Raw genomic sequence first — 288,358 nt, forward strand, 5'->3', positions numbered from 1 at the left:
GGGGCGAAAAACAAAAAGGGCCGCCCCCCCATGACACTTGCTGACTTTAACATCCCGTATTGACTCTGGAGACTTAATTTGTGGACGTTCATACAGAAGAAACTGTATATTGTGTGGCACAGTGTATGCTATATGTGTATAACAAACATATTTCACATGAAAACTTACAGTTACTTGGCTTGGCCCTTGGGGATCTCGGACATCACTTTAACACTTTGGCTGGGGGGCTCGGTGGAGCTGATGTTGTGTTTTATCCTAATGAGAAAGATTTCATAATAAGGATTTGGAGAAGGGGCAGAGGTATAGCAGAGCAGAGAGAGGCTGGTGCTGCTACCAGGGGGACATACCATGGGGAGTAATAAAGCCCACCATAATGCCCCCCCCAGTAGAAATAATTCTCCTTATAATGTGACAGTGCAAAAAATACCCTCTTGTAATGCCCACAGTTGAGCTGATGTTCCAAATAGTGCCCCCATAATGTGCCAGTATAAAATACCCCTATATAGTTCCCCCAGTAAATGCCCCCATAGTGCTCCTCTCCCCCTCCCTCCTAGTGCCCAGGGCCGGTTCTAGGTGAAATTGGGCCTTAGAGAAAAAAAACAATAAGGCCCCCCCATGACACTTGCTGACTTTAACATCCCGTATTGACCCTGGAGATTTAATTTGTGGACGTTCATACAGAAGAAACTGTATATTGTGTGGCACAGTGTATGCTATATGTGTATAACAAACATATTTAAAATGAAAAATTACAATTACTTGGCTTGGTCCTTGGGGATCTCGGACACCACTTTGGCTGGGGGGCTCGGTGGAGCTGATGTTGTGTTTTAACCTAATGAGAAAGATTTTATAATAAGGATTTGGAGAAGGGGCAGAGGGAGAGCAGAGCAGATCAGAGAGAGGCTGGTGCTGCTACTAGGGGTACATACCATGGGGAGTAATAAAGCCCACCATAATGCCGCCCCCCAGTAGAAATAATTCTCCTTATAATGTGACAGTGCAAAAAATACCCTCTTGTAATGCCCACAGTTGAGCTAATGTTCCAAATAGTGCCCCCATAATGTGCCAGTATAAAATACCCCTATATAGTGCCCCCAGTAAATGCCCCCATAGTTCTCCTCTCCTCCTCCCTCCTAGTGCCCCCCATAATGTACCAGTATAAAATGCCCCCTATATAGTGCCCCAGTAGATGCCACCAGTGTAATGTGCCAGTAATAAGTGCCCCCATAGATGCCCCCCAATAATGTACCAGTAATAAGAGCCCCCCACCATTATGTGCCAGTAACAAGAGCCCCCCATATCATGTGCCAGTAGCCAGAGGCGCCCCCTTCTTGTGCCAGTAGCCAGAGCCCCCATCATGTGCCAGTAGCCAGAGGTCCCCCCATCATGTGCCAGTAGCCAGAGGCCCACCCATATCATGTGCCAGTAGCCTGAGCCCCCCTATTATGTGCTAGTAGCCATAGCCCCATGTTCCAGTAGCCAGAGGCCCCCCATCATGTGCCAGCAGCCAAAGTCTCCCATCATGTGCCAGTAGCCAGAGCCCAACATCACGTGCCAGTAGCCAGAGGCCCCCCATCATGTGCCAGTAGCCAGAGCCCCCCATCATGTGCCAGTAGCTAGAGCCCCACCCATATCATGTGTCAGTAGCCAGAGCCCCATGTTCCAGTAGCCACAGGCCCCCCCATCATGTGCCAGTAGCCAGAGCCCCCCTCATATCATGTGCCAGTAGCCAGAGGCCCCCCATATCATGTGCCAGTAGCCAGAGGCCCCCCATCATGTGCCAGTAGCCAGAGCCCCACCCATATCATGTGCCAGTAGCCAGAGCCCCCCTATCATGTGCCAGTAGCGAGCCCCATGTTTCAGTAGCCAGAGGCCCCCCCATCATGTGCCAGTAGCCAGAGCCCCCCATTCATGTGCCAGTAGCCAGAGCCCCCCATATCATGTGCCAGTAGCCAGAGCCCCCCATATCATGTACCAGTAGCCAGAGCCCCATGTGCCAGTAGCCAGAGGTTCCCCCATCATGTGCCAGTAGCTAGAGCCCCCCATATCATGTGCCGGCGATACAGATGACTATAGAGATGAGCGCTTCTGCAATGGAAGCGCTCATCTCCCTATGTGACTGTCCTGCCGCCGCTGCCCCCATTTGCCACCACGAAAATATAGTTTGTTGCTGGCCAGCGGTGGCCCCTAAGGACTTGGGGGCCCTGGGGCAACTGCCCCCTTGCCTATATCGAAGCGCCGGCCCTGGATGTGAGAAACGTTCGCAATTCATTGCAATATTTAGTTCACTGGATAGGTTTTGAGGAGAGATCTTGGGTACCAGCAAGAAAAATGCATGCTACTAGGTTGATGAGAAGTTTCCATCTTGCTCACCCGGATAAACCGACTCCAGTGATCCCTCGTGGAAGGAGGGGTACTGTAAAGGGGAGTCGGCACCACGCGCTCTCCATCCAGTGCTGCCGTCATCCTGCTTGTGTGGAGCGAGGATGCGGTCAGCGTCCTCGTCTCCATGGTGATGGTGGGGTGGAGAGGGCCCGGCCGCACACTCCTCCTCAGCGTGGCCAGCATCCTCCATCCCCTAGACAACGAGCAGCAGGGGAGCTGAGCGCAGATAGTGATGAATCAGCGCTCAGCTGCATTGAGGTGCGTGATGCGAGTCACTTGACGCTGGCAAAGTCATGTGACTCATTAGTTGGGGCTATTTAACAGGCAGCCTGATGGCCACAGGTTGCCTGTGATTGGTCTTACCACACTAGCGTATTGTATATCGTGACTACTGTGCTTTTGACTTTAGCTTGTTTTGGACTTCGTCTCTGTGACTTCCCTGGTACTTTCGCGACCTCTTGGCTTCTGACCCCAGCTGGTACCTGACTTTGTTATTGTTATTTCCCTTGTACTGTTGTTACCTCTTGGTTCCTGACCTCGGCTTGTGTTGACTTGGATTTAGTATTTTCCTGTGTCCCTGTGTTCCTCCTGGCTTGGACCTTTGCTTCCTTGATTCTGGTTACAGTAGTTTTCTTCTTCTTTAGGCCCCTGAACGTATTTAAGTTAGGGACTGCCGCCCAATTGTACACCGTTGGTTAGGACAGCCCGTGCAAGTAGGTAGGGATAGAGGTGCGGATGGAGTTCAGGGCTGCACTCATCCCTACCAAATGTGACAAACATAGTCACGTTTGAGGTTCTGTCACCTCCAGGTTCTGTCACCTCCAGCAGCTGCCTCTTGAGCCCTGCTGGCCGGCGAATACTATCGAAGCGCTCCCATTTTGGAAGCGCTCATTAGCACCGGAGGACCAGGAAGCGCTGACCACACTGTACTTACCGCTTCCTGGTCCTCGGCTGTGGCATAATGAGGGCTAATGGCATAATGAGGGCTAATGGCATAAAGGCTCTATATATATATACACACACACACGTGCGCGTGGTGTGTGTGTTTGTGCTTTAGGGTGCACACCCTAATGCAATAGGCTGCGCATGCCTATGGTGACAAATAGATCACTGTTCTACTTTACTAGACTGATAACTTGTAACCTCCCGAACAGTGCACTGCCAATGAGGAAAGGCGAAGCCACTGCCTCAGGCAGCACCAGGTAGGAACAAGTGAGGGCCAGCAGAAGGGCCATAGGCAAAGAGCGCTTCCATTGTTTTTTTTTTTTGTACTGGCACACGTGTGTTGTGTGGTACTAGGATTTTTAGGGGGATTATCTGTTTCTGCAGTATAGTATTAGGGAGCACAGTGGACATAGTATTAGGGGTGGCATGGGGGGTTCAGAAGGTGGGAGGGTGATGGAAAAGTAGGAAACTAAACAAACTCTGCAGAGACAAAAGATGGCTGAAAGTCTGCTCTGAATGGAGAAAATAAGGAAAGAGAACATCTACATCAGAGGAGGCATCACTGAATGTAAGGAGTATATGGCGCTGTATTACTCTGTACTTTTTGTAGTGCTGTATGTAATATTTTATATGTATGTCTTTAACAGTAGGGCTGGAGGGAAGGGGTATGGTTGAGAATTTGGCTGGGGGGAGGTGACTTTTTAATTTTCACCTCAGGCAGAAGAAAAGGTAAATGCACCCCTGCTCCCAGATCTGTAACAGCACTGAATTTCATGCAGTTTTATTTCCCTACAACAAAATAGTAAATATCATCACACAACTGACTTCAGGAGCAAGAAGTCCCTGAGGCAGCAGAGCAAGACGGAAATGGAGACTGACATCATTGAGCTGCTCCACACAGAACGTCTTGCTTACCAGTGACAGGACCTGGCAGAGGCAGGCCGCCAGGACACACTACAATTTGACAGTGGCACCAAGGCAGCCCATTTTTAAACCTAGTAAAGTGGCCCACAGGGAATCTGCCTCACAAATGCTCTTCTAGATGAATGGATAAAAAAGCTGTTTTGCATAAGTAACTGGTGCTTTTAAAGGGTTAAATAAATTTGGACCACTGATCTTGCACCGCAATACACAAAGGGCATTATCTTGCATCATATGCAGTTGAAGTCAACCTGGCCTGAACAGGAACTGGCGTCAATTAGAGTAGAACACTGTTCACTGTAAAACGCAAGAAAAAAAATTTAGAATTTTTTTCCAGCTCCCCATTACATCATATGCAATATTAAATAAAGCAATTAGAAATTACAACTTGTCCCTCAAAAAATAAGCCCTCAGACGGCTATGTGAACGAAAATAAATAAAGTTATGGCTCTAAAAGGAAAGAAGTGAAAAACTAAAATGCAAAAACAGAAAATCGCATGGTCTTCTAAGGGTTAACAAATGAAATGAATTTGGGTTACTGATCTCACACTGCCAACATACAGAGGGTGGTGTCCCACATTGTATGCAATTGAGTTCAGCTCGGCCTGAGCAGGTTCTGGGCAAAAGAACTGGCATCAAAGTGGGCATGCAGACAGTTTTTCATATTTTGAAAAAGTAATTTTTTTTTAAGGGTTAAATGAATTCAGGCCACTGGTCTTGCACTGCCAACACAGAGATGACGGTGCGCCCATCATATGCAGTTCAGTTCAGCCTGGCCCAAACAGGTTCTTTGTACAAAACTGGCATCAAATAGGCAGATGGACACTTTTCACTGAATTGAATAGGTAATTGGTATTTTTAATGGTGAATGAATTCGGGTCACTGATCTCACACTGAACTCAACTGAGATAAGTGGCCTGAATTCATTTAACCCTTTAAAAAAAACTGTTAATTCCTTAAAATAGAAACAAAATGTCTGTCTGCTCATTTTGATGCCAGTTATTGTGCCCAGTACCTATTTGGGCCAGGCCGAACTCAACTGCATATGGTGCAGGGACCGCAGTATGTGTGTTGGCAGTGTGAGATCAGTGGTCCAAACCCTCAGTCAAGAGGGTCCATCTGCATACTTGGACGCCAGTTCTTGTGCCCAGAACCTGTTTGGGCCAGGTTGAACTCAAGTGTATACAATGTAGAGAACCAACCTCTGTATATTGGCAGTTATTCAAATCAGTGAAAGGTGTCCAACTACCCAACTTGCCAGTTCTCGTGCCTAGAACCTCTACAGACCAGGCTGAACCTAACAGAATAAGATGCGGAGCCCCAACCTCTATGTTCATGGTGCAAGATCAGTGGCCCAAATTCATTTACCCCTTTAAATCACACTGTTTTATGCCAAATTTGATACCCATTTGTGTGCCAGTCATTTTTGCCTTCATGGAAAAGTTCGCAAAATTCAATAAAAATAAGCGAAAAATACAAATGATGTGAATAGGAAATCAACTTCAGCCTCATCTACAGATCACAGCTAAGATAATCTCTCAGCTGTATCTGTCTGCCTCAGAATTGAGCTCACCTCTTACTCACAAGCTGGAGGGACCAGACACTGTGCTGTGGGGAAGGGGTTTATTAGAAAACACTTCAGCCTGTATGTATGAGGTTAAATTAACTCTCTTTCAAGGCACACGGACACAGGCGAGTACTCAGCTGTGATCTGCACATAATATCATTCACAGTGCTGATACCGGCAGAGAAGGAAGCAGATTTTACAGAAAGCTATTGCCATCCAGGTGTGCCATTAGGACAGATTCCATGTGAAATCGGAGAGCGGCCATTTTAAGTTCTCCACTGATTGCCTTTAAAGGGAACCTGTCACCTCTACTACGCTATCCTCACTGAGCATTTCTAAATGTTCATTCTGTTACCCTAAACATATAAATTACACTTTTAATTTAATTTGCAGACGAATTCAATAAGTATTATACATTTTTGTACTTCCAGCCTTTTATGCAAATTACCATAAAGGAGTCATATCTTACTTCTGTGACCAGAGAAGAGTCATATTTTCAAGATCTGACTCACCTCAGGTTAATTAGCATTTGTATCAAATCGTTATTTACACAATAAAAGCACACAGAGCTATGGGGACTGGGTATTGCGGATGTGCTAGCGGCCTTTTAGCAAACCATGTCCTCAGCTCTATACCCAAAATCCAGGTGACAGGTTCCCTTTAAATAAAACAAGCCATTATAAATAATTTAGGATTTTATTAGTGTAACACCCCAGAGTTGTGGTACTACACGCCTCTACCCCACTACTATCTTCTAAGAGCCTTCACAAATGTGCATCTAAAACCACGTTAAATGTAAATGTCCCTGTAATTTTCCAGGTTTACCAGCAGGTGCCAGCAATGCATTGGTAAGGTACTAGTTACAGTTCAGTATATCGAGGCAGGAATGGATTATTCCAGCTCAGCTCCCTCTCTGTGGAGGTGTAGACTGTTCCCACATCCTGCAGTATGGGAGGAGAAGGAAGTTAGAGTCAGTGTTACCTCCCCCCCTGCTAGGGGAAGGCTGTGTGATAGCCTTCAGGAGTTCCCCTGTATAGGGAAGAAAGCCAGGATCCTGTGTCAGCTGAGACATTGATCACATCCCCAGCCTGAGAACCTTCAGCCTCAGCTGGATGCAGAAAGCAGACAACCTCCAGAATTCCAGAATGCACCATATAAGCATCCCCTGAGAAATCATCTGTGAGTAAAGTCCAGAGGCCTAGGAGAAGCCATTCCTCCTCAGCTAGTCTGTTGCCACAAAGCAGAAGGTACAGAAAGGTGCAGAAGATTAATCCCTGGCACAGTTAAAGAGCTACCAAGCAGACAAATTATCCTGCAAATGTAACATCCCAGAGTTATGTTACTAAACTCTTTTACCCCGCTACAACCTGTTAAGTGCATCTAGTCACGGTGGACAGGATACAAGATACACAGAATACCACCAAATAAGTGTCTAGGCAAGAAGCTGGGGATAAAGGTCACCTCCTGACAAATCCCTACCAGCTCTCCCTAGACTTCTATGCCCACGTTCAGACCCTAAAGGTGGGAATAACGTGTCCCCGTGCCTAGGCTGAAGATTCCCTAAAATCCCTAAGATGGTGAAAGGGGGAAAGAGGCAGCATGCTCCCTCAGGACCTTGAGGGGACAAGCGTCTCTCTAACAGCCTAGAAAGACAACCACAAGAAAACAAAACCAACTTATCTTGTTACTGAGCAGGAACAGCAAATCTTTCCTTCCTTCCTCTGAGCAAGACAGAAGCTATAACCCGCAGAGGACACTGGGAGTGGGCGTAATTTAAACTCAAACCAATGACCCCACCCAGTGCACCTGAAGGGAGGCGGATACAGCTCAAGTCCAAAACAAAAACAAAAGGCTACACACGTGCTGCTAACCTGGCAGACCTCCACACATAACCTGAGCAGGGCATGACAGTACCCCCCCCCCTTCTACGGGTGACCTCCGGACGCCCCGGACAAACTTTATCCGGGTGGGATCTGTGAAAAGCCCTCACCAGTTGGCTGGCACTAACATCCACAGCCGGAACCCACATCCTCTCCTCAGGGCCGTATCCCCTCCAGTGTACCAGGTACTGAAGGGAACCCCGAAGAACTCTTGAGTCGAGAACCCTAGAGATCTCGAACTCTAAATTTCCATCAACCAGAACAGGGGGAGGAGGCAATGGCAATGGTTCCACCGGTTTCACATATTTCTTCAGTAAAGACCTGTGGAACACATCATGGATCCTCCAAGTCTGCGGAAGATCCAGACGAAACACTACTGGATTGACCACCGCAGATATTTTGTAAGGTCCAATTAATCTTGGACCCAGTTTCCAAGATGGTAATCTCAGTTTAATATTTTTAGTAGATAACCACACCAGATCACCCACACACAGGTCCAGACCAGTCATACGTCTCTTGTCAGCCATTCGCTTATACCTCTCACCCATCTTCTCCAAATTCACTTGGATCCTCCACCAGATAGAAGACAAGGCAGAAGAAAATCTCTCCTCCTCTGGCATCCCAGAGGAACTATTCCCAGAAAAGGTACCAAACTGAGGATGAAAACTGTATGCGCCAAAAAATGGCGACTTACCCGTGGACTCCTGCCTACAGTTATTCAAAGAAAACTCTGCTAGGGATAAGAATGAGGACCAGTCCTCATGATTCTCAGCCACAGAGCACCTCAAGTAGGTCTCCAGGTTTTGATTAGTACGCTCTGTCTGCCCATTCGACTGCGGATGAAAAGCCGAAGAGAACGAAAGTTAAATGCCAAGCCGAGAGCAGAACGCCCTCCAAAACCTGGAGACAAACTGCGTGCCCCTATCAGAAACCACATCCGAGGGAATGCCATGTAATTTCACGATATTATCAACAAAAATCCGAGCAAGTCTTGGCATTGGGCAAGCTAGCTAACGATACAAAGTGAGCCATTTTACTAAACGGTCAACAACCACCAAAATTACTGTTTTCCCGGATGAACTCGGCATATCCGTAATAAAGTCCATAGACAAGTGCGTCCAAGGACGAGATGGAATGGACAAAGGAAGAAGTGAACCAGAAGGTTGAGTGTGAGCAACCTTCGACCGTGCACAGGTTTCACAAGCTGCTACGTAATCTTCAACACTCTTACGTAACCCGGGCCACCAGAACCTCCGGGACACAAGATGGACTTACCACCAGGATGTCCAGCAAGGACAATATCGTGATGTTCCTTGAATACCTTGTATCGCAGTCCATCAGGAAAAAACAACCTCCCTGGGGGACAAGAACCAGGAACCCCCTCCTGGGCTCCCAACACCTCCATCTCCAATTCGGGGTACAGAGCGGAGACCACCACCCCATCAGCCAAAATCGGAGCAGGATCTTCTGAATCACATCCCCCAGGAAAACTGACAACACATCTGCCTTGACGTTTTTAACCCCGGGGCGAAAAGTAACCACAAAATTGAACCTGGTAAAGAACAGTGACCATCTAGCCTGTCTAGGATTCAGATGCTTGGCAGATTGCAGTTAAGCCAAAGTCTTATGATCAGTATATACTGTAACGGGATGAGACGACCCCTCCAACCAGTGACCCCATTCCTCAAAGGCCAATTTGATGGCCAGCAATTCCCTATCTCCTACATCATAATTCCTCTCGGCGACCAAGAGCTTCTTGGAAAAAAAAGTACACGGAACCCATTTGCCAGGAGAAGAACCCTGCGACAACACTGCTCCAACCCCCAGTTCTGATGCATCAACCTCCACCATGAATGGCGAGACACATCGGGCTGCACCAGAATGGGAGCAGACGCAAAACATTCCTTAATAGCCGAAAAGGCCTGCAATACCTCATCCGACCAGACAGAACCGTCGACGCCCTTCTTAGTCATATCGGTCAGTGGTTTTATAATGGTAGAATAGTTCAAGATACATTTTCTATAATAATTAGTAAACCCCAAAAACCGCATCAAAGCTTTCTGATTCTCCGGTCGGTCCCATTCCAGAGCCGCCCGGACCTTTTCGGGGTCCATATGAAAACCAGAGTCAGAAAGCAGATATCCCAGAAATGGAAGCTCCTGCACAGAAAACACACATTTTTCTCCCGAAGGATCGACAAAACTTGTCTAACGTGATCCTGATGGGTCTTCAGATCAGGAGAGTAAATTAGAATGTCATCCAAGTAAACTACCACGAACCTCCCCACAAAATGATGGAAAATGTCATTGACGAATCGCTGAAATACCGCAGGCGCGTTAGTTAGTTAACCCAAAAGGCATAACCAAATTCTCGAAATGACCCTCGTGCGTGTTGAAGGCGGTTTTCCACTCATCCCCTTCCTTGATTCTGATCAGATTGTAGGCCCCTCTTAAATCCAACTTGGAGAACACCTTGGCTCCAACAATTTGATCAAAAAGATCGGAGATCAAAGGAAGGGGATACGGATCACGGACCATAATACGGTTCAATTCCCGGAAATCCAAACAAGGTCTCAGCGATCCATCCTTTTTCTTTAAGTAAACCTCTTTGTGATTCTTTCTCATCAACATGCGGTTCAACAAAAGGACAAGCAAAAATAAAATGACCACTTTTTCCACAGTAATAACAGTTTATGCAACCTCCTAAAGTGTCTACTACCAGAATGGATAGACACCTGACCCAGCTGCATAGGTTCCTCCCCTACCCCAGAGTTACATGTCATATCACCCTGGGGAGCAGGTAAGACGGAACTACTTACAGAAGGGATCCCTTGCGCAGAGGGAACCTTACACCTCTCTCTAATACGTCTATCTAACCATACTGCCAAAGACATAGCATTCTCCAATGTATCCAGGTACTCATGAAAAGCAAGGGCATCTTTCAATCTCTCAGATAACCCCTGACAAAACTGACTACGTAACGCAGGGTCATTCCACTCTGACTCAGTAGCCCATCTCCTAAACTCAATGCAGTAAGCCTCTGCAGTATGTTCACCTTGTAATAAATTACACAATTTAGATTCTGCCATCTAGACCCGATCTGGATCTTCATAAATTAATCCCAAGGCTTTAAAAAATTCCTCCACCGACCGGAGGGCCAGAGAACCGGACGGCAGAGAAAAGGCCCAGGATTGCGCGTCCCCTTTAAGCAGGGATATGATTATCCCTACCCTCTGACTCTCATCACCAGACGAAGATGGACGCAGCCGAAAATACAGCTTGTATGACTCTTTAAAGCGGATAAAGTCATCCACAACCCCTGCAAATCTATCAGGGAGAGCGACTTTAGGCTCCCCATAAATTTGACTTCCTCCTATTGCACCTGATGCCAGAGCATTGACCGTGTGACCGAATTACGCAGATCAGCAACCTCTAGGGATAATCCCTGCATGCGATCAACTAGCGCATCAATTGACTCCATCTCAAAACAGCTGAGAAATGGCAAAGTATTGGCGGGTTATAATGTCACAGTGGACAGGATACAAGATACACAGAATACCACCAAACAAGTGTCTAGGCAAGAAGCTGGGGATAAAGGTCACCTCCTGACAAATCCCTACCAGCTCTCCCTAAACTTCTTTGCCCACGTTCAGACCCTAAAGGTTGGAATAACGTGTCCCCGTGCCTAGGCTGAAGATTCCCTAAAATCTGTAAGATGGTGAAAGGGGGAAAGAGGCAGTCTGCTCCCTCAGGACCTGGAGGGGGCAGGCGTCTCTCTAACAGCCTAGACAGACAACCACAAGAAAACAAAACCAACTTATCTTGTTACTGAGCAGAAACAGCAAATCCTTCCTTCCTTCCTCTGAGCAAGACAGAAGCTATAACCCGCACAGGACACTGTGGGACACAGATAGGTTTCAGAGGATAACATAAAATTTTAAATTACATTAAGGTGCTGGTTTGAAAAATATAGAATATTTTTCAAGGGAGAACCCCTTTAATGTCCTCAGTAGTGGCCACATATTTTTAAAAAAGCAACTTACCTGACTCTTGTTCTCCTCCATCATCCATGATGCAGGCCATAGACCTCTTCCTTCCTGTGGCTGAGTTGCCACGTCCCTGTGCAGGAGATCACAATGACATCAACGTGACCACCTGCGCCAGGTCTCAGGCTTCCTGATGACATGTCACGAATCCCAGTGTCCTAATGCAAGCATTCGTAACCAGGTCCTGAGACCCGGCGCAGGTGGTCGTGGCGATGTCATCGCAACCTCATGCACTGTTCTACTTCCTCATAGGCTTCAGACCTGGTGCACTGAGGCCTATGACACTGAATAAGAGGGATAGAAGCCATATGTCTGCCATAAACATCTTGCCTCCTGGACACTGGACACAGATAATTGCCTCATGCGGCCTGCACGTTTGAGACCCCTGGTCTAGGCTAAGTTTACAATGCCTATATATTCAATATGCCCCCATTCATTGTCATTATTGATTTAACCTTCTGGTTCTGGCTCTAGGAGAACCTTATTTTAAAACAGACGTATAGAGGGACAATAATTTCAATGTGCTATTTAGAGATACTTTCCAAGGTGACTCTACCGCAACCCAAGGGACTAAACACATCCAGCACAGATGTAAGTCATATGGCGCTCTGTTGTTTGAAATGTATAATCAGTTTGGATTTTATTGTAACCATCCCACTGATTCAATATCACAGCTTGGAAACTGAAACTCTGAAATTGCATTTGGCATTCATCCTATCAAAGGCATAACTTTGACCATCCTTCTGTCACAGTAGAGAGAAAGATACCTAAAATCTTAAAATTTAGCAAGGGCTTGGAAGCAGTAAACGGCACAATGATGAAGTGCATTCTACACTCTAATGAACAATCATTTGGACAAGTAATGTGGGAGCTGATTACTGAGGATATGGGTGGCAGTGATCTAAGTGTATCTGAATGGCAGAAATTATTGCACACTTTACTCTGACTAACTGCAACTTATGGACTTGGCAGAAAGGCAGAAGAGACAGAAGGCACATTTGTATGAATATTTATGGTGGCTGAAAAATGAGACATCATTGCCAAAGTCATTTTTCCCAGTGCAGCGTAGAGTTTGAACAGCTTTAATGTGGTCACCTCAAGAACATTTAAAGAACAGGCTGCTAACACTTCCCAATGACAATAAAGTGTGATGACTCATATGGACAGCACCACATAATAAATGATTGAAATCCTCTTGTTTTCTTTATGCAAAAGGTTTTTTTTTTACGACTGGGGGAATTCTTGAAGGGGTTAGCCCACAAAACTGACATAAATACAATAAATTGCCCCTCAATATTCAACCAAGTGATTAGAAGTTAAAATGAAGTTGTCCCACAAAAAATATTCAGCATTTTTTAAACCAGCACTTGGATCTGAATACGTTTATATTACCATGCAATTTAAAATGTAGCATAGACGCTGAAATATTTTATAAAATGTATCTCTATAGTGCCCCCGTCTGTTTCTTCTTTTCCTTATATCTCTGTCTATGCTGCTAAGATGGTCATGAATGCTCATTTACATCTTCAACTGTCACCAGCCATATTTAGTGTTAGAAGTTGCAACAGTTGTTAAGGAGAGAGAGCTGTGATAGAAATGACACCACCCCTCTGAGCTGTGATAGGGAGAGAGCTGCAGTAGAAATGACACTCCCCTTCTGAGCTGTGATAGGGAGAGAGCTGCAGTAGAAATGACACTCCCCTTATGAGCTGTGATAGGGAGAGAGCTGCAGTAGAAATGACACCACCCTTCTGAGCTGTGATAGAGGGAGAGCTGCAGTAGAAATGACACTCCACTTCTGAGCTGTGATAGGGAGAGAGCTGCAGTAGAAATGACACCACCCTTCTGAGCTGTGATAGAGGGAGAGCTGCAGTAGAAATGACACTCCACTTCTGAGCTGTGATAGGGAGAGAGCTGCAGCAGAAAAATCCGTAAAAAGGAGATAAAATTAGCAGAAATAGAAAACGAACAGCAGGTGGCAAAAGAGAGCAGAACAAATCCCCAAAAATTATTTAACTATATAAACGCTAAAAAACCAAGATCTGAGCAGGCAGGTGCCCTAAATAATGGTACGGGGGGAGTCACTGAAGATAAGGAAAAGGTAGAGTTACTAAATGTTGTTGTTTTTTTAGCTCTGTATATACAAAGAAGAGAAAGGAGCCGATATCTGTGGTGCTGGGGCTGTTAGTACATCCAGTAATATACTCAATTGGCTAACTGTAGATATGGTCCAAGGGAAGTTAAATAGGGTAAATGTGAACAAGGCTCCAAGTCTAGATGGATTACACTCAAGAGTGCTTAAAGAGCTCAGTTCAGTCATTGCTGTGCCACTGTTTATAATATTTTTAAGATTTTCTAGGTACTGGTTCAGTGCCAAGTAATTGGTGCAAGGCAAATGTGGTGCCCATATTCAAAAAAGGATCATGGTCCTCCACAGGTAATTTTAGACCTAGAGGCTTGGAAAGTATAGTTTGTAATTGGATTGAAAGCGGGCTGAAGGACCGTGTCCAGAGAGTTGTGGTCAATGATTCCTATTCAGAATGGTCCTGTGTTATAAGTGGTGTACCCCAAGGTTTAGTGCTGGGTTCTCTATTATTTAATGTATTTATTACTGATATCGAGGACAGGATTAATAGCACCATTTCTATTTTTGCAGATGACAGTAAGCTGTGATGTCCATAAACTACAAGATGATTTGAACACTGAGTGATTGGGCATCAACTTGGCAAATGAGGTTCAATGTGGATAAATGTAAAGTTATGCATCTTGGTAATAATAATCTCTGTGCTTCATATATCCTAGGGCAGTGGTGGCGATCCTATGGCAATCAGAGCCCTCTCTGTGGGCACCTGCACCCTGGAAAAAGTCTATGGTGTACCAGTATACCTTAGACTTTTCCTGCCATTCATCAGCACAGGGCGCACTATGAACAGCACAGGCAGCACACTGAATGTAGGCAGGCTATTATAGCGAAATGATAAAGTACATGGAAGATGTACTATATTGGACTGTAGTATTCAGGTTAAATTGCCGTATTGGCACTTTGCGATAAAAAAGTGGGTTTTGGGTTGCAGTTTGGGCACTCTGTCTGTAAAAGGGTCGCCATCACTGTCTTAGGTGATGTAACACTAGGGGAGTCACTTATAGAGAAGGATTTGGGTGTCCTTGTAGATCATAGATTGAATAACAGCATACAATGTCAATCAGCTGCTTCTATAGCCACCAGGATATTGTCATGCATTAAACGAGGCATGGACTCGCGGGGCAGGGATGTAATATTACCACTTTACAAAGTGCTGGTGCGGCCTCATCTGGGATATGCAGTTCAGTTCTGGGCACCAGTCCATAGAAAGGACACACTGCAGCTGGAAAAAGTACAGAGCAGAGAGACTAAACTGATAAGGGGCATGGAGGGTCTTAGTTATGAAGAAAGATTAAAAGAAGTGAATTTATTTAGTCTTGAGCAGAGACGTCTAAGGGGGGACATGATTAACCTATACAAATATATAAATGGGCCATACAAAAAATACGGTGAAAAACTGTTACATGTAAAATGCCCTCAAAAGACAAGGGGCACTGCCTCCGACTGGAGAAGAAATAGTTCAGTCTCCAGAAGCATTTACTATAAGAACTGTAAAGCTGTGGGATAGACTTCCTCAGGACGTGGACACAGCAGGAACAGTGGAAAGTTTTAAAAAGGGCTTAGATGAATTCTTAAAAGTAAACAACATTAATGCTTATGAAAACATGTAGAAATCTGAGTTTTATTTATTTCTGGGATTTGCGTCCCCACCTATACCTTGGTTGAACTTGATGGACTTAGGTCTTTTTTCAATCGTATGAACTATTTAACTATGTAAAATGGTACACCTATTGCTGCAGCAGAAAGGACATCCCCCCTGAGCTCTATGCTTTAAATAAATCTAACAGAGCAATGAATGGGGAGATGGGGATGCCTCTGAATCCAAGTGAGGTGCAGGGCTGGTTCTAGTTTTTTTATTTTATTTTTTATTAGAAAGATCTTGTCATGTACAATTTGATGTGTGATTTTCCTTTTTACATTAATCATGGGATAACCTCTTTAAGTAAGATGGTTTGGTCTTTCCAGTGAATTTACAATTTGGTTTTGAGCCCTTTTGAGTATATTCCAGTACTAGAAACAAATGCGTGACAAAATACAACAGAGTCTTAGTATGAGAAAATATTTTCAATTTACAGTGGAATGTTGAAAACTGACATTTCTGGTGTCCTCAAGTTCATTCATCTTTGCTGTCATAGCAGCATGTTCAATACCCTGGCCATTTCTTTCATAGACAAGATCAGGTTAGACGTCTTTCTCCTTCTACCTAATGGGTCAGGCTGCTGGAGTGGTGCTGCTCTATGCACTCCACGCCGGCTTAGGCCTGCTTCCTGTCTGTGCCTGTAGGGCATTCACGTGTACTCCCTCTGCCTCTTAAAGGGTCAGTGCAAGAACATTATTTTCTACAGCCAATGGCAGACTACCATCGAGTACGTTAGGCACTGACCCTTATGGAAGGGTGCCTGAGAAATAGATTCTAGTACTCTAGCTTGTTTGCCTGTTTCTTTACAGACTTCTGCCTGACTTCTGGATTTGACCCTTCACTGCCTGATCTGACCTCCTTACTCACCCTGACCAGCCTGCCCTCTCTCCTCAGACTGTTTATTGGACTGTCCATACTCTGCTTGCCCTTATGTTGGACAGTTCCTGACAATGGTTTTGCCTGATCCCTTGGTGCTCCACACTGGGTATTATTGAACCCCATGGGTCAGCAGTCACTTTAACAGAGACTACTCCAGGAGGTAGCCTCCTGGTAGTTTGTAGTTTTCCTGAATCCAAGTATACTTAGATAACACCCTTAGGAGTAGCCCTAAGCCAAATCTGTTCAAGTGACCCAGCAGATCCCTATCTGCCTCGTTATACCTATAGCTACTATATCCCAGGATATGCAGAGTAGAATACAAAATGAGAACATCTTTTAGAAGCGATATAACATTGGTTCACAAATGTTGTCAGGATTTCATGTAAAGCACAACTAGATGATTCAAAGTTGAGAGATTTTCTCTTATATTATTTGATTCAATCATCTCTTACCAAAGTAGCACAAACATTCAATACCTGGAACAAAGCAGGTTCAAGTAGCTCTGAAATTATTGACATCTGCTCCATTTTTCAATTGCAAATGAACAATGTCGAGATCCTAATTTAGAATTGCCATAAGAAAAGCGGTTTCACCTGATAAGCAGACATAATGACTTCATATATCATGGAGATAATAAATGAATATATTCTACTATATGTATTACGAGAAATACAGTGAGAGCTTAGGCATCACTTAATGTGATGTATGTACATATGTGACTATATAATTTATTACATAAAGTGACATGCAATGATATTAATGCAGATTTACAGAGGACTTCAATGGCTGTTAGTAATAATATTATCCTTCTATTTTATAGCAGGTTTTCTGATTCTTCTTGCTATATATAAAAAAGATCTGTCTGCGAGTTCCTTATTATATTTGATATACAAAGAGTTTGGGGAATTGTGACGCTTTGCGATCCACAGCGATACTAGGAAATCGCAAATGCGCCATATTTCGCAATCACAAAGACAAAAGAGCCTTCACTAAGAATCTTCTCTTTACACTAAAGGAGTAATTCACAGAGCAGAGGTGCCATTATCACCACCTTGTGACAAACCTTTCCTGCCCCATGCCAAGTTGAGTAGCCATCAATCTAGTTCTCTTATGACAGAACCTCCTAAACCTGGTCTTTCTGCAGCCATAGTGTCTCCAATACCAGCAGGGTTCTCACACCTTCAGTCTTGCCAGTGCGCTTCAAAGAGAGCAGGACAGATGCTTATCAGACAGCTGTTTGAGACACAAAAAAGAGGTCACCGGGCAGCCACCTCTAATACATAGATTCATATTTGTGTCCATATTTCCTCATATTTCCTGGGTTCAGAACCAATGCACTGAACCATCTCTTCAGGGATTATTCCGGCCCCAATAATACACCTTTCAGGAAATCGGGCAGTCAATCAGAGATTCTCTCTCTCAGATATCAAAGCTCTCAGGGAATCCAAATGGTAATTCTATCCTGTTTGGTATCAAAGGATCTGTAAAATTGTGCTTATTCTCAATATGACCTCTATGTCCTAATTTGACCCACGGGTACGGAGAAACTGGCACAGCAAAGATTCAGTCAGATTTCCTCTGTCCAGGGCAGGAACTGCCCCTCTTCCAATTACCCAAGGCTGGACTTGTGTGGGTCACAACCCCTCCCCACTACAGAGTGGGTAAAACCCTGTGACACATTCAGCCCGGGGTCCTTCTTCTACCATCTGACGTCGACTAACATCACGACTGCCCGCTGGACACGGGCACACCCCACCATCTTGGATTATTCTACAAAGACTTTGCCTTTTTACTGGACTTTACCACGGTAATTCTGAACTTACAGACATTCTATTCCCTTCCACCTCTTACCTATTTCTATCCAAACCAATCTGTTCAACTGGCAGGTATATTTATCTGTCAGCTTTAATGTATATATTTTTGTGTGTAGTTTTAGAATAAAAACTAACGATTTCATCGTTCCAGTTTTGCCCTTGTTACTTGATGATCTGATCTATGCTAAGAACTCTGTCCTCAGAAGACATACTACCAAATTGTTTTATTTTTATAAATTGTTAATGTACTAGCTAGGTTGCCAATAACCATTTCGTCCCTTTAGGATTAGCTAGCCGGGGTCTCTTCACCCCGATTCAATACGAAGAGTGGTGGCAGCAAATTAATTTGATTTCCAGCGTGAAATCAGTAATTTTATTTTTACAGATTGTGATTGCATCCTGTCTGGGCCCACCAACCAATCTTAAACATCTTCTGTGCTCACAGTGGATTCGCCTCCAGAAGTCTCTAGTGGAGACCTGTATGGCAACTGTGGCTTAGTACGACGGGATTGGCGGGTGGTTGTCACAGGAATTTTACACTATATTGAAAGAGTAAAGTAGAGTTCCACAGAGCAATATTCTCCAAGGAAAGCACATTTTGTACTAAGCATATTACTTGCTTCAAGGAAGGAAGCAGCTTCCGATTTCAGAGATGAAGAGAATGTGGCTGCATGAGAAAAATGATACTTCCTCAGGACTATTGAAATCAATTGGGATGTACATATGTAATGTCTTCTACAGCAAGAGTCATACCAGTAAGGCCTCATTCAGATCTTCGTTCTCAGATGCAGCAGGCTGTTCCAACACAGAAAAGGCTGCTGGATCTCACGGATCCGGCGTTGCTAGATCCTCTACTTCACCACCGGATCCACATTAATGGTGATCCAGCTGATTTCCGGCATAAATATTTGGTTTCGCCCAGCCAAAAACTGTTGCATGCAGATCTCTGAAACGAAGATGTGAATGCGGCCTAACTTTACACTCTGGCTAAGTTCAGTTTCACAGTGTTAAAGGTGTGATCTTTAAACATCTCAGCGTTGTGTAAAAAAAAATGATGCAACTGTATATATGATTTGTTCTGGGTTATATTAACCCCCTAATCGTTTTCCCCCATTCCAGCTCCAGCAGTGGGAAAAGTAGCTAACTGGAGGAGGGAGGACTGCTTTAGATGCTGCTATCTCCTAAATGGTAGCAGCTAGAAACATGCAACTGTCTTTCAGACAATACCAGAATGACAGCAACATGTTTAGTACAGGGAGAGATATCACTGATAGAAATCGGGATGCTGTGAATGTAGCTAAAAGTAAAAACAGGTTGTACCCACAATTATTCCCCACTCAATTTCTAACAGTGATTTCTCCTCTGTAGCTTGGACTTTAGCTGTCATTTGGTCTTGTACGGAAGCCTGGAATGACATCTTTTAAACAAGACCAGTTGCGTGTTTCTAGCTGCTACCATTCAAAAGATAGCAGCATCTAAAACAGCCCTCCCCCTCCAGTTAGATACTTTTCCCACTGCCCGAGCTGGATTTGGGCAAAACAGTTAGGTGGTTAAGATGTTTATTGTTGACTTTGATTTTAACAAGCCCTCTGTTAGGCACCATATTTAATGAGGAGTGCAGGTGGTATATTCGCTATACCGCTACAGTCCTGTGTCAGGACATACCCAGTGCATCAAACGGTGGGAACTGGGGACCAGCATGCATTGGAATGGGAGCAGTGAGAAAACAGAGAGGTGAGTATACCTTGCTATGGAAATACGTAGCGGCCGACTTTATCCCAGCAGATATGTTAGACAAGTTAATACCTCAATATCCAAGTAAACCCACCTGGTACTTCGTCCCAAAAGTTCACAAATAGCTCACATTACCCCCGGCCGCCTGCTTGTCACTGAGTCCCTGTCCAAATATATAGACTGGCTACTTAGACTCCTCCTCTCTAGTGCTCCCACCTATCTCAGTGACACCGGTGATTTCCTCCACGCCATCAGCAGTTTTGAGTGGCGGGAGGGACTCAGCCTGGTGTCACTGGACATGGAGAGTCTTTACACACGTATACCTCATATTACTGGAGTGGAGGCTGTTTGAAAGATTGTTAAAAAAAAAACGAGAAAAGAGCTACTTACATGAAATTTGTCAGGGAAACACTTATGTTTATCCTCAGTAATAACACCTTTAAATTTGGCGAGCAGTGGTACAGGCAAAGAGTCGGTACAGCGGTGGGTACCCCCGTATCCTGCATGTATGCCAATTTATTCTTGGCGGTGTTTGAGGATAGATATGTGTTTTCATTAGACAATCCTTTTGCACAGTACATCCAACTCTTTTTACGGTATGTCGATAACATCTTCATTATATTGTCAGGCACTGAAATGCAATGTAGGGACTTTGTCACTTACTTAGACAATAATGACATGAATATGAAGTTCTCTTTGAATTTTGGAGGGACCTTCCTGGGATTTTTAGATGTGCCAACATCTGTCCAGGAAGGTAGTTTACAAACTACTGGCTATCGAAAACCGTCAGCCACTAATTCCCTACTGCATTTCAATAGCTTTCACCCTAATAGTGTCAAGAAATCTGTCCCATATGGCCAGTTTATCCGACTCAGAAGAACTAATAGTACACAGGAGGGATATATTAGGCAGTCCGAGAAGCTGAAGAACAGGCTGCTTTGCAGAGGGTATGCTGAAAAAGAAATAGAAATTGCTAGGAGGAAAGCAGGGTCCTTTTCACAAGAAGAACTTCTTAGTAGGGCAAAACGCAGCATGCATAATAAAAAAGACAGGTTTGTATTCACATTCAAATATAGCCCAGTAGCAGAGTCGATAAAACGCATCATCTATGAAAACTGGGACATCCTAAAAGACGAAACCAGTTTATCTAACCTTACTGTAAGTAGACCGATAATAGCCTTTAGAACGTACCATACTATCAAAGATAAATTGGTCAGAAGTAGAGTACGCACTAGGGGAGCAAATAATTGGTTGACAATAAACAGACCCACAGGCAACCACAAATGCGGATGTTGCTCCTTTTGCAACTTAAATATCTCACTTTCGGGGGAGTCTCACACATGGTTACACAATTTATTACGTGTAGAAACAATTATGTTGTATATTTTGTCAAATGTATATGAGGAGCTTTCTATAAAGACAAGACTATACGCCCCCTCTTTGAAAGGTTTAGAGCGCATCTTAACTCCTTGAAGACCGGGAAAGGCTGCACCAAGCTGATTGAGCATGTCCGCAATTCACACGGAGGCGATCCGCACTGCCTTACCTTTGCAGGGATTGAGCTAGAGCCGAACATGCCCTACGGGGGTGATAGGCACCGTGCATTCCTAAGGATAGAGGCCAGGTGGATCATGAAGGCAGCCGCACTCGGTCCTCTCGGACTGAACGATAGGCACGACTTGAGTGTGTTCATTTGACAAAGTCTTTGCTGTCATTATCTGCCTTAAACACATGCATGCTTTGTTTTGTTGCAATTATTTGTTTTATGTAATATTGATTATTTGATCAGCATCTAAGTTGCCATAACAACCAGACGCCGTGTCAATAAATACTGACGCATGCTAGCCCAGTGAGGTCAGTGGCCAGACAAAACGCAAATTAGCGCAAAATGGCTGTCGCCGCTCCTGTGTCCGTGAAGTTCTGATGTTATGCGCCTGCCGGATTGCTTTTATAGTGAAGAATAAAGGACTGCTTTTATTCAGCAGTGGTGAGTGCCGACCCTTCTTTTTTATTTTCATCTCTCTTGCTACAATTTATTGAGACTTTTGTTTTTTGGGCTGAGCACCACGATCACTGGCTGACCGGGTGTTCCAGTACCTGGTGCATTTCCACGCGATACGCAGCAGTGCCACCCTACTGTTTTTGCTTCTATGCTACCTTTTTATTTAATTACAGCTTACTGAGCCATTTTAGAGATCACTTTGTTCTCTGGACACTTTCAACCTATATGTAAATATTAGGTTTTTTTAATAAAAAAATGTGTGAATGTTTTTATGGATACAACTTTTTAAAGTTATTTCATATATTTTAATAGCTTTTCAGAGTCTTAACGTGGCACTGTACTTTGGGAAAACCTTTTGATTTGTAATACCAACATGTCAAATGTTTTGATCAGTAGAGGTCTGAGTGCTAATACCCCCGCCACTAGAATGAGGAGAGAGAAGAGCTCAACATTGTGTGCTCTCCATCCTCAGTGCAGGATACAGAAGTGAAATGGACATAGAAAGTCTATGATTCCATCTTCTCGTTCTAGCAATTGGCAGGGGTCTCAACACTCGGACCCCCACCAATCAAAACCTTTGATATGTTGCTATGACATATCAAATTTTTTCCCAAAGTACAGTGCCACTTTAAATATACTATATGTATCTAATTTTAGTAGACAGTCTCACTGAACTCTGAAGCAAGAGTACGGGGGAATCTTTACAGCACCACAACCTACTTATACTCACAGGTTTCTCACAATATACTTCATATATATCAATGCACTTCTTTGTTTTTTCCCTCAATGTGCTCCCCTACCACCTTGTAAATATACACATGACAGTACAGTGTTAGTCAAAACATAATTAAAGATTATTGAAAACCAGAATATAATGCAAAAATCTGTGTATACTTGCACGCCCGAATAATGTAATGTGCTACATACCTATAAACATACATACATTGCTCTAGTTACACAAAGGACGCAAGCATCTCTCAACTATTTTGAATAGCGTCACAAGTCATCACACAAAGCTATACTGTCCTGAGTGAAACATATCTGTAGGCAGCTTAATCTGTCCTCCACGTTGTCCTCCAACAAGCGTTCTTTTTTGTGTTTCCTCCAGATTTGTGGTACCTGACACATTCTTATTCTAGTGTTAGTATAACATTTTCTTTTACACTATATTCAGGTTTTGAATATGTTATAATTATGGTTTGACATCTTCTGTGTTACATTGGTGGTTTGTGACTGCAGCATTGCTAGACTTCTCCCTATTTTGCTTCTGTATTCTAATATTCACTACAGGACTGCAAGGATTAATTTCCCTTGGTTTTTGTGTGCACCTAATGGACTAATCAGCCCTGCTATTATACAGGGAGTGCAGAATTATTAGGCAAATTAGTATTTTGACCACATCATCCTCTTTATGCATGTTGTCTTACTCCAAGCTGTATAGGCTCGAAAGCCTACTACCAATTAAGCATATTAGGTGATGTGCATCTCTGTAATGTATCAGGTGTGCATAATTATTAGGCATATTCCTTTCCTTTGGCAAAATGGGTCAAAAGTAGGACTTGACAGGCTCAGAAAAGTCAAAAATAGTGAGATATCTTGCAGAGGGATGCAGCACTCTTAAAATTGCAAAGCTTCTGAAGCGTGATCATCGAACAATCAAGCGTTTCATTCAAAATAGTCAACAGGGTCGCAAGAAGCGTGTGGAAAAACCAAGGCGCAAAATAACTGCCCATGAACTGAGAAAAGTCAAGCGTGCAGCTGCCAAGATGCCACTTGCCACCAGTTTGGCCATATTTCAGAGCTGCAACATCACTGGAGTGCCCAAAAGCACAAGGTGTGCAATACTCAGAGACATGGCAAAGGTAAGAAAGGCTGATAGACGACCACCATTGAACAAGACACACAAGCTGAAATGTCAAGACTGGGCCAAGAAATATCTCAAGACTGATTTTTCTAAGGTTTTATGGACTGCTGAAATGAGAGTGAGTCTTGATGGGCCAGATGGATGGGCCCGTGGCTGGATTGGTAAAGGGCAGAGAGCTCCAGTCCGACTCAGACGCCAGCAAGGTGGAGGTGGAGTACTGGTTTGGGCTGGTATCATCAAAAATTAGCTTGTGGGGCCTTTTCGGGTTGAGGATGGAGTCAAGCTCAACTCCCAGTCGTACTGCCAGTTTCTGGAAGACACCTTCTTCAAGCAGTGGTACAGGAAGAAGTCTGCATCCTTCAAGAAAAACATGATTTTCATGCAGGACAATGCTCCATCACACGCGTCCAAGTACTCCACAGCGTGGCTGGCAAGAAAGGGTATAAAAGAAGAAAAACTAATGACATGGCCTCCTTGTTCACCTGATCTGAACCCCATTGAGAACCTGTGGTCCATCATCAAATGTGAGATTTACAAGGAGGGAAAACAGTACACCTCTCTGAACAGTGTCTGGGAGGCTGTGGTTGCTGCTGCACGCAATGTTGATGGTGAACAGATCAAAACACTGACAGAATCCATGGATGGCAGGCTTTTGAGTGTCCTTGCAAAGAAAGGTGGCTATATTGGTCACTGATTTGTTTTTGTTTTGTTTTTGAATGTCAGAAATGTATATTTGTGAATATTGAGATGTTATATTGGTTTCACTGCTAAAAATAAATAATTGAAATGGGTATATATTTGTATTTTGTTAAGTTGCCTAATAATTATGCACAGTAATAGTCACCTGCACACACAGATATCCCCCTAAAATAGCTCAAACTAAAAACAAACTAAAAACTACTTCCAAAAATATTCAGCTTTGATATTAATTAGTTTTTTTGGTTCATTGAGAACATGGTTGTTGTTCAATAATAAAATTAATCATCAAAAATACAACTTGCCTAATAATTCTGCACTCCCTGTATATACTGTGTCCCACCCTTGCCTGAGCAATAGCTTCTGTCTGGTGTTTCTAGTTTGTTGATTCCTGCAAAATAGTTATAATCCATTGGACTGTCTGTGGACCATGTTCTGCCTGACTCTCGAGTCTGTCTGCTGCCTGATCTGACCTGTGCCCATTACCCTGGTCTGTTCATATGCCTGTGTTCCTCTTCTGCCTGTATCTTGACCTGACTATTTGTATTGTCTGATCCCTTGGGTATTTGCTCAGGTGTCTCTGACCCCCCTTCCAGTGGGTCAGCTGCCAACTACACCGGGACTATTCCAAGAGGTAGGGGTCTGGTGGGTTCCCACTATGCCGCCAGAACAACAACCTCAGAAATAGCCCAAAGTCAACCCAGTTATTTGGCACAGTGGTTCCAGAGCCGTGCAATATTCTGTATTGTCCTGTGTATATTTATATATCTTTTAATTGCAATGAATTATGCCTTTCCTGTTCCCCCATTACTAATTTTTTAAATATGCATTTTGGTAATGTATGTTTCAGGCTGCTGGTGTATAGCTTGTGGATTTATGAAGAGATCTTTTTTAGCACAATATAAATTTTGGGTTTACAGCAGAGTTTTTACATGGTTTGATGACTAGTGTCATAATAAACAGCTGGCTTAGAAGTTGTATTCATTTTATAGTCACTGACTGACTGCTGCAATCTTATCTACAAAAATCAGAGTCCAAAGAAACCTATTTATACATAACTTGCAATCACATTTTAAGAATAATTAAATACATAATTATGTATATCTCTCCATCCAGAGGAGTACAAATAAAACAGAAAAAAATTAAGGTAGCCTCTTTTCTCTCTCTCTTTTCAAGTTATCCTAACTCGCACTGATAGTACAGATTGACTGCCCGGTTAAGGGCAACCCCACTCTTCAACCTTCCCTAGATACTCCATCAATCCCTGATTCAATAATAGGAGGAGGGATGGGAATTAAGGCTCAGGTCAAAATACAGAGGTCACACAGAACATACCAAACATCAACAACCCACCATCTGATCAAAAAAGCAGATGCCAAATGCAGCCATAGATGATGTGGTCACCCAAAAGAACGCTAATAATCCACTGATGCCAATGTGGAAACAAAGGCAAACCACTAAATCCAAAACGCCTAACTAGCCACAATGTGGGGACCTAAATAGACCATAATCAAACATAAAATGTATCAAATCAATCCTAATCTTGTAGCAATACATAAATCTGGCAGATTTTACACAGATACATGATATAACAGTGCACACCAAAGTTTGTTGCGTGGAGCTGTGAATAACTGGACATCTTTGAATGGGTATGCTTCCCAGTTAATATCCAGCACCACTAAGCATGCAGGAGTAATTCAAAGCAAGACTAACAGCAATGTATTATCTTGTATCATGAGGTTGATATATACGTTGTAATATATCTTATAGTAGAAAAATCTTCTGCCTTAAGATCAACTATTAGCTTACTCCTCCTCCACTTCCATTGTTCATAGATTTCTATCAGCAGTATGCAATCTGATCAATTAGTGAGTTGACAGTGAGAATGTTACTTTAGAAGGAGTGGGGGAGTAATAGAATGGGACTGGCAGGACAGTTCCTTACAGGGAAGCAGTATGAAATCTTTGCCAAGCTAGGCCCGAAGCATTGTCATGGAGTTCATGGTCAGCTAGCAAGTTGACCATTGGTGGTCTGAGGATTGATAGACTTGAGCCATGTAGAAGATGGAAATGTTAGCTTACTATGTAAGCTGCTGTCTAAGCGGTGATGGCTGCAGTGTATCATAAACTCCTGTGGTTAGCTCTGTGGAGTCTGCTTGGACTGTGAGAATACTCATCCCCTGTGTTCATACTCTCGGGAGGCTGAAGTTAGGACTTTATGGGGAATCTGAGGGAGATCCTTACCCCTATGTTCTGGGAAAAGGTCTGGTTGCACTGCAAGCCTGATATGTGGCCTTGTAGAACGGTCCTCAACTAGACTGAACTGGGTGCAGTAAAGAGTGGGAAGAATGGTATACCCTTTGAGAGTCAGGGCCCTGTTGTGAAAACTTCCATTTTGTTGGATTTTGTCAAATGTGGAATGGTTCTGAGGAGTGGCATGAGTGTCCAGTGAGATTGCCTACGGGATGGAATCCTGGAGGAAACTTGTAAAAGATAGAAGTCTTGGCCTTGAAGAACAGATAACTGTGACAGAAACAGGGTCCCTGAGAAGCAAGGACTGAGAAGGAATACTTGAGAGCAGGGAGAGTGATCGGACTTCGAGAACTTGGCATGAGGTAAATATACACATACCTTTGTATATGTCAGTCACCACTGGCTCATTAATTATTGATGACACACAATCTAATATGACATTCACTATTTCCTTCTGTCCATGCAATATAGCAGAACATACGACTCTCTCCCAGAGTGCCTATAATACAGATTTAGATGACAAGGTGTTTAATCATCTTAATATACAGTCATTATATCATATCTGTCATGAAAATGTATATATTAATCTCCATATGCATTCATGATTTATAAAAAAAAAAGGCAGTGGGCAACCCCTTTTTGATCAAACAGTTCCTCCATTTAGGGGAAGTAGGAATGCTACACCATTTCAGGAAGAAACTAGAGTGTAATAAATAGCGTCAATGCCACAGAACCATATTAAAGCATGGGCATCAAATAAATCAAATAAATAATTTCTCTGGCTTTATAGTTGCGTAGTGTAGTTGAATAAAAACAAATATATGGTTATCCAGTTCAACTAAGGGACTGGAGAGGATGTGGATGAAGGGAAGAGATATGGGGCACCAGAATGCTATACATTCACATAAGTGCTGATATTATTTCGTTTTAAGAAAGCATCTAAGAGCTGTATTGCACAGCCTGGTGTTTGAGCAATGAGAGTGCCGATGGATGATCCCTCGTTCTTCCCATATTCAGTTCTAATGATTATCGGCAAGATATCCCTGATTACACAGAAGATGTGCTGCCGATAATCAGGCAACATTTATCAGATGCAAATCAACGCACAATCCTGGCCAATTATCGGGAAAGCTTGTTCCTATGAATGCTTGCTCCCAATAATTGACCCAAAATTGTACAGTTTAATAGGGCCCTAAATCTGTTTTGAAGCAATCATTTGAATAATGCTTTACAATTTCTGACTTGGAATCAGGGCCGGTGCTACCATAAGGCAGACTAAGCGGCTGCCTTAGGGCGCACCCTGGGGGAGGGCGGAAAAATGTGACATGGAGGGGGAGAAATGTGACATGGAGGGCTGATGTGACATAGGGGGGTGATTTGACATGGAGGGGGAGAAATGTGACATGGGGGCTGATGGCTGAAATGGGGGAATGATGGCTTACATGGGGGCATGATGGATGGGGGCTGATGGCTGACATAGGGGGCTAATGGCTGACATGGGAGGCTGATGTCTGACATGGGGGGCTGATGTCTGACATGGGGGGCTGATGTCTGACATGGGGGGCTGATGTCTGACATGGGGTCTGATCTGAGGTCTGATTAACATTGGAGGTCTGATTAGGGCTGTGAGCTGAGATCTGATTAACATTGGGGGGTCTGATTGCTGGTCTGACCTGGACCAGGGCCAGGTGAGCTGCGAGGGGGGGGGGGGGGGGTGCCAAAATGTAGCTTCGCTTGTGTTGGCAAAAATCTTTGCACCGGCCCTGCTTGGAATCATATAACTTTCTTCTGTTTATGGTATTGTTATACTTCATTTCAGAGGACAAAATATAAATTGATCTAAATTTTTATTTTTGGCATGGGCTTTATCATTGGTGACATCCAGGTATCACTACAATATTCTGGCTGGTGAGGCCTAAGTCAAAAACACAGCTGAGAACCCCTGACCAAATAGATGTTGGTCTAAAGCCTTCAACTCTGTTTACTGCAGAAGTAAATCTCACTTTGACCTGAACAGAAGCTCTACAGATCTTTTGTGTCTGCAATGAATAGATGTCACGGGCAGAACACTCTGCTGCAAGGCATCTTTGTGCAGGTATCGAAAGCTAGGGTTAATCTTTGTTTTATTCATTAGAAACACAGCTATATTGTGAGCTAATTCCCACAGAATCCCCCAGACAAGAAGAAGAGGACAACAAGCTTATTCCAAACTAATCTGCATTGCTTATGTTATGTGCAGTGTATTTAGCCATGATTGTGCAGGTTAATGAATGCTGAGAAAATGGATCTTATAAAGCACAAGTAAAGAAAATCCTGAAAATGAAAGTCATAAAATAAGAGCTTGTATAACTGGGTTTAGAAACACAACGAGCTGTCTTGGTTTGTTTCTTCATTGGCACTCCAATACTAATAGTTTTTATACAGTGGATTTCATTGGTAGTTATCAATACAACTAAAGTTCACCTTCAGGCATGTTGGAGATAAAACCTATAAAATAAAACAATATATAGTACCACTTTGTAATTTATCTTATTTGCCCCCATTTTATCTCCTGAGTCCTGTTTCACTCCCGGGTGTATTTACTATTGGTGTACAACTGGTTTTACTACTGGATTCAGACTACAAACACCTACTCTGTAGTCAGGTTTCTTAGAAGCTCCAGCTGGGTGTTACCAGTTGGGGGGTGTGTCCCTGCACAGTCTGACACTCTTCAATCAGTGGACAGAGGACACACCCAGCTGGACCTTCATTGCAAACTGCTAGCAGTTTATTAATAACTTTTAGCAAAAATACTAGAGGAATGGCTCAAGAATATATGCCGCAGAATTGTTTTATTATGAGGGGTGATGCAAGTAGTTACTAAAACAGACGTGTCACATAGGATAATAGGTCCTCTTTAATATTAAAAGTATATTGAAAAACTATATATTTGCTGAAACCAGAATAAACTTTGAATATCTTATAATAAGTGTTTTGTATTTATAATCTATCAAGTATCAGTATTTTTGCTGAAAATGGTACCTTGAGGATTGATCCCATGAGTCCATATAAAAGAGTGTTCTATCACAGCAACGGGTAAAATAATTCACAAAATATTGACTTAAATACTGTGCCTGGAATTTTACATGACAGGAGGCATTCACATGACCACACAATACGGATACCGGCAGTGTGCGCACCCTATTATAGTATCGACCCATTGACTCCAATGGGTCCATGGTCCGCATGTTGCAGTGAAGTATAGGACATGTCTTATCTTTTGCTTCCCTTCTGTGTGCTTCTGCATCCATGCGGCCACGCTGCAAAGGATACACCATGTCCTATGCTTAGCTGCAACATGAGGACCACGGAGACGTTAAAGTGAATGGGTCCGCACCGTGATGCGGCGTGCACATGGCTGGTATGCGTGGTTTCCGGACTGCAAAACACTTCTAGTCGTGTGACTGCACCCTTATACAGTATAATATTGTATACCCAACTATATATTCTGTATGCCTCTAGATATGCTTAACATTGACCATCTGGAGCAGTTTGATTATGTCATACCGTATGATGGCTGAGTATTACAACATGTGCATGGGTAAAAGATCAATGAAAAGCTACTAAGTGTGCATTTTCTGCTCTATTCTGGACTATGCAATGGGCTACACTTACAACTTGCATTAGATTTTTTTTTGTTTTTGAATGTTATTTAGACGTGTCTATGTAAACTATCATATAAACTACATGGATAACTAGCCTGCCTCTCCAATGTTATTTTTCTACAAAAGTCATAGTAACATAGTACATAAGGCCGAAAAAAGACATTTGTCCATCCAGTTCGGCCTGTTATCCTGCAAGTTGATCCAGAGGAAGGCAAAAAAAAAACTGTGAGGTAGAAGCCAATTTTCCCCACTTTAGGGGAATAAAAAAATTCCTTCCCGACTCCAATCAGGCAATCAGAATAACTCCCTGGATCAACGACCCCTCTCTAGTGGCTATACAGTCCCTTGAGAAGTTGAGATATTAATTATATAATAGTTCCTAGTACCATATCTTTTGTAATCTCCTTATTAATGTGTCCTTTATGCAATCATTTTCTTTCCTAGTCAGAATTCCATGTGCATATGTACAGGCCATTTTACTACACACATTTTATTTTTAGCAGATGTGCTTGTATACAGTTTTACAAGGAAATGATTCTCCTATGGAGAAGGTACATGTGGTAGTGTTAATATTTTCCTCATTACCCTGGAATAATAGGTGATAATATTGTACAACTAACTCAGTAAATAAACATCAGCTGGATTTGTGATTTCAATACTTGACAGAATGACAAGACAAACATGAGCAGAGGGCCTAAGCTTGGAATTAATTCACAGCCTCACTACATTAAGCTAGCCATGCACATGATACAAAAGATAAAGGTTTAGTTCTGCTGCATAACCTTGCTTTAATTATGTTAAAATAATTCACAATTTAACGCTTCAAAAACCTCACCACCTCATTTATAAACAATAAATGACTTTACATCACAGAGGGCTGCGGTTCAGGTTCACTCTTTGTGGAATATGAATGTGAATATTTTGGCATCAGCTACAAACCTAATTATAGAATCTTCACTTAAGGCTACTTTCACACTAGCGTTCGGGCGGATCCGTTCTGAACGGATCTGCTCATAATAATGCAGACGGAGGCTCCGTTCAGAACGGATCCGTCTGCATTATTTTTAGCATAGAACAGCTAAGTGTGAAAATAGCCTAGTACGGATCCGTCCAGACTTTCAATGTAAAGTCAATGGGGGACGGATCCGCTTGAAGATTGAGCCACATTGTGGCATCTTCAAACGGATCCGTCCCCATTGACTTACATTGTAAGTCTGGACGGATCCGCACGCCTCCGCACGGCCAGGCGGACACCCGAACGCTGCAAGCAGCGTTCAGCTGTCCGCCTGTCCGTGCTGGAGGCGAGCGGAGCGGAGGCTGAACGCCGCCAGACTGATGCAGTCTGAGCGGATCCGCCTCCATTCAGACTGCATCAGGGCTGGACGGCTGCGTTCGGGTCCGCTCGTGAGCTCCTTCAAACGGAGCTCACGAGCAGACAGCCGAACGCTAGTGTGAAAGCAGCCTAAGACAAAAAATTAGTATAGTTATACATAAACAATGTTGTATGTTGCATACTCATAAAAAAAAATTTTAAGTCCCTCTGTCAGCATCACTAACTCTAGTAAACCAGGAATATTGCCTGCTAGGTTTGATCATGCGGATTAAGACAATGTCACAGTCCCATCCATGACAGGGACTAGAAGAACGGGGAGATTGGCTGCACGTGATTGACAACCTCTTTAGTTTCACTTTCCGTGTTGTTGCTGGGGATGACCACACCTTTGGTCTCAGGTGTAGCTTAAAGGGGTTGTCCGGGATTGGGGACATTGTGGTAAGGGTACAACAAGCACATAAATATTACATACATTCCTGTCCTACCTTTGTCAGAGTTTTCTGATGCCCTGTATTTATTTCATAAATGCTCCACCGGAAGTTCAGATTTTCAAAGATTCAGTGACGTATCGGACTCCTTACTGGTGTGCTAAGCCTCTTCTTCCGCTTAGCAAGGAGCCTGGTGACGTCACCAGCACACAGGAGCGTTCTGTCAGAGCTAAACCACGCCCCTCTGTGACATCACCGGGCACAGAGGGCGTTAGTCTGGGAAGAAGGAGGCAGTATTTGGAGGAGGGAACTCGCCTCACTAAGGAACGCCATATGACGTCACCGACCATAGACGAGCGTTATTAGGAGTAGAAGGAGGTTCTATTGGAGGCAGAAAACGATACTATTTAGCATACTGCACGACTCCCATAGTCATTTGCAATGAATGGGATGTACTACAGTATGGGTGCTAACCACGCCTCCCATGTCCCTGCATGCAGGTCCGATCGCTCCCTGCCACTATTGTCTTTTATGCAATGCTAGCAGAGAGCAGATACATGGAAGCAGGGAGGGATTCAGCTTGTAGGCTTAGAAAAAGGTGGTTTTAGGGGAGGAATACTGATGAGGAGTATGAGTGGTAGGAGGCGGAATACAGATTAGGGGGCAGCCTTGTGGGACCCATAAGATAGTGTGGCCGGAAATGACATAGCGCAGGAGCTGCTATGTAAACAATAATGACAGCAGTATTAGGGATTCATAGGAGCAAAGGGGATGACAAAAAAAAAATACACAGAGCATCAGGATTACTTTACTGCTTAATGTCAAGGTGATTATTAACGTTTTTAAAAATTACTTTGATTCCGGTCAACCCCTTTAAGTGGTCACTCCTCCTCCTCTATTTAGTCTGGTCTCACCCATCATGCTATGCAGTTGATAGCTCCTTTTGGATGTTGGAAGTGCTGGTGTTGGTTCTCCTCTAAGTTCCTGCTCGTCCGTATACTTCGGAGTTGAGTGTCTTTCCTTTATTTCTTGTTGTTGTGTTTCCCCCTACCTTTTGGTATTAAGCCTGAGGCGGTCTCCTGTTCCTTCTGCTGGGAAGGAACAGGCCATCTGTTGTCAAAGTCTGTTCATACTGTCAGTAGACAGGGCTCGGATTAGGGACTCACTAGGGCTGACCGTCCTCCTATCCCTAGTTTCCAGGCCTAATTCCTTTCCCCTCCCCCCTCTGTGTTTGGTGTGGAGTTAGTTCCCACACCACGCCGTGACATTATGAACTGCCGCAAACCTTCATTTTTGTCTGTGTCAGTGAGGCTATGGATCCTATAGCTGCACTGGCTGGACAATTGCAAGGTCTGTCTTTGCAGGTAGCTGACCTCCGCACGCAGATCCAGGGATCACAGGCTGCTGGTGTCAGTAGTACTTAACAGGCCTGTCCTGCACCTAGGGTTGCACTTCCTGACAGGTTTTTGGGGGAGTGACAACTTCATTCGGTTCAGAGAGTTGTGTAAGTTGTACTTTAAGTTACGTCCGCTCTCATCTGGGAATGAGAGTCAAAGAGTTGGTATTATTATTTCGTTGCTTAAAGGGGATGCTCAGTCCTGGGCTTTTTCTCTGCCGACCAGATCACAGTCCCTCCGGTCGGTAGATGAATTATTCAGAGCTCTAGGTCTTATCTACCATGACCCGGATCAGATCTCCCTGGCTGAAAACAAGTTACGTGGTTTAAGGCAGGGAGAGCGCTCTGCAAACATATATTGCTCTAAATTTAGGAGATGGGCTACGGATACGGAGTGAAATGATCCAGCTCTCCATATTCAATTCTGTCAGGGATTGTCTGAGAGGCTAAAGGATGACTTGGCCTTTCACAAAAATCCTGAGTCACTGGAAGCGGCTATTTACCTTACCGTACATATGGATAGACGCCTGAGAGAGAGATCAAAGGTCCCTTACTCTCAGAACGAACTATCATATAACATGGCGACTTTCTCTTACCCCTTGGGAGGAGAAACTCCTGAGTTTATGCCTGGTGAGGAACCCATGCAATTAGGGGGAGCTACCCCTGGGCCCACTTGCCAGAGTTCTAGTCATATGAAGGGAGTATGTTTTTTCTGTGGAAAAAGGGGACATTTTGTTAATGTTTTGTCCGTTCTGCGTCAAGGTGAAAACAAGAAAAAAACGTTTTCCCATCTTACTCTTGGTGGTGTGGGTGGGGATTCAGAGAACTTACTTTTGCCATTTACTGGTAGTAACCAATTTCTCCTGTCTCCTGAAGTGGTGCTAGAGTCCAAAACTGTGGGAATTGAGGTGTTTATTGACAGTGAGGCAGGGGATAACCTAGTTGATGGTCAGTTCATCCATATACATGGTGTGGCGAAACCCGGTTGCAATCCTCTTGCCCCAGGATTATGCGCCCTCTCATCAGCCCATGCTAAACTTAAACCCCATGGCGATTTGACTGTGTTTGTGGCATCTGAGCGCTGTTTGGATATATTGAGCGCTCAGATCCAAGTCATCTGGGGATATGTCTATGTTTACTTTAATGGTTGGGACATTGTATATTTGAGAAGTGATGTCTGTCCTATTGTCTCCACGTGTGTATTGGCTATTTCCCTTTGTCCTGAAAGATAATTGAATTACTCCTCTGTCGTCTCCAGGACAGAAGACATTGTGCATTCTCCTGCATGTGATAATTGCATCAACCCATTGTGTAAGGTAATTGTATCACAGGCAGAGGGGAGGATTTTGTGTGGGAGTGTTTTACTGTATTGTACGTGTTTATTGGTTGTTTTTACAAAACCCTGTGGGTGGTACTAGTGTGTAACAATGTTATATAAGAACAATAAAAACACAGCTCTGGCTGCCCACTGCTTGACCCTCAACATGGAGCCTGGTCTCGTTCTTGGGGGGATTCACTGTATGCTGTTAGAGACTGATTGCTAGGAGTGTAAGCCGCTTGGGTGCGTTTCCTATTCGTCTGCTAGCAGCTATTCGTGAGGTTCCGTTCAGGAGTTTGGAGTATTCCCTTGTATGCCGTAACACATGGGTTGACAACTAGTGCATTAGAGAAAAATATTTTGGTGTTCACAATAGACTCCACACCACTTACTTAGAAATATTTGTCACAGATGGTGCAGAACATCCGTTTAAGAGTGGGTGAGTTTCATCAGGAATCCATTTTGTGTTTTGAGCTGGAGGGTCTGCCTGCTTCCTTGGTTCTGCATTTACCATGGTTGAGCAAACATAATCCTACCATTGACTGGCAAGCAAGAGTCTCGATTGGAGTGATTATTGCATGGACAACTGTCTTAAGACATCTCTTTCTGTCTCGATCACTAACGCTATGCCCTCTTTCATTTCTGATTTTTCTGATGTATTTTCTGAGAGTGATTGCCACTTGCCAGGGGTTTCCCCCACATCGGAAATATGATTGTCCTATCAATCTTATTCCCGGAGCTAAATTGCCCAAATCTAGGTTATATAACTTTTCTGAACCTGAAAGAGTGGCCGTGCGAGAGTATATTGCCGGACATATTAGACCTTCCAAGTCCCCAGTAGCGGCAGGGTTTTTCTTTGTAAAGAAGAAAGACGGAACCCTTAGGCCATGCCTGGACTTCCATTAGCTCAATCATATTACGGTCTGTGATCCGTACCCCCTTCCTTTGATTCCTGACATGTTTAGTCAGATTGTTGGTGCCAAAGTGTTCTCCAAGTTGTACCTTAGGGGGCATATAATCTGGTCAGGATCAGAAAAGGGGATGAATGTAAGATGGCGTTTAATACCCCAGAGGGTCATTTTGAGAGTCTGGTCATGCCATTTGGATTAACTAATGCTCCTGTGGTTTTTCAGCATTTTGTTAATGATATCTTTCATCATCTGGTGGGGAAGTTTGTGGTTGTGTATCTGGATGACATACTCATTTATTCTCCAGATATGGAGACTCATCGGGATCACATGAGACAGGTGTTGCAGATCCTAAGAGAGAATAAATTGTATGCTAAGATGGACAAGTGTGTATTTGCAGTTCAGGAAGTGCAATTCCTGGGTTACCGACTCTCATCTTCAGGTTTTTGTATGGATCCAGAGAAGGTCCATGGTGTGTTGGACTGGGATCGACCTGAAAATCTAAAAGAGCTTATGTGGTTTTGGGGATTCACCAACTACTATTGTCAATTTATTTTAACTACTTGCCTGTGGTCAAACCTTTAAAGGACATGACTAAGAAAGGTTTTGATGTCTCAGTCTGGTCTGATGCGGCATTACAAGCCTTTTCAGCGGTGAAGGAGTGTTTTGCTTCTGCTCCTTTACTGTTGCAACCTAATGTGTCACAACCATTCATTGTGGAATTTGATACATCCGAGGTAGGGGTAGGAGAAGTTTTGTCGAAGGGTTCTTCACCTTGTAAATGGCGCCCATGTGCTCTAAGAAACTCTAGGCTGCAGAGAGGAATTATGACGTGGGTTGGGTAATAGAGAGCTTCTGGCCATTAAGTTAGCTTTTGAGGAGTGGCGTCATTGGTTGGAAGGAGCAATTCATCCTATTACTGATCACAAAAATGTGGCGTACCTGGAGTCGGCTAAACGACTGAACCCAAAGCAGGCCTGACGGTCGTTGTTTTTCCCCAGATTTAATTTCATTGTCACCTATCACCCTGGGCTGAAGAACGTAAAGGCTGATGCTTTGTCACATTGCTTCCCTGGGGGGGGGGGGGGGGGGGGATTCGTAAGATTTTGGTCCGATATTGTCTGAAGGGGTAGTTATACCCACTCTATATCCCAACCTTGAGGCAGAGGTGTTGGAGGTTCAGGAAGATGCATCAGATTCTTGTCCTCCGGGGAAGTTGTTTGTTCCTTCTAAATTATGTCTCAAGATGTTCGCGGAACATCACTGTACGGTTCTCGCAGGATACCCTGGGAGCAGATCCACTGTCGATCTCATCTCTCGTAGATTGTGGTTGCCTGGGTTGCGTAAGAGTGTTGAGGACTATGTGTCTGCCTGTAGTACTTGCGCACGTGCTAAGGTGACACATACTCGACCTTCCGGACATTTACTTCCGTTGCCCATCCCGTCCAGACCTTGGACTCATTTGTCCATGGATTTTATCACAGATTTGCCTAATTCTTCAGGACAAACTGTGATTTTGGTGGTTGTTGATCGCTTTAGTAAGATGGCACACTTTATAGCATTGCCAGGTCTACCTAAAGCTAAAACTCTTGCACAAGTGTTTGTCGATAACATTGTGAAATTACATGGTATTCCTTCTGATGTGGTGTCTGATAGGGGGACTCAGTTTGTTTCCAAATTCTGGAAGGCGTACTGTACTCATCTGGGGGTACAATTGTCATTCTCTTCAGCCTTTCATCCTCAGTCAAATGGACAGACTGAACGTACTAACCAGAATCTGGAAACTTATTTGAGATGTTTTGTCTCAGAGAACCAGGAGGAGTGGTCTTCATTTTTGTCTTTAGCTGAATTTTCCATAAATAACCGTAGACAGTAGTCCACTGATAAGTCGCCGTTTTTTGGGGCATATGGGTTCCACCCGCAATTTGGCACATTTTCTGTTTACTGAGTCTTCTGGTATACCGGAAGAGGAACAATTTTCCTCTTCTTTGTCATCTATTTGGTGGAAGATTCAAAATAATCTAAAAAAAATGGGCAATAAGTATAAACGTATGGCTGACAAGAGACATATGAATGGCCTGGACCTGAGAATGGTTGATTCTGTGTGGCTGTCCACAAGAAACATTAAATTGAAAGTACCCTCTTGGAAGTTGGGTCCAAGGTTTATTGGTCCATATAAAATCACTGCCATTGTTAACCCGATTGCCTTTCTTCTTGAACTCCCTCAGGCTTTGAAGATTCATAATGTGCTCCATAAGTCATTTTTGAAGAAATATGTTGAACCTCTTGAACCGTCCTCCTTGCCTCCCACGCCTGTTATGGTAGACAGTAATCTAGAATTCCAAATAGCCAGGATAGTGTACTCCCAAATTCTCCGTAGATCCCTACAGTATCTCTTTTACTGGAAGGGTTATGGACCAGCCGAGAGGATGTGGGTTCCAGCAGCTGACGTTAATGCTAATCGTCTGGTGAGAGCTTTTCACAGGGCTCATCCGGATAAAGTCGGTCCTGGGTGTCCGGAGCCCTACCTTTTTGGTAGGCCTGAGGGGGTCTCCTGTTCCTTCTGCTGGGAAGGAACAGGCTATCCATTGTCATCACACTATCTCCAGGTCCCTGTTAGGGTGAGATAGGGCTTAGGTTACTGTGTATGAATATTCCTACCATCAAGGTCTGTTCATACTGTCAGTAGTCAGGGCTCAGATTAGGGACTTACTAGGGGGTGACCGTCCTCCTATCCCTAGTTTCCAGGCCTAATACCTTTCCCCTTTCCCCTTTCTCCTCCCCCCTCTGTGTTCGGTGTGAAGTTAGTTCCCACACCACGCCGTTACAAACAATGGATTTCTTCTCTGTGTAAATTGCAGAGTTATGTGCATTTTTATTCAAATTAGAGGGCTGGCTGTAGTGCTTTGAGCACCGCTACAGCTACGCCCATAGTGCTCAGAATAGTCCCTATTCACTTTGATGCATGTGCTGTTGTGCACAAACTCTGCGCCTGCACTCTCTATCTGCCATGCAGAACAGATTCACAGTGACCAGGCCCCTGACAATGTCATCCTACTTGGAAGTGGAGATGCTGATTGCTTCAGAGGAGGAATGCTTCCAGGTGGAATGGCATAGTTTGTGCACAACAGTGCATGTGCAAGGAGATTTTGCTAGATGTGATGTCTAGCGCTGTGAATCAAAGGGGAGAGGGGAGTGTAGTGAGCACTAGGGGCATGGATATAGCGGTGCTCAAAGCACTACAGCCAGCCCCCTAATTTGAATAAAGATAAAAGTCCACTTAACTCAGCAAGCTACAATGAAAAGAAATATATTGTTTTAATCAGCATAATCAACCCTACCAGGCAATATTCCTGGTTTAATAGGGTTGATCGCCCTTACAGAGGCTCTTTAAATATTTGTCTCATTATGGTTTACATAGGTTTGGCTATTGGATTTTCTGGAAAATAGCCTTTTTTCCCTTACAAAATAACGTACATCACGTATAGTAAAGTGCACTATATTGAGGTCTTAGAGGAGTTTTGGACCACATGCACTACAAGTATACTTCATCAGCCAAATTAAATAGTTATTATCATCTTGAGGGGCCACCTGTATCCCGAGGAAGGTGTGGGCAGCTTCCTTATAAAAAGTTTAGAGAGAAGATATAGTATAATGCAGTATACGTATTACAGGTTGATAGTACAGTAGCATGCATCGCAGGTCGATAAATGGTAGATATAACACAGTGGGCAATACAGGACATGTTGTACAGGTAGAGTACCGTATAGTACATGTAGTACAGGCAGATTATGGTATAGGAAAAAGTGTAATAAAGTACATGAGGTACAGGTAGGGAGCGGTATGATACATGTACTGTAGTACAGGTAGAGAGCATTACAGTATATGTATAGTAGTACAGTACATGTACTAGAGGTATGAAGCCGTATAGTACATATAATGCAAGTAGAGAGCAGTATAAGAAAGACAGTTGGATGGTATGTGTAGTACAGGTAGATAGTAGTAAAGTGCATGTAGTTTAGGTGTAGATCAGTAAAGTACCTGTAAAACAGGTAGAGAGCAGTTATAGTACATAAAAATACTGTAGCTGGTTCTTATCGACCCTGAACCTCATTTTGTAGGGTCCAAGAGAGAGGTGACTTTGTTTAGTGCAGAGACTTACCTGTATGAGGTTGCCTTGTTGTGGTTTGTTTAAAAGGTGCACTAAGAACCTCACATTTATAGGTATAGCACTAATGCAAATTAAAATAATTCAGTGTGCTGCTGCATTTTTGAGATTATGGCCAGCCACAGGCATTTCACCAGTAATCGCGTTATAAATAGGCATAAGCTAAAATGTCCTCAAAACATGGATGAGACGTCTTCCTTCTTGCTGAAGAATACGGACTCTAAGTTAATAGAGCACCAGGTAAACCAGTAAAATGAAAACTTAAAATTTGCTGAAAGGTTGAGGTTAAATACAGAAATGTGTGTCCATGATAATTTGATGCTTAACCTCTTAAGGACACATGACGTACCGGTACGTCATGATGTCCTGGTACTTAAGGACACATGACGTACCGGTACGTCATGAATGGTTCCGATCACCGCCGCTCGGCGGGCGGTGATCGGAACCCGGTGCCTGCTCAAATCATTGAGCAGGCACCTGGGGCAAATGCGCCGGGGGGTCCTGTGACCCCCCCCATGTCGGCGATCGCAGAAAACCGCAGGTCAATTCAGACCTGCGGTTTTCTGCGTTTCCGGGTTATTCGGGTCTCTGAAGACCCGATAACCCGGAACAGGATGGTGATGGTGGTGTGATTTCACTCCACCAATCACCATCCAGCGATCCTGAGTGGTGATGGTGACATCACCACTCAGGATCGCTTTCTGATTGGTCAGTGGGCGGTCCGGCGGCAGATTCAAAAGAGGCAGGCGCTCCTCTCCTCCTCCTTTTGTGTTCCGGAGCCGGAGGAGAGAGGAGCTGCCTGCACGTGTCTGCTGCCGCTGCCTGCGCCCGATCTGTGCCCCCAGGACCCGATCTCTGCCACCAGCACCCCCCATCAGGTACATAGGGACAGCTAGGGAAAGTTTGGGTTAGGCAGGGAAAAAAAGGGAAAGTTAGTTTTTTTCACTTTTCATTGCATCACCCTAGTTAGGGTGTCTGGGGTCCACAGCACAGCTGTGTGACCCTAGACCCCCCCAGGGGTGCTGCCACTTGCCCCCCCCCCTGCCCCCCCTCCCCACTTTTTTGGGGTGCAGGATTTTTTTTTTTTTTTTGTGTACGCTGACTGTGGCCGGCACTCTTAGTGTCCGGCCACTGTTAGCGCATCGCACACCCCACCGCTGATCAACTTCGGACGGTTGATCAGCGGTTTTGAATTTTTTTTTCCACATTTTTTGGCCTTTTTTTTAGTCAGTTTATTTTTTTATTTTTTTAGTTTTAGGGTGAGTTCGTGAACACCCGTGCCCCCACACACACGCACACAAAATAAAGAGTTACACACACGCACATATACACGCAGACACACACTCCCCTATGGCCCGCCGGACGTTCTCGGCCGAGGAGGCATACGCCCAGCTTGCCTCCGAATCCGAGAGTCCCAGTGAGGATGAGGATGACCCCACATTCCTGTTGTCATCCGCATCCTCCTCATCATCTAGCGATGATGATGAGCCCCCAAGGCGGCGGAGACGCCGCCAGGCGGAGCAAGGGGACCGCCATGTTAGGGACCCTGTGGCCCAGCCTAGTACGAGCAGCTCTGGGGCTCGTACTGGTTTCCCGGCCCACCAGTTAAATCCACCGGAGCACCCTGCCGGTGAATTTGTCTGGTGTAGCCCAGAGCGATACGAGCCCGTGATTCCTGATTTTGTAGGCCAATCAGGAATCCAGATTTCCACAGTGGGCTACACTGAATATGACTTTTTTCGTCATTTTTTCAGTGACCCACTGGTAAATCTGATGGTGGAGCAGACGAATCTGTACGCCCAACAGTTCGTCGCTCAACACCCGGGCTCCTTTTTGGCCAGGCCCGGTGGCTGGACGCCGGTCAGTGCAGCCGAAATGAGGACATTTTGGGGCCTCGTGCTGCATATGGGCCTGGTCAAGAAACCCAGTGTCAGGGCTGTACTGGAGTGGGGACGTCCTATACCAGACCCCACTTTACAGTACAGCCATGACACGCTCCCGGTTTGAGGCCATTCGGAAATGTCTGCATTATTCCGATAATGCAGCATGTCCCCCCCGAGGTGATCCTGCCCATGACCGTCTGTACAAGATACGGCCGGTCATCGATCACTTTGGGGCCAAATTCATGGAGGCCTATGTACCTGGAAGAGAGGTCGCGGTTGATGAGTCTCTCATTGCGTTCAAGGGGAGACTCATTTTCCGCCAGTATGTGCCCACCAAGCGAGCGAGGTATGGCGTGAAGCTATACAAAATTTGTGAGAGTACCTCAGGGTACACTTACAAATTTCGTATATACGAGGGGCGAGATTCCCGGATTCAACCCCCAGAATGTCCCCCCTACTCTGGGTGTTACCGGGAAACTTGTGTGGGACCTTATGTTCCCACTGCTGGATAAGGGTTACCACCTTTACGTGGATAACTTTTATACCAGTATCCCCTTGTTCCAGTCCCTTGCCGCCAGATCCACGTTCGCTTGTGGGACCGTGCGGAAAAATCAACGCGGCCTCCCTGCCCTCCCCCTCCAGGTACCTATCCCCAGGGGTGAGACCCGTGCCCTTACCACTGGAAACCTGTTGCTGGTCAGGTATAAGGACAAGAGGGATGTCCTTATGCTGTCCACAATTCATGGTAACGGCATCACCCCTGTCCCTGTGCGAGGTACCGCGGCAACGGTCCTCAAGCCCGATTGTATCGTCGCCTACAATCGGTATATGGGAGGAGTTGATCTCTCTGATCAAGTCCTCAAGCCATATAACGCCATGCGCAAAACCCGGGCATGGTACAAAAAAGTTGCGGTCTACTTGGTGCAGGTTGCCATGTACAACTCTTTTGTACTATCCCGAAGCGCTGGCAGCACAGGGACATTCCTCCAATTCTATGAGGCAGTCCTCAAAGACCTGATCTTTTCGGACCGGGAAAGAGCAGGCCGGAGTACCTCGGGAACTGGAGGCGCCCGGATCGTCCCTGGCCAACACTTTCCAGGTGTGGTCCCCTATACTGGAAAGAAGGGACGAACCCAAAAAAGGTGCAGAGTGTGTCACAGGAGGGGGATACGGAAGGACACCACAACTCAATGTGACACGTGCCCCGATCATCCGGGCCTCTGCATTATTGGTTGCTTCAGGGAGTATCACACTTCCATGGAGTACTAAATTTATATCCCAATTTAGGACTGACATGGGATAAAAAAAAAAAGGGTTCTCAGACTTGAGACACCCAAAAAAACTATAATTTATTAAAAGTAGACATATTAGGTATCGCCGCGTCGGTAATAATCTCCTCTATAAAAATACCCCATGATCCAACCCCCCCAGATTAACACGGTCCAAAAAAAAAAAAAAAAGTGCAAAAAAATATTTTTTTTTGTCACCAAACATAACAAAAAATTTAATAGCAAGCGATCAAAAAGTCATATAGCCCCCAAAATAGTGCCAGAAAAACCGTCCGCTCGTCCCGCAAAAAATGAGCCCCCACATAAGATAATCAGATAAAAAATAAATAAAAAAAATGACACCTAGACTTTAGAGATACCAAAAAAATGTTTGGGTATCAAAAAGGATAATATAGTCAAAAACCTAAATAATTATAAAAAAAAGTAGACTTATTAGGTATCGCCGCGTCCGTAAGAATCTCCTCTATAAAAATATCCCATGACCCAACCCCCCAGATTAACACGGTTAAAAAAAAAAAATGAAAACGGTGCCAAAAACTCCATTTTTGGCACTTTTTCATTTCAATCCGTTTTTTTCGGTAACAAAACAAGGGTTAACAACCAAACAAAAGTTAATATTTATTACCCTGATACTGCAGTTTACAGAAATGCCATATTTGTAGTCGTAAACTGCTGTATCAGTAAAAGGGAGGCCGCAAAAGGAAAGGACCGACATGGTTTCTGGAAGGCCGATTTTGATGGCCTTTTTTATTGACACCATGTCCCTTTTGAAGCCCCCCTAGAGTAAAAACTCCCTAAAAGTGACCCCATCTAAGAAACTACACCCCTCAAGGTATTCAAAACTGATTATACAAACTTTATTAACCCTTTAGGTGTTCCTCAACAGTTAATGGCAAATGGAGATGAAATTTCAGAATCTCAATTTTTGGTAACCTTGCCTCACAAAAATGTAATATAGAGCAACCAAAAATCATATGTACCCTAAAAATAGTCCCCCAAATAATGCCACCTTATCCCATAGTTTCCAAAATGGGGTCACTTTTAGGGAGTTTCTACTCCAGGGGTGCATCAGGGGGGTTGAAACAGGACACGGTGTAAATAAACCAGTCCATAAAAATCAGCCCTCCAAAAACCAAACGGCGCACCTTTCCCTCTACGCCCCGCTGTGTGGCCGTACAGTAGTTTACGGCCACATATTGGGTGTTTCTGTAAACGGCAGAGTCAGGGCAATAAAGATACAGTCTTGTTTGGCTGTTAACCCTTGCTTTGTTAGTGGAAAAAATGGGTTAAAATGGAAAATTAGACAAAAAAAATCTAATTCTCAAATTTCATCCCCATTTGTCAATAACTCTTGCGCAACACCTAAAGGGTTAACGACGTATATAAAATCAGTTTTGAATACCTTGAGGGGTGTACTTTCTTAGTTGGGGTCACTTTTAGGGAGTTTCTACTCCAGGGGTGCATCAGGGGGGTTGAAACAGGACACGGTGTAAATAAACCGGTCCATAAAAATCAGCCCTCCAAAAACCATACGGCGCACCTTTCACTCTACGCCCCGCTGTGTGGCCGTACAGTAGTTTACGGCCACATATTGGGTGTTTCTGTAAACGGCAGAGTCAGGGCAATAAAGATACAGTCTTGTTTGGCTGTTAACCCTTGCTTTGTTAGTGGAAAAAATGGGTTAAAATGGAAAATTAGACAAAAGAATCTAATTCTCAAATTTCATCCCCATTTGTCAATAACTCTTGCGCAACACCTAAAGGGTTAACGACGTATATAAAATCAGTTTTGAATACCTTGAGGGGTGTACTTTCTTAGATGGGGTCACTTTTAGGGAGTTTCTACTCCAGGGGTGCATCAGGGGGCTTCAAATGGGACATGGTGTAAATAAACCAGTCCATAAAAATCAGCCTTCCAAAAACCATACGGCGCACCTTTCACTCTACGCCCCGCTGTGTGGCCGTACAGTAGTTTACGGCCACATATTGGGTGTTTCTGTAAACGGCAGAGTCAGGGCAATAAAGATACAGTCTTGTTTGGCTGTTAACCCTTGCTTTGTTAGTGGAAAAAATGGGTTAAAATGGAAAATTAGACAAAAAAATGAAATTCTCAAATTTCTTCCCCATTTGCCAATAACTCTTGTGCAACACCTAAAGGGTTAACGACGTATGTAAAATCAGTTTTGAATACCTTGAGGGGTGTAGTTTCTTAGATGGGGTCATTTTTGGGAGGTTTCTATTATCTAAGCCTCACAATATGACTTCAAACCTGAACTGGTCCATAAAAAGTGGGATTTTGAAGATTTCTGAAAAATTTCAAAATTTGCTTCTAAACTTCTAAGCCTTGTAACATCCCCAAAAAATAAAATATCATTCCCAAAATGCTACAAACATGAAGTAGACATATGGGGAATGTAAAGTCATCACAATTTTTGGGGGTATTACTATGTATTACAGAAGTAGAGAAACTGAAACTTTGAAATTTGCTAATTTTTGCAATTTTGGGGTAAATTAGGTATTATTTTGTGCAAAAAAAATAATTTTTTTGACTTCATTTTACCACTGTCATGAAGTACAATATGTGACGAAAAAACAATCTCAGAACGGCCTGGATAAGTCAAAGCGTTTTAAAGTTATGTGCACTTAAAGTGACACTGGTCAGATTTGCAAAAAATGGCCTGGTCCTTAAGGTGAAATAAGGCTGTGTCCCTATGGGGTTAACTGAGATAATTAATTTGGTCTTTGGATAACCCTATTCCACATTGTAGATGCTAATCATGGGAGGTCAGGCTGCTGCTGGCACTCCCATTCATCTGTGTGCTGCCGGGAGAGCTGCAGTTCTAAATGATGATTGGTACCCCTTTATGCAAGGTCAACTGTGCAGTATTTTATTGCCAAGGTGTATTCTTTCAGTCCACTGCTAAGGTTTTGGGCTTTAACGACTAGAAGGCAGTCTTATACATAAGGTTTATAAAATGGAGGTGTCCAAAAGCAGATCAACTTTGTAGACAAGCTATTCATATGAGAGCATGAGAACTATACATATTAGACAACTAAATATCAAATGTTTTCAGACCTAATTCACATCCATAATTCAAGCATCAAAAGCCAGCAGGAGAAAAAAAATGAATTTCCGCATTTTGAAGCAGCTCTGACTTTCTGAGCACCTGTTATGTTTCCTGAGGTTCTACAATGCCCAGACAGTAGAAACACCCCACCAATGACCACATTTTGGAAAGTAGACACCCTAAGGTATTCGCTGATGGGCATAGTGGGTTCATAGAACTTTTTATTTTTTGTCACAAGTTAGCGGAAAATGATGATTTTATTATTTTTTCTTACAAAGTCTCACTAACTTGTGACAAAAAATAAAAACTTCCATGAACTCACTATGCCCATCACGAAATACCTTGGGGTGTCTTCTTTCCAAAATGGGGTCACTTGTGGGGTATTTATACTGCCCTGGAATTTTAGGGGCCCTAATGCTTGAGAAGTAGTTTGAAATCCAAATGTGTAAAAAATGCCCTGTGAAATCCTAAAGGTGCGCTTTAGAATTTGGGCCCCTTTGCCCACCTAGGCTGCAAAAAAGTGTCACACATGTGGTATCACCGTACTCAGAAGAAGCAGGGCAATGTGTTTTGGGGTGTATTTTTACATATACCCATGCAGGGTGCGCAAAAGGGCACAAATTCCTTTTATGAGGGCATTTTTAGACATTTGGATTCCAGACTTCTTCTCACGCTTTAGGGCCCCTAAAATGCCAGGGCAGTATAAATACCCCACATGTGACCCCATTTTGGAAAGAAGACACCCCAAGGTATTTCGTGATGGGCATAGTGAGTTCATGGAAGTTTTTATTTTTTGTCACAAGTTAGTGGAATATGAGACTTTGTAAGAAAAAATAAAAAAATAACATCATTTTCCGCTAACTTGTGACAAAAAATAAAAACTTCTATGAACTCACTATGCCCATCAGCGAATACCTTAGGGCAGTGCTTCTCAAATAGTGGGGCGCGCCCCCCAGGGGGGCGCCAGGCTCCGTAAAGGGGGGCTCGTTCAGGGCCGGCCTTTGGGGTGTGCGTTATGCGGCAGGAAGATGAGCGCTTCCATTGTGGAAGCGCTCATCTCCCTTCCTCTGATCAGAGGCCGGCGCAGGCGCTGGACGCGATGTACGGAGCGGGGGCCGGGGGAGGGACTGGGAGGAGGAGCTGGGGGCCGGCAATAGCGGTGGGGCGGTGCGGTCACTTTACTATAGCCCCGCCCCACCGCTCCCTCTGGTATACTAATATAAAATGTATTATTTAATTAAAAGTTATTAAACATGCCCCCCTCACTCCTAATAGTACTGTATATCCGAATTTCTTCTGTATAATGCCGGCAGACAGGCCGGGCGGCCAGTGCGTCCCTCAGTGATGTCACGTGCCTGCGCCGCCTGCTTTATGAATGAAGCAGGCGGCGCAGACAAGTGACGTCACTGAGGGACGCGCCGGCCACCCGGCCCGCCTGCATTATACAGGAGAAATTCGGATATACGGTACTATTAGGAGTGAGGGGGGCATGTTTAGACAACTTTAAACGTGGATGGCACTGTTATGGGCTGGGGGGGCACTGTGGATGGCACTGTTATGGGGTGGGGGGTTTGTGGAAGGCACATATATAACAGTGCCAGCCACAGATCCCCCCATAAGTGTCCGTCATCCACAGATCCCACCATAAGTGTCCGTTATCCACAGATCCCCCCATAAGTGTCCGTCATCCACAGATTCCCCCCATAAGTGTCCGTCATCCACAGATTCCCCCCATAAGTGTCCGTCATCCACAGATTCCCCCCATAAGTGTCCGTCATCCACAGATCCCCCCATAAGTGTCCGTCATCCACAGATCCCCCCATAAGTGTGTGTCCATCATCCACAGATCCCCCCATAAGTGTCCATCATCCACAGATCCCCCATAAGTGTCTGTCATCCACAGATCCCCCCATAAGTGTCCGTCATCCACAGATCCCCCCCATAAGTGTCCGTCATCCACAGATCCCCCCCATAAGTGTCCGTCATCCACAGATCCCCCCATAACAGTGTCCGTCATCCACAGATCCCCCCCATAACAGTGTCCGTCATCCACAGATCCCCCCATAACAGTGTCCGTCATCCACAGATCCCCCATAACATTACTGGCAAAGGGGGGGCTGTTATTACTGGCACAGAGGGGCTGTTATTATTGACACAGAGGGGCTGTTATTACTGGGGGCTGTACTTATAACAATTTTATAGACAAATTATACTATTTACAGTCGCGCGGGGGGCGCGAAATGTTTTCTTCTTCCTAGGGGGGGCATGACAGAAAATAATTGAGAAGCACTGCCGTAGGGTGTCTTCTTTCCAAAATGGGGTCATTTGTGGGGTGTTTGTACTGCCCTGGCATTTGAGGGTCTCCACAATCATTACATGTATGGCCAGCATTAGGGGTTTCTGCTATTCTCCTTAACCCCTTAAGGACTCAGCCCTATTTCACCTTAAGGACTTGGCCATTTTTTGCAAATCTGACCAGTGTCACTTTAAGTGCTGATAACTTTAAAACACTTTGACTTATCCAGGCCATTCTGAGATTGTTTTTTCGTCACATATTGTACTTCATGACACTGGTAAAATGAAGTCAAAAAAATAAAAATTCTTTCATAATAAAGTACCCAATTTACCAAAAATTTTGAAAGATTAGCAAATTTTAAAGTTTCAGTTTCTTTACTTCTGTAATACATAGTAATAACCCCCAAAATTGTGATGACTTAACATTCCCCATATGTCTACTTCATGTTTGAATTATTTTGGGAATTATATTTTATTTTTTGGGGATGTTACAAGGCTTAGAAGTTTAGAAGGAAATCTTGAAATTTTTCAGAAATTTACAAAAACCCAATTTTTAGAGTCCACTACAGGTCTGAAGTCACTTTGCGAGGCTTACATAATAGAAACCGCCCAAAAATGACCCCATTCTATAAACTACACCCCTCAAGGTATTCAAAACTGATTTTACAAACTTCGTTAACCCTTTAGGTGTTGCACAAGAGTTATTGGCAAATGGGGATGAAATTTGAGAATTTCATTTTTTTGCCTAATTTTCCATTTTAACACATTTTTTCCCACTAACAAAGCAAGGGTTAACAGCCAAACAAGACTGTATCTTTATTGCCCTGACTCTGCCGTTTACAGAAACACCCCAGATGTGGCTGTAAACTACTGTACGGCCATACAGCGGGGCGTAGAGTGAAAGGTGCGCAGTATGGTTTTTGGAAGCCAGATTTTGCTGGACTGTTTTTTTGACACCATGTCCCATTTAAAGCCCCCTGATGCACCCCTAGAGTAGAAACTCCATAAAAGTGACCCCATCTAAGAAACTACACCCCTCAAGGTATGCAAAACTGATTTTACAAATTTTGTTAACCCTTTAGGTGTTGCACAAAATTTAATGGAAAATAGAGATACAATTTCAAAATTTCACTTTTTTGGCAGATTATCCATTTTAATATTTTTTTCCAGTTACAAAGCAAGGGTTAACAGCCAAACAAAACTCATTATTTATGGCCCTGATTCTGTAGTTTACAGAAACACCCCATATGTGGTCGTAAACTGCTGTACGGGCACACGGCAGGGCGCAGAAGGAAAGGAATGCCATACGGTTTTTGGAAGGCAGATTTTGCTGGACTGTTTTTTTTGACACCATGTCCCATTTGAAGCCCCCCTGTTGCACCCCTAGAGTAGAAACTCTAAAAAAGTGACCCCATTTTAGAAAGTACGGAATAGGGTGGCAGCTTTGTTGGTACTAGTTTAGGATACATATGATTTTTGGTTGCTCTATATTACACTTTTTGTGCGGCAAAAGTAACCCCCCCTGTCGTTGTGACAGGATGCCGGCTGAATGATTTCAGCCGGCATCCTGTTCAGATAAACCCCTGGGGCGCCGGAATCCCGATTTAAAGTTAGGACGTACCGGTACGCCCTGAGTCCTTAAGGACTCGGGAAATAGGGCGTACCGGTACGCCCTGCGTCCTTAAGGGGTTAAATTGAGCATTGAGCATACGGGTAATGAGATTTTTTTTTTTTTCGTTCAGCCTCTGGGCTGAAAGAAAAAATGAACGGCACAGATTTCTTGATTCGCATCGATCAATGTGGATGAAAAAATCTCTGCCAAAAAAAAGGGGGGGGGGGGGCGTCTGCCAGGACATAGGAGCTCCGCCCAACATCCAAACCCACTAAACCTGTTTTCCCTGGCAAACCCGATTTCTCCATTCACATCAATCGATATGGATGAATAGATCATTGCCGGGTTGTTGTTTTTTTGTTTGTTTTTTATATACAAAGTGTTTGCCAAAGCATATGAACACCGCCCCTCAGCTCATAAGCCTCGGCAAACTTATCTTTTTTACTGCAGAGGAGAAATCTTGTCTTGCAGCACCGCATACACCGACTTTTGTGTAATCTGACAGCAGCGCAATGCTTCTGTCAGAATGCACATCAGTACTGCAGCTGGTTCATCAATTGGTCCACCTAGAAGGTAAAAAAAGAAAACAAAAAAGAAAAAACCAGGCCGCAACGCAATAAATTTATTAACATGAACTTTATAATGACATTTGAACAGAACATTAACTTTTTTGCTTACCAGTGATTTTTTTTTGTTTTGCTTTTTTTTTTTACCTTTTTATAGGACAAACCTCTCCTTCCCCATGGGACAATGTGCAAAGCGCAAATCGCCCAGAGATGTGGCGAAGTACATTATGCACTTTGTCCCAGGTGAAAGGAAAGGTTTGCAGCAGCTCTGTGTGAAAGGGCCCTAAGAGCCCTGTGTGCCTGTCCTGTGTGATGCAATCCCTATGCTAATAGTGTACCTGTGTGTGGTACTTCCGGAAACACTCCCCTAAGCATAGGGCAGGGTGGTCAGGGCAGTCAGGACAGAAATAGCGGGTGTCACGCCTTATTCCACTCCTGCTACAGACACATCTTTTTCGGGGTGGCGCTTGGGTTGAGGTACCAGCAACGACATTGGGGAAATGTGAACCTCCTGGATACAGGAGGTTCTCGATGATCTCTTCCTGAAATTTGAGGAAGGAGCCTGTTCTCCCAGCCGTACTGTAGAGAACAAGACTATTATACAGAGCCAATTTAATTAAATATACAGACACCTTCTTATACCAGCGTCTGGTGCGGCAGGACACTAAATAAGGAGCCAACATCTGGTCATTGAAGTCCACCCCTCCCATGAACAAATTATAGTCGTGGACCGAGAGGGTCTTTTCAATGACGCTGGTTGCTCGTTCAATTTGTATTGTCGTGTCTGCGTGAATGGAGGAGAGCATGTAAACGTCACGCTTGTCTCTCCATTTCACCAAGAGCAGTTCTTCGTTACACAAGGCAGCCCTCTCCCCCCTTGCAAGACAGGTGGTAACGAGCTGTTGGGGGAAGCCCCGGCGACTAGGTCGCCCGATGCCACAGCAGCCAATCTGTTTTAAAAACAAATGCCTAAAGAGGGGCACACTTGTGTAAAAATTGTCCACATAAAGATGGTACTCCTTGCCAAATAAGGGGTGTCTTCCCATTGCTCCCCAGGTAGTCAGGGCAACCGACCGGCTCCAGGGTCTGATCTTTACCCTCATAGACACTAAATTTGTGCGTATAGCCTGTGGCCCTTTCACAGAGCTTATACAATTTGACCCCATACCGAGCACGCTTGCTTAGGATGTATTGTTTGAAGCCAAGGCGCCCGGTAAAATGTATAAGGGACTCGTCTATGCAGATGTTTTGCTCAGGGGTATAATCAAATTTGGTGTTAGGGTGGTCTATGAGGGGCCCAATTTTGTGGAGCCGGTCAAAAGCTGCGTGGCCTCTGGGACGAGAGGTGCTGTTGTCACTAAAGTGCAGGAAATGCAGGATAGTCTCAAATAGTGTCCTGGACATGGCAGCAGAGAACATGGGCATGTGATAAATTGGGTTCGTGGACCAATATGACCGCAATTCATGCTTTTTTGGTAGGCCCATGTTGAGGAGAAGGCCCAGAAAAGTTTTAAATTTGGAAACTTGGACGGGTTTCCACCGGAAAGACTGGGCATAAAAGCTTCCCGGGTTGGCGGCTATAAATTGAGTGGCATACCGATTTGTTTCTGCCACGACTAAGTCCAAGAGCTCCGCAGTCAACAGCTCAAAAAAAAACAGTGCTGATCCGATCTGAGCTGTCTCAACCCGAACTCCAGACTGGGCGGTGAAAGGGGGAACTACTGGGTCAGACTGCCACTGCTCTCTACAGGTTCGTATTCTGACCTGCTGGATTCATCAGATGAGGGTTCCCATTCCTCATCCGACTGGGTCAGAAGCCTGTAGGCCTCTTCAGAAGAATACCCCTTATTTGCCATTTGGTCAACTAAATTTAGGGGGTATTCCCTGAGACTACCCAAGAAAAAAAGCAAGCCTGTCTTACAAATGGGAGGCTAGCGAAGTACCGGAAGCTGCTGCGATTGATAAAAAATATCAAAACTGATTTTTTTTATCGCCACAGCGCTTGCAAAGTGATTGTGCAGTGATAAAAAAATAAATAAAAAATTTGTCACTGCGGCGGGGCAGACGTGGGTGAACGCACGTGTGGGCGACCGATCGGGGAAACACTGCATTTTGGGTGGAGGGCGAGCTAAGGTGACACTAATACTATTATAGATCTGACTGTGATCAGTTCTGATCACTTACAGATACTATAAAAGTACCAATGCTTATTAGCGATAGGCTAATCAGCGAATCAGTGATTGCGGTGCGGTGGGCTGGGCGCTAACCACCTAACAAAGGGGCCCAAACTATCCTAAAACCTAACCGTCAATACTAGTGAAAAAAAAAAGTGACAGTTTACACTGATCACATTTTTCCCTTTCACTAGTGATTGACAGGGGTGATCAAGGGGTTAATTGGGGTGATGGGGGTGATCTGGGGCTAAGTGTGTGGTGTCTTGTGTACTTACAGTGATCTGTGCTCCTCTGCTGGGACCAACTGACGAAAAGGACCAGCAGAGGAGCACAGAAGCCATTTAACACCTTATATTTACAAATATAAAAAGTGTTAAATGGCTTTTGATTCATTATTTTGAAAATCACCAGCCTGCCAGCGATGATCATTGGCTGGCAGGCTGGTGACCAAATACTCCTTGAACTTTTGCCAGCCCGCAATGCGCATGCACGGGCCGGCTGTGTGCATAATCTCACGTCTCGCGAGATGACGCACAGATGCATCGACGAGGAATGAATCGACCGCCTCCGGACCGCGATCCTGCGTTAAGCGGTCCGGAGTTGGTTAAAGGGGTGGGCTGCTGTGGAGGTCAATGTTAAGGGGCCACTGTGGAGAACACTGTTATGGGGGCGGGAGGCTGTGAAGGTCACAATTAAGGGGGTGGGTTGCTGTGGAAGTCACTATTCTGAGGGAGGGGTGCTATAGAGGTCACTGTTATGGGAAACACTGTGGATATCTTTTAACCTCACACACAATTAAATAAAATCAAAGCTGGGTCATCCTGCTACTATATATATAAAAATTAATTTCTGTCTGTCTGTTCTTTATGCACAGCCAAACGACTGGACCGATCTTCACCAAATTTGGTACATAGGTACCAAGGTTTTAGACTGAATCTCAGCTCTCTAGGAGGTACCGTTCCTGAGATATTCCCAAAAAATGTATTAGCCAATAGGAGCTCACAGCTTTCTCACATTCTAACTGTCATTCACACAGTCACATGACCCTTATTATCCAATAGACACTTGCAGGTCCTTGAGTCTTGCTATACACAGTTACACCAGGTTTCCATAAAAAACAATTTTTCTTCACTGTTAGTCCCCTTTCACACGGGCGAGTTTACCGCGTGGGTGCAATGCGTGAGGTGAACGCATTGCACCCGCACTGAATCCGGACCCATTCATTTCTATGGGGCTGTGCACATGAGCAGTGATTTTCACGCATCAGTTGTGCGTTGCGTGAAAATCGCAGCATGCTCTATATTGTGCATTTTTCACTCAACGCAGGCCCAATAGAAGTGAATGGGGCTGCGTGAAAATCGCAAGCATCCGCAAGCAAGTGCAGATGAGGTGCGATTTTCACGCATGGTTGCTAGTAGATGATCGGGATGGGGCCCCGATCATTATTATTTTTCCTTATAACATGGTTATAAGGGAAAATAATAGCATTCTTAATACAGAATGCTAAGTAAATTAGGGATGGAGGGGTAAAAAAACCCAAAATACATGTGATGGACCATGTGATGAGCACGGAGCCATCACATAGCCCAAACCCATGGTGATGGACCATGTGATGAGCGCAGTGACGTCACCAAAGGTCCTTTTCCTCCCAGGTCCTCAAAGAAGAAGAATGAAGACAAGCCGGGCTTTGCGAACAAGTGGATGAGGTGAGTTTAATTATTTTATTTTTATTTTTTAACCCCTCCATCCCTCATTTACTTATCATTCTGTATTAAGAATGCTATTATTTTCCCATATAACCATGTTATAAGCAAAAATAATAAAATCTACCTAACACCTAACCCAAACCCGAACTTCTGTGAAGAAGTCTGGGTTCGGATCTGGGTACCAAACATGCTGATTTTTCTCACGCGCGTTCAAAACGCATTAAAACGCTTTGCACTCGCGGGGAAAAATCACGCATTTTCCCGCAACGCACCCGCATCTTTTCCCGCACGTCACCCGCAATGCCTGTGTGAAAGAGGCCTTAGAGATCACTGTTAAGAAGGGGTTGTGATGTAGAGATCACTGTCAAGGGGGGCAATCCACTGTGCAGAGCACTGTATGGGATCACTGTTAAGAGGGCGGACAGCTGTGGAGGTCACTGTTAAGGGGATGGGCCGCTGTGGAGGGTCACTGTCAAGGGTGGAGGCCACTGTGGAAGTCAGTGTTAAGGGGGCGGGGTACTGTGGAGGTCAATGTTAAGGGAGTGGGGTGCTGTAGAGGTCACTGTTAAGAGGACCGGCTGTGGAGGTCACAGTTAAGGTAGCGGTGTATTGTAGAGGTCAATGTTAAGAAGGTGTGCAGGACTTTTAAGGGGAATGCCACTGTGGAGGTCACTTTCAAGGGGTGGGCCACTGTATAGGTCAGTGTAAAGGGGGCAGGGCACTGTGGAGGTCACTGTTAAGGGGGCAGGCCACTGTGGAGGTCCACTGGAGGTAACTGTTAAGGGGGCAAGGTGCTGTGGATGTCATTAAGTGGGCTGGCTGCTGTGAAGGTCAAAATTATGAGGGCTGGCTGCTGTGGAGGGCACTGTTAAAGGGGCGGGCTGCTGTGGAGCTCACAATTAGGGAGGGGTGTTGTAGAGGTTACAGTTATAGGGAAAACTGTGGATATCATTTAACCTCAAACACAAACATTACATGAAATATACCCGTGCAAAGCCAGGTGATCGTGCTAGTAATGTATAAAAATAAGTGCATAACAAAAGCTGAAAAAGTAAAATGTCAAAAGGTCCAATATTTAAACTGCTCTGGATAGATTCCTACCTCTAACAGAAAGATAAATATTGTGTCCTCATTCCTAAGCAGTATATGAGGCAACAGCTTGGAACCAAAAGCAGCTAACCGTATAAAAATAAAACTAATTATGTGACATCACACTGACATCATTAACGTAAATTCCTAATAACACATCACACAAAATTCCACTAGGCATATCAGATGGGTGAAGCTCAATAGACTCCTGTAGTGCGTTTGATCTCTGCTATTTAGGAGGGAACTGGATCTATATGATCAAGACCTTTCTAAAAAGATAGCTGAGGGTTAGAATTCAGTCACAGGTAGTAATAATAATAATATCTATGAAAAATCAAAATAGCAAGAAGCCTCAGAAGACAGTACAGTAGCAAGGCAAAGATCATAGCATCTTCAGCTCTGTATAATATGGCTTACTTTCTTACAGAAAGCCACATTTATTTCGGGGAGAACCTGAAGGTGAAGTGCATTTCCCTGCCTACAATAAAAAGTACTTTATAAAACTATATATATATATATATATATATATATATATATATATATATATATAGAGGAAATGAAAACTCAGCACACTAGCGTTATGGTGCAGAATCAGGCCAATACGAACCGGCACCAGGGTCCCATTCAATGGAGGAAATTCAAAAAGCCAGCAGCACTAATCAAAAAATCAACATGGATTCACCCAGTGTCAAATAGCAGTGACGTTTAAACCGCTTGTTCCGGTCTTTCTCAAGCTATGCAGGCATGTTTTACATCAGTGATATACACTCACCTAAAGAATTATTAGGAACACCATACTAATATGGTGTCGGACCCCCTTTTGCCTTCAGAACTGCCTTAAATCTACGTGGCATTGATTCAACAAGGTGCTGATAGCATTCTTTAGAAATGTTGGCCCATATTGATAGGCTAGCATCTTGCAGTTGATGGAGATTTGAGGGATGTACATCCAAGGCACGAAGCTCCCGTTCCACCACATCCCAAAGATGCTCTATTGGGTTGAGATCTGGTGACTGTGGGGGCCATTTTAGTACAGTGAACTCATTGTCATGTTCAAGAAACCAGTTTGAAATGATTCGAGCTTTGTGACATGGTGCATTATCCTGCTGGAAGTAGCCATCAGAGGATGGGTACATGGTGGCCATGAAGGGATGGACATGGTCAGAAACAATGCTCAGGTAGCCCGTGGCATTTAAATGATGGCCAATTGGCACCAAGGGGCCTAAAGTGTGCCCAGAAAACATCCCCCACACCATTACACCACCACCACCAGCCTGCACAGTGGTAACAAGGCATGATGGATACATGTTCTCATTCTGTTTACGCCAAATTCGGACTCTACCATTTGAATGTCTCAACAGAAATCGAGACTCATCAGACCAGGCAACATTTTTCCATTCTATAACAGTCCAATTTTGGTGAGCTCGTGCAAATTGTAGCCTCTTTTTCCTATTTGTAGTGGAGATGAGTGGTAACCGGGTCGGGTCTTCTGCTGTTGTAGCCCACCTTTCTTTCCCATTCTGACATTCAGTTTTGAGTTCAGGAGATTGTCTTGAGATTGTCTTGACCAGGACCACAACCCTACATGCATTGAAGCAACTGCCATGTGATTGGTTGACTAGATAATCGCATTAATGAGAAATAATTCTTTAGGTGAGTGTATAAAGGTGTGTCAATTCATTACATTAAATCATCCAATTAAAATAGAAATAATCACAATTCATAAAAAATATATTAAATAAATACATATCCGCCAACAATGTGAAATTGTATACAGTACAAATAAAGTGACAGTGCCTCGTGCAAAAATGCATTGGATAACAAAAGTGCATGATCGAATATGATTGATAATTAAAAGTTCACGTGGTGCCAATGTGTGGTTTTCATTAAAAACTTACAAAACCAGTTAACTAACAGTGTAGACGGAGCACCACGGTCCCAAGAGTGTCCACATTCCGTTAATGCGCATGTGCGAGATCCATAGATCTCACGGTATCTCAAGCGCAAAGGAACTCTATGAGAACCTCATCAAAGATGGCTGATTCTGAAAGTAAATACATGTGCGTATGTCAGAGCAATAGCTGCCACCCAAATCAGGGTCATGTGATCACAGTCACATGATCCCGATCGCAACATGTAAACATAATAAATTATACATTAAGAATCACAGCGACTAGCAGCGAACCTGAACCGTATCAACAGTCCACGATTCACTGATGGTAGGTGATGGAGATACCGCCACGGATCCCTGCGGCAAAGCGTCCCCCCAACCTACACCACTCTGTGTATACCCAAAAGTAAACGAAATAATATAGCCCGCTGGATTAGAGGTGCTTCACAGACAGAACCGGCCGGGTCAGCAGTCAGGTCATCACTGTTATGGGGAGGGGAAGACGTTGCCACGGGTTACCGTGTCAAACCGTCAACGACGCCCAAAAGACCTCAATAAAATCCATACGTGTAACAACTATATAAAAAGACACGGTATAACTACCGAAGCCAGGAGGAAACCGCCATCTCAATGTCTACAAAAAATGTTGCAAATGAAAATATATGAAGGTAGACAAAAAATTGCAAACTATATATAAATAAAATGTGGCCATCCTATAAATTGTTAATATATATTTAAAAAAAAAAGCTGAATGTGGATAGCTGATGCAGGGCCGCAATGCTTCAATCGTCACAGAGTGTCCACTGGAATTGTAACTCGTAGCTGAATCTAAAAAGATTTATAAAGAGAAAGAAAGTATTACTCATTTTGCAAAATGACAGTTGCATACTTGCAAAATGTAAACATAGTTATTTACACACATGTCCAAAAAGGACTACACCAGGGAAGGAGAACACCACGAAACATGGAGAGAGGCACCATCAGTTCACCCTAAAGTCAACATTAAGGCTGTTTGGTTTAAGTGTCTTCAAAGTAAATATCCAAAATAATTCTCGCTTTTTGAGGAGAGCCTTGCAGTCACCACGTCTGCACATCTGTACCTGCTCTAAAACACGGAACCTGAGATCTTTTTCAGAGTGACCTGCCTCCTTAAAATGTTTGCATCTTCTAACCTGTGATTTGTATCTTATTCTCATGTGTGTAGACTTGGAGAATTACAATATTTTCTATAATGTTTTTAATGAAGAATTTTTCTTTCTCTATAGATCACTTGCACAATATGAAGAAAGAAGGGATGGAGAACAAAGTCGAGTGGCTGCAGCACATCCGTTGGGAATGAGGAGTGCCAGAGAGTATAAGTCACACTAGCCCTGTGGGTTCATTTTTTTTTTATTGTTTCAGGTTTTTTCACTTGCCCCTTATTTAAATTGGTTCACCGGCCTGAGGAGATCCCTCTTGAGTAGAATGATGCCCGCATAAATTTCATGGTACTCCTCCTAGATAGCCACGTGATATGTGGTGGTCTTCGGGGTGTTACCCTGATTGGTAGGGTTGCAGCCCTGTGAAGGGGACTGCCCCTGCCGTCTTGCGGCGCTATACTCGATTAAAAGGCTGAATTCTGGTGGCAGCAGCATAGATATGCAAAGCTAGGGCAGCTGACCAGCAGTCAAGATAGCATGTGTGTGTCGGGGTCACACTGGGCATGCGCGTAGTATCCCACAGACCAGGCAATAGAGTGGAACTGCGGAATGGCAATGCGCATGCGCCAACATTTGTCTATGACGTAAGGCGCATTCAGCTGCCTGCGTGCTACCTGATTGGCACTCCCCAGAGCAGGCACAGTAGAATGTACACAATGCCGGGATGGCGTATGGATAGTGTGCCTCACCTGATTGGTATGTCAGCATTCTCTGTCTTTTGGCTCCTCCCCTTATGTTTGATTTTGGTTTAACACTTGACATGGTCAGCACTGGAGATGATGCCTATTATCATGGATCGTAGGTTTTGTTGATATAAGAATATTAGATTATAATGTATATCACAGTTATTGTATATGACCATGTCTTTACCAAGCAATTTTCACTATGCAATTTTTTCCCAATTGCTTTGTCAACACCCACTGATTTGATTGACCTTGATGTGTGTTTTTTTTTTTACCTATATATACACCTATCACATGTATATGTTCTTTGCTTGAAAAAGGCTCTAGTATTTAGCCAAAACGTTGCACCGCACGGGTGAATAAAGGGGTTATTTGTGTCCATAATCTATTAGAGTGCCATTCATTTTCTGGAAAAAAAAAAAAAAATATATATATATATATATATATATACACACACATATAAAAATAAATAAAGAAGAAAAGAAGGCCAGCAGCACTCCAAAAATATAAAAAAAAGCGTGTAGTTTATTAACCCAGAGTCAACAGCGACGTTTCAACAGCTTGTTGCTGTCTTTTTCAAGCCTAGTGCACATGTGTTACAAGCATACTTTACACAGGTACACCAATCAAACATAAATTAGCATCAATTGATACAAATTACAGTCAAAATTCATAGATATAATAATACATGTGATTACATAAATTCAGTGCATATAAATAGTATACTATTAATTAGCTAACATTTCAAGCATATGGAAAAAATACTGTGACCAATCCTAATAAGTGCAGGTGAATTCCCTGATTAACGTGAAATTAAAACTCACGGTCAGCTGGGTAACTGTATGGAGCCTGCATCACAAGCTCCAAGGCGTTCCCATTCAGTGACTGCGCATGCGCGAGAGGGACCGGTCCGGCTGGCTACCCATGTTCTTTTTGCATCCTATCCACATACAGGATGACTGGACTGCTGTCGCAGTGGAGATGCGGAATGTAGTCCATACTGCTTTAGGCGCCTACCCATACAGTCTTTATATTTATTTATTCTTTTTCAAGGAGCTTGGTTTATCATTATCATTATTATATATAGCTCTGGCATGGACACGTAATGCATGGATGAGAGAGCGGTGTGCCCTTATGGGGGATGAGTGGCGGTTCGCGGGGAGTTCCCTGGTGACGCCATGTCCCCCCTAAATGGACACTGATGGGTCCACTAACGTGGCTCATCACTGTCAGGTGACACCCTTCCTTCACTTTATGTATACATTATATTGTTCCTTTATGGCCAGCATAACGGGTTGATAAGACGCTGAATCTAGGGATCCCACATGCATATGCCATGGTGATCGCAAGTTCGTAGTGTTCTAGACCCCGATACCAATATAGGATTCTTTAAACCCATTACCAGCAAAAACCTGTTTCTTGTATTTGATATCGTCTATTCACATGACTGTGATCACGTGATGACTGATGGGTGGCCCCCATCACAGCCTGGACATGCGCACACTGGCTGCTAGGCTGTCTCAGCCATCTTTGTTGTGGTTGCTAGTCAGTCCCCAGACGCCGGAGTAATCGCGATATTCGTCCCTCCCGCGCATGCGCAGTCACTGAATGGGAACACCGTGGAGCTTGTGATGCAGGCGCCATACAGTTACCCAGCTGACCGTGAGTTTTAATTTCACGTTAATCAGGGAATTCACCTGCACTTATTAGGATTGGTCACAGTATTTTTTCCATATGCTTGAAATGTTAGCTAATTATTAGTATATTATTTATATGCACTGTACTTTGCCGCGGTATTTTATATGAATTTATGTAATCACATGTATTATTATATCTATGAATTTTGACTGTAATTTGTATCAATTGATGCTAATTTATGTTTGATTGGTGTACCTGTATAAAGTATGCTTGTAACACATGTGCACTAGGCTTGAAAAAGACAGCAACAAGCTGTTGAAACGTCGCTGTTGACTCTGGGTTAATAAACCACACGCTTTTTTTTGATATTTTTGGAGTGCTGCTGGCCTTCTTTTCTTCTTTAGTTCATTTGGACCTAGGTGCTGGTCCACACTGGCCTAACTTGCACCCATTTGTTATAGTGTGCTGCATTCTCATTTTTGCAAGGTATATATATATATATATATATATATACACAGTACAGACCAAAAGTTTGGACATACCTTCTCATTCAAAGAGTTTTCTTTATTTTCATGACTGAAATTGTAGATTCACACTGAAGGCATAAAAACTATGAATTAACACATGTGGAATTATATACATAACAAAAAAGTGTGAAACAACTGAAAATATGTCATATTCTAGGTTCTTCAAAGTAGCCACCTTTTGCTTTGATAACTGCTTTGCACACTCTTGGCATTCTCTTGATGAGCTTCAAGAGGTAGTCACCTGAAATGGTTTTCACTTCACAGGTGTGCCCTGTCAGGTTTAATAAGTGGGATTTCTTGCATTATAAATGGGGTTGGGACCATCAGTTGCGTTGTGGAGAAGTCAGGTGGATACACAGCTGATATTCCTACTGAATAGACTGTTAGAATTTGTATTATGGCAAGAAAAAAGCAGCTAAGTAAAGAAAAACGAGTGGCCATCATTACTTTAAGAAATGAAGGTCAGTCAGTCCAAAAAATTGGGAAAACTTTGAAAGTGTCCCCAAGTACAGTCACAAAAACCATCAAGCGCTACAAAGAAACTGGCTTACATGCGGACCGCCCCAGGAAAGGAAGACCAAGAGTCACCTCTGCTGCAGAGGATCAGTTCATCCGAGTCACCAGCCTCAGAAATCGCAGGTTAACAGCAGCTCAGATTAGAGACCAGGTCAATGCCACACAGAGTTCTAGCAGCAGACACATCTCTAGAACAACTGTTAAGAGGAGACTGGTGAATCAGGCCTTCATGGTAGAATATCTGCTAGGAAACCACTTCTAAGGACAGGCAACAAGCAGAAGAGACTTGTTTGGGCTAAAGAACACAAGGAATGGACATTAGACCAGTGGAAATCTGTGCTTTGGTCTGATGAGTCCAAATTTGAGATCTTTGGTTCCAACCACCGTGTCTTTGTGCGACGCAGAAAAGGTGAACGGATAGACTCCTGGTTCACACCGTGAAGCATGGAGGAGGAGGTGTGGGGGTGCTTTGCTGGTGACACTGTTGGGGATTTATTAAAAATTGAAGGGGATTTATTTAAATTTGAAGGCATACTGAACCAGCATGGCTACCACAGCATCTTGCAGCGGCATGCTATTCCATCCGGTTTGCGTTTAGTTGGACCATCATTTATTTTTCCAACAGGACAATGACCCCAAACACACCTCCAGGCTGTGTAAGGGCTATTTGACCATGAAGAAGAGTGATGGGGTGCTGCGCCAGATGACTTGGCCTCCACAGTCACCGGACCTGAACCCAATCGAGATGGTTTGGGGTGAGCTGGACCGCAGAGTGAAGGCAAAAGGGCCAACAAGTACTAAGCATCTCTGGGAACTCCTTCAAGACTGTTGGAAGACCATTTCAGGTGACTACCTCTTGAAGCTCATCAAGAGAATGCCAAGAGTGTGCAAAGCAGTAATCAAAGCAAAAGGTGGCTACTTTGAAGAACCTAGAATATGACATATTTTCAGTTGTTTCACACTTGTTTGTTATGTATATAATTCCACATGTGTTAATTCATAGTTTTGATACCTTCATAGTCATGAAAATAAAGAAAACTCTTTGAATGAGAAGGTGTGTCCAAACTTTTGGTCTGTACTGTATATATGCCAATCTAATATATAAAGCTGAGTGTATGTATGTGTGCATGTCCGCTAAAGGAATCTGCACCGTTGCATTTACAATCACGAAATTTGACACACAGGTACATCAGGTGTCTGGGAAGGTTTTAGACTGGATCTCCGCTCTCTGGCACGTACTAGGGTGGCCACTGGCTTCACCCAAAAAAGCCAGACCACATCGGCCACGCCCCCAAACAGATAAACCACGCCCTCCACCTCTGTGAAGCCATGCGCCCATTGCCAGCCGGGGAAAAAAACAGGGAAGAAGTTTCTGAGGAGAAGGTAAGCTGGGGGCAGCCGGGGTGCTTCTCTCCCCCTCAGTAAGCCACAAGGATCCATGTCTGCTCACAGTTAAACAGCACAATGCTGCTGTCTGAGCATGAGCTACTCAAAAGAGTGGACATACCTGTGTCTATCCAGGCCCTGCACCGAAAGGCAGACAGGGAGCCAAAAAAAAAAAAACGTACTGTCCGGCCTAAAGCCACGCTAGCACGTACCATTCCTGAGATATTCCAAAAGAATGCATTAGCCAATAGAAGCCTGGGCACATGACCCTTATCAGCCAATAGAAGCTCGCAGGCCCTTAGTCTCCACATACACACAGTTTTACACCAGGTTTGCATAACAACCCAGCCATTTTTCTTCACTGCTGTAGGTCAGCTTTAAAGGGGCAGGGTGCTATGGATGACACTGTTAAGGGAGCGGAACCCTGTGGAGGTCACACTTAGGGGGCAAGTAGGGTGGCCATTCAGACCACTCTCAAAAGACAGACTTAAAAACCCCGCCCCCAGGTCCCACTTAGCCATGCCCACTTCCACTCCGCAGCCAACAGGGATTGAAAAAATGAAGGGGTAAAAATCTACTTCTGTCAGCTGCAGGGGTGGGAGGGAGGGAGGGAGGGTGACTTTCTACCTGCAGCTCACGCTTAGACAGCACAGTGCTGCTGTCTGAGAGTGAGCTGTTTAAAAGGACATCCGTGTGTCCTTTCAGGCCCTGCACCGGACGGAGGACAGGAATTCAAAAACCCAGACTGTCCGGCCTAAAACTGGACCTCTGGCAACCCTAGGGGCAGGCTGCTGTGGAGGTCACAGTTAAGGAAACAGTCCACTATGGAGGTCAGTGTTAAGGGGCAGATTGCTGTAGAGGCCACTGTTAAGGGAATGGGGTTTTGTGGAAATCACTGTTAAGAAGATAGGGTACTTTGGAAGTCACTAATAAAGGGGCGTGGGATGCTGTGGAGGTCACTGTTAAAGGGGCAAGCACTGTGGAGGTCTCTGTTTAGGAGACAGGGAATGGTGGCGGTCACAGTTAATGGGATGGTCCGCTATGGAGGTCAGTGTTAAGGGGCGGGGTTCTGTAGAGGTCACTATTAAAGGGGTGGGGTGTTATGGAGGTCACATTTTAAGGGAAAGGAGCTCTGTGGAGGTCACTGTTAAGGGGACGGGTTATTGTGGAAATCACTAATAAAGGGGCCGCCGCTGTGTAGGTAACTGTTAAAGGTGAGGGCGCTGTGGATGTTACTGTTAAGGGGGCAGGCCGCTGTAGAGGGGCAGGGTACTGTAGATGTCACTGTTATAGTGGATACTATCAATATCTTTTAATGACACACACAAACATTTAATGACATAGATGAAATATACCCGTGCAAAGACGGGTCCTTCTGCTAGTCTAATATATGAAGCTGAGTGTATGTATGTATGTCCGCCAAAGGAATCAGCACTGTCGCATTTACAATCACAAAATTTTGCACAGCTGCCTCCTGTGACACGGGGAACGTCATAAACTTAATATGTCATTGTGAGATGCACCCTTTAGATACTGTTGTTCTATTCTGCTATAAAAAAAAACTCATTTAGGGCAAGATCTTAAATTTGAGAAATATGAGGAGAGCGTCAAATAAGGGTCGTGGCCCCGGTCGTGGTGCTACTGGTGGAGCTCCTGGTCGATCTGTGCCAGCTACACGCACAAGTGAAACACCTTCCTCAGGTGCGAGTAGGCAACAGAACCTGCAGCGGTATTTGGTTAGGCCTAATGCGGCTCTACAAATGGTGAGGCCAGAACAAGTACAGGCGATAGTAGATTGGGTTGCTGACAGTGCCTCTAGTTCCTTCACATTGTCTCCCACCCAGTCTCCTGCTGAAAGATCAGAGTTGGCACCTGCAGCCGATTCCCATCAGTCTTTCACCTCACCCTATTGCAAATCAGCCAATCAGTCTGAGCCCCATGTCATGCAGCAGTCTCTTCTGCTTTTTGATGACTCTGTTAGCAGGGTTTCCCAGGGCCATCCACCTAGCCCTGCCCCAGAAGTGGAAGAGATTGAGTGCACCGATGCCCAACCACTTATGTTTCAAGATGAGTAGATGGGAGGACCATCGCAGCACGTCTCGGATGATGACGAAAGACAGATGCCAACTGCTGGGGCTTTCGAAAGTGTGCACACTGACAAGGAGGGCAGGGGTGAAGACTGGGTGGAAGATGATGTGGAGGACGATGAGGTCCTCGACCCCACATGGAATCAAGATCATGCGAGTGACCTGTGTAGTTCGGAGGAAGAGGTGGTGGTCGCACAGAGCCACCAGCACAGCAGAAGAGAGAGCAGGGTGCAAAAGCAGAGCGGCCATTCCCTAGACAGTACGCCTGCTACTGCCCACCGCAGCAAGGGACCGAGCACTCCAAAGCCTGCTCCAACGAGTTCCCTTCAGTTCTGTTCTTCAGACAATGTGCTGACGACAAGACACGAGTGGAATCTGTGCAATCAGAGCCTGAAGCGAGGCTTAAACGTTCTCAACCTAAGCACAACCTGCATGACCAGGCATCTAAGTGCAAAGCACAAGCTGCAGTGGAGTAGACACCTCAAAAACCAAGAATGGGCTCTGTCTCCTCCTGCTTCCTCTTCTGCTGCAGTCTCACCCTCTTCATCCACCTCTGGAGTGACAGTGCCACCTGCCACCCTGCAAACAGAGGATCTGCCAGCAACACCACCATCTGGGTCACCAAGCATCTCCACAATGTCCCACAGAAACGTTCATCTCTCCATCTCACAAACACTGGAGCAGAAGAGGAAGTACCCCCCCTACCCACCCGCGATCCCTGGCCTTTGAAATGCTGTCATTCCGTCTGGTGGAGACGGAGAGTTTTAAAAGCCTTATGGTGGTGGCTGTCCCAGAGTACGTCATGCCCAGCTGCCACTACTTTCCAGGCGTGCCATCCCTTCTCTGCACAACCAAGTGGGGAACAAAATCAGGTGTGCACTGCGCAACGTCATCTGTAACAAGGTGCACGTCACTACGGATATGTGGACCAGTAAGCACGGTCAGTGACGTTATATCTCCCTAACAGCACACTGGGTAAATGCAGTGGCGGCTGGGCCTAAGGCGGATAGCAGTTTGGCGCATATCATTCCACCACCGAGGATTGCAGGGCTCTTCAGTTTGCCTCCTGTTGCTTCCTCCTCCTACTCCGCTTCCTCATCCTCTACTGGCTCCTCATCCGGTCAGCGTAACACCTTCACCACCAACTTCAGCACAGCCAGGGGGAAACGACAGCAGGCTGTTTTGAAACTCATCTGTTTGGGGGTAAAAAACCCACACCGCGCAGGAGCTGTGGACGGGCCTTGAACAACAGACCGATGAGTGGTTTGTGCCAGTGAGCCTCAAGCACGGCCTGGTGGTGTGCGATAATGGGCGAAATCTCGTAGCAGCCCTGGGACTAGCCGGTTTGATGAATATCCCTTGCCTGGCGCATGTGCTGAATTTGGTGGTGCAGAGATTCCTTAAAAATTACCCCGATATGTCAGAGCTGCTGCATAAAGTGCAGGCCGTCTGTGCGCCCTTTGGGCGTTCTTACCCTACTGCTGCTCGCCTGTTAGCGCTGCAGTGTAACTTCGGCCTTCCCGCTCACCGCCTCATATGCGACGTGCCCACAAGGTGGAACTCCACCTTGCACATGCTAGCCACACGAGCGTGATCGTAAGATGCACGAGTACAAGCGCACGTTGGTAGACGCGCTGCTGGTGGCATTCCCACCTGACAGCGGGGGACAGTGGAAGCACAAGGCGAAGGCAGAGGAGGAGGAAGAGGTCGCCAACGCAGCAGGGACACCACCAGCACCTCAGAAGGCAGGGTTAGCATGGCCGAAATGTGGAAAAGCTTTATCAGCAAGCCACAACAACCAGCACCACCAGCTGATATGGAACGTCTTAGCAGGAGGCAGCATTTCACCAACATGGTGGAGCAGTATCTGTTCACACGCCTACACGTACTGAATGACGGGTCTGCCCCCTTCAACTTCTGGGTCTCCAAATTTGGCACATGGCCTGAGCTTGCCCTTTACACCTTGGAGGTGCTGGCCTGGAGGGGCGTTATCACAGAGTTAAATTTTCGGGTGGCAATTCAACAATTTTTGGGGGTGAAATACCACTGCTCTACCTAGTAGACGGGTATAAATTATTCACTAATTTGTCTGTTACATTTTCCGGGTGAAATTCAATAATTTTTGGGTGCGATATACCACTGCTCTAACTAGTAGACAGGTAAAAATAATTCACTAATTTGTCTGTTAAATTTTTGGGCAAAATTCACCAATTTCTGGATGTGATATACCCCTAATCTACCTAGTTGACAGCTTAATAAATTTCATTAATTTTTCTGTAACATTTTTGGGTGTCATTCAACAATTTTTGGCAGTAATAGACCCCTGTTCTATCTAGTAGACAGGTTAAAAAAATTCACAAATTTTTCTGTTACATTCTTGGGTCACATTTTACAATTTTTGCCGTGAATAAACCCCCTGCTCTGCATAGGTGACATGGACCGAAATTTAAAAAAAAATCATCTTTTCCATTGGTGGGTGACATTAACCCATTTCTGGCAATGAAAAACCCCTGCTCTGCATAGGTGACAGGGACTTAAATTTCTAAAATTCGTCTTTAATGGACCATTTCATTCGATCCTTCTGCTTTAATAATTTGTTCCACATTTCCGCTCCATCCCATTGCAGCCATTGACCTCCGTTGGATGAGGTCTCCCTTTCTCACGCTCACTCTCAGGCGTGGAACCTTGATTCACCGATAACCGTGATCAACATGGTAGGCTCAGAAAAGAACATCGAAAGTTGATAGAGAAGATATCCAAATGGATCGTTGACGTCACAGGGACGTGCGATCAGGCAGAAGTTATCTAGAGTCAACAAAGCGGCAGCAGGGCCTATCCTGGCTAACGTTTCCAAATCCTAAATACCCCAGTGACATTCCCTATAATTCCCTATTTATTAATCATTCTAATAACAGGGCATCTTAAGAGTCCTACATTGTTATTTATCGTAACTACCTCCCCGAGTCGGGAGTGGGTAATTGCCGTGCGCCCCCTCCTTAACTTGGAAGCTTATGCTTCAATACTTTGTCCCACATTTCCGCTTGATTACATTTTTTTTTTTTATCAGATAATTAGAAATTTTTTGAAAATCACAAAAATACAAAGAAAGAAAATAGCCTGCACATTATACATGCATCAGTTGATAACAATAGTATCATAGTATTACATAATCGGCCAAAGAATTACTTCCATGAGTATGCAATATGTCAACAGGCATATCATAAGATGCACCTAAGATCAAGTAATCTAGTTACACAGTATACCATGTACAAACCACCTTCCCATCCATTGTAATTACTGCTTGATTACATTTAATTTCATCCATTGACCTTCCCTGGATGTGGTATCTCTTTTCTCAGGCTCCCTCTCCGGCCTGGAACCCTGATTCCCCACCACCCATGATCACCATGGTAGGTGCAGAAAAGAACATCGAAAGTTGACAGAGTAGATATCAAATTGGATCGTGAACATCACAGGGACGTGCGACATGGTGGGGCAGTATGTGTGCACACGCCTACACTAACTGACTGACAGGGTTCAGCCCCTGCAACTTCTGGGTCTCCAAATTGGGCACATGGCCTGAGCTTGCCCTTTACCCCTTGGAGGTGCTGGCTTTCCCTGCAGCCAGTGTATTGTCTGAATGTGTGTTTAGCATGACTGGAGGGGATTATCACAGGTTATATTTCCCAATGTTTTGGGGTGTACCCCAATTAAAAAAATAAATTTAAAACCAAAAAGCAGTGTAGGCTACCTCCTCCACCGCTGCTTCCACCTACACCCCCACATCCACCGCCTCCTCAACCTCGTTCTCGATATGGACCTCGTCCTCCTAGATCAAGATTATAAAAAAATTTTTTACGCATTTTATGTTATTTAAAGTCATTTCCCTATCCACATTTGTTTGCAGAGCACTTGCCGTGTGCTTAACCACATTTTGATGCCATTTGCAGTCTTCTAGCCCTTTCGATTACATTTTTACAGCCATTTTAGTGCTCAAAAGTTCGGGTTCGACTTTAATGGGGTTCGGGTTCGGGTTCGTGGTCAAGTTCGGGTCCCGAACCCATCGAACCCGAACATCCAGGTGTCCGCTCAACTCTAATGGCAATATAACCATTAGGTCGCTGCTGGGAACGATGTTGTCCGAGTAGTACTCCACTTCTACAGACTGACACTAATACGCACAAAACCGAAAATAAGTCGATTTTAGAGGAAACAGTCTTTCCTGTATATTTACTTGTATATAAAGTGCAAGTGCTGCCAAAAATTACAAGGAAGAGGCACTCTGATACAACCTGTATATCACATAATGGAGGGCCTTATTCACATTGTGGTACAATTGTTCAGGTAGTGGGACTCCTACACTCAAAGCCTATGCACTAAGTGAAAGGGCTGCCAAAAATTACAAGGAACCGGCATTCTAATACACCCTTTATTACACATAAAGGAGGGCATCATACACCCTTGAAAAATTATGATTGATGACCTGCTGGTGACCCTCAAAAACAGCAGCAAAGGCCTGCTGGTGACCCTCTAAAACATTATGGGCGAGGGTCTGCTGCAGAGCTGACTCTCTAAAACATTAGGGGTTATCTGAGCATCGAAAAAATTATGGGCGAGTGCCTGCTGCTGAGCTAACCATTGATAAAATTATGGGCGAGTGCCTGCTGGTAAACTGCCCCTCAAAAACATTACATGCGAGGGCCTGCAGGTGAGCTGACCCTTTAAAAGATTGTAGGTGAGGGCCTGCTGGTGAGCTGACCCTCTAAAACAGTGGTCCCCAACCTTCTTTGCACCAAGTTTCCTGCAAGACAATTTTCCCAGGGTCTGGGTGGGGTTCTGGGGCGGGGCTTGGGGTGGGTGGGGCTTATGGGTGGGCGGGGCTTAGGGGTGCTGGTCGGCGCTGACTGATTCACGCGCATAACAAAACACAAGGTGCATGTTAAAATATATAACTATTACATTTATTATTTAAACGTGACTCAAAACTGACTAGGTTCTCTGTTGCACTGGGCTCCGCTACACTGCTGATATTTTCAAGGTGACATGGAAGAGTTACTGCAGGACATTCTCCCGCTCACTCCCTCAGATACTAGCTGAAACTGGATGCTGACAACCCCCCTCGGGCCGTCATGTTTATTTTCATTGGTGGGGCAGTGGGACCTAACCAATCCAGTTGGAAGGAAGGAACGGTCTTCTTCCTTCCTGCTGTACAGCTGCGCGCTGTGTGTGCAGGTGAGCTGGCCCTCTAAAAGATTGTAGATGAGGGCATGTTGGTGAGCTGAACCTCTAAAACATTATATGCGATGGCCTGCAGGTGAGCTGACCCTCTACAACAGTAGGAGCGAGGGCAGGACTAATAAGCATGTTGATATGATAGAAGAGGAGGAGGAGGAGAAAAGGAAGATTGAACCATATACCCTTTTTTGTGGTGAAAGGGGTGCATGGGAATACAGTGTATTCAGTACATTATAAAAAAACACATTAAAAGTGCCTTTATGTTCCGCCCCTTTCCTCTGGTGGAGTAGAGAAGTCGGGGCAAACAAGGCCTTGTTCATTTTTATAAGAGTCAACCTGTCAGCATTTTCAATTCAACAGGCAGATGCGCTTATCAGTTATTATGCCCCCAGCAGCACTAAATACCTGCTCTGACAAAATGCTGGCAGCAGGGTAGGCCAGCACCTCCAAGGCGTAGAGTGCCAGTTCGTGCCACGTGTCCAGCTTGGACACCCAGTAGTTGTAAGGCACAGCGGGATCATTAAGGACGCTGACATGGTCTTATACGTACTCCTTCACCATCTTCCAAAATTTGTCCCTCCTTGTGAAACTAGGCCGCGCATCAGGGTGAGGGTGCTGGCGGGGTGTCATGAAACTGTCCCAGACTTTGGAGAGTGTTGCCCTGCCTCTGTTGGAACTGCCTTGTGTTCCCCTCATCTCCCCTCCTCGGTTGCCCAAGGAACTACGTACTCTGCCGCCAGCATTGTCGGATGGAAATTTTTGGAGCAATTTTTCCACAAGGACCTTCTGGTATTGCACCATTTTGCTTGTCCTCTCCACCACAAAAATTAGAGATGAGAAGTTCTCTTTGTAGCGGGGGTCGAGAAGAGTGAACAATCAGTAATCGGTGTTGTCCAAAATGGGTAAAACTCGTGGATCACGGGAAAGGCAGCCTAACATAAAGTCAGCCAAGTGTACCAACAGGCAAGATTTCGCTGTCCTCATCAGGAGGATGACTCAATTTTCTCATCCTCTTTGGCCCATCCATGCTGAACAGATCGAATTAAACTTCCATGGGTACTACCCTCTGTAACGGAGGCAACCATCTCCTGCTCCTCCTCATCATCAAATTTGCGCTGAGAAGAAGAACTGAGGGTGGTCTGGCTATCACCCTGTGTAATGTGTTCCCCTATTTCCATCTCTTCCACATGCAAAGCTTCGGCCTTAATTGTGAGCAGCGAGCATTTGAGTAGACACAGAAGTGGGATGGTGACGCCATCTATGTTGATTCCTCAAAGTTTCTTAAAACTGTACAGAGGTCAGACATCCATGCCCACTCCTCACTTGTAAAGAGCGGAAGCTGACTGGAAAGGCGACGACCATGTTGCAGCTGGTGTTCCACTACTGCCCTCTGCTGCTCACAAAGCCTGGCCAACATGTGGAACGTCGAGCTAGTTCCAGCACGTGCTCACGTCACACAACAGTCGGTGAGCTGGCAAATGTAATCGCTGCTGCATCGTTGACAGACCGGCGGAAGGTGTCGATGACTTGCGGAAATGGGCACACACGTGGCACACCTTCACCAATAGCTCAGGCAAATTGGGGTTGATTTTCAGAAAACGCTGAACGACTAAGTTGAAGACGTGGGCTAGGCATAGGATGTGTGTGAGCTTCCCGAGCTCCAAAGCTGCCAAGTTACAGCCATTATCAGACACAACCACGCCTGGTTCTAGGTCTTATCCCCTGCCACAGCTCTGTGGCGGTGTGCCGTTTGTCACCTAAGAAGATCAGCTTTAGCACGGCCTGTTGAAGCTTCCCCACTGCAGTGCTACACTGTTTCCAGCTACCGACTGATGGCTGACTGGTGCTGCAAGAGGTTAACTCTGAGGTGGAAGAGGAGGAGGAGGCAGAGGAGAAGTGGGGGTTGGAGCCACTAACGTAGGTGATAACGGAAACCCTGATGGAATTAGGGCCCGCAATCCTTTAAGTCGGTAGCACCTGTGCCATCCCAGGGTACGACTCGCTCCCAGCCTCCAAAACGTTCAACCAGTGTGCCGTCAGCTTAATGTAGCCACGTGAAAAATAGTGGCGGCTGGGGACTGTGTACCGAGTATCGGCCACAGACATCAGGCTGTGGAAGGCCTCATTGTCCACAAGCCTAAATGGCAACATTTCCAGGGCCAGTAATTTGGAAAATTGCACATTTAATGCTATGGCCTGTGGGTGGGTGGCCGGGTATTTTCATTTGCGTTCAAATGCCTGGGATACGGCAGTGGATGTGGTTGCTGATAGTGCTTGTGAAGGTTTAGGTGCAGAGCGGGAGGCATCCAGGCCTGCGCCTTTACAGGGGATTGGCCAGCACGTAACACAGGGGAAGAGGAGGCAGTGGTGCGACCCGCAGACACAGATTGCGGACCCAGGTGTTCGGCACACCTATTACAATGCTTTGATGTTATGTGGCGGATCATGCGGATGGTGGTGAGGTTGCTAGTTTTCACGCCCCTGCTCATTTTTGTATGCCGCAGGTTGAAAATAATTATTTTGCCATCCGCACTTTCCTCAAAAAAGCACCAGACTGCGGAACACCTACCCCTTGGCAAGGGAGATTGCCGCAAGGAGGTGCTCCAGGGAACAGTTTAGAGCCTGGAGCACGGAACAGTTTGGTGTGTCCCGCCTTCTCCCTTTTACCACCCCGCTGCCTCTTCCAGCCTGTTGCTGTGCCGCGGATCCCTCCCCCTCTGTACTGCTGTCCTCGCTCGGCTTGCCACCTTCCCAGATTGGGTCAGTGACTTCATCGTCTGGCACCTCCTCTTCTACTTCCTCTGCTCATCCTCCTGACTTGTTGACCTAACAACCTCAGTTATTGACAACTGTGTCTCATCCTCATCATCAACCTCTTGAGACACTAATTGCACTTGACTTATTGACAACTGTGTCTCATCATCATCATCCACCTCGTGAAACACTAATTGCCCTTCCCCACCGTCATCTTCTTGTAACTGTGGATGCTCAAGAGTTTGGGAATCAGGGCACAAGATCTCATGTCCCTCTTCAAGCGGGATTGTCGAGAGGCCCAAATGAAGATATGGTGCTAAAAAGACCTCCTCTGAATATTCGAGTGTGGAATCACTTGTTTGGCAAGACTCTCCATTGTGGGAGGAAGGAGGATCAGGGTGAGGATTGTGTTGACCAGACTCTTGGCTACTGAGACTGGACTTGGTGGAAGACAGGGTGATGCTTAACCGACTGGAAGCATTATCTGCTGCAATCCAACCGACCACCTGGTCGCACTGGTCTGACTTCGAGAGCATTGTCCTGCACCGCCCTGCAAATTGGGACATGAAGCCAGGTATGTGGATGATTTTTTTTTCTTGCGCTCTGGCAGCAGGCACAGTTTCAACGCGTCCAGAAACACGGCCTCTGCGTGCACTATCAGCATCACGGCCACTTCCCTATCCCTTACTGCTCGCCTTATTCATATTAAATGTTATACATGCTTAAAAGTATGTAACACGTACAGTAGGATTTGAAAAAAAAAAGAAGGTATTTGGGATGTGTAAACGTCACACAGGAGATATACCGCAGATAATGTCGCTGATGTCAGCAGCAGCTAATAAAAACATTTACAGGGACTGTCACAGGTATTTGGGATGTGGAAACGTTACACAGGAGATGTACCCCAGGTAATGTCACTGTCTACAGTGGACACTGTCTATGGAAAAAGTACACTGGATGTCACAGATATTTTTGGGATGTGCACACTTTACACAGGAGAAATACTGCAGATATCGCTGATGTCAGCAGCGGCTAATATAAAATTACAGGGCATGTCACAGGTATTTGGGAAGTGGAAATTTTACACAGGATATGTACCCCAGGTAATGTCATTGTCCGCAGCGGACACTGTCTACGGAAAAAGTACACTGGATGTCACTGATATTTTTTGGATGCGCACACGTTACACAGGAGATGTAGTGCAGCTAATGCCACTGTCCGCAGCGGACACCATCTACGGAAAAAGTACACTGGATGTCACAGATATTTTTGGGATGTGCACACGTTACACAGGAGATGTAGCGCAGATAATAGTAACATAGTACATAAGGCCGAAAAAAGACATTTGTCCATCCAGTTCGGCCTGTTAACCTGCAAGTTGATCCAGAGAAAGGCCAAAAAAAAAACCCTGTGAGGTAGAAGCCAATTTTCCCCACTTTAGGGGAATAAAAAATTCCTTCCCGACTCCAATCAGGCAATCAGAAAAACTCCCTGGATCAACGACCCCTCTCTAGTAGCTATAGCCTGTAATATTATTACGCTCCAGAAATACATCCAGGCCCCTCTTGAATTCCTATATTGTACTCACCATCACCACCTCCTCAGGCAGAGAGTTCCATAGTTTGTGTACAAACCTTCTTTCCTCCAGACGCAGAGGATGTCCCCTCGTCACAGTCACAGTCCTGGGGATAAATAGATGATGGGATAGATCTCTGTACTGACCCCTGATATATTTATACATATTAATTAGATCTCCCCTCAGTCGTCTTTTTTCTAAAGTAAATAACCCTAATTTTGATAATCTTTCAGGGTACTGTAGTTGCCCAATTCCAGGTATTACTTTGGTTGCCCTCCTCTGGACCTTCTCCAGCTCTGCTATGTCTGTCTTGTTTACAGGAGCCCAGAACTGTACACAGTACTCCATGTGTGGTCTGACTAGCGATTTGTAAAGTGGTAGGACTATGTTCTTATCACGGGCATCCATGCCCCTTCTGATGCAACAATTATCTTACTGGCCTTGGCAGCAGCTGCCTGACACTGGTTTTTGCAGCTTAGTTTGCTGTTTATTAAAATTCCTAGATCCTTTTCCATGTCAGAGTTACCGAGTGTTTTATCATTTAGTATGTACGGGTGACTTGCATTATTCCTTCCCATGTGCGTAACTTTACATTTGTCAGTGTTAAACCTCATCTGCCACTTATCTGCCTAAGCCTCCAATCTATCCAGATCCATCTGTAGTAGTATACTGTCCTCTTCAGAGTAAATTACTTTACACAGTTTAGTGTCATCTGTGAAAATTGATACTTTACTATGCAAGCCTTCTACAAGATCATTAATAAATATATTAAAGAGAATAGGGCCCAATACTGACCCCTGAGGTACCCCACTAGTGATAGTGACCCAATCTGAGTGTGTACCGTTAATAACCACCCTCTGTTTTCTATCATTGAGCCAGTTACTTACCCAGATACAGATGTTTTCTCCCAGTCCGAGCATTCTCATTTTATATACTAACCTTTTATGTGGTACAGTGTCAAATGCGTTGGAGAAGTCCAGATATACGACATCCATTGATTCGCCGCTGTCAAGTCTAGAACTTACCTCCTCATAGAAACTGATTAAATTAGTTTGGCATGACCGATCCCTCACGAAGCCATGCTGATATGGCGTTATTTGCGTATTTCCGTTGAGATGCTCTAAGATGGCATCTCTCAGAAAACCTTCAAACAGTTTACCCACAACAGATGTTAAACTTACCGGCCTATAGTTTCCAGGCTCTGTTTTTGGACCCTTTTTGAATATTGGCACCACATTTGCCATGCGCCAATCCTGTGGGACATTCCCTGTCAGTATAGCGTCTGCAAATATCAGAAATAAGGGTCTGGCTATGACATTACTTAATTCCCTTAGGATACGGAGGTGTATGCCATCCGGTCCTGGCGATTTGTCTATTTTAATCTTTTTAAGTCACTGATGTACTTCTTCCTGGGTCAGACAGGACACTTTTAATGGGAAATTTATTTTTACATTCTGCATGTCATCTGACAGTTTATTTTCCTCAGTGAATACATTGGAGAAAAAAATATTTAACAGCTTTGCTTTCTCCTCGTCGCTCTCTGCGACTCCCCCCTCATTACTCTTTAAAGGGCTGACACCTTCAGATTTATACTTTTTTACATTTATATAATTGAAGAACATTTTAGGGTTAGTTTTACTTTTTTTTCTTTGGCAATGTTCTATTTTTTTCCTTATAGTTTTTCAGTGCTTCCGTGCTACCCTCCTGTTTTAGTGATTTATATGCTTTCTTTTTGTCATTTATTGCTTTCTTTACAGTTCTATTTATCCACATTGGTTTCTTTTTGTTCCTTAACCTTTTATTCCCATACGGTATGTACCTCTCACAATGAGATTTTAGGATGTTTTTAAAGATATCCCATTTTGTGGCTGTATTTTTATTTTTGAGAACTTTGTTCCAGTTAGGCTACTTTCACACTAGCGTTCGTCGGTCCACTCGTGAGCTCCGTTTGAAGGAGCTCACGAGCGGACCCGAACGCAGCCGTCCAGCCCTGATGCAGTCTGAATGGAGCGGATCCGCTCAGACTGCATCAGTCTGGCGGCGTTCAGCCTCCGCTCCGCTCGCCTCCGCACGGACAGGCGGACAGCTGAACGCTGCTTGCAGTGTTCGGGTGTCCGCCTGGCCTGTGCGGATCCGTTCAGACTTACAATGTAAGTCAATGGGAACGGATCCGCTTGAAGATGTCACCAATTGACTCAATCTTCAAGCGGATCCGTCCCCCATTGACTTTACATTGAAAGTCTGAACGGATCCGCGCAGGCTACTTGCGCACTTGCGAATTTTTTTAAAGTTATTAATGCAGACGGATCCGTACTGAGCGGAGCCTCCGTCTGCATTAATATGAGCGGATCCGTTCAGAACGGATCCGCCCGAACGCTAGTGTGAAAGTAGCCTTAGTTAGGCCTATGGCCTCTCTTAGTTGGCTAAATTTAGCTTTTTTGAAGTTTGGTATTTTTGTTCCTCCCTGTAGAAACGCTCTTTTGAATGATAATTGGAAGGTTATTACTTTATGGTCAATATTTCCCAGGTGTCCACCAACCTGCACGTCTGTTGTTCTGTCAGGCATATTGGTTAATACTAAGTCCAGTATGGCCGTCCCTCTAGTCAGGTCCTGAACCAGTTGGGAGAGGTAATGGTCTTTGGTTATTGCCAAGAACCTGTTTCCCTTATGAGATATACAAGTTTCAGGTTTCCCAGTCTATATCTGGGTAGTTGAAGTCCCCCATAATAACCACCTCATTATGATTTGCCGTCTGGTCCATCTCATTTAGTAGTAGATTTTCTGTGGACTCTGGTATATTAGGTGGTTTATAGTAAACTCCTATTAGCAATTTATTGTTGTTTTTAGCTCCATGTATCTCTACCCACAGTGACTCCACATGTTCATGGCCCTCACTTATATCTTCACAGGCTTTAGACAAGACTTTACATAAAGGCAAAATCCTAAATCCCTGAAATCATTTTTAAGGACTCTCCACCTACCTCTAACTTTGTCATTGGTTCTGATATGGACCATGACCGCTGGATCTTCTCCAGCCCCTCCCCTCTGTTCGGCGATCACGGTCTTTGTGACAGATTTCCCTATCTGTTCCCCTAATAATGGAGTCTCCCACTACCAGCACCTGTCTGGCCTGCCCTGCTCTCCTGGTTCCCTGCTTACTGGAGCTGACATTCCCCTGACTGGCAGAGGAAGTGTCCGGCTGCAGCAGTGCCGTCCCTGGACTGACATCCCCCTCATCTGCCAAACGTGCAAACTTGTTGGGGTGTGTCAGATAAGGGCTAGCCTCCCTGGCACTCTTCACTCTACCCCGCATTCTAACTGTTACCCAGCTAGCTACCTCACTTTCCTCAGCCTCCTCTCTGTCACCCCCCCCCCCCTCATCTACCCCAAAGAGTGCTTGCTAGGTGAGAAGCAAACTCTTTTGCAAATTGTCAATGCCTCTCAGTGTTGCAACTTGCCCGTTTAGAGACTCGATTTGCGATTCCAAACGGGTAATTTGCTCACATCTTGAACAAAGATATACACCCTCGAACGGCTGTTCCAGGACTGCATACATCATGCAAGATGTGCACTGGACTGCGTTGTCAATTGTGCAACACATACTAAATGGGGATTACAACAGTAAAAAAATAAAACAGTAAATATGATTAAGAATTAGACCCTGTCTGCTGTAGTTGAAGGACTACCTAGAATTAAGCCAACAACACACAAGGAAATTATATCCAACCTTAGTTTCCAACTCCTTTTCTTAAACTCCTCCTTTTTTTTTTACTCCACTTAATAAGAAGCCCACTTAGTAGAGCAAGCCTCAGGAAGAGCAAAAATTGTTGCTGTCTGCAGCGGCCTAACTAAAATAGATATTGCTGCCACACACAATAGTGCCTAAAAGGACTTTTGGGTCTGTAAAGTTTTAGCAATTTAGAGCAGGTTGCGCTAAAAACATATATTGCTGCTGCCACACACAATAGTCCTTAAAAAGACTTTTGGGTCTCTGACAAGTTTTTCAACTGAAAATAAAATTTCACTCCCTACACTATCTTTCCCTTCTTGAGCACACTCTCCCTGACTAAGGGCTCTTGCACACAAACGTTTTATTTTATGTTTATGTTCCGTTTTTTGCGTTCCGTATACGGTCTTATCAGTAAGGGTGGGTTCACATCATGTTTTATGCCTCCGTTTGATGTACAAAACACAGCACACCATGTTCTTGTATCCTGCAGAGTCCAGTAAAAAAAATATATATTTTTTTACAATTCACGATTTTAGACCTGGCGTGAGCAGGGCAAAGTCACAGATAGCGGTGCAACTGACTGCTGCGCCGCCATCTGCGCCTGAAATCACTCCTCCTGAGGAAGCAATTGAACGCGAATTTATATTATTGAATGCTGGATGCATCCGATCATGTAACTGCAAGCACATTCCATATAGATTTGTAATTTTTTGGCACGGTTTGTTCCTCCTATTATTTCAATGATGGTCGTGAGGGATTTAGGGAAGTGGGGGGTGCGGCTATTATTCCCTACTATTATATTATGTCATGAAATACATTTTTTATTATATTAAATAAAAACATTTTTAAATTGTCAAGGTATTTTGCACTCCATTTGTTTTAAGTGATTGTTGTTATATTGAGGAGTGTACCTTTGCACCTCTTTTTGTGAAGTGTTTTGGACCATTTAGAGACTAATGCGCCTGAAATAAGTAATTTAGGCGTATTCCAGTATAGTAAATGACCCCCTATATGTTTTATTTTTTTAACAATGGAACTCTATGGTGAACAGATGCAACTGTATGGGGCATTCATTTAACGTATACGTTTTTTGCATATATTAAACGGATGGCGAAAAACACAATGTGAACCCAGCCTTATTCTTTTGTTTAATTTTACAAATGTGGGAGAAATATTGATGTCACTTCTGGATTGCAGTTCTTTCCATCTTCTTACTATCCTAGGACTCCCGGTTTTGATTTGTTTCTTAATCATGAGGATTGACATCAGCTCTGGTCAGAGAGGCCTTCAGTTCTTGAATTGCCTTTTGTTACATTTAGTGGCTTCATGGATAAGTTGTCAATGTAGTGATTTTGGCAGGCCCACCACTGGGAAAATTCTCAACTGTCTGAATAATTATAGATAATGGCTCTAAGGACTGCCATACATATTCACTGCTGTTTCGGCCGACAGCTTTCTCTCCCGACTCCCCCATAAACATACATGTTCTGCTCAGCCAAACGTCTATGTGTATTCAATGGGGAGAGGGAAGAAAGCTGCTGCCAGACAATCAACAATGATAGCGGCATCTGTGAGGTAAGGCAGAGGAATGCGGCTCCCTCCGTCTTCTGTTGGAGTCACCTCAGTGAAATTGTTACCATAGCAGACTGGATGCTTCTGAAGTTTTCCAAGCCTGTCATGATAAACTCCCTGCTGAACTGTGCACAAAGCACAGCTCAGCAGGGAGTATGCTAAAAGTTATTATAAAAGTTAAACAATGTTAAAAAAAAAAAAAAAAAACATACGATTTGCTAATTTTAGTCACCCCCCCCCAATTTTTTTTTTTATTGAATAACAGTGATCAAAAAGTTGTACGTACCACCAAAATAGTACCATTAACGGCTGTACTATCCCCTACCTATCATTACAATGACACTAAAATTGATAGTATGGGACTTAGCCTTTGTTGCAAACCTCACCATGGTGCTTCAAACTGCCTTTTGCATTGCCTCATTGCCCGCACAACAGCTACTTGTGAATTCTCATGATTAACCATATTAACCCAATACAATGCCTGCGCCAAGTGTCATCTGCAGGGTGTAACCATATCAAGAGCAGTGGTACCATATTCTCTGGAGTGATGGATCATATTTCACCAAGTTTTGTAAGCAGCAAATGGGAAGGAGGCTATCGACTCCAATTTAACTCCCTTGGTCGAGGCCTGAGATAGTAAAAAAAAAAAAAATGCAGATGTGACATTTTTATTCCTGACATTTCCTTATGTTAAAGATGCTCTGTCACCCTATCACCCATATTAAACCAGGTACTCAGCCTGGTAGGGATGATCCTGCAGTTTAAAATGATACCTTCCTCCTCACTGTCGGTACCATGGTTGTTGATAAAATCATGCTTTTATTCCTTTGCTAGCAGGCAATTTCAAGCACCAGGAGGCAGGCTTTGTCAGTACGAGCATCGCTATGTGACGCCTACCAACATCTAAACCCCCCCCCTTCCCCTTGATTGAAATAGCTAGCCCAAGTTGAAGTCGAACTCTAGCGCAGTCAATCAAGGGGGGGGAGGAGGGTGTTTAGATGTTGGTGACATAGTGAAATTTAATAGAACTGCAGTTTTTATGTGTATTACTGAAATGCAGGTGTTTTTCTTTAATGGTCTCCATTTCCAGGAGTACAGCTCCCTTAGACCCTCATGTAAAGAGCAATAACACTGACGCTGGGTTCAGACCTGAGCGTTCGCGATGGAGCGCTCTGTATGCGCGATTCTCCGGGCGTCTCACATACGCGGCTCCGGAACAAGCGAACGCCCATTGTCGCGCGTTCCCGCTGAAGTCTATGTACGGGAACGCGCGACAAGACGCCCCAAAGAAGCTCATGTACTTCTTGGGGCGTCGGGCGTTTTACAGCGCTATCGTACGCGCTGTAAAACGCTCAGGTGAGAACCATTCCCATAGGGAATCATTGGTTCTTGCCTGTTAAGCGTTTTACAGCGCGTAGGAACGCGCTGTAAAACGCTCAGGTGTGAACCCAGCCTAAAGGATTTACTGACTCACAATGTAGTTCTTATTGGAACTTGCTCAAGACAATGTTATTGTTGCGCTGGAACCTGTTATCATAAATCACTATAATAATAAATGCTGAAATGAGCAAAAGCAAACAGACTGCTGCTTTCCAGGACAGAGCAAGAACAGTACTATTGAACTTGCTGTCATAGTGCTGGCTAAAATAAAGTACGTTTGTGTATAACCCTGTTAAGGAGAAGTAGTGCTTATTTTATCAGACAGTTCAGCTTATTTCACCACTTTAAGGGAAATATACTGCTATAGGAATACTATTTTTCCAAAATGTCACGTGAAGGCTCTAACTCTTATCCATGTAGCTGTATCGATCAAGTGTAAACTGTAGAGGACTGCAAAACCAGAAAAAATTGAGTAGTAATACAATATCTAAAAAGGAAATGCCTTTTGACAGATAACATTGAAAATGTCTTACATGAGAGTTGCAGTACAATTTCAGCATTAACAAGACACAACTGACTACTGTAACCTCTGCACCACCTACTACACCCCTGATGTGTGCAAGGCTCCATGGAATAGAGCTGGAACATCACACATTTTGGGTTAATATAGATACATCTAGATCACATATAGTAGCACTGAATGGAAACTTCTGCAGCACTAATCCCACTGTAGGACACAAAGGTGCAGGCTTATGGGGCCTCATTTAAAATTTGACCATATGAATACCTGAACATTAAAGTTAAATAAAATATATACAGGTAATTACAGTAGATATCAGTAGTAGTAGTAGATATTAGTGCCATACAGCCATAGGCGTGCGCAGCCTATTGCATTAGGGTGTGCACCCTAAAGCACAAACACACGCCGCGCGTGTGTATGATAGATAGAGATATATATATATATATATATATATATATATATATATATATATATATATATATATATACACACACAGTGGCGGAAATAATTATTTGACCCCTCACTGATTTTGTAAGTTTGTCCAATGACAAAGAAATGAAAAGTCTCAGAACAGTATCATTTCAATGGTAGGTTTATTGTAACAGTGGCAGATAGCACATCAAAAGGAAAATCGAAAAAATAACTTTAAATAAAAGATAGCAACTGATTTGCATTTCATTGAGTGAAATAAGTATTTGAACCCCTACCAACCATTAAGAGTTCTGGCTCCCACAGAGTGGTTAGACACTTCTACTCAATTAGTCACCCTCATTAAGGACACCTGTCTTAACTAGTCACCTGTATAAAAGACACCTGTCCACAGAATCAATCAATCAAGCAGACTCCAAACTCTCCAACATGGGAAAGACCAAAGAGCTGTCCAAGGATGTCAGAGACAAAATTGTAGACCTGCACAAGGCTGGAATGGGCTACAAAACCATTAGCAAGAAGCTGGGAGAGAAGGTGACAACTGTTGGTGCGATTGTTCGAAAATGGAAGGAGCACAAAATGACCATCAATCGACCTCGCTCTGGGGCTCCACGCAAGATCTCACCTCGTGGGGTGTCAATGGTTCTGAGAAAGGTGAAAAAGCATCCTAGAACTACACGGGAGGAGTTAGTTAATGACCTCAAATTAGCAGGGACCACAGTCACCAAGAAAACCATTGGAAACACATTACACCGCAATGGATTAAAATCCTGCAGGGCTCGCAAGGTCCCCCTGCTCAGGAAGGCACATGTGCAGGCCCATCTGAAGTTTGCCAATGAACACCTGAATGATTCAGAGAGTGACTGGGAGAAGGTGCTGTGGTCTGATGAGACCAAAATAGAGCTCTTTGGCATTAACTCAACTCGCTGTGTTTGGAGGAAGAAAAATGCTGCCTATGACCCCCAAAACACCGTCCCCACCGTCAAGCATGGGGGTGGAAACATTTTGCTTTGGGGGTGTTTTTCTGCTAAGGGCACAGGACAACTTATTCGCATAAACGGGAAACTGGACTGGAGCCATGTATCGTGAAATCCTGAGCGACAACCTCCTTCCCTCTGCCAGGAAACTGAAAATGGGTCGTGGATGGGTGTTCCAGCACGACAATGACCCAAAACATACAGCAAAGGCAACAAAGGAGTGGCTCAAGAAGAAGCACATTAAGGTCATGGAGTGGCCTAGTCAGTCTCCGGACCTTAATCCAATCGAAAACCTATGGAGGGAGCTCAAGCTCAGAGTTGCACAGAGACAGCCTCGAAACCTTAGGGATTTAGAGATGATCTGCAAAGAGGAGTGGACCAACATTCCTCCTAAAATGTGCGCAAACTTGGTCATCAATTACAAGAAACGTTTGACCTCTGTGCTTGCAAACAAGGGTTTTTCCACCAAGTATTAAGTCTTTTTTGGTTAGAGGGTTCAAATACTTATTTCACTCAATGAAATGCAAATCAGTTGCTATCTTTTATTTAAAGTTATTTTTTCGATTTTCCTTTTGATGTGCTATCTGCCACTGTTACAATAAACCTACCATTGTTCTGAGACTTTTCATTTCTTTGTCATTGGACAAACTTACAAAATCAGTGAGGGGTCAAATAATTATTTCCTCCACTGTATATATATATATATATATATACACACACACACACACACACACACACATACATATACACACACAAATACACTAAGGGGTATCAGGGTACATTATTATACAGGGGTAATATAACTAAGGGGTATCAGGGTACATTATATACAGGGGTAATATACTAAGGGGTATCAGGGTAAATTATACAGGAGTAATATAACTAGGAGGGCTATCAGGAACATTATACAGGGGTAATATAACTTATATTATATAAGTTATATTCCCCCTTCATCATGTTGCCTGAGATAGCCCTCCTCAGTTATATTACCCCTGTATAATAATGTACCCTGATACCCCTTAGTTTTACCCCCTGTATAAATTACCCTGATCCCTCAGTTATATTACCCCCTGTATAATGTCCCCGATAGTCCTCCTCAGTTATATTACCCCCTGTAATTTACCCTGATACCCCTCAGTTATACGGTATCATATAACTGAGGGGTATCAGGGTACATTATACAGGGGTGTAAATGAGGAGCGGTAGCAAGCAGCAGGAAACATACAGGGCAGAGTTCCAGTGGCGTAGTGTGGGTTTTGCCAGCAGCCAGAGCAATTCAAGTATTGCTCTCCCCCCCCCCCCCCCCCCCCCCAACCCTTCCTCAACGTTTTCATTCGGAGATATGACCGCCATGATACCTTCCTTCAGCCGCGTCTCTGCAGAGTTTCACAGATTTTTTTTTAGATTTCTCACTTTACTATTATCCTCAGATAACAGACCTCCCCTCCCCCCGTAGTGCCCATAAGTATAATGCCCTCTGTATAATTATAATATATACTGGCCCCTCTGTGTTATTATTATTATTATTAATATTATAATGGCCCCCTCTGTATTAGGCTCCCTTCACACGTCCGCAGAATGTGTCCGCATCCATTCCGCAATTGTGCGGAACGGGTGCGGACCCATGCATTCTCTATGGGGACAGAATGGATGTGGAAAGCACACAGTGTGCTCTTCGCATCCGCATTTCCGGAGCGGCCTGCCGAACTTCCGGTTCGCGGCTCTGGAAAAAAATAGAACATGTCCTATTCTTGTCCGCAGCTGTGGACAAGAATAGGCAGTTCTATGGGGGTGCCGGCCGGGTGTATTGTGGATCCGCAAAACACTACAGACGTGTCAATGGACCCGAATAGTAATAATTATGGCGCTCTTCAGCCCCTCTAGCATACAGTCCTATGTAAAATACATCACTCCTTGCCTTCAGCCCCTCCAACATACAGTCCCATGTAAAATACAAAACTCCCCCTGCCTTCAGCCCCTCCAGCATATAGTCCCATGTAAATAATATCACCCTTCCCCTCTTCGCCGCCTGCCTTCAGCCCTTCAGCATACAGTCCCATGTAAAATACATCACTCCCCGCCTTCAGCCCCTCCAACATACAGTCCCATGTAAAATACAAAACTCCCCCTGCCTTCAGCCCTTCCAGCATACAGTCCCCATGTAAAACAAAATTACCCCTCCTGCCTTCAGCCCCTCCAGCATACAGTATCATGTAAAATACATCACTCTCTCTGCCTTTAGCCCCTCCAGCATACAGTCCCCATGTAAATAATATCACTTCACCCCCCTCTCTCTTCAGACCACTCTAACATACAGTCTCCAGTACAAGGATTATTCCTCCTCCCTTCAGCCCCTGCAAAAAGCCCCCCAATAACACATAACAGTCAATCTTCTCCACACACTGACCTGTAGCTTCTGCTCCTCTCTCCAACGTGCTCTGTTGAATCTCCTCCTGCACATCTTGAGGCCCCGCCCCCTGTATGGCGAGACTCCGCCTCTTCCTCCGGTCATCATACCTCCCTGGAGCAAATGCTATAACTTTATCATTAACATATTGGCCCACATCTGTTATTGTGACTGCATAAGAATTTTTCCAAAATTTGGGATGAGCGAATCGACTTCGGATGAAACCAAAGTGGTACCTTGGAACCGAACCCGAGTGAGGGAAATGTTTTTTTTTACAGTAGAAATTGATTTATGAAGTTATTATGCAAAGTCTCATGAGACTTCGCAAAGTAATAACTTCGGCTCATAGGAGCCAATACATTCTAATACTGTACGGAGCACTCGTTCCGTACAGTATTCAAACGAAGTATTATACGAATAGACTACGGATGTTTCATCCGAAGTCGATTTGCTCATCCCTATATCTCATGTTAGACATATTTACAAAGCTAATAAGCCAAAAGGAATAAACCACTATGTCCATCTGTAGTCGGGCTGTTGCTTTGTAGGAAACAAAGCAAAAAAGGTAAATCCGAGTAGAAAGCAATAAAATCAGTCTTTATTAATACATAATAAAAGAATCACAGTATTAAAATGGTTGGTGGTACAAGCATAAACAAGGCTAACAATGCCCTAGCAGGAGGTATAGACTAATGGTAAATAGGTAAAAGTAAAGATCTGCGCTATTCACCACACCGTAGACACGTGAACATGGAAATAAAGCATCCAAATTCCAGTCACCAAGGCACCCTAACAAAGATAAAACATAATGTGCAATACCCCAAGTGTATCGGAAAAAACACTTATTGTACTCACAAATGCAGGCTTGTATTCAGCACATCAGATACAGATAAAATGTCTGACCCGGGTTTCACCTCTTGCTTCCTCAGGGGCTCCTAACAAACAAAGCGCCTGAGGCAATTTTATACCTGTGTGCTTAATCACTTGATGTGAGTCCATTTACTACTTCCCTCGGTCAAAGGTCACATAGTCCAACATATAAAATCTTATAAATAACTCAATATGTTCAAAACAAGTTATAATAAAACACCAAGTCATATAAAAAAAATTAATAATAAATAATCTCTCCATTGCATTTATCAAATTGTCCATACACAAAAATATATTTCATCACTAAAAATGACTAAAAAAGGATAAGCCCACATTTGTTTAGTACCTACTATCAATAGAATAAAATTTAAATAAATCGAGGTCCCAATCTATTTTGTATATACCAAAAATCCTCTTCTATCTCCGATATTTATGGAGAGCAAAAATGGTATTACCGCACACCTTCTAAAGCTACTAGTCTACCGTAATCCTCCAAAACACTGCCCATATTCTAACTCCTTCTACACAGAACCATATAGGGGGGACGAAGAACTGACTGGCTGCTTTGTCTATGCTTTTAAGATCGGGGAGACAAGTGGTAGGTGAATATCATGCGAATCCTAGTGTCTATTCCTTCTCTCTTATTCCACATCCTTAATTCGGGTATCTAAAAATTAATTAATACATACTGATTAGATGTCCCATTCTATATTCATACTGGACGGCTGCAGGGTACCCATTTCATATATCCATTGTGCCTCTTTTTTATTTTTTTGCTTCACAGGGTCCCCTCCTCTCCAATGTTTTTGGACATATTCGACTCCATAAAACCTCTAACCGCTTGGATTTTTTCCATGATGTTTTTTAAAATGAGCAGATACACTTTCCGTTTCTAATCCTTTCCTTATGTTCCTTACATGCTCAGCTATTCTAGTTTTTAACTTTCTCAGCGTTCTTCCTACATATTGGAGTTTACAAGAACATTCTAATACATGAATCACTCCTATAGATTCGCATGATATATTTCCTTTTATATCCTTTTTTAGTCATTTTTAGTGCCGAAATATATTTTTGTGTATGGACAATTTGATAAATGCAATGGAGAGATTATTTTTTATATTATATTTTTTATATGACTTGGTGCTTTATTATAACTTGTTTTGAACATATTGAGTTATTTATAAGATTTTATATGTTGGACTATGTGACCTTTGACTGAGGGAAGTGGTAAATGGTCTCACATCATGTGATTAAGCACACAGGTATAAAATTGCCTCAGGTGCTTTGTTTGTTGGGAGCCCCTGAGGAAGCAAGAGGCGAAATCCGGGTTGGGCATTTATCTGTATCTAATGTGCCGATATCTGTATCTGATGTGCTGAATACAAGACTGCGTTTGTGAGTACAATAAAAGTGTTTTTTCCGATACACTTGGGGTATTGCACAATATGTTTTATCTTTATATAAGGGTGCCTTGGTGACTGGAGACTACCCGTTGGAATCTGTGACGAGGTTGCTGAGAATACGCCGAATTTAGATGCTTTATTTCCATGTTCACATGTCTACGGTGTGGTGAATAGCGCGGACCTGAACTTTATCTATTTTTCAGTGGAACTTGGAGGGAATAGGACCTACTCCTTAATTCAGGACTGCAGCTAGGAAAAAAAAACCTCCAACAGCAACTTCTTCCAACAATCTAACAACAGTTTGGTGAAGAACAATGCATTTTCCAGCACGATGGAGCACCATGCCATAAGGCAAAAGTGGCTCGGGGACAAAAACGTTGACATTTTGGGTCCATGGCCTGGAAACTCCCCAGATCTTAATCCCATTGAGAACTTGTGGTCAATCCTCAAGAGGCGGGTGGACAAACAACAACCCACTAATTCTCACAAACTCCAAGAAGTGATTATGAAAGAATGGGTTGCTATCAGTCAGGAATTGGCCCAGAAGTTAATTGAGAGCATGCCCAGTCGAATTGCAGAGGTCCTGAAAAAGAAGGACCAAAACACTGCAAATACTGACTCTTTGCATAAATGTCATGTAATTGTCGATAAAAGCCTTTGAAACGTATGAAGTGCGTGTAATTATATTTCACTACATCACAGAAACAACTGAAACAAAGATCTAAAAGCAGTTTAGCAGCAAACTTTGTGAAAACTAATATTTGTGTCATTCTCAAAACTTTTGGCCACGACTGTACATACTAAGGCAGCCAAGGCAATGAATATACAAATGTGTTTCCATACCCCAAAGCCGTCTCCTCCTGAGTCCCGACGCGCGTTTCGCTAATGCTTCATCAGGAGGGTAAGTGCTATGTCTCAATGTCCCTGCCTATATATATATATATATATATATATATATATATATATATATATATATATAACACCACCCACATCAAGACCACCATGCTAGCTACAACCAAGAGCTGAAAACACCAGATAACACCATCTATAGAAATTATGCAAACTCAGATTTCCATTAAGTCCATCTGGAGTCACCGTGTTAGACTACTTTCACACTAGCGTTCGTCGGTCCGCTCGTGAGCTCCGTTTGAAGGAGCTCACGAGCGGACCCGAACGCCTCCGCCCAGCCCTGATGCAGTCTGAATGGAGCGGATCCGCTCAGACTGCATCAGTCTGGCGGCGTTCAGCCTCCGCTCCGCTCGCCTCCGCACGGCCAGGCGGACAGCTGAACGCTGCTTGCAGCGTTCAGCTGTCCGCCTGGCCGTGCGGAGGCGAGCGGATTCGTTCAGACTTACAATGTAAGTCAATGGGAACGGATCCGCTTGAAGATGACACCTAATGGCTCAATCTTCAAGCGGATCCGTCCCCCATTGACTTTACATTGAAAGTCTGAACGGATCCGCTCAGGCATCTTGCGCACTTAGAAATTTTTCTAAGTTATTAATGCAGACGGATCCGTACTGAACGGAGCCTCCGTCTGCATTAATATGATTGGATCCGTTCAGAACGGATCCGATCAAGCTCTAGTGTGAAAGTAGCCTTAAGTGTGAATATCTACCGCACCTTTTTTTGTGCCAAGAGGCGCTTCCAATTTCCACCCCTCAAGTTAAAATGTACCCTTATCAATGCCTCTCACCTGCAGAAGAGATCCATCACAATTATGGTATTGTTTGAAGGGCATAGGAATGGTTTTCAGTGCGGCGATGTCTTGTTCCTTCTTTGCTGCCTGTATGTCCAGAATATGTTCCTGCACTCTTCTCTTCATTTCTCTAGTAGTTTGACCTACATAAAAAAAGATTACATGCAACTAGCCAAATAGATAACCCCAGTTGTATTGCAGGTGATGGACTGTATGATGAAAAACTGTTCATCCCCCCAGAATTTGTGAAAATCGTGGTTCTTAGGATGTTTGGAAATGCAACGTACTTCCCACATGGTTGGCAACCCCATCTCGGGCCTTTGCACCCAAAGGCCCTCTCTGGTCTTAGGCCGACATTGTGGCTTCTGGTAAGTAAATCCTTTAAGTTCTTATTCCTTCTGTATGTGACCATAGGTGTCTTTGGTAAGTATGCTTGAAGAATAGTATCCATGTAGAAAATGCTCCAATATTTGGCAAGTGCCTTCCTGACTTCGCCATGTCTATGAGAAAAAAAGTGGTAAAGAATCCCATTTTCCTGTCGTCCCAAGTATGTCGTTTAGAAGGGGCATATATCAATTGATCCCGTTTGGTACTGGTGGCCCTGAGGTATCCCTGCTTAATAGAATGTTCACTATAACCTGTCTCTAAAATGATTACCCAGATCTCTTGCTTGTGTCTGGAAATTCTCTTCCTTTCAGCAGATTCTGCGTATCTGCAGAAACTGCCCAACTGGGACACTGGAAATTAATTTTTTGGGATGAGAGGAACTGGCCTCCAATAAACTATTGACAGAAGTCTCCTTATGGTAAAGGTTGGTTTGTATATATCCATTTTTATCAACGTTCAAAAGAAGATCAAGAAAGTCCATCTTTCTACTGCCCATTTTGTATGTCAGTCTGATGTTCAGATCATTAGAATTCAATGTATCCATGAATGTTTCTAACTCCTTAACGGTACCCTGCCAGACAATAGAAATGTCCGTGCATTGATTTCGGATGGCTGTGCGTTCCACTATGGATTGCATCATGTGACCTGTGGGGCACATTGAATCAGAACCATACGCAGCAATAAGTTGTGCGAGTGTCTAGTATGCAGCGTTACTACATCCAGTCATGTGATGTTACATGCGCTCCAGACTGGAGCGCAGATACGTCACTTCCGGTCCCAATTGGCAGCATGTCGGGCACATTGAAGAAGTATTCCCAGGTGTGTTACATGGATCTTGATATGGGCGAGTATGTATATTGTAAAGGATCGTCTCTTTTCCGGGGGTTGCAATCACACACTTCTTCACAGACACCAGGATTTAGGGCCAAACTGTGCTTTATTGGGGCACACGGCATAACGAAAAACACACAAAGCCAAAATAAAATACCTTGCCTGTCAGGGCCCTATCTAAACACATAGGTTTCCCTGACTCACCTAAAGCGTACCACAGTTCACACCCGTGATGAGATGCGGCTTTCCCAGCCCATTCTCCAGCAGCCTCCAGGCTGCTCCCACACCAGTGTCTCTTGTGGGATAGTGGTCTCTCAGCCCTCCCGGATCAGACCACACAGAGCCACTCCAGCCTTCTGTGTGCAAGTCCCCCCACCCCCTCTCACTCTGAGGATTCCTTTATCCCCAGGTGATTACTGCACCTGGTCTTACTTCAGACCTGGTGATTCTGGGGAAGACACAGCAAATCCTGCCATATATCTCCCCTAACAACCATGAGGCCTGTCACTGCCTCACATACCCCCCTCCTTTGTTCAAGCCCCTGGGGTGAACACTAGCATCAAATCCAGATGCTCGTGAACGGGCATCGACCTGGCCTACAGTCTTCCCCTTATTCTGCCAGACCCAGGACAACAGCTTGGTTTGTCACCCTCATGAGTTTATTACAGAGCTGACAAGGCCTCTGGGATTTTCTTGCCCATCTTATGAGCAGGTACTGTCTTTTTATATTTCCTGGCTTCTGCACAGGCCCCTCATGTCTTTTCTTGGACTGCGGCAACTCTTGACTGAACTGGTCCCAGTCATGGTCGTGTCCAGACCCTCTCTCTTTTTCCTTGCTCCTTCAGCAGAGCAGGTTTCTTATGTCTCGCTCCTTTTCCACGTATCTGGACCCCTTTACTATTATTCTGAGCAGGGGTTTCTTTGGGTTTGGAGCCAGCTTCAGAGTCTTCTGCGTCTTCAATGGCTTTTCCCACTTCAGCAGTCGCTCTTTCCGCCCCAACCTTGGTCTCTGGGACATCCAAGGTTTTCTCCCATTTCAAGACCTCTGCCTTAGCTTCTTTGGCCTCTATTTCTTTGGAGTCTCCATTTACTTTATTATCCTTTTCATCCTTCATGGACTTGGCCTCATATACTTGCCTTCTTAACTCCTCCTTCTCATCAAAGGTTGGAGGCACTGGGAACATCAGGATCTTCACCAGACTCGTTGTCTTCTGGCAAACCCTCCAGAGGTTCACTCAGGATATTGTTCCCCAATCGCTTAGGCTCTAGGGGAGCCATATCACAGTAGTAGACACCATCTGTATGCTGATAGTCTGTTTCCTGGTATTTCTTCTCCAGCAGACCACTGGCTTTCTGTAAGGCCTGACGGCAGAGGGAACATCTTTCATGAACAGGACCTGGCTACTTATTGCCACGAGTCTCTTGGCCTCTGCATTCACATTACCATCAGCTGGGTGAGCAGAAAGATCTTCAGTCTTCTCCACCTCAGTCGGCACCACGGCACCACCATCTCCAGACCCATTCTTAACAGGCTCTGGCTTAGACTTCAACTCATAGACGTTCTTCCTGACATCATCCTTTGAGCTCATGAGATCTTCCATCCCTGCTCGGAGTTGTCTGTTCAGCCTCTCACATTCATCTCGCTCCTCAAGCGCTTCTTCAAGGGATCGAGCCAAGGAGAGGGTCTCCTGTTCCAGATGCTCTTCACTTGGCTCTGCTGCAGCTGATGTAGGAGTATCACCATTCTCTTTTGGCCACCCTGTGGGGGTTTCAAGCAGGGTCTCTTTAAGCACTTTGTTTGTATCTACTGCAGTCTTCTTCGGTGACTCTGTGAAGACATCTAGTCCCTTCTCTATCATATCTAGGGACCGTGTGGAGAGAGAAAAATCTTCAGGATTGCAGCTGTACTGATGTGTCAGGTCATCTACCCCTGCCTGGGTATGGATCTCAGACACTAGGCTGCTATCTCCCCACTCAGCTCTCGTCACGTCAGGTATAACTGTCGTCTGGTCGCTACTAGTGACCGCCTGAATTTTGCAATACCTTGACTTGCTAGCTTCCTTCTCGGAGTTGCTAATGGTCACAGCGCATACATCGCCTATGTCACTGGTGTCATTATTAACGCTGACTTCTAGGGGCACTGCAGAGTTAATCCCTACCTGGGACATTACTTTATTGACCATAAAACACTGTGGAGACTGCATATCCACCTCTGGTACGTGTGATACTCCCTCTAGGACTGCTACCCTTTCTTGCACGTTCACCAGAGTAGGATTGCTCCACTCGGTGCTCACATTTATCTGCACTTCTGCATCATTCACATGTTTCTTATCAGCACCATTGTTTTCAATAGGCAATATTCTTTCCTCATGGCAGTCAATGTGCAGCTCCCTTAGACCTTCATTTACACGGGCAAGTACAGGTTCTGCAGAAGTTTCGTCGCTATCTGCAGAAGTGTCTACCTTGCCCCATAACAACGAAACGTTATCACAACCCAACATCACATCATATAAGAACATATTTGTAACATCAGGTCCATAAGACCCAGTTCTTACTGGAGACTCCCCCTCAGTGAGAACCACCTGCACTTGCTCAGGCTCTCTTTCAGGTGCCTAGTTCACATTACTTATATGCAATTCTTCAAACCTCCTGATCAAGTCATAAAGTTCTTCATGAAAAATAGCAGAAAATAAAGCTTCATCATCATTTACATTTTTACACACATCCTGAAAGGGAAAAGGCATGTCATCATATACTTCACATGACCTCACATTTTCATTTTTCACTTCAACTACATCACTGTTTTCAATGGTCCTTTTCTTTACATGTTCACTTAAAGGGACAGGTACAAGTTCTGCAGGAGTTTTTGCACTCTCTGCAGAAGTGCCCGCATCCTTCACCAATTGTAAGGGATTGTCTCTTTTCCGGGGGTTGCAATTACACACTTCTTCACAGACACCAGGATTTAGGGCCAAACTGTGCTATATTGGGGCACACGGCATAAAGAAAAACACACAAAGCCAAAATAAAGTACCTTGCCTGTCAGGGCACTATCTAAACACATAGGTTTCCCTGACTCACCTAAAGCGTACCACAGTTCACACCCGTGATGAGATGCGGCTTTCCCAGCCCAACCTCCAGGCTGCTCCCACACCAGGGTCTCTTGTGGAATAGTGGTCTCTCAGCCCTCCCGGCTCAGACCACACAGAGCCACTCCAGCCTTCTGTGTGCAAGTCACACTCTGAGGATTCCTTTATCCCCAGATGATTACTGCACCTGGTCTTTCTTCAGACCTGGTGATTCTGGGGAAGACACAGCAAATCCTGCCATATATCTCCCCTAACAACCATGAGGCCTGTCACTGCCTCACAATATATATGTGCAGGGACATTGAGAGATAGCACTTACCCCCTGATGAAGCATTAGGGAAACGTGCGTCGGGACGCAGGAGGAGGCGGCTTTTTGGTATGGTAACACATTTGTATATTAATTGCTTGGTCTGCCTTAGTATGCACATGTGAGTTAAGTTCCTGCACTTGCACATTATTTAGGTCTCATTATATCATGTGGTGTGTTGTATACCATGGCTTATTAATCGTCCATCTATATGTTTGTATTTTATCATTAGTCTACACCTCCGGCTAGGGCATTGTTAGCTTTGTTTATGCTTGTACCACCAACCATTTCTTTCTACTCAGATTTGCCTTTTTTGGTATGATAATTGAGGGGCGTTGTTTGGGGTTGAATTATTTCGCCCCAATGTAACTTATTTTGGTGTTTGTAGGAAACAAAGTAGCATTTGATGCATAAACTTTGGTAAAAAAAATTCTGTAAAAGTGAGCAAAATGTCTGAGCCACTGTGATAAATCTGTAAACTGCCTGTCTAATGCTGGTCATACCCATAAGACCGTTGTCTGCCGGTTTCTCGGTCTTCTCATACATAGGCTGAGCATGCATATGTAGTAGAATAGTAAAGGGGAAAAAGCTTATCTACCTAACAAAAGCATTAGGTAATTGAGTCTAACCTGCCCAACTTCGCACCCCTGCCTATTAGCTCTTTGTGTGTAGATTTGTTGTCAGAACTACACAGCGTTGTCAACTTTGTGATGGAGGGATCTTGTTACTACAGCGTTATTCCCATTAAAGTCAATATGTTATTCAGATATATACCTTGAGCATTCTTGACCATTCTGAAAAAAATCTATACTTACCACCTGTGGAAAGAGCATAGCATTCTACAGTACTTCACTGTAGGTGCAGACAGCATTATGTATATCAGGTACAGACTCCGTTGATTATGAGATACCAGCATACATTTGTTACTCTAAAATTACTAAGATATTACTATCTACTGTAACTATAATTGTATTGTCCTGATGACCCCCAGACACTGGGGACTTGTAGAGATTGCAACGGTAATCGTATTTACAGTATAATTATAGTACTTCTATGTTTAAAGTGGTTCTCTGGGACATTAACACTGATGACCCCCATAGTGAAGAGGCCATGTACACCCATAGACCCTATGTCCACTTCATTGTTTAGATTGGGTACAGTCGGTTAATCATAAAAAGCAGCCATATCTAGTACTGCAAATTATCCCAATTATGAAAAGGCCGGAACAACTTTATTATGTTTATCTGCCGGCATCTCAGGGTTGTACCTTCACTATTCATTCAAACACTCATCCCAAGGACAGGCTATCAATATTAATGTCCTGGAGAATTCGTAAGCATTTATCAAGTCATCTGTCTGCAGAAAGAACTTACAGTAATTCTCAGGTGTCTCCTCATGGTGATAAGAAATACCTGGAGGTCTACAAATCTTTATTTTCCAGAAACCAAATGAAAATGCAAATTTCAGATTTATAATCATCCGACAGAAAATTTATTGATGAAAATGAATTTATTGCTTCACAAGTGAGCAACGTTACTGAAGGAGGACCACATAGCTATGTTAATGCCAAGAGCCCTTGAAAATACAAACTAAAACATCAAAATAATCTCTGCTTTCCAAAATACTTATATACATATCATACATTTTACAAAGGAGAATGTTTCTACACGTAGGAAGTTGAACATCCTATCTGCCATGAAAAAAAACAGGTAAAGAAAAATAACCAAAAAAACACAGACGTTTCCTATGTTTGTCAGCAGCACCTAAATTTAAAAAGGTAGGCTCAACAGTCATTATATAACATTCATAAAAACGTAACAGCGGAAACAGTATAGTCTGCTGTCCATTGCTAAAATGCACTTCAAGGCACAAGAGGGTGATGGTGAAAAAACTGCCATACTGTATGTATATCCAGTTATCCCATAAGTAAAACTGTGAAAATAGGTTCTCTTTTGTAAAAATTTGCAATGACTACAAGAAGGAAACAGCCACCATAAGACTGCCCTGCCGATGGCCACAGAAAATGGTGGTCTTAACCTAGCTTGGCTACTTTTCTATTAGTGTAGCATTGAGCTTCTTTAAACACCACAAAGGAAAGGAGGAACTGGTCAATGGGTCCAAGGCCCTTTTGTCTCCTGCATTCAGGAATGGCGAGAAGGTATATATGCCCTCCTTTAGGTCACGAGGAGTAGGAAGCAGAGTCCGAGGCCTTTATTAAAGGCATGTTTGGTAAATCACTCAACATACATTGCATGATATTTGTAATGTATGAAACAAAGTTATTCATAGATATCCTGTGCTAAACAGAACAAATGTACTGAAGTCTATGTGAACACTGAGGTGGAAGCATCCTGCATTTTAGCTCTATTTATGCCCAGTATTAACTTGACATAGACACACGGTATCGTACAACTTTAACATCAGGTACAAATTAACTTAAAGGGGTTTTCTCATTTCAGGCAATGGGGGCATATTGCTAGGATATGCCCCCACTGTCTTATAGATGCGGGTCCCAGACCTATATCGAGAATGGAGCCCCGAAAGTGAAGGATAGCACACTGCGCATGCGCAGCCGCCCTCCATTCATTTCTATGGGGGCTGCCGCAAATAGCCGAGCGCTGGCTCGGCTATTGCCGTCTGCCCCATAGAAATGAATAGGAGCATGGGCTGCACATGCGCAGCACGCTCCCATTCACTTCTATGGGAGAGGTGGGGATTAGCGCTTGGTGATGGACGGACCCCGGGAAATCTGGGATCCTCCAGCCACAGCGCTCCCCGCTCTGTTCTCGATATAGGTGCGGGTCCCAGCAGTGGGACTTGCACCTATCAGAACAATGGGGGCATATCCTAGCGATATGTCCCCATTGTCTAAGATGGGAATACCCCCTTAAATTGTCATTGCCATGTAATGCTATTTTTTTCATGATTAATCTATCTTGAAAGCAAGTAGTTAAAAAAAAAATAAAAAAATCTGTGACATAATGTGATGTCCCCTGAAATATGTCTTGCTCATGGGACTATAATTCTCTTCACAGAAAGCGTCACTGTTGTTCCTCCTAGAGATGTAGGACTACATTGATCCCAAGCTGGTAACATTCCCCGTCTTAATAGGGTGTGACACTACACCCTGTCACCACTGATTGGCGAGAGAAATGGTAACATCTAGTAAATATATTTATACATTTCCAGGAGGGATAAGAGTGGAACAACACTATGTAAAGCTCTAAGAGAAGATGCTCCAGGAGCAATTCTTTACATGGGTAATGCATGTATTCACTAAAACAGACTTGCCAGGTCAACTTTAACAAGCCACAATTCTATCACCTCTCCAAGGGACTAGAATTTCCAGCATGAGCAGTGTCAACACGTTTCTGAGATCTTAATTCATGACATATTCTTTTTTTTTTTTCTGATCTGCCAGTATACTAGGAAGGAAGACAACTTTGTTCATACCAAATACATGAAAGGGGATGGATGGTCCAGCAGGTGTATATATCCTGCCCGGACTGGACATGTTAAAGCTCATTTACACATCCAGCCTGTTGTCAGAACCTGCAAACAGCATGGAAGACATTAGGTAAGGCAGATAATTTTAGAAACAACATTCACGGCTGGTGATGGCCTCATATGGTATGTAAATACATTTACATAATCTGAATTGCTGCTGATTAGGAAGTGCTATAGTCAACATACAGCACAGTAATTACCATTCTCAACCTTTTTAACATCAGCAAAGCTGTATGCACTCATTTAAAGCACTGACACATTTAATAATGACATACAGCACAGTAACTCAGGGGCTTATATACACTAGCATCTTGAACATCGCTCTGTATTTTTTGGCAGCAGGAACGGATCCCAGCATGGGGAAAAGAAAAAAAGTTTCCCTTCTGGCTTCTGGGCATCTGATCCATTTTTGGCAAAAAAATAATGAAAAGAGGATTATGGACCCTAGAAAGAATACTGTATCAAAACTGCAAAGTGTGAATGAAGGGCTATACATTATTGTAATGATACATTTATATGATTTCATTTTGGGGATAAGTACATGGATGAAATTCAGCAAATATATGACTTCTTATATTGTACCCAACTACTGGGCTCTCCAAATGAACAGAATATAAAAGATACCTTTATACTTTGTGAATCGTGCTGGGATGGCTGCTGATTGTAATAGGCATTCCTGTGTGCTATCCTTTGTGGCTATTATAGATACGTATGGAAAATATAAGACACAGCGTGATATATGTTGTACAGTTAGTCTAAAGGCTCATGAAGAGAGTTGTATATACTATAGTTCTGGCAATAGGCTGTATATTTAGAGCCCAGGAGAAGATCAGATCCCATTCTGTAAGATGAAGAAAGCCTGTCCCAAAGGCTTTGGCTCATGCATAAAACTGGAATAGGCTTGGTGCAGGAGACTAAACACGGATTCACGGTATAGAATAGTAAAGGGATTATTGCATTCTCCTTGATGTTCTTGTTTAGATGGAACAGTCACAGGAACACAGATCAATTCATTTTATCTTCTGGCCTGAATAACCAAAATGAACGTTGTGTTATAATATTCCTATGCAAAACATAACTACAGAGAAGAATATGGCTTTGCTGTTTCAGATTACAGACATACCGCAGAATAAGAGTCTTTGGCCAATGTTTTTTGGAACTCTATTGTGCAGCTGTCAGATCACGGGAATGCAGAAAGTCCCCTTTTATGTCACTGTGCTGAAGGTCTGCAGTCAGAACGCTGCTCTTTGGGGATAGGACTTATCCGAAGGTGATAAAACTGCCCCTTTTACAGACGAAGGAGACATCTGTAACTTCAATACATATGTTTCTTGAGGGAAAGTTTTCTACTTCCATTACCTAGGCCACTGTTTGCACTAAGGGACTCTGCTTTTCAGCAAATGGAATACGTATTCTTAGCAAAGCATAAACGTTACTCATAGGTTCACGCTAGAAATAAAGGACTCCTTGGGGAGGTGTATGAAATAGTACAAAAAACATGGATTACCTAAAAACAACCAATTAGAACATTTAGAAAATTAAAACCGCAAACTTACTGGTTGCAATTTAAAAGTACATCTGTCAGCAGATTTGTACCTATGAAACCTGACCTGTTACATGTGCACTTGGCAGCTGAAGGCATCTGTGGTTGTCCCATGTTCATATGTGCCCACATAAGGCTACTTTCACACCTGCGTTCAGGTGTCCGCTCATGAGCTCCGTTTGAAGGGGCTCACAAGCGGCCCTGAACGCAGCCGTCTGGCCCTAATGCATTCTCAGTGGAGGCGGATCCACTGAGAATGCATCCGTCTGCCAGCGCTCAGCCTCCGCTCAGTGAGCAGACACCTGAACGCTGCAAGCAGCGTTCGGGTGTCCGCCTGGCCGTGCGGAGGCGAGCGGATCCGTTCCGACTTATAATGGAAGTCAATGGGGACGGATCCGCTTGAAGATGACACCATATGGCTCAATCTTCAAGCGGATCCGTCCCCCATTGACTTTCAATGTAAAGTCTGAACGGATCCGCTCAGGCTACTTTCACACTTAGAAAAATTTTCTAAGTTATAATGCAGACGGATCCGTTCTGAACGGAGCCACCGTCTGCATTAATATGAGCGGATCCGTTCAGAACGGATCAGATCGAACGCTAGTGTGAAAGTAGCCTTACTGAGAAAAACTATGTTTAGATATATGCAAATGAGCCTCTAGGAGCAACGGCGACATTGCCATTACACCTAGAGGTTCTGCTCTCTCTGTATGTGCCATACCCTTTCCACTGATTGACAGGACCACGCGGTGAAAATGTCAAATCAAAGTGCAGAAGGCACAGCAGTTGCAGAGAGCAGAACCTCTAGGTGTAATGACAACGCCCCGTTGCTCCTAGAGGCTTATTTGCATATATGAAAACAATTTTTCTCAGCAATGCAGACACATATGAACATGGGGCCAACACAGATGCCTTCAGCTGCCAAGCGCACATGTAACAGATCAGACCGTTTCATAGGTACAAATATGCTGACAGATGCCCTTTAAAGGGTTTCTGTCACCTGAAAAATGGGTATTAAGCTGGCTGACATTAGCGATGTGTTAATGTCAGCTGAACATAACTATATTAGTCCCGTCTCACTGCCTAAAGCCTTTATTGAGAAATAAGAACTTTTATAATATGCTAATTAGCCTCTAGGAGCCGGGGGGGGGGGGGGCTGCATTGCACCTGCTCCTAGCTCTGTTTGCCCACCTCTTTTCACGCCTTTCTTCTCTTGTTTGACAGGGCCAGTGCTCTTCTCCCGCCGGCTGTGTCTGCAGTGTAAATCTCACGCAGTTCAGTATTCGGCGCAGGCACAGTGAGGGAAGGACGCTCAGCGAGATTTATACTGTATACTGCAGACCGGGCCGGAGGTAGGAGACCAACGATGCCGGCCCCTGTCAATCTAGTGTAGCAGGGCGTGGCCACAGGTGGGAGAACAGAGCCTCTAGGAGCAGGGATAACGCCACCCTAGAGGCTAATTAGTATATTATCAAAGTTTGTTTGTCAGCCAGCTTAATACCCATTTTTCAAGTGACAGAAACCCTTTAAAAAAATCATCACTTTTAATTTGTGCTACTTTTTATAACACGGTCATCATTTCATCAGTTTTAAGCAATTTCAAACTAAATTTCTCTAGACATCACTGTTGCTGCCATAACGGTTACGTTACATTACCTTGATTACCGCATGTATTATACATAATAAATATAGCAGGTGAAATTCTGTACTCCCTCTCATAAGAAGGAACATAAGGCACAATACCAACAATTCTACTGCCCTAAAACAAGGTGCATGTCCTGATCTAATTAATGGCAATACTCAGTACTACCATGTAGTTGTGCATAGGAGACCTTAATCTTGTATGTATTAGTACTCCAACCACAAGAGAGCTGCTTGACATGGCTTTTAAAGGTTGTGCATTACAATTTTGCTAAAGCTTAACGTTAATAAAAGAAGTAGCATATAATAAAATACAGCTTTATATAAAAGTGTCATTGATTCTAATATGAAAATACAAAAAGAATACGACATAAAAAGGCCAGCTTGGAATTTGCAATGGTACATGGTGTGCTAGAGTCCTGTAGAGCATCACATCTCGGCTCGCCTTTTATTTTTTGCTCCAGCTGCTCCATCTTCCTCCTCCTCTTCCTCTTCTTCATAATTTTCATCATGATTATCACCATGATCTTTATGAAGATCTTCATGTTCCCTCTCTACCCCAATCTGTTTTCCAACAGCCTGGGAAATAATGATAATTTCAAAATTTGTCATTGAAATAACTTTAAAGTGAATTTGCTATCAATATAAACTGCAGTCCATCCATGTTTTGCAGCAATCAGTCAAAACGGCAGCCCCCACAGGGCATAGAAAACACCTACTAGATCAAGGCTAGACAGAGTTTGGCTATATGATACTGGGTCATGTGACCGATTCCCACACAAACAGAAGTGGAAAGAAAGTTGTATGACTTTCAACATTCATTTCTATACCAAAGTGAAAGTTATTCCATGTGTGTTGTGGTTTAATCGAGTCAAATAACAAATCAATAAATTAGGGATGGACTAGCCTTAGACCATACAGATGCCAAGGTGGCAGCCCAGGACCTCCTCATGGCTGCCGCATGGGTACATAATGATCCGATGCTCTCAGCCTTAGTTAAGGTTAGGAGCATCAGGTATATGCAACTGGCAGGCGGTCACATGCGTCCTCCAAAATGTAAAAGTAAATTCCCCATTAAAAGTGCCCTGTCTGACCCAGGAAGAAGTACAGCGGCGTCTTAAAAAGATTAAAATAGACAGATCGCCAGGACCGGGTGGCATACACCGCCATATCCTAAGAGAATTAGGTAATGTCATAGCCAGACCCTCTGATACTTAAGGACTCTATACTGAAAGGGAGTGTTCCACAGGATTGGCGCATAGTAAATTTGGTGCAAATATTCAAAAAGGGTCCAAAAACAGAGCCCGGAAACTATAGGCCGGTAAGTTTAACATCTGTTGTGGTCAAACTGTTTGAAGGTTTTCTAAGAGATGCTATCTTGGAGTACCTCAATGAAAATAAGAGTATAACACTATCAGCATGATTTCATGAGGGATTGGTCATGTCAAACTAATTTAATCAGTTTCCACGAGGAGGTAAGTTCTAGACTTTACAGCGGCGAATTAATGGATGTCGTATATCTGGACTTCTCCAAAGCATTTGACACTGTACCACACAAAACGTTAGTATATAAAATAATAATACTTGGACTGGGAGAAAATGTCTGTATGTGGGTAAGTAACTGGCTCTGTGATAGAAAACAGTGGGTGGTTATTAATAGTACACACACAGATTGGGTCAATGTCACTAGTGGGCTACCTCAGGGGTCAGTATTGGGCCCTATTCTCCTCAATATATTTATTAATGATCTTGTAGAAGGCTTGCACAGTAAAATATAAATTTTTGCAGATAACACTAAACTGTGTAAAGTAATTAACATGGAAAAGGACAGTATACTACTACGGAGGGATCTGGATAGATTGGAGGCTTGGGCAGATAAGTGGCAGATGAGGTTTTACACTGACAAATGTAAGGTTATGCACATGGGAAGGAATAATGCAAGTCACCCGTACATACTAAATGGTAAAACACTGGGTAACACTGACATGGAAAAGGACCTAGGAATTTTTGTGAAAAGCAAACTAAGCTGTAGAGACCAGTGTCAGGCAGCTGCTGCCAAGGCCAATACGATAATGAGTTGCATCAAAAGAGGCATAGATGCCCGTGATGAGAACATAGTCCTACCACTTTACAAATCACTAGTAAAACCCCACATGGAGTACTGTGTACAGTTCTGGACTCCTGTGAACAAGTCCTGATCTCCGGAATACTGACGGGGGTGTATAGCAGTATATTGATTTATGATGCTATGTAACCCTTACAGTTCTGGAATGTATTTTATAACACTGACATAATGCTGTCAGTTTTATCCAAAACATTCCAGAACTCTAAGAGTTACATAGCATCATAAATCAATATAAATCTATGCATCCCTGTCAGTGTTCCGGAGTTCAGAACGGGTGCTCTCCCTGACGCACGCTGCGAGTCCGATGCGTGGGACTTGTCCGTGGCCTTACAGTACAATTTCAAATTCTCAGATGTGCACTATTTTCATTATCGTGTGAAAAAAAAAATCACTGATTTTTATTGCTTATTTTAATCTTTTAACATTTTGGGTAAAATTGACAGTGACTGCACAGCAGAATTCAATTTAACACACGTGGGGATTTATAAGGAACCACCATAAAATTTGTGTCTAGAAAATAAGGATGTATCCTCATTTGAGGTGTCACTTAAAGGGAATCTGTTACCTCAGATACACCCTCCAAACTAGAGTAGGAGGTGTATAGTGTAACTGATGCAGAGTCCAGTTATGTAATTTTTATCTTCTCAAAGATTGTAAGCTCTTGTGAGCAAGGCCCTTAGTCTTCTTGTTTTATTTGTGCCCTTGCTTGTTGCTATGTTATATTATAATTTTATAAAGATTAATATTATCTTCATACTCACTTGCGTTCCAACCCTGAAACCAGTAGTGAAATCCCGAGCTCATACACATATTAAAGAGGAGTCCTCTCCTTGCATTTTACTGCTGGATTGTGGGAGGACAGTGTAGGAATGCAAGTGATTATGAAGATACAAATTACGTAATCGGACTCCGCGTCACACTATATGTTTACTCTAATTTGGAGGTGTTTTGGAGCTGACAGATTCCTTTTAATGTAAGAAGAACCTGTGAGCCTCCTGTAAACAAGTTTGCCACTATCTATTACATGTTCCCCCATAAGGGCTCTCTGTCACGGAAAGTGAGGGAAGGAAAGCAAACCAAACAACTAACAGGTAATAAAACAGCAGACTAGGCCCCACAGTTAAGCAACAGGGAAAGGTCACCACCTGACAATCCCTAAGCCTTTTCCTGTCTGCTAACAACATGAACAAATCCCAATGGTAGAAGTCTTCATGCACTGGAACCTAAGCCCTGATGCAACTGACACAAACCCTCAGCTAGGGAGCAGGCGATAAGACAACCGGTTCCTTGCACAAGATGAAGGAACCAGTGTCTTCCCTAAGGCCTAGCCAGGAAATACAACAAAAGGGAAGAAAGGAGGACTGGGAGTAGGAGATCCACCAAGCACCAGCAGAAAACTCCAGAAGAAACTATAAACCACAAGGGCTATAGTGAGAGGCAGAGATAAACAGCATCACTAACGGAGGTGGGATCCTGCCAAACACCACAAAAAAGCAATCTGTCAGATAGGCTTACGTGCCGCAAGTCTGACAGATCTTCTCAGATCACTCACAGGGCAGGGCATGACACTGAGTGACCTCCGGGCACCCAGGACCAACTTTATCTGGGTGTGCCCTGTGAAAGGCCTTTACAAGGCGACCATCATTGACATTGGTAGCCAGAACCCACATTTTTTTCTCAGGACCGTATCCCGTCCAATGCACAAGGTAGGGAGCCCCGAAGAACACACGAGTTGAGTATTCTGGAACTCCAGATTACCATCTACCAAAACCGGAGGAGGAGGCAAAGGAGATGGTTCAACAGGTTCAACATACTTTTGCAACAAGGATCTGTGAAACACATTATGGATCTTCCAGACCTGCGGAAGTTCCAGACGAAACGCAACCAGATTAACAATGGCCGAGATTTTGTAAGGGCCAATAAATCTTGAGCCCAACTTCCAAGAGGGTACCTTCAACTTAATGTTCTTAGTGGACAACCACACCAAATCACCCACACACAGGTCCGGACCAGTAAGACGTCTCTTGTCAGCCACACGTTTATATCTTTCGCCCATTTTTCTCAAATTAATTTGAATCTTACGCCAGATAGAAGACAACGAAGAAGAGAATCTCTCCTCTTCAGGTATACCAGAAGATTCAGTCCCAGAAAAGGTACCAAACTGAGGGTGAAAACCACATGCGCCAAAAAATAATGACTTATCAGTTGACTCCTGTCTACGGTTATTCAAGGCAAACTCAGCCAAGGACAAATACGAGGACCATTCTTCCTGATTTTCAGCGACAAAACACCTCAAATAGGTCTCCGGGTTCTGGTTAGTGTGCTCAGTTTGACCATTCGACTGAGGATGGAAAGCTAAAGAGAAAGACAACTGAATACCTAGACAATAACGAAACGCCTTCCAAAACCTGGGAACAAATTGCGTCCCCCTATCAGACACCACATCAGAGGGAATGCCGTGTAATTTCATGATGTTATCAATAAACACCTGAGAGAGAGTTTTAGCATTGGGCAAACCAGATAATGGTACAAAGTGAGCCATCTTACTAAAGTGGTCCACGATCACCAAAATCAGAGTCTTCCCAGAGGAACTTGGTAAATCAGTGATGAAGTCCATAGACAAATGCATCTGTAACGGATCTCCTGGCACCCTGACGGGGTACCTCCGTTGATGGATGCTCCTAGTGCTTCCTGAGGGCTCCAAGCACTCCACTTGACACCGTAATCACTGCTGACCCCACGAACCGCCGCAGCTTGGTTGAGGTCTCGCCGTCTTCCACCCACCCTGGGCTCAAGACCAGGATCCAACTTCTAGTGGGTAGAACCGTGTTGTAATCCCAGGGGAGTACAATACCGATAGGAATCCCCAGAGTAAATATAGCTGTTCCCTCACACATGAGATGACACTATGTTGAGGGTAAAACAGGCACTCCCTTTATTGAAGATCAACTCAGTATATATACAGTTCAAGAAGTCTAACAACATAACGCAATCAACCATGAACAACATGCAAACAGACATCTTCACCCCCTCCATAATGAATGAATAGGGAGAGAGGAGACACATGTGATGGGATTATCTCCTGAGTGTATCATAGGGAGATCTACTCATCTAGGAGCTGGCTGCTCCTAGAGTCAGCTATCTTAATCCCATCACTAACACAATCAGTGGGAGTCTCGGTGCAGAGTTAACCCTTTTTGTGTTGCTGAATCCACACCATGCCTTTTTAATGGGCAATAGGAAATATGTGGCATATAAATGCAACACATAAATCAGGGTTCATAGTTCCTTGTAACCCCAAAAGGTCTGAGGGGGTCTCCATAGTTCTGGGTCCATAGTCTATAGGAAGGAGGCTGGCCCTCAGGCTTCTCCAGCAGCCCCAGTGACGGTTCAGTCAGTCACAGCGTCCTAGGACGAGATGGAATGGACAAAGGGAGAAGAGATCCTGATGGCAGAGTGTGAGCTACCTTAGCGCGTGCACAGGTCTCACAAGCTGCTACATAGCCCTCAACACATTTACACAAACCTGGCCACCAGAATCTCTGGGAAATAAGATCCACTGTGGATCTACCCCCAGGGTGTCCCGCAAGGACAGTATCACGATGTTCCTTGAACACCTTGTGTCGCAGTTCTGAAGGAACAAACAACTTCCCTGGAGGACAGAAATGAGGTGCCTCACCTTGAGCCCCAACACTTCCGCCTCCAGCTCAGGATAAAGAGCGGATACCACCACCCCATCAGCCAAAATCGGAGCGGGATCCTCCGAATCCCCCCCCCCTTCCCAGGAAATCTACGTGACAAAACATTCGCTTTGACATTTTTGATCCCAGGACGATAAGTGACCACAAAATTAAATCTGGTAAAAAACAATGACCACCTGGCCTGCCTAGGGTTTAGACGCTTTGTTGATTGCAGGTAAGCCAGATTCTTATGGTCAGTAATTACCATAATCGGATGAATCGCTTCTTCTAGCCAATGACGCCATTCCTCAAAGGCCAATTTGATGGTCAGCAACTCTCTATTCTTATCATAATTTATTTCGGCAGCAGGGAGTTTCTTTGAGAAAAAAAAGCACACGGGCGCCATTTGCTAAGAGAGGGATCCTGCGACAAAACTGCTCCGACTCCCACTTCTGACGCGTCAACCTCCACAATGAAGAGTTGACACATTGGGTTGCATCAGAATGGGAGCAGAAGCAAAACATTTCTTAAGTAACCCAGAAACTGCAGCTCCTGGATAGCAAACACACATTTCTCCAACTTACAGTGCTCCAGACTAAAAAAAATATGAAGAAGCCATTGGCTCCTAACCTGAAAAATTTAGGAGCCAAATGAAATTTTTAGTAGCCAAAATTTAAAATATATATAATATAGCTGGGATGCTTAGGAGAATATAAGCCATCTAAGGCCGAACGTGTATATTCTTTCCATATCCATTTTTGTATTTTTTTGGGCGGGCCGAATACGGAACCATTCATTTCAATGGGTCCGCAAAATAAACGGAAGTTACTCCGTGTGCATTCTGTTTCTGTATGTCCGTACTTCTGTTCCGCGAAAAAATAGAACATGTCCTATTATTGTCCGCATTACGGACAAGGATAGGACTATTCTATTAGAGGCCAGCTGTTACGTTCCGCAAAATACAGAATGCACACGGACGTCATCCGTATTTTATGCATAACCATTTTTTGCAGACCGCATATGGTCGTGTGCAAGAGGCCCAAGTCTGAGAGGACACAATAAGCCCTTTAAGCAGTGCATGTTGATTAAGTCAGCTGGCACATGCCCAATGAGGCAGGTCTGTGAACACTACCGTACCATGAGCTTTTAATGTACTTTTTTACTAGGCCATCAGCACCTGCAATGAATGAAAATAATCTAACACAGCAATCTAACTCCTGTTATAGGTGCCAGAAAAAAAAAAGGCGTCAAGGCTGTCCATCATTAGTGCATGGACAGCTTAAATCAGGAACACACTAGAAATCAGACAGCAACTGTACATATGTCATTTAGTGCTGATTTGGAAAAATATTAAAGGAGTTGGCAACGGAGGCAACATATTTTTGTACAGTGCTCAGGGTGGTTTAAAAAGAATCAATACTCACTACCACTGATCCCCTGCCACTCCTATTTCAATGCTTAATGGGTCCCCACTGGTCTCTGCGCACAGGAAATGCCAGCTCAGTCAATCACTGGCCGAGAAAAGTATAGTGCCATGGCTAGTGATTTGCTGAGCAGGCTTCTCCTGGCATTTTTCTGCTTGTGGAGACTGGACCATTAAGTAGAGAACAGTGGAAACCCAGTTGGAACGGGAATATCAGGGATTGAGGGATGGTGAGTTTTGATTCTTTAATATAAAACCACTCCAAACCCTTTACAAAAATTTTGCACTGCACTGAACAATCCCTTTAAACATTTTGTACTCAGTACTTAAAAGGGACAGCAATAGGTTAGATAATAAAAAATAAAAATAAACTCTCACTAGTTGAATCCCACATAACTCCTGCACTGATCCTTCCTTATTTTCTGGTGCTGTACATTCACATGATGCGATTCTACGGTCACCTGCTGCACATGCTGGCATCACCAATGAGGCCAGTAATTGTCTGCAATGGTCACATGGACATATTCCATGTCATCACTTCAGGAAAGAAAAAACTGCTGGGGACAACAGCATCAGTGCTGGAGTGGCCGGGAATTAACTGGCGAGCGAGTTTTTTTTTTTTTTTTCATATTTCCTGCGCTTAATTTCTTTTGAATTAAAGTTCTTGAAAATCCCTTTAATTACTAATTAACCTGATTTATTTATGCAGTAATGATGGTCCTGAGTACTGATAATGTGCAATCGGCACTGTAGAAACTGCGGAATATGGACAAGAACAAATGCAGAATACATACCCATGTTTAAGGCTCCTTAAAGTTTATGAGATTAGGGAAGCCATTAAACGTTTGAAACTTGTTAGTCACATCAGTTTGTTATGAGGGAAAACTCAGTCCAAGGTCTGCTGGGAGCTTGACGGGATTTGCGATGTAGGAGTTCTGAATTCACACGTCTGTGAGATCCCGGCCCGGAGTCCTGCCGAGAGCAGGAGTGCACGGCGTCATTGGTTGCAATGACGCCGTGCGCTTCCTGCTGCTGCCGCAGTACAGTAATACACTGGGAACATACCAGTGTATTACTGCACTCCTGCTCTCAGCAGGACTCCGGGCCGGGATCTCACAGACTTGTGAATTCAGAAGCAGACTGCTGGAAGCGGAAGCACAAGATGCGGGATCCCAAGCCACGCCCACCCTCTATGCCGAGTAGTGTGAGCGAGCGGATCTTCAGACGTCTGCAGCGTGTGTCTGCTGGGTGAAAGCCTTTTTTTTCCTTAGAGACAGAGCAGCGGAGGGTTTAGGCGCAAATGGCGACAAGACTACAAAGTTTATTCTCCTGAAGGATCGATAATACTTGTCTTAATTATCCTGATGAGTCTCCATATCAGATGAGTAAATTAGAATGTCATCGAGGTAAATAACAACAAACCTCCCCACCAAATGATTAAAAATGTAATTGATAAAGTGCTGGAAGACTGCCGGGGCATTAGTCAAACCAAAGGGCATAACCAGGTTTGCGAAGGGACCCTCAGGGGTATTGAAGGCAGTCTTCCATTCGTCGCCTTCCTTGATTCTGATCAGATTATAAGCCCCTCTTAAATCCAACTTAGAAAACACCTTGGCACCGACAATCTGTTCAAATAGATCCGGAATCAAGGGAAGGGGATAAGGGTCACGGACAGTAATGAGATTCAGTTCCCGGAAATCTAAAATCTAAACATGGTCTAAGGGACTCGTCTTTTTTCATTACAAAAAAGAAGCCCGCTGCCATAAGCGATTTAGATGGTCTAATATGACCTTTTTTCAAACTCTCGGCAATATACTCTCGCATAGCTACTCTTTCAGGTTGGGAAAGATTATATTACAGAGATTTTGGAAATTTAGCTCTGGGAATAAGATTGATCGGACAATCATACTCTCGGTGGGGGGGGGGCAACTCCTGATCTCCACCCTCTGAGAATACGTCCAAAAAATCATATAGAAAAGGAGATACCACCTTAGTGGATACCACGGAAATGGATGCACCAAGACAGTTGTCCATAAAAAATAAATTACTCCAATTACTGATTTGTCTAGTTTGCCAATCAATCAATGATAGGATTAGGTTTCATCAACCATGGTAAACCTAGAACCAGAGGAGCAGGCAAACCCTTCAGAACAAAACAAGAAATGGATTTAACATGAGAATCACCCACACTCAAATGAATATCCTGCACAATATGAGTTAGACAGTTTTGTGAGAGAGGCAAGAAATCAATAGCAAACACTGATATCTCTTTGCTTAATGCGCTAGATATAAAACCATGAGTCTGAACAAATTGATAAGCAATAAGATTAATCCCTGCGCCACTGTCAACAAATACTTACTAACTCAATATTTTCAGAGTCTAGCACCACCATGGCAGGCAGGAGAAAACGGGTACTGCAGGTAGAATACAAATATACCTGTTCTGACTCCCCATTAATACTACAAAGAGTAAGGGTACTCATTTTTTCCTTTGAAAGAACCCCCCCTTTTTTACATTGCCACTTTGAGGCTTAATAAAAGGACACAATAATAAAATGTCCTTCTTTACCACAGAAATAACAGTCTTTTCTGCACACTATAGTTCCTCTAACCAGGGTAAGAAGAGACCTGACCTAGCTGCATAGGCTCATCTCCAGTTCCAGCGTCACTGTACCCCAAGGGACAGATTCCTCATGTGACAGTGTCTCCTGCCTGAGGGGAACCTTGCACCTCTCCCTCAGACGTCTATCAATCCTTACTGCTAGGGACAGGGCCGCCTCCAATGAATCGGGGTTTTCATGAAATGCAAGGGCATGTTTTAGTCTCTCAGACAGCCCCTGACAGAACTGACTACTGAGTGCAGGATCATTCCACTCAGAGTCAGACGCCCATCTTCTGAATTCAGAACAATATGACTCAGCAGAAATAAGCCTTTCCCTGACTACTAACATGAACAAATCCCAATGGTAGAAGTATTCATGCACTGGAACCTAAGCCCTGATGCAACTGACACAGGGAGCAGGCGATAAGACAACTGGTTCCTTGCACAAGATGAAGGAACCAGTGTCTTCCTAAGGCCCAGCTAGGAAATACAACAAAAGGGAAGAAAGGAGGACTTGTCTCAAGACGCACTGGGAGCAGGAGATCCACCAAGCACCAGCAGAAAACTCCAGAATAAAGTATAAACCGCAGGGGCTATAGTGAGAGGCGGAGAGAAATAGCATCACTAACTAACTAATGAGCAGAACATGTGAGGAGGTGGGATCCTGCCCAACACCACAACAAAGCAATCTGTCAGATAGGCTCACGTGCCGCAAGTCTGACAGATCTTCTCAGATCACTCACAGGGCAGGGCATGACTATTCTTCACTCTCTTGAGAAAATAAATAAAATTAAGTCTTGCTGAAGACGTTTGTTCAAGCGCTACTATTTTTGATAAAAATCTGCTTCGAAAAAGACACTAGGACTAGGCTGTGATGTTACCAGCTGGGAGACGGTCTGACACAGCAGATATGTTCCCCCGCTGCCTTATCTTTATAGGAGAATGCAAACCAATCCTTATTTTTATAGGTTCTCAGCAAAAAATGAGGAACATGTTTTTAAACTGAGCACAAACAGCTCACTGTTTGTAATGTGATTACTGTAAGAGACCATCAAGGCTGAGATGAGAAAGCGGTTGGCAAATGTATTGCACTGACTTCAATGCAATTTGTTCCAATACCTTTAGAAGTCAACTCAGGATGGTATAGCGATAATGTAATCATACTACAAGCTCTGAGCAATAATATCGCTCACAAACTTTCACATTATTTCACATTATTTTAGAAGCCCTCAATCATTCCCCAGCAAAGACAGAAGGGACCGCCTGGCAATGCATCACTTTTCTATACCAGATTTTTTCCCGATTGTTTTAGACGTCTAGTTAAAATCAGTAGCGATGATAGATTTTTCCAATCTGCATGGGCAGCTTTGATCAACCATATTACAAATGAATAGTAAAAAAAAAAAAAAAAGACTTCAAACCAACTGCCATCAAATCAAGTAGCCAGCAACTCCCAGTCTCCTTTTATACTCATACTCCTTCAGTGCTCATCATCAATAGCAGATATTACTCAGCTATGGCTTTGTGCATTTTCAACAGGGAGCACAAACATTGACAGAGGTAAAGGTAAAAGCACATCTTCCTGATCCATGTGTGTATTATCCACAAACACAAGAAAAGTGACTGCTGATGGTGTAATCTTTATTAACACCCCCCCCCCCCCCCCCCCCCACCTCTTTCTTCAGGCTGCAAAAGTGATACTGGAAGAAAATAATGTGAGCATAAAGACGGCCCAGATTGTTCCTACTAGGGTGATAATGTGACTACAGCAGACTCCTGCTCACTGAAATAAGTGCCATATGTGACATCTGCAATGTAAAAAAGCCTAAGGAAGTCATGCGCTAACTATGCCAGAACGGGAGCTCCCAGGAGTGTGGCGGTTCAGAGGGAAGCTGCTTTACAATAATCTGTTCACTGGGTGTTAAAGCTAATAGATTTTATAAGTTACAAGTTACTTCACATTTAAAGGAACTAGCATTGTTGCGATACCAAATTTTTGATTCGATTTCAATACCATAAAAAAAGTATTGCGATACTCGATACCATGCGAAAAAAATAAACCAAAAAAGCCTCATGCATTCTGCATTTTTTTTTTAAATGGTGAATCACGCAGTTTTATTTTTTCTGTTTCGGCATTCACCAAATCGATTTTTTTCTATTTTAATAGTTTGGACTTTTTGGACGTGGCGATATGTGATATGTTTATTTATTTATTTATTGTTTATATATTTTATATGTAATTTATACTTAATATTTTGGTGTTTTTTTTTAAAACTTTTTATTTAATAACCATTTCCATTTCCCTCCTTAGGGGCTAGAACCTGGGATTTTTTCATCCCTTGTCCTATTCACTCTGATAGAGCTCTATCAGGGTGAATAGGACTTTACACTCTCCCTGCTGCTTTGTGCATAGCACACACAGCAGCAGGGAGCTGACAATGGAGCCAGGGCTTTAGTAGCGTCCTGGCTGTCATGGTAACCGATCGGTGCCCCAGGATTACACTGATGGGGGTCCGATCAGAAGCTGCCACGGCACCACCAATGATAGGGGGTGAGGGGACTCTGTGGCAACTGCCACCAATGATTTTAATACTGGGGTGGTTGAGGGGCACTGTGCCACCAATGATTCTAATACTGGGAGGGGGGCGCACTGTGCCACCAATGATAATTAACCTTTAATACATGAGGCAGGTACTGGCAGCAAATCAGCAGCAGTTAACCCCTCAGGTGCCGCACCTGAGGGGTTAACTGCCGCTGATCGCAGTTCCCTGTCAGAGGCAGGGTGTCGGCAATGTGATTCTGCTGCCGGCACCTCCTGTATTATAAGTTAAAGACTACCTTTCGTGGGGGTCGGACTTCGTTAAGTTAGCAGGACATGTAGAGCGGTGCCCAGGGATCTCCCTGCACCTACTATTATTCCTGGGCGCCGCTCCGTTCGCCCGCTGTGCCCCAGTTACAGTCTCCTGCTCTGTATGCTAATTACTACTATCGGAGCGATATGGAAGGAAACATCAGCTTCTCTCCCTGGCCGTTCCTTCTGTAACTGGGGCACAGCGGGCGAACAGAGCGTCGCCCAGGAATAATAGTATGTGCAGGGAGATCCCTGGGCGCCGCTCTACATGTCCTGCTAACTTAACTAAGTCCGAACCCATAAAAATGGTCGACCTATCATTGGTGGTGCACTGCGCCCGCCCCTCCTCCGCCCCTCTCTCCCCACTGGTGGCAGCAGCAGCAGCAGCACAGGGGGAGGGAGAGACTGCTTCCTTCTCCCCATGCTGCTGAGGGAACATGAGAGCGATTACAGCAGCGTGCTCATGTTCTGCGATACTAGAATGCGCAGCAGCGAAGGCCAGTATCAAAAAGATGGAAATCCCGGTATCGATACAGTATCGATTGGTTATCGAATTTCGATACCCGCAACAACCCTAAAAGGAACACACCAGACAGTGACAGACTTTAAAATATTTGTTTTTAGAGGAAATCTAATTTGTCAGCGTACACAGTGTGATATAGATATAATATATATATTTTTTATGTGGTATGTCTATACACCTAAAACTCAATTATAAAATATTATTGGTTCCACATTTGCTGAATCTAGTGGCCACTGTACCCCATGTGTTCTTGTATCACAGCCTACTATCATCAGTTGGTTGAGAAGAACAGGTCTGTCTTAGGCCTCTTTCACACTTGCGTTATCCGGAGTGTACTCCACTTGCCGGAATTACACGCCGGATCCGGAAAAACGCAAGTGTACTGAAAGCATTTGAAGACGGATCCATCTTCAAAATGCTTTCAGTGTTACTATGGCAGCCAGGACGCTATTAAAGTCCTGGTTGCCATAGTAGGAGCGGGGGAGCGGTATACTTACAGTCCGTGCGGCTCCCGGGGCGCTCCAGAATGACGTCAGAGCGCCCCATGCGCATGGATGACGTGCCATGCGATCACGTCATCCATGTGCGTGGGGCGCCCTGACGTCACTCTGGAGCGCCCCGGGAGCCGCACGGATGGTAAGTATGCTGCTCCCCACTACACTTTACCATGGCTGCCAGGACTTTAGCGTCCTGGCAGCCATGGTAACCATTGAGAAAAAGCTAAACGTCGCATCCGGCAATGCGCCGAAACGACGTTTAGCTTAAGGCCGGATCCGGATCAATGCCTTTCAATGGGCATTCATTCCGGATCCGGCCTTGCGGCAAGTGTTCCGGATTTTTGGCCGGAGCAAAAAGCGCAGCATGCTGCGCTATTTGCTGCGGCCAAAAAACTTTCCGTTCCGGAACGGAAGACATCCTGATGCATCCTGAAGGACGGACTGTCCATTCAGAATGCATTAGGATAATCCTGATCAGTATTCTTCCGGCATAGAGCCCCGACGACCGAACTCTATGCCGGAAGACAATAACGCAGATGTGAAAGAGCCCTTAATGCCTAAGGTCTGTCTTAATGTACTTTCAAACTAGCGTTTTTCTTTTCGGGCATAGAGTTCCGTCCTAGGGGCTCAATACCGGAAAAGAACTGATCAGGATTATCCCCATGCATTCTGAATGGAGAGTAATCTGTTCAGGATGCATCAGGATGTCTTCAGTTCAGTCATTTTGACTGATCAGGCAAAAGATAAAACCGTAGCATGCTATGGTTTTATCTCTGGCGAAAAAAAACTGAAAAAGACTTGCCTGAATGCCGGCATTTCTCCCCATAGGAATGTATTAGTGCCAGAATGCCGGATCCGTCCTTCTGGCCTGCGCAGACCAGTAAAAACGTGAAAAAAGATACAAGATGGACCCGTCTGTCCGCATGACAAGCAGAAAGACTGATCCGCCTCACAAATGCTTTCAGTCACATCCAGATCGGCGGATCCGACGGGCAGTTCCGACGACGGAATTACCCGCCGGATCACACTGCCGCAAGTTTGAAAATAGCCTAAGCAGTTATTAAGCTCTTAGTAGAGGGAAAAGTGCATCCAACCGACATAGAGCAGGCAGCATCCTTGGGTGCAAAACATCCTTTTGTGTGTTCGGGGGTGTTTCTATTGAGGGCTGTCTGCCGTTATCGCAAAGCAACACAAAATGAATAAAAAAGTTGAAAAATAATTCTGTCCATTTCTTTTAAAGCAGCTAAAAAGTATCTACACTCTTCTTTTAGGTATGAAAACACACTGCATAAATGCAGCAGATTCTCCACAGTGAAAAATTCACAGCATTTACAGTACAAGCAAGTGGGTAAAATTTTAGACATCTTATCCATAAGCTGCGGAGAAAAAAACTAAACCGACTAAACGTAATCTAACGCATATCCATTATTGCATTATTACTGACCTCAAAAGGGGTTTATGTCAGCACCAGTCAATCCTGGGCTTATAACAAGGCTCCTTCTGTGGTCTAGATGTTTATGCTGGCTAAGCCAAGGGTGTTGAAGAAGTGTCACCTAAGAGCCCACATAAACCTGGAACCAGTCCTGACCTAAATGTCACACAATGAATTAGGGAGGAAAGTTATCATTCCCCTATGCCATGGATTTGGCTGGCGTTAGAGGTTGTCCGGTTTCAGGATGAAACTGGACAACAATTGTAAAGAAAAAAAATAAAAGAACTGAGCATTACCAGACAGATCCCACACGGTCACTTTGGCCCTGTTTACCCAGCTGCAGAGGTGATGTCATGTTTAAAATGCGACCATGGCAGTCAATCACTGACTTCATCGATATTCCACTGATGCCAGTAAGTGACTTCACAACTACAACTGGGTAAACAGAGTCCCGAGAGAACTGGAGTGACGGTGCGGATTCTGTCATGTAAGTAATGCTCCCTTCTTTTTAACTCAAGGATTCCATGTGTTGTGCCTTTTTAAATACTATTGTGACTAGATTTAGTCACAAATGGCATTTGTACATCGCCTTGTCTGTTGCCTAAAAGGGGGCATGGCGAGCATGGGGTATGGGCGGGACCATCAGCCTGTGCCTTGAGATAAATTATGTGTCTGCTCATGCAGTGAAGAGCCATCAAGACCTCCCTACACAGAGTGGTCTTAAAGGCATCTTTACACTGTTCAATGGAGAAGACTATTGTCGGGAAGGAAGCGTTCCTTCCCCACAATCGCCTGCTTGTCAATGAAAGAGACTGCTGCATTTACATGCAGCAATCTTCTCCACATTATAGGGAGGAGCGATCGCTAATGCCATTGGTCATCCCCATACAGATTAGTTGTTTGCTGGAAGCAGTGTTGTTTAGATGGCACAATCTGCTGCTGGCAAACAATTTAATTGACCGCACCAACAATCCTATTACCTGATGAACAAGTGTTTTGTAATTGGCAGCACCTTTACACGGGCACATTATTGCTAAAGAGTGTTCGTGCTCATTAGCGAAGATCTGCCCGAACATCTGGCAGTCTAAAGCGGCCTTGAGTACCTTATATTTTACAAGTCTAGTTTCGACTCTAGAAAGTCACGGCGCCACTTCAGTATCGTGTTAATAGCAACATACAGAGTTACTAAATAATGAGACCATAAAATGCTTTAAGATGCTATTTTCCTACATGCTACTTACATTTTCTTCATTTTCCCCATAAGGTTCTTCTGCATTGGTTTCCCTTTTTCTTTCTTCTGTTAGATCTTCCTGAACCTACAGCACAATATGGGAAATTACTATATACAACATAGCATAAAGTATTCTTCATGCAAAGCAAAACTGCACAAGAATAGCTAACTGTTCAATTAAATGTGTAAATGGAACCTCAGTGTCACAACCAATCAATGAACTTGTTCCTAATAACTTCAGTAAAACACATGGGACTCTGCCATATATGAATTCAGTTGGAGCAAAATGACTGGTATAGACAGGTTTGTCTTAGGGCTGTTTCACACGAGCGGATGCCGTGTGTGACATCCGCTCCGTGAATGACAGCCAAGACCCGATGCGGACAGCAGAGACACGGAGCAGTAACATGACTGATAATGCTCCGTGCCTCTCTGTGATCTCTTTACTACGGTGACAACTTTATCTCACTGTGATTTTGTAGTAAAGAGATCACAGAGAGGCACGGAGCATTATCAACCATGTTACTGCTCCGTGTCTCTGCAGTCTGCATCGGGTCTTGGCTGTCATTCACGCAGCGGATGTCACGCACGGCATCTGCTCGTGTGAAACAGCCCTTACTGAATACCACAAGTCAAGGCTAACCTGCAGTAAACCAATCAGTAGCCCCTGAAGAGCCAACTGTGTACTATTTGTGATTGAAATGCTGTGGATTTGGGGCATATCCCATATAAAATCACTGTTTTTCAAAGAAGTGATATTGCTACATAACAAAATAATTTACTTGTAAATGTATTAGAGTAATAGAAAAAAAATGACCCAACAATTAGGACATGCATGCTGCTCTGAGTAATTGAATCATTAATTAAAGGGGAGCGCTCCAAATAATAGCAGGGAGGAATTAAATTACTGGTCATTAATTCTGTGGAATAACATGTCAATTTTGGCCCTTATTTAGGGTAATGCCCATGTTGGTTATTTCCTGGGGAAAATGGGTCGTTACAGATATTGTTCTAATGAAGAACACACTTTGATTAAAAAGTTGACTGGAGAGGGAAAAACAAAGAAGCGCAACAAATTATAGGCTACTCATTTAATATGATTTCAAATGCTTTAAAGTGGCAACCAAAACCTGAAGGACATAGAAGTAAGCGGGGAACTACTGTTTGTACGGATTGAAGAATAGCCAAAATGGCAAAGGCTCAGCCAATAATCACCTTTAGAAAGATCAAAGAAGATCTGAAGTTACCAGCGAGTACTGCTACAATCAGAAGACGATTAAAGGGAAGCAGTCACCATAAAAATCCAAATTAATTTGCAGTCAGAATGTACTCTTAGAAAACAATGCCATAACTGAATTTCTTTGACTATCCAGCTTCAATATTCCGGACCCTGTACTCATAAGGCTAGATTAAGCCCGATTCCCCTCCCTCCACCGCCCCCCATCCCCCAAGTATCCCTTGTTAAGTTGTTCTCCCCTCAAGTTACTGTTCTTTGGAGATGTAGCTGGGACGACCCGACTAGATTGTTACACTCAGTAATTTAGAAGTTGACTAAATTCCGAATTACTTGGAAACTGTAGTGATATAGGTGCATAACAAATGGCAAGCATATCATCGTGCTATCAATAAAGACTTCGGTCCTAATTTCTTATTTGATTGCTTGTCGCCCCAGCATCAACTGTTATAGGTTCAATAGCTTCTGAGAACTAGATATTTCTTTTTCTTTACATTACTACTTGATTATTGTATAATTTCAATGTAATACATGTCATGACATTTAATGATATGTACAGTACAGACCAAAAGTTTGAAGGCATCAAAACTATGAATTAACACATGTGGAATTATATACATAACAAAAAAGTGTGAAACAACTGAAAATATGTCATATTCTAGGTTCTTCAAAGTAGCCACCTTTTGCTTTGATTACTGCTTTGCACACTCTTGGCATTCTCTTGATGAGCTTCAAGAGGTAGTCACCTGAAATGGTCTTCCAACAGTCTTAAAGGAGTTCCCAGAGATGCTTAGCACTTGTTGTCCCTTTTGCCTTCACTCTGCGGTCCAGCTCACCCCAAACCATCTCGATTGGGTTCAGGTCCGGTGACTGTGGAGGCCAGGTCATCTGGCGCAGCACACCATCACTCTCCTTCATGGTCAAATAGCCCTTACACAGCCTGGAGGTGTGTTTGGGGTCATTGTCCTGTTAAAAAATAAATGATGGTCCATCTAAAACGCAAACCGGATGGAATAGCATGCCACTGCAAGATGCTGTGGTAGCCATGCTGGTTCAGTATGCCTTCAATTTTGAATAAATCCCCAACAGTGTCACCAGCAAAGCACCCCCACACCATCACACCTCCTCCTCCATGCTTCACGGTGGGAACCAGGCATGTAGAGTCCATCCGTTCACCTTTTCTGCGTCGCACAAAGACACGGTGGTTGGAACCAAAGATCTCAAATTTGGACTCATCAGACCAAAGCACAGATTTCCACTGGTCTAATGTCCATTCCTTGTGTTCTTTAGCCCAAACAAGTCTCTTCTGCTTGTTGCCTGTCCTTAGCAGTGGTTTCCTAGCAGATATTCTACCATGAAGGCCTGATTCACCAGTCTCCTCTTAACAGTTGTTCTAGAGATGTGTCTGCTGCTAGAACTCTGTGTGGCATTGACCTGATCTCTAATCTGAGCTGCTGTTAACCTGTGATTTCTGAGGCTAGTGACTCGGATGAACTTATCTTCCGCAGCAGAGGTGACTCTTGGTCTTCCTTTCCTGGGGCGGTCCGCATGTGAGCCAGTTTCTTTGTAGTGCTTGATTGTTTTTGTGACAGCACTTGGGGACAGTTTTCCCAATTTTTCAGACTGACTGACCTTCATTTCTTAAAGTAATGATGGCCACTCGTTTTTCTTTACTTAGCTGCTTTTTTCTTGCCATAATACAAATTCTAACAGTCTATTCAGTAGGACTATCAGCTGTGTATCCACCTGACTTCTCCACAACGCAACTGATGGTCCCAACCCCATTTATAAGGCAAGAAATCCCACTTATTAAACCTGACAGGGCACACCTGTGAAGTGAAAACCATTTCAGGTGACTACCTCTTGAAGCTCATCAAGAGAATGCCAAGAGTGTGCAAAGCAGTAATCAAAGCAAAAGGTAGCTACTTTGAAGAACCTAGAATATGACATTTTCAGTTGTTTCACACTTTGTTATGTATATAATTCCACATGTGTTAATTCATAGATTTACTGTGAATCTACAATTTTCATAGTCATGAAAATAAAGAAAACTCTTTGAATGAGAAGGTGTGTCCAGACTTTTGGTCTGTACTGTATATTAATCTTATTTACGTTTATGGCATTGATTTACATGATCATTTAATTGTAAAAAAGAATTACTTTTTGAACTTGTAAAATTTGAATAAAGAAAGAATTTAAACAGAATGTTATAGAGCAGGAGGAGCGGAGCCGGTTTATATATATTTTTTGGGAAAAGATTCAGTGTAACCTGTATTTTAGTCATTTAGATTCATGTTGATTCTTGGCTTTGAAGTCAGGTAGGCGGTCCTATCAGTGATTGACAGCTCTCTCTGTAGACACAGTCATAGAGGGAAGGCTGTCAATCACTGATAGGACCAACTCCTGGACGACAAAGCCCAGAATGAGCAGGAATGCAAATGATACAAATCTCAGCTCCTCCTGCTCTATAACATTCTGTCTGCAGCTCAGACACTATGTTCAACATGACAGGTGGCCTTTAAGTAAAGAGTAAAGCCAAGTTACTAGCAAGGACTCTCCGGAAAGTCCCATTGTTAAAATAATAATAATAATAATCTTAATATAAAAAATAAAATAAATAAAAAAAATTCAACCTGTTCTGGACAGGTTGAAATTTGCCAAAGAACACATTGACTGGTCCAAAGTGAAATGGGACTGATGAAAGCAAAGTTGTTCTTTTAGGGAAAAGTGGTCGGAGAAAGTATATCATACAACCCCTGAGCACTAAATTCAAGCCACAGTGCACTGTGAAGACAGTAAAGCATGATATGGGGATGTTTCTCATACCATGGTGTTTGGCCTATTTATCCTATACGAGGGATCGGTTTGAATATATCAAAATACTTGAGCTTATGCCAAAGAAGTAATGTCCTTGAAGAGCTCCTTATTTTCTTTGTACGTGAGAGACCCCTTGAGCCTCAGGGCCACACAAGCAGTGCCTGTGGCTACTACAGATACAGCTATCCCCATAACCTATGCTGCTGATGTTCCCTTGTTCAGTAGAGATATAAGGGTGCTGTAAATACCTCCTCTTCTCCTTCTTCTTGATACTGTTCATCAACATTATCCTCCTGCTGGTCAGGATTTCCAGCCATCTTCAAATACAAAAGAAACGTTGCTAAACCACATGCTAAAACATACTTTCTAGAACATAAAAGCCCCAAACTGATATCTTATAGCAGAATACACACAGTGCCAACAGGAATCTGCTCTGCTCTTATTTTTTTTTCTCTTGTGTGTTTGCAAGCTTTGATATTCTGCACTTTCTGTAGATTTCTTGATGCTGACGCCATATGCCGTATCCTAAATATTACTGCGATAAAAAGAATTTCAGAGCAAGCTAGAGAATGTCATTACAATAATTAGTATCTTGTTGTAAAAAGAGGGGAGAAAAAAGTTGCTAGCCATTTGCTTTGCAAGTGAGGCATAAAATGTGTGCTTTCGATGACTATTTCAGTGGAAAGCTGGAGTGTGCGGGTTATCAGAGAGCGGACTCGTGTAGGCTCCTGTCTTGTGGAGTTCTTCTGCCTCCAAGTGACTTCCTGCGGCACTTCCTCACCACTAAATGCTCTTGTTTCTCTGCCTGGTCCCGCTGCTCCTCATTGTCATCTGGTACGATCTCCTCCCGCTGTTGTTCTGCCTCTTCAAATTCATCTTCCCCTTGGTTATTGGGATCATTCGCAGGGTTCATATCCTCTGGAGCAGCCTGGCGTCCAAGCATAAATCATGTTACAAATACATTTCATACACTGAGTAATGTTCTTTGTCTCCCATGGCTCTTTACACAAAAGCAATACACATTCAATTTCTTAAATGATAAATGATATACACAGCAGTATTTTCCAGCGCCTATGCCAACTATACCAGAGATGCTGCCATTCTGAATACAGTAACACTTGGCCTGCCTGGCTTCTTCCTTAGGGCACTCCAAGTCAGTACAGGCAGGAAAATAGTAGAATAATTCATTTTAAAGTCTTATACAAAACATTTTTGACACCTAGATTGCAGTGTGACACACAAAATACTAATTCAAGTGACAAAACTCTGTCTAAATCCAGTCATATACGTAGTTATCCACCACCTTACATACCTCAGCATGCTGGTCTGTAGCCTGCTCCTCATTTCCATTTTTGTCTGCATCACCTTCTTCCTCAGCTTCATCTTGGTGATTGTCCCTTTCATACGCTGGAATAAAATGCCAAGATATAATCCACAGATAACATCATGTTGTTAGGGCATATTGCAAGTTAGGCTACTTTCACACTCGTGTTTGGTGCGGCTCCGTCATGGATCTGCATAGACGGATCCGTTCAGAACGGATCCATTTGTATTATCTGTAACATAGAAAAGACTGATCCGTCTTGAACACTATTGGAAGTCAAATGGAGGACAGATCCGTTTTCTATTGTGCCAGATTGTGTCATATAAAACAGATCCGTCCTCATTGACTTACATTGTGTGCCAGGACGGATCCGTTTGGCTCAGTTTCGTCAGACTGACACCAAAGTGGAATGGAGACGGAACGGAGGCAAGCTGATGCATTCTGAGCGGATCCTTTTCCATTCAGAATGCATTAAGGGCAAAACTGATCCGTTTTGCACCGGTTATGAGAGCCCTGAACGGATCTCACAAACGGAAAGCCAAAACGCCAGTGTGAAAGTAGCCTTAATACAAAGAAACAACAATCATTTGCCTGTTTTTAGTGTAACTACAATGAGAATGTCTTGTAGAAGGATAAAATATCACAACCTATGATCCAGGGATATATCTTGATTGTCATATTTGGAGTTGGGAAGGAATTAGTTCCCCTTAATATGAGGCAATTAGCTACTCTTTCATATGGGTTTTTCCTATTTTTGGATCAACACTATAGAAAAATAAGTTGAATTGGTTGCCTTATCTGTTTTTTCAAACTTATACTACGTTAACTAAGCTGTATTTTGATAATTTTTTTAATGTTTTAGAATTTGGCCACTAGAGTCTGGTATTAAAGGATGTCTGACAGCTCAGAAGTCACTTCCGATGCAACCATACGCACAGCGCAATAAAACCCTCATTAGCATACAGATACATTACAGAAATAGATTTTTACAGAGGTTTATATTAGGGGAACCAGCTCTACAAGGCATTAACCACCTCCGGACCGCCTAACGCACATGTGCGTTCCGGAGGTGGCAGCGCTGCGCACAGTCACGCATATACGCGTCATCTCGCGAGACGCGAGATGACACGAATATGCGCGCGCGCGCATGCGCAGTTCGCGCCGGCATTTCGCACAGCAGTATTTCGTCAGCAACCTGCCAGCCAATGATCGTGGCTGGCAGGTTGCTGATTTTTAAAAAATCCAATCAAAGTGCCAGATAGCAGATCATATTTGTAAATATGATCTGTTATATGGCTGCCTGCTCCTCTGCTGGTTCTTTTCGTCGGTTGGATCCAGCAGAGGAGCAGGCTTCACAGTGAGTACACCAACACTACACTATAGCCCCTGATCACCCCCCTGAACCCCAATTAACCCTTTGATCACCCCTTTGATCACCCCTGTCAATCACAAGTGAAAAGAAAAAAGTGATCAGTGCAAACTGTCACTTTTTTTTTTCACTGTTATTGACCGTTAGGTTTTAGGTATAGTTTAGGTCCCTTGGTTAGGTAGTTAGCGATCAGTTAGCGCCCAGCCCACCGCACCGCAGTCTGTTATTCGCTGATTAGCGTATCGCTAATCAGCATTTGTACTTTTATAGTATCTGGAAGTGATCAAAACTGATCACGGTCAGATCTATAATTGTATTAGTGTCACTTTAGTTCGCCCTCCACCCAAAACGCAGTGTTTGCCCGATCAGGCCTGATCGGTCGCCCACACGTGCGTTCGCCCACACCCGCCCCACCGCAGTGACAAAAAAAAAATTTTTTTTTGATCACTGCACATTCACTTTACACGCACTGCGGCGATAAAAAAATCAGTTTTGATATTTTTTATCAACCGCAGCGGCCTCCGGTACTTCGCTAGCCTCCCCTTTGTAAGACAGGCTTGCTTTTTTTTTCTTGGGTAGTCTCAGGGAATACCCCTAAATTTAGTTGCCCACATGTCTAACAGGGGGTATTCCTCTGAAGAGGCCTACAGGCTTCTGACCCAGTCGGATGAGGAGTGGGAACCCTCATCTGATGAATCCAGCGGGTCAGAATACGAACCTGTAGAAAGCAGTGGCTCTCTGACCCAAAGTTTGGACGAGGAGGCTGAGGTCCCTGATACCACCAGGCGTACCCGGCCCCGTGTCGCTAGACCGCAGGTTGCGCAGGATCCGCTTCAAGAGCAGCAGAGTGGGGCTGGTGCTGTCGGATTACGTGGTGAGGCATACACCAGCAGCCCAGCCCTCCCTGGACCTAGTACCAGCACTGCCGTACAACCTGGTGAAGTAGCGAGCACCAGAAGGGCAGTTGAAGCTGGTACGGTGGCACGTGCAGTAGAGCCCCTAGAATCCCAGAGGTGCTGGCAAACCCTGATTGGCAGTCCCCAACTTCAGCCGCACCTGTAGTTTTCCCTTTCACTGCCCAGTCTGGAGTTCGGGTTGAGACGGCTCAGATCGGTTCGGCCCTGGGATTTTTTGAGCTGTTCTTGACTGCGGAGCTTTTAGACATAGTTGTGGCCGAAACAAACAGGTATGCCACACAATTTATCACCGCTAACCCGGGAAGCTTTTATGCCCAGCCTTTCCGGTGGAAACCAGTCCAAGTTTCCGAACTTAAAACTTTTCTGGGCCTCCTCCTCAACATGGGCCTGACAAAAAAGCATGAATTGCGGTCATATTGGTCCACGAACCCGATTCATCACATGCCCATGTTCTCTGCTGCCATGTCCAGGGCACGTTTTGAGGCCATCCTGCGGTTCCTGCACTTTAGTGACAACACCGCCTCCCGTCCCAGGGGCCACCCTGCTTTTGACCGGCTCCACAAAATTCGGCCCCTCATAGACCATTTCAACCAGAAATTTGCAGATATTTATACCCCAGAGCAAAACATCTGCATAGACGAGTCCCTGATACATTTTACCGGGCGCCTTGGCTTCAAACAATACATCCCAAGCAAGCGCGCCCGGTATGGGGTCAAATTGTATAAGCTCTGTGAAAGGGCCACAGGCTATACCCACAAATTTCGGGTCTATGAGGGAAAAGATCAGACCCTGGAGCCGGTCGGTTGCCCTGACTACCTGGGGAGCAGTGGGAAGACAGTTTGGGACTTGGTGTCATCCTTATTCGGCAAGGGGTACCATCTTTATGTGGACAATTTTTACACAAGTGTGGCCCTCTTTAGGCATTTGTCTCTAGAACGGATTGGCGCCTGTGGTACCGCGCGAACTAGTCGTGCGGGCTTCCCCCAACGGCTCGTTACCACCCGTCTTGCAAGGGGGCAGAGGGCCGCACTGTGTAACGAAGAACTGCTCGCGGTGAAATGGAGAGACAAGCGTGACGTTTACATGCTCTCCTCCATTCACGCAGACACGACAATACAAATTGAGCGAGCAACCCGTGTCATTGAAAAGCCCCTCTCAGTCCACGACTATAACCTCCACATGGGAGGGGTCGACTTCAATGACCAGATGTTGTCTCCGTATTTAGTTTCCCGACGCACCAGACGCTGGTATAAGAAGGTGTCTGTATATTTAATTCAATTGGCTCTGTACAATAGTTTTGTTCTCTACAGTAAGGCTGGGAGAACTGGATCCTTCCTCAAATTTCAGGAAGAGATCATCGAGAACCTCCTGTATCCAGGAGGTTCCGTGGCCCCAACCACCAGTGTAGTTAGCCGTCTACACGAGCGACATTTCCCCAATGTCGTTCCTGGTACCTCAACCCAACAGTCACCCCGAAAAAGATGTTGTGTCTGTAGCAGGAGTGGAATAAGGCGTGACACCCACTATTTCTGTTCTGACTGTCCGGACCACCCTGCCCTATGCTTTGGAGAGTGTTTCCGGAAGTACCACTCACAGGTACACTATTAGCATAGGGATCATCTCACCAGGACAGGCACACAGGGCTATTAGGGCCCATTCACTCACTGCTGCTGCAAACGTCTCCTTTCACATGGGACAAAGTGCATAACGCACTTCGCCACATCTTTGAGTGATTTGCGCTTTGCACATTGACCCATGGGGAAGGAGAGGTTTGTTCTATAAAGGTAAAAAAAAAAAAAAAAAACAGGTAAGCAAACAGGTTAATGTTTAGTTCCAAAAGTTAAAGTTACATGTTCTGTTCCAAAGTTAATAAAATTATTGCGTTGTGGCCTGGTTTTTCTTTTTTTTTTTTCTTTTTTTTTTTTTACCTTCCAGGTGGACCAACCGATTGACTAGCTGCAGCACCGATGTGCATTCTGACAGAAGCATTGCGCTGCTGTCAGATTACACGCAAGTCGGTGTATGCGGCGCTGCAAGTCGGGATTTTCTCCTCTGCCGTGACAGATACGTTTGCCGAGGCATACGAGCTGAGGAGGAGGCGGCGTTCCTATGCTTTGGCAAACACTTTGTATATATATATATATAAAAAAAAAAATCCCGGCAATGATTTATTCATCCACATCGATTGATGCGAATGGAGAAATCTGGTTTGCCAGGGCATACGAGCTAAGTGGGTATGGATGTAGGGCGGAGCTCCTATGTCCTGGCAGACGCCTTTCCCCTCCATTTTTTTTTTTGGCAGAGATTTTTTCATCCACATTGATCGATGCGAATGAAGAAATCTGTGCCGTTCATTTTTTTCTTTCAGCCCAGAGGCTGAACGGAAAAAAAAATCTCATTACCTGTATGCTCAATATAAGGAGAATAGCAGAAACTCCTAATGCTGGCCATACATGTAATGATTGCGGAGACCCTCAAATGCCAGGGCAGTACAAACACCCCACAACTGACCCCATTTTGGAAAGAAGACACCCCAAGGTATTTGCTGAGGGGCATATTGAGTCCATGAAAGATCTAAATTTTTGTCCTAAGTTAGCGGAAAGTGAGACTTTGTGAGAAAAAACCCCAAAAAATCAATTTCCGCTAACTTATGCGAAAAAAAAAAAATTTCTATGAACTTGCCAGGCCCCTCATTGGATACCTTGGGGTGTCTTCTTTCCAAAGTGGGGTCACATGTGGGGTATTTATACTGCCCTGGCTTTTTAGGGGCCCTAAAGCGTGAGAAGAAGTCTGGGATCCAAATGTCTAAAAATGCCCTCCTAAAAGGAATTTGGGCACCTTTGCGCATCTAGGCTGCAAAAAAGTGTGACACATCTGGTATCGCCGTACTCAGAAGAAGTTGGGGAATGTGTTTTGGGGTGTCATTTTACATATACCCATGCTGGGTGAGATAAATATCTTGGTCAAATGCCAACTTTGTATAAGATATTTCTCTCACCCAGCATGGGTATAACTTGTGACAAAAAAAAAAAAATTCTAGGAACTCGCAGTGCCCCTCACGGAATACCTTAGGGTGTCTTCTTTCCAAAATGGGGTCACTTGTGGCGTAGTTATACTGCCCTGGCAATTTAGGGGCCCATATGTGTGAGAAGAACTTTGCAATCAAAATGTGTAAAAAATGGCCTGCAAAATCCGAAAGGTGCACTTTGGAATATGTGCCCCTTTGCCCACCTTGGCAGCAAAAAAGTGTGACACATCTGGTATCGCCGTACTCAGGAGAAGTTGGGGAATGTGTTTTGGGGTGTCATTTTACATATACCCATGCTGGGTGAGAAAAATATCTTGGTCAAATGCTAACTTTGTATAAAACAATGGGAAAAGTTGTCGTTTGCCAAGATATTTCTCTCACCCAGCATGGGTATATGTAAAATGACACCCCAAAACACATTCCCCAACTTCTCCTGAGTACGGCGATACCAGATGTGTGACACTTTTTTTGATGCCAAGGTGGGCAAAGGGGCGCATATTCCAAAGTGCACCTTTCGGATTTCACCGGTCATTTTTTACAGATTTTGATTGCAAAGTACTTCTCACACATATGGGCCCCTAAATTGCCAGGGCAGTATAACTACGCCACAAGTGACCCCATTTTGGAAAGAAGACACCCCAAGGTATTCCGTGAGGGGCATGGCGAGTTCCTAGAATTTTTTATTTTTTGTCGCAAGTTAGTGGAATATGAGACTTTGTAAGGAAAAAAGAGAAAAAAAAAAAATCATTTTCCGCTAACTTGTGACAAAAAATAAAAAATTCTAGGAACTCGCAGTGCCCCTCACGGAATACCTTGGGGTGTCTTATTTCCAAAATGGGGTCACTTGTGGCGTAGTTATACTGCCCTGGCAATTTAGGGGCCCAAATGTGTGAGAAGTACCTTGCAATCAAAATGTGTAAAAAATGACCGGCGAAACCCGAAAGGTGCACTTTGGAATATGTGCCCCTTTGCCCACCTAGGCTGCAATAAAGTGTCACACATGTGGTATCGCCGTACTCAGGAGAAGTTGGGGAATGTGTTTTGGGGTGTCATTTTACATATACCCATGCTGGGTGAGAAAAATATCTTGGTCAAATGCCAACTTTGTATAAAAAAATGGGAAAAGTTGTCTTTTGCCAAGATATTTCTCTCACCCAGCATGGGTATATGTAAAATGACACCCCAAAACACATTCCCCAACTTCTCCTGAGTACGGCGATACCACATGTGTGACACTTTTTTGCTGCCAAGGTGGGCAAAGGGGCACATATTCCAAAGTGCACCTTTCGGATTTCACCGGTCATTTCTTACACATTTTGATTGCAAAGTTCTTCTCACACATTTGGGCCCCTAAATTGCCAGGGCAGTATAACTACCCCACAAGTGACCCCATTTTGGAAAGAAGACACCCCAAGGTATTCTGTGAGGGGCATGGTGAGTTCCTAGAATTTTTTATTTTTTGTCGCAAGTTAGTGCAATATGAGACTTTGTAAGAAAAAAATAAAATAAAAATCATCATCATTTTCCGCTAACTTGTGACAAAAAATAAAAAGTTCTATGAACTCACTATGCCCATCAGCGAATACCTTAGGGTGTCTACTTTCCGAAATGGGGTCATTTGTGGGGGTTTTCTACTGTCTGGGCATTGTAGAACCTCAGGAAACATGACAGGTGCTCAGAAAATCAGAGCCGTTTCAAAAAGCGGAAATTCACATTTTTGTACCATAGTTTGTAAATGCTATAACTTTTACCCAAACCATTTTTTTTTTTGCCCAAACATTTTTTTTTTATCAAAGACATGTAGAACTATAAATTTAGCGAAAAATTTATATATGGATGTCGTTTTTTTTGCAAAATTTCACAGCTGAAAGTGAAAAATGTCATTTTTTTGCAAAAAAATCGTTACATTTTGATTAATAATAAAAAAAGTAAAAATGTCAGCAGCAATAAAATACCACCAAATGAAAGCTCTATTAGTGAGAAGAAAAGGAGGTAAAATTCATTTGGGTGGTAAGTTGCATGACCGAGCGATAAACGGTGAAAGGAGTGTAGTGCCGAAGTGTAAAAAGTGGCCTGGTCATGAAGGGGGTTTCACCTAGCGGGGCTGAAGTGGTTAAAGGGAGTCTTTCACGCCGATTCACCGTATTAACCTAATAACAGACTTATGTCCACGGCATCCCCCCTATTAAAACTGTGCTTACCATATGTTGCTTGCTTTCATCGTTCTGCCAAAACCCACTTTTAATCCATATGCAAATTAGGCTGTGAAATCGGCGCGTGCGCATTGGATGACCACAGTCTGGCCGGGGCATCACAGTTTACCATGCGCATGCCCCGGCCTAACTTACGTTCTTGCCGTGATGCGCTGTGATCACGGCAAGAACGTAAGTTAGGCCGATGCATGCGCACAGTAAACTGTGATGCCCCGGCCAGACTGTGGTCATTCAATGCGCACGTGCCGATTTTGCGGTCATCGGCGCATGCGCAGGATTACGGACGGGAGGAGGGAGGTTAGAGCAGAGACCAAGGGCGGGCAGATGCTGTGGAGGGGGAGTGGATTAGTATGAAAATGACCCAGGGGCCTGGGTACCGGCCGTTGTAACACCGCCCCTGGGCACCTTCACAGCCTAATTTGCATATGGATTAAAAGTGTTTTTGGGCAGAACGATGATAGCAAGCAACATACGGTAAGCACAGTTTTAATAGGGGGGATGCTGTGGACATAAGTCTGTTGTTAGGTTAATACGGTGAATCGGCGTGTAAGACTCCCTTTAAGGTTCACTTTCGCAGCCCGACAATCTGGTCATGTAAATGTGCCGCTGATCACCCGATGAACGAGCGGAATGCTCGTTCATCGGGGGATCCTGCCGTTCATGCAGGCACCACAAATCATGGCTTCTGGGCAGCAGATCGTGCTGTCTGAAACTCCGAAACCATGAATCTGTATAAGGACAAGGGATCACAACAGCGATCTCCCGTCCTCATACAGTGAAGGAGATCGCTGCACGTAAAATGCACCCGTATCCTTCACTGAGCGAACAGCCGACTGTCAAGAAGGAATGCTTTCTTCCCGACAATCAGCCGCTCAGCCGGCCTGTGTAAATCCAGCTTTATGTGTAGTTGGGCAGCAGATTTCCTTTAAGGACAGTAAAATGGTGACATAGGTTGCTTTCATTGGTCACAAAAGCTTGGTATAAAGATGCTTTGAAAAAGTTTACGGAATTTCATGGTGATGTTTTCACAAGTCATACACCACGTAATCATTGCCACTGTTCTTAGGGCCATTTTTGTAAAAGTAATTATCTACAGAGGAGGTAATGAGCAGGTTGCTAACTATGCATAGATGACACTGATAGCAGAAGGTTGTTAAATGGGTTGTGCAGCAGCATCATTTTGATGACATATCCTCATAGGTCAGCAACATCAGATCGGTTGGGGTCTGACCCCCGGCACCCTCCCCAATCAGCTGTTTGAAAGGGTCGCAGAGCTTGTGCAAGAGCTGTTAACTCTTCAAAGTTTACCTGCATATTGTCTCCTTTATAGCAGTGGTGCATTTTGCAGACCACATATGGCCGGTACTATAATAGAAATGCCTTTTCTTGTCTGTGTCTGCGGACAAGAATAGGACATGTTCTATTATTTTTTTTGCAGGGCCGCGGAACGGAAGTGCGGATGCGGACAGCACACTGTGTGCTGTCCACATCTTTTGCGACCCCATTGAAAGTGATTGGGTCCGCCCCTATTCCGCAAAATTGCAGAACGAATGCAGACACATTTTGCGGACGTGTGAATGGACCCTTAGGGGTAACTTAACTTCATGGCACAAATCCCTTTAATTCCCCAAATCCACAGTTTTAAGCAAGGCCTAAAAACACGTTTTTATGCAGGCTCCTGTCATTTTTACACTATTATTATTGAAGCCGATGCCTTAATTCAACAGTCCTGTTACTTGGTAATTGTGCATCAGATACTGACTGTGTGATTGACTCCTGCAGCCTTGTGTGTTTTCTCCTATTTTGTTGATTAGTTTGTTGCTTTATGACGTCCGATTTTGGATGTACATATACCCTCTGGTTGTAAAGTGTGGAAGAATGTGTTGGCGCTACACAGATAAAGATCATTATTGTTCAAGCGGTTTTCCTAAACCTACTTATTGATGACCTATCGGATCAGCAGGGGTCTAACACCCAGAAACCCCCGATAACCTGTTTTGTAGCAGCTCCATCCACTGTGCCAGGTTACTGCAGCGCTGCTCCCATTCAATTCCCTGGCCTCCGCTGCCATCTGCAAGATTTCCCAATTGGGAGCAATGAAGCAGGGGAAGGCATGGACTGTCTATCAACTGAGAAAGGGAAGGAGGTACTGCATGACATTACTGGCAGAGCTATAGTGCACCGAATGGATAAGCACCCCCGACCCCCCCACCATGCACCTAAAACCTCATCAGGATAAAAAATATAAAGGAATATTTCTCAGGATTAGATGATCAGATTTTCCCAGGAAAAGGAAAGTTAATTTTTTGGGAAATTGGCTACTCATGACGGTTTGCTTACAAAAAAAAAAAAAAGATTTTGGTGGTGATATATTTAATAAACTTAGCAGAAAGGTGGTAATTCAATATTAGTAATTCAAACAGTATAATGGGGAGGTTTAACATCTTTAAGCGGTATAGCAGACAACAGGTAAGGTAAGAACAGGTAAGTACTTAGCTGACCGGTCCACTCTGGTTCTCCTGGCTTGGGGAGCCTCGCAGACAACGCTGCAGCTAACCAGTGGCCTCAGATGTGCACCTGATGAGGCCAGTGGTTGGCTGCTGCAGACACATGTTTTGTACGTGATGTCCACACTGCAGATGTGCTATTAGAGTCTGGCTAGGAAAACTGGTGCCGCAGTGCAGGATTCGGTTTCCTCCTGAAACCGAACAACTCCTCTGATTACGTAAGAAAACCTAGCAGATTCCAAAGATGTAAGGGAGCAAATATCAATACCAGGATGCCAGAAAACTGGTGTTGAAAAGTTGCAATGTTTGATGCATGCCATGCTTGTACAAAATTCTGCAACCTTTTTGGGGTTTAGAATCCCACTCTCCACTTTTCCAAAAAGTGGACCGAGCGGGAAGGTAAGCGAGAAGGACAGGGAGGCCATGTCTAGACTAGCATTTTTATTATTATAGTGAATAATCTACACCAGCTGCCTTGCTGGCATTGATTTCCATTCTGGGACACAGACCTGCCACATTTATTAAGAAGTATGAAGAGCATTGGATGCCAGCGGGGGATAGATTAAGACCATTTTCTATGACTTTATATGGGTTTGATGTGGTCTAAATATATTTTAATACTCATCTGTGAATTTCTCAGTTAAGTCTAGCCTACATATGGTTTCTATGCTAGAAGAATTGAGTTGAACTAAAGACAAAGCCTATGTGGATGGCATTTTTTTATCCAGCCTGAAATCCATCTGTAGGAATAAACAACATCAGCTGCCATAAAGCTCAGCCGAACTGTAGTTCACATCCATCTAAGTGAAAGGGTGACACCCCATGAGGATCCAAAGATAAGCATTATCAGACAGTCATTACACTTCAGTCATATATTAACTTGTTTATGTCCATTCATTTTAGCCCCACTGGGGGGGTCATTCTCTGTTAGTGATACAGGTAGCCATCACTAGTCTCGTAGCTGTTCCATACTACTGTTTCAGTTATGGTACATGGAGTCACAGAGGTGAGGAGAATCAGGATATTTCTTTTTCTGGGCTCTGCTGCATTGTGAGACAGAAATACAGCCTGTAAGCTCTGCACTGCAGCGACGTTACATTCGTAACCAGAGGACACTGCGCCATGTTCCGTTCCATGGTCAATACCAACCATGGCACAGCTTCTGCAACCAATTATCTGGCTTAAATAGGATTGATCTGTGAACTTACTAACTAATACATCAATAAAGTAAACCTTTAAAGTAAAATGTTGAAAAATGGCTGTATGGCAGCAGTTCATGTAGAAACAAGATTTTTGGCTACTTGAAATAATAGGACTTTTAGGAAACATTGCATTTAAGAAATGTTACTTGTGACCCATAGAAGACTATAGAGAGAAGAGGACAGGGAGCTGCTGAGTGGTAGAAAGTAGTGTTGAGCAAACTTCTGTTTTCAAGTTTGGCGTACAAGGTTCAGGTTATCTAAGAATTCCGTTATGGATTCCGCTACCACAGACGGTTATGGTCCGTGGTAACTGAATCCGTAACGGAGTTCTTAGATAACCCAAATCTTGTACGCCAAACTTGAAAACAGATGTTTGCTCAACACTACTTTCTACCACTCAGCAGCTCCCTGTCTCCCTAGTAGAGAGACACACACAGAGACTTAGCTGCTTCTAGTGTTTTATCTCATGTGGACCAAAAATATGTGTTTTATCTCATCGGATGTGGACCAAAAATATCAGGGGAAAGAAATATTGCACAGGAAATACCCATTTTGCTCTTTTCAAACAAATGATCAATCTCCAACTACCAACGCAGAAGAACATGTTTATGGTAGAATCAGGGAAATAACTGTTAAGTGCCCATAACAGCTAGAAACTGCATGCCCTACAGCCATATGTAGAGATCTTCATAGATAATATATCCCCAAAACTACACGTTGTATCCAGAATAAGGAACTGTGCTCAGGAGATGCAATCAGTTTTTAAGAATCCAGTGTCTCCGGGCAAGTGTGCCCATAAAAGATGTAGCCCCGCAGCAGGATCCTCACGTGGGTCACTGCTAATTGCTGGGCTGCACCTGTACGTTCTACATTCAAACCACATGCACAGGTGAGGCCCAGCAAGAAGAGGTGCACCGCAGCAATCAGTGGATCTTCCTGCTGGGCCGTCTTGTGTACTGCCACAATAAGGGTGCCTTTACACGCGCCAGATTTTGTTGCCTAATTTACTGCAACAGGAAATCAGTTCCATTCACCTGAATGAGGCTTGCAGAAATCCATGTGCTTGCTGCTCCGTTGAAATGAATGGAACTGATTTTCTGCAAATTCTGCTACAAAAATCTGCTGCCTGTGAAGACACCCCAAGAGAGCATTTGATTGGCATTTACCTTATGTGTATGGTGACTTTACACTATGTAGTCTCAGCATGGACAGCTAAAAGAGGCTGCTGTAGACTTAGGCCTGCCACTAATTTTATATTAGGAATTGCTGATAACACAATCCCCCAATATAATTTCAAAACAGCGAGCTCAGTGCGTACCGCCATACAAGGAATAAACCAGCATTTATCTGGTTATATTACACCAGCTACTGAGGTCCTTAGCATCACCCATCTCCACCGGATAAGTGAAGGCTATACACATGTTCTGGAGGTCTACGGCGGTGATATAGGGCCGGTGCTCGTATTTGATGTTTTCATCTGTATTCATGGAGGCACAAACACATGAATGATCATTTTAATTACTGGTAAAACACATTCGCTGTTTTGGATGCATGGTATAAAGCCCACAAGGCACAGTAAAAACACAAACGAATATATTCTGGAAACTCACAGGGACCTGTAAAGCAGCAGTTCTAGCAATGTAGCGTGTATTGTGAGTGTAATGGATTCCAGCTGCAGAGGTTACATTTACAGGATGTACACAGGTATTCAGCATTCATCCAAAATCCCATATCCATATAGTTATTACTGTAACATACCGCCACCCGAACAGCCTACAAACTGGAGGCAGAGCCCTGCAGTAAATGGATGTAATGTTTTCAAATCGCTGTTGGGTCATCTAGAAAGAACACCCTTATGCTGACAAACTACTTTAATGTACAGAGCAAATCGGCTAGGGTTTAACCCCTTGAAAACTTTTTGTTTTGCATGTTAGTTTTTCACACCCTGCCTTGCCGGAGTCCTAACTTTTTATTTTTCCTTTATTATAGCCATATGATGGCTTGTTTTTTGCAGAAAAAGTTGTACTTTCTAATGGCACCATTTAATATTTTATAGGATGTAAATCCAATCCAAATAGGGTGGAACTGGAAAAAGAATGCAACTTTTCTTGCGGGTTAATGCTGAAAAAAATGAAAACTTTGAACAAAATAATTTTTTGTTTTTCATCATCATATTCTGACCAGCATAACTTTTTTAAATTTACATCTACAGAGCTGTGTGAGGGCTCATTTTGCAAGACAATCTGTAGTTTCATTGATACAATTTCAGAGTGCATGTAACTTTTTGATAATTTTCATTAAATTCTTTTTTGGAAGAGAAAACAAAAAAAAAAAAAAAGTCAAATCAGCCATTTTGATGTTGATCGTAAGGGATAAATACATTAATATTTTAATAGTTCGGCATTTTGGGATGTGGCCTACAATATTTTTTTAGTGTTTATTTTAGTTCTGAGGAAAGGGGGCGATTAGAATTTTTATGTACGTAATTTTTTATATTTTTAACTATATATTCTTTTTTTGCCCCTTACTTCCTGCACTCTCCCACCCCTAGGGGGGCCTGAATATGTCCCTTCAAATTGCACTTAGTTTTCAATGCAGTGAATTAGCACAGCATTGTAAGCCCCATTATTAATGTTGATATAGCATGCTCGGCCGGACACCAGTTTTGCTCAAGCATCGCGATGCTCGGCACATTGCGGTGCTCAGCCAAATACCGCGTGTGCTCGAGCGCGATGCTCAAGTCTCCTCCCCGCACGTTTGTTGGCTGCTATGCAGCCAATAAACGTGCAGGTAAGTACTACCACTCACTGAAGTGCCGTAGCCATATTGGTTACTGGCATTACAGTAATTGGCTGGCCCGGAACACATCATCGGGTGCTGACACATGTTCGGCTCAGTGTTAGTCAGGGAGAGCTGTGCTGAAGAAGGGAAAGATAGTGTAGGGAATCGAATTTTATTTTTTTGTCTGGCAGGGTTGGTGTTAGAGACCCAAAAGTCCTTTTAAGGACTATTGTTATATCTGGCACCAATATCGAAGTCAGACCAGTGTGACCAGGTGGTCGGTTTGATTGCAGCAGATTAAGCTCCAGTTGGTTAAGCACCACCACCCTGTCTTCCACAAAATCCAGTCTCAATAGCCAAGAGTCTGGTCAACAGAATCCTCACCCTGATCCTCCTTCCTCCCACCATGGAGAGTTTTGCCAAACAAGTGATCCCATTATTGAGATCCATCATAGGAATCCGGATCCAGCAGAACCACTAGTGTGAAAGTAGCCTTAGCCTATGTCCAACTGTGAGCTTAAAAACTTCTTGTGAGTCTCTAGCATGATGTGAATTCACATCTATGTTGGTGGCGCTGTTAGGGGCCAACAAAAAATGCTGGCATAGATGGCACAGCATGCTTTTGTTATATAGGTTGGTAAAATGCCCAACGGAAACCTGACAGACATAAGGGGCTCATGCACAAAAATGTATTTTCTGTGCCCGTTCCGTTTCCATATGTCCGTTCCACAAAAAACTAGAGCATGTCCTATTATTCTCCACATTACAGACAAGGATAGGACTGTTCAGTTAGGGGTCAGCTGTTCTGTATAATACAGAATTTATACGAACGTCATCTATATTTATTGAGGATCTGTGTTTTGCGGACTGCAAAATACATACGGTAGTGTGCATGAGCCATAAGAGTCAATAGTGCTTCCGTTTTTATCGCTGTTCTGCTCCTATAATTGAGCAACACAGTACTGTTTTACACCACAGGTCTGCATGTTGACTAGGGCAACTTTGTAAAACCACAAGGTCATTTACAAGCTCCCCAGGAAATGAGAATTAATTTTCGCTATGCCAAGGACAACAATTTAAAAGTACCAATGAGTAAAGGCCCTTTTGTATGGGCAGAGGATCAGGCAATTATCAGGAATTATGTTCATCGAGTGATCACATCTATGTGACACAAAATCATCTTTTGCCAGCAGCACATGTACCCAGGGATGTTCTGCCAGCAAACAATGAATTTGTATGGGGACGAGCAATCGCAGTAGCAATCATTCATCTCCAGAGTAGATGATTACAAATGGTTTGTTTCTTTACCTTCCAAACTAGAATGCAGGACAATCATGTCATTGCCACTGTACACTAAAGTGCATTTTACATGCGGTGGTGATCACGTGAATGGTAGTATTAAGGTGTTAAAAATACAAACATTAACATTTTCATTTGCTATTCATCTAAAATGATCATTTGTGGCCATCAAGATGTCATGTAGACACTAATGTAACCGTATGAGAAGAGGGAGTGAACCATTTCACCAACATTCGTTAAAACCCCTTCAGATATTTGTAATATGAAAATGAAAGTAAACGAGTACTGATCGACATGTCATATTCGTTATGAGCAGGTTATCTGTAAAAGAACCCCAAGCCAAATCTACTTACATGTCATTCTCAGTAAATACTTGCATTCTTAATGAAATGATAGATCTGAAGCAGCTGCACATTGTGCTGTCCCTCTGTTATTCTGCTTAGAAATGTATGAATACACTGACAAGTGGGTGCTGCCATTCCCGGAGTTATAACGGTGACTCCCTACATAGCGTGCCACTGTAAACACCAATTGTAAGGACACAACCCAGATGCCAATTTATTCATACACTTGTAAATTAAATAGCAGAGTAGTGTAAGGTAGAGATCTAAATGCTCCAGCACTGTAATTTCATGTAAAATACATGTACTAAAATAGGCAAACTGGTTTTCTTTAGGCTAGTTTCACACTAGCGCTAGACATCTCCAGCAGGCTGCTCTGGCAAGGAGCAGTGTGCCGGAGATGTCTGGATCCGACATTGCCAGACGCTACCTGATACTCACCAGCCCTATAAACAGTAATGGGGAACGGCAGAGATCTAGCTGTAACCTGGCAAATATGCTGCGGCATATTTGCCATGTTGCAGCCGGATTTCTGTTGGTCCCAATTATGGTGAATGGGGTTGGCGGGCCTTCAGGCAGCATACAGCAATGCTGGATCCAGACATCTCCGGCACACTGCTCCTTGCCAGAACAGACTGCTGGAGATGTCTAGCACTAGTGTGAAACTAGCCTTAAAGGGGTTGTGTCACTTCAGCAAGTGGCATTTATCATGTAGAGAAAGTTAATACAAAGCACTTACCAGTGTATTGTCATTGTCCATATTGCTTCCTTTGATGGCTGGATTCATTTTTCCATCACATTATACACCACTTCCAATCCAGCAGTAGTGGCTGTGCTTGCACCCTATAGGAAACAGCACGAGCCTATGTACGCTCCCACGATCCCAGCGATCAGAGAGGCCAACACTTTTTCTTATAGTGTGCAAGCATGACCACCGCTAATGAATTGCAGGGTGGTCGTAACCATAGAAACAATGTGATGGCAAAATAAATCCAGCCAGCAAAGGAGGCAATATGGACAATCACAATACATTAGTACCGTATTTTTTGCCCCGTAAGACACACTTTTGTTCCCCCCAAAGTGGGGGGAAAATGTCCCTGCGTCTTATAGGGTGAATACTAATGAGCGCTTCCATTATGGAAGCGCTCATTAGTACCGGAGGACAGGGGCGTAGCTAGAACTGACTGGGCCCCACAGCAAATTTTTGTACTGGGCCCCTCCCAAACTTAATGGATGCACTCATTCACACACACTCGCCACATACATGGACGCACTCGCCACATACATGGACGCACTCATACACGCATTCACAACATACATGGACGCACTCATACACGCACTCACTACATGGACGCACTCATACACGCATTCACCACATACATGGACGCACTCAAAGGCACTCACTACATACATGGACGCACTCATACAGGCACTCACTACATACATGGACGCACTCAAAGGCACTCACTACATACATAGACGCACTCATACAGGCACTCACCACATATATGGACATATATACTGTGTGTATATATATATATATATATATATATATACACACACACACATACATACATATACATACACACACACACACACACACACATATATATACACACACACACACACATTACATACACATGAACTTACAAGTAGTTATACTCCGCCTCCGCTACGCCCCCGTTCCGGCCCCCTCCACCGCATCCGCCGGCCTACCTCATGTTCTCCAGATCGAGCCGCGGACCGCCCGCGCCCCGCCCACTACACTGGGCGGGCAGTCGGCCCTGGCTGCCTGCGAGTGCTGTAATGTATTAAAAAATATATATAATTATGCGGTCCGGACGGGCAGGCCCCCAGTGGCGTAGGGCCCCATAGCCACTGCTATGGTTGCTATGGCGATCCCTACGCCACTGCCGGAGGACCGGGAAACTGTGAAGGCTCTATACTCACCGCTTCCTGGTCCTTGGCTGTCGGCTGTGCAGTGGCTGCGCACAGCTTAAGGGCGCTCTGTGACCTTACGCTGTGCGTGCCGCTTCACAGCACATCCAACAGCAGGAGGAAAAAAAGCGTAGGCGGTGAGGAGCGGTGGCGTTCAGGAGCAGGAGAGGTAAGTGGTTTATTTATTTTGTGATCTGAGGCTGGGGGCTAATGAATTATGGCTGGGGGCTGATTATATGACATGGGGCTGATTACATATGGATGGGGGCTGATTACATATGGCTAGGGCCGGATCACATATGGCTAGGGGCGGATCACATATGGCTAGGGGCTGATATGGAGGCTTGGAGGACTGATATGAGGCATGGGGGTCTCATCTGAGGTCTGATTGGGGGTCTTCTTTATATTGGGCTCTGATCTGAAGTCTTATTAACATTGGGGATCTGATTGGGGCTGTGAGCTGAGGCCTGATTAACATTGGGGTTCTGATTGCTGATCTGATGAAAAAAAAAAAATTTTTTATTGTCCGCCTCTAAAACCTAGGCCAGAGCATCTTATATGGCAAAAAATACGGTAAGTGATTTGCATTAATTTTCTCTACATGATAAATGCCATTGGTCGTAGTGAGACAAACCCTTTAACTACTTGCAGACCTACAGTAGACCATTAACTCTAAGTAGAAGGCCTCTTTCACAAGAGCGAGTTTTCCATCAGGGTGCAATGCGTGAAGCAAACCCATAGCATCCGGACTGAAATTCCTGACCCATTCATTTCAACGGGTCTCTGCACATGAGCGTTGTTTTTCATGCATCATTTCTGCGTTCAGGAAAGATCTCAGCATGTTCTATAGGCCTAATGCACAGGACTGTTGTGTGTTTTGCGGTCCGCAAAACACAGATGGCGTCCGTGTGCGTTCCGCCATTTGCAGAACGGCACGGACAACCCTTGATATAACTGCCTATTCTTGTCCGCAAAATGGACAAGAATAGGACAGGTTGTATTTTTTTGGTGGACCGCGGAACGGAGCAACGGATGCGGACAGCACACGGAGTGCTGTCCGCATGTTTTGCGGCCCCATTGAAGTGAATGGGTCTGCATCCAAGCCGCAAAAACTGAGGCTCAGATGCGGACCAAAACAACGGTCGTGTGCATGAGGGCATATTCTGAGTTTTTCACGCAACTCCTCTTCCACAGAAATGAAAACCGGACGGGATCAGTTTTTTTCACTGATGGTTGCTATCAAAAACTGATTGCACTCGTGCTGAAACACTGAACGCATTTGCAGACCAAACTGACTGAACTTGCGTGAAAAACCTTCAGAATAGACCCTGAGAGAATCCTCAACGCTTGTGTGAAAGAGGCCTAAAGGAGAAACCAATGCAAATAAAGCTAGCCATCCGATTATGCGTCTAAAATGTTAGTGCAGTCAGGACAACAAAACTCATACCTCCGGCTTCTTCTTGCAAACGCTGTTCTTCTTCTCCTTGTACAATATCATTGTCCATATTATCATACTGAGCTTGTTCCCTACAGTTACATCAAAAAATAAATACAAATCGGATTATTTAGGCATACAAAATATTTTGTACTGGTGTGCACTGCAGAAGATGTGTGAACAGGTTGTCATGCTGTGTGTCAGGTGACATGCTTTCTTCCATAAGATTACAGAAGTGGTAGTCTAAGGATAAATGAATAAAACTGGTGGGCACAGCTGGTGACATTACTCACACTCTAGTGCCCACCAACTTCATTCTGGAGCATTGGTCCAGAAGAAGAGCCACAGCAGGAACAGAAACTAGATGAGTAATACTAGTTTTTTAACACACCCACAATTACTATAGTCTCCCATGATGATTGTCCAGGGCATTTTCATCTAACACAAAAAAACACCAATAAATATAAGTCCAGGATTTGTTCCCCGGCCAAGTTTTTACATGTTCTGTTCAGTTATCCCTATTTCTTTTTCTGTATTTTCCATAAATCACAACAGAAAATTCTGGCAATTTGTCCCCTTTTAAGGTTTGTCATCTACTCTCAGTGGATTTTTCAGACAAGCAATTTAAAACTTGCCCATGTTCTGTCTACTAAAAAAAGACCATACAAGGACGATGTCCATGTGGCATCCATTTTTATCTTGGACCCAGTCACTTGAAAGGGCAAGTCTGGCACAAAAAAAAAACAAAACAAAAAAAACACATACTAAAAGTAGTGCATGCTGTGATTCTCTCTGCACAGACTGATTGAATGCATGAAGATGCCAGTTGTCTATGTGTCAGTGTTCATTTCATGTGCTGTCCATTCTACACCAGGACGCATAAAACATAAGCATCACTCTGAATAAGACTACTTTCACACTTGCGGCAGAGGATTACGGCCGGAACTGCCTGCCGGAGACGCAAACTGATGGCATTTGTCAGACAGATCCGTCTGACAAATGCATTGAAATACCGGATCCGTCTCTCCGGTGTCATCTGGAAAAACGGATCCGGCACTAATACACTTCAATGTAAATTAATGCCGGCAAGTGTTCAGTATTTTGGCCTGAGAGAAAACTGCAACATGCGGTCGTATTTTCTCAGTCCAAAAAACATAAGAGGGACTGAACTGATGCACCCTGAATGGAATGTTCTCCATTCAGAATGCATTAGGATATGCCTGATCAGTTCTTTTCCGGTATTGAGCTCCTGTGACAGAACTCAATAAGGGAAAACAAAAACGCTAGTGTGAAAGTACCCTAAACCAGAATATTCTCCTGAATGTCTAATCTGCCAACCAATGCAGTGATAGAAAGGGAAATAAAAATGTCTATGCAAACAAGCAGTCACTTTTGGACAAATACCATTTCAGCGAATAGTACTAAACTGTTTCAGTTTCCATGATCGTATATGCTGGAAATGGCAAAGTCCATGGACAATGACAAATTCTTGGAGACTGAGTTTATGACAGGCCAAGGATCTGGGCAATTATTGGGGATGGTATTATCAGGTAATCACATTTTTTATGCTACACATAAAATCACTTTTTTCAAGCAGCACGCTGTCTGTGTTAACAGGGATCTGTCGCCAGCAAACACTGTATCTGTATGGGGATGAATGATCAGAGTAGTAATCGTACATCTCCATACAGAAATGCAGCCACACACTGGACGTGCACTGGCCCACGTATAAGGACCTGGAGGCTAGAGCTAAGCGTGTAATGCTTATTTGCACAGACTGCTTTATTTCATTTGTAACCAGTTATACAGCTTTAGTTTGGGGTAAACGATCCCACACCTTAGCCTCTCTGCAATCTGCGCCTCTTTGTATTTATTTTGCCGCTCCACCTCCAGGTCATTAGTATGTATCTGTTGCTGTCGCAGAATATGTCCTTGTAGCTTGTGCTTCTGCAGCGACTCCTGATGCTGGTGGAGATGTTTAGCTTGCTCCTGTTTTTGAGCTGCTAGCTTCTGCTGCTCCAACTGTTCCTCGTAGACAGATTTATATTTCATTTGAGGCTTAGGGGTCTGATCTCTCTGTTAAGAAAAACTGCATGTCAATAATCATAGGACTGAAATCGTCTTTAGCTTTGTTCTGAAAGTAGTGGCTCTTGGGACCCCTATGTGTGACTCTCCAGTAGTTTCTAGCTGAAGATACCCTTGGGTCAGAACCATACAAATAACAGTATCATATAAAAGCACTCAGACCTGATGTACGCCAGCACGGGAAGGAAACAAATCCACGATATACTGAAAGGATTCCCATCGAGCGCTTGTAGTCTTCAATTCATATGTTCTTTATTTCAATATATAAGAAAATATAATAATGGATGCGTTTCGGCCCGAAGCCTGAAGAAGGCTGGACTGGCCGAAACTCGTCCATTATTATATTCTCTTATGTATTGATGAAATAAAGAACATATGCACTATGATGACAAGCGCTCGCTGGGAATCCTTTCAGTATCATATAAAAAGGCAGTCAATGCTACAGTCAGCACTGAGGTTGACTTTGCGCTAACATAATATCACTGCAAGTTTTTTTCCCATTAAAATCCGGTTCATTGCTTCTTACTAAATAGCTTATGAATAGAACATTTATCACACTTAGGTCAATTCACTCACTGTGTTGTCCCAAATGACACCAAACTCATGTTTCCAGAGTATATTCAATATGAAGTGTAATGCAGAAAACAAGCAATACATGATAACCTTGTTTAGCAGGCAGCACCTCCAATGCACTTCAAAACTACAGTATATAAAACATGATTTTGAAGAGAATTTTAACCGTTTCAGTCTACAGAGTAAATCCAGGCAGGGACATTAACAAAGGTGTGCACTCTACATATGAAGTTGTATACTGTATGTTTGTAAGTTAAACTGTGCCAAATAAATCTTCCATATTCATAGTATATATCTGTAATTCAGACCTTGAAAACCGGCACTCTCTCTAGTTACAGTGCAGTTGTCTGGCGGTTTATGCTAGTACATTTGTCTGGAAGTGGACATAACCCCGAGCATAGTGCTGTTCCTCACCTCAGCATGTTCCTGTTCATGCAGCAAGTTGGTCTCCTCCTCCCTTTCTTCTTCACGTCCTACAGGTTTCTGATCATCTTCTGACTGCCTGTGCTGGTCTTGTTCCTCCTGCGTTTGATCTTGCTCCTCCACCAAGCGTTCTGGCTTCCCCACTTGCTCCATCTCTTCCTCCTCCAGCTCTTTTTTATGTTCCTCTTCTACCTCCACAGGATGCTCTGTGACCGGACCATCTTCCTGCGGAGGGCCAGTGTCCTCATCTGCCTTGTGAAGTTCAGTCCTGTCTGTGTCCTGATGTTCATCCTCTTCATTAGCAGCCTGGCGTAGTGTGACTGTATCGTCCTGTCCAGCTTCATGCTGAGCCTGAATGTTTATCTGCAGAATCCAACACACTTTCATTAGCAAGAAAATATGCACATACCTGTGTAATCCCATGCTAGCCAGCTCCAGGTTTACATCTCAGTGTTATTTTCAGTCTCAGTGCATTGTTGTATTTAGTTCTACTATCGCATTGTACAGCATATACTCGGGGCACGTCATAAGCCAGATGTCTTTTCTAGGATGTGCTCCTCCAGCCATGAAAAAAAAAAATATATAAAAAAAAAAAATCACCCTCTAGACTTATTGGTAGGGGAAAAAAACAACACATAAAAGCAAATAGAATTCAAAAAGTAACTTACAGACTATATGCAGAATACCAATTCATAATTATTATTTATTATTAAAGCGCTTAAAGCGCCATTCATTCCATGGCGCTGTACATATGATATCACATACATAATACAGATAATTGCACTAAGCATGAACAAGGCGACTTACAAACCGGTACAGAAGGAGAAAGGGCTCTGCCCGTCACAGAAAAACTCCCAAGACTATATTATTGAATATATTGCCCAATATTTCAACACATTACACCTAAAGGTTGCATTAGATCTGACACAATTATGTGCAAAAATAATGGGTGAGAATTATCAAAACTGGTGTAAGGAAAACTGGCTTAGGCTAGTTTTACACTAGCGCTAAACTGTTACGGCAGGCTGTTCCAGTACAGGAACAGTCCGCCAGGCCCCACTGATGATAATGGGATCCGGCAACCAATTGGATTGATCCTTTCATTTGTCAAAGGAGCTATGAAAAATGAAAAGGTGGAATCTGATGGGCTGCTATGGGCAACTAAGCCAGTTCTCCTTCACAACAGTTTTGATAAATCACCCTTAATCCTTTAGTGACCACGCACATTTTTTAAAAATTGCAGTTTGTAATTCACCATTTAAGTACATGTAATGATTGATTAAAGCAAGCTGTTTAGCTAAAACTCCCTTTGTTTACGTCAGTAAAAAGGCGTGCTAGTGGTCACTAAGGGGTGAATGCACTTAGATTAAATGGTTTAGGATTTCCTTTTGAGACATAAATATAAAAACTAAATACTGCAGAATAAAAGTAGAATCGCTGTGCTAGCCAGTATAAATAGTATGAAGAATGCAAGTAATAACACTAACGATAAGTCAAAAGAATGTAGGGAAAATCCAGTGATAACTTAGAGGACCTTTCATCGGTCCAAACATTGTGAACTAAGTATCATGATATATACATCGGCGCCCGGGGATCTCACTGCACTTACTATTATCCCTGGGCTCCGCTCCGTTCTCCCGCTATGTCCTCCGGTATCTTCGCTCAGTAAGTTATAGTAGGCGGAGACTTAGGGGACTTGGTTATAGTAGGAGGAGACTGCCCTTGTTCTGCTGGGCGTCTCCTTCTCCTAGGCTGTAGCGCTGGCCAATCGCAGCGCAGAGCTCACAGCCTGGGAGGTTTTTTCTCCCAGGCTGTGAGCTCTGCGATGCGATTGGCCAACGCTACAGCCTAGGAGGAGGAGACGTCCAGCAGAACAAGGGCAGACTCCTCCTACTATAACCAAGTCCCCGAACATACCGGAGGACAAAACGGGAGAACGGAGCGGTGCCCAGGGATAATAGTAAGTGCAGTGAGATACCTGGGCGCCGCTGTATATGTCATGATACTTAGTTCACAATGTTTGGACCGATGAAAGGTCCTCTTTAAGATTCATATTGGAAACATTCATAAGAACGTTGTCTCCAAGACAATGAATTTCTGGCCTTGCTACTACTCAAATATAGTTGGACTGTGAGATAGCAACACGTGATGCCACCAGTGGGTGACACGTACAGATCTCCATGCTCTTATGGAGATCTGGCAGTGTTTCATTCATTGCAAAAGATGTTTCTGAATACTTAACATTTCCACGGCAGCACCAGAGAGGAGGCACGAGGGCCATTGGGGGTAATTAGGTAAGGGTGTGTAGAATTTTTCAATAATAAGCGTTGGCTAGATGCAACTGCTGGTTGGTTTTTCATTGTGAAAATTGGGAGGGATCTTGGACAGTGCATGCAACATACTGCAGAAAATGTGGGTGCCTCAATGAAACATCATTCTATTTAAACAGTTTCTAGCTCTGATCTTGCAGTTTAGATTGGACCAAAGGCCCGGGATCCTCCGGTTGAGCATCCCTGATCTAAGTCATGAATACTTCTGGCTGGAATAATGATTTCATGCCTTATACAGTTCACTTACCAGTGGTAATTTATTGTGCTCTACAACTTCTTGTCCTGTGATAAGTCTGTGCAGGGATGAAATGGACGGTCCTATTCTAGGCACAGTGGGCGGTGTACTTTTTCCTGCTTCCTGAAGATCTGACACTTTATTCAGAGCATTTTTAAGTTGTAAAAAGTCTTCTACTTGTTTCTTAAAAAAAAGAAAAAAAATGAGGATGAGATGAGCAGACTTTTAATGTCTGTACATTCAAACGCAAAGTTAATCAGTGCTGCAATGCTTTTTTCCCCACACATCCAAGTTAGGCTGACCGCCTTATACATCAATTTAGGCATCAGTGCGAAAAGCAATGTGCGAATTAGTGACATTAAAGAGGTTGTCTGGTCACAAAATCTAAATGTATGTGCTCCTAACACCCCAATACTTGTTTTTCATGTCTTCTGAGCTCCCCCCCGGAAGACATCACATTATCCTGGCAGATCTGTTTACTTTCTCCCCTTCTTGCTTTGTTGAATACATAACTTTATTGATACACAAGCCTGGCTGCACTGCACAGTGAGGAGTCACAGGCTGGCCACGCCCCCCACCCTGCTCTGTCTGCAGCAGCTACTCCATCTCTAACTCCTGTGTCCATGTTACTACATCCAGACATGAATCTACTTCTCACTCAGTATCTAAATCACATCACAGACCGTCCACAGGCTCTGCCCTGACATCTGTATCTAATCCTATCCTGCTGAGCTGTGTATCTTTCTAATCCCATCACTGACGTCTGCAGGCTCTTCCCTCACCATCTCCAGAGTGTGAAAAACAGCTTGAATCAGCAAGCGTATCCAATCACATCTGTATCTAATCCTATCTTGTGTGATACAGCCTGCTGAGCAGTGTATCTAATCCCATCGCTGACAGTCCACAGGCTCTTCCCTCACTATTTCCAGAGTGTGCACACGACCGTATCCATTTTGCGATCCACATTTTTTGCAGTCTCACTGAGTTCCATGGATCTGAGGTCCTCATTTTGAGGACCAGAATAGGACATGTTCTGTCTTTATTGGAACTGCCATACCGATGTAGAAAACACACACGTCCCTGTGCTTTCCACATCTGTATGTCAGTTCTGCGAAAGATAGAACATGTCCTATTCTGTTCCTCATAAGGGAGATCTAAAACCCATAGAACTCAATGGTACTGCAAAAAAAATGTGAATCGCACATGGACAGTAACCTTATTTAGTGGATCTGCAGATCGCAAAACAGATACGGTTCTGTGCACGAGCCCTATCACTTATACTCATAACAGTGACGTCCACAGTGCCCCCCATAACAGTGACGTCCACAGTGCCCCCCATAACAGTGACGTCCACAGTGCCCCCCATAACAGTGACGTCCACAGTGCCCCCCATAACAGTGACGTCCACAGTGCCCCCCATAACAGTGACTTCCACAGTGCCCCCCATAACAGTGACGTCCACAGTGCCCCCCATAACAGTGACGTCCACAGTGCCCCCCATAAACAATGACGTCCACAGTGCCCCCCATAACAGTGACGTCCACAGTGCCCCCATAACAGTGACGTCCACAGTGCCCCCCATAACAGTGACGTTCACAGTGCACCCCATAACAGTGCTATCCAGTGCCCCTAGTGCCATACAATGCCCCCTATTTGTCAGCCAGTGCCCACTAGTACCATCCAGTACCCCCCACTATGACATGAATTGCCCCCCTTGTGCCATCCATTGCCCCAGAGTGCCATCCACAATTCAACAGTGCTGCCCCCCCCATGTGCCAGTCAGTGCCCCCAGTGATATCCACAGCATAGTGATCAGCCTCTGTGGCTGATCACTATGCTGTCATTACTGTACAGCGCTTACATAGCCTGTATGATACAGAGAGCGGCCGGTAGTCCTGCACATGCGCACTAGCATTCAGCCTAGTGCGCTGTGAAGACTGCCGGCCGCCGCTTTTTCCAGCAGGAGGCGGTGACGTCACCAGGGCTGTGGAGTCGGAGTCGAGGAGTCGGAGTCAATTTTGGGTACCTGGAGTCGGAGTTGGCAAAAAATGAACCGACTCCTACTAAATTTAAATTGGAATAAAAAAATAAAAAAGCAAGTTTAAATGTCCGAATTCATAAACAGTTATAATTAATGACTTCTCTACTGTAAGAATAAAGGCCAATGCATGCAGTGCCTCACGTAACCGCAAAACAAACGCGTTCAGTGATGTGAAGAAGCATGCTTTTCATATGCTTCACTATATGGCACGCAATGCACAATTAGGAGTGGCAATACATATACTTTCCATTGTGTTGTGTTCTGATGTTACAGGGAACACAATGCCCATGGTTACCTAGCCTCTCACTGATAAGGGATTAAGTAAATATGTGTTTTGCAGGACTAGAGACACTTGTATAAGTGACGGGAATGGAGGGTCAATAGTTCAAGACTGAAGCTGTAAACCATTGGAAAAACTGCTGTCATTCAGCTAAGGCTATAAAACGTGTAAACGTGTAAAATACATTCGCATATTAAATACAGAGGAGTCGGAGTCGGGGAGTCGGAAGTACAAAAAACTGAGGAGTCTGAGTCGGAGCATTTATCTACCGACTCCACAGCCCTGGACGTCACTAGTGATGATCCGTCTCCTGCTGGAGAAAGGAAGCGAAAGACAGGAAGATAAGAAGACGGACTTTGGACGGAAGCCAAGAAAAGCCATCTGGAGGGACAACGTGACCGAGAGCAGATCTCAGGAACGGCTGCACTGTAGAAGGTAAGTATGTGATCATTAATCTTTCCTCCACAGGTTAGATTTTTTAAGAAAAAAAAAAGGTTAAGCCCGGAGAGCCCCAACCAGGAAATGAATACATCAGATCCACAGATGAACATTTTACTTTCAGCAAAGTACCAAAAGGAGCAACTGTCAAAGGGATTGCTTGGTTGAGGATTTATACGAAATAAATTAAAGCCATGTAATCCTGCCGCCTGATTCAAGGGAGGCTAAATCTTCTTCAAGTCTGAGCGACTGTAAATTGACATCGAGTCAGGAAGCGACAACAGTTGTTTTTTGGTATCTGAGACATGGCTGAGCAGTGGGTCATGAAAAAAAAATTATGTCACATTTCTTTACAGCAAGAATTCTGAAATAGAGAGGCAACATAAACCCAAAGCATGGTGCCATAATTCCTTTAGCATTTTCTTCCACTTGGTATGAAATAAGTGCTTAGCAGAAGAAGAAAGACACAGTCAAATTATTAGGTCAATATACAGTGCTGCCCATAATTATTCATACACCTAGCAAATTTTGACTTTGTTACTTTTATTCAACCAGCAAGTAATGTTTTCACGGGAAATGACATAGGTATCTCCCAAAAGATAATAAGACGATGTACAAGAGGCATTATTGTGGGGAAAAAAACATTTCTCAGCTTTTATTTACATTTGAGCAAAAAATACAAGATGTTCTGCACTGAGGAAAATCTCAGAGGACGTGGTCGGAAGCCAAAAGTGACACCTGTGTTTGCCAGGACGATAGAGAGGTGGAAAAGAATCCAAGGATCACCACCAAGGCCATCCTGGTGAATCTGGGCTCTGCTGGTGGCAATGTCTCAAGGCAGACAATCCAACGGACACTGCACAATGCAGACCAAGGAGGACACCACTTCTCCAGATAAGGCACACAAAAGCTTGCTTGGCCTTTGCAAAAGCTCATCTGGACATAGAAGAAGACTTCTGGTCTTCTGTGTTATGGTCAGATGAAACAAAAATTGAATTGTTTGGTCACAATGATGTTTCTTTCATTTGGCATAAAAAAGGAGAAGCCTTCAACCCAAAGAACACCATCCCCACTGTCAAACATGGTGGTGGGGACCTAATGCTTTTGGGGTGTTTTTCAGCCTATGGACCAGGGAACCTAATTACAGCAAACAGCACCATAAAAAAGAGCAATACATGAGGATTCTCAACAACAACATCAGGCAGTCTGCAGAGAAACTTGACCTTGGGCACCAATGGACATTTCAGCATGACAATGACCCAAAACACACAACAAAAGTGGTGAAGAAATGGTTAGCAGACAACAACATTAACGTTTTGGAGCGGCCCTGCCAGAGTCCAGACTTCAATCCAATTGAGAATCGGTGGAGGGAGCAAAATTTCAGAGTGATGGCAAGAAGACCCTCCAACCTGAAAGATTTGGAGCTCATTGTTAAAAATGAATGGGCAAAAAAAACATCTGGAGACATGCAAAAAGCTGGTCTGCAATTATAGGAAGTGTTTGATTGCTGTAATAACCAATAAAGGCTTTTCTATTGATTAATGAGAAGGGTATGAATAATTTGGGACTGGACACTTTCTGCTCAAATGTAAATAAAAGCTGAGAATTTTTTTCCACAATAATGCCTCTTGTACATTGTCTAATTATCTTTTGGGACACCTATGTAATTTCCCGTAAAAAAATTACTTGCTGGTTGAATAAAAGTAACTTTAAGTCAAAATTTGCCAGGGGTATGAATAATTATGGGAAGCACTAAGTATTCAGAATCTGTATAACCTTATTAATGCGCTTACAAGATAGTGTAGTGGCGACTGTCTCAGTATGCTTTATATGACTAAGCTGGCCACACATGTAGAATGCTCCATGAAAATGGGGTACACCACAGAAGCCAATGCTAGCCATTAAAAAAAGTCAGTTAAAAGCTTCTTGCCACTGCTAACTTAAAAATCAAGATGACAATTTCTATATCTGTATTTGTACAGATGGTCAGATATCACATCATGCTCTATATTTTCTGAGACCATAGCATATTTTCAGTCATCTGATTTGATGCTAGTGCATGTGAGCCAGTAAATATAGGATGGGCCTTGGTATACGCTGGATAACTTATCACTTGCGTTGTTCTTTTCCGGCATAGAGTTCCGTCGTCGGGGCTCTATGCCGGAAGAATCCTGATCAGGATTATCCCCATGCATTCTGAATGGAGAGAAATCCGTTCTGGATGCATCAGGATGTCTTCAGTTCAGGACCGGAACGTTTTTTGGCCGGAGAAAATATCGCAGCATGATGCACTTTTTGCTCTGGCCAAAAATCCTGAACACTTGCCGCAAGGCCGGATCCGGAATTAATGCCCATTGAAAGGCATTAATCCGGATCCGGCCTTAAGCTAAACGTCGTTTCGGCGCATTACCAGATCCGACGTTTAGCTTTTTCTGAATGGTTACCATGGCTGCCAGGACGCTAAAGTCCTGTTTGCCATGGTAAAGTGTAGTGGGGAGCGGGGGAACAGTATACTTACCGTCCGTGCGGCTCCCGGGGCGCTTCAGAGTGAAGTCAGGGCGCCCAACGCGCATGGATGACATGATCGCATGGATCACGTCATCCATGCGCATGGGGCGCTCTGACGTCATTCTGGAGCACCCCGGGAGCCGCACGGGCGGTAAGTATACTGCTCCCCCTGCTGGGGTTTCTATCGCTGGGACCCCCACCAATCAGCTAGTTTTCCCCTGTCCTGTGGATAGAGAATAACTTAATATAACCGTTATACCCCTTTAAGTCCCAGGAAACCCCTGCAGGTAACATCTACTCCATTATCTGTACTCACAGAGCCATCACTGTGTTATCCATGATGTTACATAGGACTGCAGGTAACACCTCCCCTTCTCTTGCTTCCTCAACATTGCTGTGTCCCTGAACTTAATATTGTGCTACCTGTATAGCATTAATTCCTGTTTGAATTTTGGCCAGAAATGTTTGATCAGTAGGAGCCAAATTCCAGTGCCCCACCAATCATTACAAGGAAGGGGCCATAGCGATCTACACATTGTAATGAACTGTAAATAAAAGTTATTTATGTAGTAATGTGCTTTGTGCGTATCATGAGACTTTTATCTTACATACTGTATATTAGTCATGTATTGGCGGCCCTACTTTGTATTGTGAGACCTTCATATAAACACATATACAATACATATATTATTCATGCAGTGAAGCTCCCTACTGAGTATTATGAAGATTTTATATGACTGTATGTACAGTACAGACCAAAAGTTTGGACACACCTTCTCATTCAAAGAGTTTTCTTTATTTTCATGACTATGAAGGCATCAAAACTATGAATTAACACATGTGGAATTATGTACATAACAAACAAGTGTAAAACAACTGAGAATATGTAATATTCTAGGTTCTTCAAAGTAGCCACCTTTTGCTTTGATTACTGCTTTCCACACTCTTGATGAGCTTCAAGAGGTAGTCCCCTGAAATGGTTTTCACTTCACAGGTGTGCCCTGTCCGGTTTAATAAGTGGGATTTCTTGCCTTATAGATAGGGTTGGGACCATCAGTGGCGTTGAGGAGAAGTCAGGTGGATACACAGCTGATAGTCCTACTGAATAGACTGTTAGAATTTGTATTATGGCAAGAAAAAAGCAGCTAACAGTCTATTCAGTAGGACTATCAGCTGTGTATCCACCTGACTTCTCCTCAACGCCACTGATGGTCCCAACCCCATCTATAAGGCAAGAAATCCCACTTATTAAACCTGACAGGGCACACCTGTGAAGTGAAAACCATTTCAGGTGACTACCTCTTGAAGCTCATCAAGAGAATGCCAAGAGTGTGCAAAGCAGTAATCAAAGCAAAAGGTGGCTACTTTGAAGAACCTAGAATATGACATTTTCAGTTGTTTCACACTTGTTTGTTATGTATATAATTCCACATGTGTTAATTCATAGTTTTGATGCCTTCAGTGTGAATCTACAATAGTCTGTACTGTATATGTTACCAATACGGAATATTATTCATGTAGTCATGTTCCTACTTTGTATTGCGAGATCTTCATACACTCCTGATCAAAAGTTTAAGACCACTTGAAAAATGGCAAAAAAACATATTTAGCATTGCTGGATCTTAACAAGGTTCCAAGTAGAGCTTCAAAGGGAGTTTTTTTTGCCTTTGTCATTTTCTGTCAGGTAGTCACATGTCGTGATGACAATGAATCCACATCTTTGCACAGATTTGGCCTTTTAAAAGGCACGTGGTCCTAAAATTTGGATCAGCTGAAAAACAGCCTGTTTCAGTTTAATCGTTATTTTCATTTAATTGAATGCTCAAAATTTTTTAGTCTCACTCCCATTTCTTCTTGCTGTCTGTTGAAGCTCTACTTGGAACCTTGTTAAGATCCAACAATGTAAAATATGATTTTTTGCCATTTTTCAAGTGGTCTTAAACTTTTGATCAGGACTGTATAACACATATACAATACATATATTATTCATGTAGTGAAGCTCCTACTGAGTATTATGAAGTTTTTATATGACTGTATGCATATGTTACCAATACGGAATATTATTCATGTAGTCATGTTCCTACTTCGTATTGTGAGACCTTTATATAACAGTACATTATTTATGTAGTGACGCCACTACTGTGTATTGATACCTTTACATTACACATGTTACTGTACATATATTAAGTGTAGTGATGTCTCTACTGTGTATTGTGAGGCCTTAATATTACACATCACTACACATATATTATTCATTTAGTGATGCCCCACTGTGTATTATGACACCTTTAAATTACACGTTACTCAGCATATATTATGTTTACTGATGTCTGTACTATATACATATATGTTTCTGTACGTATACTATACCTGTAGTGAGGTCTCTTCTGTCTAATACAGGAAATGCACGTATTTAGTAAAACAGACATGTCAGGGAGCTCTCTTTTATAATCTGCATTTTGAAAACGCTGCAATGGGCATGTATCTGAATATTACATAGTCACTGCATGGTGGTACTATTGGTCATACTGGTACTTGTGTAGTGGTAGTGACCATGTGATTAATTCTTTCTATGTTCCACTTTCATTTTCTCTCGTCTGGTGATCAGAAGGTGTAGATATTAAAAAAGGTAGGTATAAGGGGACAGGACAACATTTATGAACATTTGCACAACGCTGGTCTAAGGCCACTTACTATTCAGTGTAATGCATTGGCTAATAATAAATATAATTCTGAAAGGGCTAATTCACTTCCAGCCCATGCTGGGTAGATGTACAGTAGAAGACTAGGATACAGACATAATATCATTTTCCCACAATGCCGGTCAAACAAATAAAACACATTAGCAGTAGCCACATACAGCGCGTGTTAACCCTCTCCCATACCGCACATGCATCTGGTAGAGAGCAGTAATATAAAGCCATGTATACATTTCCCTATTCCTTCATGCTTGTTAAACTGTTATTTAAGAGCGGTTTCTGATTCCAGCACAGCAGAGAGGACTGCAGTGGAGACTCCAAGGGTTAGATAAGGCCAAATCCACATGCAAACCAAGCAGCATGCCAACTTATCCAGAGTAAATAACTGCGGGCATGACACAAGGATCGTCCTTCTCGTCTGACCTGTGCGGCACCCAGCGCACTCTTGTGGTGGTCCAAGCTCATTACAACTTGTTCATATTGGGAGTTCAAGTTCTTATGCTGTTGCTACATTGAAAGAAGAAGGCTTAGGTCAAGGGTTTAGTTACAAACTGATGAACTTGTACACAAAAGATTTTGGCAGGCTTACAAACCACCACCTCTTTGTTTCCAATGACTGGAAGAAATTTCACAAACCAAGTGGATTTTTGAAGGTCAGTGAGATGTTTGAAATATGAGACAATGACAAGCACTTCAATACAGAATCCATAGGCGATAAAAGTACACAATCTGGCTGTGAGAATGAACTGCCAAACACTGAAGAACCCCTAAGGCTACCTGCACACGGGCGGAGCTTTCAATAACTGCATGTCTAATAACCGCTTGTGTTACTTCTGGATTTTATGTGGATTTTCCACAGATCTCAGCCTTGCATCGAAAAGGTTGAAATCTGCACAAAGAACTTACATGCAGGTCAATCCACACACGGAAAAAAAAAGTGTACATGAGATTTGTATAATCTTACTCACTTTGCTGGTACTGTGTTATGCTGCAATTTTTCCGCATGAGAATCCACGCAGAAAAAAATGCTTGTAATCTGTAACATGTGCAGGTAGCCCAAATATACACCGGGGCAGATGGATGATGCACCGTGGATTGTAATTTATACAATCGGCACTGAACAGTCACTGACACAGTGTAAGGGCTCATTCAGACCGCCGTATGCTGTCCGAAAAATACTGAAAGCTATCCGTTTTTTTGGGCGGATCCACAAAAAAACTGATAGCATTCAGTATTTTTGTGGACCCATAGACTTCAATGGGGCCATGTCCTGAATTTCACGGACAAGTATAGGACATGTTTCATTTGTTTTGCCGAACCGTGGAATAGAAAAAGGGCCCCATAGAGGTGAATGGGTCAGCATCTAATCCACAAAAAAACGGATCAGTTTTTTTGCGGATCGCATACGGCCGTCTGCATGAGCCCCAACTGTGGTGTGTCAAATACTGAGAACATAGATCATTTGCAGAACTGTGGACTACACACCCACTAACATGACAGACTGAATTTAGTGTGGATATGAAGTTAAAGTCTATGAACGCCTTTAAGATTGGATTTTACTCGTTTTAGACTAAAAATCCTTTTTTCAATTGGTCTTTAAATAAAAATCAAATTTTTTTTGCCTAGCTGTGAGCATTTTACTGCATTCCTGACACTATGTATAGTCCTTATCTCACATGCTCATTAGCGATTGCCCAAAAATCGTCAGGTCTAATACAGGCTTAATTTAAGCTATACTTATCAGTCTGATAAGAATGGAGTGTTTATGTGGTCAGGAGATCAGAGATAAGAGCTATACACGAGCCATTGGATGACGGGATTCAGAGTAAACAGAAAGTGCAGCAGTCATGTGTGGTATACGGCCATGTCACCACTGCAGCCATGTACACAAACCTTGACCAGAAGGACCAGAGGTGTTCAATCAGTACGTATAACTTGTTTTATTATTTTAGCCCCTTTCCAGCTATTTAGCAATTTTTATTTTAACTTAAAGGGGTTCCTTAAAGGGGTTTTCCCGAGACTTTTAAACTGATGACCTGAGCTCCATACCAAGAACAGCTGCTAACAAATGGAGGGTGCTGTTCTTGGTGAGCTGAGACAAGGCTGCAGAGCTACTGTGAGCGCCGCTGCCTTCTAAAATAGCTGATTGGATGATGTCCCGGCTGTCGGACCCCCCCGATCAGATACTGATGACCTATCTAGAAGATTGGTCATCAGTTTAAAAAGTCACAGAAAATCCTGTTAAGTTTACAGGTACACAGCAACTGTATCAGTCTAGACATTGTCCTGTTCGCTAAACACATTGGCAGTGACTACACAAATGTCGCTGACAGTTTGCTTCAATGCAGCAGTCTAGAGTCCAGGTGGTTTACCTCACAACTGGATCTACCTTTCAGCTGAGAACAGGACTAGGTACATATATGGGTTTGCTCCCTCTGATTGTTTTTATTCACTGACAGCAAACTAAGACCGAGTTCACACGAACGTGTGTGACCCGTGCCCGTGCTGCGGCCCGCAAATTGGGGGCCGCAATGCATGATCGCCGGCTGTAAGTCAGTCGCATCGGATCGCGGACCCATTCACTTTGCTCATTCCGCAAAAAGATAGGACCTGTTCTATCTTTTTGCGGAACGGAAGTGTGGGACGCAACCCCATCGAAGCACTCCATAGTGCTTTCGAGGGGTCCCGTTCCATGCGGCCGTTCCGCAATTCCGGATTTGCGGACCCATTGAAGTGAATGGGTCCGCATCTGATGCGGAATGCGCATGGAACTCGGCCTAACATCCTGAAAAGGTTGAGAAACTGAAACACAAAGGGGAATTTATCAATCCCCCACTCAAGAATTCTGGCTTCAAAAGACTTGCAAAAAAGAGGGCATTTGGTGATTTTTGGTCTTCCATGTGCAAAAATTTGCAACTATTTGTAATTTTACACTATTCACTCCAATTTAGAAAAGTGGGTGTGGTAGATATGTTAATGCAATATAGGCCAGATATACAAAATTAAAGATCACACAAATGTTGCAAGTTCTGTCCAGCAAGGGGCATGGCATAAAAACTGCAGCAACATCTCTTCACATATTTCAAGATGCACCAAATTTATTAATTTAAGTTCCCAGATTTGATAAATTTGGTGCAAATAATGGCAACATAAACTGAAGCAAAACAGACTTCAATTATTCCACTCACGATGATAAATTCCCCCTGTAGTAGGAAGTTGTAAAGGTTTCATTTATACAGTGATTCACTGACCCTGGGTTCACACCTGAGTGTTCTGAAAGGAGCGCTCTGTATGCGCGATTGTACCGGCATTTACAATCGCGCATACAGAGACAAGCGAACGCCCATTGTCGCACGTTCCCGAAAGTCTATGTACGGGAACGCGCGACAAAACTCCCCAAAGAAGCTCAAGAACTTTGAGCGTCGGGTGTTTTACAGCGTGTTCAAACGCGCTGTAAAACGCTCAAGTGTGAACCAGGGCCATAGGGAAGCATTGGTTTTCATGTGTTGAGCGTTTTACAGCGCGTTTGAACGCGCTGTAAAACGCTCAGGTGTGAACCCAGCGTTACTCTTACCACGTGATCATGTCAGTACTGCGCACTGGAAGATATACATTTTTTAATGTTGCGCTTAATGAATGCAGTGCAGAGTAGACATTCAGTGCAGATTACTAGAGGTAAAGGCTGATTGGCTGAAGGAGTCACATGCCGTACACTGGCACACCCACTCTGAAGTCTGTAAACAAGCAGCCGGACCGGAGCGGCGCTTGAGAGAGGGGCGAGTATAAGAGGATTTATTATTTTAAGCTTTTGCAGGGCTTGCCTGTGATATTTAACTCTCTCGGAGAACACCTTTAAAGAACTACATATTCCATGATTTATTAGTAAGAGAGACACTTTCATAAGACCCGAGCTGGCATAATTCTTACCTTGACATCTTGTAGCTGCGTGTGGACATCTTGGTGAGCTTTCCTTAGCTGCTTGTTCTCTTCTCTCAGGTTATAGATGCTTTCTGCCATACATAAAGTGTAAATGAAAATTATATTCAGATAATTAAAACTTCTACCTACTCCACATACAGGAGGTCCTCTCCCCATATTATAGCAGATTTTTTTTTAAATACAGATAGTGACATGGGAAACTGAAAAGAACTTCACAACAATTCTTAATAATATGTAACATAAAAACTTGATTTAATCAATAAGTCATTTCCAGATGACGTATTGCTGGCACCAATGATGAGAAGAACCTCCTGCAGCATTTAGAGCGAGGAATGGAGATCTCTACATCTCAATACTGTAAGAGCTGGGGCCAGTGCATCTCCACACAGAAAATGTGTTCTTATCTGGAGTTTTACCATTAATTGCTTACAGGACAGACTTGAAAGAAAGCACATTCTAGAACCAGCAAGTAAGCATAGACGGATTAGATGGGATCTTATGGTTATCTGTAAAGTGACAGGTTGCCTCCATCTGTTTTACAACCCAGATTCTTACTTCAATCCTGAAATAATAAGCAGCGTTGACTCTCACACACTACAGAAACCACCAAATCTTGCATTATAAAGCCTCATGCACATGATCGTATGTAGTTTGCTGTCTGCAAATTGTGGATCAGCAAAATACAGATACTGTCCATCTTGAATCCACATTTTTTAATGGGTCCGTGGTCCACATTTTGCGGCCACATATAGGACATGTTCTATCTTTCTGCAGAAAGCACATAGATCATCCGTACTCTTTCCACATCCGTAAAAAGAATGGCACATGACTGCGAAACAGAAACAGCTGTGTGCATGGGGCTTAACTAGAATGAAGGCTAAGTTATATAAAATGGCAGCAAAATGTATCTGTACACCAAAGAAAAAACAACAACAACAAAAAAGTTAGGTTACTATTATATCACTTAGTGAGGCCCACATTGCCCAAACTGTACTGCTAGACATTGCAATAAATACACTGGACAATACATTTTCGGTTTTGCTCCCATTTTCCATGAGCTGAACTCAAAGATCTGAAACATTTTCTACATACACAAAAGACCCATTACTCTCATCTGTGTTAGTGAGCACTTCTCCTTTGCCAAGATAATCCATCCCACCTCACAGGTGTGGCATATCAAGGTGCTGATTAGACAGCATGAATATTGCACAGGTGTGCCTTAGACTGCCCACAATAAAAGGACACTCTGAAATGTGCAGTTTGATCACACAGCACAATGCCACAGATGTCGCAACGTTTTAGGGAGCGTGCAATTGGCATGCTGACTGCAGGAATGTCTACCAGAGCTGTTGCCTGTGCAATAAATGTTAATTTCTCTACCATAAGCCATCTCCAAAGGCGTTTCAAAGAATTTGGCAGTACATCCAACCGGCCTCACAACCGCAGACCACGTGTAACCACACCAGCCCAGGACCTCCACATCCAGCATGTTCACCTCCATGATCGTCTGAGACCAGCCATCCGGACAGCTGCAGCAACAATCTGTTTGCATAACCAAAGAATTTCTGCACAAACTGTCAGAAACCACCTCAGGGAAGCTCATCTGCATTCTCATCGTCCTCATCGGGGTCTGGACCTGACTGCAGTTCATCGTCATAACAGACTTGAGTGGGCAAATGCTCAAATTCAATGGCGTCTGGCACGTTGGAGAGGCGTTCTGTTCACGGATGAGTCACGGTTTTCACTGTTCAGGGCAGTTGGCAGACAGCATGTGTGGCGTTTGTGCAGAAATTCTTTGGTGAGCGGTTTGCTGAGGTCAACGTTGTGGATCGAGTGACCCATGGGGGCGATGGGGTTATGGTATGGGCAGGCGTATGTTATGGACAACGAACACAGGTGCATTTTATTGATGGCATTTTGAGTGCACAGAGATACCGTGACGAGATCCCGAGGCCCATTGTTGTGCTATTCATCCACGACCATCACCTCATGTTGCAGCAGGATAATAAGCTGAAAATACCATTTCCCCCCCCCAGGAAGGAAAAACTGTGCACATTCCAGAGGGGCCTTTTATTATGGGAGGTCTAAGGCACACCTGTGCAATATTCATGCTGTCTAATCAGCACCTTGATATGCCACACCTGTGAGGTGGGATGGATTATCTCGGCAAAGGAGAAGTGCTTCACTAACACAGATTTAGACAGATTTGTGAATATTTGAGAGTAATGGGTCTTTTCTGTATGTAGAAAATGTTTCAGATCTTTGAGTTCAGCTCATGCAAAATGGGAGCAAAACCGAAAGTGTTGCGTTTATATTTTTGGTCAGTGTATATATGAAAAGTGGACTGGTGAGGAGTTGTGAAAATACATTTAATTCAAAATAGCTTGTAAGTTAAACCTGGAAAGAATATGATATGGACCGGATATACGAATATACAGATTTTTTACAAACACTGTAAACTGTGCTGAGAGGGACTGTATGGTAAGAAGGCCTGATGTGAGAAAAGTAAGGTCCCGTTGTCACTACTAACCTTTAAGTTTTGACACCTCTTGTTCCTTTTCTTGCTGTATCCGCAGATATTTTTCTTTGTGATCACTAAAGGTTTTAGTTAGATCTTCCCCTAGCTTCTGGTGTTCTGACTGCAGCTCACCATGCTGCCTCCTTAAATCCTCATGTTGACTCTTTAAAAGTGACAAAATTGCAAAGACAGTAAGATCAGTTGAGCTGGACTATGAACATGGGAACATACCGGTATATACTTATCACTGCAAGGTGTTCTAGAGATAGGAGCAGCTCACAGAGGCGAGACCTGCACCTATGGTACATTTATGGGAAGTGTCTAGAAGGGACGACCCCTCTAATATTCTGTGCAACATTTATTATATGGTAGATCAAAGACAATGTCCTATTTGTAAAAGTAATAACATTTAATTAGAGAATTATGCTGATCAGTGGCACCCATTACCTAGACTAGAGTGATACTGTACATGGAGTCTACATAATACTGTTATACAGTGCCTAGATAGTATCAAAGCTAACATCGTTACATAAATTAGCAAAACTGAAAACAATCTTAAAAACTGCACATAGCCTATGTTCACATAACTTTTCAGCCCATCAATGGAAGTATACATTGGGAGAACTTCCCTGCATACAGCGTCTATCGATGACACTCTAGGCCAGTGGTGGCGAACCTACGGCACAGGTGCCAGAGGCGGCACTCAGAACCCTCTCTGTGGGCACCTGCACCCTTGAAAAAGTCTATGGCGTACCAATATGCCTTAGACCAGGCATCTCAAACGCGCGGCCTCCAGCTGTTGCAAAACTACAACTCCCAGCATGCCCGGACAGCCTACAGGTATCAGCCTACAGCAGGGCATTGTGGGAGTTGTAGTTTTACAACAGCTGGAGGGCCGTGAGTTTGAGATGCCTGCCTTAGACTTTCCCTGCCATTTATCAGTGCAGGGCGCACTATGAACAGCACAGGCAGTGCATTGAATGTAGGCAGGCTGTTATAGCTAAATGATAAAGTACATGGAAGATAACTATATTGGACTGTAGCAGTCAGGTTAAATTGCCGTGTTGGCACTTTGCGATAAATAAGTGGGTTTTGGGTTGTAGTTTTGGCACTCGGTCTTTAAAAGCATCGCCATCACTGATCTGGGCTGTCAACAGTTTCCCATGTTAAAATGTATACTGCACTGTATACAGTATTTTTAATTAGAAAAGCATAATTTGTTGTTTTTAAAAGGGAATTCTGGTTTCACGAAATTTATGACCTTTTATCCCCAGGACAGATCCTCAATTTCAGATTGGGGAAGGTCTGACTCTCGGCACCCCCCACCATACGGCTGTAGGGGCTGTGATGATAGCTGTGTCCTCTTCGATGTTAACCTGCGCGCTGTCTTCAGGATAGGTCAATTTCATGTCACCGCAATACCCTAAGGCAGAGTTATGTTACAGATGAGTCGATTATGTGGAACCTACCTTTAACATTTGGTGCTGTACACTGAGTGCATTATATCTGGTATTTGAATCTTGCTGTAAAGACAAAGCATGTTTTCTTATTAATATTCTCATTTGTACATCAACTAAACAAACTTTTCCTAGTCATGGAATGGGTTAACAGAACATATAGCACAAGTTCACTTAATAAACGGGCCGTGTAGTGATAGTTTTACTTGGCCATCTCCCGATTCCACCATAAACATGCATAATCGCCTCAGTCGGTCGAGCGTGTATGCTTAATACAATGGGGAGAGGGGAATCGGCTACGGCCAGACCCTCTTGGCTGCAGCAGATCTTGTGAAGGAACAAAGGATCGGGCCTGCTGAAATCGAACATCCCTCATTACCACACGTGAGATGATCGGTTCCTCCTGCCATAATCAGAGGGTTGGTCTACGTTTTATACTATGTGCAGTCACATATAGCTGCTGATCTAATTCTGTCCTGAAAGCACATGCCCGAGGTGTTAGCCCACACATCCAAGGGGCCGAGAGGTGGGACTATAATCAATTACCATTTACCGATCGTGATACCGCATTTGTGAAAGGCATAAATTGGTCGCATAAAAACCATCAACTTTTCCGTTGCTGCAAATGGTGAAGAATGAAGACCATGAAGCACTTTACTCACCCTTCCTTTATTCAGCGTCTCTTGTGCTTCTAGCTTATAAACAAGATGATCTAGAATAAGACATTCCAGTATCAGAGTAGATAAGGTTTAATACCGAGTCATCTCAAACACTTTACAGTCATTGGTGAGATCACCAACTATATAACACAATTTATTCTTTTTTCCACAGATGAGAATATTGCTTACAGCGAGTCTGTCTGCAGAAAATTCACTGATAAACCAGGCACAATGGGGGAGATTTATCAAAACTAGTATGCCCATAGCAACCAATCAGATTCCACCATTCATTTTTCAGAACTCCTTTCGAAGATGAAAAGTGGAATCTGACTGGTTGCTGTGGGCAACTAAGACAGTTTTCCCTTTACACCAGTTTTTATAAATCTCCCCCCAATATCTTGTAGGTTCAACTCAGCTGAATGTAACACATGAGGCTGCTGCCACACATTCAGGCTTTTTGATGCAGTTTTTGAATCCAAAATCAGGTGTGGATTATAAGAGAAGAGAAAGTATTATGGGCAGATACAACTTATCCACTTATTTCAGTCCACTACGGGCACAGATTAGAGTGTAATGTGTGCGGAGCTTCAGACTGTCCTCCAACAAATATTCACTTCACCGGCTCCTTTTGTTCTACAGGGTGATAAGTGGTCGCCTTTCTGCCCCCTCCCCACTGAATACACATTTGTCCCAGCCAAACATATATGAGGGAGTTGGTCGAGATTAATGCTGAGCGAAGCGAGCTTTGGATGCTTAATCCGAAGTCGCTTCATTCAAAACTTCGGAATAATACTGTACGGAGATTTGTCTCTGTACAGTATTAGAATGTATGGGCTCCGATGAGCCGAAGTTATTCACAAAGTCACGCGTGACTTTGTTGAATAACTTCGGTAGTAGATTTTTAAAGTGGAAAACCATGTTAAAACTTGAAACCGAACTAGTCCCACTTGTATATCCTCTAAGTTATCTTCTATATCCCAGTTACCTCATAATAAATCACCAAAACCCTTTGAGGATCTTGTTGTAACCTATAACGTTCCCAGTGATTGCAGATATAAATATCCAACTCTTGTAGAACATTTATTCTTAACCGACATTTGGTCACGCAAATGGAATAAAGAAGTCACAAAATATTTCAACTAACAATCACAAACATGTAAAGGCATTACTCTCTTCTATGAGCTACAGCAGGGTCATCTAAGGGAACCAAAATCAATCTTCTAACTCCAATGGGAACAATTCTTTGGAAAGACATTTTCCCATCTAGAATGGATACAACCCTTATGAATCACTTACATTTTTATTTATTTTTAAATACTTCCCATTGGGAATCATTGCTAGAATCTGGAATAATTCAGTACCCCCAACAATGGAGGAGATTAAAAACAATCTCTTATAACTACACAATGGAAAAAATAATAGTGATACGACTAAATAAACATGAAAAACCGTGCCGTGCATTATGCTGCAACATGAGGTGATGGTCGTGGATGAATAGCACAACAATGGGCCTCGGGATCTCGTCACGGTATCTCTGTGCACTCAAAATGCCATCAATAAAATGCACCTGTGTTTGTTGTCCATAACATACGTCTGCCCATACCATAACCCCACACCCACGCGATCCACAATGTTAATGTCAGTAAACCGCTCACCCACACGACGCCACACACGCTGTCTGCCATCTGCCCTGAACAGTGAAAACCGGGACTCATCCGTGAACAGAACACCTCTCCAGACTGGTCTCAGACGATCATGGAGGTGAACATGCTAGATGTGGAGGTCCTGGGCCCGATGCTTACACATTGTCTGCGGTTGTGAGGCTGGTTGAATGTACTGCCAAATTCTCTGAAACTCCTTTGGAGATGGCTTATGGTAGAGAAATGAACATTCATTGCACGGGCAACAGCTCTGGTAGCCATTCCTGCAGTCAGCATGCCAATTGCACACTCCCTCAAACGTTGCAACATTTGTGGCATTGTGCTGTGTGATCAAACTGCACATTTCCGAGTGGGCTTTTATTGTGGGCAGTCTAAGGCACACCTGTGCAATATTCATGCTGTCTAATAAATACCTTGATATGCCACACCTGTGAGGTGGGATGGATTATCTCGGCAAAGGAGAAGAAGTTCTCACTAACACAGATTTAGGCTACATGCACACGACCGTATGTGTTTTGCGGTCTGCAAAAAAAAAAACTGATGACATCCGTATGCCATCCGTTTTTTTTTTTTTTTTGCAGATCCAATGTAACAATGCCTAAAACAGCCAAGAATAGGACAGGTTATATTTTTTTGCGGGGCTACGGAACGGACATACAGATGCGGATAGCACACAGTGTGCAGTCTGCATTTTTTTGCGGACCCATTGAAATGAATGGGTCTGCATCCTATCTGCAAAACAAAAAGGGAACGGACACTGAAACAAACAACGTTTGTGTGCATGTAGCCTAAGAGTGAGTAATGGGTCTTTTGTGTATGTAGAAAATGTTTCAGATCTTTGAGTTCAGCTTATGCAAAATGGGAGCAAAACCGAAGGAGTTGAGTTTATATATTTTTTCAGTATATATAAAATAATTAAAAAAAAGGGGGGGGGGGGGTTAGGAATAAGTTCCCCCACAAGAATTCTCCAAATAAATTATAGAATAATTTACTATTGATGTGCTCCTGATTATCATTATGTCTGCCACTTGTGGAGCTGTAGACTTTACTTTTTCTTTTATATTTAATTTTGGTTTGATATTTGTTAAAAATTGTCAATATCAATGCAGAAACTGATCATTGCAATGAGATTTATTATTGTAATTTTTGATAATTACCGGTAAATAAAAATGACATGGAACTGTGCGGTCTGACTACAAGATGTCAGGGGTGGTTCTTCACTATTATTCCGCAGTTTTCCACTTACTACAGGTTATAATCCTTTCCATCACAAGATGGCAGCAGTAAAGCACACATGGATTTTCAGCAGAAAGTCATTTGGAAATCTACCGTAAGATACGCACCTCAAAGATGATAGTGCCCAACAAGGGCTGTAAGAAAGGCTGTCTGAATAGTTACTTTCATTTTGTTGCCCTTTGCAAAAATCCAGTCATGTGACAATACAAATAAAATTCACATTCATTCGGCTGATAAGACGAAATGCAATTTCACAGTTTATTGGTCAGAAACTAAATAATTAATTGCCTGAGAGTCTTCATTTGCATAGAAAATGTAGAGATAAGCATGCATGCCTTACATGCCTGCTTTGTCAACATCCAGGGCTGACCAAAGCAAAATGTAAAGGTGAATGATCTGTGCACTGAGATTTAAAGTGCTGCTCTGCAGGTAAGAAATTAAAGGGGTTTCCAAGGCTTTGACTAAAACTTAGCATTTAGACAACTGTGGATGGAAGATCGTTTCCCCACTGCTTACCACTCCGACACCCTACCGATTCTGCAATCTGGGCTGAGCTCACATGACCTTCTGACTGTGGCTGTAGGCTCCTCCACGGACATGTCAACCAGATCTTTTCCTGCGTCTTCCTGTTCAGTTGCTCAAGGTACATGCAGTTGATCAGGATGAGACAGGGGCAGATCCAGTTGACACATCAGCAGAAGAGTACGAGGGTCACATGAGCACAGCCCAGATTGCAGAATCGGTGGCGCGAAGGAGTGGTAAGTAGTGGTGAAACGGATCTTCCTTCCACAGGCTGTCTGAAGGACAGGATAAAGTAATTGTCCCAGAGAACCTCTTTAAGGGCTCATGCACATGACCGTATGCCCACAGAGACATATGGTCCGTGAGAGGCATAAATCATGCGCACAGCATTATAGGTTGGGGTACTTTCACACTTGCGGCAGAGGATTGCATTTGTGAGACGGATCCGGATGACAAATGCATTGCAATCCCGGATCCGTCTCTCCGGTGTCATCCGGAAAAATGGATCCGGTATTAATTTTTTTTGCATTCTTAAAGGTTTTGCCGAAACACTTAATGCCGGATCTGGCACTAATACAATTCAATATAAATTAATGCCGGATCCAGCATTTTGGCAAGTGATCAGTATTTTGGGCCGGAGAGAAAACTGCAGCATGCTGCTGTATTTTCTCCAGGCAAGAAACATAAGCAGACTGAACTGATGCATCCTGAGCGGAATGCTCTCCATTCAGAATGCATTAGGATAAAACTTTTTCCAGTATTGAGCTCCTGTGACGGAACTAAATACCGGAAAACAAAAACGCTAGTGTGAACGTACCCTTACTAGAGATGCTGTGCACATGGGGCCGCCCGCGGGACTATTGTCCCGCACTGATATGATATTATAAGTGCGGGACAATAGTCCTGTGGGCGACCCGATGCTGTGGGCTCCTGTGCGCACAATGTATGCATGAGCCCTAAGTTCATTGAAGTGTGCGTACAATGGGGGAAATGTATCTAGACTGGCATGTGTTACGCCCTGTGCTTCCGGACAATGCACTTCATTTATGATACGGCACACACCATGATAGAAGTGCATCCTCCTGCAGTCTGTGCGTGTGATTGAAAACTACACCAGCGGGCTTCAGCTGTCATTTACACCAGAAAACTGAAGTCAATTATGGCAAATGTACCAACTGCCCTGCCCTAACCATGCCCCTTTTTGGAAAGTGGTGAAGGTGGAGTAAAAATGCCAATGGTGAGTAAACTCAGTTGCAATGGCATTTCAAAAGTCACAAACCCGCAGTTTTCTACTTTTTTATTTATTTTTTTACACCAGTTTCAGGCAAAGGTGGCATAAAAAATGCCCCCAATGGGCTCAAATTGACCTCTATGCCCAATTATATACATGTATTTAACCAACAGATAAAATCTTGGGGCCACCAGCCATAATATAAGCCTCAGAGCCTGAGTCCAATAAGTAGAATGCTCTCTTCGCCTTTGTTACCCATGGAGAACCATACACGACAGTAAATTAGACACTTATTAATCTGAAATGCAATCTCATAGATAAGGAGGGGAACTACAGGATAACATACATTGCGCTGACGCACTTACTGCAATAAGGTTCTAGAACAATAAAACTATACCTTCTCTTGCTTTCTTAAGTTCAAGTCTTTCCTTCTGTAAAGATTTTTCCAGTCTTGAGCGATGTTCATACACCACTGGAAAATAAGAGAAAAAAAAATCCATGAGTTTTTTAAAGATGTAATTTAAATACGTTCCCTCTTTCAGGTGCAAATCCACTTAAATTGGTGTGTCCTCCCAATATCCACTTTCCACGTGACCTATTAGGGCATATGGCTTCCATAGAGGGACTTCAGAAGTAAGGAGCCCCTCTACGAGCCAGAGGGTAGAAACACTAAGAAGCAGAAGTCCTTTAGCATCTACTTATCATATGAACAGCCAAACGACTGATGGCAAATTCAATGGAAAAGTCAAATGTTCCCGGCGGCCCCAGGAGCTGGCTCCCATATTAAGGCTTGTCTGTGACAAGTCCCAATCCCTTTATCTTTAATAAAAGGCTTTAGGGTATGGCCACATATGGCGGAACTACGGAGGATTTTCCATAATAGGTTTTTGTACAGAAAATCTGCAGCATTTTACAGAAGCAACGAGGTGGATAAAATTTTGAAAAATGACATCCATATGCTGTGGAAAATGCACATAACTTGACATGCAAGGCGGATTTTAAATCTGCAGAATGTCTATTTATGCTGCTGGTTTCTACTGCAGATTTCACTCTTTGCAATGCAAGGGGCGAAATCAACAGTCAAATTCATATGCCACGCGTGTGCATTTGTAGTGGATTTTGCCACACATCCGCAGAGGATTTTCCACTACAAATACATACTGGGTGGACATACCCTTAAAGGGGTTGTCCAGGTTCAGGGCTGAACCTGGACATACCTCGATTTTCACCCCAGCAGCCCCCCTGACATGAGCATCGGAGCAGTTCATGCTCCGATGCTCTCCTTTGCCCTGCGCTAAATCGCGCAGGGCAAAGGCATTTTTCAGAGTTCCGGTGACGTACTGGGCTCTCCATGGGGCTGACAGGAACCCCGGTGACGTCACCGGCACTGATGGGCGGGATTTAGCGCTGCCCTAGCCAGTAAAGGGCATTGTTGTATCGAATGGATTTTTCTTTCAGCCAAAAATGAACTTTTAAGATTCTGTAAATGCGCCCTCTCAAGTGCCCAGGGCGGCGTCTCAATCGTCCGAGCCCCAGGCAGCACCTCCTCAACGGCTCATAACCCCGCCCTCGTGTGCCTCTGCCCGCCCGTTTACTCTCCTCCTTTCTCCTTTTCCACTGCGGCTGCGCGGTCAAATTCGTAGCGGGCGCAGTGGAAAAGGAGAGAGGAGAGTAAAGCACACGGAGGGCGGGGTTATGAGCCATTGAGGAGGTGCTGCCTGGGGCTCGGACGATTGAGACGCCGCCCTGGGCACTTAAGAGGGCGCATTTACAGAATCTTAAAAGTTCATTTTTGTCTGAAAGAAAACTCCATTAGATACAACAAAGGTACAGTTTTTAAGTTCTCGTGGCACATATAACGCTATTTGATCAGTCTAATATGCTCAAATGTGGTGACAGACTCCCTTTAAAGACATTTTAAAGGGAATCTGTCACTAGATTTCTTAAAGCATAAGCTAGCGACAGTCCCCCTTAGCAAACGTTGGATCAAGGTCTTAAATTGACTGATTAAGGTGCTCTCTCCCTAAGGAGAGTTAGTTCCCCCCTTGCTCGGACAAAGGCCTCCTACCCAGTTAAGCCAGTACTCTCTGCTCTGCACTGATGAGGGGCAATCACCCCGAAACAGCTGTCTGCAGATGAGGTGCTGGCTTATTTAATATCCAAGTCATGTCTCAAGGTTTATTTTAAGAGCTGAATATTGACTTATAGGATCGCTGCCTTACATCTGGTGGCATAAGAGGCAGAGCTTGTTAAGAGCTAATTTGCATTTCTTCAGTTTCATCATATGCGATGTATACCGGTCCTCTTGTATCTGCAGTTTTGGGAGGTTGCTGAGCTTTCTCTGTACTAGGTATGATCCTGCTAGCACTCCAACATGGTAAAGCTTTATGAAGAGATGTATAAAATATATCAATGTAATTGCTATAGAAATATTCCTTTGATTTGTGAATACCTGTATGGACACTGAATAGTCTCATATCGCCATTAGATAATATCTACTCATGCCTGCTCCATATACGTGTTGCTACACGTGCATAGAATCTCATAGATCCATAGGGTACAAGAATGTATTCCATGTCCTCTCTTCTGGAAACACTGAATGGCAGTCTTCGCAGTTACACACAATTCAGAACACAATAGGGAATCATCAGTCAAGTGTTCTGACTGATCATGTACCTGGTTCTTTAGAAAGTGAAGGAATAAATTGGCAAGGCCCTGAATCTGGAGAAGCTGTGCAATCAAGACTTGATTGTAATTAACAATTCCTTTGAAGACAATAGTAATAGATTTATCTCACATTTTGAACAATCTAAAAAAAATATCAAATTCAAAACTGGTTTCATAACCTACTACACAAAAAACCTTGTTGAAATTTTGATTTTGGGATCATTTCATGCTGTATTTTCACTGCATTCAGGTGAACCAGTTGAGTGTATGCATTGTGAAAGCTCCTGGCGCATAAGCCAAATGTAGCCATAGGCCTCCATCGAGTGGTATGAGAGCCAGCAACTTTTTCTTAACTACAGTTGTGTTCAAAATAATAGCAGTCAGACATCACTAACCTGATCAATCACTGTTTTTGGTAGAAATGATATTTCTACATGGCAAATAAATTTACTAGCCGATGTAGTAGAGTAATAGAGACCCACAGTCATGACATGCATGGTGCTGATTCTGTGTTATTGAATCACTAATTGAAAGGGGCATGTTCAAAATAAAAGCAGTGTGGAGTTCAGTTAGTGAGTTCATTCATTCTTTGAAAAACAGGTGGCAATTATCACCCTTATTTAAGGAAGGAAGGAAGGAAGGAAGGAAGGAAGAAAAGCAGCAAATGTTGTACATGCGGGTTACAGTGCATTTCTCTCAGAAATTCTGAGGAAAATTGGTAGTTCCAGACATTGTTCAGAAGTACAGCTTACCTTGATTAAAAAGTTGATTAGAGAGGGGAAAACATATAAAGAAGTGCAGAAAATGAAAGGCTGCTCAGCTAAAATGATCGCAAATGCTTTAAAATGGCAACCAAAGCTTGAAAGATGTGAAAGAAAGCTAAAAACTATCTTAATCCAATAGAAAACTTATGGGTGACATAAAAAATGCAGTTTGAGGCAAAACCAAGAAATAGAGAGGAACTGGGGAATGTAGTCCAATCATCCTGGGCTGCAATACCTGTTCACAGAAGTCGGTTGACTCCATGCAACACAGATGTACAGCAGTTCTCAGAAACAGCGGTTATACAACTAAATATTAGTTAAGTGATTCAAAGGAAAGCAAAATCTTCAAACATTTTTCAGTTTATATAGTGAATGTTTGAGTTTGTAAAGAATACAAACACTGCTATTTTTTTGAACAGTCTAATATTCACTTTTCTTCAATTTCTTTAGAGGAACAACACAAATTTGATATATTTTTCTTCATGTTTTGATTTAGAATAGAATGTGTAGTGTTCCCAATGCATTTGAGTGTATGGAAATAAAAGATATTAGAAGGATTTTGAGCTTTATTCACTTTTTTAAACACACTGCTATTATTTTGAACACAACTGTATATATTAGAAAGCACACCAGATTGGGTTACTCTCCTTCTCAACCTCCTGACCTATCCTCCAAGAGTGGCTTCATGTAAGGCTACTTTCACATACGTATTTTGGCATTCCGGTTTTGAGATCCAGGCCTCATAACTGCGCCAAAAACTGTTCAGTTTTGTCCCTATGCATTCTGAATGGAAAAAGAGATCTGTTGGGATGTCTGCAAGCTGCGGTTTTGTGTCTGGTCATCAAAACGGAACAAACTGGATCCATCACTAAAAACAATGTAAGGGCTCTTTCACACTTGCGTTCTTTTCTTCCGGCATAGAGTTCCGTCGTCGGGGCTCTATGCCGCAAGAATCCTGATCAGTTTGATCCTAATGCATTCTGAATGGAGAGAAATCCGTTCAGGATGCATCAGAATGTCTTCAGTTCCGGACCGGAACGTTTTTTTGGCCGGAGAAAAAAAATACTGCAGCATGCTGCGCTTTTTGCTCCGGCCAAAAATCCTGAAGACTTGCCGCAAGGCCGGATCCGGAATGAATGCCCATTGAAAGGCATTGATCCGGATCCGGCCTTAAGCTAAACGTCGTTTCGGCGCATTGCCGGATCCGACGTTTAGCTTTTTCTCAATGGTTTCCATGGCTGCCGGGACGCTAAAGTCCTGGCAGCCATGGTAAAGTGTAGTGGGGAGCAGCATACTTACCATCCGTGCAGCTCCCGGGGCGCTCCAGAGTGACGTCAGGGCGCCCCAAGCGCATGGATCACGTGATCGCATGGCACGTCATACATGCACATGGGGCGCTCTGACGTCACTCTGGAGCGCCCCGGGAGCTGCACGGACTGTAAGTATACTGCTCCCCACTACTACTATGGCAACCAGGACTTTAATAGCGTCCTGGCTGCCATAGTAACACTGAACGCATTTTGAAGACGGATCAGTCTTCAAATGCTTTCAGTTCACTTGCGTTTTTCCGGATCCGGCGTGTAATTCCGGCAAGTGGAGTACACGCCGGATCCGGACAATGCAAGTGTGAAAGAGGCCTAAGTCAACGGTGACTGATCATCATCTTTTTTTGGAATCCTAAACATGTATCCGTCACCCATTGACTTTCAATGTAATTAGTGACAGATCCGGTTTGTTCCATTTCGATTTCACACAACCGCATCCTAATGGAACGGATGCATCCTGATGTGTAATCAAAACGGAACCATTTTAGTAAGGTTTTGAGATAGTCTGCTGGATCTCAAAACCTAAAACCAAAAAAACGCATATATGTGAAAGTAGCTTAAATTATGAATGAATAACATGAAGGCCCCCTTTCAGTGGAGTGGTTCAAATCATTTTGCCATTGAAAACAAAAAGTTGAGTAGAAAAAGTGTTTTGCAGATCGGGCATTTCCTGTAGCTTGTGTGGCGATGTGAATAGTGATAGGTGCAGTAAAGTCCCGGGGAACCATGAAAAAGGGGTGTTGTTTCCACCAGGAGCGTGTCACCAAGGGGCCTGGCCTTGGTGGAGTAAAGGCCTTAGATATAGGTGGTGACCAAGTTAGTTGGTGGATACCAAGATAGTTAGCTCAGCTGGCTCCAGCTAGTCCGGGGCGGGCTTTTACTGGGAAAAGGCAATGTGTTGGGTGGGTGCCTGTTCCAAATGCTCCAGTCCGGGATTTTGGAATATGCCCATGTCCAGGGATGCTATTTAATCCTGTTGCTGAACTTGGGTGTAGCTCCCAGTCTGGAGAAGGAGATTTGTTGTGCAACAGGGTCCTGCTGGAGGTTCTCTATTAGTTGTCTCAGCCGGGCTGGCTGAGGGGCCACGGGGCTAGGTGCTAGCTGGAACGTTGGGGGACGCAGTGACACCTGGGTGCAAGGGTCACTTTCAGCTGCATTCACAGCATCCCGATTTCCATCAGTGATATCTTCCCCTGTACTGAATGTATTGCTTTCATTCTGGTATTGTCTGAAAGGTGGAATGTCAGCTTTCAAACAATACAAAGCCCATATCTCTAGCTGGTACCAAACCAGAGATATCTGCAGATAAAGCAGCCCCCCTTCCCCCCCTCCTCTTCAGTGTGGAGGAGAATGAGGGAGCAGCTACAGAGTGGACAGGCTGCAGGAAGAGGGAGGGGAGGGGGGACTGTAAAAAAAAAATATATATATATATATATATATATATAGAAATGTGGTATCATCAATGTACTGACCCACATAATAAAATTACGTTATTGTTACCACACAGTGAACACCGTAAAAAAAATCCACAAAATATAAAAATTGCTGTTTTTTTATCTTTCCGCTATAAATAAAATGATAAGTTATTTGATACACTGTATAACCCAAAATGGTTCCTAAAAAAAACTACAACTAAGGCTACTTTCACACTGGCATTTTGGCTTTCTGCTTGTGAGATCCGTTCAGGGCTCTCACAAGCGGATCAGTTTTGCCCTAATGCATTCTGAATGGAAAAAGATCCGCTCAGAATGCATCAGTTTGCCTCCGTCCCGTCTCCATTCCGCTTTGGAAGCGGATACCAAAACGTGAATGACAGCAAAGACCAGATGCAGACTGCAGAGGCACGGAGCATTAACATGACTGATAATGCTCCGTGCCTCTCTGTGACCTCTTTACTACGGTGACAACTTTATCTCACTGTGATTTCGTAGTAAAGAGATCACAGAGAGGCACGGAGCATTATCAGTCATGTTAATGCTCCGTGCTTCTGCAGTCCGCATCGTGTCTTGGCTGTCATTCACGCAGCGGATGTCACGCACGGCATCCGCTTGTGTGAAACAGCCCTTAGGAGGTTAAACGACATGCTCAGCTTGGGTTGAGGAAGTTAAGAGAGAGAAGACTATAAAATGAATGGTTTTGTAATCTAGATTTAAATCCATGGTATTTACACATTGCATAGTGTATTATGTTGTAAAGTACTAAACTATGACGTTAGCAAGTACAATTTATTATTATAATTAGCAGTAATTTATGATACACTGTCACAGCAATTTCTCTACACTAAAATAAATGTGCCAATAATCCCTTCCAATTGTCACCAAGCAGTAGCAGGTTGGGTATTGGAAGACCTTGTAATATGTTAAGTTTACAAGCTGATGGACTGTAAATGCCCTTTAAGGCTACACTAATGGCAGCCATCTCCAGCAGACTTTTCCGGCACAGGACATGTCGTAATTTTATTCCGGCTGCGCCTCGGCATGTGTACTGTGCTGCTGCCGGAACTCGGGCCTGCCCCCATTATTGTCAATAGGACCAGAGCGGACCTCCAGTGGCACGCGTGTACTAGCGGCAGCACAGATCCGGCAGGCTGTTCACCCGCCAGAACAGCCTCGGCATGTTTACTGTGCTGCTGCCGGAACTCGGGCCTGCCCCCATTATTGTCAATAGGGCCAGAGCGGACCTCCGGTGGCACCCGTGCACTAGCGGCAGCACGGATCCGGCAGGCTGTTCACCCGCCAGAACAGCCTGTGAAAGAATAAATGCCAAGTTTGGAAAAGTGGTGTAGAGCAAACCTAGTCTCAGACAACAGAGAATGGCATCTCTGGTCTTCAAGCAACAGACCTAAATACATTAAAGATGCAAATGATGAGAGTCTGGGCTGGAGGGGAGAGTGTAACTGGGCACCACCGTGACCTCACAACAGGAGAAAAACAAACTCAATGGAGTAAAGGGTATATAAGATGGGCAGATTTTCTGCCTGATAATCGCTACCAAGAGTTCGTAGCAACGCTCGCTAGCATTCATCTGGCAGTCTAATACAGCATCGAAATGCCTGATGAACGAGAAAATGCTTGTTCAATCAGACCTTCCAGCGCACTGAAAGGTCTCGACAGATCGTGCTGTGTAATCACGATCTGCCGCTGGCACACGTTGTTCTGCATGGGGACGAGCAATGGCACAGCGATTTCTTCTCCTCATGTTGCGGAGGAGATCGCTGCATCTAATAGCATGGGTGTCTTCTGCTAGCTATCTGGCGACTGCCAGGAGGGAAACGCTTCCAGCATCAGGGTGTCCAATACACCCTTAAATATGTCAACCGTGAGTCATGGAATTAGTACATTGAATTCTATATGACAAATGTGTTACGAGTTCCAGAGTCCAGTCTCTGAAGGAGTAAACTGCATGATCAGATACTGATCACTTTCACCTACTGTATGCAGACTGGATCATTTTGCTCAATTCTCATTATAACTCAAGACTTACTAAACTGATAAGAATATGGCTTAAATAAGTGTTTAGGAGATCAAAGATAAGAGCTAAACACTAGCAGTCAGATGACAGGATTCACAGAAAACTGAAAGTAACAGCTTCCAAGCAGACTGACCTAACCCCCGTATCTCCGAAACAGCCGAACATTTTTAATAAGGACCAATTGAAAAAAAAAATATTTTTAGCCTAAAATAAATTCATAAAAAATGACCTCAAACTGTGTACATACCCTTTAAGTGCTAAGTGTATTATTTAGATGGATTCCAGGATCCAGGATTTAGGAGTGTCTGCAGAAACTAGGTGGTATGACCACCCCCATACTACACTCCAGGTTTTAAACCTGCTGAACTGAAAAGCTGTATGTTCAGAGATCTGGAAAACCAGAGATCTGCTGAGAACAGATTACAGCCATACGTGGACTAGCTTCAGGTGACCTTTACAGGTGGAGCCCTCTTATGTTATCACTCTTGGGGCTCATGCACACAACCGTAAGTGTTTTGCGATTTGCAAATCGCGGAGCCGCAAAACAGATACCGGGCAAGTGCATGTTTTAATTTTCTATTTATTTTTTACAACTGCAGAAATGTCTTATCCTTGTCTGCAAAATGGAAAAGGAACTGACTTGAGGATCACCAAAAACACTGATCGGATGCTGCCTGAAACTATTATCGTGTGCATGAGCCCTAATGTAAAGATATGGACTATGTAAAACTCTCCTACAGAAAAGGCTTATTTTTTTGGTCATGGCTGAAGAAAGTGTTGCTTCTGCTGGACAAGCATCCTGTTTATTTTGCCTTTAATAAAAGTGTCCTGCTGAATCAAAACCCGCTAATGCCTACCAATTGATGCTACCCACCCACAGGCTGACTGATAGATCAGAGTCCAACATAACCATAAGACAGCAGACGTGCTGCTAGGAGTTATGGTAAGTACACTGGCTTTTGAAAATAGTTATAGAAATTCAAACTCTTTAGTAGGACAGATCATCTGGCTCAGCTCAGCAAAAACAGCTGGCTCTTTAGACTCCCTATTTATTACCATTAGTGGTCATTTCTCCTCCTTTTTCTCCCTTTCATCTTTTATGGCCAAAGTGGAAAAACAAAGTCACAGAAGACAAAATAACTTTCCAAATATGCTCTCAAATCAAAATAAGTTTAAGGGGGTTATCCAACCCATTTAATGATCCCCCAAATTGCCCGCTTAGGTAGTTTATACTTACCCCAGCACCCGCGTCGCTCCTGATGCCTGCACGGCTGCTGATGCATCTCCCGTCGCTGGATGTTTTGTTCCGCACGATAGGACGAACCTCCGTAGCATTGTGGGTGATGCTGTGATAGGGAGAGCTGAGACACGCCTCCTGAGCTGTGATAGGGAGAGCTGAGACACGCCTCCTGAGCTGTGATAGGGAGAGCTGAGACACGCCCCCTGAGCTGCAGCAGAGAAGACACCCCCCTGAACTGTCAGCTTGATATAAATCTAGCAGCGCAATGAATGGGGAGATCTCTGGCTCCATGTGAGGTGCAGGGCTGGTTCTAGCTTTGTTAGAAATAGATTGTCATGCCCTATATGATGTCTGATCTTCATTGTTTACATCAATCATGAAACTGGACAACTCCCAGGGTACACTTGAAATAAAGAACAAGTACGTACTTATCTCACAAATCCTGCACCGCCACTTCGATTCTCCCAGCTAGGCTCTATTTACCTGGCTGCAGTGGTGACGTCATGTCAACAACACGTGACCACAGCTGCCAATCACTGGCCTCATCGGGTGCAGTGGTCATGTGCTGTCAACATGACGTCACCACTGCAGCTAGTTAAGTAGAGCCCGGCAGAAAGAACCAGGATGACGACGTGTGCTCTGTGAGATAAGTACTTACCTGTTCTTTATTTTAGGCTATCCTTCAGAAACCAGACAACTCCTTTAATCAGAACACACATCAGAAATGCTGACAGGTCCTCTTTAAGAGAACACTGGGCTCAATAAACCCAGGATTGCTAACATTTGCTGCTCCCCTTTTTGTCATACAGGGTGAGTTAAAAGTCTCAGGACACCTTTTTATTTCAGAAACTAAAGGGAAAATGAAATATCTGAATACCCCCAGCAAGAAATTGGGGCCTATCTTTCAGGCTATGTCCGGAACATGGCCGCCATCTTGAAAGCCGCCATATTAGATTAAAGGCAATTTTTTCCAATGGGACAGCCGTCATGTAGCATATCAAAGATCATCTTTATTTTTATTTTTTTACAGAAATCAATTGCTGCAATCAGATTTGAAATAATCTCTTGTGGTTCAAAAGTTATCAACATAGAAAAACTTCAGAGTTCTGTGTTCAGCACCAGGGACAACACACTGAACACGTCAAACAGCTGTGCATCACAGGGAACGTTCCTGGTTGTTGCAACTTTCTGTGTTGATAGCTTTCGAGATATCATTCAAATATTTCATTTTCCCTTTCGTTTCTGAAATAAAAGGGTGTCCTGAGACTTTTGACTCGCCCTGTACTATCTATGCTGTTTTCACTGCAGATCGAAGAAATAGGAAACACTCCACCTGGAAAAAACTAGTGCAGCACAAGAGCATCTGTATCGGCATTTACAATTTGTGAATCTGAAATTACATTTCCTGAAAGCAATTCCGCTATAATAAACTGTCAGGAAAGAGATGGAAATCTATAATAGTTTTCTCCTCTGTTGCCCTGTGGAAACTGTGTAATATTCTCCTATAATCTCACAGAAGGAGTAACCAGCTTCCCGAGCAGATTTCTTCTTTCACTTACATCTGGTGCAAAACGGCTGGGAATAGACTTGCGGAGCAGCGGAACGTTTTCTAATATGACAGCTGCTCACACAGACCTCGGACACCGAACAGAGCCAACCTGGCACGGGGGTGACCTGCAAAGTCTCACACCAAAGGGTTCAGCGAAAAAGTAACAATGTTTTACCAAAAAGAAACAGATGCTGGTCCCCATGTACTACACCTACAGATTATCTGACCAATTTCTGTCCAATCAGACCATTAGTGGGTGTGTAATTGGCCATCTGACCAATGATTGGTCAGGAAATCTGTCAGATAATCTGCTGGTGTAATACAGGCCTAAGCTGTGTCATCAGTACAGACTACTACAAGTGTAGCCCTCATTTTTATCTAATTATACAAGGATCAGTGGTTTTGCCATCCTATTGTATAGAGATTGATGTATACTTTGTAAACTTCTCTATTTTACATACTGATAACACTCAACCTTAACCCCTTAGAGTACTGTCACACTAGCGTTTTTCTTTTCCGGTATTGAGTTCCACCCTAGGGGCTCTATAACGGAAATCCGTTCAGGATGCATCAGTTCAGTCCCTCTTACGTTTTATGGCCGGAGAAAATACCGCAGCATGCTGCATTTTTCTCTCCGGCCAAAATTCCGGAATGCCGGATCCGCCATTAATTTCCATTGAAATTGCTGCATTGACGAATCCGTTCTTCCGGCACATGCACAGACCTTTTAAATCTGTGCAAAAAATAAATACCGAATCCGTTTTTCCGGATGACACCGGAGAGCTGGATCCGGTATTTCAATGCATTAGTCAGACGGATCTGCTTTCGGATCCGTCTGACAAATGCCATCAGTTTGCGTCCGGATTTCCGGCGACAGAACTGCCTGCCAGAATCCTCTGATGCAAGTGTGAAAGTACCTTTAGGGTCCATTCACACGTCCGCAAAAGAGTCCGCACCCGTTCCGCAATTTTGCGGAACGGGTGCAGACCCATTCATTCACTATGGGTCCGGACGTAAAGTGGAGAGCACACTATGTGTTCTCTGCTTCCGCATTTGCGGAGCGCGGCCCCGAACTTCCGGTCCGCAGCTCCGTAAAAGATAGAACATGTCCTATTCTTGTCCGCAGCTGCGGACAAGAATAGGCATTTCTATAGAGGGTGCCGGCCGGGTGTGTTGCGGATCCGCAACACACCCTGGACGTGTGAATGGACCCTTAGACTCATAGGGAGCCAAAAGGTGACGGTAATGAGATGGTTCTCTTTGACTAGGCAATACTACTTAGCATATCCTGAATGATGAACGCCGTAACGAAAAAAAAATCTGAATGCCCGAGTCATCCACTGAATAAAAAGTGATCAAAAATGTCTATGCACCCTACGATGGCACCAATAAAACCTACAGCTAGCACAGGTTCAACTCTTGGTTGGTTAGCTCCTAATTCCTGAAATGTCCTGGAATGTAAAAATTTTACAAATCCAGATGGACAGTTTTTCACTTTGCATTCAACTCAGGCCTCATGCACACGACCGTTTTGGTCCGCATCCGAGCCGCAGTTTTTGCGGCTTGGATGCAGACCCATTCACTTCAGTGGGGCCGCGAAAGATGCGTACAGCACTCTGTGTGCTGTCCACATCCGTTGCTCCGTTCCATGGTCAGCAAAAAAATATAACATGTCCTATTCTTGTCCGTTTTGCGGACAAGAATAGGCAGTTATATCAAATTGTGGAACGCCCACAGATGCCATTAGTGTTTCGCGGATGTGCAATTTGCGGACTGCAAAACACACAACGGTCGTGTGCATGAGGCCTCAAAGACTAGGCCAAGCTACTTCTCACCTGCTAATAACTTATGGTTCTCACTGACCCTCAAGCTCTTTTTGCAAAATACTCTCTCACAGCACTGAAGTTATAGATAGCTAAGGCTACTTTATATTAGCATTTTTTTTCGGATCAGTCATGGATCTGCAAAAACACTTCAGTTACAGTTACAATAATACAACCGCCTACATCCGTCATGAACGGATCCGGTTGTATTATGTCTTATATAGCCATGACTGATCCGTCATTGAAAGCCAATAGGGGACGGATCCATTTTCTATTGTGGCAGAGAAAAATAGATCCGTCCCCATTGACTTGCCGCGTTATTCTGTCCGCGATGGGGATGCAACCAAACAGAATGCAATGCATTTTGGTGCATTCCGTTTCGTTCAGTTTGTCCCTACTGACAATGAATGGGGACAAAACTGACGATTTTTCTTCTGCTAGTGAGATCCTATGACTGATCTCAATAGCGGAATTGAAAACGCAGATGTGAAAGTAGCCTAAAACATATTTTTTTTTTATGTCACAGATGACGTGCATACATATGCGGGCTTATTTTTTTGCAGGACCATTTTTGTGTACATGGAAATTATTAACATTTATTTATTTGGAGGGGGGGGGGGGAAGCTGTTTTATTGTTATTTTATGCGTTTTTTAGTTATTAACTAGGTGGGTTAAATAACACTTTTCAAGAAAATTCTTAATAAGATGTATTAACCTTAGGGCACACGACAGCGTTTTTTCACTGTCAGTGATTTGGCTTCAGTGGTCCGTGTCAGATTTTGCTTCAGTTGCGTTTCCTTGTGTCTTCCTTTTTTTTTGTCTGACGGGAAAAATCGGTAGTTAGTCTTACCGGTAACGTTCTTTCCAGGAGTCCAACATGACAGCACATGGGAGGATGTCCAATCCAATCACTGTTGGGACAGGAAGTGAAACAGATTAAAAGCCCCCCCCATCCCTCCAATCTCCAGTGTCTTCTAAATTACTACACCGGATGGATGCAACACAATTTTATTACTAATATGATAAGCAATGTTAACATCACACTGAATCACATAATAGGGAGGGAATTAGTAGTGCTGTCATGTTGGACTCCTGGAAAGAACGTTACCGGTAAGACTAACTACCGATTTCCAGGACGTCCCCCATGACAGCACATGGGAGAGTTACCAACTTAGCCATCAGGGAGGGACCACAGCCTGTAGAACCCTACGCCCAAAGGAAAGCTGGCGATTGGACGGTAGGTTCAACCTGTAATGTTTACAAAAGGTGTTATAACTTGTCCAGGTGGCTGCCTGACAAATCTGATCTATAGAGGCGTTCGCCTTCTCCGCCCAGGAAGCTGCGACTGCCCTAGTAGAATGTGCTCTGATAGAGATAGGACAGGGACTATCCAGAAGACGATATGCTTCCACAATTGTTGACTTGATCCACTGTGTCAGAGTCCTTCTAGTCACTTTCTTCCCTCTTCCTGCTCTACCAAATTGTACAAAGAGGTTTGAGTCCTTCCTATCAGGATCCGTTCGGCGAAGGTATTCAAGGACTGCCCGACGGACGTCCAGGCAATGGAACTTCTCCTCTTCCGGATCTCTAGGAGAGGCGTAAAAGGAAGGTAAGAATATTTCTTGCTCCCTATGGAAAGTAGAGACGACTTTAGGGAGGAACGCTGGGTCTAACTGAAGAATTATTCGATCCGAGCAGACTCTTAAGAAAGGTTCCTTCATGGATAAGGCCTGAAGTTCACCAATTCTGCGTGCTGAAGTGATGGCTACCAAGAAGGCCGTCTTCCAGGAGAGCAATTTTAATGGAATGGTGTCCAAGGGTTCAAAGGGCATCTTACAGAGGGCATCTAGAACTATAGATAAGTCCCAAGGAGGAACAGTCTGTCTCAGAGTGGGTTTTAGTCTGGATATAGCCTTTACGAACCTCTTTATCCAACGATGTTCTGCTAGTGGGTAGTCCAGGAAGGATGATAAGGCAGATATCTGCACCTTGATCGTGCTAGGGCGTAGCCCTAGGTCAAAGCCTCTCTGTAGGAAGTCAAGAATCTGCGCGATGGAAGGAGTTGATCTGGATGGATGTATATCAGCCAACCAGGAATTAAATCTGTTCCAGATTTTCCTATATATAGAGTTTGTAACTAGTTTCCTACTTTTTTGTAGTGTGGAGATTACAGCATGTGACAAGCCCTGCCTGCTCAGCATTCTCCTTTCAGGATCCAGGCTTTCAGATTCCACTTTTCCAGATCCGGGTGGAGAAGGGACCCCTGAGTGAGAAGGTCCGGCTGCAGAGGGAGGGATATTGGTTCTTCTACCTTTAGCCTGTCTAACAGGGGATACCAGCTCCTCTTCGGCCAGGCTGGGCCTATGAAAATGAACTTCCCCGAGCTCTCGCTGATCTTCCTCAAAGTGGCCGGGATAAGCGGGATTGGCGGGAAGGCGTAAGCTAGATCCATGTCCCATGATTTTGACATGGCATCTATCCCCAGAGGATCCCCGCTGGGATCTAGGGAAAAGAACTGAGATGCCTGGGCGTTTTCCTTGGAAGCTAGGAGATCCACCTGGGGGTACCCCCATTTCCTGCAGATCTGGTGAAAGACTTGCCTGTTCAGCATCCATTCTCCCGGATGGAATCTTCTTCTGCTCAGGTAGTCTGCTGTAACATTGTCCTTCCCTCTGATATGGAGGGCTGAGATAGATAGGATATTTTCCTGTGCCCAAAGGAAGATTTTTTCTGCGACCTCCTGAAGGCCTGGGTTCTGAGTTCCCCCTTGATGCCTTATATAGCAGACTGTAGTTATATTGTCTGACAGAACTTGAACGTGGTTCCCCTTTAAGAGAAGTTCTGCTGCTTGGAGAGACCTTAGTACCGCCATTAATTCTCTTATGTTTGAGGAGCGCTGACTCTCTGCCAGGGACCATGAACCCTGAAAGAGATGATCTTCTATGTGTGAACCCCAGCCGGTCATGCTGGCATCGGTCACCACCGTCAAACAAGGTCTTCTCAACCAGTGAACCCCTCTCTGTAGGTTGTCGGGAGTTATCCACCAGTTCAAGGACTCCTTTATGGACATTGGGATCCTGATCTTCTTGTCTAGAGACCTCTGGTCTTTGTCCCACTTGGTGAGGACTAGACCCTGAAGTGGCCTTGAGTGGATCTGGGCCCACTGGACCATCTGTATACAGGATGTCATCAGGCCTAGTATCCGCATAGCCTTCCTGATGGAGCAGAGGTTTTTCCTTTGGAAGGAGGATATTTCTTCTATGAAAGCATCGCGTTTTGAACCTGGAAGGAAGGACATCTGTCTCTGGGAGTCCAGAAGGGTGCCAAGAAAGATCTTCCTTTCGCTCATGCAAAGATCTGATTTCTGTAGGTTGATAATCCAGCCTAAGTCCTGTAGAACCCGTAACGTCGTCTGCAGATGGTTCCGCAGAAGGACCTCTGAGGATGCTGTCAGGAGGAAGTCGTCTAAGTATGGGACTATTGTTATTCCCTGTTGTCTCAGGAACGCCATTATCTCTACTATTAGTTTCGTAAAGATGCGTGGGGCACTTGAAATCCCAAATGGAAGACATTGGAACTGGAAGTGATGCACTATGCCATCTAACGTCACCGCGAACCTGAGGAACTGATGATGGCTTGGATGAATGGGGACATGATAGTAGGCATCTTTGAGATCGATGGTGCACATCAATGCCCCTGCTGGAATCAGTGGAACCGTTGAACGTATTGACTCCATCTTGAATCTGAAATATTGGATCCAATTGTTCAGGAACTTCAGGTTTATGATGGTACACTAAGAACTGTCTGGTTTTTTTACCCAGAACAGTTTGGAGTAGTGGCCTCTGCCCTGTTGGGGTCCTGGAACGGGAACTATTGCTTCCATTGCGCAAAGTTTCTCCAAGTCTTGAACCATCTGGTTCTTTAGAGACGGAGACTGGGGAGTGGTAACACAGAATCTTTGAGGGGGAGGACGACGGAACTCTATCTTGTACCCCTCTCGAACCGTCTGCAGTACCCAGGGGTTCTGAGTTACTAAAGGCCACTGATGACTGAAGAACCGAAGTCTCCCCCCCACAGGTCTGGCGTCATTTACTCTGGTAAGAGGAAGTGTTGGGTTTGAGAAGGAACCCCCTCCCCTTCCCACCTTTGGGGTAGCTCCACCTGCCCGATTTGCCTTTCCCTCTACCAGGAAAATTCTGTGACTGACCCTGGCCTGAATCCCTCCGAAAGGACTGAGTCTTCTTAGACCTCTCTTCCGGAAAGCCCTTTTTTCTGTCCGCGGCACTCTCAAGGATTGTATCTAGGACAGGGCCAAACACATGTGAACCTGAGAAAGGGATTGAACAAAGTTTATTCTTTGATGCTACGTCCCCTGACCAACTTCTTAGCCAAAGGGCCCTTCTTGCCGAATTCGCCAGGGTGCTGTTTCTAGCTGAAATCCTGATGGATTCGGCCGAGGAGTCCGCCAGGTAGGCCGTAGCCATTTTAAGAAGGGGTATAGATTCTAGAATGTCTTCCCTTGGGGTTTTTAGTCTAAGGTGGTTCTCTAGCTGATTCAGCCATAACCCCATAGACCTGGCTACCGAGGTGGCAGTGATGTTGGCGTTAATAAGAGCAGATGAACACTCCCAGGCCTTCTTAAGTAGCCCCTCCGCCTTCCTATCCATAGGGTCTTTTAAGTTTGAGGAATCTTCAAAGGGGATGGTGGTCTTCTTTGTGAGTTTCGCCACCTGGATGTCTATCCTGGGAACTTCGTCCCATAGTTTAGTATCCTCAGGATTAAAAATCAGCCGATTTTTAAATTCCCTAGGCATAACTAGCTTCTTTTCGGCCTCCTTCCATTCCTCCAGAATTATCTCCTTCAGATGGGAGTTTACTGGGAATAGGCGAGTCTTTTTTGCCCCTAACCCCCCAAACATCTCGTCCTGAACGGATATGGGAGGGCTAGCTTCCTCTACTTGCATGGTATCTCTAACCGCATGGAGGAGGGCGTCTAAGTCCTCAGTAGAAAATAAAAATCTTTTAGGGTGGTCTGAAGAACCGGAAGCAGAGATGGTGTCGTCTTCAATCTCTCCGTCCGAGACTTCCTGATTATCAGGATCAGAGTCCTCCTGAGTCCTCCTTCTTTTTGGGGGAGGGGAGTCAGGTTGAGAAGGAGGTGGCGGAGGGTTTAGGGAAGAAACCGTAGCCTGTACTTCTTCACGAACGATATTCCTAAGTTCTGTGAGAAAGGACGGCTGCTCCTCCTTCATTAACCTGGCAATGCAATCGGCACATAGCTGCTTCTTGTAAGATATATGCATCTTTTCCCCACAAGTTGCACACTTTCTCGGCTTCCTTCTGGGGTCCTGAGAAGACGACTGCCCAGAACTCTTTTTATCCTAGAAAAAATCCGAGAAACCGCGCTCAATGACTGGGGAGAGTACACCAGGGTATAAGGACAAAGACACTTACATGAGCTGCAGCAGAGGGGTCAGACGCAATCTCAGATTTGGCTGACGCCTGGGGCTCCATGGTGGCTAAGCAAACACACAGCCGCTCACAACTTCCCCACTGGGGCTTACCTCCACCCCTGCTGCCGCGCTGCTCCGTTCTTATAAGGGGAACTCAACCCCCCCGGGGGGAGGGAGTCAACCCCTGAGCGCGAGGCCGGGTTTCCAGGCCTCCAGCGCTTGTGCTGGGCGCCGCCATCTTGTTTCCGGCTGACCCGGAAGTGACGTCATAATGCGACGACGACGCCGCTGGGAGCGCGCCGCTGAGCCGAGAGCTCCCGGAGGAGAAGCGGCATCAGCGTCCCGCCTGCCGCCGTCCCAGGGAGGTCGGGACAAGCTAGAGAACCCCCGGAGGGGGAGCTAGCGGGGCCGTACGGGACGCCGCCCGATCTGGCCTGAGAGGGGAGTACCGGAACCCCCGACCCGACCTGGCCCCCTGGTGCCTAGGTAAGCACCCGATTCTCCTAAAACGATCACCTGCTTCACCCCTATCCCAGTAGGGACAGGAAGACACTGGAGATTGGAGGGATGGGGGGGGCTTTTAATCTGTTTCACTTCCTGTCCCAACAGTGATTGGATTGGACATCCTCCCATGTGCTGTCATGGGGGACGTCCTGGAAAAAAGGAAGGTTAATGAAAAGTGTAATTTTATTGCACCAAGGTCTTGTAGAAAAAAACGGACACGGACGACATACCAGTTGTGCATCCGTTTTTGTTTTTTTTAACGGCTCCCTTGACTCAGTTTTCCACTGACAAGAATAGACAGGTTATATTTTTTTGACGGCCTGGAATCACGGATCACGGACGCGGAGAAAAAACAGAGGACTATCAGTTTTTTTTCACAGCTCCATAGAAATTAATGGGACCTCCGTTAAACTGTGAAAAATGATGGTACGGATGCGGATGCACACAACGGTCGTGTGCATGAGGCCTTAAATTAAATTTTTTTAGTCCCTCTAGGGCAGTGGTGGCGAACCTATGGCACGGGTGCCAGAGGCGACACTCAAAGTCCTTTCTGTGGCACCCGTGCCCTGGGAAAAGTCTATGGTGTACCAATATGCCTTAGACTAGCGCTGAAACAATTACGAGAATAAATCGAGTAATTAGACACAAACAAATCCTATATGCAAATGTTTTGCATCGAAGATTTGTTTGTGTCACGGTACCACGGAGGGGAGTGAAGCGCTTGCTATTACTCCCGCTCCGTGGTCTCCCTCTGCGCTTGGAATACTCATCTTTTCAGCAGGGGGCCTCCGGACACTTCACAGCACGTCCATGGTCCCGCGCTGCACTGACCTCCTGACGTACGCATGCCGTGACTTGATTCGCTGTGCTACGTCAGGCGCAGAGCAGCGCGTTACCATGGAGTGTTGGCGGTGCCCCTGCTGGAAAGGTAAGTTGATGAAACCGAGGGGGTGAGGGGGCCCGAAGTGCACAGCGTCATAGCAACCAATATGATGCTGTGCAATCCGGGTGTCAAGAGGAGCAGGGCAGCTGAGACTATGGCACAAGGGGGGAGAGCTGATGGCACAAGGGGGGAGAGCTGATGGCACAAGGGGGGAGAGCTGATGGCACAAGGGGGGAGAGCTGATGGCTCTGGGGTGGGGGGAGAGCTGATTGCACAAGGGGGAGAGCTGATGGCTCTGGGGTGGGGGGGGGAGAGCTGGCCATCACTGTAATAATGGCACAGCCTAATAGGCATATACGGAAGTCATGGCAGATCTGAGGTCCTTTGTTAGGCACCAGCTGCCATGCAACTCATTGGTACCCTGCAATTACATTCATTGTGGATTCCTGATGGGGAAAGAGAGCCCCCCCTCTCACTAACTTCCTAAATGCTGTGGTTAAAGGGCTGGAGCCCAACGGTCAGTCAGTGCAGGGCTCCTGTTGCAAACATGCAGCTGAATCGGGTTCAACTTGGTGACAGGTCGTCGTGAACTTTATGTGGCTCAGCTGCAACACCAGCCACATTGGTTACTGCAATAAAAGGGTGCAGCAGAAGCCGCCTTTGCTCTACTAATTGGTGGGGGTCCTTTAGGTTTGACCCGGCTGATTTTACATTGATGACCTGTCCTATACAGGTGGAAACCTGGGTGTCTTCAGTATGTCCTGGCTGCCATGGCAATCCATCAGCAAACCCAGTAATCATACCCTCTAAATGTCTAGATGCCGCAGTTGCTACTGACTATGGCAATTAGGGATTAACCGGCCTGGATTGCATCCGATACAGCAAGAGCTCAGCTGTCAATCACAGCTCCACCCTTGCGGTGATTGCATGGACACAACCTCTGAGCCCATGCACTCATTATCACATATATGTACATATGTGGAGCTAAAGGGTTAAAACATTTATTCCAAAATAGGACAGCAAGATTTTAGACACTTAAAAAAAAAAAAAAAAAAAAAAATCCAGATGATACTGAAGGGTTCAGAAATGTCCTACTAGATTTCATTGTCTACCTTACACTTGTATATTAAGATGATTTTTACCATTCCAAGCACTTTCTACACGGCCGAAATTAAAGGTCGAGCACTCCGTGCACACGAATTTAGCTATTTGCATAACCAACAGCCCCTTAGCTCACTAAGCTTTGCTGAAAAGATGTAACTTGCCAAAAAAAGGTCTAGCCAGAAGTGCTTTATTCTGTCCCAGCTGAACAGAGCTTTATTTCAAAGAGGTTGAAGACGACGCTTGTGTAACAAATTAATGGGATTTTGTGTTTATTCCCTAAGGTATCCGTCAATTCCTTTGCATTCAGGACATTCAGTTAGTAGTAATGCTTTAATTTACACCAATCCACTTTTTCATTTTCTACATCATCTAATTTTCCAGGATACTCAACTTCAAAACTGTATGAACGGAAAGTTTGTCGTAAATAAAAAAGAAAATAAAGTTTGCTTATGTTTACCTTAAAGGGGCTGTCCGAGTTATTTTTTTTGTTCTTTGTAGGTTTCTAACTAATCAAATGTAAGACTTCGTTCACATCACCGTTCAGCCTTTCTATTCTCCTGCTCCATTTAGGAGCAGGAGAACGGAAAGGACGGAGAAGGCACATAACTGAGCCCAACAGAAACCTTAGGACCCCATAGACTATAATGGGGTCCGTTATGTTTCTGCTCAGAAGATGATTTTGGAGCGGAGACAAAAGTTGTGCATGCATCTTCTGAGCGGAAACATAACGGACCCCATTATAGTCTATGGGGTCCTAAGGGCTCCGTTTGTCTCAGTTATGTGCCAAATCCGTCCTTTCCGTTCTCCTGCTCCTAAATGGAGCATGAGAATAGAAAGGTTGAACGGTGATGTGAACGAAGCCGAAGGGGTTTACAATTCACTTCCTTCTTCCCCAGACGAGACACATGGCAGTCCACTTTATGCGATTCCCAGACCAAGCCACCTTCTTCCATTGCCCTCTGGTCCAGTTCTTACCTGGAATTAGGCTAATCATCTGCCTCTGCGCAAGCCTGATGGAATCTGTTTTAGGGCTTATGCACATGGCTGTAGCCATTTTTGTGGTCCGCAAATTGCAAATACGCAAAACACGGATACCAGCCGTGTGCGCTCCACATTTTGCGGAATGGAACGCTTGGCCCCTAACGGAACAGTCCTAGCCTATCCTGGCAACAGGAGAGACAAAACTGGCTGATCAGTGAGTCACTAAAAATAAGGCTACTTTCACGCTCGCGTTTGGTGCGGATCCGTCATGGATCTGCACAGATGCATCTGTTCAGAACGGATCCGTTTGTATTATCTTTAACATAGCCGAAACAGATCCGTCTTGAACACCATTGAAAGTCAATGGGGGACGGATCCGTTTTCTATTGTGCCATATTGTGTCAGTGAAAACGGATCCGTCCCCATTGACTTACATTGTGTGCCAGGACGTATCCGCTTGGCTCAGTTTCATCAGATGGACACCAAAACGCTGCAAGCAGCGTTTTGGTGTCCACCTCCAAAGCGGAATGGAGATGGAACAGAGCCAAACTGAGGCAAACAGATGCATTGTGGGCGGATCCTTATAAACTGATCCGTTTTGGACCGCTTGTGAGAGCCCTAGAACGAATCTCACAAACGGAAACCAAAACGCCAGTGTGAAAGTAGCCTAAAGTAGAATAAGGACTAATGCACACAAACATATTTTTAGTCCGCATTTTTTCAATCTGATAGTCCTTGGCTCCCTCTGCTGTCAGATCTCTCAGTCTTCTGCCTTTTCTTACTCTCAGTGAGTTATCAAAGTTGGATAACAGAGAAATGTAAATCTCGCAAATCTTCTAGGTCTTGCTAGAAAAGTCGAGCTCCGCTGATTGCCCCAAAAATAATTTCGGCAGGAGGGATGGTGGGATAATAATGAACATATAAAAAAATAGTGCACCAGAATCTATAGCGCTTCAGGAGAAAGGGTATTTTGCTACTGTTCATGCTCTGAGGAGGTCCTCTTTAATGCACAGACTATTTATCTCTGGATTCCTGATGACTAGAGCACTTGATGCTGAACACCCTGTAGCAGTCCATGCTTTACAGCCTTCCCCGTGCAAGTAGATCAAAATAGGACTCCCAGTGACAGGTAAAATATATTTTACAGTCATAAGTCCTATGTCCAAATAACGAAAGACCAGATATCAAATGTCACATGGATGGAAAGGATTGAGAAGCAATGGGTGATGACAGCGTGCCTAATAACAAACAGTGCCAAAGCGAACAAAGGAACAACAGAGACCTCCAATGCCATCTAGGATATGTGGTAGCATTTCAGGAGGATAGTGATTCAGCATGCTTTGAGACAATAAAGAATTAAGGGACCTTTTACTTTTTTTAATTGTTATTAGTGCTGTAAAAGGGTTTCTGTCGCCTGAAAAATGGGTATTAAGCTGTCTGACATTAGCAATGTGCTAATGTCAGCTGAACATAACTATATTAGTGCCGTCTCACTGCCAAAGCCATTATTGAGAGAAAAAAACACTTTTATAATACGCTAATTATCCTCTAGGAGCGGGGGGCGTTGCACCCCGCTCCTAGCCCTTCTTCTCTTGATTGACAGGGCCAGGGAAGTGCTGCTCTCCTCCCGCCGGCTGTGTCTGCAGTGTAAATCTCGCTCCGTTCAGTATTCGGCACAGGTGCAGTGAGGAAGCCAGCAGCCGCTGAGCGTCCTTCCCTCGCTGCGCCTGCGCCGAATAGTGAACGGTGCGAGATTTACACTGCAGACACAGCCGGCGGGAGGAGAGCAGCCCTGCATGGCCCTGTCAATCAAGAGAAGAAGGGCGTGAAAAGAGGTGGGCAAGCAGAGCCTCTAGGAGCATGTGCAAACCCCCCCCCCAGAGGATAATTAGCATATTATAAAAGTTCTTATTTCTCAATAAAGGCTTTAGGCAGTGAGACGGCACTAATATAGTTATGTTCAGCTTGTGACATTAGCACATCGCTTAACATTAGCATACAGCTTAACTAATACCCATTTTTCAGGTGACAGAAACCCTTTAAAAACCCAAATGTGCTTTAACAGGAACCCCCTGAATTTGTAAAGCGCTGCAGAATATGGTGGCACTACATAAATAATTATTATTAAAGGGGTTGTCTCATGAAGATAACTCCTGTTCAGAAGCCTTCACATCTGTGAACAAGCAGACCTTCCATGCATTACATGTGTAAGGACGGTAAACTGTATACAAGGGGTGCAGTTGGCTGGGAGGTTTTGTGCCAGTAGAGAAGAGTGAGGATGCTCTGTGTACGGTGCCTATTGGAGCAGATATTGGCCCGTGACATAGTTGTGCCTGGGTGGACTGTAAAGCCTGGAGCTGGTGCCGGCTGAGACATGAGACTTGTGGGTAGAGAGAGCTGCGCAAAGGGATACCTAGTGTATCGGAGCAAACATTTGGAGGGGAGCGATTCAGCTGTTTCACAGAGCAAGGGCTAGTTGTCACACAGCAAACAGTGGACTAATGGAAGGACTGTTTCTGAAACTTGGACTAGGGAGGCTAGCTGTGGAGGAAGGTGTGTGTAGAGTACTGTGCAGACTGAGTGTGAGGTCACCTCGGGTGGGGTTAGCTCTGGGGAAGTCTGTCGTGGCGCCAATGTCAGCCTGGAGGGAGCTAGGGAGGGGTGAGCAGTACTGAATTCAAACCCGGGGAGGCTACAGCTGGATCCAGACAAGGCTGTGATACATGCCAGTTCTAAGGAGCTATAGTGGAGGCCTGAGGGATCAGTTGTGAGGAATATCTAACTGAACTGGTTTGTACCTGAAGATTAAGTCCTATAAGGCTGCGTTCTCCGTCAGAGAAGATCAGGCATAAATGTTGGCTGTTGTCCAAACAAAAATCGATGCATGTCCAGCCAAAACCTGGCCTTTATGCTGGAAGATCCCTTTATAGTCAATGGGGAACTGGCGGTGGTCTGTTGAAGCAAGCAATGCTAGATCCAGTGAATGCCGGTTGGATGCTCTCTGCCGGAACAGCCTGTCAGAAACAATTTTGCGGAACGGGTGCGGACCCATTCATTCTCTATAGGGACGGAATGGATGCGGACAGCACACAGTGTTCTTCAGGTCCGCAGCTCCGCAAAAGAAAGAACATGTCCTATTCTTGTCCGCAGCTTGCGGACAAGAATAGGCATTTCTATGGGGGTGCCGGGCTGGTGTGTTGCGGACCCGCAACACATCACGGACGTGTGAATGGAGCCTAAAGCCTTAGTCACACGTCAGTGATTTCCTTCAGTGATTGCGAGCCAAAACCAGGCTCCACAGAGATAAGGTATAATGGAGAGATCTACACCTGGTTTTGGTTCAAAATCACTGACCCTGATGTGTGAATGAGGCCTTAGGATGGTGTATGGCTCTAGACAAGAGGACCTGGATAGTGGGAAATACCCACCAAATATTTGGTGGAAGATGATTAGACAGCGTGGCCTGTGTGAAGTGACATGGCCACTGGCTGTGGATCCTGTGAACTGAATGGGAACCTGAGATAAAGCTGTGTGTGACACCACCCTATGTGACAGGTTTTAATGCAGTTTTTTTAGCGAAAGTCAGAAGAGGTTTAAAAGGAAATGAGAAAAATAAAACGTATACCACGTTCACACAGCGGTTTGTGCAAAGGCAAAATTTGCCACATATTCAGCTGAAGAAACTCCTTTCTCAGGCCAAGTAATTTTCTTAAAATCACTAGAGAGAAGATCCAGCGTGAGTCCGGATATTCCCTTACTGGGAATGAAAGCTTACACGAGGACTCGTGCCAGAGCTGCTATATAGGGATTTTAGTGACCCAGTGTTTCAATCAGGGTATCTGCCACTGGCTTATGTTGCCCTCAGAACGGACATGGAATTACATCTGTCAGCATGTATCCGAGAGAAAGATGAGAAATGAGAATGAATGATCCCCGTGTCCTGTCCCTCTTTACAGTCACATCTCTCCAAAGCTCTGTGTGGACAAAGCATCCAGGTCATCATGCCCTATGTGCCACCATTAATGAGCCCATGCAAAACAGTGAAAACAATGTGGCAGATCTTAACAGGAATTGGTCAGCATGACCTCCCTATAGAACTGCTTACATAGACACATAGCTGGGCTCCATTTTTCTTTTGTTGATTTGCGGCTCTGTTCCAGACATACTTTTTCTTAAAAGGCAGATAAGGCTTTTGGTGCAATTATGGTGTCACCACTGCTCTTGTTGCACCCAAGCTCCACTCCTTTCTGGGGCTAGTTCATCCCTGGCTGCTTTGCCACTGCCTGGTCCTGTGAATCAAAGCAGCCACGGAGGGGCTGGCCACAGAAAAGAGTGGAGCTTTTGTGCAACAAGTGCAATGAGTGCACCAAGGGCCTAATTTGCATATTAAAAAAACATTTCAGATATAGAGTATCTAATCAACAACAATAAAAAACAACTGGATTTTAATTAATTGAAGCATAGACACATGGCTATGTGAGCAGGTGGACAGGGAGGTCACTGGTGACGGATTCCCTTTCACTCTGGCTGTACAGTCATGTCTATTCTGCATTGGTGCCCCCCAATTAAGTTCACAGGGACAGAGGCAGCCCGGGAATGAGGACAGAGGCAGCCCTCTCTACACTGCCTATATGCCACAGTCACAACTGTGGTATCTAGGGGCTAAACAGTTGGGATGAGAGTTATTTTCAGCTGGCACCCAGCTGTCAGCCAGTGCAGGGCTCCTGATAACCCTTATGTAACTTTATGTTATGAAGCCTTAATGCAAACCTACCAGGTAAAGTTACATCATGGCGGCCTAATTGGTTAAAGGAGATATCCCAAGAAAATTACTGCCTGCGTATGGAATTAAGAACATTTTTTTATCACCTATAGACAGGACAGTCAATAGATATTGGATCAGAAAGGTCTAACCTCGAGGGCGTCCCATGTTCTCTCTGATTTGAGCAGTAGTATGAAGGTCAGCCCCTGATCCATTCACTTCTATAGGACTGACATATGAATATACTTTAGGATGCAGCATACCAAAATGGAAAATGTTGCACTTGGCATCATGACCCAAAACACGTCCGATTAGAACAGTGGTACTTTAGACTTAAACGATGGCAGGGCTTGTGCGTTATAGCTAGCTGTAGCTTCTTTATGGCACCACCAACATTGCAATGGAGTTCTTGAAGCCAAAACCAGGAGTGGGTTCAAAACGCTGGAAAAGCAGTGTCTGTCCTTTCCCTGCTTTTATGATCCAAGCTTGATTTTGGCTTCAAAATTGCATCAAAAACCTTAAAGGGGTTGTGCAGCCTGTTTATATTCATGACCTATCCTCAGGATGTCACATACCAAAGAAGCATTCGCTGTGGCCCCTTCCAAACGGCTGACTGGCATGGGTGCCAATAGTTGGATCACCACCAGATACCGATGGCCAATTCAGAAAATAGGCCATTCGTTTTTAAGTAATTTTTTTTTCTTTAGTTTGTCATAAAACATAAGGGATCATTTACGAATGCCATACGCCACTTACGTGGATATACGCCACTTCTGTTGCAGCAGAATCACACACCACGTTGAGACAGTGACTGACTTTTCCCCGATCACGGCAGGTCTAAGGATACGTGGCATGGATAAAAGGGGAAGGGCCGGCACGTCCGTCTCATTCATCATATTCTACGCCTGGTTTAGTTGTATAAAATGGCCGGCTTACATTTACGGTCGTTACGCCAAAGTTACGTAGAGGCCAGCGCTTCTTCATAACTTTGGCAGTGCAGAGGCAGATCATGACTGGCATCTAAAACACTGGTCTTAATAAATGTGCCCCATAGTATTTTTGGTAATTTTTGAAGTGAATGATGTTTGCTCTGAAATTTATCTGCAGTCCTCAGTGTGCTTACGGCAATGAACCCTGTAAATGGCGCTTCTATATATGGCTGGCTATTTTTATGTACAAAAGAAATTCAGAATTTCCACTGAAAGGAATTTAAAAAGTGAAGTTAGTGAGCGGGTGTGACTGGTAATGTAGCATAACAAATTAAATGTGGTTACGTGGCGGAAACTGCAATTAGTACATCATTAGAGATATTTTAAGAGTTTGGTATAAAATATAAACACGCTATTTTAGAAACAAGTTTTTTTATTTTATTAAAAGGGAAACGGTCATCACATTTGCCATATGCAACTAATGAGATGGTGCTGTAGGTCACACCGCAGTAAAATTATTTGCTGTCTCTTTTAAAACTCGCAGCCTTGGCATTTTGATGTAAATCCACTTTAAATGTACCATTCTATATGTAAATGTAGATCAAGGAGTCATCGGGTGTTTTCTTACACTGCCCGAGTCACAAGCCGGTCAATCACACTGTGATTGACATCCCCTTGACTGCTTCAACTCATCCTGACATCTGAAATCTTATACATGAGCAGTAAATACTGGTCCTACCCCCCCTGCCCCCAGATTACTAGGATGAGGAGAGAGAAGTGCTAACATAGTGCACTCTGCTGAAGATGGAAGTGAGACAGACTTTCTATCGTGCTTCCTCTCCAGCAGCAAGGAGAGAGAGTTCACTATGTGTGCGCTTCTCTCTTCTCATTCTATTAATTGTGGAGGTTTTAGGACTCAGACCTCCACTAATAAAAACCTTTGTTTTGTCACTATGGCGTATCACAAGTTCAGTGACTTTTAAAGAGTCGCTGTACTTTCACAGAATTTAATTTCATTTAAAAGAGAATGGTGTGACTGGCACATTTCTAAATCACTTAAAAAGATGACATAAAAATATGCCTGCATAAGGGTCCATTCACACGTCCGCCAAATGGGTCCGCATCCGTTCCAACAGGTGCGGACCCCATTCATTTTCAACGTGGCGTAATGTGCCGTCCGGGGGGTAGGGGTAGAATGAGAGTGACAAGGGGGGGGGGGGGTAGAATGAGAGTGACAAGGGGGGGGGGGTTGAATGAGAGTGACAAGGGGGGGGGGGGGGGGTTGAATGAGAGTGACAAGGGAGGGGGGGGTTGAATGAGAGTGACAAGGGAGGGGGGGGGGTAGAATGAGAGTGACAAGGGAGGGAGGGGGGGGAATAGAGTGACAAAGGAGGGAGGGGGAGAGTGACAAGGGAGGGAGGGGGGGGGGGGAGTGACTTTTTTTTTTAAATAACCACTTTGGGTGGCATTGTGTGTATAATATCTATGTATCTGTTTAACTTTATATTTTAATTCACTTTCCTTTTTTTTTTACTTAAAAAAAGTATTTTAAAAGTATTTGGGCAAAAAGGCAGTTTCGGTTTCGGTTTTCAGCCAAGGCATTCTGAATTTTCGGTTTCGGACCAGAATTTTCATTTCGGTGCACCCCTAGCTGAAACAGGAAATAATATGCCTGAAAGACTTTAGGAAAGCCCAAAAACATAACTGTTCCTTTACCGTTATGATTGTACAAAAAAGTTCAGCCATTACACAAACTTTTTCAGGTACGCATTAGGGAAAATTAGATTAGCTTTTTTTGTTCTCAGAACTCAGCTTCTCACAAATATTTTAACTGCAACCTGTAAGGGATATAGTATCACAGGTCATTCATTCAGATTTTGGGATTATCACAAGGTAAGGCTACATGCACACAACAGTTGTGGGTTTTGTGGTCCGCAAATTGCGGATACGCAAAACACGGATGGCGTCCGCGTGCGTTCCACAATTTGCTGAACGGCACGGACAACCATTAATATAACTGCCTATTCTTGTCCGCAAAATAATTATTATTATTGCATTCTACTTACACTACTCAAGTTAAGGACATTTGGCTTGTGGGTGAAATTTCAGGATGAACCTAAAATGCACTCTAACCTTTATAGGTGAATTTATTGTGACCTTCTCTAAACTTTTGAATGCACATGTCCAACTGTTCAATGTTTCAGTACTTTTTTCACAACTTGCTGTCCTCTAACAAGGAGCTTAACAGCAAAATTCACAACAGGTGTTTGATCCATGAATCGCCCAGTAAATTTCCTAGTTCAATTAGAATTGGTATTCAAAACAGTCCTTCCTCATCATGCTGGCCACATTTTGACATCATGAGACCAAGACGACATCAAACAATTGATCAACAGTACCTCACCATTGTAAGGCTTCAAGCAGGATGTTCTCATACGGAAGTGGCCACTGAGCTTAGAGTTAGTTAGGTTGCAATAGAGATACAGAGAGCCTGGAAGAGTCACAGAAAGGCATAGAAGTGGACTTTCTTTGAACACATCCCACACTGATGACCGCTTCATTGTGAACAATGCCCTGTAAAAATGGATGTTGAATGCCATACAATTCCAGGTACATTTAAGGGAGGCGATAGGTACCCAAGTGTCACGTCAGACCATTCGAAACCGTATACATGAGCGTGGTCTGCGTGCTAGACGACATGCAAGGGTACACCACCAGGCACAGGCGTCACAGTCTTGCATGGGCCTTTGGTGGTGGTGTTACAGTGTTGGCAGGTGTGTCTAGTCAATACAGAACTGCCCTACACTTTGTGAATAGTACAGTGACAAGCCCATACTACTTGAATGACCATGCACGACAATGCTCTAGCTCATTGAAGTCGCATCATTAGCTGCTGGAGACTGGGGTACCTCAAATGGAGTGGACTGCACTTTATCCAGACCCGAATCCCATTGAAACCCTATAGGATCAGCTGAGTCGCCGTGTAGAGGCTCGTAACTCTATACCCAAGAACCTCAATGACCTGAGGGCTGCCCTTCAAGAAGAGTGGGATGCCATGCCTCATCAGACAATGAGTCAACTTGTGAACAGAATGAGACGTCATTGTCTAGGTGTAATTGATGCTCAAGGCCACATGACAAGTTTGAGACATTGACATTTTTTGTGGGGGTATACCGACCACTGCTGTTGGCTTTTGTTTTAATAAATTGTTTGAGATGAGAAAATCACTATTACATGCTTCTACTTAAATACCCTACTTTTATGATATAATATCATTGTAGCGTTTTGCATAAATTTCACCCGCAAAGCCAAATATCCCAAACTTTTTTTGTGTAGAGTACTTTAGGCTTAGGCTACTTTCACACTGGCGTTTCTGGGTCCGCTTGTGAGATCCGTTTCAGGGCTCTCACAAGCGGCCCAAAACGGATCAGTTTAGCCCCAATGCATTCTAAGTGGATAAGGATCCGTTCAGAATGCATCAGTTTGCCTTCGATCAGTCTCCTTTCCGCTCTGGAGGCGGACACCAAAACGCTGCTTGCAGCGTTTTCATGTCCGTCTGAAGAAACTGAGCCAAACGTATCCGTCCTGACTTACAATGTAAGTCATGGGAAACTGATCCGTTTTCACTGACACAATATGGTGCAATTGAAAACGGATCCGCCTCCCATTGACTTTCAGTGCAAGTCAAAACGGATCCGTTTGCATTATCATGAACAAAAAATAAATAAAAATGTAAATGTTATTTCTTTTTTGTTCATGGCAATGCAAACGGATCCGTTCTTAACGGATACAAGCATTTGCATTATAGGTACGAATCAGTCTGTGCAGATACCAGATGGATCCGAAGGTGTAAAAGTAGCCTTAGATATATTTCAATCGATATTCATAAAAAATAAACTGTCTTCTACAGCTTTCAGTTTCTAAGTATCTGCATATTGTTGCTTCTATTTTTTAGTGAATCCATCAAAAAGCTGCTATGAATGCTGAATCTGTAGCCTTTATCTTTACTTTCCTAACCAGCTCATCAACACTCATTCAAGCGCAATTCTTCTCAAACTGATAACGATACAGCTTAAAGTGTAACTGTCTTTTTTATTTTTTTGCTAGTTTATTAGAGCTAGGTATGTATACCTGAGTAAGCCTGTCAAGGATTATCAAAAGATCTGTAATCTTTATATATAAAGGACGTATAGACAGTGGATATAAAAAGTCTACACACCCCTGTTGAAATGTCAAGTTTCTGTGATGTAAAAAAAAGATAAATCATTTCAGAACTTTTTCCACCTTTATGTGACCTATAAACTGTAAAATTCAATTGAAAAACAAACTGAAATCTTTTAGGTAGAGTTAGAAAAAATATAAAAATAAAATATGGTTGCATAAGTGTGCACACCCTTAAACTAATACTTTGTTAAAGCACCATTAGATTTTATTACAGCACTCAGTATTTTTTGGGTATGAGTCTATCAGCATGGCACATTTGGACTTGGCAAGATTTGCCCACTCTTTGCAAAAACACTCCAAATCTGTCAGTTCTGTCAGTTTGCGAGGGCACAGCCCTCTTCAGATCACCCCGTAGATTTTTTAATCGGATTCAGGTCTGGACTCTGGCTGGGCCATTCCAAAACTTGAATCTTCTTCTGGTGAAGCCATTCCTTTGTTGTTTTGGATGTATACTTTGGGTCGTTGTCATGCTGAAAGATGAAATTCCTTTTCATGCTCAGCTTTCTAGCAGAAGCCTGAAGGTTTTGTGCCAATATTGACTGGTATTTGGAACTGTTCATAATTCCCTCTAGCTTAGCTAAGGCCCCAGTTCCAGCTGAAGAAAAACAGCCCCTTGGCATGATGCTGCCACCACCATGCTTCACTGTGGGTATGGTGTTCTTTTGGTGATGTGCAGTGTTGTTTTTGCGCCAAACATATCTTTTGGAATTATGGCCAAAAAGTTCAACCTTGGTTTCATCAGACCATAGCACCTTTTCCCAAATACTTTTGGGAGACTTCAGATGTGTTTTTGCAAAATGTAGCCTGGCTTGGATGTTTTTCTTAGTAAGAAAAGGCTTTTGTCTTGCCACTCTACCCCATAGCCCAGACATATGAAGAATACGGGAGATTGTTGTCACATGTACCACACAGCCAGTACTTGCCAGATATTCCTGCAGCTCTTTAATGTTGCTGTAGGCCTTTTGGTAGCCTCCCAGACCAGTTTTCTTCTCGTCTTTTCATCAATTTTGGAGGGACGTCCAGTTCTTGGTAATATCACTGTTGTGCCATATTTTCTCCACTCGATGATGTTTTCACTGTGTTCCATGGTATATCTAATGTCTTGGAAATTCTTTTGTACCCTTCTCCGATACCTTTTTAACAATGAGATCCCTCTGATGCTTTGGAAGCTCTCTGTGTACCATGGCTTTTGCTGTGGGATGTGACTAAGAAAATTTCAGGAAAGACCAACTAGAGCAGCTGAACTTTATTTGGGGTTAATCAGAGGCACTTTAAATGATGGCAGGTGTATGCTGACTCCTATTTAACATGATTTTGAATGTGATTGCTTAATTCTGAACACAGCTACACCCCCAGTTATGAAACCACATTATTTTCGATTTTTAATATTTTTTCCCTTCCCTCCACCCTCCTACAGTTTATAGGTCACATTATAGGGGGAAAAAGTTCTGAAATAATTTATCTGTGTCTATTTTTTTTTTTTTTTTACAGCACAGAAACCTGACATTTTATATCCACTGTATGTGTGTGAGTATGTATGTTCTGCGATCACTCAAAGGCTACTTTCACACTAGCGTTCGGGGCTCCGCTTGCGAGTTCTGTTTGAAGGCTCTCACAAGCGGCCCCGAACGCATCCGTACTGCCCTAATGCATTCTGAGCGGATGCGGATCCGCTAAGAATGCATCAGTCTGGCAGCGTTTGGCCTCCGCTACGCTCAGCAGGCGGACACCCGAATGCTGCTTGCAGCGTTCGGATGTCCGCCTGGCCGTGTGGAGGCAAACGGATCCGTCCAGACTTACAATGTAAGTCAATGGGGACAGATCCGTTTGAAGTTGACACAATATGGCTAAATTTTAAAACGGATCCGTCCCCCATTGACTTTCAATGTAAAGTCTGGACGGATCCGTCTGAGCAACTTTCACACTTAGAATTTTTTCTAAACTATAATGCAGACGGATCCGTTCTGAACGGATCCCATCGTCTGCATTATAGGAGCGGATCCGTCTGTGCAGACACCAGACGGATCCGCTCTGAACACAAGTGTGAAAGTAGCCTAAGACGCAACCATCGATTTCAACGAAACTTGGTATACACATCCCTTGCTACCTGTAAAGAAATCTTGTGGGGGTCACAGCTCTCTAGGACGTACCCTGAGATATTCCCCAAAAATATACCTGCATTAGCCAATACAAGCCTGCAAGTCTCTCTCTTCATATCCCAACTGCCATACACACGGTCACATGTCCCTTATCAGCCAATAGAAGCTCGCAGGCCCTTAGTCTCCACATACACACAGTTTTATTCCAGGTTTCCATAACAACCCAGCCATTTTTGGGGCACAGTGGAGGTCACTGTTAAAGGGGATGGGCCCCTGAGGTCACCGTCAAGGGAGTACGGTGCTGTGAAACTCACTGTTAAAGGAGTGGGCTGCTGTGAAGGTCAACTGTTAAAGGGATGGGCTGCTGTGGAGGTCCCATTTTAAAGTGGCGGTGCACTGTGGGGGGTTCAGTGTTAAGGGATGGGGGACTGTGGAGTTCACTGTTAAAGTGGTGGGGTGCTGTAGAGGTCACTGTTATGGGGATAGTGTCAATATTTTTTAACGACGCACAAACATTAAATGAAATAGATGAAATATACCTGTGTAAAGCGGGCTCCTTCTGCGTGTGTGTGTGCGCGTGTATTGTATATTATAATACTTCAGGAGCTTCAGGGTATTTTCACACTATCAGCAGGGGACTCTGGCAGGCTGTTCCAGATTGACAGGGCCAGGCAGCGCTTGCATCTGTCTGCCAGCCCTGTGCTCTGGTGAAATCTCGTGCCGTTCAGCATTCGGCGCAGGCGCGGTGAGGGAAAGATGCTCGCAGGCTGCCAGCTTCTTCACCGCGCCTGCACCGAATACTGAACGGCGCGAGATTTGACCAGAGCACAGGGCTGGCAGACAGATGCGAGCGCTGCCTGGCCCTGTCAATCAGGACTTGGAGCGAGGCGACAAAGGTGGGAGAACGGAGCCTCTGGGAGCAGGAACAATGCGCCCCCCTGCTCCTAGAAGCTCATTAGCATATTATAAAAATTTGATTTCTGGCGTAACGGGGGCATAGATAAAAGTAGGAATAGGTTAGTTAGGTTTAGCTGACATTAGCACCTCGCTAAGGTCAGCTAGCTTAACAGGGTTAAATCTGGTGACAGAATCCCTTTAAGGGGAAGTCTAGCAATGTTTGATTTTGAAGATATAATAAAGGGTAGCACTGAGCAGTTGATGACTGTAATTGCTCAACACTGATGATTACATTTTTAACCGTGCTTATGCTACAGAAGATCTTAGAAGGTAATAGTTCTCCTTGTAGAGAGCCATTGGGTTTGGTTCTTCTACAGGCAAAGCTCCAAGGTAAAAGTATACAAATCAGCTCTCCTCCTTAGGCCTCATGCACACGACCGTTGTGTGCATCCGTGGCCGTTGTGCCGTTTTCAGTTTTTTTTCGCAGACCCATTGACTTTCAAAGGGTCCGTGGAAAGATCGGAAAATGCACCGTTTGGCAGCCGCATCAGTGTTTCCTGGCCAAAAAAAAAAAACTCCGCTTGGCCTAAGGCAGTTATATCAACCCACTTTGCCCCTACTTAATAAAAAAGTTCCAACTTTATGCCCCCTAATAGGAGAATTGCGCCCCCTCATAGCCAAATATATAGCGCCCCTTCATAGCCTATGACTCCCTGCTTTGCAATAGGTTTTAACTGTATCTGGAAATTTGGATGCTGGAGCTCTTCTGCACTTTCTGCTACTGTATCCATATCCTAAGGACACGGATACAGATGAAATTGGCGCTCCTGAGGGGACCCAGACCACAAGACCAAGCATCTGTTACCTTGGATTCTCAGGGTGGGGGGCCCCAACAATTGCCCCGTTTGTCATTTACCCCCCCCCCCCCCAATACCTATTCTGCAGCTGTCTTCTAAATATAGGTTATGATAGATAACATGAGCAGGAAAGATGTCTTGCATAACAGCCAACTAATCTGCAGTTGTATATAAGGCTGCTTTCACACTCGTGTTTGGTGCAGATCAGTCATAAATCTGCACAGACAGATCCGTTCAGATCGTTCAGATAATACATCTGTTCAGAACGGATCTGTTTGTATTATCTTTAACATAGCCAAGACTGATCTGTCTTGAACACCATTGAAAGTCAATGGGGGGGATCCGTTTTCTATTGTGTCAGAGAACGGATCCGTCCACATTGACTTACATTGTGTGTCCGAACGGATACATTTGTCTCAGTTTTGTCAGACGGACACCAAAATGCTGCAAGCAGCGTTTTGGTGTCCGCCTCCAAAGCGGAATGGAAACGGAACGGAGGCAAACTGATACATTCTGAGCAGATCCTTTTCCATTCAGAATGCATTAAGGGCAAAACTGATCCGTTTTGGACCGCTTGTGAGAGCCCTGAACGGATATCACAAACGGAAAGCCAAAACGCCAGTGTGAAAGTAGCCTAAAGTGAATACTCTTATCACACATCATTTTCCAATGTATACTTTCACACCCCTGGTTGTTAGTTACTGGTGACGTTGTCATGAAGAGGCAAACACTGCACCACAATGCAAAATGGACCAGCACTAAACCACTACCTATAATGCAACACAAACAAGGCACTAGATCGTGTATGAAGCAGGAAGACTGGCAGACAAAGCACACGTAACACATTCACATCACTGTCATGTGCTTGGTCTCACGGTCCTGCTCTCTTCTGAACTAAATAAGGCTCTGTTCACAAGTGCATAAGGGAAACCAGGATGCCGTAACGGACCTGTTGTTGTCTAGAGAGAAATAGAATAGAAAAACACCGGGCACCAGCAAAATATTGATGGGTGCAGTCTGCAAGCAAATACAAGACTTAGGGCTCTTTCACATGAGCGTGTCCCTTGCAGGAATCATGGATAATAGATAGGTTGGAAAAAATGGACCTTTTTTGGAACGGCGCTGCTGCAGAAGGAAGTCAGGATTCGGTAGATAAATAGAAGGATCTTTATTTATAGTTTCGTCTACGCGTTTCTGGGGCGAACTACCCCCTTCCTCAGGACAATAAATTAGTGTCTATTATGGGTGTGATTGTTTTATTCACTCTGTTTGGGCGCGCTAATTCCGGCCTCTGGGGGGCGGGGAGGTGGGAGGGGACAGGGACGTGAGCGCACGTGGTCTCCGTTGTATGTGTGACCGCAGGAGGTGTGCTGGCTGCCGGCCTGAAGTTTACTCTGCGGTCCTTGCTGTTCTATCTGGGCGGGGTCTTAGCCGCATAATAATATGTTTGCTAGGGCCGCAATGTTTATGGGCGGTGCGTTGTGGTCAGATGCACTCCTTTGGGCGGAGTGGATGTCGCATGAAAGCAGGATTTTTGTTCTATGGTGGGATTTTTCAATGGGATCCTGCACTGAAGTACGCTACGATGTTAAGGTGTGTGCAAAAAAAGTTCTGCTGCCCCCACAGTCCAAACAGCAGCAGAACTTTTTTTGCACACACCTTAACATCGTAGCGTACTTCAGTGCGGGATCCCATTGAAAAATCCCACCATAGAACAAAAACTCCGCCCCAAAAAATCTTTTATGCGACATCCACTCTGCCCAAAGGAGCGCGTCTGACCACAACACACCGCCCATAAACATCGCGGCCCTAGCAAACATATTATTATGCGGCTAAGACCCCGCCCAGATAGGACAACACCCACAAACATATCATACTATATCAACCTATATACTATCCACCATATCCCTGTGACCGTATCCCACGGCAACGGGGAAGGACCTGGGCAGCGGCAGCAGACACCCCCGCAAGCTGGACGGGTCATTTACCAGCTAAAGTAATTCAAAGGAGTTGTGACTCATCACAACCCAAAACGGTAAGCACAATCAGTGTATTGGTGTTTTTAAACTATCAAACGGTTCCACACACGAGGCGCTGCCTTCTGTCTCTCTCTTTTTCATCTATGTACCTTGCAGGAATCATGCTCCGTGTAAAAGACGGCTTGCGTGTTCTGGATTATCATGACCGATAATGTTGCGTGCCTCTGCCTGACCGTTCTGTAACGGAATCATACTGGCAGCTTTATGTCAGTATGATTCCATTATAGAAAGGTCACACAGATGCACACACACTATCGGTCATGATAATGCCATGCGCTTCTGTAGTCTAGAGACGCGCAATTCCGCTCTTACACGGAGCACGATTCCCGCAAAGGAAACGCACGTGTGAAAGAGCCCTTAAATGCAGAGACAAAAGTTATCTAATCTTTAATCATGGAATTTAGCACAGTTAGGAGTTTTTAGCACAATTTTCTCAATTGACTCTTGGTGATTACTGGTTTGTGATTTGAAATTTTGGTGATTTGTGGTGTATACCGTGATATTCAATCATGTATTTTATGGCATCGCAGTCAGCGTCTCATTATGGACTGTGCTGTGTGTACAGATCTTTTCAGTATAACCCCCTCTGAAGATCTTTGTCGTTTGGCCTTTTTAACTGTTTTTAACTTGTTGGTTTCTAATAAATATTCATATACATTCCATGTCATCTTTGGTGTCCGTCGATCTGGGCATGCGCTTTTGACTTTTTGCATTTGGATCTGTTGTGGTCGACAGAATCCAAGAGTTGCTTGCATATTCTGACAACAAGAGGAGATCTGCATGCTCTTGCTGCCAAAAGCAATGAAACGCCCTAGGAACGCTCTGAACTTATACAGTATGTGATCATAGCCTAAAAAGCATTCAACTTACAATACTCTGGCTGGGCTGGTAACCACACCACAGACTGTCATGAGCATGATGTATATCTCTCACTGGAAAAGACAACTTCATCAGAAAAGTCTGAAACTAACAGCAGGTTGCAAACTTCACATCCGTTAATAAATTAAGGGGGTTGTGCCATCTCAAGCATTGGTGTCACATCAAGCATCGGTAGCCATCTCTAAAACAGAGCCCGCAAAGTGAAGAACAGGCCAAGCAGCGTGCGCAGCTTTTTTCGGAAGTCCCACAAAAATTAATGAGAAACGCGATCCGCTCTACTTCACTTTGTGTGCTCCGTTCTAGAGATAGGTTATCGCTAGTGTCCGCACCTATCCTATGCTACCAATTTTTGAGATGAGACAACTCCTTTAATAAATGAATCCCTTCATTTTTCACTGTCTCTGACCTGTCTTCTAAATCTAAGGCTATGTCCACATGGGATTTGCCATTGTGGATTTTGTGTGCAGCAAATCCGTAGCGTTGTATTTTAACAAATCTCTTGCGTACAAATACTGCAGTGTAAAATAACTTGCAGTGGTGATTTGATGTCAATTTATGCTGCAAATCCCCCAGCAGATTTCACCATTTGCTATGAAGAAGGGGATGCAAATGAGCACTTAACAAGCTCTGCCTCTAATGCTACCAGATGTAAGGCAGCCATCCTGCAAGTCAATGTTTGACCCTTTAAATAGGCCTTGAGACATGACTCTGTTATCAAATAAGGGTACTTTCACACTTGCGGCAGGACAGATCCGACAGGCTGTTCACCATGTCGGATCCGTCCTGCGGCTATTTCGCCGTGCCGCCGCTCCGTCCCCATTGACTATAACGGGGACGGGGGCGGAGTTCCGGCGCAGCACGGCGAAAGCCGCCGGACTAAAAACTACTGAATGTCCGACTTTTTAGTTCAGCGGCTTTCGCCGTGAACCTGGTGAACAGCCTGTCGGATCAGTCCTGCCGCAAGTGTGAAAGTACCCAAAGCCAGTATCTCATCTGCAGAGAGCCGTTTTGGGGGTGATTGCAGAGCAGAGAGTACTGGCTTAACTGGGCGAGAGGCCTAAGTGAGGATTTGGGGGGTACTATCTCCCCAAGGAGCGATAGTACCCCCCAGACCCTTTGCTATGGAGAGGGTGACGTCTGCATCCTTTTCTGTAGGAAAACCAGATGCAATTTTTTGTTGCAGTTTTTGCAGTAGAATCGCTGCAAAATGCACTGCAGGCCTTTCCACTGTATTTTACAGGCATGAGTGGACATAGACATGAGGCCATACCTTTTTTTTACTTTTGCATTCACATAGCTGTATGAGGGCTTGTTTTTTTGTGGGGCAAGAAGTATCTATTAATGGTACTTTTTAATTGACTCAATTATTCATTAAAAAAGGGAAAATATTCAGTGTGGTGAAATTGCTTTTAAAACCTTTAGGCCTCTTTCAGACAGGCGCCGCGGGAAAAGGTGCGGTTGTGTTGCGGGAACATGCGCAATTTTTCTGCGCGAGTGCAAAACATTGTAATGCGTTTTGCACACGCGTGAGAAAAATTGGCATGTTTGGTACCCAAACCCTTCGGGCTTGGGATCGGTGTTTTGTAGATTGTATTATTTTCCCTTATAACATGGTTATAAGGGAAAATAATAGCATTCTGAATACAAAATGCATAGTACAATAGCGCTGGAGGGGTTAAAATAAATAAATAATTTCAATCACCTTAATCCACTTGCTCGCGCAGCCCGGCTTCTCTTCTGTGCTGTGTACAGGAAAAGGACCTGTGGTGATGTCACTCCGGTCATCACATGGTCCATCACATGATCCATCACCATGGTAAAAGTTCATGTGATGACCGGAGTGACGTCACCACAGGTCCTTTTCCTGTACACAGCACAGAAGAGAAGCCGGGCTGCGCGAGCAAGTGGATTAAGGAGAGTTAAATTTTTTTAATATTTTTTTTTTTAACCCCTCCAGCGCTATTGTACTATGCATTCTGTATTCAGAATGCTATTATTTTCCCTTGTAACCATGTTATAAAGGGAAAATAATAAAGATCGGGTCTCGATCCCGATCGTCTCCTAGTAACCGTGAGTGAAAAATCGCACCGCATCCGCACTTGCTTGCGATTTTCACGCAGCCCCATTCACTTCTATGGGGCCGGCGTTACGTGAAAAACACACAAAATAGAGCTTGCTGCGATTTTCAAGCAACGCGCAAGTGATTCATGAAAATCAACGCTCATGTGAACAGCCCCATAGAAATTAATGGGTCCTGATTCAGTGCGGGGCAATGCATTTAACTCACGCATTGCACCCACGTGGGAAACTCACCCGTGTGAAAGGGGCCTTACTCTGCACTAAAAATGTCATGTTACCTTTAGGGCTCATGCACACAAACGTATTTTTCTTCAGCATGCTATCCGTATTTTTGCCGGCTGGCACACTAATCCATTCTTTCCTATGGGGCCATGTGCAAATCAGTACAAATACATCTCTTATGGAGATGCTACCATTCAAAAATTAAAAATTACAGTACTATATTGCGACACCTAAGGCTAGGGCTACACGGCAACATGACAAAAAGGGAACAACTGCACTGCAACATATGTTGCGTGTCATTTTTTGTAATGACAATGGTCTTGCACTGAGACACAACAGTCACACAAAAATCCAACTTGGATTTTTTGCGACTGTCGTGTCGAAGTATGTGGCAGTGCGACACCATTGACCATCATTCTATAAAATGTTGCGTCTCTTTTCGGCGACACATGTAGCCCAGAGGCAGAGGACCCCTTAGTCGTGGAGCTATGTTTTCAAAGGGGTTCTCCAGGAATTCAGAAAATACTTAAAAAGGACCTTTTACTGATTATGACACTGTGAACTAAGTATACAGACATAGAGCGGCACCCGGGGATCTCACTGCACTTACTATTATCCCTGGGCGCCGCTCCATTCTCCCGCTATGCCCTCCGGTATCTTCGCTCAGTAAGTTATAGTAGGCGGAGATTTCAGTCACTAAGTTATGGTAGGCGGAGTCTGCCCTTGTTCTGCTGTAGCGCTGGCCAATTGCATTGCAGAGCTCACACCCTGGGAGAAAATAACCTCCCAGGCTGTGAGATCTGCGCTGCGATTGGCCAGCGCTACAGCAGAACAAGGGCAGACTCCGCCTACCATAACTTAGTGACCGAAGATACCGGAGGGCATAGCGGGAGAACGGAGCAGCGCCCAGAGTGAATAGTAAGTGCAGTGAGATCCCCGGGCGCCGCTCTATATATCTGTATACTTAGTTCACATTGTCATAATCGGTGATAGGTCCTCTTAAAATATTACTTCATTATAAATAGATTCCCAAATACCTTTCATTAGTTATAATCGCTTCTTTTGTCTAGGGAGCAATCATTAGGAAAAATAAAATGGCCACCATCCTATTAGTACACACAAAACCTGCCCTGATCACATAGCAGGACAAATTACTTCACAACTCTGAGCTAGAGTTGCCTCATCCTCCTCTCTGCTCTGTTTGTCAGGGATTATTTTCCTGAACACAGCTAATAAGATCTTCAGCTGAATCTCTGTAAGAATGGAGTTCATGAGGAGACATGAAGTACAGAAGGGAGGGTGTGGATAATAAAGCAGCAGCTATTATATGCAGTCTCCATTACCACAGCCCACAGTCTGTCCTGTCTGTACTTAATGTCTCCTCATGAACTCCATTCCTACAGAGATCCAGGTGAACATCTTATCATGAGTATTCAGGATCATAACTCCTGACAGGTAGAGTAGAGATGGGGCACCTCTTTAGCTCAGTGACGTGAAGTAACTTGTCCTGCTGTGTGATCGGAACAAATTTTGTGTGTACTAATAGGACAGCGTCCTTTTTTATTTTCCACTGATGATTTCTCCCTAGACAACATGAGACATTATAAATAATGAAAGGTATTTAGGAATATATTTATTATAACGTAATATTTAAGTATTTTCATAATTCCCGGAGAACCCCTTTAAGGCTACTTTCACACTAGCGTTCGGCTGTCCGCTTGTGAGCTCCGTTTGAAGGGGCTCACAAGCGGACCTGAACGCATCCGTACTGCTCTAATGCATTCTGAGTGGATCCGCTCAGAATGCATCAGTCTGTCAGCGTTCAGCCTCCGCTCCGCTCAGCAGGCGGACACCTGAACGCTGCTTGCAGCGTTCGGGTGTCCGTCTGGCCGTGCGGATCAGTCCAGACTTACAATGTAAGTCAATGGGGACGGATCCGTTTGAAGATGACACACTATGGCTCAATCTTCAAACGGATCCGTCCCCCATTGACTTTACATTGAAAGTCTGGACGGATCCGTCTGAGGCCACTTTCACACTTAGAAATTTTTTAACATTATAATGCAGACTGATCCGCTCTGAACGCAAGTGTGAAAGTAGCCTAACTTGTTTATGTCCTGAGATGAAATAAAGACACGTTATGCTTATCCTGCGAGTGCCGAGCAGACTACAATTCAGACAACGTGTTTATCCTGGAACGCAGCCCTGTGTTTGTGCACCGCACCACTTATGGAGGTGTGCTGATTCTATCCTATCTTCTTTCTTAACCCCTTTAAGGCCCTTTCACATGGGTCAATAATCCTGATCACTGGCTCAGTAAACATAGCAGCAATCAGCTGACAAACCAGCAAACATATTTTCTGCAGCCCTAACACTCATTCCAGTATAAAGAAGCCATGTGCAGCCCCCATACAGATGTCCCCATATACACTGGGTAGTGTAAAAGCCCTTAAAAAAAGCACAAAACAACTTGTTACATACAGTATGTGAGAAACCCCCCATTTAAAAGCCAAGGTTTGTGACCGATTTATAACCTAGTTTACACTGACTTGGACAAAAACTCTGAAACACTTCAGTGAAGGACTGACTGATAGATTAAACAGAACAGACAGACAGACAAGGTGGGAAGTATGTTAGCCGAGGGAGTAGAAAGGACACTACACTCATAAATATATGCACTTTATTCACACAAGTTTACATGACGTGTTGATGTTGACTCCTTGGTTGGATGAACCTTCACTCATAGATGTGTTAGTTTAACACAGACACTGCAATGTCAATATATAAAGTACAAAAGAAACAAGGACATATTTGTCTTTGGAGGTTTGTGGTTAAGAAGGAATGAAGTGCGACACAGTAAACCAGACACATAGCCTTAGCACTGCCTAGATCCTCTGTCATTATGGTACGTACAGCGTTTTCGTCACAGTCATGAAAGGAGAAAAATTCTAATTACTCTTTCTCACTCTCTCTAGATATAAAATCATGTTGATGCAGTGTGCATTAAAATGTATACACTAATGTAACAAACTGCTCGGGCATTGCCTCTTCTCCCCTGGATGTCAGTCTGCCTCTCATCTCCCTACATGTGCGGTCTAAGGGCTCTTTCACACTTGCGTTCTTTCGTTCCGGCATAGAGTTCCGTCGTCGGGGCGCTATGCCGGAACGAAAGAATCCGTCTGAGCAACTTTTCACACTTAGAATTTTTTCTAAACTATAATGCAGACGGATCCGTTCTGAACGGATCCCATCGTCTGCATTATAGGAGCGGATCCGTCTGTGCAGACACCAGACGGATCTGCTCAGAACGCAAGTGTGAAAGTAGCCTAAAAGACAAACTGTTTGTTGCCTATAGAAACCAATCACAGGACAGCTTTCATTGTATTACATTGTTTCCCAATAAATAAGGTAATTAGCAATTCAGAGTGCTAATCTTCCTACATGTTCTGTCTAAGGGTCTATTCACACGTCCGCATGTGTTTTGCGCATCCACAAAACACGAGCACCGGCAATGTGGGTTCCGCATTTTGCGGACCGCACATTGCCGGCACTCTCATAGAAAATGCATTTTCTTGTCCGCAATTAATAGGACATGTTCTATTTTTTGGCGGAACGGAAGTGCGGCTCCAGAAGTGCGGCGGCGGACAGCACATTCTGTCACCATTGAAAATGAATGGGTCTGCACCAGTTCCGCAAAATTGCAGAACGGATGCGGACCCATTTTGCGGACGTGTGAATGGACCCTAAAAGACAAACCATTTGTTGTCCATAGCAACCAACGATGCAGCATGCATTTTATACACTAATGTAACTGTAGCTGCTGAGAGTCTGCTTCTCACTCTGCCTCTCATCTCCCTACATGTGCTGTATAAAAGACAAACTGTTTATCACCCACAGCAACTATTCACAGCGAGCTTTCATTTTGCCCATATGAACCAATTAAACAGCTTAAGTATTTTACTACAGTGCTTCTAACAAAACTGTAAGCCTATGTTTACCAACCTGTGGCTCCACAGCGTCTGCAAAACTACAACTTTCATCAGGCTCTGATGGCTGCAAGCTGTGTACAGTATGATGGGTGTTGTAGTTCTGGTGAGCCACAGGATGGTAAACATAGGCCTACAGTATTGTAAGAAACTCTCGTAAAATAAGAGCTGTGCCATGATTGGTTGATATGGGGAACAACAAAAAAATAAGCTGCATTATGATTGTTATGGGCAAAAATGAAAGCTGTGCCGTGATTGGTTGCTATGGGCAACAAACAGCCCATTCAGGGAGATGAGAAGCAGACTAAAATGCAGGGGAGATGCAAGATCCAACAGACTCTATGCAAAGGGGCAGTCCCAAAGCAGATGAAGATTTCAATTACTTACCGGTAATTGGTTTTTCCTCTAGCCCCCACAGCGGCACGACAGGATACCCTGCCTCCCCAGGGACAGGAAACAACGTGGAGATCTTTAAATACTCCCCTCCCCTTACCTGCTCCAGTAAATAACCGAGAAAACTCTGGAATGGATGCAACAAAATTAATCTTTATGTATATTTGAGAATTAGACAAGGATACTCTCCAAGAAAGACATAACAACTTTTTCCTTCTTTCATCCTTTTTTTTTTTTTTTTTTAAATAAAAGTTAGAATAATCATTGGGAGGGAAATTCCCCGTGCCGCTGTGGGGGCTAGAGGAAAAACCAATTACCGGTAAGTAATTGAAATCTTTCCAAACACCCCCACAGCGGCACGACAGGAGGAATAACATAGGAATCCCATATCAGGGGGGGACAACAGCAGATAACACTCTGCGAGCAAATAATAATTCCCTGTTCTTCAACACATCTAACTGATAATGTCTAAAGAAAGTAGAAGGTGACGACCAGGTGGCTGCCTGGCAAATTTGTTCTAACGGAACCTCCGCTGATTCAGCCCAAGAGGCTGCTACAGATCGGGTTGAATGGGCTTTTAAGCCTGCCGGGGGAGGAACCTCCCTTAAGTCATAACAAGCCAAGATTGTCGATCTAATCCATCGACTAACGGATGCTTTGCTTGCCGCGTTTCCCTTATTTGGGCCTGCAAACTGAACAAATAGTCTGTCCGTCTTCCTGAGATCTTCTGTAGCCTTTAGGTAGGTAAGAACGGCTCTTCTTACATCCAGGTTATGGAAGCGTCTTTGTTCCTGACTGCCTGATGGGGATCCAAAGGAAGGGAGGGACACTTCCTGAAGACAGTGGAACTTAGAGACCACCTTGGGTAAAAAAGAGGGAGAATGTCTCAGTACTATCCTATCATCCTTGATGGACAGGTACGGGGGCCTGCACGAGAAAGCCTGTATCTCCCCCACCCTCCTAGCCGAGGTGATGGCTATTAAGAAAACTGTTTTAAAGGTAAGCATCTTTAGAGATATCTCAGATAAGGGCTCAAAAGGGTTGTCTGATAAGGCTGCTAGAACTAGATTTAAGTCCCAAGGAGGGACAGTGGACCTCACTATCGGCTGTTTTCTCCGAGCTCCTTTCACAAATCTCTTAACAAGGTCTATGTCTGCTAATTTTATATCAAGTAAGGCACTCAAGGCTGATATATGGACCTTTATAGTGCTTACTCTTAGCCCCTTCTGAAGACCTGACTGGAGGAATTCTAGGACCTTAGTGACTATAAGGGGACCTCTGGTATCCCCCCCTGTAAATCTTCTGAAAGACTGCCAGATCCTGTCATAGATCCTCGAAGTCACCTTTTTGCGACTAAAAAGAATTGTGGAAATTACCGCGTCCGAGAGGCCCTTTCCTTTTAATATTTCCCGCTCAGTCTCCATGCTGTCCACTGAAGTTGTGTTGTCTTGGGATGCCATACTGGGCCCTGGTGAAGGAGATCCGGGATGTTTGGTAGATGCCACACGTCTCCTGCTGACATCCTCACTAGGAGAGGGAACCATGACCTCTTGGGCCAGTAAGGAGCAATCAGGATCAGATTGTGGTTCTCCTGAAGTACCTTTTGCAGCACCTTGGGGATTAACGCAAAGGGAGGGAAGGCATACAGGTTTACTCTTGGCCATGGGTGGGAGAGAGAGTCCACTATAAGAGGGTGATCTGAATAAGCCAGAGAGCCGAACTTCTCTACTTGTCTGTTTTGACGCGTGGCAAACAGATCTATTTCTGGAAGGAACCATGTTTGTGCTATCCGATGGAATATCCTTGGGTTTAAGGACCATTCCCCTTCTTTCAAGACATCTCTGCTGAGAAAATCCGCCACTGTATTGTCTTCTCCCCTTGATATTGATAGTATGTTTCTTTCCGCCCACTGGAAAATCTCTCTTGAGACCCTTGCCAAGGATGGGCTTCTTGTGCCCCCTTGTCTGTTCAGATAGGCCACCGCTGTGGTGTTGTCTGAGAGTATTCTCACTTCTTTCCCGTGGACTTCTGAGTGAAGGGCCTTCAAGGCCTCCCATACTGCCCCTAACTCCTTCAGGTTGGAAGAGGCTAGGATCTGATTTTCTTGCCAGCCCCCTTGTATTACGGACCTGTCTGAAAAGGCCCCCCAACCGTTCTTGCTGGCGTCTGTAGTGATAGTGACCACATCTGTTTGCTGCCACGGGACGCCTGTGTTTAGGTTTTGGTTGATCAACCACCAATTTACGGAGTCTCTTACATATTGAGGGACTCTTACTCTCCGTTCTAGAGAAGCTTTGCTCTTGTCCCATTCCCTGAGCATGAAAGCCTGGAGGGTTCTTGAGTGAGCCTGAGCCCACTTTACTGCTGGGATAGCTGAGGACATTAGACCCAAGATTTTCATTATTGACCTGATTGTCACTCTTGATCTGCTGCGGAACAGCGTAAATTCCTGCTGGATAGTCTGGACTTTTTCCTGTGGGAGGAAGGTCCTCATGAGGCCTGAATCCAGCAGCATTCCTAAAAAGATCTTCCTTTTTTCGGGCTGGAGGTCTGACTTTTCTATGTTTATTAGCCACCCCAGGTCTGTTAGGCTCTGCTTCACTATTTCTATCTGTTCTAATAGGAGACTTTTTGATGCAGCGGCTATAAGGAAGTCGTCTAAGTACGGCACAACTAATATGCCCCTTAGATGAAGATCTGCTATCACCTCTGCCATCACTTTGGAGAAGACTCTTGGTGCTGACGTAATGCCGAAGGGGAGGACCTGGAATTGATAATGGAGTACCACCGAACCCCGCTGTACTGAAAATCTTAGGAATTTCTGATGCTCTCTGCAGATTGGAATGTGGTAGTACGCGTCGGTAAGGTCTAGGGTTGCCATAAAGGTGTTTCTCTGTAACAGACCTATAGTGGATTTTATGCTCTCCATCTTGAACCGTTTGTAGAGTAGATGTTGGTTCAGTCCCTTTAGGTTTATAATGGCTCTGTATGAGCCGTTCGGCTTTTTGACTAAAAATACGGGGGAATAATAACCTGTTCCCTGTTCTGCTAGGGGAACTGACGCTATGGCTTCTTTTTGTAAAAGGATTTTTACCTGATCTAGTATTAGAGCTTGGACTGGACCGGCTTTTTTGGTGATGTGGAACACCTCCTGGGGAAGAGTGGAAAACTCCAACTTTAGGCCTGAGGAGACTACGTCCAAAACCCATGGGGAATTGGAGATATTCTCCCAGGCTGGAAGGAAGTACTTCAGCCTTCCTCCTACCCTGCATCTGGCGTCATTGCTTTGATGACCTTTGGGAGGAGTCAGAGGGGTTGAATAAAAACCCTCGACCTCTTCCTCTTCCCGAACGCCACCGGGGGGAAAAATCCCTTCTCTTTTGGTCCTGTCTGCCCCTAGATGTGGGAAAAAACAGTCTCTGACGAAAATTCTTTTGTTCCGAAGGAAACCCCTTCTTTCTGTCTGTGGCTTTATCAAGGATGTCGTCCAGCACTGATCCGAACACCCTATCACCTTCGCAGGGGATGCCGCAGAGTTTGTTTTTGGATGCCGCATCACCTGACCAGGACCTAAGCCATACTGCCCTTCTGGTAGAGTTTGAGAGGGCCGCTGACCTGGCTGCTAACTTAATAGAGTCGACCGAAGCATCGGCCAAAAATTTTGCCGCCTGTTTAAGAACTGGAAGAGAAGCTAAAATATCCTCTCTAGGGGTTCCTGATACTAGGTGCTCCTCCAGCTGGTTTAACCAGATAGACATGGACCTGGCTGTATATGTAGCGGCCACGCTAGGTCTAAGGATGGACATGGAAGCCTCCCAAGATCTTTTTAGTAGGGCCTCGCTTCTCTTATCCATTGGGTCTTTTAAGAGACCTAAATCCTCAAAGGGTAAGGCTGACTTTTTTGTAATCTTTGCTACGGGGGCATCCACCTTAGGACACTTGTCCCAAGAGGACGTATCTTCCTCAGCAAAGGGATATTTTCTTTTTAGGACCCTAGATACGCTTGGTCTCTTTTCCACATCGGTCCACTCCTTATTAATTAACTTTGTAATATTAGAGTGGAGGGGGAACACCCTCTTCCTTTTTTCTCCTAAGCCCTTAAACATTAAATCTTGTATAGTTTTGGACGGTTTAGACTCCTCTAGGTTTAGAGTTGCCCTAATGGTCTTTAATAATACTTCGGTCTCCTCAATGGAACAAAGAGGCTTCCCGGACTCATCTTCAGAGGAAAGAGGTTCAGACTCTGAGAGTTCCCCTTCATCAAGATCCACTTCCTGATATTCTGCCTCTAAAGTCGCAGGCATCTCAGCCATAGAAGTAGAAGGCTTCTGGGACGTAGCAGCTAGTCTTTGATCCACAGCGCTGCTTACTTCATCCTTAATAATATTTCTAATATTATCCAATAAGGAAGGAGACTCTTCTGCCACAATCTTTTCCAAACACTTGGTACAAAGGGCTTTTTTATACCCTGACGGTAGGGCCTTTTTGCAAATGGAACACTTTTTGACACGCTGGGCCTCAGATTTCTGAATTTCCCTGACCTATATTAGATATAAGTCAGAAAATTTGTTTAATAAAAAAAGGGGGGCTGCCTAGTCTGTAGAAAGGGAGAGGCAGTCCCTTATCCAGTGCAGAAGGTCAGAAAACCTAAACCCCACAGTGAATCACAGGCAATATACATTCCTCATTTCCCTCCAGAGGAGGGTAGCTTACCGGGCTGCCGGTCTTGGAAGGATCCGAGGGTCTGCGCATTGCGTCCTCTCCTGATGCCGACATGCTGCAGGCTGTTCTTAGGACACCGCCGATTCCCGCCGTTTTTTTGAAATCTGCGCAGGGAAGTGACGTCTAACTCCCGCGTTTGTGAGCTCCCGCTCACGTGACCCGCGATCCTGTGGCTTCCTTCTCGCGATATCAGCGAGGAAGCGCTGCCCGGGGCTGCCTCCACCGGAGGACTTGTGCCTGGGAGACAGGGAGAACCGCACCGCAGTCCCGCGATCCTGCTCCCCTAACGACCTGCCGGCGATCCTGCTGATGGGCGAAAGAAATCCCACCAGCGAAGAGAACTCCACGTCTTGCTCCCAGAGGGACAGGAAACAACTGGAGCAGGTAAGGGGAGGGGAGTATTTAAAGATCTCCACGTTGTTTCCTGTCCCTGGGGAGGCAGGGTATCCTGTCGTGCCGCTGTGGGGGTGTTTGGAAAAAAGATGCTTCTGCCGTGAATGGGCACCTGGGATAGGAGCGGATTTCGCAGTTTTCTTACATGACCGCATTCATATGTCCACTGTGCAAATTATAGAATATGTCCGATTCTTGTCTGTATTGTGGACAAGAATAGTAATTTCTAGTAATGGGAGTGAGAAAACGTGGGTTGTACATGAAAGGTGTTCATACTTCGCGGATCCATGGTTTGCGGACCACAATACAGGCACGGTCGTGTGAATGAGGCCTTAAGACCTTAGTGTCATTTCAAATAGAAAGATGTAAAAACCCACTTTTTGTAAGGTTAGAAATATAAAGCCCTACGTATCACAAAAAGGTATAATTCATTGGGAAATACAGTGCAAACAATGCATGTACAAAAAATTTTAAGAGGTTGTGCCAAATTTGCAAGTTATCCCCTTCATAGGGTAGGGGATAACTAACTGATCGCTTGGGATTAGACCGCTGGAACCCCACCGATCCCGTGAATGGGGGTCCCATTCCCCCGATTTGTTGGAGCTGCAGACTGAGCATGTGCCCTGCTGCTCCATTCATTCTCTGTGGGACCAGAAAACACCCTGTTACTGAAGAGGAAACAGAAAAAGTCTATAAAAGAGCTCTGTATGTAAGACAACAGCCCTCCACCCCAAAGCCAGCACATCACCTGGGTAATGCTGCAGGAATTTGCCATGGCACTGCCACTTTCGCTGGCACATCTACACAACATGAACATCAATTCAGTCCTTGTGTCTACACGTAATCACTGCCCACTGGGACGGTAAAATGAAAATAATAAATCTTTATTCAAATACTTTTAAAATTTTGGGCTAATCCCGCTCCAGGTTTAGAGAGGTAGGCAATAGGGATATACCGCTAACCTGCATGGGGGTCACAATGAACTGATCTGGCCCCCCCAGAGGTGACAACTGGCTGGTTCAACACTGCTTATGGATGTGTGCAGTCATAATATAGTCAGCAGCAGTAATATCCCACAGTTAGTGGTGGCAATAGGCTGCGCTCATTATTCGTTTTGAGTAATCACAGCCAAGTCGCCACCTAGACCATAGTGGTGAAAAAAAAAAAAAAAAAAACACAACGTACTAAGGCCTCATGCACACGACAGTATTTTTTCACGGTCTGCAAAAACGGGGTCCGTGATCCGTGACCGTTTTTTTGTCCATGGGTCTTCCTTGATTTTTTGGAGGATCCACGGACATGAAAAAAAAAAAAAGTCGTTTTGGTGTCCGCCTGGCCGTGCAGAGCCAAACGGATCCGTCCTGAATTACAATGCAAGTCAATGGGGACGGATCCGTTTGACGTTGACACAATATGGTGCAATAGCAAACGGATCCGTCCCCCATTGACTTTTAATGTAAAGTCAGGAGTCCCTTTATACCATCTGATCTGAGTTTTCTCCAATCCGATGGTATATTTTAACTTGAAGCGTCCCCATCACCATGGGAACGCCTCTATGTTAGAATATACTGTCGGATATGAGTTACATCGTGAAACTCAGATCCGACAGTATATTCTAACACAGAGGCGTTCCCATGGTGATGGGGACGCTTCAGGTTAGAATATACAAAAAGCCGGAATTAGTACTTACCGGTAATTCATTTTCCATGAGATCACCACGACGGCCATACAAGGAGATTGACCCCTGACCTCTGTAGGGGCAGGAAGCAGAGAAGGTTTAAATGCTCCCCTCCCACCACCAAACACCAGTGCTTCCAAAATATCAGAGTAAAGGGTGGTGGATACACACGTGAAAGAATAAACAAACAGGAGAAGATATTACATCATATCAACCCCCGGATAAACAATAGGGAGGGAAATACGGGCCGTCGTGGTGATCTCATGGAAAATGAATTACCGGTAAGTACTAATTCCGGCTTTCCATATCATCACCACGACGGCCATACAAGGAGGTATATCAAATATGAATTTATGGGTGGGACACAGACTGAAGGACTTTTTGTCCGAATGCCATATCAGTCATTTTAAAGAGGTCCAACCTATAATGTTTGGCAAAGGTATGTATACTGGACCACGTGGCAGCCTTACAGATCTCCTCTAGGGAGACACCCGCTCTTTCTGCCTGAGAAGAAGACATTGCCCTGGTAGAGTGGGCTTTGATATTGCCTGGGCCCGAAAGATTCTGTAAGGAATAACAGGAAGTGATGGTAGCTTTGATCCATCTGGCAATGGAGGACTTGGAAACTTTCTGACCCTTGTTTCTTCCTCCAAACTGGATAAAGAGGCAATCTGACTTCCTGAAGTCTTTAGTGGTCTCTAAATAAGGCCTCATGCACACGACCGTTGTGTGCATCCGTGGCCGTTGTGCCGTTTTCCGTTTTTGTTTCGCGGACCCATTGACTTTCAATGGGTCCGTGGAAAAAAAAAAAAATCGGAAAATGCACCGTTTTGCAGCCGAGGCCGTGATCCGTGTATCCTGTCCGTCAAAAAAATATGACCTGTCCTATTTTTTTGACGGACAACGGTTCACGGACCCATTCAAGTCAATGGGTCCGTGAAAGAACACGGATGCACACAAGATTGGCATCCGTGTCCGTGATCCGTGGCCGTAGGTTGCTTTCATACAGACGGATCCGAAGATCCGTCTGCATAAAAGCTTTTTCTGATCTAAGTTTTCACTTCGTGAAAACTCATTTCCGACAGTATATTCTAACACAGAAGCGTTCCCATGGTGATGGGGACGCTTCTAGTTAGAATACACTGCAAACTTTGTACAAGACTGCCCCCTGCTGCCTGGCAGCACCCGATCTCTTACAGGGGGATATGATAGCACAATTAACCCCTTCAGGTGCGGCACCTAAAGGGGTTAATTGTACTATCATATTCCCCTGTAAGAGATCAGGGCTGCCAGGCAGCAGGGGGCAGACCACCCCCCCTCCCCAGTTTGAATATCGTTGGTGGCACAGTGTGCCCCCACCATCGCCCCCCCTCCCTCCCTCTCTTGTATTAAATCGTTGGTGGCACAGTGTGCCAACCACCATCGGCCCCCCTCCCTCCCTCTATGGTATTAAATCGTTGGTGGCACAGTGTGCCAACCACCATCGGCCCCCCTCCCTCCCTCTATTGTATTAAATCGTTGGTGGCACAGTGTGCCAACCACCATCGCCCCCCCCCCTCCCTCTATAGCAGTAACATTGGTGGCAGTGTGCGGTCTCAACAGTAGAAGATTCATACTTACCTGCTTGCTGCTGCGATGTCTGTGACCGGCCGGGAGCTCCTCCTACTGGTAAGTGACAGTTCTTTAGCAATGCGCCGCACAGACCTTTCACTTACCAGTAAGAGGAGCTCCCGGCCGGACACAGACATCGCAGCAGCAAGCAGGTAAGTATGAATCTTCTACTGTTGAGACCGCACACTGCCACCAATGTTACTGCTATAGAGGGGGGGGGGGGGGGGCGATGGTGGTTGGCACACTGTGCCACCAACGATTTAATACAATAGAGGGAGGGAGGGGGGCCGATGGTGGTTGGCACACTGTGCCACCAACGATTTAATACAATAGAGGGAGGGAGGGGTCTTGTACAAAGTTTGTAGTGTATTCTAACCTGAAGCGTCCCCATCACCATGGGAACGCCTCTGTGTTAGAATATACTGTCGGATCTGAGGTTCACGAAGTAGCTCATATCCGACAGTATATTCTAACATAGAGGCGTTCCCATGGTGATGGGGACGCTTCAAGTTAAAATATACCATCGGATTGGAGAAAACTCCGATCAGATGGTATAAAAGAACTCCAGACTTTACATTGAAAGTCAATGGGGACGGATCCGTTTGAAATGGCACCATATTGTGTCAACATCAAACGGATCCGTCCCCATTGACTTGCATTGTAATTCAGGACGGATCCGTTTGGCTCCGCACGGCCAGGCGGACACCAAAACGACTTTTTTCTTCATGTCCGTGGATCCTCCAAAAATCAAGGAAGACCCACGGACGAAAAAACGGTCACGGATCACGGACCCACGGACCCCGTTATTGCGGACCGTGAAAAAAAAAAACTGTCGTGTGCATGAGGCCTAATCCAGTACTGCCCGTCTGACGTCAAGTGAATGAAGGGTAGCTTCCTGATCATTAGCTGGGTTGTCAAATAAGGAAGGAAGGGTGATCTCCTGGTCCTTATGAAATTTTGAGACTACCTTTGGTAGAAAACACGGGTCTAGTCTTAGGACTATCCTGTCATCCAGGACCTGTAAGTAAGGCTCTCTAATAGAAAGAGCCTGTAATTCACCTATCCTTCTGGCTGAGGTGATGGCAACCAGGAATGCAGTCTTGTAGGATTTGCGCTTCAAGGAGCAGTCACTCAGGGGCTCAAACGGAGGATGAGATAGCCCCCTCAGGACGATGTCCAGATCCCAGGAGGGTACATGAGGTCTTAGGCAGGGGCGTAGCTATAGGGGGTGCAGAGGTAGCAGTCGCTACCGGGCCCAGGAGCCTGAGGGGCCCAAAGACCCTTGTGCCACATAAGAAGACACTGGTATTATAGAAAGTGCATGCAAGTTACAACTCTGGCTGGACAGAAGGGGTTAGGTTAAGAATTTGGTATAGAGAAGGGGGGTGCAGATTAAATTTTTGCCTCATGCAGCACGAAGGTTTGAGGGGAGGGGGGCCCAAGCTGAACTCTTGCACCAGGGCCCATGAGCCTTTAGCTACTCCCCTGGTCTTAGGGTCGGACGTAGCCTCGTTGTTGCCTTCATGAAGCGTTTTATCCACCTATGGCCTGCCAGCTCGGTGTCGTAAAAGCAACTAAGAGCCGATATCTGTACCTTGAGTGTGGACGGTCTTAATCCCATGTCGAAACCCCTTTGTAAAAAATCCAGAATCATTTGGATGTTTGGGGCCGAGGTATTTGGCGACGGCGAACCTGCCCATGAGCAGAAACACTTCCAGATTTTTAGATAAATTGAAAAGGTCACCTTTTTCTTGGAAGCCTTCAGGGTTGAGATTACTGCGTCTGATAGACCCTGACGCTTTAGGATCTGGGTCTCAGGATCCATGCTGCTAGGTTGAGGAAGTCCGGGTCCGGGTGTAGCATCGGACCTTGGTGCAGTATGTCTCGTCTCTTTGGCAGGATCCAAGGATCTTCGCTGGCAAGGTTCCACAGGATTGGGAACCAGCCCCTCTTTGGCCAGTAGGGTGTCACCAGTATGACTGAAGTACTGTCTTGTACGATCTTCTGTACCACCCTTGGTATTAAGGGAAGAGGAGGAAAAGCATAAAGGAGACCTCGGTTCCATCTGAAAGAGAAGGCGTCCAGAAACCTCGGGCTGTCTCTGGGGTGTAGGGAACAAAAAACTGGTAACTTTGAGTTTATGCGAGTGGCAAAAAGATCTATTGTAGGACTCCCCCACTTGTCCACTATCGTCCGGAAGACGTCCTCGTTTAAGGACCATTCCGAGTGATCTATTCTCGCCCGGCTTAGGTAGTCTGCCTCCACATTCAGAGACCCCTTCAGGTGGATTGCAGATACTGACTGGACGTTTGTTTGGCCCAGGCGAATATTTTTGTTGACAAATCCAGTAGGCTGCCCGAACCTGTGCCCCCCTGGTGGTTTAAATATCTTATCACTGTCGTATTGTCTGACAGGACTCTTACGTGATGGCCCTGAAGATGAATCTTTGCCTGCTCTAGAGTTTTCCAGACTGCCATCAATTCTCTGAGATTTGATGACTGAAGGCTGAAAGATTTGGACCAGACTCCCTGGTAATAAGCTTCTCCGACCTTTGCTCCCCAACCGTACTGGCTTGCGTCTGTGGTGATCTGGGCATAGGGATTCCTTGACCACTGCACCCCCTTGGAAATTTTTAGCTTGTCCTTCCACCAAAGAAGGGAGGTCTTTACTCTTTGAGGGATGATCACCTTTTGGTCTAAGGAAGATTCTCTTCTGTCCCAAACCCTGAGGATCCACATCTGTAGGGTTCGAAAGTCGATCTGACACCACTGAACCGATGGAATGCAGGCTGTGAGGACCCCCAGTAGACTCATTGAGTCTCTGATGGAATAAAGATTCCTTGAGTTGAAGATGGAGATCTTCCTCTGGATGTCCTGTACCTTGCTCTGAGGTAAACAGGTTATCTGTTTCTGGGAATCCAGAATAACCCCCAGGAACTGGATCTTTGTTGTCGGATCTAACTGAGATTTTTTTTATGTTGATCAGCCAACCCAGACCCTCTAGAGTTTGATGGAAAAAACGTAGGTCTTTCAGCAAGAGATGAGCGGAGCTGTTTGAAATCAGGAAGTCGTCCAAGTACGGAAAAACCGTCAGACCTTCCTTTCTTAGATAAGCCACTACCGCGATCATTAGCTTTGTAAAAACTCGAGGGGCCGAAGATTTGCCGAAGGGGAGAGAGGTAAATTGGTAATGAAGAATCTTGCCCTGGTGGTCTCTGACCGCGAACCTTAAGAACCGCTGAGAGCTGGGATGTATTGGTACATGATAGTAGGCGTCGGTCAGGTCGACCGAGCACATTACTGAGTTGCTCTGGAGCAAAGGGACTATAGATCTTAGGGTCTCCATCCTGAATTTCTGGTAGGTGATGTATCTGTTCAGGCGTTTTAAGTTTATTATGGTGCGGTAGGAACCCTCCTTTTTCTTCACTAGGAAAAGGTTTGAGTAGAAACCCCCTCCCCTTTCGGATTGAGGTACTTCCGTCACTACCCCTTTTGAGAGTAATTCCCGGATGCCCGCGTACATGGGATGATTGGAGTCTGGGATTGCCACCTTGGTGACTAGAAACCTCTTTGGGGGAGGATCCGAGAACTGTATTCGGTAACCCGACCTTACAATCCTCAGAGCCCAGGAGTTTGAGGATATTTCCTCCCAGCGGGGAAAAAACATCCTCAATCTCCCCCCCACCCTGATGTCATTGGTTTCCATTTCCTTTTTGGGGGGCAGAAGTGGGAGCCCTACCTCTCCCCCCCTTGGGGTAACTGAAACGGCCCGACTTGCCTTTACCGGTGTATTGACTACCCTGGTTGGAAGGGGCACGAAAGGGACACTTCCTTTTATAGACCTTTTCCTCCGGAAAACCCTTCTTTTTATCGGAGGCCCTTTCTAGGATTTTCTCTAGTTCAGGTCCGAAGATATATTCTCCAGAAAAAGGGATACCACATAGTCTGGACTTTGATACCTTGTCCCCCGACCAGCACTTCACCCACAAGGCCCGGCGAGCTGCATTTGACAGACCCGCATCCTTTGCTGAAAACCGTACCGACTCCGCGGAGGCGTCTGCCAAAAAAGCTGTCGCGGATTTTAACAGGGGAATGGCGCTCACAAACTCATCTGTTGAGGGATCACTGGAGGCCCTATTCTCTAACTCAGAGAGCCAGATGAACATAGATCTAGCGACAGATGTGGCTGCTATGTTCGATTTAAGCGTGAGCATAGCCGCTTCCCAGGATCTTCTCAGCAGGCCGTCGGCCTTTCTATCCAGAGGGTCTCCGAGCCGAGAAGCATCCTCAAATGGTAGGCTGGTTTTCTTATTGACCCTAGCTACCTGAGCGTCAATCTTAGGGATGGTATTAAATGTCTTAGCTTCTTCCTGATCAAAGAGAAGCCGGTTTTGGAAAGATCTGGTGACACCTAGCCGCTTCTCCGGATCTGCCCATTCATCCAAAATCATCCCTTTGATGTTTTCGTTGATGGGGAAGACTCTGGATTTCTTTACCCTGAGGCCTCCAAACATTTCGTCCTGTACTGATGGCGTAGAAGCCACTTCTTCTACTCCCATGGTAGCTCTGACGGCTTTTAAGAGCTCGGGCATATCCTCAGAGGAGAAATAAAATTTCCTTCTGCTCTCAGAAAAATCCCGCTCAGAGAGCTTGTCCTCATCCTCCATATGTTTAGAGGAGGAAGCTGAACCCCCATAAACCTCAGAGTCGGATGAGACGTCATCGTCCAATTTGTGGCGTTTAGCGGGGGGGCTCTGAGACCACAGGACAGGGCCGCTCCACAGGTTTCTCTTTTTGAAGCGAGGAAAAAGTCGCAAAAGAAGACTTAATCTCCTCCTGCATCATGGACTTAATCTCGTCCATGAGGGACGGTTGTTCCTCCCGGACAACTTTAGCAATGCAGTCCCTGCATAGTTTCTTAGGATAGTCATCAGGAAGTCGTTTGAGGCAAGAAACACACTTCAATGACTTCTTGGGTTTTCTCAGAGGATCTTTTGCAGTCTGGAAAAGCCAAGAAAATCCTCATTAATAATAAGCCCAGGTGAGAGGAAGAAAAAAACTCTCCCCTATGGGGAACTTACAGACGGTAGAGCAGAGGCCTCTGTATGGTCCGATGCAGACATCCTGAAACACACAGCCCAGAATGGGGAATGTACTCACCGCAGGACGCTGTGGTAGGAGAAACTATTTGAATTCTCCCGCCTTCTGAGACCGGCCCCCTCCGTCCGCGTCACTTCCGGAACATCCGGCAACCCGGAAGTGACGAATTTATATAGCGCCGCCCGGCGCTTGGGCGCATAAGCCGGCATGGTTTCAATGAACCAGCGGGCGTTCCGTGCACCGGGAGCAGGCCCCAGATAAAACCGGAGGAGAGTCTCTCCCTTCCCCCCCCCTGTCCGGCGTTGGTACGGGACCGCAGGCTGACAGGAGGGGGGCCCGCAGAAGCAGGTACGCGACTCCCCACTCCTGGACCTTCATCTCCACGGCGGCTGCCTGCAGAGACCTTTCTCTACCCCTGCCCTCTGTAGGGACAGGAAACACTGGTGTTTGGTGGTGGGAGGGGAGCATTTAAACCTTCTCTGCTTCCTGCCCCTACAGAGGTCAGGGGTCAATCTCCTTGTATGGCCGTCGTGGTGAGGATATGGAAAAACTGTGTACATGACTGCCCCCTGCGAGCTGCGATGTCTGTGTCCGGCCAGGAGCTCCTCCTACTGGTAAGTGACAGGTCTGTGCGGTGCATTGCCTAATGATCTGTCACTTACCAGTAGGAGGAGCTCCCGGCCGGACACAGACATCGCAGCTAAGTATGATGCTTCTACAAATTGCTAAGTAACCATGGCAACCGGGACTGCAGTAGCGTCCCGGTTGCCATGGTTACCGATCGGAGCCCCGGCGATTAACCTGGGACTCCGATCGGTACTCTCCACTGCCACCAATGATAGGGGGGGGGAGATTTTAATTAGGAGGGGGAGGGAGGGGAGAGGGCCCACTGGCCACCAACGAGTTAACTACAGGGGTGGGAGGGGGGCCCCACTGGCCACCAATGAGTTAACTACAGGGGAGGGGCCACTGGCTACAAATGAGTTAACTACAGGGGAGGGGCTGGCTACCAACGAGTTAACTACAGGGGAGGGAGGGGGGGGCCCACTGGCCACCAATGAGTTAACTACAGGGGGGATGGGGGGGCGGCCGCACTGGCCACCAATGAGTTAAAAACAGGGGGCAGTCATGTACACAGTTATTTTAGTATATTCTAACCTGAAGAGTCCCCATCACTATGGGAACGCCTCTGTGTTAGTGAAAACTCAGATCCGACAGTATATTCTAAGTGAAAACTCAGCTCTGAAAAAGCTTTTATGCAGACAGATCTTCGGATCCGTCTGCATGAAAGTAACCTACGGCCACGGATCACGAATGCCAATCTTGTGTGCATCCATGTTCTTTCACGGACCCATTGACTTGAATGGGTCCATGAACCGTTGTCCGTCAAAAAAATAGTACAGGTCATATTTTTTGACGGACAGGATACACGGATCACGGTCTCGGATGCAAAACGGTGCATTTTCAGATTTTTCCACGGACCCATTGAAAGTCAACGCGAAAAAAAAAAAAAGAAAACGGCACAACGGCCACGGATGCACACAACGGTCGTGTGCATGAGGCCTAATAGTTAGTCAGGTCGGTAATCGCAGCTATTCACCACCTAAATACTGATGTCCAACCGAACACATCCGCATGCGATTGGCATCTGTAGTTGCATATGCAAGAGAACCAGTGTGAGGAATGGTCATGGTGTATTCAGCTTTGGCTGCGATACATTGATTACATTCTTATATTGTGCAAAGGTGATGCTTTGCAATTTCAAACATTTGTAGAACAACTTAATAAAAATGGCCGGGGGTTTGTTTTTCACGTCCACAATTGATCATGACTCCATGACCTTCCCAGACTTGACCATCACAAATGGAAGTGAGGGACACCTAACAAGGATGTTCAGAAAACCCACAGCAACCAATAACCTTTTACAGTGGGAGAGCTGGCACCCGTGGACACTATGCAAAAGAATTCCGAAAGGACAGTACTTTAGAGCAAGACGCATTTGCTCTAATGCACTAGATTTCAAAATTGCGTCTGACGATCTGCGACAGAAATTCAGATCTAGAGGCTACCCGAATACTGTCTTTAAGAAAGCATATCATCATGCCCGATGCTGTGATAGAAAAGGACTGCTGATCCCCCAAACCCAAGAATGATCAGGATGAGGCCATTAGGATCATTAGCACTTTTGATACAGGTCACCATGAAGTGAGGGCAATATTTGAGAGATATTGGAGTATCCTTAAGACTTACCCTGATGTTGGGGATCTGGTTGGTGACTCCCCGTCCATCACATTTCGATGGGGACAGAATTTGAGCGATCGGTTGGTCCATAGTTTCACCAAACCGAGTCAGACTCACACATGGTTATCTGCAGATGTCAAGGGGAATTACAGATGTAGTGGCTGTGTCGCTTGCAGGTCTCTCTTAGTGAGTAAGACATTCACCAGTACGGTCACATCTGAATGGTTTGAAATCAGGACCTTTATTAACTGTAGGACCACGGGAGTCATTTACCTTATGACTTGCTCATGTGGCCTACAGTAAGTGGGCAAAACCACCCGTGAATTTAGACGATGTGTCGGTGAACATCTGGGGGATATTAGGAATAGAAGGGACATTTTCCTGGTCAGACATGTTGTAGACAAATATGTGGGCGACTCTAGCGGGCTCAGATTTCGAGGAATAGAAAGAATCCATCAGTCACCCAGAGAGGTTAACATTGATGAAAGACGGAAAGAACTGGAGTGGATCTTCCGCTTGAGGATAGAGAAACCTAATGGCCTTAATGACCGAAGCAGTTATACATGCTTCATTTAAGTGCGGACACTGCTCCTTCTAGGTCTGTCACATTTCTGATTGAGCCTGCATGAGCACAGTGTAGGTCCTGACATAATTTCTCTGTAACCAACTTTTCTAGGTCGGATACACTCCTGTATGAATCTGCACTGGTTTAGGCACATAGGTTTTGACATAAATCCAGGGACTGCAATCAGTCCCTGACTAATAGCTACTATACGATTAACTATGGATGGGGCGACATCAGCCCCCAAATAACTATCCTGCTGCGTTTTGACACCGCTAACACAGGACTTTAGTTACAATGCATTTTGTGCCATTATGTTGTAGGTCCTAGGGACCATAGGTTACCCTGTAACCCCTTTTTTGTTCTCGCGTTTATCTTTTTACTCTGCCTTCAGTGAACCACGTTACCTACGTCTGGTTCCTCTTTTATGACATTGCGGCCGTCTAAGGGTCCCCCTATTACATGCTCACCTGATGTAGCAGAGGCGCATATCCATTTTAAGATAGACGGCGCATCAGGTTAATCTCCTTGGCTCATCCCCTTATATTGTGTATTCTGGTGCCCGCGTTAGTCGGCAGCCTATCAGTTACTCAGCAACCCTTTGCCCACTTGCTCCTGATCAGGTGCCCGACACAAGGCAGCAAAAAATGCGTCGAGCAAGGGCTGGGTATATGTAGGTAGCTTCTACTTCTAGCAGCAGCAAGGGATCATTAGGTGTACTAAAAATTGAGACACCACTCAGATTACCCTCTGGGTCACCGGACCTTTGGTCCTCTTGCATATGCAACTACAGATGCCAATCGCACACGGATGTGTTCTGTTGGACATTTGTAGTAAGGTGGTGAATAGCTGCGATTACCAACCTGACAATCAGTACGGTTGTTTGCCACCACTATGGTCTAGGTGGCGACCTAGCTGTGATTACTCAAAACAAATAATGAGCACAGACTATTGCCACTACTAACTGTGGGATATTAGTGTGACTATATTATCACTGCACACATCCATAAGCAGTGTTGAAACAGCCCGTTGTCACCTCTGGGGGGGCCATATCAGTTCATTGTGACCCCCCCCCATGCAGGTTATATCCCAATTGCCTACCTCTCTAAACCTGCAGAGGGATTAGCAAAAAAATTTAAGAAAATTTGAATAAAGATTTATTATTTTCATTTTAGCGTCCCAGTAAGCAGTGATTATTGGTTTAGGTAGGAAGACAAACACACATACCTTTTTATTCTGTGAATTTGAACCTTGCCTCTACATCGGGCATCCTCAAACTGCGGCCATCCAGCTGTTGCAAAACTACAACTCCCAGCATGCCCGAACAGCCTGCAGATATCAGCCTACAGCAGGGCATTGTGGGAGTTGTAGTTTTACAACAGCTGGAGGGCCGCAGTTTGAGGATGTCTGGGTCTACATGATTCACATTTCATTGGAAAAAAATCTATCATTTTCACAATGGTGGGGCAAATTTCCTAAAGTGACTGTGCATAGACCTTGTCATTTAACGCACCAAAATTTGGTGCCTGGAGCATAATGTCGCGCTGTTTTGGTTGTCCAGCTTTTCTATACAGCGGCTTTTTTTACGTCTCACTGCTTATCATAGTATCACCCTCCCCAGGTAGGGGCTGGGCAGAATAAGCGCCTTCTAAAGACTAATGCACACGACCGATGGATGTTTCGCAGTCAGCAAATTGCCGGCCGGCCCCTAATAGAACAGTCCTATCCTTGTCCGTAGGACATTTTCTTGCGGCATGGCTATGCGGACACGGAATGCAAGAAAAAGTCATTTCTGGGGGGGGGGGGGGTTCTGGCCCCATTAATGGTTCCGCATAAACGGAACGAACACAGAGCCATAAGACTCGTTACTGACAATTCTGTTAGTACAGGTGTGTTTTACCGTCTGCCTCTGCACAGAATAGTCTACTACGCAATTCTTTGCAGCAAAAAGGAAACAAGGTATGCCAGGCTGACAGGTGCCGAAAGGATACGGTTTTGGCTTCCATCAGCTGCACAGAGTCTTACAGACATATATGTGTATATACCCAGGACTTTCCAGTGTCTACAACAAAAGTAGCGCTCTAAAAGTGATGCGAGCATACATCACACTTTTTGAATGGGAGGGTCACAGAATTTTCTTTAAAAAAAATTTAAATAAAAAGTGTGAATCTTCAAGCAATACCTTTCCATGACAGAGTATTTTGTATGTCTGTACTGTATCAATATTTTTAAATGTAAGGATTATAAGGTAAGGTTTAATATTTATCAGGACGATCCCCTTATCTGTGCAGGGATCCATTCTCTACGATGGTGAAGATGAATACCGCAGAACAGATTACCTGATCACCAGTGAAAATGCAGCCCTTAATGTGTCAAAAGAGGCAGTACAGGGGCTCAGTGGTTAGCACTGGTGCCTTGCAGCGCTGAGGTCCTTCAAATCTCACCAAGGACAACATCTGCCTGGAGATGGTTTGTATGTTCTCCCCCGTGTTTGCGTGGGTTTCCTCCCATGCTCCAAAGACATACTGATAGGGACCTTAGATTGTGAGCCCCATTGGGGACAGCGTGATACTAATGTCTGTAAAGCTATGAGGAATATAGCAGTGCTATAAGTGCATAAATAACTAAATAAACTACATACACGGAGAGAAGGCTGAGACACACAGGCTTCTTGTAAGATGACGAATAGGCACCACTGTGCTGAACACAAGTTCCTTGCAGTTCTCCTGTAGCAGTCAATGGCACCTCTTTATTTGTCGGCTACAATTAACCCTTGTGCTCATGTTCTAAAACGGTGCTTTTATCCTAGGATTTGTTTGACATGTGTCCTACTACATAATTCCAGCATTTCCCTGCACACCACTGTATTAAGGCTACTTTCACACTAGCGTTTTAATTTTCCGGTATTGAGATCAGTCATAGGGTCTTAATACCAGAAAAGAAACGCTTCAGTTTTGTCCCATTCATTGTCAATGGGGACAAAACTGAACAGAACAAAATGCATTCCGTTCCGTTTAGTTGCGTTACCATACTGGAGAGCAAACCGCAACATGATGTAGTTTGCTTTCAGTCCTGGGAGGCGGAGCAAGACGGATCCGGCGTGACCCACAATGCAAGTCAATAGGGATACATCCGTTTTCTCTGCCACAATAGAAAACCGATTCGTCCCCCATTGACTTTCAATGGAGTTCATGACGGATCAGTCTTGGCAATGTTAAAGATAATACAACCGGATCCGTTCATAACGGATCCAGATGGTTGTATTATCAGTAACGGAAGCGTTTTTTGTTGCTGAACCCTGCCCGATCCAGTAAAAACGCTGGTGTTAAAATAGCCTTAACCAGTCAGCGGGGAAAATCCCAGAGTTCAGCTTTCAAATGCAATGTTAGAGTAAAGAGTAACTAAACTTTTATAAAATCAACTCTTCTAAATAGCCCCTATAATACTTTTTTTTATATATACTTTATTATTCTGAATTCTGTTTTGCAACTTAAAAAAAAGGTACCCAAAGTTCAGGATAGTACGCCTTCTTAAAATCATCATTCCCATTCAGCGCTGGCTCGTCGGTACGGTATACAGATTTCTGCTGCTGTGGAGAACTCTGCACCGATCGCTGTCCTGCTAAGACCAGCGACTAGCTGCAACAGTCACATGATGTCGACGAGCCATCAGCGCTACAACCAGGAAATCAGAGCCCTGTCGGGCAAACCATAGCGGTGGTGTGGGATCTGTCAGGTAAGTAATCATTTATTACAGGTTGTTGTCAGGTTTCCTGTTGGAACCGGACAACCCCTTTAAGTGAGAACTGAAGCAGGATATCAAACAGATGTACAGTATAAATAGGTGTGTAGTATGGGCAGAACGGTGTCAGAGAAGCAAGTTCACAATGTCACCATAACAATTTTCAATCAATGGAAATCTCTCACAGGCGGAGATAACTTTGTCCCACCTCTAGTCATTATTGCATTTCTCATGATATTTATCACACGTTCAACCAGGGTGGATTTGATTTAAATCAAACTGATTTAAAGAGGACCTTTCACCTGTAAAAACAATGCACTTACTATTATCCCTGGGCGCCGCTCCGTTTTTCCGTTACGCCCACAGGACAAGGGCAGACAACGCCTACTATAACTTACAGAGCGAAGATACCGTAGGGCATAGTGGAAAAACGGAGCGGCGCCTAGGGATAATAGTAAGTGCAGTGAGATCCCCGGGCACCGCTCTCCATGTCTGTATTCTTAGTTCACATTGTTTTTACAGGTGAAAGGTCCTCTTTAAATCAAGCCTTACTGACTAGTGATTTAAAATCATAGTTTTCTACATAAAGACTAATTCTTGCTGGTATAACTTATAATATGCAAGTAGATGAAGATTTTTAGAATAACAACTTTTCATATTAGTTTGATTGTGTATTCATAGGTTTGTAGAAGTTAGGATTAAGGTCTTTTTCTCAATTCTGTTCATGTTATAACATTTTTGCTGTGAAGAGGAGGCATGTGATCTCTGCTGAGTCAAATTCAGTTTTGAGAACTGCAAAAGTAAACCAAGCATCTCCTGCAGTCTTCTCTCCCCGGTTGTCACTCCTCACTTAACTAGAATCTTCAACCTCTCTCTCTTCTGGTATCTTCCCTTCCTCTTTCAAACATTCATCTCTTGACTCGTCTCTAATCTCCTGTTCATCCATAAATTCCTGGAGTGTTTGGTCTATTCTCACCTCATCCACTAGCTCTCTGTTAAGTGCTCATGGTGTGCCAGCCGGGACTATGCTGCGGACCACAAATTGTGGTCCGCAATGCACAGGCACCGACCGCGGACCACCACATGCTGATCTATTCACTTGAATGGGGTCCGCAATCTGCATCTGACAGTCCGTACCACAAAAAAAGTAGTGCATGCACTCTGTAGTGCTTCCGATCTGTGCCTCTGTTCCACACTGCATCACATTTCCTGGATTGCGGACCCATTCAAGTAGACCCGCTCGTTGCATGAAGCAATAAGGCCGTGTGCATGAGCCCTTAACTCTTTCCTTGAACCATTACAATCTGGTTTCCACACTACTGCCCTCACCAAAGTGACAAATGACCTCCCAACAGCCAAGTACAATGGAGAGTACTTTCTGATCATTCTTCTGGATCTCTCCACAGCATTTGACACTGTGGAACACCATCTCCTAATCACCATGCTCCAACCTATAGGCCTTAAGGACAATGCTCTCTGCTGGTTCTCTTCCTATCTCAGTCTCTAGCTGATCCTTCAGTGTATCATTCTCCGATTCTACTTCCTCTCATTTTCTTCTTGCTGTTGGGGTTCCTCAGGGTTCAGTCCTAGGTCCTTTTCTCTCTACAGAACCCTATTGAACAGACTATCAGTAGATTTGGTTTTCAATACCATCTCTATGCTGATGACATCCAACTATACATTCCTTCCCCTGACATAACTTCTGCTGTACTACAAAACACCAGTGACTGTCTGTCCGCAGTTTCTGATATCATGTGCTCTCTATCTGAAACTGAATCTATCAAAAACTGAACATTGTGTTTCCTCCTTCTACTAACCTACCTTAAAGAGGTTGTCCACCTTTTATTATTGATAACCTATCCACAGGGTAGGTCATCAATATCAGGTCGGCAGGGGTCCAACTCCCAGCACCTCCGCCAATGAATATGACGGGACGGCTCAGTCGGTTACTACAGACCAGTCCCATAGAAGTGATTGGGGACACCATACTTTTAATTACACCTGCTCACCATGGTCATTGCTGCAGCCAGCAGGTAAACAGAGCAGAGAAGGTAGCACTAGTATGAGCCCTGCCTTCTCTTCAAACAGATGACCATCAGGAGCCCTGATATTGATGACCTATCCTGGGGATGGGTCTCTAAAATCACATCCCTCTTCATCATCATTCTTCTAAAGCTGATCCATGGTCAAATATCTAGACCCCATGCACTCAGAAGCACTACCGATATCAGCTAGTCACTGGCTCATGCAGTTTTATATCTACTCCCTTATTTTGTAAAGATGTCCGGACCATTGTACAAAACATGCACTTGTCCCTTCTGTGTCACTCCTATCTCCTCATAGATTGTAAGCTCTTGTGAGCAGAAGCCTCATTCCTCGTTTTAATTGTTGACTTGTTTGTTGCCATGTGGAACATGTTGGTGCTATACAAATTAAGATTACATTATTATTATTATTATTATTATTATTATTATGAATTAAAAACTGAGTTACTTTTATCGAAGGGGTCCCTACACACAGTCTGGAAAATGTCTGACTGTGCAGAGACACACCCCTAATTGGTAAATCCCAGATCCGCAAAATACAGGTGCGGTCCGCAATTTATTTATTTTTTTTGTGGACCCTTTCACTTCAAAGGGTCTGCGGTCCACATTTTGTGGACATATTCTATGTTTCTGCAGAACGGACATACAGATGCGGAAAGCACAAGGATGATCCGTGAGCTTTCCGCATCCGTACATCAATTCTGCAAAAGAGGTAGAAAATGTCCTATACTTGGCCGCAAAAAAGTGGACCACTGACCCATTGAAGTCAATGAGTCCACAAAAAAAAAAAAAAACCTGATGCAACAAAGATGTCACATGGACATCCATATTTTACGGACCGCAAAATACATCCCATCGTGTGCATGGGGCCTAAGGCTAGGGCTACACGGCAACATTTGTCATGCAACTTCTTGTCGACATTTTTTATGATAGTCGATGGTGCGACATGGGACACCACAGTTGCAAAAAGTCTGTCCAAGTTGGATTTTTGGGAGACTGTCACATCGCAGCATGTCGCAGTGCAACACCATTGACTATCATTACAAAAAATGTTGCGTGGCATTGGTGCAACATAAATGTCATGCGACACGTCACAATGGTGTTGTACCCTTTTTGTCACATTATTTTTATTGTGCAACACTTCGCCGCGTAGACCTAGCCTAAGCCTGTCTACCTTGTTAATGGCCACGAATACCATGCAGCCATCTACAGTGCAGACCGACTAAACAATGTGGTCCTAGTTAGTTCATTGGAGCCCACTGGGGCTTGTTCAGACGCAACATGACCATAGTTGTACCCTCACAGAAATATACAAAATATTAAAAAAAACACAACTGCTCTGTATAGTGTATGTTCACATGCCAGATTTGACCGTGTCACTATCTGCCACATAATCAATGGCAAAAAACCGCTGGGGTTTTTCATTTTGAATGCTGCGGTCCCACTCTCAGTCTAGTTTCAGGCAGGCTCCCGCTGTGGGAAAAGTTCTTGGCTGCATGATGTGCAGAGTGGCCTCCCATTGAATACAATGCGAAGTGGTCTCACTGCAGATGCCACACTGAAAACTGTGGCAAGACTCCGACGTGTCATATAAACATACCTTTAAAAAGCAAAAAAAAAAAATAAAAAAAAAAAAGAACCTAAAAGTTTTTGGAAATGTTACTAGTGATGACCTATCCTCTGGATAGGACATCAGTATCTGATCGGTGGTGGTCCAACACCTGGGACCTCTGATGATCAGCTGTTTGAGAAAGCATTGGAGCTCCGTAGTGTTCTCCATGCTAAGCACAGCGCCCTCCATTTGATAGCAACTGATAGGGCTGAGCTGCGCCTTAGTCCATGTGACCAATGAACATGACGTGACAAGGCCTAGCTAAAGCTGCGAGAAGTCCGTGGCACTACTGTGAGCATTGGTGCCTTCTCAAACAGCTGATCAGTGAGGGTCCCGGTTTAAGAAAAGTCTCAAAAAACACCTTTAATGAAAATGTGTGAATACTTTGTTGCAAAGCTCCTTTCCAGTTGTCGCTGTACTTTCCACGAGTATAAACCATTCGCTTTATAGACCAGCAATCCGGAGAAGTTACTATGGAGGCCTAGTTACTCCTGGCCTGGATGCTGTGCTTCTAGAATCTGTACACGTCTGTTAGCCTAAAGGGGGAGGAGGAGCAGCGCAGAGAAGTTTACTTTGGAGGTAGTCTCGGTCCCTGACATTCCTTTCAGATAAGCGGATGTGCCTGCTGAGAGGATCACCAATAATCACCCCCTGGTGACCGCGTACAGATGGAATGGAAGAACATCCCTTATATAAACCACTTTCATAGCCAGCACTAGGAGAGGGTCGCAGGTTAACGGAATGACCTGCGAGTCGTCTATGTTTTGGACCCAAGGATTTGGACTGTCAAAATCCTCCGACTGAATCGGCTGCGGTTTCTACCTCTTTTTTTTTTTTTTTTCCCATTTTGAATACTGCGGGGCTTGAATGGAGCAAAACCACAAGGCTGCTGCGCCTCCTGCGATAACGCACGTGAAAAAAAACCTCTGTCGCATGAACCACGCTGCTGCCTCCCATTGACAATAATGGGAGACTACTTCGGCACCCAGCCGGTACCAAAAAAAAAAAAAAAAAAAAAAAAAGTTGTGTGAACGAACCCTTACAAACACTGATGCAAAATACAGCCCAAATAGTGACTGTGTGAAAGCGGCGTCACACAAAGTTACTGTTCATTGTAATGGCAGCAGGCATGAGAGGTGCACTGTCCAGGGAGGATGGGAGTAGTAGTAGTAAAGAGTCAGGCTGTACCTACCTTGCAGCTGTGCAGACAGGGACTCGTGGTGCTGCTGGTACTTGATGGCCAGCCCTTCGGATTTCTTCAGCTGCTTCTGCAGCTCATAGTTCACCAGAGCTCCATAGACGAATGCAATGGCCACAGCTAGGAGGGCGAGCGCCTGGAATATCCTCTTCTGCCTTCTGGAGCACATACCGTTTCCCATACTCTGGGGGGCTGAGCTGGAGGGCGAGCTCCTGCCTGCTGCTAGACGGGAGCAGACGCTGGCATCTCGCTCTATGTGGCAGTCCCACCACTACCGACAACTTTCTCACTTCACTTGTACTTGCCCCGGAATTGGCATGCTACTCCCCTGTGCCGCCGCGCCACAAGTCGTCCTCCCCGGGCTTTACCTCTTTCCCCCTGCCACTCAGCAGCAGCAGCACACAAAGAAGGCTGGCTCCTAGGAAAACATCCCAGCAATGTGCACCGCTCCGGGCCTCCAGCGGTATCCTCTGCCTCTCCGCTTTTTTTTTTTTTTTTTTGTTATTGCTTTATTGGCATGTAACACAGCGATCACTGGGAATGTGTGCGCACCCTAGGCATGCAATGAAGTGGATGCAGGACAGACGGGCTGACATAATGACATGTATTACATTCACGATTTTTAATTCATACTTAAATTAATGTAATAAGCTTACTGTGTTATGTTGACCAGAAACTGTACAATACTTGAAAACTTCCAAGGATATGGTAGCTTTTTGGGTTGGGCTACCTACAAAGCCATACCTCACAACCTTTGAACAGCACAAAGACAATATATGCGGCGCGCGCCAAATTTTTTAATACTAGGCCACGCCTCTAATTCCGCCCAAAACATAGCTATACACATCCAATCCCTTCCCGTTCCTGTAATGCCACCACATAGTAATTATCATCCCTTTTTGCCACCAAACAGTACTGTAGTAATGCCCACATTGTGCCCCCTTCACAGTATGTTATGCCCATGTAAACCGTGTACCAGGGTGGGCTCTCCAGGATACAGTAATGTCACGAACGAGGAAAGCAACCCCAACACCAGGTTTTGCCTGAACAGAATTCTACTTAACCCCTTAAGGACACAGGGCGTACCGGTACGCCCTATTTCCCGAGTCCTTAAGGACCAAGGGCGTACCGGTACGTCCTGACTTAAAATCGGCATTCCGGCGCCGCGGGGGTTAATCGGAACGGGATTTCGGCTGAAATCATTCAGCCGGCATCCCGTAACAACGCAGGGGGGGGTCATTTGACCCCCCCGTATCGGCGATCGCAGAAAACCGCAGGTCAATTTAGACCTGCGGTTTTCTGCGTTTCCGGTCCATTCGGGTGTCCGGTGACCCGATGAACCGGAAAAAGACTGCGATCGGTGGCGTAATTATACACCACCAATCGCAGTCCGAGGATTTGAGGAGGCGGTGCTGGCCCTGGTGCTGAACACTGCTGTCCAGGGTGCTGATTGGTGCAGGGGAGAGAGGCGCGAGATTCAAACTTCCTGTGCTCCTCTCTCCCCTCCTCTTCCTGTTCTGCACGAGCACCCGGCAGCATCGTCCAGCACCAGCTCCTGTGTCCCCCTAATCGCCATCCATCACCCTCCTGCACCCATCGCCACCCAGGTAGGTTAGGGTCAGTGAGGGAGAGGCATCGTTAGGCAGGGAAAGAAGGGAAAAGTTAGTTAGGAAAAAAAAAAAAAAAAAAACTTTTACACAAAACTTTTTTTGATCCATCTATCAGACCCCAGACCCCCCCCTGCCACTTGCCCCCCCCTACCAGCCCCCCACCACCACCAGCCCCCCCACCCCCTCCACCCATCCCCCCACCACTCCCCCCAACCCCCCCCCCCCCCACCACCACCACTAGCCCCCTCACCACCACTTTTTTTTCTGCGTTCGCTGACTGGTCGGCACTTTTTAGCGTCCGTCCACTGTTAGCGCATCGCCTGCCCCACCGCTGATCAGCGTTGTACCGCTAATCAGCAACTTTTTTTTTTTCCTAACACTTGCCCTTTTTTCCTTTTTTTAGTACGCGAACACCCGTTGCCCCCACACACACGCACATATAATAAAGTTTTACACACACGCACACCTACACGCACACACACCCATGGCCCGCCGGGTGTTCTCGGCCGAGGAGGCATATGCCCAGATTGCCTCCGACTCCGAGAGCCCCAGTGAGGATGAGGATGACCCCACATTCCTCTTATCATCAGCATCCTCCTCATCATCATCGGATGACGATGAGCCACCAAGGCGGCGGAGACGCCGCCAGGCGGAGCCAGGGGCCGCACATGCTAGGGATCCTGTGGCCCACCCTAGTACGAGCCGCCCTGGGGTTCGTACTGGTTTCCCGGCCCACCAAATAAGTTCACCGGAGACCCCTGCCGATGAACTTAGCTGGTGTCCCCCAGTGGACTTTGAGCCTGAGATTCCGGATTTCGCTGGCAATCCTGGAATCCAGATTCCCACAGTGGGGTTTACCGAAATTGACTATTTTAGTTTTTTTTCAGTAACCCACTGGTGAATTTGATGGTGGAGCAGACGAATCTGTACGCCCAACAGTTCGTCGCTCAAAACCCAGGCTCAGTTTTGGCTAGACCCGGTGGCTGGACGCCGGTCAGTGCAGCCGAAATGAGGACATTTTGGGGCCTCGTGCTGCATATGGGTCTAGTCCAAAAACCCAGTGTCAGGCAATACTGGAGTGGGGACGTCCTGTACCAGACCCCACTGTACAGTATGGTCATGACACGCTCCCGGTTTGAGGCCATCCGGAAATGTCTGCATTATTCCGATAATGCAGCATGTCCACCCCGAGGTGATCCTGCCTATGACCGGCTGTATAAGATACGGCCTGTCATCGATCACTTTGGGGCCACATTTCAGCAGGCCTACGTACCTGGAAGGGAGGTCGCGGTTGATGAGTCGCTCATTGCGTTCAAGGGGAGACTCAGTTTCCGCCAATATATTCCCACAAAGCGAGCGAGGTATGGCGTGAAGCTATACAAAATTTGTGAGAGTACCTCAGGGTACACTTACAAATTTCGTGTGTACGAGGGGCGAGATTCCCGTATTCAACCCCCAGAATGTCCCCCCACTCTGGGTGTTAGCGGGAAACTCGTGTGGGACCTTATGTACCCACTGCTGGATAATGGTTACCACTTGTACGTGGATAACTTTTATACCAGCATTCCCTTGTTCAGGTCCCTTGCCGCCAGATCTACGTTCGCTTGTGGGACCGTGCGGAAAAATCAGCGCGGCCTCCCTGCCTACCCCCTCCAGGTACCTATCCCCAGGGGTGAGACCCGTGCACTTACCAGTGGAAACCTGTTGCTGGTCAGGTATAAGGACAAGAGGGATGTCCTTATGCTGTCCACAATCCACGGTAACGGCACCACCCCAGTCCCTGTGCGAGGTACCGCGGCAACGGTCCTCAAGCCCGATTGTATCGTCGACTACAATCGGTATATGGGAGGAGTTGATCTCTCGGATCAAGTCCTCACGCCATATAACGCCATGCGCAAAACCCGGGCATGGTACAAAAAAGTTGCGGTCTACTTGGTGCAGGTTGCCATGTACAACTCTTTTGTACTATCCCGAAGCGCTGGCAGCACAGGGACATTCCTCCAATTCTATGAGGCAGTCCTCAAGGACCTGATCTTTTCGGACCGGGAAAGAGCAGGCCGGAGTACCTCGGGAACTGGAGGCGCCCGGATCGTCCCTGGCCAACACTTTCCAGGTGTGGTCCCCCATACTGGAAAGAAGGGACGAACCCAAAAAAAGTGCAGAGTGTGTCGCAGGAGGGGGATACGGAAGGACACCACCACTCAGTGCGACACGTGCCCCGATCATCCGGGCCTCTGCGTTATCGATTGCTTCAGGGAGTATCACACTTCCATGGAGTACTAAATTTTTATAATCCCCAACAGTTCACTAGAGAACATAAAACACTATGGCTCTCAGACTTTGGAGACACGAAAACTATTTTTCTTTCCCCCAAAAATATTAGTTTTAGTGCAGGCATCCTCAAACTGCGGCCCTCCAGATGTTGTAAAACTATAACTCCCAGCATGCCCAGACAACCTACAGCCATCAGCAGGGCATGGTGGGAATTGTAGTTTTACAACATCTGGAGGGCCGCAGTTTTAGGATGCCTGCTTAGTGTCTCCAAAGTCTGAGAGCCATACATATTGGGCATCGTCGCGTGCGTAAAAGTCGTCGCTATAAAAATAACTTTTGACCAAACGCCTCGGATGAACGGTGTTAAAAATATAAAATAAAAACGGTGCCAAAACACCTATTTTTGGGCAAAATTTCAATTTAAATCCATTTTGCCGGTAATAAAGCAAGGGTTAACAGCCAAACAAAACTAAATATTTATTGCCCCGATTCTGTCGTTTGCAGAAACACCCCATATGTGGTCGTAAATGGCTATATAGCCGCACGGCAGGGCATAGAACGAAGGGAACGCCATACGGTTTCTGGAAGGCAGATTTTGATGGACAGTTTTTTTTTTGACACCATGTCCCATTAGAAGCCCCCCCTGATGTAGCCCAGACTAGAAACTCCAAAAAAGTGACCCCATCTAAGAAACTACACCCCTCAAGGTATTCAAAAGTTACTTTACAAACTATGTTAACCCTTTAGGTGTTCCACAAAACTAAATAGCGAATGTAGAAACAATTTTAGATTTTAATTTTTTTGTTACATTGCCTCAAAAAAGAGTAATATAGAGCAACCAAATATCAAATTTACCCCAAAAATAGTCCCAAAACAACAACCACCTTATCCCGTAGTTTCCTAGATGGGGTCACTTTTATGGAGTTTCTACTCTAGGGGTGCATCAGGGGGCTTGAAAGGGTACATGGTGTAAATAAACCAGTCCAGCAAAATCTGCCTTCCAAAAACCATATGGCGTTCCCCTTCTTCTATGTCCTGCCGTTTAGCCAAATAGTAGTTTACCACCACATATGGGGTGTTTCTGCAAACTACAGAATCAGGGCAACCCATTTTGAGTGTTGTTTGGCAGTTAACCCTTGTTTTACTCCTAGAAAAAATTGATTATATTGGAAAATTTTCCAAAAAATTGAAATTTCATAATTGTTTCTCCATCTGCCATTAACTCTTGTGGAACACCTAAAGGGTTAACAAAGTTTGTAAACCCAGTTTTGAATACCTTGAGGGGTGTACTTTCTTAGATGGAGTCACTTTTTTGAAATTTCTATTCTAGGGGTGCAACAGGGGGCTTCAAATGGGACATGGTATAAACAAAACCAGTCCTGCAAAATCTGCCTTCCAAAACCCATATGGTGTTCCCCTCCTTCTATGTGCTACCGTTCGGCCAAACAGTAGTTTACGACCACATATGGGGTGTTTTTGCAAACTACAGAATCAGGGCAACCCATTTTGAGTGTTGTTTGGCAGTTAACCCTTATTTTACTCCTGGAAAAAATTTATCATATTGGAAAATTTTCCAAAAAATAGAAATTTCAAAATTGTTTCTCCATCTGCCATTAACTCTTGTGGAACACCTAAAGGGTTAATAAAGTTTGAAAAAACAGTTTTGAATACCTTGAGGGGTGTAGTTTCTAGAATGGGGTCATTTTTGGGAGGTTTCTATTATCTAAGCCTCACAATATGACTTCAAACCTGAACTGGTCCATAAAAAGTGGGATTTTGAAGATCTCAAAAATTTCAAAATTTGCTTCTAAACTTCTAAGCCTTGTAACATCCCCAAAAAATAAAATATCATTCCCAAAATGCTACAAACATGAAGTAGACATATGGGGAATGTAAAGTCATCACAATTTTTGGGGGTATTACTATGTATTACAGAAGTAGAGAAACTGAAACTTTGAAATTTGCTAATTTTTCAAAATTTTTGGTAAAAAATGTATTTTTTTATGCAAAAAAAATAACTTTTTTGACCCAATTTTAGCAGTGTCATGAAGTACAATATGTGACGAAAAAACAATCTCAGAACGGCCTGGGTAAGTCAAAGCGTTTGAAAGTTATGAGCACTTAAAGTGACACTGGTCAGATTTGCAAAAAATGGCCCGGTCCTTAAGGTGAAAATGAGCCCGGTCCTTAAGGGGTTAAATGTGGCAATAAACAAAACCACAAATGCTGAAAACATACAATAAATCTACATACACCCGGCCTGAAGGCTGAGACCCTTGTGCTGCACAGCATGGCGCCCTCCGATGGATCCAGGAGGAAAGACCAGTAATTCACCTATTGGTGGGCGCTATTAAACTGCCACACCTTATCTGTTATTACCCTAAAAACAAGAACCACTGTATGCGTGTGTGTTATGGGCTATCCTGCGGTGCAGCACAACAGCTTACAATCTTATCAAGTTCTACAGTATTGCCCCCTCCCATAACTGGTCCTGTAGCACATACCCGAGTATTCCTCCTGAGCAAAAACGCCAGCCTGGCTTGAGTTTGTGAGAATTTTATCAGCTCTCCCATGTGAAATGGCACTTTAAGTTATGGAGTCCTTGAAATGAACAGTAGTAACACTTGTGGCCTGACACAAACAGAGACCCTAACTAACTAACTACGGGCCTGGTCTCAGTCTCTTGGCGCCAACACTGTGGTGAGGTGCGTGCACGATCTTACAGACCCGGGTCTGCTTTGCATCCGCTGGTGACTGAACAGAACAAATGTCTCTCCAACAAGCATGCGGTAACTCAGTATATTTTGCTTTGTTCCTCTGCTCTCAACGTTCCTGGCAGCAATCCTCCTTCCTCTGGACAGAATCAGGGTCTTGGACACAATCACCCTTACTTAGCTACAGCTCTGATCACTGAGGGATGCTCTCACACCTGGATGCTGTCAGATTCTCTGCCCCTGTCACAATAGTTATGCCCACATCTGCCCTTTATACAGTAGTTATGTTCACATGTGCCCTTTTTACAGTAGTTATGCAGAGATGTGCCACCTTCAAGTAGTTATGCCCAGATGTGTGCCCCTTCACAGGAAGTAAAAAAAAAAACGTAAATATATTAACCTGGTTCCGCCAATGATCTGCGCAACCCAACAGCAGCAGGCAAGATACACATTGCGCTGCTGGATTGTGCAGGAGGAGGAGGAGAAAAGGCTGACTCCTGGCCTGCACCGCTCCTCCTATACCAGTGGTACACAACCTTTTTTGGTCTGAGGGCTGCATTGTCACATCACTCTACTTCAAGGGCCTGCAAATAAAAAAAAGTCGATCAGCACTAATTTGCATTGGCCTATTACACAAGCCAAGTGAATGGGGAGGAATGATCACTACCACAGTCATTCCTCCCTAATTCAGTACTATTAATTGTCAGCACACCCCTGATTAGTGCTAACTAGTGTTGGGCGAGCATGCTTGGCCAAACACCATTTTGACTCGAGCATCGTGATGCTCGGCACATCGCTGTGTTCGGCACACCGCGTGTGCTCGAGCGTGATGCTCGAGTCTCCTCCCCGCACGTTTGCTGGCTGCTACGCAGCCAATAAACGTGCGGGGAAGTACTGGCACCCTGTCACGATGGGGAGTGGGGAAAACCCCCCACCGTACGATGACTGGGGGATAAGGAAAGCAACTAGGCCTGAACACAAAGATAAGGGAGCAGGTCACCTCCTAATGCATCCCTATACCCAGCCCTAACTCCTCACTGTATGAGCGGACCTGGATGGTAGGACGGCTCATACCCTGGATACCTAAGGCCTTGAGTCGCCCTGAGAATCCCTCAAAAGGAGCTGAGGAGAGGCGCCCTGTTCTTCCAGGACACGGAAGAACAGGAGTCTCAAAAGGCCTAAAAGCAGGGAAAGGAAAAGACCATATGCAGCAAGAGAAAATCGGCAGGTAAGAAAACAAGAAAACACACTTATCTGCCGCTGCCACCACAACTGGAACCCGTGACTATGTACCGGAGCCCTAACACCAAACAGGACACCATGCCAGCAACTCACAGGTATCCAGCACACCAGTCTACCCTAGGACCCCCATGCCGCAAGGTGCATGGCAGCCCCAGGCGGCACTGCATACAGGCTTGTGGTTCAATAACGCACCAAATCATAACCGCACACCAAACATACAACACATGTAAGGGAGAGAAGACATCGCTGGAGACCTCGATGTCCCACTAGGAGGCCCTCACTCTGGGCGATAAAACATGAAGACCAGGAGTATAACTCCAACACACCATGGCTGGAGTACCACTCACTCCTGGCCTCTAGCCACAGGAAAGATAAAGCTCCTAGTGACCACGCCCAACAAGGTGGTTAACCCCTCCAGCACCGGACTGAAGAGGAAACAACTGAAAGGGGAAGTGCACACACCAGCATAAAAAGCTACACGTTGCCACAGGCAACAGCAATGCGTGGCAGTGGCATAAGTGTCACAGCGCACACCAAAGGCCGTGACACTCCCACCCCTCAAAGCCCCCCCACAACAGAAAAAGGGGAAACTAGTGAGGAACTCACAAACAGTGATGGAGGAAAAAAAAAAAAAAAAAAAAAAGGGGGGAGCATAATCAGTGTCGGCGCAAGCGAGTCTCCCCAGAACTGCTGCCAGCCCCTGGAGCGACACACAGGAACCAGGGTGCCAGCCACCAAACAGCCAGGAGAGACCGCACTGATCACTGCGTCCACACTCAGACACGGTTCACACCAAGTTGCTGCCAGCATGCATCCCCCACCAGCATACACCAAAGCCAGTTCAACAAGAAATGCAGCCAGCCACCACAACACAAGCGACAGAACCACTGAGACATGGACGAGGGAAGATACAAACACAAGTGCCGGTTCACACTAATTGCAACCACTGTTACAGAGAACCGCACTGTTAACAGGATTCCCCTTTCACCCTCCCTCCAGAGTATAAGCATGTGCGCCAAAAAACGGCAGGCGACACATGCTGCGCCCTCTTACGAAGGCACTGACAGAGGAAAAGGGCCTAGTGGGACATACTGTCACAATGGGGACATACTGTCTTCGCTGGAGACCTTGATGTCCCACTAGGAGGCCCTCACTCTGGAACATCAAGCATAACTCCAACACACACCATAGCTGGAGTCAGGGCCGGTTCCAGATGAAATGGGGGCGGAAAACAATAAGGGCCCCCCCCCATGACACTTGCTGACTTTAACGTCACTTGGCAGCAGCATATCTCTCCTTCCTTCCCTCCCCCCCATTTCTCCAGTCCAAACAGAACCAGGGCGGGCTAGTACACTGGCACGGGTGAGATTGTGCCTGGGATGGATCCGATCCAGTTCAATCAAGCAACCTACCAGACTGGGATGGATCCCGATCCAGTTTAATCAACCAACCAGTTACTGGTAGGTTGGTTGATTAAACTGGATCGGATCCATCCCAGGCACCATCTCACCCGTCCCAGTGCCAGTAGTACCAGTAACTGCCCCCCCCCCCCCCAAATGCACATTTCTCCAGTCCAACTGACTCCAAACAGAACCAGGGCTATTAGTACACTGGGACGGCCCGTACGGGTGAGATGGTGCCAGACTAAGTAAGTCAGTGAGTGGGAAACACTGGGAATGGATGGATGGATGGATCATGGGTCCAATCCAGTTTAATTAACAACAACAAAACAATATAACCAATGAGTTATGAACCTACCAGACTGGAACTTGGCTGGGGACTGGCTGCCTTCTGACTGTGGGCGGCGGGCCTTCCCTGGCGCTGCTGGCAGAGTGTCAGGCTGGGCTGTGGCTGGCTGCCAAATGCCAATGGTATCCGCTTGCTTGCTTGCTTGCTCCTTGCCTCAATGCCTCCTTAAATACAATCAAGTTCTCTGCTCTGGGCGGGGCAGAGCCTGTGACAACGTACGTCAGCCAGACGCAGACGTGCCTGCCTGTGCCGTGCATGCCGCTGCTGCTCCAGTCTTGAATCTCTTAAAGAGACAAGCAGCGGCTGCCGGCGCCCGGCGGGGGGCCCCTCCACACTTGACTCCAGACACTCCAGCCCAGTTAGTTTTAATTTATTAATTACATTACTGCCACGCAGCGCCGGCCCGTCTCTCCAGACACTGTGACACAAGCACACAAGAGAATTATTCAATTATAGATAATATAATAGTAGTTGCGGCCGGGCCGGCGCTAGGGGCCCCTAAGGAGTCGGGGGCCCGTGGGACAATTGCCCCCCTTGCCTCTATGGTAGCGCCAACCCTACTGGAGTACCACTGACTCCTGGCCTCTAGCCACAGGAAAGATAAAGCTCCTAGTGACCACGCCCAACAAGGTGGTTAACCCCTCCAGCACCGGACAGAGGAGGAAACAACTGAAAGGGGAAGTGCACACACCAGCATAAAAAGCTACACGTTGCCACAGGCAACAACATGCAAGGCAACCATGTCACAGCACACACCACAAAGGCCGTGACACTGCCCCTGCATGCTGAAACAGCAACACGTTGCCACAGGCAACAGCATGCATGGCATAAGTGTCACAGCGCACACCAAAGGCCGTGACACTCCCACTGTAATGCCGTAGCCATGTTGGTGGCCGAAACGTGCCATTGGGTGCTATATAGCACCCGATGACACGTGGTTCGGCTCAGTCTTAGTCAGGGAGAGCTGCAGCAGAAGGGACAGATAGTGTAGGGACAGGAATATATATATTTTTTTTTCAGGCAGGGGTTACTGTTGAAAGGTGTTAGAGACTCATAGTCCTTTGAAGGACTATTGTTTTATCCGGCTGCAATATATATTATTAGCGCAACCTGCGCTAAATTGCGTTCAATTGTTTGGCCGCTGCTGACAGTGACACAACCTCTGCTACATCTGTTGTGTTATATTTGCGCATCCGAAATATCTGTGACATTTAGTGTAATTTTTTCTTAGCCGCTGGTGACAGCAACATTACCTGCGCTACATCTCCTATATAATGTTTGTGCATCCTAAATGTCTGTGATATTCAGTGTAATCTTTTCTTAGCCGCTGGTGATAGCAACATTACCTGCACTACATCTACTCTGCAGGGCGGCGCAGGACATCACTCTCAAAATCACACCAGTGCGACCAGGTGGTCAGTTGGATTGTAGCAGATAATGCTTCCAGTTGGTTAAGCACCACCCTGTCTTGCACAAAGTCCAATCTCAGTAGCCAAGAGTCTGGTCAACAGAATCCTCACCCTGATCCTCCTTCCTCCCACCATGGAGAGTCTTGGCAAACAAGTGATCCCACACTCGGATGGAGCTCCTTTCAGCGCCATTCCTTGATTTGGGCCTCTTGCCAAGCCCGCTTGAAGAGGAACATGAGGAGATCTTGTCCACTGATTCCAAAACTCTTGAGCATCGACAGTCAGAAGAAGATGGCGGTGGGGCTAACGGCAATTAGTGTTTCACAAGGTGGATGATGATGATGATGAGACACAGTTGCCAATAAGTGAGGTTCTTGTTAGGTCAACAGGTCAGGAGGATGACAAGAGTAAGGAAGTGGAAGAGGAGGTGGTGGACGATGAAATCACTGACCCAACTTGGAAAAGTGGCAAGCCGAGCAAGGAAAGCAGTACAGAGGGGGAGGTATCCGTAGCAATGCAACAGGCAGGAAGAGGCAGTGGGGTGGTGTTGAGGAAGGGTTGAGACGTATGCATATATATATATTACATTATATATATATATATATATATATATATATATGCATGCAAACACGTGCATGCATGTATAATATACGGTATATGCATGCATTAACAGCCACAATATAGGATTATGTGCGCAGATATGCCCAGCATCTGCGCACATCTCCTCTTAGTGGTCCACAGGGACTCATTGTGGCCCCTGTGGGGAATATGTGCCCCCTAATAGGTATATATATCCCCCTACGTCATATCGCCGCGCCGGCCCACATGTCTTGCCCGTGGCGCGCGCACAGCGTATGCGCCACACCGCGGGCGGCCCGGGAGTGCGAGCTGCGGGATATAAATATCCGGTAGCTCTGCACTCGGGGAAGGGAGAAGGAGCATGCAGCCCGGACCAGAAAGACCCCTCCTAGAGACGAGCAACCCCTCCTGGAAAACGAGCATAAGTATCATTAACCCCTAACTACCGTATCCCACCAACGAATATCTACCCTATACCTGTAGCCCCCACGGAGATATATACCCCTATTCCCTATACCACCAACGATTTAACCCTATACCGGCCCCTACCTACCCCTGTTACCCCTGTTCCCTGATATACCCTTATCCCTGCCACCTGTACCCCTGTCCTGCACCCCTACCCTTAACCCCTGGACCACCAATCCCCCACCCTAACCCTATTGGAGCATCACCGCTCCCTATTCTGGGAGGCAAGAGAGACGCGGTCAGCGGTCTGAGCGTCTAGGACCTGATAATTCGGACAGGTAACGCGACTCTTCCTTAGGCCCCTTTCACACGAGCAAGTATTCCGCGCCGGTGCGATGCGTGAGTTGAACGCATTGCACCCGCACTGAATCCTGACCCATTCATTTCTATGGGGCTGTTCACATGAGCGGTGATTTTCACGCATCACTTATGCGTTGCGTGAAAATCGCAGCATGCTCCTCTTTGTGCGTTGCGGTGCGATAATCCACGCAACGCAGGCCCCATAGAAGTGAATGGGGTTGCGTGAAAATCACAAGCATCCGCAAGCAAGTGCGGATACGGTGCGATTTTCACGCATGGTTGCTAGGTGACAGTCTATTCACTGTATTATTTTCCCTTATAACATGGTTATAAGGGAAAATAATAGCATTCTGACTACAGAATGCATAGTATAATAGTGCTGGAAGGGTTAAAAAAATAAAAAAGTTAACTCACCTTATCCTCTTGTTCGCGTAGTTCGTTCCCGGTCTGTAGTTTGCTAGCTGTGGGCTTGGGCTAAAGGACCTTTGATGACGTCAGATCACATGCTCCATCACCACGGTGATGGACCATGTGATTGGAGCATGTGATCTGATGTCATCAAAGGTCCTTTAGCCCAAGCCCACAGCTAGCAAACTACAGACCGGGAACGAACTACGCGAACAAAAGGATAAGGTGAGTTAACTTTTTTATTTTTTTAACCCTTCCAGCACTATTATACTATGCATTCTGTAGTCAGAATGCTATTATTTTCCCTTATAACCATGTTATAAGGGAAAATAATACAATCTTCAGAACATCAATCCCAAGCCTGAACTTCTGTGAAGAAGTTCGGGTTTGGGTACCAAACATGCGCGATTTTTCTCACGCGAGTGCAAAACGCATGACAATGTTTTGCACTCGCGCGGAAAAATTGCGCATTTTCAAGCAACGCACCCGGCTCTTATCCAGGCAAAAAACATGACGCCCGTGTGAAAGAGGCCTTATAGTACCAAACGCAGATCAAAATCTCTAGCAGAGAATCTATAATCTATCTGTGTATTAATATTTTTATGTTTGCTTTACGTCACTACATCGCTCGAGTGTTGCAAGGGAGAAGAGGACACGTCACTGGAGGAGATCCATCTTCGTTGGAGGAGCGTACAAGACCGGCTGGTCGGGAAGAGGCGATCCAGGAAACAAAGGACCTCCTCCAAGCAGCTGCGTAGGACGAAGAGGTACGGCACTAATGAGAAGATGGACCCTCAGCACCTCAGCAAAAAGTGAGTATAGACTTCTCCACACTGCAACACTTGAGCAGACACAGCACTTTTAACCCCATCCTCCCCACCACATACAAGTCAGCAGAAATGCTGTGGTCTGATTTGTTAGCACAGGCTTGTAGCTATGACAAGCTATGTGTTAACAAATGGACGGTGTTGAACAAGGCCACCAAACGGCTTTGGATGCTAGCCAAACTTGTGCATACATTTGAGGTTAGCATCTGCAAGCCAAAGGAAGTTGCGCTGGTGTCTCAGTCAATGGAGACAATTCCTCCGACCATTCACTACCAGTGCTGTGCCAGTAAGTCGGACCAGGTTTTGGGATTTGCGGGCACAGCTGGCAGAGAATGTACAGTCTACCGTGGACCGAGATGCGCAGGTGGCTAGGTTAGAGTCACAGTTAGTAGAGCTGCAGAGGCAGAAGCAGGAAATTGAGGCTAAGTTGTACCTCTACTGATGTGACGGTAGCCAAATTGAAGGCTCAGGTTGCTGTAAGCTCCCAGATAATGACTGGCATGCAACAGGTCATCACCAATTTGGTTGCGGCCCTTTTTTTTCCGTAAAGTCAGGGCCAGAATCTCCCAAAACGTTGCCCTGTCTAGGGCAAAAAGGGGGGAGAGTAGTCTGTGACAGGCCAAATCACCAGACCAAGCCTGTCCAGACTAACAGAGATTTTCCCCTGATTTTGGGAAAAAGAAATATCGTGAAAAGTGCCTCCCTGAGGATGGAACAATTCAGGGAGCACGGTTGCAGTGTAGACAGACCTAAGCCATGCAGGGCAAACATCAAATGTTTTGCATGTAGTGGCTTGGGTCATATAGTGAAGCACTGCAAAACAAGTAAGAACAAAGCACATAGGACAGAAAGCCCAATCAGGTGCTTCAGGTGTGGGAACAAAGGACACATTGCAAGGAATTGCCCTTGTGCAAGTAATTGCAATGTGTCCAGTGATGGGATCCAGGTAACAAATCGTGCAGTGGGGTCTAGTCAGTTTGTCCATAAAGAGGTTACCTCTCAGGCTTGGTTCACACCTGAGCGTGTGAAACCAATGCTTCCCTATGGGAATGGTTCTCACCTGGGCGTTTTACAGCGCGTACGATCGTGCTGTAAAACGCCCGATGCCCCAAGAAGTACATGAGCTTCTTTGGGGCATCTTGTCGCGCGTTACCGTACATAGACTTTCGGGAACGCGCGACAATGGGCGTTCGCTTGTCTCTGTATGCGCGATTGCAAACGCCGGTACAATCGCGCATACAGAGCACTCCTTTCAGAACGCTCAGGTGTGAACCTAGCGTCAGCGACACATGCCACACCAGGCGATGAGGGGTCAGAATGGCCAAGCTAGGCTAGGCAACATTTAAAACCCCTGTACTATTTGTTACACCATCTGTTCCCTGTGTATGTCCATGTAGTGTGTTTGTTACCTGTTTGTATGTTTTTTTATGTGTACGGCAGAGGTCCTTGTCTATGAATGTGTCTCACCCTGCTGGTTGTTGACATTCCCCGCTGTGGGTCCAGTCGCTGCTGTTTTGATTCATTCTTGTGACCCCTTGGAGTGAAACAGTGTTATACTGTGGATCGGGAAAGTGTAGGTTCGCGAGCAGATAATTTCACACAGGAATTCCTGCTGGTCGGGAGAAGGCATTAAAGGACCTTCTCCATGCAGCACACAAAGGATGGTGTGATATTATTCTGGGCAACCAGGGTCTCAGATCGATACAGATAACACTGTTGTGCTCAAGGTTTTTGGTGGGGCTGTGTTATACTAGGGACTAGGGCGGAGAGGCAACATTGGTGTAATGTTGCGCTGCGCACTTAATTCTGGTCCGACCAGGTGGCACAGCTCTGATTGGGATTGGGCGCAGGGTGATTGGCAGCGGGGTGTGGACTGTGTTCTTGTGTTATGGAGTCCTGAAGAGTCTAGGCAGGATTTATGCCATGGATTCTGCCGGCCTCCACAAAACAGGATGACAGGGGGAAATCAGCTCAAGTGCACATGAGTGGACAGGGATACAGTGGCATCAATTACTAGATGGTGCTTCATCCGCAGCTCCCCTCGGATGTCCTAACTTGGTAAGGCACCCATCCTGATTTGTTAGTACAGAGGGATGGGGAGACACGGTAGGGTGTTCTCACATCAGTGTTGGGATAACGAGGGGTCCTGTGAGATGGAGGTCAGCCCAATACTTTTCTCTTCATGGGTCAAAGGTATAGGGGCTGGGCTAGTGCAACTAACTGGGGGGGAGAAATCCCCTAGGAGTGCCTGGTATTTTCTTCTGTCATAGGTATATTTACTATGGAACAGAGGAAAAACCCAGATGCCACAGAAGATACAGTCATCCGCCCCGACACTCATGAGGTTCCTGAGGTAGAGGTGTTCGGGTGGAAGAACCTGTCAGGATCCACATGTTAATACTTAGAGGTGTTCCGGTGGAAGAACCTGTCAGGATCCACATTTTTAGAGGTGTTCGGGTGGAAGAACCTGTCCGGATCCATCTCCTGGTTCTGGTCATCGTTATCCACATGGGACTATACACCGGAGGGTCTAGAGACTGGTTGACCAACTGAACCAGAACCAGATGGCACCTTACGAACTCAACCGCCGGAGGCTCAGGAATGAATCACCAAAGTCCTGAAGCCTAAGATCCAAGGGACATGTCAATTCGTGTGGGGGGTTCAGGATGAAAAATCAAATTATCCTGAGACCCCATGAAATGGATATTGGACTGGTTCGTATGAGGTTTTGGGAGGTACACCCTGTGTACCTCATAGTATTGTAAATAAATGTCCTTGGGTTTAGGTGGGTTGGGGGAGGGGAAGGGGAACTGTGTAAATAAACATATATTTTGTGTGAATGGGGATAAGATTAGGGCACGATAGGGACAGGCCCCCTCTGTTTGCCATTTGCCACCTTGAACCCTGGAATGGTGAAGTTCATAAGGGAAGGGCTGGATGTGTAGTGTGGCGGAGGATTCCCCGCAGGTAGAATTTAGGTACCATGACATCACCCAACTCAATGAAAAATCTGACCTGTCTTGTAAAGACCTATTAATCTGTCCATGGGAGAACCGCACCCATCAAGATGGAAGAAGAGATGTTGGACGAAAGTCATGCTTGAAGAAAGTTGGCGCAGTCAGAGACTGAGGTTATGAGGGTGAACCCGCTCCAGATTCCTTGGGGATGGGCTATACCTGAAGATCGGCAGAAATACTGAGAGATAGTGAGGGTGTGGTCACCCCAAACTCACCAGGGGTGGCTAACACCAGAAGACGGTTACCTGTAAGGAAGGCCAGTCGAAGACTGCGAGGGTCAAGCCGCTCCGGAAGTCAAGAAAAATGACAGTAGCAGGGGCTGATACAGAAACGATCAAAGCAAAAGATGTCAAGAAAGTTCTAAAGAAGAAGACAGTGTATCCTGTGGATGGAGGAGTGGGTTACGGTGAAGGGCAGGTCGGAGGAAGCTGGATGGGGGATGTCTAGGTATCTAAAGATCAGTGTGCACTACAGTTCTTCCTGAACTTCTACCAAGGATGGGGTTGAGGGGGACAAATATGTCTCAACCCTTTCCCCCAAAATATTGTCGTGTTTCCGACAACAGGGGGATTGTTGAGGAAGGGTTGAGATGTATGTATATATATATATATATACAGGTCCTTCTAAAAAAATTAGCATATTGTGATAAAGTTCATTATTTTCTGTAATGTACTGATAAACATTAGACTTTCATATATTTTAGATTCATTACACACAACTGAAGTAGTTCAAGCCTTTTATTGTTTTAATATTGATGATTTTGGCATACAGCTCATGAAAACCCAAAATTCCTATCTAAAAAAATTAGCATATCATGAAAAGGTTCTCTAAACGAGCTATTAACCTAATAATCTGAATCAACTAATTAACTCTAAACACCTGCAAAAGATTCCTGAGGCTTTTAAAAACTCCCAGCCTGGTTCATTACTCAAAACCGCAATCATGGGTAAGACTGCCGACCTGACTGCTGTCCAGAAGGCCATCATTGACACCCTCAAGCAAGAGGGTAAGACACAGAAAGAAATTTCTGAACGAATAGGCTGTTCCCAGAGTGCTGTATCAAGGCACCTCAGTGGGAAGTCTGTGGGAAGGAAAAAGTGTGGCAGAAAACGCTGCACAACGAGAAGAGGTGACCGGACCCTGAGGAAGATTGTGGAGAAGGACCGATTCCAGACCTTGGGGGACCTGCGGAAGCAGTGGACTGAGTCTGGAGTAGAAACATCCAGAGCCACCGTGTACAGGCGTGTGCAGGCAATGGGCTACAGGTGCCGCATTCCCCAGGTCAAGCCACTTTTGAACCAGAAACAGCGGCAGAAGCGCCTGACCTGGGCTACAGAGAAGCAGCACTGGACTGTTGCTCAGTGGTCCAAAGTACTTTTTTCGGATGGAAGCAAATTTTGCATGTCATTCGGAAATCAAGGTGCCAGAGTCTGGAGGAAGACTGGGGAGAGGGAAATGCCAAAATGCCTGAAGTCCAGTGTCAAGTACCCACAGTCAGTGATGGTCTGGGGTGCCATGTCAGCTGCTGGTGTTGGTCCACTGTGTTTTATCAAGGGCAGGGTCAATGCAGTTCGCTATCAGGAGATTTTGGAGCACTTCATGCTTCCATCTGCTGAAAAGCTTTATGGAGATGAAGATTTCATTTTTCAGCACGACCTGGCACCTGCTCACAGTGCCAAAACCACTGGTAAATGGTTTACTGACCATGGTATTACTGGGCTCAATTGGCCTGCCAACTCTCCTGACCTAAACCTCATAGAGAATCTGTGGGATATTGGGAAGAGAAAGTTGAGAGACGCAAGACCCAACACTCTGGATGAGCTTAAGGCCGCTATCGAAGCATCCTGGGCCTCCATAACACCTCAGCAGTGCCACAGGCTGATTGCCTCCATGCCACGCCGCATTGAAGCAGTCATTTCTGCAAAAGGATTCCCGACCAAGTATTGAGTGCATAACTGAACAAAATTATAATTTTTTTAGATAGGAAATTTGGGTTTTCATGAGCTGTATGCCAAAATCATCAATATTAAAACAATAAAAGGCTTGAACTACTTCAGTTGTGTGTAATGAATCTAAAATATATGAAAGTCTAATGTTTATCAGTACATTACAGAAAATAATGAACTTTATCACAATATGCTAATTTTTTTAGAAGGACCTGTATATATATATATATATATATATATATGCATATACGGTATATATATGCATGCAAACGCGTGCATGCATGTATAATATATATGCATGCATTAACAGCCACATTATAGGATGATGTGCGCAGATGTGCCCAGCATCTGCGCACATCTGCTCTTAGTGGTCCACAGGGACTCATTGTGGCCCGTGTGGGGAATATGTGCCCCCTAATAGGTATATATATCCCCCTATGTGTCCCCTCATATATCTATATGGTGTATACATGTGTATGGATGTGCCCCAAGCATTCATATACATGTATATTAAATATATAATGTCCCCTGGTTCACCTGAAGCCAGATGTATCAGTGTGAATGTGCCCCAAGCATTCACACTGATGTCATCTGGCTAATTGCATCAGAATGACCGGACAAAAGTCTAGTCATCCTGTATGCTCCAAAGAGCTCTGATTGTAGTAATTGTGGCAAAACCAACCTCACCACTGGGTTTTGGAGGGGCCTGGCTTCTAGCCTCTTGCCCCAGGATTATGGGCCCTCTCATTTGTTCACAAAGGACTTGGACTAACTTGAACCCCTGGTCTAATTCGTGCCATTTTGGGATGTTAAATGAATATGTGTATTGAAAAGGGTGGAACATTGTATACGTTGAGTAGGGAGGTCTGTTCCATTGTCTCTCTGTGTGTATTGGCGATGTCCTTTGTCCTGAGAGATAATTGAATTACTTCTCGGTTGTCTCCAGGACAGAGGATATTGTGTATTCGCCTGCCTGTGATGATTGCATCAACCCAGTGTGAGGTAATTCTATCATGGGCAGAGGGGAGGAATTTGTGTGGGAGTGTCTGAGTGTATTGTACGTGGTTATTGGCTGTTTTTACAAAACCCTGTGGGTGGTAACCTTGTTGGAAGATGTGTATAAAATGCTTGTGTGTTAAAATAAAGATGCTGCTTTATACCTTTATGAAGTTTTGGCTCATGTTTGGGGAATGCGATAACTACACTCTTGAGGATTGCTATATCATAATACTCCCCTGAGTATAAGCTCTTGTAAGAGCTTGTTCATGGCTCCTGCTCTCTGGATGTAGGAGAGGTTCACCCGCTGGAAGCTGAAGCCCGGTCTTGGGTCCAGCGTGGGTGGAGGACGGTGAGACCCCAACCAAGCTGCGGCGGTTCGTGGGGTCTGCAGTGCGTACGGTGTCAAGTGGAGTGCTTGGAGTCCTCGGAAAGCACTAGGAGCATCTATCGACGGAGGTACCCGGTCGGGGTGCCAGGAGATCCGTTACAGTAATTATCTCCAGCTCTGCTGGAGATGTTCATGCATAATAGGAAGAGGGGAGAAACCTCAAAGGCTTCTCCCGCCTGTCAGCAGGTGGCGCGACCCTGCTGTGCGCTTGCAGGGATGCGCTGGCCAGCGCGGTGACGTCATATCGTCGCGCTGGCCCACGTGTCTTGTCCGTGGTGCGCGCACAGCACAGCACATGCGCCACAGCGTGGGCGGCCCGGGAGTGCGGGCTGCGGGATATAAATATCCGGCAGCCCTGCACTCGGGGGGGAGAAGGAGCCTGCAGCCCGGACCAGAAGGCCCCCCCCCTAGAGACGAGCAACCCCCCCTGGAAAGCGAGTATAAGTATCATTAACCCCTAACTACCCTATCCCACCAACGAATATCTACCCTATACCTGTAGCCCCCACAGACATATATACCCCTATTCCCTATACCACCAACCATCCCTATACCACCAACGATTTAACCCTATACCGGCCCCTACCTACCCCTATTACTCCTGTTCCCTGATATACCCTTATTACTGCCACCTGTACCCCTGTTCTGCACCCCTACCCTTAACCCCTGGACCACCAATCCCCCACCCTAACCCTATATGAGCATCTCCGCTCCCTATTCTGGGTTAATCCCTGCAACCCTGTGTCTGTGGCCTGCATTTACCCTTGCAGCACCACCGTGAACCCTTCGTTCTTAGGGATAGTTTTTAGTCCAGGTTGGGTGGGCTGCTAATGTGTATGTGTGTAAGTGTATTGTATAGTTAGTTTGTGGGTGGAATTTGGGATTGTGTAGTGTATTTTAGTACTGTATTTTAGTACTGTATTGATAGTGCATTGCGTGCGTTGTGTACTGTAGGTGTTAATAAATACTGTGTGTTATTTATACCTACTGTGTAACGTGTGGTTACTAGCGGTAGTTAGTAAGGCGCATGCAGCTAGATTAGTGATTAGCGTAAGGTAAAGTGAAAGTATTATTCTTTATTTAAGGTATAAATAGGCGGTGTCATCACTAGACGGCTCCTCCTATTTATGAACATTAATTATTGATATTTACATAAATATTGGTAATTAATATTCCCCCTTTACAGGTGGCAAAAGGGAGAAGGCGGGCCACACCAAACAGGCCCGCAACTGTTCCCCAGAGCACCCCCTTGTGGCAATCTCCCTTGAGACGTATGGTGTTCTGCCCTCTGGTGCTTTTCTGAGGAAAGTGCAGACGATAAAAGAATTGTCATTTGCAACCTGTGCCGTACCAAAATGAGCAGGGGCGTGAACACTAGCAACCTCACCACCACCAGCATGATCCGCCACATGGCATCAAAGCACCCTAATAGGTGTAACCTGTGTTACATGCTGGCCAATCCCCTGTCCAAGACCCCAGGCCCGGATGGCTCCCACCCTGCACCTGGACCTTCGCAAGCACCATTAGCTAGCACATCAACTTCTGTGTCCCAGCGCAGCGTACAGATGTCCATACCCCAGACCTTTGAACGAAAGCGCAAATACCCAGCCACCCACCCACAGGCCATAGCACTAAATGCACACCTTTCCAAATTGCTGACCCTGGAAATGTTGCCATTTAGGCTTGTGGACACTAAGGCTTTCCACAGCCTGATGGCGGTGGCCGTCACTCGTTACTCCGTCCCCAGCCGCCACTGTTTTTCAAGGTGTGCCGTCCCCGCCTTACACCAGCATGTGTCCCGTAGCATCATCCGTGCCCTGACCAATGCAATTATTCGGAAGGTCCACTTAACGACTGACACATGGACAAGTGCTTTTGGCCAGGGACGCTATATTTCCCTGACGGCACACTGGGTGAAGGTTGTGGAGGCCGGTAGCGAGTAGTACCCTGGGATGGCACAGGTGCTACCCACTCCAAGGATTGCGGGCCCTACTTCCATCAGGGTTTCCGCCGCCACCTACGTTAGTGGCTGCAACCCCCTTCTCCTCCTCCGCCTCCATTTCCACCTCTGAATTATCATCTTACAGCACCAGTCAGCCATCAGTCAGTAGCTGGAAGCAGTGTAGCACTGCAGTGGAGAAGCGCCATCAGGCCGTGCTTAAACTGATCTGCTTAGGTGACAAACAGCACACCGCCGCAGAGCTGTGGCAGGGTATAAGGGACCAGACTGAGCTGTGCCTCTCGCCACTCAACCTAGAACCAGCCATGGTTGTGTCTGATAATGGTCGTAACTTGGTGGTGGTTTTGGAGCTCGGCAAGCTCACACACATCCCATGCCTAGCCCACGTCTTCAACCTAGTGGTTCAGCGGTTTCTCAAAACCTACCCCAATTTGCCTGAGCTACTGGTGAAGGTGCGCTGCGTGTGTGCCCATTTCCGAAAGTCATTTACAGCTGTAGCCGGTCCAGCAACGCTGCAGCAGCGCTTGCAATTGCCAGCTCACCGACTGTTGTGCGACGTGAGCACATGCTGGAACTCCACGTTCCACATGTTGGACAGACTTTGTGAGCAGCAGAGGGCAGTAGTGGAATACCAGCTACAATATGGTCGTCGCCTTTCCAGTCAGCTTCCGCTGTTCACAAGCGACGAGTGGGCATGGATGTCTGACCTCTGTGTGGTTTTAAATAACTTTCAGGAATCAACACAGATGGTGAGCGGCGATGACGCTATTATCAGCGTAACCATCCCACTTCTGTGTCTACTGAAATGCTCGCTGCTCACAATAAAGGCGGATGCTTTGGATGTGGAAGAGGTGGAAATGGGGAAAGACAGTACACAGGGTGATAGCCAGACCACCCTCAGTTCGTCTTCTCAGCGCAAATTGGATGATGATGATGATGAGGAGGAGACGGTTGCCTCCGCTACAGAGGGTAGTACCCATAGCAGGTTTATTCCATCTGTTTAGCGTGGATGGGCCGAAGAGATGGTTAAGGAGTACGTAGCAGACCGTGTCAGCATCATCAGTGATTCCTCTGTGCCTTAAAACTATTGGGTGTCCAAGCTGGACACGTGGCACGAACTGGCGCTCTACGCCTTAGATGGTCAGATCAGCAGCAGGCCCTCACCCCTAATGTTTTAGAGGTTCACCAGCAGGCCCTTGCTCCTAATGTTTTTGATGGTCACCAGCAGGCCATCAATCCTAATTTTGCAAAGGTGTGTATGATGCCCTCCTTTATGTGTAACAAAGGGTGTATTGGAGTGCCGGTTCCTTGTAATTTTTGGCAGCCCTCTCACTTAGTGCATAGGCTTTATGAGTGTAGGAGTCCCACTACCTGAACAATTGTACCACAATGTGAATGAGGCCCTCCTTTATGTGATATACAGGTTGTATCGGAATGCCTCTTCCTTGTAATTTTTGGCAGCACTTGCACTTTATATACAAGTAAATATACAGGAAAGAATGTTTCCTAAAATTTTTTCCTCTAAAATCGATTTTATCTTCGGTTTTGTGCGTATTATTGTCAGTCTGTAATAGTGGCTTACTACTCGGACAACATCATTCCCAGCAGCGACCTGGGAGTCTAAGATGCATCTAGACATCCTCCCTATGCTGTTCCTGAACCATTTCAGTGGTGTTTCCATCAATTTCTGACCTTTTCCTGTGAACTAGACAACCTCCCCTCTTCAGAGCAGGGGGTGCCTGGTTTAATGCTCGGGTTCTCACATTGACTTCCATTGTGCTCTGGTGTTCTGTAGAGCACCCGAGCATCCCAAAGTGTTCTACTCGAGCACCAGAGCACCTGAGCACTTTGGTGCTCGATCAACACTAGTGCTTATGATAATTGCATTTCTTTCATCCTGATAAAATATGCAAATCAGACGATAAACCAGTGATTCCTTGTTTATCGGCTGATCAGCGGCACGATTATACCGGCCAGATATCAGGAATTAGCGCTCCCATGAACACTTGTTCTGAGTAAAGGATATTGTGCAGTGTTATAGGGGCTTAAAGGGATTTTTCAGTAAAAATAATTTTTTTACTAATTCCTACAGCATGGCCACTGAAACCAAAGAGTGATTCTTACCTGCTTAGCACCGCTCTGGTCCTCCGCACTGCCCCATCTTCCAGTCCCCCTGTCTTCACCTGGCAGTGCATAGTCACATGCACCTCTCCAGCCAATGACTGGCTTCAGCGGTGATGTGGCCACAAGCAGCACATCCCTGCTGACGCCAATCATTGACTGGAGCCGTGTATGACTATGCTCATGCACTGCCAGGTGTAAACAGCGCCGGAACAGCATGCGGGAAAAATAGCCTAAGCAGTCTTAAAAAGGTTGTTATAACATATCACTACCTACAGGATGGGGATATTGGATAAGTATATATCCTAGCTACAATACAACTGGCCCTGGCAAAGTGTGGTTCTTGTGCTGCAATTTTAACCATAAGCTAAGTTGGCCAATAAACACCACTTTTTACATTTGCCAATGCTCGTTAAAATTGACATTTTTTAATATCTTCTAAAATAACCTTGGAAGTCAGTTAAGAACCCAGTGCATTTTTCACTGTACTGCTGGTAGTGATTTTCACATTATACACTGTACAGGGTGGTGTGCATTTCCCCTTTACATTTCCCCTATTACCTATTGCTGCATTCATGTGCTGCTAATTAACGTTATTTCATGTATCATCTCTGTAATAGAGCACTATTAAAACTTTAACATTCTGCCACCGACATGTTTCACCAGATCCCTGGTGTCTTCAGTAGTGATGAGCAGCATAGGCAATATTTGTTTTTGCGATAGTTTGCAAATTTTTGGCCTAATATTTGCCATAAATTTGAAAATTCTAGATTTCGTGATCTCTAGTCATTATTTTCTTGATAGCAAAAATCGGCAATGTAATATTCGAGTATTGCGCGCTTAATACAGGCGTGGCTCACTTTTGCTATTTTTCAAGCTGCTAGAAGTTTCCTAACACTGGAGAAAATGCACAGTACAGTAATTCCTATCACACTACCTAATACCCTGCACTGGAACCCATCAGCTACACTATATCACTATCTAACCTACACTGACTATCTCCCCCTAACTATCTGTATATATATATAACTGTCTAATGTAATAACACAAAGCAGAGCACAGCAATGACACTGCTGTCTCATAACTGCAATAAACTTTAGAAAATAGCTGCTGGGGAGGGTCTTATATAGTAAGGGGTAGGGAACTTTCCTATTGGTTGTAGGGATGTTGCTAAACTCAGACAAAGACATTGCAGCCTTCTCATTGGCCCACAAGCAAAGCAGTGAGATTACTGATGAAAACAAATCTAGAATATTTGCGATTACGGAGCTATAGCACTATATTCTACATCTTTGCAAATTCTCGAAGTGACGATATTCGCAATAAAAAATTAACATTAGCATATTCGTGATCAACACTAGTCTTCAGTGGTAACGGAAATGAACGCATGCCATTGAAGACACCAGCGATCTGGCGCACAATGTCGGGGAGCAGAGAGTGAAAATTTTAAAAGTATGCTATCACAGGAATGATACAATAAATAACGTAAATTAGGCATAGCCTCACCTATCACTCAGCAAAAACATTAGATCGGGCTTTGAACAACAAACAGGTCTTGCAGCTTCCAGACACTGAATGAGCCTTTTCAGGCTTGTATTCATTCCCCCAGTAATGAGGCCAACAGCTATACCTGGGCTGGCCTCAGGCTAAGGGAAAGTGGTGTACTGGAGTGGGGGTGGAATGGTAACACCCAGTTGCCATTCCATTAAAATCCCAGCCCATGAAACACTTTACAGGGCATCGCTCAGCCGATTTATACCTATGAAGCTTGGCAGATGAAGGCATCTGTGCAGGGACGGACACAGGCAGCAAAGGGCCCCTGTGCAAAGGATGTACCTGGGTTCCCCCCCCAAAAAAACAACACATACAAATATAAACATATATGTGCAAATAAAAAAGCATCTTGTGAAGATGTTTACAATATGTATATATATTCTTTTCATACTAGATCACGCTTCTAACTCTGCCCAAAGCATAACTATACACACCCAGTACCCTTTTTGCACCCACATAGTAATTATTCCCCCTTTGTGCCAGTACATAGTAGTTATGTCCAGATATGTGCCCCCTCACAGTAGTAATGGTCAGATATGTGCTCACTTCACAGAAAGTTAAAAAAGGAGGAGGAGCACAGCAGATTCCTGGCCGCACCGCTCCTTCCCATACACAGACCAGCAGTGTGATGTGTGACACTACATCCTGCTGCTGCTGTGGAGCCAGGTCCATATTTACATTTGATGCTGCCCTAGGCACTTTAGTGCCAGCTTTCTCCCCCCAATGAAGTCCATAGCTGATGGTAAAATGCTCCCTAGGCCTTCAGCTATCCCTCAGGACTCCCTCATACACTTAGACAATTAATTAAAGGACTGACCTGTTACGTGTGCACTTGGCAGCTGAAGGCATCTGTGTTGTTACCATGTTCATATGTGCCCACATTGCTGAGAAATATGATGTTTTATTATATACAAACGGGGGCGTTACCATTACATCTACAGGTTCCGCTCTCTCTGTAACTGCCGCCCCCTCTGCACTTTAACATGGCCCAGTGGGATGACATTTTCACTGCTAGGCCCTGTCAAAGTAGACAGGGAGCAGCAGTTGCAGAGACAGCAGAGCCTCTAGGTGTAATGGTAACGCCCCCGTTGCTCCAAGAGGATAATTTGCATGTATTAAAATATTCTTTTTTTTTATCAATAATGCAGGCATATATAAACATGGGCCCAACACATACCTGCACTGATGGGTGGCTATAGCACTGCCCTAGCCATTTTACAGGCTAAGGCAGTGCTAAAGCATGTCCATTAGTGCCAGTGACATCACCGGGCTCACTGCCAGGCGGAAGCCACCCCTAAATAGTATCCCCAGTGGTAATAAAGCTCCCTACAGTGCCCTCAGTACTAATAAGGCTTCTCTATAGGGCACCTCTTATAATCTATAAGGCACTTCTATAGAGCCCTCAGTAGTAGTAATGCCCTCCACCACTGCCCACTGTATTTATGTTCCCTTTAGTGCCCCCTGTAATTATAATACCTCCTACCATACCCCCCGGAGTTATAATCATCTCTGTAGTGCCCCCATAAATTATAATGCCCGTCCTCTCCCACCAGTCTTCTATACCTTGCAGTCCCATGTAAATAACTCCAGTAGTCTCCCACCAGTCTTCTATAGGATACAGTCCCATGTAAATAACCTATATTCATTACAGTCTTCTATACCATGCAGTCCCATGTAAATAACACCAGTCATCGCCCTCCAATCCCATGTAAATAACTTATCTTCCTTACAGTTCTCTTTAACATACAGTCCCATGTAAATAACTTAAATCCCCTCCTTCACCCCCCTCCAACACATAGTCCCATATAAATAACATAATTTCTTACCCTCGAGTCTTCTAAAATATCCAGTCCCATGCAAATAACACCAGTCATCTCCCTCCAATCTTCTATAACATACAGTCCAATGTAAAAAAAAAACATATCTTTCTTATAGTCCTCTACAACATACAGTCCTATGTAACTGACACCTCTCCCCTCCCTTCAGCCCCTCTAAAATACAGTGCCAGTTAAATAACATATTTCCCTCCCACTAAGCAAGGAGCAAGTATAATGACGAGAACCACATCTCCCAGCATTTCTCTGACTCTTACATTCATTCCATGGCATCACAGGTCTCCATTGCTGAGCTCTGCCTCTTTCTGAACTGGTCACATGATGGTGACCTCCTCACAGGTCCTACCTCCACTTTCACTGCTGAAAAGATCACATGACTATGATGTAATCAAAGGCCCTTCAGCTATGGATTGTAGACACAAACGGGCAGCAGATTTGCAGTAAGTTCTAATCAGGCCCCCCCCCCAAAAAAAAGTCTGCCCCCTCCCGACCTCCACACCAAGGTGCCCAGGTTACCCTGTTGGCAGAGGTAGGGAATGAAAAATATGATAAATAAACGCCTCTGCTGGCTCTGAGATTGGCCCCCTCCCTTGCTGGGCCCCTGTGCAGCAGAACCAGCTACACAGGCGGTATGTCCGTCCCTGCATCTGTGTTGGTCCCATGTTGATATATGCCAACATTGCTGAGAAAGATTAAGTTTTAATATATGCAAATGAGCCTCTAGGAGCAATAGGGGTGTTGCTGTTACACCTAGAGGCTCTGCTGTCTCTGCAACTGCCGCTCCCTCTCCAATTTGATTGACAGGGCCAGGCATTATGATGTTTTCAGTACCTGGTCCTGTCAAAGTGCAGAGGGTGCGGCAGTTGCAGAGAGAGCTGATCTACTAGGAGTAATGACAACGCCCCTGTTGCTCCTACAGGCTCATTTTCCTATATTAATACATCCGTATTTCTCAGCACTGCTGGCACATATGAACATGGGACCAACACAGATGCCTTTGTCTGCAGACGATTTAAAAGAAAAGTACCTCAGCAAACTACACTTTGCTGAAACAACCCAGCTTTCCTGGATTCTTTTTACCTCACCCATCTGAACATTCTGGGTCAGATATACACCCTCCCCAGTACTTTACCAGACACTGTGTTACACTACCATTGCAACCATTTTAATGCTCTAATGAATTTAATCTAAAGAAGGGAGCAATTGTAATAATGGTCTTCAATAATACATTTCCTATGGTTTTGAGTAGTGTTGAGCGAAGTGAGCTGAGTTCGGTATCAACTACCGAAGTTATTTAACGTAGTCACACGCGCCTTCGCGAATAACTTACTTCGGCTTATCAGAGCCCATATATTCTAATACTGTACAGGGACGAATCTCCGTACAGTGTTATTCCGAAGTCTTGAACAATGCTCCCATGCTCTCTGATACTAGACTACAAAGATACTGTGTATAATCTCAGCCTTCACTCATACTTTCCTATATTTGTCCACTAGTCTGTAAAATGGATACACATATAATGAAAAGTTGCAATAAACATTGGTATTGTATGGATCAAAATTCACTAAGGAGGCCAGAATAGTACTGTAGGTGGTGTAGGAGAGTACCTGGGGTGGTGGTAGATGGGAGGTACGTGCCACCGGGGGTCCTGGCCCCGGTGGAGTAAGAAGAGCCAGAAAAGTGCATTTTGCAGCGGTTATGCTGTTAACACAGCGGATCCGGGCCGGCTCTTATTGGGAGCAGGCAGATATGCGGGCGGGTGCCTGTCTCCCCACGGTCCAGGCCAGGTTTTGCAGGGAAGGGTTCAAACCTGACCAGCAACAAGGGTGTGGTGTGCAATGTGGAGCGTGTGTATTCTCTGGCTGTGAGAGTAAGGAGTGGAGGTGAGCTGGGCTGTTTGCTGAGGCCTGTAAAGGACTGTGCAGGATCCTGCAGTTGAAACCAGGAGGGATCCGTGTCCTGTGGCTAGAAGCAGGACCCATGGACTTACTTCACCAAGGAGAAAAAGGTGACATTACTCCTGGCTTTAAATAGACTTTGCATTATGTGACTGAAACAGGCCTCAAGTAGCCTTCAGCAGGGACTTGCTGTGTTTGAACTATTATTTTGCTGTGGTGTGTGACCACCCTCCCTATGAACTGCACCGTCTTTCACGCTACCACTGCCTACCAGAGCGGATCCCCACAATTGGTGGCTTCAGCGGGCAAACGGCAGTGAGGCCGAAAATTGTGTTGTTTGGACTGTATGTCATATATTAAGCCGGCAAGTTTTGTAGCTCCAGATAAGATGGAGGAGGCCATTAGACACTTGGTGCAAAGTAATGAGGAGGCTACTCGAAGACATGAGGAAGCCCTGAGAGACCAGCGGCAGTTGAATAGTCTACTGGCCCAGTAACTGGCGACTATGCAGGAGTCCATGCGTGTGTTACAGCAACAAGCCGTCCCGGGGGGGACCGCAGTCCTACCTGCTGCCCGGGATAAGGTGCGCTCAGCATTAAGAAATATGGGCCCCGAAGAGGATATCGAGGCGTTCCTGATGGTCTTCGAACGCACTGCGGAACAGGAAAGGTTACTGGCAGAACAGTGGGCTGAAGTAGTGGCGCCATTTTTAGTGGGAGACGCACAAAAGGCCTACTTCGACCTCAGTCAGGAGGAAGCCAAAAGCTATAAGAGGCTGAAGGGGGAGGTGTTGGCTCATCTTGGGGTTAATACCTATGTGCGTGCACATCGAGTCTACCAGTGGGCCTTCTCCGAGTCCCGGCCTACTCGGTCCCAGGCCTATGACCTGTTACACCTGGTAAAAAAATGGCTGCAGCCTGAGACATTGAGCCCCTCGCAGATGGTGGAACGGGTGGTGGTCGATCGTTTGGTGCGCACACTGCCAAGGGCCATAAAGCGCTGGGTTGGTCAGGGAGACCCCGGCAACCTGGATCAGTTAGTAAGCCTTGTCGAGAGGTATGTGGCAACCCAGGACTTGGTGCGGGACTCAACGCAGGCGCGGGAATCCCGTTGGGCTCCCTCTCAGGCTAGGGATCCGGAAAAAGGGACCCAACCACAAAGGGGGGGGGGGAAGGCTAGTACTACTCCAGGGAAGAGGGCCCGGGGAGGGACCACGGGGATTCAATGTTGGCACTGCCACGGCCTGGGACATAGGGCAGCGAACTGTCCTCAAACACCTGAACCCATGGACTGCGGGTTTGCTCGCCGGTCCTCTTTCTTTGCCCGGCCTGTATGTACCGCGGATGCCAGGTCGGCCACCGATATGCCACTTCTGTGCCAAGTCTTGGTCGATGGGCATCCGATTAATGCTTTGCTGGACTCTAGGAGCCTGGTGACCCTAGTGCATGAGTCCTTAGTGTCTGAGACACTCCCAGAGAAGCAAACCCTGTCCATTGTCTGTATCCATGGGGACCGCAGGGAGTACCCCACTGCCAGGGTTACCATGTCCGTGTGTCACGGAAGGTGTACAGAAAACTAGAAGACATAAAATGACTGGATCCAAAACTAAGGAACAAAAGGGAGAGCCCTGCAACAGACCTGGCTCTCTCCCTAACTGCTCAGCCTATGTGAAAATCCCAATGGTAGATGATCGCATATCCTCGTACCTCGACTGTATAACACCTAAACACCCTATAATAGTGAGGGGACACGACCACCGGCTCCCTACACTGGATACGGAGGGGGTCAGGGTCACCTGGGATCCAGCAAACAGGAAAACACAAATGAACGAACAAAACTTATCTGTAGAAGACTCAGTAGTAGCATCAGCATGCACACACTCCAGGAAGTAATATAAACCGCAAAGTGATGCAGTATGGGAAGGTATTTAAAGGGATGCAATCAGTGCAACGACATGACAGCTGAGAGAGGCTAACGAGATGAGAAAATGAAAGCAAAACAAAAGGAACCTGTCACCACCAGACATCTGAGAAGCTCTGACAGATGCCTTTCAGAACCTCCTCCTTGAGCTTCCTTTGTTTTGCTTTCAGTTCCTCATCTCGTTAGCCTCTCTCAGCTGTCATGTAGTTGTACTGATTGCATCCCTTTAAATTCCTCCCCATAGTGCATCAGTTTGCGGTTTATATTACTTCCTGGAGTGTGTGTGCATGCTGATCCTACTTCTCAGTCTTCTACAAGATAAGTTTTGTGCATTCATTTGTGTTTTTCTGTTGCTGGATCCCAGGTGACCCTGATTCCCTCCGTATCTAGTGTAGGGAGCCGGTGGTCGTGTCCCCTCACTATTATAGGGTGTTCAGGTGTTATACAGTCGAGGTACGAGGATATGCGATCATCCACCATTGGGATTTTTGCATACGCTGAGCAGCAAGGGAGAGAGCCAGGTCTGATGCAGGGGTCTCCCTTTCTGTTCCTTAGTGTTGGATCCAGTGAGTCGTATATTCATTTTGTGTTGTCGTGTTTCCTGTACACCTTCCATGACAGAACCTCAAGGAGGAGGTTCTGAAGGATGTCTGTCAGAGCTTCTCAGATGTCTGGTGGTGACAGTACCCCTCCTTCTACGAGTGGACTCCGGACACTCAGAGCCCACCTTCTCAGGATGGGACCTATGGAAAGCCCTGATGAGACGAGTGGCCTTAATGTCCGTCACTGGGACCCACATCCTCTCCTCAGGACCATAACCCTCCCAGTGAACGAGGTACTGGAGAGAACCGCAGACAACACGAGAATCCACAATCCTAGAGACCTGAAATTCAAGATTACCATCAACCACAATCGGAGGAGGAGGCAAAGACGAGGGTACAATGGGTTGGACATAAGGTTTTAATAAGGACTTATGAAAAACTTTATGGATCTTCCATCTTCTGAGGAAGATCAAGACGGTAGGCAACAGGATTGATGACGGACAAGATTTTGTAAGGCCCAATAAACTTAGGACCCAACTTCCAGGAGGGTACCTTCAATTTGATATTCTTAGTAGACAACCACACCAGGTCACAAACATTCAGGTCCGGACCAGGCACACGTCTCTTATCCACCACACGCTTATATCTCTCACTCATGCTCTTTAGATTATCCTGAATCTTTTGCCAAATAGATGACAAAGACGAGGAGAATCTGTCCTCATCAGGTAAACCAGAAGACCCCTCTCCCGAGAATGTCCCAAACTGCGGATGAAACCCATATGCACCAAAAAATGGTGACTTATCAGAGGACTCCTGACGACGGTTATTTAAAGCAAACTCAGCAAGGGACAAAAAAGAACACCAATCCTCCTGATTCTCCGCCACAAAACAGCGCAGAAATGTCTCCAGATTCTGATTGACACGCTCTGTCTGACCATTCGACTGCGGGTGGAAAGCAGAAGAGAATGACAACCGAACCCCCAAGCGAGAACAGAAAGCCTTCCAGAATCTGAAAACAAACTGTGTGCCCCTATCAGAGACTATATCTGAAGGAATACCATGCAATTTGACAATGTGATCAATAAATGCCTGCGCCAGCGTCTTAGCATTGGGCAAGCCAGGAAAAGGAATGAAATGCACCATTTTGCACAAACGGTCCACCACCACCAGAATCACAGTCTTCCCCGAGGAACGAGGCAGGTCCGTAATGAAGTCCATGGACAGATGTGTCCATGGACGGGAAGGAATGGGTAACGGAAGGAGAGGACCTGATGGCCGTGAATGAGGGACTTTGGCACGAGCGCAGGTCTCGCAGGCTGCCACAAAACCCTCAACCGACTTACGAAGCGCCGGCCACCAGAATCTCTGAGCGATGAGATCCACTGTGGCTCTTGCCCCCGGGTGCCCAGCAAGGACAGTATCGTGGTGTTCCTTAAAATTCTTGTGTCTTAAAGCGAGAGGCACAAACAACCTCCCAGGAGGACAAAGATCAGGAGCCTCTGAAGACACAAAATGAAGATCCGACTGACTGGATCCAAAACTAAGGAACAAAAGGGAGAGCCCTGCAACAGACCTGGCTCTCTCCCTAACTGCTCAGCCTATGCGAAAATCCCAATGGTGGATGATTGCATATCCTCGTACCTCGACTGTATAACACCTGAACACCCTATAATAGTGAGGGGACACGACCACCGACTCCCTACACTTGATACGGAGGGAGTCAGGGTCACCTGGGATCCAGCAAACAGGAAAACACAAATGAACGAACAAAACTTATCTGTAGAAGACTCAGTAGTAGCATCAGCATGCACACACTCCAGGAAATAATATAAACCGCAAAGTGATGCCGTATGGGAAGGTATTTAAAGGGATGCAATCAGTGCAACTACATGACAGCTGAGAGAGGCTAACGAGATGAGAAAATGAAAGCAAAACAAAAGGAACCTCAAGGAGGAGGTTCTGAAGGACGTCTGTCAGAGCTTCTCAGATGTCTGGTGGTGACACCGTGTTGGGCAAAGAGGTGCAGCATGTCGTCGGAGTGGGACGCCAAATCCCTTATGCCGCCATACTGGGAAGGGATTTTCCTTTGTTCTGGACTCTATGGAAGAGCAATAGGCCTTCCCTTAGGGACAGACGACAATCGGGCCCAGTGCCCGAGGATCCCGATGCAGGGATACCAGCTGTAAGGGGTCACCACATCACCTGTAGAGTGTCATCCCGATAGGTTTCCCCTAGAGGTGTTGGCAGGCGAATCCGTGGAAACCCCGTCCATCCCGGACCTGGAGGTATCCCGTGACATGTTCGGGACCGCCCAGCTCCAGGATCCGACATTATTGCGGGCGAGGGAAGGGGTGACAGTGCTAAATGGGGTGGCTCAGCACCCAGGGGCCGACTCGGTGTTTCCCCATCTGGCTTTTAACCAGGACCTGCTGTATAGGTAGTGGAGCAGCTGGTGGTACCCCAGCCATACCGCCGTGTGGTACTGGACTTGGCCAACTCCCACTCCCACTATTGGCCCGGGGTTTATGAGGAGGTCAAAAGGTTTTGCCAAACCTGTCCAGTGTGTCAGATGACGAGCCCCCAGCCCCACTATCGCAGTCCCCTAGTACCCATGCCCATCATCGAGGTCCCCTTCGAAAGAATAGGGATGGATCTGGTAGGCCCCATAAACAAGTCGGCCAGAGGGCACCAGCATATCTTGGTGGTCTTAGACTATGCCACCAGAAATCCTGAAGCGATCCCACTACGTCATACTTCCGCTAAGCTCATAGCTAAAGAACTCATGGGTATGTTCGCAAGGGTGGGGATTCCAAAAGAGATCCTGACCGACCAGGGGACGCCCTCCATGTCTAAGGTGACGAGGGACCTCTGCAAGCTTTTAGGGGTTAAACGGTTGCACGCGTCCGTATACCATCCTCAGACCGACGGACTAGTGGAACGCTTTAAAAAAAAACGAAAAACTGTGCTTAAAAGAACCATAGCCAAAGACGGAAAGGATTGGGACCTGTTGCTGCCGTACGTATTGTTCGCAGTGCGAGAAGTGCCCCAGGCATCTACGGGATTCTCGCCCTTCAAGCAATTATACGGTCGACGGCCAAGAGGGTTGCTGGACATCGCTAAAGAGGCGTGGGAGCAACAGCCCACCCCCCACAAGAGTATTATAAAGCATATAGAAAAGATGCAGGACCGTATAGAGACAGTCCTACCAATCGTCCGGGAACACATGGAAGCCGCCCAACTGGCACAGAGCCGGGTATACAACCGGAGTGCCCAGGTCCGGACATTTAACCCGGGTGAACGGGTACTGGTGCTAGTCCCCACCATTGACAGTAAGTTTTTGGCACGGTGGCAAGGTCCCTACGAGGTGAAAGAGAAGTTAGGGTCAGTGAATTACAAGATATCCCAGCCAGGCCGGCGGAAGCCAGAACAGGTATATCATGTAAATTTACTGAAATCGTGGAGAGATAGGGAGTGTCCCTTCGGGGACAGCCCAAGCACTGTCTTGTCTGCAGGGAAGATCCCAGCTCCACCCGAGGTCCCGGAGGGCATCTCCACTGTAAAGATAGAGGTTGGTCTGTCGACTAAACAAGCTCAGGAAGCCAAAGTCGGTGAGTCGAAATAGGGACGTATTCTCTGAGCTTCCTGGTCGAACTTCGGTAGTCTGACATGACATCGTCACCGAGCCCCACGTCAGGGTACGGTTAAAGCCGTATCGTGTACCAGAGGCCCGGCGACAGGCCATTTCAGAAGAAGTAAAGTCCATGTTGAGGTTAGGGGTGATTGAGGAGTCAAGGAGTGAGTGGGCCAGCCCCATAGTCCTCATCCCAAAACCTGACGGTACTCTGCGCTTCTGCAATGACTTTAGAAAGCTCAACGAAGTGTCGAAATTCGATGCCTACCCCATGCCCCGGGTAGACGAGCTCACAGAACGGCTAGGGAAAGCTCGCTATTTCTCGGTCCTCGACCTCACAAAAGGATATTGGCAGGTGCCTCTCACGGAGGCGGCAAAGGAGAAGACTGCCTTTGTCACCCCCGAGGGGTTATTTCAGTACCAAGTTTTGCCCTTTGGCCTACATGGTGCTCCAGCCACCTTCCAGCGATTGATGGACGTCATCCTACGGCCCCATCGTCCATATGCTTCGGCATATCTGGACGACATCATCGTGTTTAGCCAGGACTGGGAGAGTCACCTGCCCAAGGTACAGGCCGTAGTCGATTCACTTAGAAAAGCTGGACTGACGGCCAACCCAAAAAAGTGTTCGCTCGGGTTCGAGGAGGTCCAGTACCTGGGAAACGTGATTGGGCGGGGAGTTGTCAAGCCCCAGGTAGACAAGGTTGAGGCGATCAAGAGCCTGCCCAGACCTCTTACCACCAAGCAAGTACGTTCGTTCCTAGGGATGATAGGATATTACATGCGCTTTATCCCCAACTTTGCCACAGTAGCGGCCCCATTGACAAGACTTTTAAAGGGGAGGAAGACGGTGATGGTCCGCTGGGATAAGCAGGTGGAGGAAGCATTCTCCTGTTTGAAGTCTGTGTGGGTCCCCGGTTTTGGTGACACCCGACTTCACACGGGAATTTGTCGTTCAGATGGATGCCTCTGGAGTGGGCCTAGGGGCAGTACTCTCTCAGGAAATCAGTGGGGAGGAACACCCTGTTGTCTTCCTGAGTCGCAAACTCACCCCAGCGGAAACCAGGTACAGCGTGGTAGAGAGAGAATGCCTGGCCATTAAGTGGGCCCTCGAGTCCCTTAGGTACTATCTGTTAGGGAGAAGGTTCCGTCTGGTGACCGACCATTCCCCTCTCCAGTGGATGAGCCGGGCCAAGGAGGGGAGTGCCCGGGTCACCAGATGGTTCTTGTCCCTCCAGAATTTTAAGTTCAGTGTCGAACACAGGGCTGGCCGCTTACAGGGGAATGCCGATGCCCTGTCCCGGGTACACTGTTGTACATGTGTCCAACCCCTCAGGATTGAACAGGGTGTGCAACCCTTCAGGGTTGAACAAAGGGGGGGATATGTAGGAGAGTACCTGGGGTGGTGGTAGACGGGAGGTACGTGCCACCGGGGGTCCTGGCCCCGGTGGAGTAAGAGCCAGAAAAGTGCATTTTGCAGCGGTTATGCTGTTAACACAGCGGATCCGGGCCGGCTCTTATTGGGAGCAGGCAGATATGCGGGCGGGTGCCTGTCTCCCCACGGTCCAGGCCAGGTTTTGCAGGGAAGGGTTAAAACCTGACCAGCAACAAGGGTGTGGTGTGCAATGTGGAGTGTGTGTGTTCTCTGGCTGTGAGAGTAAGAAGTGGAGGTGAGCTGGGCTGTGTGCTGAGGCCTGTGGAGGACTGTGCAGGATCCTGCAGCTGAAACCAGGAGGGATCCGTGTCCTGTGGCTAGAAGCAGGACCCATGGACTTACTTCACCAAGGAGAAAAAGGTGACATTACTCCTGGCTTTAAATAGACTTTGCTTTATGTGACTGAAACAGGCCTCAAGTAGCCTTCAGCAGGGACTTGCTGTGTTTGAACTATAATTTTGCTGTTGTGTGTAACCACCCTCCCTATGAACTGCACCGTCTTTCACAAATATGCACCGTGTGAATAAACAAAGCATTGTGTTTTACACCAAGACCATTCTGTGTTGCCTCTATACTGCACTCGCTACCACTGCCTACCAGAGCGGATCCCCACAGTGGACACAATATATACTGAAGCAATGTTAAGGAAATTGTAGTTTCCGAGAACCCAACTGAAATAGCAATGTTTTCTATTTTGATTTTCTTTAGATGGTGGATCTGGAGATGATCAGTTACATCTAAAGTTCAAAAATGTGCATTAAAGACTGAAACCCAACAGAAAGTCAACTTTAAGATTCCAGGAGAACACTTCTAGAATTGCTGAGGATAATTCAAGAGCTAGAGGTCACCTGTCAGAAACTCACAGATGTCTCAAAAGACACTTTTCTAGTGGAGACGACACAGAAGATACCAATGAATCACAAACTTTAAACCCTTAAACCGAGTCTGTCTGTGAGATAACAAAATTGGAGACAAATCAAGCAGCTTGTGGTCAATCCAGTGAAAAGACCCAGCTGAGAGGTGCTTCAGATCTCTGTGTCAAAACTTTCAACACAATGGTCTCTCCAATATTGCTGATTCTGTGGGAGTAACATAGAAATCATCAGACTTTAAATGTTAGAATATGAGACCATGTACAGACCCATTGGCAGATTAACTTAAAGGGCTGTTCCCCAAACTTGGTCCTCCTTCTCTTACACTGCCTTATCTTGTCTATAGTTTACACCACCACTAGTATCAGATTTAAGTCTGGTTAAACAGTATGAATAACTTGGTCTTACTTGTGTCTGTATATAGTCGGACAGTGTCCAATCATTGCTGACGCTATCAGAATCATCCTCCTGACAATACGAACGGTAACACCCAGATGTCATGGGCTTTACAGAAACTTTTTGTGGAGCACAATAATTTATTATAACAGACATGTCAGGAGAGGCAACATGTTAAATCCAGTGACTCACAATGAAGGACCCCAGGTCTCCCCTGTATATATTCCCTATAGGTACAGCATAAGGCCTCATGCACACGGCCGTTGTTTTGGTCCACATCCGAGCCGCAGTATTTGCAGCTTGGATGCGGACCCATTCGCTTCAAAGGGGCCGCAAAAGATGCGGACAGCACTCCGTGTGCTTTCCGCATCTGTTGCTCCATTACGTGGTCCGCAAAAAACAAATATAACCTGTCCTATTCTTGTCCATTTTGCGGACAAGAATAGGCAGTTATATCAATGGCTGTCTGCGCCGTTCCGCAAATTGCGGAACGCACACGGATGCCATCTGTGTTTTGTGGATCTGCAATTTGCGGAACGCAAAACACACAACAATCGTGTGCATGAAGTCTAACAGAGTGTCTGTCAGAATCGTGCTGAGAACATAATACACTGCACTACAGAAGTAGTCCAGTGTACTATGCGAAAGATCAATGAATCAGGATCTAGCAGCAGATCCTTCCACTAGAGAAACTCAAGACTGCACAAAGACAGTGGTTCAAATGAACAAATTATTTTTAACTCAAAATGAGTACAGTGCAAGAATAAAATAAAAAAGATTGCCGCCAGAGGTGTACATAGCCTTTAATAATGCAGGGAACATCAGAATGTTATGTAGCTAGCTGTGAGGAGGGTTCAGTGGCTCACATGGCATTCGCCCACCAGGAATTGTCCAGGTTGACTCTATGTTGTGTGCCCCTGCCTCCAACACATCAACCTCAAGAAATGACTATTTACTTGCTACCCCTTGACAGATATCACTCATATAGGGCAGTTGTCTCCTGGGGTATTTGGACTTTCTGTTGTAGTCCACACGGAAAGAGTTTGGTGCGACTGACCTTAGACTTCAGGTTTTTCTTTCAGATTGTAATAAAAAAAAAAAAAACGTATACCTCTATATCTCTAAGTATGGATCAGTGGCCCCTAACTGACATAGAGCAGGTCTGATGCCTGGTGCCAAATCCAAACTAGAGATATGTCAATTGGTTGTAAAAATCTAAACAATGAAGTCCATACATTTTATTCCCAATAGAGAAGACCATGGAAAAAACGCCATACCTAGAGCATGATATTTAAAAATAAACAAAAGCAAAACTGCCATGGAAAAAAAAAAATGCAAGGATGGTGGTTTCACAAATGCAGCCATTATGTTCTTCTTAAAGTCAAACCATAACGGATAGTAATATGAGGGATTCCTATATATTTGGAAAGATTCTACTTCAATTCACTTCATTTCATTTTTTCTTAAATTTTTTTATCACCCTCACCGTTTAAGAGAAAGAGGGCCCCCTACCCCAGCAGAGACCCCCCCCTCCCCCTGCTCATCCCTATGGGACCTGATCTAATTTATCTGTATGGGCCCTGCTGGAAATAGCCGAGCGCTATTAATGGCAGGATACCCTTTTAATGATCAATGCAAAAAAATAAAATGTTGACTGATATACAAAACCATACTCACCCAGTCCCACTTACCTAACAAAATCTATCATATGGTACACGGCAGTACCAATACACCTTGCAATAAATTAAAGAACCAACTGGTCCTACCACATCCAGGTTGTCGTGTTGATGTCCGCTGGATCCGGAACAAAGGAACTGTGGTGATAGAGAAAAAATAATAATCACATAAGGAAGGGATAGTGACTGTCCCTGTGAAATCTCCACCAGGGTGCACTGTGCTGGCCTGTAAGACCGAGCCATCCCAATGTATAACAGGGTAATCTAGTGCATTTGCCTTAGTGCTATCACACAGTACTAATGCCCACCTTGTGGCCCCTTCACAGTAGTTATGCCCACCTTTGTGCCCTTTTACAGTAATTATGCCCAACTTGTGGCCCCTTCACAGTAGTTATGCCCACCTTGTGGCCCCTTCATGGTAATTTTGCCCACCTTTGTGCCCCTTCACAGTAGCTCTGCCCACCTTGTGCCCCTTCACAGTAGTTCTGCCCACCTGTGTGCCCCCCACAAGAGTTATGCCCACCTTGTGGCCCTTTCACAGTAGACATGCCTACCTTTGTGCCCCTTCACCGTAGTTATGCCCACCTTTCTGCCCCCTTACAGTAGTTATTCCCACTTTTGTGCCCCCTTACAGTAGTTATGTAAACTTTTGTGCCCCTTCACAGTAGTTATGTCCTCCCTCCTACATCAACCTTAATGTTATTTACTTTTGGGAATTCATCTAAGCCCTTTTTAAAACTGTCCACTGTTCTTGCTGTGTCCACGTCCTGAGGTAGACTATTCCACAGATTTACAGTTCTTACAGTAAAGAAGCTTTGACACTTCTGAAGACTGAACTTTTTCTTCTCCAATCAGAGGCAGTGCCCCCTTGTATTTTGAGGGGATTTTAAATGGAACAGCTTTTCACAATTTTTTGTATGGCCCATTTATATATTTGTATAGGTCAATCATGTCCCCCCTTAGATGTCTCTTCTCAAGACTAAATAAATTCAATTATTTTAATCTTTCCTCAGGTTTTTTATTCAAAAATAGAAAAAAAAAACATCAGTTGGTGCCAGTCTGTGATGACTCTTTTTAGACAGGCTCCATTATTAGGGTAGGGCCACACAGTCAGGTTTCTGCATGCAGTTTTCGAAGCCAAAATCAGGAGTGGATAAGGAACGTATAAAGGACAGATACAACTTCTCCTCTTTATTGAATTCACTCCTGGTGTTGGCCTCCAAAACTGCATGCAGAAACCTGACTGTGTGGCCCTACCCTTATCCAGGAAGTGATTTTTGGTGAAGGAGCAGAGCCTAATGCGTATCAGCACATTTTGACAGACAAAACCAACTGGTTTTAAGTCTTCAGAGGTTGGCTACAATCACTGATCCAAGTCTCCCCAGATCCCACCACAGTTGGTTAGAATGACACTGGACTTTATTAATAAACTCAATGGTTTTCACCTAAATTTCACCCATGTGGAGAAACTGGTGACTGGAGTAAAACACAAAACATATCACTTCCTTCCTCAGATCTCTGTGATGCATCCCAAGTTGTAGGACCACACAGTTACCCAAGTGATTTGGGTGAGGTTAATCCTCATATTAGTCTATGGGTATAAGGTAGGAGTAGACTGGCAGTGGAGGCAGAAGTAACCTTGTTATAATCACATAGTCATAAGGAAAGTGTGTCTTATATGTTATTTGGTTTAGGCTAGTTTCACAGAGCTTGAGATCTAGCTACCTGTTCTGGCATTGCCGGAAGTTTGTAAGTCTCCGTCCAGCCCTATTAACTATAATATAAATGCAAATATACCAAGAATTGGCCAGCAGAAAACCGCTATAATTAGGCCAGATGGAGACTTACAAACTTCCAGCAATGGCGGAATCCAGGAAAATCTGGCCAAGTGTTCCCTGCCGGAACATCTCAAGTGTTTGTGTGAAACTAGCTTATATTATGATTTCTGGAACGGAACAATCATTAAGAGAACGCTCTGGCTCCACCCAAACAGTGAACATTCTGCTTAGTGTTAAGTCATCTCCCCATTTACAAATGTATACCCACCAGGGATCCCTGCCGTTAAAATTTAAAGATCACTTAGGATATATTTACATGTGGTAGATGACTTTTGGAAATACTGCTACCTTGTGGTAAAATAAAAAATATAAAGTTTCATTCTACACTCAATACCCCATAATGAAAAAATGAAAACAGAATGTTCAACATCTTTATTAATTTATTGAAATGGGAAATGGGAAAATCTTGAAATGGGAAAATCTTGCATTCAAACCCTTTACTCAGTACTTTAATGAAGCACCATTTGCAGCTATTACAACCCCCAGTCTTCTTAGATATGAGGTTTGTACACCTTGTAAGAGTTAGGTAGCGGGGTGGTGGATGAGCACGCTCTCTTGAGCACAGATTCCAGGCAACCTCAGTTTTCCATCAACTGTCCGGATTTATTGCCAGCGGGTGGTACATAAAATAAACATAAACAAACAAAATTCTATGCCTGTCCGGCTCTAACTATACAATGAGGAACTCCTGACTAACCTGGTGCCAGCCTAACACTGGACACCAAACATAACCCTATTGTTTGTACCACCTCCTATACTCACAGAGACTCCAAGCAGTTCTGTCCCCAGGCAGAGAGAGAGAGAGAGAGAGAGAGACGTGTCTCTATTCCCAGCCTTATATCAGGCTAGCACACCTGAGTAGTAATTACCTGACAACCCAAAACCCGAATTCCAGAGAGTTCTGCGTAGACCTCTGCTGAACCTTTCCCTGGTTGCTTTTTAAATGACAGAAGTGAGGAACCTTGGGCACACATAGACCCCGTCCACTACTTCTCCAGACACTCTGTCACATATCCTCCCCCCCTGTTTCAGACCCGGCCGGGGCTGGAACACACCTGGACGTCAGACAATGTACCCGCGACAAGACATCTGCATTTCCCATTTGGGTCCCTGGCCTGTGCTTTACCGTAAATCGGTACTCTTGTAGGGCTAAGAACCATCTAGTTACCCTCCTATTTTTTTCCTTATTCTCACACATCCATTTTAAGGGAGCATGATCCGTGACCAATTCAAATTGATAGCCCAGCAAATAGTAGCGGAGTGCTTCCAGGGCCCATTTAATAGCGAGGCACTCTTTTTTTACAATTGCATACTTTTGCTCATGGTCATTAAATTTCCTGCTCAGATATAGCTAAGGGTGTTCTTCCCCATCCCGTACCTGTTACAGTACTGCCCCCAGTCCAACCTCAAACGCATCAGCCTGTAGGACAAACCCTTTCTTAAAGTCTGGGGTTATCAGGACCGGCTGGGCGCACAGGAGGGTTTTTAGAGTCTGAAATGATTTTTCAGCCTCTGGTAACCACTTGACCATGACAGAGTCTTTTTATTTTGTCAGGTCGGTTAACGGGGCTACAAGGGACGCAAAATTAGGTATAAATCGCCGGTAATAGCCTGTAATCCCCAAGAAGGCACGGACTTGTTTCTTGTTTACCGGTTGAGCCTTTGTATGGCTTCAATTTTGTTTAACTGGGGCTTTACTAGGCCTCGGCCTATGATGTAACCTAGATACTTAGCATCTTCAAGACCAATGGCACATTTTTGGAATTGGCTGTGAAGCCTGCCTCCCATAGTGAATTGATAACTGCCTGCACCCTAGGTAGATGGGATTCCCAGTCTGGACTTTGGATGATGATGTCATTCAGATATGCTGCTGCGTACCATCTGTGGGGCCTCAATATCTTATCCATCACCCTCTGGAAGGTTGTAGGGGCTCCATGCAAACCAAATGGCAAGACAGTATAATGGAACAACCCATCCCGAGTGGCAAAGGCAGTTTTCTCTTTGGCCTCATTTGTAAGGGGAATTTGCCAGTATCCCTTGGTTAGGTCTAGAGTGGTTATATACCTGGCATTTCCGAGCCTGTCAATGAGCTCATCAACACGTGGCATTGGGTAAGCATCAAACTTAGATATGGCGTTCAGCTTCCGGAATTAATTGCAAAACCTCCAGCTGCCATCTGGTTTGGGGATCAGAACTATCGGGCTGGACCACTGGCTATGGGACACTTCAATTACCCCAAGTTCCAACATTTTTCTCACTTCTTCAGAGATAATCCCTCTCCTGGCCTTGGGTATTCTATAGGGTCGCAGCTTAACCCTTTTTCCTGGGTCTGTAATGATGTCATGTTTTATGACAGAGGTGCGACCTGGGATCTCCGAGAAGAAATCCCTATTCCTAAAGAGGAACCCCTGCACTTCTACTTTTTGTGTCTTGGCCAGAGAGTCCGGTACGGTTACCTCTGGCAACAGGGGCTTCCCAGAGCATGGCTGTAAGCTGGTACTTATGGCTGTAGGTGTCCACTGTAAAATGCAGGCTTTTGGAGTTTGCCTCAACCAAACGTTGACCAAGCGTTTTTCTTCCTTTTTTCATCATCACCTTCCAAGAGCTATAACTTTTTTATTTTTCCATCTATATAGCTTTATGAGGGCTTGTTTTTTGCAGGAAAAGTTGTAGTTTTTAATGTCGTACACATAACTTTCTGATTAACTTTTATTAACTCTTTCTGGGAGGGAGATGGGAAAAACAGCAAAACTGCCACTGCGTTTTTATGTTATAAATTTTACGGTGTGCAATTGTCAGTATAAATAACATAATATCTTTATTCTCTGGGTCAGTACGATTACAGTGATACAAAATACATATAGGTTTTTTTACGTTTTAATACTTTTTTGCAATAAAACCCACTTTTTTAAAATGAAAAACAATTTTTTTTTTATTGCCGCTTCCCAAGACCGACAACTTTTTTATTTGTCTTTCTATGGAGTTGTGTGAGGGCTTTATTTTTGCAGAACAACTAGTATTTTTCATTGGTATAATTTTGGAGTAAATTATGCTTTTTGATCGCTTGTTATTAAGTTTTTTCGGTGGCAACTAAGAATAAATTTTCAATTCTGTCCTTTTTTTTTTTTTTTTTTTTTTTTTTACGGCGTTCACTGTAGGGGATAATTTACATGATATTTATGTAGTCCGGGTTGTTACGGATGTGGCAATACCAAACATATGGAGGAGATTTTTTTTTTACATTTGCAAAAACGTAAGAGCGTTTATTTTAATTGAATTTATAAACTTTTTTTTTACCACTTAATAGTCCCACAAGGGGACTATAACAGACAATATTCAGATTGATTTTAAAATGCTATATTGACATCGACCAGCAGAGAGGCACAGCCTGCTGGAAACTACTCAAGGCAGCCTGCCTGCCTTTACATACATCGGCACCCCGATCACGGGGTACCGATGGTAGACAGAGGGAGTTCGCTCCCTCTGTCATCGCTTTACATATGGCATGCGCCATTGCCCACAGCATGTAAAGAGTGAAACAGCCCAGATCGGCACTCTTGCCCAGCTTAAGGCCCCTTAGTGACCGCCGTAAAAAGATGTATGGGTGGTCACTATGGGGTTAAGACCAGCGTCTAAAACGCCGGTCTTAATAAATGTGCCCCATGATGCTTACTATTAAGGCCAAAATATTCAGTCTAAAAGTTCTTTAGGTACTTTTGTTTTGCAAACTCCTGGCGGGCTTTCATGTGTCTTTTACTGAGGAGAGGCCACTTTCCTATAAAGCCCAGATTGGTAGATAATTGCAGTGATGGTTTAACTTCTGGAAGTTTCTCCTATCTGCACACAGGATCTTTGGAGCTCAGCAAGAGTCTCTCTGAGCTGTCCAGAGCTTATTCACTGTGTGTCTGCCCTTACATAACCACTGCTCCCAACATCTCCTAACAGCTGGGTCCAAACGACCTAAATGGCAGGCAATTCATCCTGCAATTACTCAGCACCTCTCAGTATTTGTCAACTGGGCAAAATGTCTTCAAGTGCATCATAGAGGCATCTCTCATCAAGAGGTACACCACCAAAAAGTAGCCTCTGAGAAAATTATTTATGGGACAGCAGGAAAAGTGCCCAGCATTTTACTGGACAAAAAAGCACAGCATGCTGCGCTATTTTGTCCTGTATTTTCGACACAATTTGCAACAGGATGTAGAGGTGAATACATCCATCCCCTAACAACATGGGACACAGGAACAGCAGGAGCTATACCTCAATTATCCTTACAACATATCAGTATGTGCCGCATTGCCCCCCCCCATCTTCTTCGCTGGGTGACTAAGGGAGGGTGTCACATACTTACGTGTCAGTGCTCTAGGGGCGAGTCTGGCATCTCTGTTGTGGCACAGCCGGGATCGTTCTGTTGCTGTGGCAATCAGCCCCACTGACAGTTGGGCTAGTCAGCTTATTAGGGAACAGGGATGCCAGGCCAAGCAGGCTTGATGCTGGGGTCACATCCTTCCTGTCAATGGGGGATTTCAACAGGCAGCTTCTGTCAACAGGTGCCTGTGATTGGTCTTCTTTGCCTCACTAGCATTTATTGTATTTGTTCGTATTCCTGGTATTCTGACTTTTGGTTTGGCCATGACCTTGCTCCTGACTGCCGATAATTCCTCTGACATTATCTCCTGGCACAGACCCTGTCTGGTGTTCGATTGTGTGTTTGTATCTTGTGTTGGTTCTGAAGTATCTCTCTGGTTTGGACTCTGGCCTACTTTTGACTTAGCTTTTGGATTCTGACCCAGTCCTGGTTTTGACCTCTTTATGTCTAATTACTCTAGGTTTTGGTCCCTGCATTTAGTCAAGTCAGGGACCATCGCCAAGTTGTGGACTGCTATTTAGGGTGGATTGTGCAAGTACGTGGAGTGAGTGGTGAGGGTGGAGTACAGAGCTGCACTACCCTATGTGACAGAGGGGCAGTTTCAACGTTGGATATCTCAGGCTGTATAAAACACAGATACCTGCAGCATCTCCAAATCCTCTTCAAATAAACATGGAGACCCATCCAGAGGACATTTTTATTATTTTTTATAGGAATTCAGAGGAAATCAGAGCCGAATATCATGTGAGAACACTGCATTATAGCTATTGTTACCATCCCACGTCTTTGAGACGTACAATCCTTCTCTTTCCTTATCCAAGGTCATCTGATTACATCCCAGACAGTAAAAATCCTTTATTTTGCTGGCGGAGAAAATGACTGTTCTCACATGAAAGTGGTTGTCTACCGGTCAATCGCACCACTTTCGTTAATGACAATAGTTTGGTATTATAATTATTATTAATTAATTAAGTATTAATTCATTAAAGAATATTTAGCTGAGTTTGTGTAGTGTCAATTACAATATCAGTTACCTCCCATATGCAGCTGAGGATAATGACCATACACCCATACTGAATCAATCAGAATGGTTGAGGCATTTGACATTTTTCTCAACAATTTGGCAAAAATAGTCTATAAAGCATTATTGTAGCATTCATGTCAACTTTGTCTACTTTGGCCAAGTTTATCTTTTTGTACATACAGCATTACTGCAGGCTTCTCATATCCATTTATCTTTGGAAGCATTTTTTTTCAATGGAAGCATGTTATTAACTTCAGTGCTACAATCAAGTATAATTCGCCAAAAGATTTTTGGCTACTGATGCTAATAATGTACCCTGGAGTATTTAGAAATCATCCATATGTGTTGATTGCTTGTTTTATTGAAGAAACTATCAAACAGCACCATCTAGTGGCCATATAGGAAGGTGTTCAGAGTTGAGGAGATCGCACTTTTCGAACAGTTCTCTAAATTTTCATAAATCACACTCTTCTAAGATTAGTATCAGCCATGTGGTTAAATAAATTACGACTGGACTGCATACCTGGCACTAACCACTCAAAATATTGCAGGTGTTAATTCATCACCGCTCATCTGCCATCTGCAAGGCAGGGCTCACAGACATGAATATATCACTGATGAATGCAATGCAGTATTTATGTTCAAGGCCAGAATTAAACTAACATATTCAGCTCTGACTGGTTCGAAGCTTGCCATAAAGTCCATGATTTGTAATCTGCACTAAATTAATTAATTTCTGCAGCAAAAAAATGCATGCAATTCATGCAGCTTCTGTTGGGGGTTTTGCCAGGGCTCTGCGGAGAAATCTGCAGCTTCCTTTACCTCCTCAGACTTCTGGCTGGCAGATACTGTTACTGCTGTGACTTACTTTCAGGCAAATATTAATGTGAGTATTTTGCAGTTCTCATAAATCTATGGGCCTATGATATACTGCACTAAATGTTCCTCCCTAGACATATTAGATGGGCCTTTAGAAAGGGAAGCAAAAGAACGCCAAGAGGCACCAAAAGACGGTTACAGCAATAGCTAGACACAGGGAAAAAATAAAAATGATTCCAATCGAAAAATTACTTTTATCCTGATCTAATAGAGAAATGTCTATGTAATTGTTTTGGAAGAAAAGGTGTTGTGTTAATGTTGTTGTTAGTAGGAATGGTTTCTAAGGGGGGCACTGATACTTCTCCAACAATGTGATCATAGTGAAAGGGGTTCTCTGAGACTGGGAATGCATGGTCAGAAGATGGGGCAGGATGCAAAATTAAAGAAAAAATCTCACCAGTCACAATTGGTCGAGGTCCATCACTGAACTCCCGTCTCTGTCACCTCCAGTACCTGCTGAACTACATACACATCACCAGTGCTGGCCATTCGATGGCCTCAGTTGTGACTTGTACAGGGAAGGCACATGATTGCTGAGCTTGGTGTTACATACGGGAAGATTCAGACAATCAGTATGGACATTGGTAACATTTCTGTGAACCAGTGCATCACATTGGAGACAAGTAGCACCATTAACTGGATGGTATATTACTTATGTGGATGTACTGATTGTCCATCTGGTAGCATTGTACATAGCTATATGTCTGGTACTGCTCTCTACCGGTACGCACAAAGTGATTCACTAGCTTCCTGCAGCTCTTTTTGATTTTAAGGACCTTATGTACGTAAGGACTGGGAGAAAATGTCTGTATGTGTGTAGGTAAGTGGCTCAGTGATAGAAAACAGAGGGGGGTTATTAACGGTACACACTCAGATTGGGTCACTGTCACTAGTGGAGTACCTCAGGGGTCAGTATTGGGCCCTATTCTCTTCAATATATTTATTAATGATCTTGTAGAAGGCTTGCACAGTAAAACATCATTTTTTGCAGATGACACTAAACTGTGTAAAGTAATTAACACAGAAGAGGACAGTATACTACTACAGGTGGATCTGGATAGATTAGAGGTTTGGGCAGATAAGTGGCAGATGAGGTTTGACACTGACAAATGTAAGGTTATGCACATGGGAAGGAATAATGCAAGTCACCCATACATACTAAATGGTAAAACACTGGGCATCACTTACATGGAAAAGGACTTAGGAATTTTAGTGAACAGCAAACTGAGCTGCAGAAACCAGTGTCAGGCAGCTGTTGCCAAGGCTAATAAGATAATGGGTTGCATCAAAAGGGCATAGATGCCCGTAATGAGAATATAGTCCTGCCACTTTACAAATCACTAGTCAGACCACACATGTACTGTAGCATAGAATGTGTCAGCAGATAAGAACCATTTGGCCCATCTAGTCTGCCCAAT

At 44.8% G+C, this 288,358-nt stretch overlaps 1 protein-coding gene across 3 annotated transcripts; it reads right to left on the reverse strand.

Moving 5' to 3' along the window:
* Positions 1-101,204: 101,204 nt before the first annotated feature.
* GOLIM4 (golgi integral membrane protein 4) lies at positions 101,205-239,537 on the reverse strand. 3 transcript variants are annotated; one of them, XM_044290733.1, is made up of 16 exons: positions 239,058-239,537; positions 169,429-169,503; positions 164,385-164,434; positions 163,735-163,788; positions 162,278-162,428; positions 159,736-159,818; positions 156,232-156,315; positions 147,855-148,025; positions 145,269-145,640; positions 144,034-144,272; positions 142,209-142,288; positions 123,155-123,249; positions 122,624-122,770; positions 122,091-122,159; positions 117,802-117,876; positions 101,205-102,006 (listed from the first exon to the last, which is right to left on the reverse strand). In XM_044290733.1, the coding sequence occupies exons 1-16, from the start codon at positions 239,242-239,244 to the stop codon at positions 101,857-101,859; spliced, it is 2,082 nt and encodes a 693-aa protein (XP_044146668.1). In that variant the 5' UTR covers positions 239,245-239,537; the 3' UTR covers positions 101,205-101,856. The 3 variants fall into 3 exon arrangements, with proteins under 3 accessions (XP_044146668.1, XP_044146669.1, XP_044146670.1); XM_044290734.1 differs by lacking the exon at positions 156,232-156,315; XM_044290735.1 differs by lacking the exons at positions 122,091-122,159; positions 122,624-122,770.
* Positions 239,538-288,358: the final 48,821 nt, after the last annotated feature.

This window comes from Bufo gargarizans, chromosome 4 (genome assembly GCF_014858855.1).
Source record: "Bufo gargarizans isolate SCDJY-AF-19 chromosome 4, ASM1485885v1, whole genome shotgun sequence".
NCBI classification, from domain to species: domain Eukaryota; kingdom Metazoa; phylum Chordata; class Amphibia; order Anura; family Bufonidae; genus Bufo; species Bufo gargarizans.

What these genes read in the sequence shown, in the direction of transcription:
- GOLIM4 (XM_044290733.1), bottom strand. Translation starts at nt 239,244, where the DNA reads ATGGGAAACGGTATGTGCTCCAGAAGGCAGAAGAGGATATTCCAGGCG. An exon ending in CGCAGCTACAAGATGTCAAG is followed by an intron (nt 156,316 to 159,735) that starts GTAAGAATTATG and finishes CTTTCAATGTAG; the next exon opens with CAACAGCATAAGAACTTGAA. An exon ending in CAGATTGCAGAGAGGCTAAG is followed by an intron (nt 142,289 to 144,033) that starts GTGTGGGATCGT and finishes ATGTAACTGTAG; the next exon opens with GGAACAAGCTCAGTATGATA.